The 288,358-nt window shown below is 40.3% G+C and overlaps 4 protein-coding genes across 9 annotated transcripts; 2 read left to right on the forward strand and 2 right to left on the reverse strand.

The window, feature by feature from the left end:
* Positions 1-10,850: 10,850 nt before the first annotated feature.
* Positions 10,851-40,867, forward strand: SMYD2 (SET and MYND domain containing 2). 3 transcript variants are annotated; one of them, XM_064446232.1, is made up of 12 exons: positions 10,852-11,362; positions 14,622-14,685; positions 22,160-22,270; positions 23,851-23,911; positions 26,093-26,217; positions 29,785-29,852; positions 31,650-31,752; positions 34,127-34,237; positions 35,981-36,101; positions 36,898-37,072; positions 38,509-38,617; positions 40,464-40,867. In XM_064446232.1, the coding sequence occupies exons 1-12, from the start codon at positions 11,175-11,177 to the stop codon at positions 40,542-40,544; spliced, it is 1,317 nt and encodes a 438-aa protein (XP_064302302.1). In that variant the 5' UTR covers positions 10,852-11,174; the 3' UTR covers positions 40,545-40,867. The 3 variants fall into 3 exon arrangements, with proteins under 3 accessions (XP_064302303.1, XP_064302302.1, XP_064302304.1); XM_064446233.1 differs by lacking the exon at positions 22,160-22,270 and having other exon boundaries at positions 10,851-11,362; XM_064446234.1 differs by lacking the exon at positions 14,622-14,685 and having other exon boundaries at positions 11,300-11,362.
* A 1,417-nt stretch (positions 40,868-42,284) lies between these two features.
* PTPN14 (protein tyrosine phosphatase non-receptor type 14) lies at positions 42,285-165,496 on the reverse strand. 2 transcript variants are annotated; one of them, XM_064446230.1, is made up of 20 exons: positions 164,687-165,496; positions 153,165-153,356; positions 121,033-121,357; positions 113,110-113,279; positions 86,730-86,827; positions 84,433-84,500; positions 81,502-81,572; positions 79,592-79,679; positions 77,056-77,144; positions 75,337-75,424; positions 74,526-74,608; positions 72,211-72,268; positions 68,789-68,867; positions 65,624-67,113; positions 62,782-62,925; positions 61,532-61,750; positions 57,387-57,515; positions 56,233-56,467; positions 53,913-54,076; positions 42,285-49,087 (listed from the first exon to the last, which is right to left on the reverse strand). In XM_064446230.1, the coding sequence occupies exons 3-20, from the start codon at positions 121,204-121,206 to the stop codon at positions 48,959-48,961; spliced, it is 3,576 nt and encodes a 1,191-aa protein (XP_064302300.1). In that variant the 5' UTR covers positions 121,207-121,357; positions 153,165-153,356; positions 164,687-165,496; the 3' UTR covers positions 42,285-48,958. The 2 variants fall into 2 exon arrangements, with proteins under 2 accessions (XP_064302300.1, XP_064302299.1); XM_064446229.1 differs by lacking the exon at positions 153,165-153,356.
* Positions 165,497-175,589: 10,093 nt separating this feature from the next.
* Positions 175,590-219,888, forward strand: CENPF (centromere protein F). 3 transcript variants are annotated; one of them, XM_064446235.1, is made up of 20 exons: positions 175,590-175,736; positions 176,742-176,946; positions 178,327-178,523; positions 180,761-180,876; positions 182,943-183,034; positions 184,890-185,157; positions 186,691-186,893; positions 189,624-189,749; positions 193,542-193,670; positions 195,029-195,151; positions 199,444-199,579; positions 200,783-204,237; positions 205,806-208,106; positions 208,660-208,812; positions 209,895-210,071; positions 210,820-210,981; positions 212,629-212,815; positions 213,516-213,992; positions 216,000-216,193; positions 219,395-219,888. In XM_064446235.1, the coding sequence occupies exons 2-20, from the start codon at positions 176,785-176,787 to the stop codon at positions 219,602-219,604; spliced, it is 8,868 nt and encodes a 2,955-aa protein (XP_064302305.1). In that variant the 5' UTR covers positions 175,590-175,736; positions 176,742-176,784; the 3' UTR covers positions 219,605-219,888. The 3 variants fall into 3 exon arrangements, with proteins under 3 accessions (XP_064302305.1, XP_064302307.1, XP_064302306.1); XM_064446236.1 differs by lacking the exon at positions 175,590-175,736 and adding an exon at positions 175,745-175,819; XM_064446237.1 differs by lacking the exon at positions 213,516-213,992.
* On the reverse strand, positions 219,729-277,640 carry LOC135312389 (spermatogenesis-associated protein 7 homolog). The gene is made up of 11 exons (XM_064445472.1): positions 277,409-277,640; positions 263,435-263,512; positions 258,709-258,801; positions 255,665-255,712; positions 239,726-239,847; positions 237,729-238,135; positions 237,562-237,622; positions 236,245-236,309; positions 235,525-235,599; positions 232,842-232,899; positions 219,729-222,108 (listed from the first exon to the last, which is right to left on the reverse strand). Exons 1-11 carry the CDS (start codon positions 277,638-277,640, stop codon positions 221,944-221,946), a joined length of 1,404 nt encoding a protein of 467 aa, XP_064301542.1. The 3' UTR covers positions 219,729-221,943.
* Positions 277,641-288,358: the final 10,718 nt, after the last annotated feature.

Below are 288,358 nucleotides of genomic sequence, written 5' to 3' on the forward strand. Positions count from 1 at the left end.
CGATGAGCAATACAAATGACAGTGACTAAAGAGATGCTAAGAAATAGCTTTCATTATTCCGTTTTTGCATTTACAGAGGTAGCGATTGAAATAAGTAATTCAACATCGATAAAGGCAAATAAGAAATGTATAGAGGACTAAAAGATAAACTCATTGAGCCAGTGAAGGTCCCATGGTCTTTTATTTTTTTCTCTTCTATGAATTTCATGGAGTAACCATGTATTAATCTTAAAGAAGCAGGAGATGGAAGCATAAAGGAAAGCGGCAGGCTTTAGCTTATCAATTTGAGACAACTATTTTTAGTCACTGATTCTTGACACAAGAATTACCCATGCCAGCTTTTGTGGCTTGAAGAGAAGGGGCCTCAGAAACCGGTGTTGAAATCAAAATGCCTTTAAAAATGACTCACAGAATACAAGTTACAGCAATCCTCCTTGAGATGACCAACTTGATTTGTTAAGCAACTATTTTGTGTCAGTTTTGACTCATCAAGAGCTTATTTAGCTCATGAGGATGCCTTTGATGGTGTAAAAAGATCTCTGAATACACCATTCACAATTCAGTACCATCCAAAGCATCATCAGATGTCATATAAACAGGTAAGTTCAAGCTCCCAAAGTGTTTATGTGGATATGTATCCACTTAGTTTTATTATCAAATCTTTATTTAATTCCTGAGCCTACAACATCTTGTCTTACTGCTTTCATTTTCAATTCATCTAGTTTCTGCATACCTTTTACTATTTACTTTTCATTTTTTACGTAACTCCCTTGAGAAGCAGCTTTGCATTGACTAATTTTCTTTCTTCTCTTTCTTTAAGAAAGTTTTGTCTCTGTGGATTTTCCCTGAAGAAGTTTGGAACTGATGAGCTGTGATTTCAACACTTTTTCCCAGACTGACCTGAACAGCACTCTGTCATTCACATCACGAGTGTGTTCACTGAAGTTGGTACTATGAGTCCAGCTGAACACAGTTTTCAACTGTTAGTACTGTAATCCTAATGCACCTTTGCTTTCTGTCTTTCCTTTGATCATTTAAAATATTTCTTGAAGTATAGACAAGTCCTACTTCTCTTCAAGCAATGCAGGAAAAGTACCATACTTCAGGGATGCTCATTTCTGTTTCTAGGTTTCTAGTGTTTGGAGAGATCCCGACTTTCTGTTAACACAGTCATCTGGGACAGAGTTTATGCTTGATATATTTGTCCATGCACTCCTGTTTTTGTTATTTTAATGAAACAGATTAAGAGAAATCAAAACAATATACTTTTACTTTCATTTCATATTTACTTTCAAAAACTTGGGTGGATCTAAATCCATCTATATTACCCAGATCTGTTGCTGAATAGCCCTATTTTTCCTCATAAATATTGGGATTTTCCAAATTATTGTCTTAACATATTTTCTATCTGGTCAATCGCATCTGCTATACTGGTCCTTCTACATGCCTGTGTCCTACAATGCATTTACACTGTGCAGCCCAGGTGCCCCAACCACATGTATGGAGTCTGAAAACTCCCAGCCCCATGTAGCCTTTCTTTCTCACCACGTTCACAGACTTCTCGGTGACATAAACCTGTAGGACAGTCACACTTGAAGGTAAAAGTTCCCCAAGTACTATTATTATTACTATTATTACCATTGCCATTCTCTTAACTCCAAAAGCTGATAAGCACTGATAATGGGCAAGGAAGCAGCAAGTATTTATCCAAAATGTACTTGTTCTGAATCTAAAGTACTTTCACAATGTAAATCTCCACATTGCTAAATACCTGAAATCTCTGATCAGTTCATAATCATAGCTTATGCTCTGGTTCTGTTCTGGACCACTCCAAATTCATCCCCAAAACAGTGCCCTGGCAGTTTAGCAGATGGTTCCCTCCTGAAAGCATTCCCAAAGGCAGTAGTGACAAGCCTGCATCATGTTATCTCCTTCCCCATCCCTGTGGTTCAAGCCCTCCAAGTATTGCCCTGTGCCGTGTCCCTGGGCTCGTAGCATTTTGTTCAGTGGAACTGGCACCAGAGGGGCTGAAGCCTGGGGGACACGTTATTTCATATACACTGAACAAACACCACAAATTAAGAGTGATCTCCTCAGGCCAAAGGCTCACCACCCCAGGCCCAAAGGTGAGCCCGCATGAAGCGACGGCCCAGGGGACATGGCCAACCTGCTGTGAAGAGCCTTAGGTGCAGGCAGTGTGGGCAGGAGCCGGACTGAGCCCCTTAGACCGGGGCCAAGGCTACGCCCCTGGTCCTCTCCTAGCAGCAGTGTAGAGACTCAGCCAGCAGCTAACAGCATAACTCCCAGACACGTTTCAGCTCCCAAGCACATGGTTGAGGTGCAACTTCTTGTTTAATAACTATTTTGCCAAGTGTAAATGTAACATAGTAGTACTGGCCTGATGGCTATCTTCCTGTTAACTTAAAGAGACACAAGCCTCCTTTCATTCAAAGCAAAACTCCCAGGCTTTGACTAAATTTTTTTTCCCCCACTAAGCGAAAAGGATCCCAAACAAGCAAAACCACCACGAAAAAAATTCTTGCAAGGAGTGAGAATTCCCCAAGTTATTGATTGTAATAAAAATACATTTGGCTTCGTTTTCAAATGCAGTCTGTACCCGCCGCTCTCACTGGTACCAAATGCAAAGCTGGGTGAGCACTGCATTTCTGTATAAACACATCTGGAGGCCTTCTAGCTGCTGCTGGTGTGATGCCTCTCAGCATGGGGTCGCTTACAAATATTTAGTACTCTGCTGGACCAGATTTCATCTTTCAAGAAGTAAAAGTGCCTGTCATCTGATGATGGATGATAGCTCTTCTCTCAGAAGTTTATGTATTCTGTCCGTAGAAAAGCAGTCACAGAAGGAAAGGCAGAAAGGGTGGTTGAGAGAAAAAGCACCAGCTGTGTGGATATGAATTAGGGAATAAGAGGAAGCTGGTCTCGCTCCTCCTCCTTCCACCTGGAGCATACTTAGAGAAGGCTCTTTGGTTTCCAGAATCCATCCACTCAATGCTTTGAGAGCACTGGGTGCACCCAAATCATTCATGAAGTTGAACTGGTACAGTAAGGTAAGAAGGTAAGAACAGTATTAGTGAGAATTAAAGAGACCCTGAAGATAGCAGAAGAACGAACCTTCTCTCTCCTTCCAGCTATTATGTCATTTTGTAGGAGGCAGAGATTAGAAGGAGGGATAGTGGTCTGCAACCAAAGGAAGAAAAAGGGGAATTATGAGGCACAGAAGAGTGAAGCTTAGGATATCTGCATATCCAAGGGGAAAAAAAAGGACAAAAAATAAAAGAGTATTTGAAGTACATTATACACAGAAAAAAAATCCCAGCAATGGAATTAGCCAGTTACCAGATGAAGGCGGTAAAATCATTAATAATGAAGAAAGCCATATTCAATAAACATGCCTCTCCTCAATTTGGAAAAAGCAGGATGACAGCAGTATCATATCAGGCAGCCAAAGCCTTTTTCAGTCCATTAGTAACCAAATAGGATGTTAAACATCTACTTGTGATTAAAACCTGTAATTCATCAGGCCCAGATATCTTGCGCCTGAGGAGTCTCACATAGTTGGTGGAGGAGATTCTTCCTTCCACACGTTAATTTTTAATGGGTCTTGAAATAATATAGAAATTCCAGAAGACTGGAGGAAGACTGATGTTTTGCCAGTATTCAGCAAGGATGAACATGGTGACCTTGGTAAATATAAGCCAGCTAACCTAACATTAAACTGGAGAAGAGGTGAGGGGGGAGCAAAATAATAGAATACGGGATTCAACTGATAAAGAATGAAAGGACAGGAAGTAATTAATGCCAGTCAGCATGGTTTTATGGAAAATAGGTTTTGTCAGACAAACCTGATTAGATTACAAATTTGGCTGAAAAGGTAACTGCTTCAGTGCAATATACTGAGACATTTGCAAGGCATTTGATTTAATTTTGCAAAACATTCTGATTAAAAATAATATTGTATGATCTCAGTAAAACACCCACTAGCAGAGCAGTGGTCTTACTAAGTGACAAATCTCAAAAATGAGTTATCACTGGGAAGTCATCACTGAATAAAGATATTTTTAGCAAGGCTGGAAAGGGGTCAGTCTTAGTCCTGGCACTTGAGCATTTTTGGTGCTGAGTTAAATATAAATTACTGTTGATTGTACTGCTAATGCAATCTTTGCACATATAAATAGAAATGCAACCAATATGTATACAGATGTGATGTTAGATCTTTATACAGCATTGGTGTGTCTACTGAGATGCCACACATTTTCAGTGACTATATTTATGTTAACGAAGCTGGAAAAAATCAGAGGTTTGGAAAATAGCTGCAAAAATAATTGTTAGAACTGAAGAAAATGCCCTACCAAGAGAACTTTAGAGAATATGGGGAGATTGCTTGATTACAGTGTGTAAATACCTCCATCAGCCGAAAAGTAGCTCACCCACTTTCCTTTCCCAGCACCCCCAGTGAGCTGGGACAAGAGAGGTATGAAGTCTTAGGGCCCAGGTCACCCTGAAAGGTTTCTGTTTCCACATCAGTAGCAGGATAGGTTAAGCATGGCCTGGTGGCAATGGGGTGTCCCTCATGTCGGGAGGGGTGCCTGACCTACTACACACGGCAGCACTCATGTAGGTTGTCTGCATCTGTGAAGGCTCCAAGACTTTTCACTTGACTGTAATCCCTCTCCAAGTAAAAGGGCAGAAAAAATGACCCTGGATAACTCAGGAAATGTCCTGGCCAATTATCTTAGGGAGCCTCAAGGAGTTATCAGAGGATCAAAGACCCTTCTCTAGTCTTCAACACAGAAAAGTTGCAGCTAGACGACAAAAGGAGAGGCAGGGGAAGAATGTGACAACTTAATGATGCTATAGTAGCACCGGGTAAGATCCTCAGCTTGAGTGAGCAGGTGCCATTCCTTCAAAGTCAGTGGAGAGATGCTGATTTACACCAGTGGAGAATCTGACATACTATATTTTTTTATTTGCTTGAATCCTGCCGTGGCTCCATAAGCAAAGGTTAATGCAGGTCTGCCAGGGGCAGGCTGGAGTTAACGCAGAATGGCAGTTGTGAGGTTGCTGATTCTGATAAAAGCAAATTGTGAACTGCAAGCATCTGAGTGTTGAGTGTCACTTTCACACCTAACAGCTGCCCTTGCCTGTTCCCCACAGTCATCCAGTTCTGTCATCATGATATGTTCCTGAAACCACATTTGTGCTGCTGTCACTTTTTGTCTTTAGAAATTTGTGTACAGGATTTCTGTAATGACATACTAAAAATGCTTGTAAACTTCAAATGAGTGGATTAAAATATATTTAACCCAGGCAAATCACTTCCATATATTAGGCAGAAACTTGAGTCTTTACTTCTTCTCAGTCTGCACTCTCCCCTGTAAAGACTTGCAGTAGGGAATGTAATATTTATAAAGTTGTAGGAGGTATCTGATGGATGAGGGAGGTGAAGAGTTTGTTCCTTTCATGAAAAAAAAAAAAAGAGGAACCTCTTGCTAGATCTCTGGGTCTTTCACTAGCACAAATGTCTCTAAAGAGAAGAGGTAGACATCTCTGCGGAGTTGTGTGGCTTCTCCGTTCCCACCAGTCCTCTCTCCTTGGGAACACCCTGATTAACAACAGAGCCAGGGCATCTCTGGAGCATTTTTGCCTGTGTATCAGTACTGGGCAATGTCAATACTGTCAACATGTCAACAATCCATGGCATAGATGTGGAAGATAACGTGAAGGCAGATTTTGAACGTCAAGCCCAGGCCCCTCCAGGGCTGGGCGCTGGGAGCATACCAGCCTGAGACACACACTGGTGACATGCTGTGCTTGCAACCCTTACTGAATTTTGAACTCATTGTCATCCCTGATCTCTCACCTTGCAGGTTATTTCCTAAAAGTGATTAAATGCACTTTTTCTCTTTGAACAGCAGCATTTCCCAGCTCCTGCTGAGTTTTTACCTTCACACTTAAACTCTGGTTTGCAAAGAATAATCTAGACTTGCACTAAGCTGCTAAAAAGGTGCAAATCTCTGAACCCAAACTACCCACAAATTGCCACGATACCAGAAGCAGCTGCCTAGCTACTACAGGACAGAGTTTAGTGTGAGCTGTCAAATCTGTCCACAAAGCCTATTAAACCAGCTTATGCTAAGTTTTTCGTTGCTTAGACCGCAGGCCGGATGTGCTTCCAGCTGCCCCAGCTAGCCTGTTGTCAGTACCTGCACTGAGCCAGCTAAAAGCAGCTGATGATGCCAATAGTTGGGGGGGGGGAAGAAAAACAAAAAGCAGAAAAAAAAAAGACAAGGTTAGTAAACCAGATCCCTCTGGAAATAATTGCATTAAATATAGAAAAGGCTATACACGGTTTCCTTTGTCCTTTCTCTCCCCACAGGCTGCTGGCCTATGATCGTTCCTTGTACCTACCCTGTAGCTGATTTTATTGTTTATTCCTAGTTCACCCTCCAGTTTGCTCAGGGCTCTGTGTCTTAACAAGCGACTCCCTGCTCCCTTTCCAAGTTCAGAACCTTTCTGGCTAAAGTCTGTGGTGACACGTAACACAGAAAGACAGCTTTGGGCACAGGGCGTGCAGCCGTTCCTGGAGAATACAGTCTGTGGTTCAGTGGTACCGTTTCCAGAAGATTAAGTGATTAAGCCTAACTAAAAGTGACTAACAGGGATCTTTTCCTGTCAAACACGCATGGTTTTCCACAGAGCGGCTCCAAGGTTGTGAGTGAAGGTGAACAGCTCTGCTTCCAAAGACTCCTTAATTTTAAGAAATTCAAAGAGTGGGTATGACACTTTGTTCTGTGACTTTCTTAAACCTATACCCTACTTCACATCCTTTCATGAGCCATTGTCTTTCATATTTAAAACAGACATAACGGAAGTTAAAAAAAGACAGAGGAGATGAGAAGTACAAGTCTCTGCAGATGTAAGGTACAATTTAGCAAAGTATCATTTTATCACCCCATCCTGCCAGGCCCTCAACACATCCTGCAGGGTACAGACTTCTCCGCTCATCTTGTGAGCAGTGGGGAGTCAGAGCACTCCAGTCTTTCTCTGGTTGCTTGAAACTCCCTGGCACTGGCTATTTATTCAGCAGTTGCATGCATATTTATATGATTAAAGCCTTGAGAATCTTCATAAATTGATTAACAGGTCTGTGTTTTGCAATAAACAATATTTATTTAGGCATTCAAACTGATTCATAAAAATCCATGTTCAGATTATCTGATTAACATGGTATGAAAACACAGATAAAACAGGGAGATCCAAAAGAGTATCTTTTATTTACAGGTTTTGTATAAATATAGAAAATGGGGGACAGGAAAAATATACTAACAAAGTAGTTACAAAACTGTTTTCATTAATAACTTATCAAAACAGTTTTATATCTTGAAAACATCCAAAGTAAGCTAAAAGCTATGCAGGCAGCTGGTTGAATTTCTCCTGGAGGGTTTAAATGGGGCTGCAGGCTGGTGCTGAATTTCACTCTTGTGAATACATTCATGCATTATCTCTTGGAAAGCAATGCTTTTCAGGGTGGATTAAAGCCTATTTAGTAAATTATTATTTTTGTTTTTAAAACTAAATGACTGTTTATTAAAAAAGAGAGCTACTGAAATTCAAATTTTTCCTCATTACCTGAGGCATAATCAAATTGTTGGCTGTTCAACAAGGGTGATAATGTGGAACAGGAGTGTGATAACATTTGCCATCATCCCAGCTGGTTCCCCCCAAAAGAAACCTCCTCACAAGCTTCTCATCAAAGAACCTACATGGTCTTAGAGAAGCCTATGACCAGCACAATGTGTTGTTTAGAAGTGATCTGATAATGTGTATGAGTTGTTAGACCTCTTTGAGTTGGACAAAATGTTATTTGAAACAGAAGTTAAATCCTGACTTCATTAAAGAATGTATGAATTTGTTATTGACTTCAGTGTGACTAAGATTTCACTACTGGCGTGAAATTAATGCTGTTTTCAGATTTCAGAAGCTAATGCTGAATCATTTCATTTTACCCAAGTCTACAAGTACTAATGTAGAGAGAAAAAAAGCTGAGAACTTTTCAAAATAGGTTATAATGCTATAACAAAATCCAGTAGCTGAAAACGCAACTGGGCATATTAAGTAGGTTTTTTTGACGAAACCACTTATTAAGGAAATTTTAAAATCAAGACTGGCTGTTTCCTAAAAGTTTTGCTCTACTTTGAGCAGGAATTAGTTCAAGGAATTCAATAGCTTGTGCAGTATAAGAAGTCACAGTAGATGGTTTTGGGAGCTGTGACTCTATTTGTCTATTTATAATTGACCCATTAATTAATCAAACTGGATTGAACATAAAGGCAGTTTCCCAGTTAATGCTAACTCATTCATAAAGAGAATACATTATTGATCACTATTTTAAAATATACTTAGTTGTAGCAATGCCTATAATTAAGAGTCCAGACCTTTGAGCTAGACATTCATGATCTACACTGAACTGGGATACAGAGTAAATGGCAGTCTTCACACACAGGATATGGTACTTGGTTAGTCAGTTAGCTATTACTTTTATTATTCTAACTGGATACACTAATTCCATCCCTGCTGCCATAGATCTACAGTGGGTCATGATTAACATTTAGTTCAGTGGTAGAGGGTGATAGCATATTTTTCAATGGCTGAACCTATTTTCATTGCTCACTCTTTCCTTGTAAAAGAAAGATGTTTAACTAATTCAAATAATGCTGAAAGATACATTATTTTTACAGTGGCTCCAATAGTTTCATCATGTTACAACAGACAAGAACATCAAAGGTGTTAAGGATATGCAACTAGATATAAAAATACATTGGTTACAGGGGAATAGTTTATTTTTAGGGCTCCAAGGGCATGGATGGGCCTTAACTTCCCTGCCCAGCCTCCCTGGGGGCCCCTACCCACAGCCTCTGCACCTTGTCTCCAGCCGCCCCAGAGAGGGCCCCTGGGCCTGGTTCACCCCCTGGCCCTGCCTGGGGCCATTGACAGACCCGTTTCCAGTACACAGCTTGCTTTGTCCAGCCCAGCCCCTGCAGGACCATGCTGCAGTAGGTAAGGGATGCAGCTTCAAAAGAGGGGGAGGTCAGGGCTTAGGGAGCTGCATTATTCCCCTTATGCTAGAGTACTTCCAAGTTCTGATTCCTGGGATGGCCCCTCAAATAGTTGAGCTTACACAGCTGGGAAGGTGCTTCGCAGCTGAAAAATGTGATGGAGTTAGGGCAGATGCAGACACACCTATGCTATAGCTCAGGTGATGTACCAAGTTAGCTCTGACATGGCTTGTTTGGGTGCTGACAGGAGAGGAGGACCAGCAGCGCCCAGCTTGATGGACATGCCTGATGCTGCGGAAAGTGCCTTGCATCTCCAGTGTTGCTTTTCACCCGTGGTAGCTGTTACCCTGTGCCTGCAAAAGGCACTATGGTATGCATTATGTTATTTGCAAATTGAATTTTGCATGCTTATTTACTGTTATTTTAGTGTTTCTACTTCTACTTAGTTGAAGTTATCCAGAGAAATGGACTGGGTTGGGATATTAATATTGAATAGCTACAGACTACTGCCACTGTTTTAATTTAAGGACTAGGTTCTCAGCTCAGCAATACAAGAGGAGCTTTAGCAAAATAAGTAACTCTGTCACATACTGCACTGTTAATAAGATTAAAATCTAGTCCTTTCACCCTGATCCTACTGGATCAATTTTTATTTTTATTTAGTGATAGTCTCAAAGCACTTTTGTAAGCTGATTTCTTATTTCAAGTTTGCTTCTTCAACATACTTTTCTTTATACTTTACTGATTTGCTTCCTTGTGGAAATTTTGAGCCTCAAGTTTCAGCCAGTGTGTTTAGTCAAAAATCAGCTTACCAGTGATTTACCGTGCAAACCATTTAACATAAAACTAAATACACAGATACTAACAGCAGAGATTACAGCCTTTGGATGCTTACATCAATTGAAACTGCTTGTGAACTAAAAGTGGTGCTAAAAATATTAATTCACTTCAGTGCTTTAATCATGCTTCTGAAAGGAATATTCCCTTAGTGCTGTATCAGGGTGTTGTACAGCCAATAATTATATGCAAAATACTTGGGCACAAAACTGTAGCACTTTTCTTAGTACAGACAGCTTTATTGGTTTCCTCTGGGTTGGATTTCAATAATAGATTTATTCTTAATAATTCTAAGATAGGAATTCTTACTTTGCATAAATCCAGTATTTTCTTGCTGTTGGAGGTTTTGTTGTATTTACAACACGGCCGTTGCTGTCATATTCGGGCTCCTTGTTTCTTTCCAGATTGACTGATTTATTATAAAGAGAAGCCCATACCTTATGACAATTTTTTCACTAAATCCATGGGATTTTTTTGGCTTGGACTACAGGATATTATCCTAAAATACTAGAAGAGGATGGTCAGCTTTCCAGCCTCTTGAGTTGTCACCTAAATCTGGCACCCACAAGCCACGCTCGATGGCCTGGCCAAGGCCCTGGCCTGACTCTCAAGCTGCCCCAGCTGCAGCAGGGGTGGGTTGGCCACCTCCGTAAGCCCCTTCCCCTCATCTTTTGTGATCTCCTGCCCACCCCACCATGTTTGGCGGCCTTGCTTCACCGCACCGCTGGAGAAACAGTTCACGCAGGGGTCGCTTTGCCACCGCAGCCCTACGGCGGGTGGTGTAAACCTCATGAGGCAGGCCGCGCCACTCGAAGCCCCCTGAACAGTGCAGCCGGTCGCGACGGGAGCGCTTTGCCTCGGAAAGCCTCGCTGTGACCGGCGGTAGGGGCTGTGAAGGCTGCGGGGCCCTGGGGCGCTCCCTGTTCGAGCTTTGGTTCGAGCCCGGGCTTCGGGGGGAAGCTTCCACCGCGCCTGTGAGCGGAGGCCTGTGCGTGGGCGGCCGCCTCCCCGCTGCCAGCCCACGGCGGGTGGGCTGAGGGGGGCCGCAGTCCGGAGCTACCCTGGACCTTTCCAGCCAGGCGCCGCGGCCGCAGCGGGAAGCCTCCCTCCCGGGTGCGCAGCCGCCGGGCTGCCCTCCCCGGCCAGCGCCGGCTGATCCCCCGCCGCCCGGAGGAGGCGCTTCCCGGCGTACGCGGGCCGGGCAGGGAGCCCGGCGGAGGCCTGCGCCGGCGTCCCTTCCCGTCTCTCCTCTGCGGCGTGATGCGCTCGGAGGTGGCGGCGCCACCGCAGCCGGGCTGCCTGGAGAGGTTCGTCAGCGCCGGCAAGGGCCGGGGACTGCGGGCGCGGCGGCACTACGCCGTGGGGGAGCTGCTCTTCAGCTGCCCGGCCTACACGGCTGTGCTGACCGTCAGCGAGCGCGGCACACACTGCGATGGCTGCTTCGCCAGGTAAGGCCCGGCCGGCCGGGGGGGCCCGGGGCGGGCCCGGCGGGCGGCGGCGGGTCGGTGGGCGGTGGCGGCGGGGCCGGCCCCGGGGCGGCTTCTCGCCGTTCGGCCGGCGGCGGTCCGCCCCGAGCCGGCAGCGGCTCGGCCCGCCCGTGTCCCCCGCGGGACGTGGGACGTGGCCGTGTCAGTCAGCGGCGTGCAGGCCGCCACTCCGCGGGCGGGCCCCCTTCTCGGCCTGCCGCGTGCAGGTCCTCGCAGCGGTGCCCCGCAGGAGGATGGCCGGGGGCGGCGGGGGCCTTCCTCCGCAGAGCTGCCCTCCTTCTCCCCCTCCCCTCGCGGTATCGCCGTGACGAAACTTTTAGCTCAAAACTGGTTTTCCTTGCTTAACGGTTCAGGAAGAAGAAAGAAAAAACCCCAGAGTTTTGCTCTTTGCGTGCTCTGGCAGTTGAGTGGACACGTGGGTAACCTTGCTGTCAGGGGAAGCATCATTGATCCCTCCAATTTTGTAGTAACGCAATATTGACTGGTTTTAGTGAAGTTTGACAAGGGAGAAGGATCTGCAAGTGACTAATTCACACTTTGCATTCCTGTGGTGCGAATGGAATATATATGAACAGAATACATATACCTGTAACCAATATACAGAAATGTCTGTATATTCTAATCTGTCTGAAACCTTAGTCTTCTGGCAAGTTGCTGTTACTTAGGCAAAGCACAGGCAGCGTGAGAGGCTCGTTACGGTGTAGCTGGGAGCCACCGGACGGTAGGCCCACCGCTGGGCATTGCCTGGCCCCCGCTCAGGCAGGCTGCAGGCTGCTCGAGTGTCCGGGGGCTCAGCAGCTGCCCTCCTCACCTGTGCGGAGGGATGGCTTGGCCTGCTGCGGGTATTCCACCTGATGTCAGTTGCTGCTGCTGCTGCAAAAAAAACCCCCAAAACCAACAAAAAACCACCACAACAAAACCAAACTAAAAACTACAGTTTAGGGTTATTGTTAGCAAATCGGACATGGATGTGACACTGTGGCATGTCACACCGTACACTTTTTTAAAAAGTACTACTTTCCTGGCTTCTGGCAGTTTACTGAAGAGTCGCAGTGCTTACCTGGTTATAACTTGAAGCAGATGTTAGCGTTTGCCTCAGTAAAGGGAAACAACTGTTGTACTTTTGCTATTTTTATCAATACATAAGTATTGCTTGCATATGTAGACTGAGAGATATAATTATTACGCTCTAGTAGGACTTTTCATCTCTTGTCCTGTCAGCTTAACTCACTTACGCTTTTCATTTTCTTCTCTTTTCTCTTGACCTTGTCTTTTTCTTTCCTCATTACGTTATCTACTTATATGACTTACTTCGTTCACCCCTCTCTTTGCACATGAGCACCTAACATAATTCCTAGTGAAGTGAATCCCATTAATTTGAAGAACTGTAGAACTGAGGTGATTTTCCTCTCCTCCTTCACACCGGTGGCTTTTCCTAGCCCCTAAGTTTTGGGTGTTTTCTTCTCTTGTGCCTAACCACAAATTCCTTTGTGCCAAAGACACAGGCTGGTTTTATTTATTGCATCCGGAAGAATTCTGTCAAAAGGAATACTTTTGATGCTCCATTGATATGAAGTAATATTGTAGAGATAATAGTTATTTCATGGAATAGCTTTTAAAGGTCAACTCCAGGAGCAGCCTGTTTAAATGCTGCTTGTTCTCCCTGCAAGCTTCTCCCATGGAGCTCTGGAGGAGCGCAATGCTCGGGGAATGTATTGAATGCATTACCATAGCAGTTACAGTGGGGTAGTCTGAAACCTATTTCACACTGGGGTGATGAGGTTTCACTAAGAGGAAAGATATCGCAGTGATGAAACTGATATGCCAGCACTCAGAAATGTGTTTTGTGTCTGTGCCCTGTTGCATTAGAGCTGAACTAGCACTAATACTAGATCCTGAACTGTGCTTGTTGAACTTGCAAAAAGTGTTAGGAGGAAGGTTGTGGGCTCAGTATTAGTCTTGGGAAGAGAAACTTTGCGAAGTGGTCATGAAACTCTTAGAGTAAAATGGACAGAATAAGACTAGAATATCGCATTTGCATCTGATAGTATTTGTTACTTTACGCAGCTCTGCTTGAAGTACATGCTGCCAGCGAGCAGAGTCATGATGTTAGCCTGACTCACATTGCACCTTCTACTTTGTGAGAACAATCAGAGGATGTCAAGATTTGCTGTGCTTTATAGACTCTGAATGCCAGTGACCTCTGAAGTGTTCTGCGCTCTCATATTGCATGAGGACACTCACCCCTGTTTTACTCCAGTGAGCTACCTCAATTTAAGACAATTTTTTTTGCCACTTCGCTGGGGAGGGTGCGTATTTTAAAAGTATTCAATCCTGCTGAGAGATCCCTATTGCTGTCGCACCAAAATGTCACGTGTTGGGTAACACGCGTTCTGCTTCTGATGGAATCTGCTACAATACATGCACCTTGAAGCAGAAAAGTACCTGCCTTTTGGCAGTTCCCTGTGTTTAGTTATAGGCAAATATAAAAAAAAAAGAGAAGCAATGGAACTGTCAGAGCAGAAGCAAAGGGTCAATATTGGTAAGCAAGTATACAGGGCAATTGGGAAGCCTGTAAAGCAAGGAAAAGTTAGCTGTCAGTATGCCTCATGTAGTGGCAAAAAAATGATGTTGTCTGTCAAACAGCATAGAATAACATGTTCATAGAGTCATAGTATGGTTTGGGTTGGAAGAAACCGTTAGAGCTCATCTAGTCCAACCCCGCTGCAGTGAGCAGGGACATCCTCAACTAGATCAGGTTGCCCAGAGCTCTGTCCAACCTGACCTTGAATGTTTTCAGGGATGGGGCATCTACCACCTCTCTGGGCAACCTTTTACGGTGTTTCACCACCCTCATTGTAAAAATGTTTTTCCTTACATCCAGTCTATATCTACCCTGCTTTAGTTTAAACCATTGCCCCTTGTCCTGTCACAATAGGCCTTGCTAAAGAGATGCCCCCATGTTGCCAAACACAGCAGTTTATCAGGACAGCGAAAACTTTTGCATAATAACAGTTGTTAGCATAAACTTGCTTTTGAAACTCTAAACAAATAAAAATAGTGCCTGCTATTGGAAGATGGGGGTCAAGCTGTAGTTGTAGTGTCTGAAGAAAATATGGTTTTAAGTGTGAAGGGCAAAATATGTGCAAAAAGTGATACAGGATACATTCATATTTCATTCAGATTTATAGAATAGAATAACTTCTGCTTTCTTTTTAAGGAAAGAAGCGTTGTCGAAGTGTGGAAGATGTAAACAGGCCTTTTACTGCGATGTGGAATGTCAGGTATGGTAATGCAATTTGTGAGGATGCTGGGGAAGGAGCATGGGGGTTGCTGAGCTCCATTTTTTGGTTGTGTGGCACTGGTAGTCTCTAATTGTTAATGGTTAATAGTGGTCCAGTTGGTTTCAGCATTCCACAGTTGCTGAAGTTGTGCATTGGACAATTACAGGATTTGGACATGGTCTGCATGAGTCTTTCAAGATCAGTAGCTCCAGGGCTTGGTACCACTGAGGCTTTGATTAGAGCTGCCTGTCAGCCCACTAATTATGTCTGTATTACTTCTTTCTTCAAGCACAAACCAGATAATTTAACATTAGCTCACTAAACTGTAAGAGTCTGTGTCTAATGGAAAAATCAAATCACTGAGTAGCTGTCTTAAGGGGGTTTTGTTGTGGTTTTTTTTTTTTTTTTAGAATGTTTGCAAATACTTTGGGTGGCTACAGCTGGTAGTAGTCATAACCATTTGAAACCTACCATGCTTTCTCCCTAACTCACTTGTTCTGGCAACTTTTCTTCTTCTTGTATACTTTGTTTTTAAAAGCCCCTGAAAATAGAATATAAGCGTACACTAAAGTAGAGCAATATGAAGACATCCAAAACATCTGCATGCAGTTTTAATTCTGTTTTTACTTCAAACTAGAATAAGCACCTTAAAAAAAATTTTTGCGGAACTAGTTTCTACCCTTTTTGGGCTGCCAGCTTGATATGGAAGAATTACACAGTTTATGTGTGGAAAACTCAGCTGGATCGTTAGCTAAATAATGTAAGCTATGTTAGACCTGTGGTGCTGAGCATGGAGTATGGAAGAGTGCTCATGAAGGATTTGAGTCACCAAAGGTCTGGCATGCAACTATGAGTTAGCTATAAATAATCCAAACCTTCTCCTACATGGTAGTGTGCTGTTGGGCGCATGGGTTGCATGCAGAGCATTCTCCATTGTCATTATCTGGACAGAGATGTTGCCGTTCAGTTCCCTAGCATTTTAAAGATGTCTACCAACTTTATTCAAAGATGTATCTTATTCTCCCATTGTGCAGATTGCAAAGCGAGCCTGGCCTCCCCTCAGTTTTCCGTGTAATGCATCCCCTATTCCTGCTTTCCCACAGTGTCTTAGTGAGTTGTGGGTGAATCAAATGGCCTTTTGGTTTTGAAGCACCATGAGGACTCAAAATGCCTAAAAGAAGCAAGTTTTTTACAAAATCTGCAGTAGTTCACAGAACGTTGAAAGACTGACAGACAGCAGTTGCTGGGAAGAAAGAATGCTTACTGTATGAGCATCCTTAAGTCTCTTGAGAGCAATCTGCATGAGTTTTAAAGATAGTGTAGAGAAAATCCATGATACATTCATGAGAAATGCTTATTTGTGAGAAATGTTTCCATATGATATGATTTCTTAGGAAGCTTTTAACTAGATGAGGGAAGAAAATACCTGAACAAAGCAATTTATTGGCTGTTTAGCGCTTTTTATCTGAGACTGTGAGTTTCTTCTCTTGCCATATAAAATTGCCAATGGTTATGAAGCACATAAGCAAGATTTACTGAAGTAGGAGAGCTCAGTGATTTGTGCTAGTAAAAATAGCAAGCAGACATCATGGTGGAAATAGTAGAATTTATTTCTGCTGATCCACAGTCCTTTGCTTTTACCTCTGAGTCCCTTCTTCAGTCCCTCTCTCAGTGTCCTCACTTTTAGCCTTGACAAAGTTTATACTTTTATATTGAAGAACAAGAGGATTTTTTGTCTCTTTCTCCCAGGTAAAGTCTTCTATATTTTCTTAATTCAATTTTTTAAAATATTTTTTTGTTGGTTAGAATACCTAGTGGGGCATATTCTATGCATAAAAAACCAAACTGCTCAAAATGAGTGTCCTCAAGACTGGAGGAGAGGTTTTCAGCAAAAACCTGTCTGTCTGATAAGTTAATGAATTAAAATCTTTCCTGCTTGGTGATATGTAGTATGATGCTTTTTTTACATGTTTTGATATCTAGACAATAGCATGACAAGCACAGGTACTGCTACTTCACTCTTACTGGTGATACGCATATGGCTTTTGACTCCCTAGTTGATATAACATTATCTTCCATGTTTTGGGCCCTTCTGAGCCAGTCTGATGCAATTTATGAATGTTGCCGAGATTGAATTCTTTGACATTCTTTCAAAGTTACCTTCAAGCATAATAGTCTCTAGAAACCAGTCTCCACTGACTGTACGTGCTGCACAGACAATCTGCACTGCATCTTCATCCCTGTCTTGTTCAAAGGCACTTTTCAGCAGTTCAGCAATTCTTTGTCAAAGCCAAAAAGGACATCCATGCCTTGATGCTGAACTTGTAACGCTGGGATGTACAGTAAAAGTGTCCCTTTTGCCTCCATAGATGTGAAACTTCTTCATGCAACACTGATAAAAGGGCAGGGCTGTACTTGAGAATTGTGATGGCATTGTTCATTTGATTTTTATTTTTTTAAGTTAATTTTCTCTGTAAAACTGTTTTCTTTGCTCAGTTCAACTAAAAATCACATGTACCCAAGAAGGGCATGGTATGATTTTGTATGTTGGTTAGTACCTTGTTACTCAATATACAGTCAATGAAGTCTGGCAGCTGCTTATGAGGTGAAGTATACTGTATAGGATAGAAACCAAATTTTTTTTAGCTTATTCTTTTCTTACTTAAAGACCTGCTATACCACAATTTATAGGAGTTCTGTCTAGTGGTAGGGAGAGATGGATCAGAAGGAGACAAGAGAAAGGTGCCAAAGTGTGCAGCAGGACACAAATTTTTTTAATGTCTTTTTCAGAATTATAGATTTTATAACTGCAGACATCTTCCTCTCTCTAGTGCGCTTCTATTTAATGAGATTTTTTTTCTCTTTCAGAATAATGTGGTTATTGAAAGTAAAGTTAGTGACACTGCATGTATTTCCCACTCTGATGAGCCATATAGTATCCTTGTTCTGAGGTTCTTGAAGTACTTTCAGAGGGTTTAGTGAATGAAACCATTGTGGCATTTCTTTTTTTTTTTGCAAATGGGCTATAGGTACGCAAAGATACATTGACTTGCTGAAGATCCCCCAAGTGGTAAAAGAGCGCATCTCCTGCCATATGGCCAGGTGTTTGATGCATTGACAAAGTCCTGCTTTGCAGTATAAATCTTTTGCTCTGGTCACTGCTAAAGGTGGTGTCACACTGTTGTGTGTGGGACTGAGCTCAGAGGAAGACAAAGTCTTGCAGTGATACAGTGGCTGATGTGTTCAGGCCTCTCTCTGTACACACACATATGCATACACGCTGGCCCTGGCACAATTCACTTAGTGCTAACGTGTCTTTTTCCTGTTTCACTCTATTTTTGTGCTTTTAAGACAGATAACCTTAAGTTTGACCTATATTAAGCTGGATGTTTGCATAGGCATAGATTCAGTCTCAGATGTGGGGCATGTGAGAATGGAAGGTGTCTTCACTGCCTGTCCTTGCTGCCTTGAATGTTTTGTGCGTTGGTAGGATCTAGCCTGGGTTTGCTACATGTTTCTTTTTCCAGGCCCTAATCCAGTTCTCCTTTTAAAAGGGTTTGTGATTTCTAGCCGATTCATACCATTCTGCTCTCCACTATTGCCTCCTCGAAGCATGGGCCTGCTAATTATCGTAGTGGCTTTCAGACTCCATCTGCAGCTGTTCAGGTCTTGACTTCTTAAATTATAATAATTTTAGTCAAACAGCAGGAGACCTGTGCTCATTTTTTCTCCTCAGAAATTAGCTGCTGAAACACTCTGAAGAGAAATGTTTTAAGAGGGTTACGTGGTTGCAATTGTGGAACTGGTGAACTTGAAGCAGCTACTGGTGCTCCTCTTTCTGTTATTACACATAGCTATTATTTATCCCAGACAGAGTGGTGATCAGCTAGACAAAGTACAGAAAGAGATGCTTTAGTCATGACCTTCCATATGTGAAATATATTTAGAACAAAATATTTATGTGTTTTTCTTAACGTGTCATGTTAAAAGAGTGCTGTAGTTCGTATTTCTGGAGTAAGGGAAACGGGTATTTTTAACCAGCTAGTAAGCCTCAAAATGTAGTTGTAGTCCTGGAATTAGCATCAAGCAGATGTGTTTTAAATGGGACATTGTAGAAATTGCCTGCTTCGCTTTGATGAGATGCAGAAAAAAATATTAAATTCTTGCTTTAACGATTCTGCACAGGAGGAATCTGACACTGCAAGACCCTGCTTAAGATTGCCTTGCGGAAGTGTCTGTCCCTCCATCCAAAAACTTTCTCCATGTAATTTTCTTTGATAAATGTCTCCTATGAACCTTTTGAACATGAACCCACAGAAGCCAAATACCCTCTGTGGCCAGTGTTCGGTAAAAGGTAGTAGGGAAGGATGGCTGTGAAGACATGTGAAACTCTCACCTTCGCTGCTTGGTGAAGGACTGTGTCAGAGAACTTTACTGGGTAATACCAGACATCAGAAGTTGCCTCACTGAAATTCGATTAAAGAGTTGGATGCCATTTGAGCATTATTGGGCCTTAAGCTTTTGAAGAAGTGGGCTTAACCCTTACACTGGCTTGCCCAGCATTTCTGTCTGGTACTTGTGTGTGTTTCTTTTCAATCAAGTGAAATACAACACAAATTTTACATCCTATTGAAAAAGTCCATGTGAGGAAGGAGGTGTGAGGACATTTGTTTGGACTTAAGGGTTTTTTTTTGGTTTTGTGGGTTTGGTTTTGGTGTGCCTTTTTTTTTTTTTTTGAGTATACTATTTTGTTGTTTGGGTTTTTTTTCTTGCTGAGCTATATGTCAGCATTCTGGGAATTAATCCAGTAGTCCTGGACTGTGGAATCCTTTTGAAGAACTTGGTGGAGGAGATTGTTTCCATGCTTTGATGTGAAAAGCATAAGCTTTAAAGAACTTCCCTTCCAAAAATGTTGTCACTCACTCCTAAAGGGAAAAATACTGCAGATGTAATGAAAATAGGAAGGCAATATCATTAATGTAGCATTAGGGATTCAAATAGAACAATGCTATCTGTTATAATTCAAACTACTTAGAGAAAAATGTGGAAAAGAGTGCAAAATATGGTCCTGCTGTGATTGCAGGGAAAGCGACTGTCACAGTGTTTCCATCCCAGGTATTAGCCAGTCATCAGTACTCTCTCTCGTTGTGGTGTTTCAGGCTTTCATCTCATTTTGCACAATTCAGCCATATCTTGTCCCTTTAACCTCTCCGCTAGTTCATATACCTCGATATGGTTCTGCCTGGGGAAAGATTTTAATTAACAATAGGTAAAGAATAAAGGGAACAAACGGATTTTTAAAAACAGTTATTTGAGACAGGCCTGTAATTTTGCATTTTGATTTTTTGTTTTATCAGGTAATCTCTGCTGTTTATTTAACCAGTGTGTATGGATGCAGGCCCTGCAAAACTTCAGGTTCTGTGACTTTGCTTCTTGCATACCCAGCAATCATACTGAAGCTGGTGAGCATTGTGGGTGTGCAAGAAGGGGTGAGAGATGAGGTTTCCCTCTGTCTCTCTTCTTAGCCTTTAGCCCATGGGTTCCTAAACAAAGGCTATCGGGAATTTTCCAGAAAAAGGTCTTGGAACATACATAGGAAACAGGCCTCTCGGGGGACACATTTTGTAGTGTGACAGCTGTAGGAGAGTTGAGAGTGTAATTCCACATGACATGGTTGCAGTGTAATATGCTATTTTGGTTCTCCTGGTCCATATTTCCATGTCCTCTTAGAACGTTTGCATTGGAGCTTATTTCAGGCAGCCTGTATGTAGGTTTTTTTGCAAGTACTGTACTGAGATATCAAGGACAATGAAGCTGACACTGTGAGGGGTTGAATACCCTTGCTGTGTTGCACTGCTTCAAATCCTACTTGAAGCTGGGCCAGGTGTTCACCTTTCTTTTCCTGATAAAGTAACTCCTAAAGCTGCCCATGCCCAGGGCAATTAAAATGGCCATTTGCAGTGGAGGAATTTTTTTGTGTATTAACTCTGAAATTAGTGATCTCGGCATTTGTTTCTATCTGCAAAACCTGTAAATAAGTGGACCAGCAAAGGCAGGAGTCACTGGGGGTCCTGATTCAGCTGAATGTTTGAGGTGCCTTGGATTGTCCCATGCGGCCTCCAGCTACAGCTCCCACAAGGCCTGCATCTCCTAGTAGACCTGTGTCATATCTACTGGTCCTGTGTAGATGTTTTAGAGAGCCTAGGGTGTCTCAAATGGCTCTTGCCATCAGTGGATAGGCAGCTGAGGGAAACACTATGTTTCTTGTGTTCCTGCCACTCAGTCACTCTGATAAGCTATATGGATTTCTCCTCTCTCCCCCCCAAGTTATTTTTAATTTTTTTTTTTGAGTGAGCTAGCACTGGGTCTGTGATACTGGGTGAATCACAGTAAGGGGAATTAAGAACTTTCTGGAAGCTGCAAAAAGTTTTTCAAGTTTTCACTTGCAGTCAATTATAAATTTGTGGGATTTGTTGTAATTTCTTTCCTCTGGTACCTTTTTGCACCAGTTTACATCTGGTCTGAAAACAAAACTTGATGGTCCCTGTACAGGCAGAACACTATAGATCTGTTCTAACACACTGCTATAGGTGTGTGTCGGGGATGAGATATAGAAATAAATGAATGAATTTCTTGAATACAGAAATAAGACTATTTCCATGTTTGAATAAATAAATAAAATGAAATTTGATGCAGCCTGGGGACAGCCCGTGCCAGGCTCTGTGTGCCAGTGCAGAGTGTTAATCTGTAATTCTGTGCTCATCTTGGAAAGTTCCTGTTGCTTTAGAGGGAATCTGTAGCATGCCAAAAGCCAGTGGCTTGTGCTATCACTCCAAGTGTTATTCTATGTTGAGCTGGGAATATGCTGTACCTTCTTATCTAAAAGGTGTTTGTCTTTGTTAATGTGTTTTCATTGCCTAGCTGTACTCTTATTTTACAACATTTAAGGAAAAAAAATCTGATAATTCTATTCGGTAGGTCTGGATTTGACCTTACATATACCGATTCTTACAGTGATTTTGAATCCATCGACTTCAGACACATTACTCCTGATTACACCAGGGTCATCCCGTAATGAGGGGCCAAGGCATTAAATGGAAATGAACCCAATAAAGCCATCAAGCTCAGACCTACTCTGTCCTCACGTGCTTGATCTGAACAATAAGAACTGGTGATTTATAAATCATGTTGTGTGTTTGCTTCTTTGTCATTTAATTCTTTTTTTTCCATTGAATAAATGAAGATGTTCTGACCTTAACTCATCCCTTGTGAATTTGTTTGAAAAAAGCAGGATAGCTGTACCCCTTAAATGTGACTCAAGCTTTTGTTCAGATTTAGTGAGCGTCATCTTATTTTTTTAAAGGAAACACATTTCTCTTGACCTCTAGGATCTGGCAGGACTTGCTGCATCCTCTTTTTCATCCCTTTATCTTCGTGGCTTTTTTTTTTTTTAAATATTTTTCTACATTTTCAGAAGGAAGACTGGCCAATGCACAAGCTGGAGTGTTCTGCCATGTGTGCTTTTGGGCAGAACTGGAATCCCTCAGAGACAGTGAGGCTAACAGCAAGGGTCCTTGCCAAACAGGTGAGCAGGAGGCTAGACTTGGGAGGTACGTTCCTACTCTGGGTGCCAGAGAAGACAGGAAAATAAAAATTGACCGACAGTAACTGTCTGCAAAGCACATGCATACTAGTTTCCTGTGTACAGATGAGTGTAATAAGGAGCATGAGCAGCGGAACGAACTGACCGTCAGACCACTGCAGCAGTGCCAGGGCCACTGTAGTCCAGCTGGAGGCTTTTGGGGGAAGATGGCAAAAGGCTAGTGAGGTTTTAAGCTGTGTAGCTGTAACTTATGGTCAAGGTACTGTTGAACAGAGTCTGGAAAAGTTTAGTGGTAGTTTCACAGCGTGCATGGTGTTTCAGCCTCTGCTCTGGTAGGTTGGAGCTCTTGGTTGCATGTGTGGACTAGCACCAAGGCCACATTGGTGAAGAGGAAAAAGAATGAGACTTGGTATATATGCTTAAATTCTGCAGAATGCCGCTAGTGTTATATGTCTGCAGACACTGGCATCTTTATGAAGCAGTTCCCTGTTGTACTATTTTTCAGCTATAACTGCGTAGCATTGTGTAGTATATAACTCCCTGCACATTTGTGAGTCAGGAACACCTCTGAGGTATTCAGGTTTAAATGTTTACAATTATTGGAGTTAACTGGTGAAAAACAGATTGAGAGAGAAATCTCAGGCCCTTGGCCTTTGGAGAAAAAGGATTTTATTACTAAGGAAATAAGATTGCAATGTCAACCTCCAATTCACTGTTCCCTAACTATATGGATACTGAGGATAACATGAGTGCTTACAGGGAGGGGACGGGATGGGTTTCATGAGTTTCAAGGTTATTATGATGTGTATCTTTGTAGAGCTCTAAACTCTCTCCACAAAACCAAATCCTCTTTGAAGCATATTTGTGTGATTGAGGTCTGCTTATATGACAAGGGCAACCTGGATACTGCATGTAGTGAGGATTTTGGTGGCCTGCTGTGAAGGTAGCTGCATACTTGCTGTGTGTGTAGGTGTGTGTGTGTGTATGTGTGTGTGACTTAATTAAGGCATGGTTTAGTGGTAATCCACAAACAAAATCAAATGTTTAATGACAAAAAGACATTGGAATAAATTTTGTGCTTTTATCGCTTACAGGGAGGGGGGAGAACCCTACATGTCATATAAAAGCTAAATATGCAAACCAGAGTCCCTGAACCTCAGCTGCTGGGCCACCTGCAAAGCCATGTTTAATGGCCAAGATTACAAAGAAGTGGCCTTAGGCCAACAATGGAGCATTGCTTTTGAACTCTGTCAACAGTCAGTTTATTCACTTTCCTCAAAGCAAAGCCTGTCTCCTGCCTGCTTGCTATTGTTAGCAGCTTTCTGGGTGTCTAGAACAAAGAAATGACATATTTAAAATACTATTCACTTTATGTATATAAATTTGATAGGAGTTAATCTTTGGCTGCCTAATTTCTATGGCTGTAGTAAGGGTAGTCAATTTAACTCATTGCAGTTCATCTACTTCTATAAATTCCGTTCAGTGTGGATTTGGGTTTGTTTTACAGGTAGGAGCCTACTTCAAACATTAAAATATTTTCTGGTTGTTTTTTTTCCCCCTAGAAAACTCACCCTGAAAGAACAGAGTCGGAGAAGCTGCTTGCTGTAGAAGAGTTTGAATCACGTAAGTAAAAAAGGCTTGCAGGTAAACAGAGGCAGTTTTCTATATTCATGATTTGCTTTATTCCCTGGCCCCTCTCCATCAAAACCTTTCAGAGCATCCCACTCCTGTTGGAGGAAGGGAATAAACAATGAAAAATGTGGTTCCTTGTTTTTTGGTTTTTTTTTTTTTGAAAGTGCAGTAGTGTTCTTCTTTCTTTCTTTCTTTTTTTTTTGGTCACTTCTGGGGGCTGTGAAACAAGGGTGAAAACCTAGACAGAATTAATTATGTAGCATACATCCATCTCTTTGCTTTTCTGGTACTCTAATGTCTTTTGAGAATTGTAATGTTGTAAAATTAAAATAGCTGGTATTTGTTACCAGGAGGCATAAAATCAGAGACAGCACAGTTGCTTGATGGTGACAGTGACTAAGGGGCTAATTGCAGAACCCTCTGGACTGTGCTTCAGTATCTGTCACTGCCAGTCAATTCTGACATATTATATATGATTGTGTTGAAATTCCATGTCCTAAATGCTCCAAAATAATCCAAGGAAGGAGATGAGGCAATGGCTTGCTTTTAACTGGAAGGCTGCTGTTTACATCTGGTGAGGCAGAGTTAGAAATTGAGCAACTAGGTGACTAGTAACCATCCTGGCGTAGTTTTTACTGGTCTGTCATTTCTCTTTCTTGGTGCTGGGAGTAATACACAAGGAGATGATAGGTTTGTATATTCACATTTCTCACTCTGATGGTTTCCAAAACCCTTTATTAAATGCTGAATAAATGCAGTCATTTCTGGAACTTGTGGTAGCAGAGTAACCAAGCATAGCAAGATTACAGTCTTATTTGCTTCCTGGACAAAAGCTCCTGTCACAGCTGTTGGAATAACTAGGGGAAAATGTGTACATTTGCCTAAGAGAAGGATGATTTTTACAGGTAGGTTAGTAGGATTCAGGTTGAGGAGGATGGGTAAGTGCTGAAGTAATTTCTGTATATTCTTCTGCATTGCAGCATGTCCTCAATTTATTTATTTGGGAGCAAAAAGGCTGGAATGATTTTCTGTGGCAATGTCCCCCTTGCCCTCTAGAAGCCCATGTTTCGTTTCTGGTTTTGTTACTAAGACCCCCGTGTTCCTTCTGCCTCTTGACTCTCCTCATCTCTTAGCACACTTTTGCCAAGTTCAGCAATTTCCTTACTCTTTGCAACACCCTGCGCAGGAGAGGAAAAGGCACCTGGCTGTCAGTTGGAAGCTCAAAATTTCTCATTTCTGATTTGTCGTAATTCTCATAAAATTGTCCCATTTCATTTTCCTCAGTATTTTTTGTGACTCTCCTGTCATTCACATCTGCTTTTACAAATCATTTCCCACTTCTTCCACTGTTTTTGTAGCCTTTTCTCTTCCTGCATGTTTTTCTTTTCACTGTTATTTTGAGTTGGAGAGGGGAAACTGATGAGTTGCTGGCTATCTTAGAGCACGAGTGAGCTGATGACACTGCCACTGTGAGAGAGAGGATTAGGCAAAAACTTTCCAACACTCTGCTCTTGAGGAGAGAGATCAGGAGTATATGGTTGATCACCTAGCTTGCTTTGCCATGGACCAGGTTGAAAAAGGTTCAGTGGCCACAGCTTTGGCTAGAACCTGTTGTGGGCCTGAGGGTAAATCTCTGAGTAAACCTGAAAGGGAATACACTTCACAGGACATTTCCACTGACGTTCCTGCTGTCTCCTATTATCCTCAGATATCTGCATATTAAATGCACCTCTGTTGATGGTTACCCTGCAGCCCATGGAGACATGGGCATTCTCAGGTAGCTCTTAAGGTTGTGTTAAACAGCTGAGGATAGCTACCCACAGTTGATAGGCTTCTAGAGAGCCAGGGCTGGCTGGTCTGTTTGGTAGCATTAACAAATACATTTCAAATACTGTAACCCTTCTCCCAAGAGGTGAAATTTGTGTCTGATTACCTGCTAATGAAAAGATGTTAGAAAATGTTTTTTAATACTGCATGTTCTTGTAATACACCTGTGGCTTTGATAGAAGCAGCATTACATTTATGGAAGAACAGACACTTCTTGCAGTACTTCCAAGCAGCTGTTCCTTGGGGTGTTTCTGTTCAAGTCTGGGCCTATTTTAACCTAAGTCTAGCTGCAGTTCAGGGGGGAGTGTTCCTGTTACTGAAGTTGAATGTATTCTTTGTCCACAGACCTTGACAAACTAGACAATGAAAAGAGAGAGCTGATTCAGAACGACATTGCTGCTCTTCATCACTTCTACTCAAAGCACTTGGAGTACCCTGACAATGCTGCCCTTGTAGTTCTCTTTGCACAAGTAAGTTGGTTAGAACACAGCCTGTTCAGGTGGATGGTAGCTGCAGGATTTTAGCCTTTGCGAAAGGCGAAAAATGTAACAGCAATGGAAATGGGAGCTCTTTGCTTCCCTTAGAGATCTTTGCTAGAGATCTTTCTTGACTAGAAGTGGCTGGACATGTCCCATTTCAGCAGTGAGGAGGGGGACTCTTGTTTGCAGACTTCCTATGAGGTGCTTCTCAAACACGGAAGAAAAGGGGAAACAGCCTGTATTAGACCATGGCAAAGTTAGGCTTCTTGTGGGCCAAGCACAGTGCAGCTGTTGTTGGACTTGTGTGGAAGGCTGCTGGTTTGAAACCCTGCAGAGGCAAAACCTTCATTCTGGCTTCAAACTTGTGGAAATTCTTGCTGGTCAGGTCATCATTGTGTTCGACCTTCACAGGGAGTAAACTTCAGAGAAGTAGAAAGAGCAGTCTGAAACTTTTATCTGGTGTGTGGCTTTTAAATGCAGTCAGGTAGTTTGGTCATCTGGAGAGATGAAGGAAAGGCAGGATGTCTTGTTAGATAACTTCTGAAATGTGTCACCTCTTTTTTTCTCACCTGCTTTTCATACACATCTAAATTGAATATATTGTAGTGGATGGAATAACACACCAGTGGAATACTGAAAGATCCATTTTCTTCTTTTCTTCCTGTACTTCAAAACAAGCTAGTTTTAACCTTAAACGTTTAAGTAAAAAGTTTAATTTTTTTTGAGATCGGGGCAGATGTTGACTGCTCTGGTGAAAGCTGACGTGGCAATACCCTGGTTCGTAGGGCTGGGCATCTACCAACAAGGAAGCACGGTTACTATTACCTTAATACAGAGGTGCTGTTACTTTGTAGGGGAATGATTCTTTAGCATGTTTAGCATCTGCTCCTCATCCATTTTGTTGTTTCTAATCATACATTTCCCTTCAACTAAAAGTTTTTTTTCTGTTTTGAAGACTTTACATTTGTCAGAGGGATACTTTAAAGACATGAGTACATCCAGTTTCTGAATATTTTTTGTTAGAGTCTAGCCAGAATCCCCAAAGATTACATTATTTTTGCCATAATGATTTCACTTCATGTTCTGTCCTGGACCAGCTCCACCAGATCATGGTATTTTAACTGACTTCTGTGAACTGCTGACTCCAGATCTGATATTCTGTCCAGTCTTCTCTGTAGATGTCTAATGTCACCCTTAGGTGTCACCTTAAGCTCATCCTGACCATCAGGCAACTATCTGCCACTGTGGACATTGCAGTTTTTTTGAATTAAAATCTCCAAAGGTCATCTGGATGCTCCTCAGAAGTATTTTACAGGACACAACCTTTTGAGGTGTTAGCTCCAGCATAAATCTTTCTCAAAGATGGGGAGGCATGTCTGTACTTGATACGTACAAACATGTTTCCTAATAATTAGTTAACTTGACTTAAATCCAGTGGTATGGGTATGCTGCTGCTCCTTTGTTTTGCTTCAGCACTTTTTCTGGCCTCATGTTGTCTGCGTTGCTTCTCTATTTGGCATTCTTTTTCCCTGTGATTCAGGGCAATCATTTGGGACTTGGATACCTCTGACTCCTTGCTTGCTGCTTTTTGTGGGCTTTGTCAGATGCTGTTTCTTACGCAGTGCAGCTAAGATGCAATTGGTCCTTTTGAGTGGAGCAAAGATTTTTGTCCAAACCATCCTTGCCTTTTATTACACTCTTGCCCAGCTGTTGGTATCATTCTACTCTCTTTTGTCCCTGTGGAACATACCTCTTGAGACTGTTGCTCTTCCTCCTTAGTCTGACCTTGCCATAGTCTTCAAACAGTTTCTCTCTTGTCCTGAGTTCCATCTTTTCCGTGAAGACCTTGCATAATTTTGTGCCCTCCTTTGCATGTTCTCTTTTCCACCATTGGGAACAACTCTGAGTGCTGGTTTTCTCTCTGTTGTCTCTTTATTCCCTCCACATTGCCTTTTTTAGTCGTGTGTTCATCTGGTGAAACCATTGGTATCTCATCCCTTCTAATTCTTCCTTGTGTCATTGCTGGTATGACACATTCAAGAAGTGGGTTGTCTCTGGCTTAGTGGAGGGGAGTTGACGATAACTCACTACATATTTTTAAATATTTCCCTGTGATTCAGAACTGTCAAGCAGTTCTTCATGTCAGCCTTTGTAGCCTTATGTTCTTACTTGCTGTTGATATCTTTCCCTTCTATTGTTTTTTGTATTCAGCAATTATGTTTTGGTTTTGGTTCAGGTATGCTCATGCATTGGCTAGTGCAGGAGCATGCTCATCTTGAGAGACTTTGGATGCTACCTTACTAAAAATAGCATGATCAAGCAAAGATACCGGTGAGTGAATCAGAGAAACAGGACACTTTCCTTAATTGTGAACTCATCCTGAACAGTTTGTACCTGAGGAGTGGCTTTGGGAAGCGTTTGTATATTTGTAAAATGCAATTCGAGCTGCATTCCAGCTTGTGGGGCATATCATTGTTGGTTGTGTTTGGTGTCAACTCTTGACCTTCCAGAATGAATACTTACACTATACTCGACTGACTGTTCCTGTGCCTATTGTAGCTTCAGCTGGACTTGGCCACAGGATAGTAGTTGTTTTAGTGCTTTTCTACCACTGCTGCGAACATTTTAATGATTGATGGGAGATGGTGAATGTGGAGAGGGTTCTCTTTACGTTGGCATGTATGTGACTCGTGGTGAAAGTGGAATAAAGTACTTGATTGAGGTGCATTTTGGTCACTTAAAGTCACACAAATTACATGAAACAAAGCTGAAACTCCTGTAAGATTCCCTTGTTTTGTGAGAATGAAAGAGGCAGAAGGTTTTAAAATCTGCTTGAATCTATTCTTTATGAAGGATTTGTGAACAAGCTCTCTTAATCCTGTGTCTGTTTAAATTAGGGATACATTTCCTCTCATACTCTCTCCTTTTTCTGTCTCCTCCTATTCTATGTCTTTATTAGGTTCAAGCCTTTCTCACTGCCTTTTTTGTTCTTTATGTGTGCTTTAGCTGTAGCTGATATGTGCAACCCTTGATGACAGATGTCATTGTGGCAAGTCTCTGTAATGTATGTTCCATTAAAGCTCTGTAGTGCCCCAGCCCGGCTGAGTTTGCAGCTGTTCATTCCTACATTGCTCCTTTTGTGTGTAGTTCTGCTTCGGACCTTTACTTGCCATGGCCAAATGAACTCTCTTTGTCCTGTCAGAGTCAGACTTTTTGTTTGCAATGGTCTTGCTTTGTCTGACACCGTTTCTGGCACTCTTTTCAAGCCCCGTTTCTCTTGGTTGGGCTTCCAAGGAGCAATCCCCTAGATGATGTGTCCTGAGCAGGTGTAGGTGTTGGGCTGTCAGTTCTTTAGTGTCCTGCATGTTTCTTTGGATAGGGACCTTGTCTTTGCTTCACTTTTTGAGATGTCACGTAGCTCCCTGTGAGTACTGGTGAGGTGGAAAGAAAATGGTAAGCAAATCACTGCAATTGACTTTGAAGTGTGAGAATGTGACATGTGAGTGTGGAGTACTTAGCTGACCGGAAGGTGTCTAGCCTCTTTCTCTTTTTCCTCAGGTTAACTGTAACGGTTTCACAATTGAAGATGAAGAACTCTCTCATTTGGGATCAGCCATATTTCCTGAGTAGGTTGATCTTAATATTTTAAAAAATAAAATCAACTTAGTTAAAACCAAATAAAGGGTTTTGCACATGTATGGACGTAGATCTCTACTGAAAGAAATTTAATTAAACACTTAATTTGTCTTGTCTTAACCATCTTTAATTAGCTAATAGAATGCGGCCAATTATTTGCAGCAGGTTTTTTTTGTTTGTTTGTTTTAAATCTGGTAATTCTGGTAAAATTCCACTTGTAATTTGTTCTGAAGCTTAGATTGTGAAATATATGCAGGTTGGTAGGAAGCAATTACTTATTGGCTAGTAGGTTCTGGACGGGAACATCATGTAATGATCAAAGTGAAATGAAAAGGATTGCAGGTGACTTGCTCTATTCACAACTTTCTGTTTTGGCTGGATATAATCTGGTGTTCTCTGAACAACATCCCTTCTACCTTTGTTCCTTTGCAAACAGTAAATCCCTTTCATAACTTCTTTCAGCCTCCTCAGATGTTTTAAAAACTGCAATGCTTTTTGTTGCTATGACAGTGGAAAAAATATGTACAAGCTTCTTAGCTTTACAAATAAACTGCAGATGTTAAGCGTTAACTGCAGTTTGTGGACAGGGGAGCACAGCTCTCTTTAAGGGTGAGGAACGCTTCTTTCATTTAAGTCTGTCCTTCCCTCTTAATGTTGTAGTAAAGGAGGATATTTTTTGTCCCTGTTCTTTGCAATCCCCTACTGAAGGTATTATCACTGTCTGCTTAGGCTGACTTCCTTGTGAGGCATTGATTGCTAGTAGGTTATATATGTCAAAGTAATCTGAAACTTACAGATGGCCAATTAAAGCAGGACCTGATTTTGCTCAGTGCTGCATACAGACAGTAGAAGATAGCACTTGCTTCACAGATTCTCCTTCTTCAGGCAGGTCTGTCTGAAGTCCATATCTACAGATTCCATCATCTACAGATTGGAAATTAAGATCCTGAAATGCCCAGGATCAGAGTCATGGTGGAGAGAGGAGAGTATTAAACCAGGATGCTCTGGAAACATGTCCAGCACCATTCTTTGTTTGTAAATGCTCAGCATGCAAGAGCCAGATCTTTCCTACATAACAGTTATGCCTGTGAGCTACAAAGACTGAAGAAACAATTATTATTTTGGTAGGTTGGAAGAGAGGGAATTTAAATTATACATTTTATCTCCAATAAGCAGCAAATTGCACTTTTTCCAGGCTTGGTAGTAAGGGGGAGTACTTTCTCTAGTGGTCCAAGTTTGTGTGTAAGTTGTGTGCTTGTATAACAGAGAGACACCTGTTCCCTCTCACTTCCAACATTTGCACAGAAACCAGCTAAAATTTTAACGCCGATCTTAAGTTCGATGCAGGAAATTACTTTTGTTTTCCTGTATTTACTTGTTTCCTTTAGGTTAAATGTGTTTCTCTTATTTTCTCCTCTGAGGAAAATGATCTGTTTATCATAGGTACCTAAATAAGATGCCGATAGTTAGGCTATGTCAACTCCCCTGTCAGCTGTTCTGTAGCACTGTAAGAATGGGAAAATAGTAACTTGCCTAGTCCTGCAATAATAGGATTTAAAAATTGTAATGATTCATTAGCACAGCCATTCTCCATATCATTAGAATAAATAAGAGTACAACAGACTTTTCCAAGATTACCTTCAAGTTAAGCCTCAGAAGGAAAATAGCTTACCGAGAGAGACTGACTCGATCTTTCAGACTTACTTGTTTTGTCAAGTGGTGCTTAACTTTTTGCCTGGTGCTTGTGGTGGTGGTGGGGGAAAAGGTTTACTTTTCTACTTTTACAGTGTTGCATTGATGAACCATAGCTGTTGCCCGAATGTGATTGTAACTTACAAGGGGACCTTGGCTGAAGTCAGAGCTGTTAGGGAGATTGAGCCTGGAGAAGAGGTAAGTGCACTGTGCTTGAATGTACTCTGTACACGTGCGCCCTAAAAGTAGGATCCATTCTGCTTTTCAGGATTCCTTTCAATTAGATTACAATAGTGGGGGAAGGATCTGTTGTTTCTCAGAGAAGTGTAAGATGTTGCTTTGGAAAAATCAGGGTGGCTCTGGAGGACTGAAGTGATTCTCGGAGGCAGTATCCTATTTTGTGCTGAAACAAGGGAAGGGCACCTGCAGCAGCCACTGTGTATCTGCCAGCCTCTGTCTCAGTTTACCCATCTGTAAAATGAGGCTGAGTTTACTGATGTTTGGCTGGTGCTTTGAAATTCCAGGATCAAAGCAAATTATTGCCGCTATAATAGTTCCCAGTATAATAATAATGTATTGAAATTGAAGCCAGAATAAACAAGGTAAATGGGCACAGATAAGTTCTCTAACTTCTGTTTGGACAGAGCATCCAGAAAAAATGGGACTCTGTCATGTCACCTCAGCGGTGTTTGCTGGGAAGTCACAGATGAAGAAGAGTGTGTTTCTGGGTGGAGCGAAGCTGAACAATGATGGATAAAATTCTGTGAAAGTGAATAAGGCTCTGGGTTTACCCTGAAACTTTCTCAATCAAATAATGAACTTGGCAGGGAGCCTTCAGCAGCAGAGCTGCTTTTTGCTTTAAAAAAAAAGAAAAAGAAAAAAGGTGTTAAACAGAGTTGAGGAAGGTGTTCAGATATCTGCAGGGGACGAAGATATGGAACATGGTCTCTGGGGATGGAGTTTACATAAAGGTTCAATAGCTCATTTTTTAATGTTAATTTAGCAGGCAGGGTTAATGCTCTTCAAAATAAGTTTGGATTTGGTTTTGATAACTCCTACCACTTTCTGAAATATGTGATACCAGTTTTGAAGAAGGGGAGAGAGGTTATTTTTTTGGATTATAGCTGTTCACCATTGTGAACAAAGTGAGTTTAGTTGCTGGAGCCAAGGGTGAGTGATGTTCACTCAGATGAGCAACTTCTTTTTATGCCGTGTACTAATGATGATTTGTCTGTGATGTTGGCAGTCACTGCAAATACATTGTGGTAATGGACAAGGACTGATCTTGGTTTCAGATTTTACTGTGGAATCCCGGACATGGCAGCATTTTTGGGGAGGGCTTACTGTGAGAGGTAGAAATGTGGAGTATTTACCTTGCATGGCATCTTTTGATTGAATTGTGTCTTGGAAGCTGCATCAGTTCTCCAGGACCTCATGGCTTTTGCGCGTTTGCTTTTCTGACACTTAAGAATTTTATAAATGTGAGCTCGTGGCTTTGCTTGGGCTCTGTGCGGTCTTACGGCCTGTGTCTCCATCTTCAGGTTCAATGTAGCCATTGCATTGCAACATTTTTAAAGTTTTTGCTGTAAATGGAGCTCCTGCATTTTGCATGTTTTGAAAATAGGGAAGGGAGGAGAGGAGTGTGAGGGGAAGTGTGAGATCACACAGAGTAAGAACAACAACATGTACTATATGAAATTACATATACATTTGACTTTAAAGAAGAAAGAAACCTTAAGCGTAAAGACTGAGCAAAAGATTTCAAATAACTATAAATGAGAAAATGGAACTAAAGCTGTTCCTTGGTCTGCAAAATGATCAACTGGGCTGTGCGTATGACATGTTTCTTGGGAGATCTCATTTTAAAAACAAAGCATTAAAGCTAGTTGCAGGGGTTCTTTTCTGAAGGCCATTGAAGTAGAGGAAGACTTAAGAGTAGTGTATGTGAAGTGCCTTTAAAAGTTCAAAAGCAGGTTTTCTTTGCTTTCAAATTTTGCTGCTGAAATAAATCTGATATTCATTCTCCTAGAACTGGAGTGCTGTGCCTCTCTTCTTTTCAGAGATCTAAAGGTCTTGTCCTGAGTTTCTAAAGCTACTAGTGACTGCTGTTGCCCCAATTTCTCTAGGTTTTCAGAAAGAAAAATTTGAGATTCCAACCTCCAAAAAACCAGGCCACTGTAATTTGTCCTAGGCTGGATACCTGAAATCATTATTTTACTTCTGAAAAGTAGGCATCTCTCTGTAGTCTGACAGGAGCCTGAGATTTATGCTGTGATAGTTTCCTTATCCACACCTGAATCTTGCTGTCCTGGGTTTAAGCCAGGGTTATATTTGAGGGAAATTCCATAATGAACAGGAAAGGAAACACTTCTCTGTCAGGTTGCATTCACAAGTGGCAACCTCTGATGCTGCTGAGAGGCTTGGAATGTGAGGGAATAGGCAGGTGATGTGGCTGCAGGGATCCACAAGTTGCATGAATATGTAGTCATTATACTACATATACCAGAACTGGTAGTGATAAATATGTGTAGTTACACTGCTTTTCACTGACTGCTGTGTTTTTACCATACAGGTATTTACCAGCTATATTGACCTATTGTATCCCACAGAAGACAGAAATGACCGGTTAAGAGACTCGTATTTCTTCAATTGTGATTGCAGGGAGTGCATTATAAAAGAAAAGGTAATAAAATTGGTGTGAGGTACGCTTCTGACTGTCAAGGCACCTACCCAGGTCTTTTAGATGAAATATCTGGTTTAATGGAATTTTGGAATGGAAGATAATAGAGAGGGGGTATGGCTTTGTTTTTCTGTCTGCAAGACTTTATGATACTCATTCTTTCCACGGTAGTCATGACACATCAGGAGATTTCCTGGTAGATGCCTGTTTAAAGTTGAGCTACAAAGCAAAGATGAAAACTCTGTTAGAAGTAGATAATTATATTGTGTCTATGCTACCTGTCTAAAAGAATTTAGCTCAGAACTTGGTTTTTTTTGTAACTACATGTTTTCTACCAACTCCTGGCAGTGAATCTTGCCTGAGGCATTTCTGGGGTCCTATTTTGGGAGAGAGTCCTGCAGCAGTTCCTGGTTGGGACATCTCAGTCAATTCTAGGTGAATGTTGTAAGACATTGCTGGATGGTTTGAGATCCAGCAGAATCTGTAAAGCAAGCTTTCCTGCAGTGGCACCCTGTTGTTCTTCTCACGGACAGGGTAGTCCTGGGCCACAGCCCCTGTAATGCACAGGCCAGATTTATGGTCATTAGATATCTGGTGCCCTTCAAAGGACAAAGGCAGACATCTATACAGTGTCCCTTAAAACAAGGTGTTTGTTACTTTGAACAACAGCACTTATGGGGGTGGAAAAAGGCACCCAAACCCAGCATGTACTGAAACAACTGTGCCTGTCTTGCTAATTGTTTCCTGATCCTTCAGTGAAGGTCCTAGGAGAGCTGAACTTCATGTGGCTCATCTGTCATTCCAGTCAAGACTGGTCTGGCTGTCATAATCTGATCCTTAAGTTCTAGATTATTTTTTCCCCCATTTTCACAAAGGTGTCCTTCTAAGAGCTGCTTTCCAAACTGACCAGGCAACCATCTCTTTCCTCTAAATGGTTTGTCTTTTCTAACTTTTTTTCCAAATAGTACCCAATATTCTTGTTTGAGGCCTTTCTGTAGATACCATAGATGTGTTTTTCCCCACAGTTACCTTGATAATTTTGCCACTGAATTTATTGAAGCAGGATTTCATCTGTGATTTCCAACATCATGCTACTCTTGGAATCACCTGCCACTCAGCCTCCTTCAGCTCTGGAAAGAAAGGGTCCTCTATAGCCCTCTCAGCTGGCAGATGAAATAATAAAGGAAAAAGGAATCTAGCAACAATGTGAGGCTTAAACAGCAAAAGATGTCTCCAGATTGCAGCTGACTCTTCATGAAGTAACAAGTTAGATAGAAAGATAAAAGTGGAGCTGTCCAGCAGAAATAACAAAATATGTGGGAATGTGGTTTTGTCTGTAGATATGAAGGATCCTTTTCTGTATTTAGTATCACCTCATTTTCCACTGAGCTATCACTTGGTGATAGGCCTAAGGTATTTAGGCTTTTCTAGCCTTAAAACGAAATTTGTTTTAATCCCTAATCTCTCAGAAGCAGTGAAATTTCCTATGTGAAACTGCGTTCATCACAAAACAGAAAAGCTCTTGGATCCTTCAAAAGAAAGGGACTCCATGGAAGTAGAGAATGGCAGATGAACTGGAAGGCACAGAGGATTCCAGGATTCCCAGCCAAGGCTTTAGAGAAAAATTCTTTGAAGAGCTTAAGTTCCCATCTGTGTCTTTCTATTAGAGTAAGTTTGTGTAGCAGGTGCACCTTTATTTGTAGGGCTCAGAACCTGCATTTATAACATCCATTGTGTTTCCTTCAGGATAAATTGAAACTGGAAATCCGCAAGCTGAATGATCCTCCATCAGCAGAGGCAGTACGGGACATGATCAAATATGCCAGGAACATGATTGAGGAATTCAGGCGAGCCAAACGCTACAAATATATCCTTTGTCTCACTCTGACTCCACTGGCTTGGTGTGTGACCTAAAAATCTTTGCTGCTGAATTGCTTCATGAGTACCTGCAGGAGAAATACTATGACAATTAGAAGTTTGACATACCGCTGTCCTTTTTGTGCCTGTAGAGTTGGCCCTGGAGACAAGGGGTAGTTTAACCTTGCAGGTGTGGGATTCTGAGACCTGTGTTTGTTCCATCCTGTGTGGCTCTCAGTTCCTAAGGGTGCAGCATACGGCCGTCTCCACACAACAAGCCAGAGACTGGAGCGAGCACAGGTGTGTGCATGTGTTAGTCTACTGTAATATTGCCCGGTTTTGAGAGACTGCATGTGAAGCTGCAGCTATTGCTGATGGTCACAAGCCTACCTGTTGTAACAGTGGTGTGATGCAGACAAAAATTCAAAATTCTTTGGGCCAGAAGCAGACCAGGTTACCTTATGCCTGATTCAGTACCTACTGCGTGGAGAATTTCACTCCCCCTTCTTCTGATGCATTGCTGGTGTGGTGGTGATTCAGGAAAGCTGCTTTTTTGTTGTTGTTGCTTTTTAAATCTGAAAGCTAGTTTTGTAGAATATCTGACTAGGAGGAAGAATAATCTCATGAGCGGAATACCTCTCAAAGTAGCCCTGGGGTTGTAGCGTAGATGCTTTGATGCCATTTTGGAAAAAAGAGGGCTTCTCAGAACCATTCTGAACAAGTTTAAGTCAGTTCTTCTTTGGTGTTAGCAGGTAGCTGTCTAATCACAGACCATTCATTTATTGGGTTCCTTGACTTCTTCATACCTCCTAGTGAATTACTGGAGATCTGTGAACTTAGCCTGGACAAGATGGGTGCAGTGTTTGAAGACAGCAATGTTTATATGTTACATATGATGTACCAGGCCATGGGTGTCTGTCTCTACATGCAGGACTGGGAAGGTGCACTGCGTTATGGGCAAAAAATTATCAGACCATACAGGTAAATATGAGACACCTTTTTTTTTTTTTTTAGTGCTCTAATTCAGTAATCTGAATAATTAAGACAAGTTTGGGCAGAGATCGCTTCACTTGGTACATGTTGTATAAACACGCTACCCGTGATGTCACTACTCAAAAAGGAATGTTTAAATGCTGGGACAGATTTTGTTACTGTCAAAATGTGGCCTGCAATGTGTAGCAGAAGGTGCTTCTGAAATCCATGCTTTGTATTCTCAAAATAAGTTTGTACCACTCTGCATACTGTGCTAGTTCTCTTTAGCTAGATAAATACTGGGTTTTTTAATATCCTAATACTTTTTAGTAAAGCGGAGCTTTGAAGCACATCTGCAGTCAGTATTTTGTATACTTTGTATCCTTTGTATGGAGGCAAAGCCTGCTGTTGCTGTCAACCTCCTGTCCTCTCCTGATCCTTTTTCTCCACAGCAGCGCAGCGGTCATGGTTGCAGGGGAGCAGAGCCCTGTCCCAGGGCTGGGGCTGAGCAGCAGAGGGAGCTGGAGCCAAGCTCAGCTCCTGTGCTCAGAGGCCGTGGGTGCCCTGGTGTCCCTGATCAACACTGCCCTAGAGCTGGAGGCTTGGGAGAGCATGCAGGCTGAAGCCCCATGTCGGGCAAGGCAGCACGCAGCCTCTGCAGGAGAAAAGTAATACTCTCTCCGCTAAATTTTTCTGTTTTTACAGTAGTGATCTCGTTCATCACAGCACTAGCCAGTTACACACTGTATCTGGTCCTGCCATGAATCTCCCGAGCAGATTCTCATCTTGAGATCTGACTTTCTTGCCAGCTGGGGGGAGCGCAAGGAAAGCTCTCCCTTTGGAGCAGATGCCAACGTAAAGTCACAGATCACTTGGCAGAGAGCAGTGATACAAAGAAGGAGCCAGCATTTCCCCCTGGGGGCTCAGTACTATTTATCTTCCCTGGGACTTGCCCAGCGCCTCTGGCTCTGAGCCTGGCATTCCAGGTCAGCTCTGCTGAACCGGACTGTGCTAGCTCAGTGTGTGTGAGGACAGAATGGCATGTGTGCTGTACAGGCTGCAGAGGGCCCCTCACTTTCCATTAAAGATCAACTATTGTGGAACAGGCAGAGTTACTTCTGCGGGTGCAGGGTGGCTCCAAAAACTCGTAACAATGCAGTCTCTCTCTCTGTAGCTGGCTAGAGGAAAACTAGTGGCAGAAAGTCATTGCCATCTGACAGCTGTTCAGAGGCATATGGTAGTTTCAGTTCAATTCCCAATTGTCAGGCGTCCCCATCCCAGAAACAATTGGCACTGACTCTTGGCAGCCATGGCAGAGGGGACGAGCGGTGAATGGGAAGGGGCAACGAGAGGCAGCTTCTTACCCCCTGAGAGGGGGACGGGGGCTGGGAAGATGCTATGAAACTGCCAGGTTTGATAAAGCGGAATTTCTTTCTCTCTTGCAGTAAACATTATCCTGCCTACTCGCTGAATGTTGCCTCCATGTGGCTGAAATTAGGCAGACTGTATATGGCGCTGGAGAACAGAACGGCTGGAGTTAAAGCCCTGAAGAGTGTATGTATTTCCTGGTTTTGTCAATACTACCAGTTCAGGCATGGGATCATTGAAACACTACGTGCTTCTCTGTCAGTGAGCCTGGCTTGGTAGGAAATGCACCATGTGTTAATATATTTGGTTACTGGATTTTTGGCTCAGTTTTTATTTTTCCAAAGATGCAGCGTAAGTCTAGTCTCACATACAAGGGGGCCTTACCTTTTCACGATGGACTTCTCCTGCAGCAGCTGGAGTGAGCATTATGCTTAAACATTGGCCATACGTTCTTCACTGAGCTAGAGCTGTACTTGTGCAAATGAAGCAGAGCTCTAACTTCTCCTCACTTGCTAGGTAAGGACAGAAAAAATGCTTGGCTCTTACAAAAGGCACATAGTGTTTCATTGAAGCCTGTGATTTCTATATCCAAGTTAGACTAGGCATGCTTTTGGTGGTTATTTGTTCTGGAACCAACTGATTTTTTAAATAGCTGAAGGGAATTCAATGCCTATGGTGATGCTGAAATTGGCAAATACAGCATTTGGTTTTACATTTTTCTTCACCCCTTTTTATAAGAAGTCTGTTCCTTATTCTTTAGGCTTTTTTATTCTTTTTTTTTTTATTATTAGGAGTCTGAACCATGTTTCTTGACTTTCTTCTTGTCATGGGACAGAATTTTATTTTAGTTTCTTAAGCATCAGTGACTACTGTAGCATATAATGACTTGGTGTGGAATGTCACAATTTTTTTTTTCCTTCCTTTTTAGGTTCTGGCAAGTTTTTAGCCAGCAATAACAGAGCCATCCAGCCATGGTGAAAGATACTACAACAATATATGCTCTAAAATTTTAACTGTTATCTAGTTTAAAACTAGCATAGGCTTTCTTTCACTGTGGTGTTAAAGCTTTGACTAAAACTGGGATTTGTGCCAGTAGGAGCGTAGGATGGGGGGGTTGGGAACTGTAGGTAGATGTGTTGGCATAGTTAACTTCCTAACACAAACATTTTCTAATGACTCACTTCCAAGAGCTGCCTACAGGAACTGCCCAAAGTTATCCCAGCCCCTGATGTTTGGGATTTAGTGGAAAAACAAAGCCATTGTTCTCTGTCAGTTTGCAAGCAGCTTGTCCAGAAGGCACGCCATTCTTCTTTTGGGCAAGAGCAGGAGATCTGTTTGGGGCCACTGCTATCCTTTTCTCAATTGGAAATCTTGCCTCTGCCCCCACGCTGCAATGCAGGGTGGATAGTGGCAGGCAAGTGCCAAGTCAGTGGGTTTGGCTGCGTGAAACGTTCACTGTTAGGACCAGAGCAGGCCGTAGGTGAAACAGCAGGGAGTCAGGCACAGCAGTGCTTGCCTGAATCTGACAAGATCTCACTTTTGCCTCAGTGGTTGCCTAAGCGATTGGTTCCTCTGAAAAGCATTGGTAGCCCCTGGAACCAGTGAAGGGTTAACAGAATCAAGTCTGAAATGTCTTCACGTAACTTCTGCAATAGGCGGGCTGGTCAGTCTGACAGCAGGAAGGATAAATTGATAGGAACAGAGCTTGCTCTGACACTGGTTAAGTCCTCTGCCAGAATATTACCCACCCCATGTGCAGTTTTGTGTCCTGGAACTGGTTACATTAAAAGTAGTTTTGTCAGGAATATCATTCTGAAAGGTGCTTTGGGATCCCTTAAGATGAAAGATGTATTATCTGAATGTAAAACCTTTATTACTTAGTTTTGAATTTCATTTTATTTCCTACTGGGTTTATGACTACAAGGGGACAAAAAGTAGCTAGAGGTGTCAGACTGTTTCAAGCCTCTAAAGAGAAAATTTATAGCCTGGTGTTATATGAATCAATTGTGTGAATTTTTTTTTCTTTTCATAGGCAATTGCTATCATGGAAGTAGCACACGGGAAGGATCATCCATACATTTCAGAGATCAAAAAGGAATTAGAGGACCACTAAGCCTTTGAATCTACGCAATCCTTCAAACCTTTATTTAAAAAGCCTTGTTATGGAAACCTTCAGGAGCGCTTTGAAAAGTGGTAGAGTATGAACACAGTTCTGTCCTATAATTGGGATGACAAACACACTTAGGCCTTGCAAAATGTTCCTAGCTTCCACACATCTACAATTGCCTTGTTTTTTTTATTAAGGACGCATCCATGGTTTCTTAAAGGTTAAGCCTTTTCACAGCTCATGTGCAAAAATGGCCACCTTCTTCTTTATGGATTTTAACGCATATCTTATTTGTGTAAGCTAAATAAAGTAGTCTTGACCCCTCTTGATTCCACTTGTACACTTACATGAGCGCAGTAGTTTTGTGACATCTACTTTTGCCCAAGTTGTTTCATTTAATCTGACAAATCAATGAGCAGAAGCTGTATTCTTTTTGTTTGGTTTAGTATCCCATTCCTCTTTTCACAGATCATTTTTGTTTGCAGTGGCTTAGCTGAGAGAAAGGGGAGATGAGGGTGATGCACAGGAAGGCCACCACTTTTCCCTCAGCCAGGTGACCTGTAGGCCCATCACTGCTCCTGGCAGGTGGGGATTCATCACTATAAGGGCCCTAGAGCTCAGTATGCATTATACAGAGAATGGTGGCACCTACCTCAGAGCTCAAAGGCTTGCACAAGATGTGAACTGTGCAACTTCTGGCTTTTTAATCCCCTTTACAAGTTAAAGTGAATTTATTCAGAGGAGAGCTCATGTTTCCTTATAGCCATACCTTTGCCTCTAGTGGGTTAAAACCATTCTAATAATTGCTATGGTATTACTTTTACTAGAGGAACAAGAACATTTTCTAAGGAAAAAAATCCAAGCCTTAGCTTTCTCTGCCCAGCGGTAAGATGGGTGTTACTCCCCCCCCCCCATTTATATCAGTAGCAAGAGGTTGCTTTTAAAGAATGGGGAATGAAGAGGAGGGAGAGTGTGGCTGTGTACTTCCAGCACCAAAGTTGAGATGTTGCACAGTGACCATTCTTTACTGCTTTCACAGCTTAAAAGTATGATGAGAGCGAACACATCACCATTAAGAATGTAATCATATTTTCTTTCTTGTAAGAGCTGCTCTGAAAATAAAACTGCTAGAAAACAAGGGTTTGTCAGCTCATTTTGCTGAAAGCTTTCATCGCTCTCTAGCCAGCAATTGTTGCTGGAGTACCTAAAACTGCACTAGATCGCATGATTCCAGAAAGCCAAGGCCACTTAACTACAGCCAAGTCAAGGAAGAGGATACCAGCTGACCATTTTTATCCTAACTTGATCTTGTCAAGCAAACCCTTGTCCAGGGAAAGAGCACCTTAATTTCAGAAAGTCTGTCCAGCACCCAGACTACTTCAGCATTAAAGAATCAGATTAGCCCAGCGTGTGCAGCAGTAGGTGCCTTGCCCCTGTGAAAGTTGGATTACTGTTTTACAGAAGGTTCTTCAAACCTCACTGTGGCCCTGGCTGTGCCTAGCAGTGTAGCATGGGGCGCCAACGGAAAACACCATAGGGGTAAATACAAAACCTTAAGCTGGGACAGGAAAGAACACAAGCATAGTTTTCCTTGAAAAAAAAAATGGTTTATTGTATACTGTGAATATGAAGGACAGCCTTACCAAAAAACCTTAGTGACTGAAGACATTCTCATATTTGCAAAAGCATATAAGAAACTATTTACACAAAGGCAGTGAAAGGGGTAAAAAAAATTATTGCAGTCAATTAATGCTGAAGAGAACTTTATAAAAAGAGAAAAGAAACAGTGCAAAAATACTGTCAAAAGTAATCAGTTCTATACACAAGATAAAACTGACAGGCATAAGCTTATGTACTGATATGAATAATACATTAGAATATAAAATAGCATGCATAGATTTATTTTTTAAAGGCTTTCAATAGCATAGAATAGTTCTGCCATTCAGCCCTACCAGAAGGGGGCGGGGGAGGCAGGAAGGGCATATAATTGATGTTACCTTTCTCTACAAAATGTGTACATACAATGAGGTTGTGAGATTCAGATCACTGTTTTGTGCTAAACTGTCATGTACAGAATTATAGAACAAATAAAACAGGAACCATTAAAATACTGAAGTAAAACAGGACAGTAAAATCCAGTGACATAAAACTTAAACATGTTATTTCATTTAACACATCCCACACAATTATATATGGGAATATTACAGTCATCTGCATGTGTGAACTTTTTTCCTTTGTAAAATAGCCAAAGAAAGGTAGTTTGCTAACGAGGAAAACATTTTCCATATGGAACAATCTCAACAGGATAAACAGCCTATTAACATTGGCTCTGGCACTGAAGATCTGTTTTCTTTTAAAGAACGAGTAGCAGCAAGAAAATACTTTTCTTTAACATACACAAAAAGGAAGTTTGTAAAGATGTAATGCATAATCAACTTGTGGAACTCACCAACACAGGACACTGTGAAAGGCAGAAGAACAAATGGGTTTTACAGAAAAGGTAACGTGGAAGATGGATCCATGACTAGTTATTTAAAACAGTGAGCAGGATATGACCTTCACCTCAGGAAGCCCCTGAAGAACTGGGTGCCAGGTGTGCTGGGACAGTCTTCTAGATGCATCCATAGTGTCAACTACTAACCACTGTCCAAGACAGGGTGCGACCTCCAGCCTGCCCTGGAAGTATTTTGTAGGAAGCCTTCCTGTTTTACTCTTGCCTGCCTCATCAGGGACCACTGCCTCTGAAATATCTGGAGCTGAGTGTCCAAAACACCGGGTCCTTACCCAGGTGATATGGAAGAGTAAAACTATTAAGCACTATATTCAATTTCAGGGATCAGCTGAAGTATTAGTCTTTCCCTTCCTGTTAAATAGTGCTGGGATGCTTCAGTCAAAGCTGCTGTTTTATCCCTGGCTTCCAGTTTACCCTCCCAAGGCAAAGTCCTGCTGTTGTAGCATGTGGGAAACTCTCGGTGAGGGTGCACACAAAGCGCAGGCATCTGAACTTTAATACACAGGGGAAAAAAACAACTGAAAATGGCTGAGAGGAGCCAAGGCAATTGTAGTGTAAGATACTCTAAAAACACTGACAAAATTTATTTACTTTTAAATATTTATATGATCACTGCTATTTCTGACCCGTGCACTAAGAGCTTTGTTTCACAACCTAACAATAGCTTATGGCTAACACCTCCATCTTCTGCTGTTCACCCAACAGCCCAAGCAGCCAGCTGTTCCCTTCCTTGGGTCACAATCCCTGCAAGCCAAGGCTAGATGCAGCTACACACACCATGTCCTCTGTAAAGACTCAGATGACACCTGTAGTTCCCATAGCACCAGATTCTACAAGAAAACCTCTCCAGAAGGCTAAGAACAAGACAGGGACAATTGCCTTTGGGGTTTTTGACTTGCAGCCTTTCTCTTGTTGGCCTCAAACCCCATCTCCAAACGCTATATGACTTTGAGTATACGTCAGCATGTTTATATCTGTTTTTATAGAGGGGTGGACAACTGACATTTTCATGCAATGCTGCCCTGTCAAGGTCAGTTCTGGGTATTTGCTCCTTCAGTATGATGCATCCTTTATTTCATGCAGTGGGTACCACCCTAGCGCTCTGGCTGTAAAGCATTCTTTTCCCTAAAGACAAGCAGCAAAATTTAACTCTGACTTCTCTCAGTGATGCACGAGAGCAGCTGCAGCAGATATCAGCCATACTGATGCTTCCACTGTCTGAGCACACAGTTCACAAACTGTTAGCGAGACTGACAACGGCTAATTCAGTCGTCATCTCCTCCCAGGAGACCAGTGGGAACTCAGCTGTTGAGAATGCAGCATGGTCAGTAACTGCTGAATTTTCCCCATAGATTTGTGTGCCAAGTATGAGATTGCCCATCAGCATTTATTTTAGAGTCACTTGTGGGCTATGCAGACACAGGAGGTATTGGATCAAAAAATAATGTATTACCTTAAAGTGACCACCTCTGTTGAAACACTAAGAATTACTCTTTTCCAACCTATGTTTTGCCATTTGCATTTCTGTCTGTTTACAAGAAAGTAATTAAATAAAGAAAGTGCTCTTGAAATCATGCAAATATTTAACAATATTTGTAGCTGAGGCAACTAATTTAAATAAGTGGAACAGAATGTCCTTCAATGTATTTTTTATAAAGGACTGCATTAGCAAAAGCTTGAATAAGTTCTCACAGATATGTCTCCTGCCAGCTGAAACTAATTCAGGGAAAAGGTGTTTCCAATAAGGCTGAGCATTTAGGGACCCTGCGTACCTATACATTTTTGTGGGATCAAGCTTCATCTTTCCCCAGGTAATCAAGGACAAGTGGTGCCAAAGCAGCCCTGCGGAGGAGCTGGAACAAGAAGGGCCTGAGCAGCTGATGTCCACCCCCCTCCAGTGCAGCCTGTGGAGGATGGAAGGAAACAGGACATCCATGGCACTGAGCAGTGTCACAATTCAGCTGTCATCTCTGCCATCCCTGACTGGACAATGTTAGGCATGAAATCCTCAGACAACAACTTTAACCAAAAATTTGGTGCCAGCAACCTCAATACTATCATTGTTAAGAGTTAAAAGAACAAAAGGTGTTAAATTGCAAAATTACATAAATATTAAGAGTGCAGAAAGGAAAACATTCCCAATGGATTCCTAAGTCAGACATCCTTATCCACTCCAAGCTCTCTCTTAGAAAGAGTCAGGGAGCGTAGGCTAAATGTGCCAGACTGCAACGTGGGCACCTTGGGAGAGGAACGCTTGTGTGAAACTTTAAGGTGCAGCTCCATTCATCGATGATACATCTTTGTGAGATTTTCAATCCAGACTTTACTCCAAATGGATTAAATTGGTCTCTTAGAACCTACCCACTGTCATGCTTTGATGTTTAAAAAAACCCCTAAAACATGCAACACACCAGACAGCAACCCCGAAGTGTCCCCCTTTTCTACTTAAGGACTCTGCTGCTAAAGCCTGCGGGACACAAACTAAACAGTAACTGTTGCTTTAAGCCTCATGCGTTCATTCCTGCCATGACTAATGAAATTGGATGCAAAATGCATTTTCCTGTCACTCCCTAAAGGTTAGGAAATACTGCCCAAGCAATTTAGGCCTGATAAAAGGACAAGAGTTTCAAAGTCAGTAGGTTCAGTTTTTCCCCAACAAAACTGTATCACATTTCAATCGTAAAACATCGGCACGCTGAGGTTTGGTTGCAAGCTGGGGTGGAAAGGAACCTCTGAAGACATGCATCAGCCCAATTCACTTATGATATTAGCAGATCTAGTCAAGATAAAATCTAGCAGGAAAAAATATATTGAAGTCAGATGAAAGGAAAAGTTTAAAATTACCATTCTTTGACAATGAAAGGGAAAAAGTGAGTCACATTGGCCTCTATCTACCATACCAGCCACGTTAGGAGTTAATTGGAAATGACTGTTTACTACATGGCCACTTATTTGGCTCATTAATAGGCACGGACTTAATTTGGAAAGATTTTTTGGTGCCATTTTGTGATTAATATTTTTCTAAGACACCTATGATGCATCTTTGCATAAAAAGCATTTGCTTAATTTTCTTCCTTTCAAACACTGCTCTCTACATTCTCTTATGCAGTATCTTGCCTGTGCTCACCATAAAAACAGAAGGATACATTTTGGCCAAGAGCAGCTGAATAACAAGGCAACAGGAACAAATTCTTTTCCCTCCTGATTTTCTACTTCTCACATCCAAGTGGAGCAATGGGACTTGACAGCTCTGAGTTCAAACTTAATTCATCATTAGGAAATTATTCAAAAATCTATAACGAGATAACTAATTTAATACACTTTGCTTCAAGGTTTATTCCTTGGCTTGTTTCCCAGATATAAAGCATCTCTGCAATTATCATGCAGATGCTGCTGAAAAGACTTTAAATGGTTGCTGCTAATTTAACAAGAGATATGTTGGCGTTGGCAGAATAAATTAGAGGAAAACTGAAGTTGACTGAAAACTCAACTGATCCCTAAAAGGAACACGGTCAAGGATAGTACAGCTAAATAACTCCTCACCATGTGTTGGTAGCTGGAAGTCTCCACCAGAGTCCTGTCACCTCGTTAGGCCTGTATGGCAAAGTACCAAATGAGCACAGCACAGTTTTAAATACATTTCAGAAACATTCTGGTACAGAGCCTCAGATCAAGGTCCCACTGATTTTAAGGAAAGGTAGGTGTGTAGGTCCCTTTAGTGCTGAAGTTGAGAGTGCTTTTAGGCTTAGGCCTTTATACCTCGACCAGGGGTTCAGAGGTGGGGATGCATATCAAAAGCAATGATGGGACTAAAAGATGAAATTTATCTGGGAAAGGGATTCCAGGAAAGATAGTTTCACCGTGACAGAGTAACTGCATTGCATCATGTGCCCTGAAAGGCTGCGAAATCTTCACCCTTGGAGATTTCTGAAACTGGAAATGTGACCCTGGGCAAGCCTATCCAACTTTAAAGTTAGCCATGGGGTGAGCAGGGCTGGGACCAGAGACCTCCAAGGCTCCTCTCCAGCCCAATCCACTTTCTAGCAATCCGACAGGACTGTGAGTCGAAGCAGGGCTGGACTGCCCACAGGAGGGTGGCAGTGTGCAGAGATGGGAAAGAGGAGTCAGCGTGAGAAGGGGGGAGCAGCCCCAGTGCAGGAACTTCCCAGCTCTTACACCAGAAGTTAAGAGTGTGGGAGTCCCACCGTAACCTGCTAAAGCTTTTTTTTTTCCTTCTTCCTTTTTATATTTTTTTAAAAAGCACAGTTACTGTCATTTCTAAATAACTGTAAGTAAAAGCCACTATGCACACACTGCAACGTGATTCATAATGTGATTTATTCCCGTGAAATAAACCGTTTGGAGAAAAGAATATGCACTAAGTTGTGCATAACAGCTAGCCAGTGCTGAGGGACAGAGGATGAGGAAGAGAGAGGAGGTCAGGCCTAACTGCTGAGATACTTATAAGACATGTGGATTCTTTTTTAGCTCTGTCATAGATTTCCTTGTTGGCCGAGGGCAAGCCAGTTAAGAATCTGTGCCCTAGTTATGCAGTGCAGGAGCTTTGTTCCCCTTTTCTATTCTGAGTGGGAACTTCAGGCAAGGACTGTTTCTCCTTTATGTATTTATACAACATCCTCCTAATCCTAACTGGAATCCCTGAACACCACCAGGATAAAATAGTAGTAATAAATAGGAGGGAGAGAATCCAAAGTGACCAGACAGAGAAGGAGGATGATCTGTGCAATTTGGTAAAAAACCCACGCCCTAACAAAGCAAGGCTTGCCAATACCAAAAGGAAGGCTGCTCCATATGTTCATAAACTGCAACACAGCAATGGGAGAAGAATCAAGGCAGACTCTGAGCTAAAGCTCTCAAGGGTGTCTATTTGGAGAACTCAGATATGGCTGAAAGACTATATTGATAGTTTTGACAAAGTTCAGATAGCTAGGAAGTAAAGTGATTACAGTCCTGAAGACAGTATTTCACATGGGACATTAAGGCACCTGGAGATGCCTAACTTGAATGAGATTCCTTTCCTACAGTAGGTGAGCCTCAAGGCAATAAACTTTCAGTGTCATTCATGAGAAGGCACTTGATTTGAGGTCTTTTCAGCTGATTTAGTTCAAATTCCACTGCTGGTCAACCCACAGCCCACCAGTTACCAGAAAGACTCATTCACCAACTTCAGCCTGCTGTGGGTCACTGCACTTCACCCTGCACTGCTTCAACTCTTACAAATCCCTTCACGATTGCAAATAGTAGCAAAGGCCTCTTTTAAAAGATCCAATAGTGTTTTTTAGGACTAATCTAGAACCATAATTCTTGTGGAATTTGAACAGTTTGGCACCCAAAACACTCTGCCCTCATAATGGCCTGTGTCTGAGCCCTGTGTAACCTGGCTCAGGTCTCCCTGCCCCGGGACAGTGTCCCCTCAGCTTCCACTCATACATAGCTGTAGCTGACATCCAGCAGGTCTTGTTTTTACCATGGAAGCCACACATCTGGGTCCAGAATGTTCTGACATGAGAAAAAGCCCACTGCCATGTAACTATTCATTTCAGAAGCTGTGTAGCAAAATAAAAGCCAGTAAACTACCTTTACGAGGGTTTGCTTTCCATATGGACACGTTACAATGCAGACCAGTCATGTCAAATGTGGTTCAATTTGAAGGTCACTATAAGTTTTACAAGTTATTAAAGTAATTCACAAGTTATTCCAAGAAAAATAAATTATATCTTGTATAAAATAATCCATGGGAGGACTCTAGTAAAGAACAATCATTCCTTACTTTCAAGACAACTTTAAAAAGTGCAATATATGCACACAGCGTTGTCAAGGCAGTTCCCCTTGTTCATCAGTAAGGTTCAGTCAGATCCACAAAGCTGGCTCTGGGATGTTTGAAAGATTAAATAAGTCTGGAGTTTTGCAGGAACTGGATGAGCACTTGATAGACAAACTTGTACTGGGCTATGGTCTGGATCATAAACATTCTCTGCTCCCGCAGGTGTCTCAGCATCACAGGAACGTCCACTTTCTTTAAAGCAAATAAAAGAAAAAAAGGATAAGGATGTAGGATCATTAAACCAAGCAATCATTGTCTCAGATATCAGTTGCCTGACACAGGGAACTGTACCATAGTAATATCATGCAATGAACTATAACCAACTGTAGTGAAATACTGCAATTTTGTCCCCACCGACTTTCATTTCAAGGAGTATTACAGTAGTATATACAAGTTACTGTGCATCCAATGCTTTCCCTGCTAAAGTTTATGGGGATTTCCGGACTGATGTAAATGGGCAGATAGCCAGAGACTTGTCTTCCAGTTGTGTACCATTGATCACCTCTCAGCATATCATCAACTGAACACATAAAGGGCGGCTTCCCTTTGGAGGTTTTTCTGCTTCGGCATACCTATTTTCAACTCAGTAAAATAAACCCAAAATATTTATTTATCTGAGGTTAAAGGCTATATATATATGAGGAAGGTCTAGTACAAAACTTAAACAGCCAAGATTATACAGCTCAGGTCAGACTTTACCACTGAGTGCATCAACAGGCCGCTGGCATACTGCGCGCTGATCCACGGTCAAACTCACTCATAGAGGGAGGGTCTGAGAGGTTTTTCAAACAGCAAGCGGGCATCAGGACCATTACAAGGGTTCCTTAGACAAAATTGAAGTACAGGCAAATATACCAACACTTCCACTAAAAGAGAAGGGAACTTGCTGCCACCAAAAGATCCAGGAACTCTGACACCTGTCCTCCCACAGCCAGGTCTATGCTAGTAAATAAGACTCCAGAAGAAATAAATGGGTGAAATGAAATGAGGACCCAGTATCCCCAATACACGTTTTTCAGACTTCAGGCCAGCATTGCTCTGTTGCCATCTACTGAACGTCCACTAACAGCTGGGATGCATTAGGTGTTCTCCAAGAGGGCATCTTCCAGCTTAGTTTCATCCAAAAGAAATTCACTTGTGTGCCCCGAATATGGTCTGCAACAGGAACTAAAGCACAGTAAGTGGGGGTGGATCAGGAGATCCACTGTGAAGGAACAACCCTAACCCCATTGAGCACACCGGGGCACAGGCACCTTATAATGGTCTGAATCAAAAACCAAACGAGCTGTGTGGAACAGAGGCCCATGAGGTACAGCATTAGAAATCATTACAAATTTCATTAGGCATTACCATCATACCTCCAGCATTTAGGGAGCAAACAACCTATGATGTTATTGTGTTCTGTCTGTTACAACAGGTACACCAGGAGCTATTCAGAAGTTGCTGAGCCATGAAGCTCAGCCTGTCAGGCTCCAATTCAAAGAGTGTGTAATATGACCCAAGATGCGGGACACAAATTTTCTACGGCAGCAGTAAATACAAGCACTAAGATACACGCTCCTTTTGAGGAAGCTTTAAGCAGTTTGAGATAGAAAACTGAAGAACAATTACTCTACCAGGCAGCACTAACTGCACTGTGTAATGCTGGTTTGCTATTCCAGAAACAAAAAGGAACTTAGCAAGTCTTAACTGAGATGAGAAATATTACAAGCATGATGCCTGGACAAATGGACAGAGAAACAAGATTGCTGCTAACCCTTGGAGGCGCAGCTGAGCATGGAGTCTGCTTCCATGCACGCTGCAAGTTTACTGGAAAGTTTAAGGATTAAAATCACGCTGCACATCACTTTCTGTCCATATATATAAAACTCAGAATCCCCATTCTGTATAAACAAGCCCCAACTCATAGGCTATTGCTTTCTGAAAACAAGGCTAAATATTCTGCCACATACCCCAACAAGCCATTATAAAAGGACACCTCTAGAGAGTCAACAAGCATAAAGATTTGTATGAGTAATGTCATATTATTTTCAAACGGGTGCAAAGCAAAATGTAAGCTCTTTCCAGTTAATTTGGCTAACTCGGAGAAAGCCTCCCCATGGAGTCGGACGCTTACGAAAGCCACGCCGTCCTTGCTGAGCAGAGTCACGCGGAACCTGATCTCACCTGAACAACTGCAACAAAAAAGCAGGCCAGCTTCGACCTGCACAACCACGTTGCCCTCTCTGCAGTTCGGTGCTTGACAGCAAATTGATTTTTACTGGGCACACAGTGATCTGTGCACCTCCTTAAAATGCATTAGGCTTTGACTTATCTCAGAAATGAAAGAAAAGCCCATCCTGTCTATTAAGCCTCGCTATTTGTAGTCAACTTGGCATTCTACTCCAGGTAAGCAGGGTCTTCAAACTCACCTTCATCACAATGTACATATTAAAGAGACACACATAATGCTTTGCTAAGGTGGCATTTGCGAAAAGAACAAACATAATTTCTGACTCCCAAACTAAAATATCTCCCCCTATGAAAACGCACTGCAGCTGCAATCATGAGTTAATGTCCCAGTGCCAAGTCCAAATCAGAAGTCGGTAGAGCAGGATCTCAATTACTTTCTTGTTCTACATGTCTACTGCAGTAAGGATGTAACGATGAGACATATTACTATATAGCAAGTTACTGAAACTATATCCCTGCAATGAGATACAGAGCTTTTGCCCAGAACCAACAGTGACTGAAGCCGTATAGAATTTGATTAAACATGGCTTTTTACCTGAACCTCAAAATCAAGAGTTCTGGCTTTAGTTCCAGCACTGCTGCAGAATTTCCAAGATGGTCTGTATCAAGATTTTCAACCTCCCTCCCCTTTTTTCCTTCACTGCTGAAATGTTAACACTAATACATCTACTTACTAGGACACTTCTGAGAAAATCAACCAATTCGTAAGACTAAAGTATTTTAAGTAATAAGTCATTTTATTTCAGAAAAAAACCCACTTAATCATACTACGAAATAAACCAGTAAAACTGCTGCACGAACAGGAACCCTCTCTGTGCAGAACGCAGTATCTGTCACAAACTGAAAACATACTGCTTAACTAATAACAAAATGTTAAGTTTTTTAATCTTTTTTTTTAGTTAGGTTTTAACAAACTGAAAATACTAACTTAGCACAATCTAGAGCAACAACGCCCTTAAGGAAAGTTGTCTTTAATATTAATTATGATTTCCACCATTAATCAGGACAAAAGAATGCTTTAATTAAGGGACATCAGAGAAATCCCTTATTATTAAGCACTACCATCAGCTCCTAGTGAAGTTGATGAGAATTCTTCTGAATGTCAAGGCTCACCCCCATGCTCAGATGTCGAGGTACCGCCTTTATCTTCAGCTGCTACTCAGCTACTCTTTGCCAAATAGGTAACTTCTGTAAACTGAGGTGGCCAAAACGTGTTGCACAACTGTTAGCATTTGTTCCTGGCACACCGTTAGCACACAGAGGTTACTGTAAAGCAGATGCAGCTACACTGATGCTCACAAGCAATTCAGGTATGGCTCTTGTAACTATCAAGGTTTCCTCTGGCGTGCAGACATTTTGTGGCTGCTGTGTGAACAACAAGAGCGGTCACTTCCAGATGCCAATGCGTTAGGAAAGAAGTCAAGCAGGCTCAAGAGTCAGAGCTGTTGCCCCTCAAGGAGCAGTTATTGAACGGCAGCCAGCCCAGAAAGGCTGCAAGATTCCCAAAGCGCATACCTGTGGGTCACTTCTGTCTGGGCCAGCTCCTTCTTCCCCCTCCTCCCCACTTATCCCACCCCTCAAATAAAAAGGGAAAAAGCGTGTAAATTGCCACACCGATCTACAGGATAGCTTCACCTCCAGTGAAGCCCAAACAGCTGGAGGAGATTCATCTCAGCTGAACTGAGCCCAGGGTCTCTAGGTGATCTTATAACTACAGAATGATGAGCTGCTGGAAGGGGATAACAGCAGAGAAGAAAAAAAAAAAAAGACGTTTTGCATCCCCTTTTTTAAAAATAGCAATGAAGAGGAGAGTGCACTGGTATTTGCCTGCTTTGAGACTCATGTTTTTGAACAAGCCTGAAATTGCGCTTTGCACAGTGCCTTGTGCAGAAAAGCTCCAGTCTGTAACTCCTCTGTGGTAACACAGAACATAGGTGAGCGTTTCAGGTGTGTACACCCAGTGCTGCACTTCAAGCAACTCATCTGACAGATGATTTATGGGAGGGGCAGATGATATACGTCTATTTGTCACTCTTGCTGCATTCTTATCTCCACCAGAGGTTTTAGTCTTTGAGCAGTTTCTTTGGCAACAGAAATTCCTGGTTTCAATAGCTGTCATGTTGAAACTGTGTGGCATATTGTTACTCAAGTTGTGATGTACTTCCTGGACAGTTCCCCAGTGGCACAGGAGACAGATGAAAAGCAAGTTGCTACACATGGTTACTCTGCTGGTGCTCTTATTCTCAACTCCAGACTCTATTACTAGACTTGTAATATTGGCTGCAGTTCTTAAAGCCCTGTTCCCAGACATACACACATACCTTTTTCTTAAGACACACTTCAGTTTTGTTCTAGGTGAGAGTAGAGACAATACAAGAAAGAGGAGGGAGTCCAAAGAATTAATTTAGAGAGCAGAAAACTTCAGTTAAAGAGCATGGAAGCTGACATTATTCTCCAGCCTCTCTCACGTAGTCCTTGTAAACATGCTGTCCCTAGACTGTTAATTAAATACAAGTATGAATTAGACTAAATTCTTAAGAGAGAAAAAAGCCCTACTTTTGAATGTATTAAAATAATATTAATAAAAAATGCATATAGTCAACTCAACAGAAAACTAAAGCAAGTAAACTGACATGGGAAATCTCTGCCTGTTACATTTAAGGCCCTTGTCTTGCTAAGGTAATAGAAAGAAAGTACTTCAAGGCCTTTTATTGTAACCTCAGAAATGGAGCTGGTTAGTCAAGAAACAAGCTCAGGGTTTGTCTTGAGAAAGAAGCTGACTTACTTCATTATGCTCCAAGCACCCAATCATCAGCTCTGTTAGGATAACCACTCCGGTCCTTCCTACCCCTGCGCTGCAGTGAACCACGATCGGAGGGTTGCAGTTGTTGCTGCTGTCCAACACGCTGTTGGTATGGCGACGCACTGACTGTATCTCCTCCAAGTAAGCTGCAAGGTAAAATGCAGACAAGGTTGCAAACATCTATATGTCTAAATGTAAAATCTGGGGGAAAAAAAGAATATGGAAAAAGTCATTCTTTGTCAAAGTGGCAGTAATTTACTTCTTTTTTACAACATACTAATTATTTTGGCCAGGGTGCACTGAACAGCACTGAATCCAGCAAGTACCAGCTGGGTGTCAATTACTACTTGGGAATCTACTCCTTTAAATTAAATAGTTCTCTTAAAAAATTAAATTCTGTTTTCCCCTCTGCAAATCTCCAGGTCCCCTAAGCAGATGATTCTAGACATTACTTACAGCAATTCCTGCTATTAACAGGCTGGGATCAAAACAACAGCTAACTCCCATTGAAACTACTGCTTGTCAAAGCCAATATCAGATGGGAAGCGAGCATCCATCTGCCCTGTTTCCCCCCACACCCCCCTTCTAGAGTGAGACAGAATCTCACCCACGTCTCTGCTCAGGGTTTGTTTCTCAACAGCTAAGAGCTCTTCTGGGAGCTGACTGTCTTTGTTTTCCCTGAAGCCATTTCTAGAAAGCGCATGAGTCAATAACAGTTGCCTTGTGTGGCCATCCTAGTGTTCAATGCATTCTACTGCCAAACCGCACAGAGAACCTTAGATACTGGAAGCTCACCTAGTTAAACACACCATAAAATATGACTCTGACCTCTGAACATCATTCCAGCACAGCCTAGATGCGTGACAAAGATGACGGACCTCACCCAGAAAGATATATCCAGATGCATAACTCTTAGACACTTAGCCTCCCACCAGTCAGAGGGGAAGGTGAGATCTGAGCCAAACTCTCCTCCCCCGACTCTTAGTGTCACGGCACTGCAGCCTGAGAAGTCCTTTTGACACAAGCAGGCCGTGGCTGGAGGCCTACCAACATCAGAAAAGCTGCATTTTAATGCACACAGCAAAATGGGACTGTACGTGGTGGCAAACAATGGGGACAGAGGAAATGGGGACAACCAGGTTCCAGTTACTGCCATGCCCAACCACAGCTCCATGGGTTGGCAGGAGAAAAAGTATGAAACAAACTAGGAACGGGGCAACAGCTTTGCCTTAAAGACAGATCCAATGGCACTCCTTTGCCAAAGCCGAAATGTCATTCTTATTTTCTGCCCTGATGACAGAACTGGGAAAAGGAAAACATCTACATCAAGCTTCTACCTCGCAAAGGAGAGTGGATCACTAAAGGACTGTGGCTGTATCAAGACTGAAGTGAAACTAATGGGCCTTGCTGAGAGAAGACTTAGCAGCCACAGAACTATGCTGCTGCAGCTGCAAAGCTTTCAGGAATTAAGAGGGCAGGCATCTCCAACGCATCAGTACATCACATACAGACTCCTTCAGTGGTAACTTAAAGACCTCTGCATCAACCAGAGGTGTGGCTTTAGTTAAATAATGGTTGAATTCCTACAACTTAATATGGCAGTGTTTATTACTTGGTAAGAAGTAGGAAGTGCTATTAACTCATTAGATTAATATAATGGCTGTATTTTCAAAAATGCATGAACCAGGACCATGTTTAACTGGGAATGCCCTTAGCACTGCCTGGGTACATGTGGTTAGAAGAGTGGCAGCGAGTTCAGACTTACTGCATATACAATGGAGCCCTCTGCTCTTTTGCAATGAGCCCAACGCCTCTGGACTACTAAATGCTGGCTGTCAGCAATAAGGGCCTCCTACGAAACCGGAGGAGTTGTGCCATATTCCGCTAACATCTGAACCTCTCTCACCCAGACCTCTCTAATCCCATTTGCATGCAGCCTAGTATCTCCTACACTCATTAGGTAGCTGGGAAGTGGCAATAACTTATACTGACAGATCAGCCAGCAGAGGTATCCTATTATTCAAAATGTTCCAAGTCTTTAGCACTGCTGCTGCCTCTGATTTTCCTCCTGTTATATCAGATCTTTCAGGACCAAAATCCTCAATCACCTTACCTCCTATCTCTTGAATACCACTTTTTTTCTCCAAATCACAGCAAAGTACAACCTAGTTGAGGCCTTTGTATGCCACAGCAATAACCGTTTAATATCAGTCCCAGCTCTAACTAGGTGCAGTGAACTGAATCCAGTGTAAGCAACCTTTTCTTTGATCTATTTTATCATGCAAGTTAAAAGAAATCTTACATAAAAAGCCTTGGACTTCTTCTGGACACCCATGGTCTGGCCAGTCAGTATACTGCAAATGCCACACTGTCCTCTCTTGTCCAGAGAGAAGATGCTTGACCTTCAGACCAGTAGTTGCATAGCAGCCGGAGTCTGTGCGGAACTTAGTTGTCACCTTGAACTTCCCATAAGTGGCTGAGCTGTGCTTAGAACCCAGTTTAGGCCAATAACGATGACTCTTACTTCTTCCTCCCTCCTTAATAACCAAAACACAAACAAACAAAATAGCCATTAGTTCCTGCAATTAAAATTCTCTGCAAACAGAGGACATAAAACTCTTCAGATAAACCAACTATTCTTATTTCAAATTACTGGAAGAGCAAGGAGCATGCCACAAAGTAAAGAAAATATCCATTAAAGCTCTCAGCCATATAATATTTCTAAGTGTAAAAATGCTTGAAGAACTAACTCTTGTCTCATGGCAAAAGCCAGTGACTGCCTACAACACCTTGGTAAATATTCTCCTCCTGGGGAAGCCATTCCTTTAAATGGAAGGAGAACCTCTTCAGCAACTTTTAAGTATATGTTGTTGATGAGCCTTGGGAACTGGACAGTGACTTGGTGTGTTTCCTAAAGGCAGCCAAGCATAAAGCAGAACGCAGTGTTAGTTAGCAACGTGTGCCAGTTTTTATATCATAACACATACTTCTTGGATTACAATAGAAATAACTGTTTTGCTTGGTGTAAGAATAAAAAGATTTTTTTTTTTTTTTTAACATGGACACTTCTACGGAAGCAACAGCTTCTGGTCTCTTTTCAGCTGATAAGAGTGACAGTATGCAGAACTGGCCTTGCATGGGGTGGAGGTCTGTGTCATTTTAACCAGGAGCAGTTCAGCACTTTCACATTCCAGTGGAAACATCTTTGTTTGGTTTGGCCAAACCCAAGTGAAGCGGGGGAAGGGGGGGGCAGGTCTGTTTTTTTCGCTTTAGTACTTGCCAAACTGCATATCAGAAAGTTAGAAAATATAGTATTATAGCAGTACAAGCATATGTTCAAAAGGAGTAAGAGGAAAAAGAGTTGTTGACAGAAAAAGCAGGTTACTGGAGTGGGAAGTGATGATAACGGGAGATTTGCTCACACCAGAAAGAACTGTATTCTGTGATTTTACATACCTCTTCAGCTGTGACCATGGCTATAACGTTCACCCCCTGTTCCCACACCATCTGCCAGAAGTCATGGCACGTGTGCGGCAGAGGCCCTTGGGTAGCAATGTAGTGCCACTCCTCTCCACCTACAGTAACCTGGGAGTAAGAAAAAAAAAAAATACAGTCAGTGCCCACATTCTCAGCAGTGTCTGTGCCAGAACTGCCCTTGAAACAAAAGAGACCATAATGAAACCTTTACTTCTTTGTTCTTCCACTTCTGTTCAAAATTTCGAACAAGAATCGTCCTTTTGATAGGAGCAAACCTGACAAAACACAATCTTTGGTGCTTCCAAGTCCTTTCTTCATGCCCACAAACATAAAGCTTTGAGCAAAATGTCATCTATTTTTCTTGCCATTGCATCTGGATCATACGGATGAAAAAAAGACTTTTTTTTTTTGACGCCCTGTTCTGATATGGCTTAAGTACAAATAAGCAGCTGACTGCCTTCCCTGGGCTTGGTGACAGACCCATGATGAAAGAACAACTGAGCACCAGAGGAAGTGTCTATATGCATAAAAAAAGGCATCGCATTGCTGCAAATTAACACACCGTGGTGCAGAAAGCCTGAAGGTAAATGGCACTTTGCAGGAGGAAAGCTGAAGTCCTCCGCTGTTCAGGGCCTCAATTATTTTCCACTCAGGCAAAAAAATAATTTCTTAAACAGACCCTTACTACACTGATCACTGTTGCAGATTTGGCTGTCCCCAGAGGATGGAGGTATGCCCCCACACTGTACATGACACAGAGCCGAGATAGGCCTGTTGCCAGCTGGCGATGAGATCAAGACAGGCTTCATTTCAAGTTACTCTTCCTCACTCATCTTGGGTTTTTCAGTTCAGAAGCTGCAAACTACTATGAAGTAAACCCAGCACATTAAATGGCTTTCAAATGCCATGCGAAATTTAAAATTAGCTAAAGCTGTTGTCATGCAAGTCTATTTCCCAATAGATAACTGGATTACCAACCACACTTTATAGCAATATTTGTGTATTCGCATGACAACACATAATGAAATTATTTTTAAAGCCTAACACACAGATTTACACACTACAAAATTTTGTAGTGCCCTGAATAGACCCAGCAGTACCTTGGAGTTAACCAGTATAAAACACTGCATCGTTTACCTCACTGAAGCAGAGTAGGTAAGAGTAAGAGGCAAAGGTCTTCATACTTAGGCAGTTAAAAAAAACCAAATCACTTGTGTGTAAAAAATTATTATTTTATGACAGATTATTTGCTAAACATCAGGAATGCTTTATACAAAAAAGAATTTTTTCAACATTTTAGGTAAAAAGCCAAACCACTTCTAGAGCTACTAGGTATCATTTAAAAAATGTGCTTACCAGCAAAAAGCAAACCCAGATGAAGTAATTATTTTGGAAAGTTAAAATATTTTTCCTTCTCAGGCTAAAGACCTCTTAATTCCATATGCTAGCCCAGAGCTACTTCTCACAACAAAGTTATAAATCCCAGAGAAAAAGATTTACAACAGAAATGCTGACACATCCATAAATATCAAGGTGCTGGCGGACAACGCTACAAGGAGCAATCAATAACTCTGACAGGTTTAAGCATATACTAGGTTTCAGGTACAGGTCTTTTAATACATTTTCAGAAATAGAATCAATTTTTTATTCAAACAGCTGTTCATTAAGCTGAGTTACTTGGTTTTTTACACCTGTAACTAGCATAGCAATTGTATGATAAATTTCGCACTGCACTGAAAATGGTTTTCAACCCTGTAGACCAGCTCATTTTCATATTTCATACTATGCAGCGTTCTCCTCTGTGAATGATGGTTAAAACTACAAGACCAGTGCAGGTAAACTCTCCAAGTTCTTGTACTAGGTGGGAATGAATATAAACTGCACAGCACTAACCAGCACCTTGCACTTGGACTGGTCTTGCGCTTGCATGCTCATCTGCAGTCGTGAGTGCTGGTATAGTATTACTGAGCCCAAACAGGCAGGTGAAGGGGGCTTAAGAACTTTGTTGCTTAATCCATAAATTTAATTACAATTTGTCTCTCTGGTATAGATGATGATCTTAGTATCTTAACAGCAAAGGTCAATGGTAAATAAGCAGAGAAATACTGCAAAATTGTGAGGCTCGCAGGCTGAGCTGCAATCCTCCAGGCATGGATCTTATCAGGATGATATAGGAGTTTTCTTTGTGTACAGACTTCTGGTCCAAATACCCAGCCTCCTGGCACATGATATGAAAGGACCATAAATAGTCTGGAGGGAATGGGATGCCTGGAATGTTTACTGCATTCTAATGCCCTGACTTCAGGATATTAAAAATTGAATATTGGGCTGCAAACACACACACACACACTGTGCTACTGAGGTAAATTTTGCAGATGCAATTTCACCTTCTAAGCAAAAGCACATCTGCTTGGCTTCTGTACGCGCCGCTATGAGTGCGAGAGGAAATACTGGCAAGGACCGCTGTCATGCACCAAAACATTTGTGTGTGTTCCTAGGTGCTCTGAGAGATGTGTGCGTGTCCAACACACAAGGTAAAATGCGGACTCAAAACTGGCCAGGGAGAATTCTTGTCTGGCTAGTATTGCTTTGTGGGCATAATTTATGTTAGGAATCTTTTTTTTTTTTTGCCTCCTAACAAAGTAGATGAAAAATTTTGGGCTACGAAAATAATCATCATTGCAATGTCTGATTATGCAAAAACTCAGTACCTGCTACCTACCAGGCTATGTAGAAAAGTGATAACCTGCCAGGATCCTGGTTCAGAAATTGTTTTGAATCAACAGGATTTAACACTGTAAATCACAAACAAGGAGACCAGCACATCTCTCTAAACTGCTAAATACTTTTACTCCAAGAAAACATCAATTTAACAGGATATGTTATTTATTATTTTTGAATTATTTCTTTTTAATTTGGGTTTTGACAATGAGAAAATGCAGACAGCCCTCTCTGACAACAAGAGAATCCATCATGTGAGGGAGAGGAGTGCTGTTACTTCTCTTAGGGTAGAGTAAAAGCCGACAAAGGACTTTGCAAATAGCACTGGAAGCTTAAAGAAAAACAAGCATCTGCAGCCACTACAGGATAGTAGTTCACTGTTAAAACTGGCCACATTTGTAAGTAAGAGTCAGATCGTATCTTAAATTACTTCTACACTGAATTAACAAGAAGTCTGAAGTATCTTGATAAAAACTTATTTTGAAACAGAGAAGTCCAATGCAGTATCCAGTCAAAGACAGGGATCCCATTAGTAAGGTGTTCTCTTTATTCACACACACTCAAAATTTTTGTCTTTAAAAAAAAAAATAAATCACTCAACTCATGATAGAAGAAATATGTACTTGTATATATAATTGCATTAGTCATAACTATACACTCTTTCTTTGGACACGGACTACATGCATGGAGCTACATCCTTGATTTTTAAAAGTTGTATCCTATATGCTAGTAAATGGAAAAAAATATTTCAGTCAGGCCTTGTGCAGTATTTCTTTCAGGCTGCAGTCAGTCAGTTGCAGGGGCTCATTGTGCATGGGTTGTTGTAGTCCCCCAGTGGCCCACAAGGCTATTGGGACTGATAAATCAGAACACATACTGACTGAGTGGACAAAGTTTGCCTGCAGCTGTCTGTCTCTCTTGAAAACTTCCACTTGTGAAAACTCTGAATATATTTACTCCTCTCCAGGAGTAACATTGCCTTGCCCTGCACTTAGCTGCTCTTTCCTTCAGGTACGGGGTCATGACAACCATATTGCACTGGAGGTATTGGGGCTGGCTGACCCAACGCATTTTCATGAGGTTTAAAAAAACATGGCATCTCTTTCTACATTAACCAATAGAGACATTCCACAACCAGCTGGCAGAGATGGGTATAAAGAAGCAAGGATGCCTCTCTAAAATGACTTCCCAGTCTCTAGCAAATAAATCCACTCATGCATGTTAGTCGACAAGCGTCTCTCATTAGAGATGCCCACGCTGACACAAAGGTACAATGATGCATTCTGACTAAGCTACCTTTTCAGAATTTCCACAGTTACAGAAAATGCTGCTGTGCATCCAGAAAAGCAAACAAAGCTTTAACATACCTTTGTTTGCAAACCAAAGTTCAAGAAAGCTTTTACCTTTATGTGTGAAGCATTGATGTAGCCTGTATTATTTTCTTTGGTTGGCACCAGCTCTACTCGGTTCTCCTCGTAAGGAACGACCTCCCTGATGCGGTTACGCTCAGTGTTTTCAGGCAAGGCAGCAGTGGTGAAGACCCCGTCTGCCTTTTTCTTTGGAATCTGCTCGTATTCTGTAAACACCATCCCCTCTTCCAACTTCCTCTTCAGGATTTTGCACTAAGATTTAACAAACAGGAACACCAATCCATTAATTCCTCCTGGAAGAATATTTACTGCTAGACCTGTCCATCAGTTCTTTGACTTTCAATACATAGCCATAGTGTTCTCTTACTCATTTCTTTTTTCAGTTGCAGTTATCTCAGGAAGCATGACAAGCTTATATTTCTAAATGAAACCACAAGCAAATTTTACATTTTCACATTCCACCTCCACATTTTTTTAAGACTGATACTATAAAAAGCAAAACCATGCTAAATACAATCGTGGTTCAGTATGAATTTGTATGTGATTTCACCACAACATATATTTAAAATATATTTACAAGTATCTTTTTAGGAAGATCACACTGCGAGAAGCGTGATGTGGTCCACATTTTCAAAATAATTCCTAACTTGCACGCATGTGATTTTCTGTGGTTGAACAAAATCCCACTTACGTACAAGCGGAGGTTAACTTCTGTCGTCTGCATACCAGACAACACAAGGCTGTAAATTTTTTTCCAGAAATATTCTTTGCAAATATGTCTCCCAAATCTTAATGGCAGTAACTGTTTTTAATTTCTGAAATTCCATATACATGCACACACCCACATGCACAAACACCAGGAGGCAAACAACTATTAATATGGTTTTGTTTTTTTAAACTTAATCCTGTTAGAGATGTTAACTGAGTGGCTTAGCTGTATCAGAACATGAAAGACGGTATCTACGGATGATCACTGCAGAAAGACTGCCTGATCAAGTGAAAAATGTGAAAAATGTTAGATTTACAGCTTGATCTTGTATGACATTGCATGGTCATGTGAAACAGTGAAAAGCCTCGATTTTCACCAACTTCAGTAAACATTCAGGACTTAACACTTTGTGAGCATCCAAAGACACACCAGTGTTAACCACAGACCTTTTCCATTAATGGCTCTGAAAACTTGACACTTTTTGTCACATTTTAGACCATATTTTAATATTTTAGAAACTTCATATTGCTGGGAACAAAGGGAACAAGCAACATTTCCTGAGCCTCCATCTTACCCTCTCATCCATTGGCACCTTGGCTACTTCATCCTGGCTGTCCTCCGGCACTGGAACCCTAGCAACTGAGAGTCCGTTCAGTGCTGCCAACATCAAGGGCCTCTTCTGGGCCTCCAGGCCTGCCATCTTCTGCTTTTCTAGATTCTTTTGGCAAGAAAAGGCACGTTTTCATCTCTGTGTGATTATTTATAATGCCAGTAAAATGCTGGAATGTTTTTTTAATCTCCAAAATCTGCAACTCTCTGGCCAAGGAATGCAGATGATCACCATTAGCATCGTAAATTCAAATACAACCTCTATTCTTCCTGTTATTCCTCAAAGGCCTGCTCCTACATGAGCACAGAATTTTAATTTCAAAGAAGCAATCCCATCGTATAACACAGTTTACATGCCATCAAAAGACATACAAATACAATCTCAAGCATTTTTCTGCAAATATTATTCTGAACGTAGGACACACAAAGCATCACCCTGTTACGTTAAAGCAGCGCTACCGTAGCCAAGATACCTGGGGCATCTTTTAAAAAGTAATAATTTCCATCTATTACAACAAACAGTAAAACACAGGACAGTTGTTTCTCTTCTGTGATGATAATACTTAAAATGAGAAGTCTTCTGATGCACTCAGCTATTATGGCGATTCAAATAGCACCCATGATATCTTTCACACTAAAAACTGAGCTCACAAATCCCAGAAACCAAAAGAAAACCGCAGCAAGGGAGGGATATTGTTTATCGTATTCATGCATCATATTACGCTGCGACATGGAAAACCCAAGTATGAATTTTAAATTTATCCTGCTGCCCTCCTTATGCCACTGGGAGCTGAAACATCAAGCAAGAAGACAGACCATCCCTAGAAGGAACCAAATTATGGATATTTTATTCCATTTCCTTAACAGTTCTTTCTGCTAGATTTGGAAGGAGGGATGAGCACAAGGGAAGGCTGGTTCTCAGCGTGCATATGGAAGCTGTGGCCACCACACAGGCAAAGCTCAGCTCCTGGAAACACACTACTGAACCTGAATGCCCTCAGACATATGTAAATTACTTGATTTTTCAAAAGCCTGAGAGCTTTTGCCTCACCACAGGGTTCCTCCAGAGTACTAAGTAGAAAACAAACAAAAAAGCAAAGCAAAAATCCAGAATGACTCTGCTTTCTTTTCTTACTTCCACAAAGCAGGAAAATGCAAGTATTTTTAATTTGTTTGGAGATTGTAGTATTATTACTATTTGCAAGGTAAAATAGAAAAGTCTGTTTAAAACATCAAGGTCATCAAATTATCATTAATATAACATGTGATTCATATGACAAGAGAGAGGTCTGCCTGTGTTACGACTGCTGATCTAACCTGAAACCACCTTAAAAGCTTAATGCTAGCACCACCCCTTTACTTTCAAAACAACAACAGCAGCAGCACCTTTTGACCAACAGCTGATCTGAATGATTATTCAGAGAAAGAGTACTAAAACAACATCTCTAAGCTCTCTTCTTACCTTCATTTCCATCCTAAAAACCTTTGGGTTCCTGCTTCTCAATATATTTTCTTTCCTCAGAATATAAAAAAGCATACCTATGCTTGCTGTTACACCAATTCCGACAGTATTCATTCATGAAAGATTGTTTTACAGTCAAGTATCTACATTTACAGTTTAAGATTCTGCAACGAGTAAATTCAGTCTTCATGATAGTGGCCCAAGTTCGATTCCTATTACATCAGTGTAAGGATCACCAAACAAGAAGCACTACAAATATGTTTAGATATTTTTTTTTAATATAGAGTAGATTCAAATACTAACTAATTACTGATCTAGTACATTACAAACTCTTTTCTGCTCTGGACTATTTAGATGCTTCATTAATTTGTTTCAGAAATTGTTTTTGTTTCAGTCCTCAATTCTGAACAAAAGAACCGCGGCATACACTTTGCTTTCTGTAACTACAGTTGCACTTCCTAGAGTGCTACATCAAGCACACACTAAGTCACTGAAGGGTAAGCACCCCTCGTATTTCTGCCACTGCTTGCAGTGGCACTGAAGCCTTTAAATACTTTTTATTCTAAACTCATCACAAGTTTAAAAGGACCCTATTTCTCATACGTGGATACATTTTTGAAAAAATAAACAATCCAGACCCTCAACCACCCAGCTCCTACGTCTGCTGCTTCTGTAATTAGATAGTCATTCAGTTATTGGCAAAACTGGCAATCCATGTTCTACAGCTACCAGTGTTTTATTTGGATAACTACATTGTACACAGCAGCAGGAAAGGCAATCAAAGAGATAATTTGAAAGACTCAAAAGTTTCCATAATGTTATATATTATGTGATACTTAACATCCCTGCAAAGGAGGAATAAAACACTAGCACCGAAACGCAATCTCCTGACCATCTCAGCAAACACATTTCAGACTCATCCCGGCCTCAAACCCACGGGGGCCAGAGCGCCGCACAGGCAGAAGGGGAGCAGGCATTGACGGGGGCTTTGCAGCCAGCCTCCTCCTCACCCACCTGTGTGCTCTGCCACCCACCTCGGGCTGCCAGGTGGAGGCATCACCAGCTGGATCAGGCACGGCTCTCGCTGGCAGCTGATTAACCACAGTGGAGGAAGGAGGCAAGCCCAACAGCAGCACATGGGATCAGCTCCTTTGGTGGCCATACAGACCCACGAAACCAAATTTTCTGTGGCACTTAACATCTTATTTCCTAAGTCTAAGCAAATCAACACCTTCCCGCCCATGTGTTCCTCACAGTTTACTGATCCAACTGTTTTCTGGTATAGAAACTGACCTGTATGATTATTAATTTCCAAGAAGTCACTGCAACAGAGGAAGGCACTTACCCTCATCATGATTTCTCTTTCTATAATGCTGTCCTCAATAGAAAACATTTCAGACACAGGCCTTTCCTTAACAGGTTCTTTCTTGACCCTCTCCTTCACACTTGTGAGGTCAGGCTCTGAGATAGAGGGCCCAAGCGAAGACCCGTTTATTGCCATCTGATCAGTTCGAGAGACACTAATGGCTTTGGAAGGCCCTGGCCTCATGGCCTTGGCTCTGGCCACAGCCACAGAAATGCTAACATGGTCCTGCCTCAGGGCTCCATTGCTGACGCTTTTACGAGGCCCAGGATACTCTGGAGGAGGTTTATTTGGTATTCTAGCCAAGGCAGCTTGCAGCTGAGCACTATACTCCATGTTCTCATGGAGGGCTGTTATCTGTGACACAGATTCTGGGGTTTCTTCTTCCTCTTCACTTTCACTGCTATGTATCAGCATTGTGGCATCGGAGAACGTCTTTTTGTGATGATAATGAGGAACCTGCTGAACTTCATGCCCCATCTGAACTGCCTCTTCTGGCTGCACTTGCTCCCGCAAAGTGTTCCTGCGTGGCAGAGGGGCGTTTAAAGTTTTTAATGCCATGGCTTCTATACCACGTACCATATTGCTGATGACCTCCAAACTATGGCGCTTGTTCACAGCTGCATGATGCTTCACTGCCATGAGGGGCTCGCTGACCTCCTGCAGCGACTGACGGACGACTGGCGAGCTGTCCTCTTGGAAGGTCTTTACTGAGAGCTGAACTTTGCGAGTGACTAAGTCAGGACTGCTCCCACTGACATACTTGTGCCGGTGGCTTGCCAGGTCTGGTGTGCTAGTGGCAGGACGTGGGCGCGGGTATGGAGGTGGGGGTCTGAAGAGATAGTTCTTTAACATGTGAGTGGTGTTGTAACTCTGGCTGCTCTGCAGCTGCATGTTAGCCAGTTCTGGTGTGCTGACAGTGTGGGATATGGCACTGGCTGCTGTCTTATTTTGCACAGCATTACTAGGATTCATTTGGTCAGATGGGGCAACAGGCTTGTTATAGCCACCACCCTGGGGCCCGTATGTAATCGTGTAAGGATGTCTCTCTCGAATCTCAGGCTGACTGTAAACTAGATCTTCTGGCTGGTTATAAGCATGCGTGTTTCCAATATTGAGATTCCTCAAAGACTGACTTTGGCTATCCATCTGGATCACCCCTCTCTTCATTTGCCTCATGACAGTTTCATAATCTGGAGTTGGCCGGTAAGATGGTACTATGATTGCACTATGTCTGTGGCTGGGGATATAGTCTGCTCTCATGATGTCGCTGCCAGGGATGCTCAGATTTGAGGACACTGGAGATGCCTGGATGAAGTTCTGTGAGCGATTGAGGGAGTTCATGCTGTGGGCACTGCAAACGCTCCCATTGGGTCCATTACCATTCAAGTAGCTGAAGTCCACTGGACACCTGTCCAAACTGGTCTGAGACCTACAGTAGAAAGTTTCTTCATTTCCGTGGAAAATGCTATCTGTGTAGAGCAGAGATAAATATGTTGACAGTTTTAACATACAAGGACTCACTCAGTGTTAACAAAACTTCACATACAGGCTGCACCAACAATTACAGAGACAGCTTAGTGTACAACAACTGCAGGGAACATTTGGTCTTGGGTGCATCCTTGGGTCACTGAAATAGAACTAAAACAAAGCTACTCCCATAAACACTCCTAACAGTTAGCAAAATATGGTAGTTCAGATCCTTGTGGGAGACATGAAAGGGGAAAGGGAGGAAGAGTTTTTGCCTGGGGTGCCAAGGAAGAATAAAGGGGCATCTCCTCTCTCAGCATCCTAGAAGGATTCACTGCTGCTGCCACCTTAAAAATCCGGTGCTGCTAGCCTATGGTAGTCCTAAAAATTCTCATCTTTTCTGATGATGCACTGCTGTCTGTGATTCAAAGTAGCAGACCACTCTGGAATTGGAAATCCTACTTCAGACCAACCAACAGTTTTGAGCATCTGAAGTATAACACAGCGGGGTGATCAAGACTCTGGAGAGAGGGAGGGGGGAAAACAACAACAAAAAAACCCCACAAACAAAACCCAAAACCACCTACTCTACAGATGTGCTAAAGAATATTAAATACTTCAGCAAAGGATATCTGAGCAGGCATCAAGATGGTAAGGATGATGTCCTGGATCACAACTTTACTGCAAGACTGTCCATGTTGAAAATCTCATAAGAAAAGAGTAGCAGCTCCCAAAACTCTGAAATCAGCTAGTTCTTCAACAATAAAGTCTGGTAAAACAAATGGAACTTTACAATTCTTCTAAGATTGAGAATATCCCTCTTCAGAGCCTCAGCTTCACAGTAAAACAGTAGTAGCCACTAAGTCAAATCTTCTACTGTATGCAAAGAACTATACTGAGTGGCTCCTTTCAAAACTTACCAAATTCTACCTTAAAATTAGTCAGACCACCACAACTCTAACACACTATCAGGTACGACTAACAGTTCCTCTGCTGGTGAGAGTGCTTCAACTGTACCTCTCACGAACTGCAAAAAACATCGCCTAACAGACCTGGCTAGGTGTGTTCCAAAAGGTGGTGTGGTTAAGGGTGTGAGACTCAAGGTGTTTAGGGGCTGGGCTCCATTCCCAGCCTCCAAAGTAACCTGGTACAACCTTTTAGAGAATTTGTCAAATGCGGGGGTAAAATAGTTAACCCTCCTTAAGGCCATAAGGCTAACAATGCAGGCAGATGTTAATGAAAAAAAAAAACCCAGCAGAAAAGATTATCTAAATATACAGTTTTGTGACCAGGACACTATGGTTTCTCCTACAGTAAAAGATATTTGCTGTCTCCTGTTCTCTCACTCCATTTCTCTCCCTGGCCCCAGCTGGCACTGCCTTTGAGTACAGCCATCATACTTCCTTTAGAAATTATTTTTTCAGCTCACTGAACTGGAATACGAAGTTTAAGGTCCATATAATCATGCACAGACATTTTAGAGAAAATCTGAAAACTGAAATTGGACTTTAAACAGAAGACTTACTGCAACATTAACTGTAAAACTGCTAGCTCTCCTACAGCAGCAACTCCCATTTGACCATGACAGCATTAGAAATCTAGACATAAGGGGTAGGAGCTGCTTTGCATACACATAAAATTGAAGTCCATTAAAGGAAAAATATATGCTTTGAGTACCTTGTGAATTGTGTGTTTCCGTGTAGTGTTCTCCACACTGGACATGCATAGGAGGAAGAATAAATGGATGTTGCCTTGGCTGAAATAAAAGCACAAAAAAAGGCATCAGGAACTTTGCTAAAATTTTTGCAGCTGAAACAGGAAAAATGGTTCTATGCCCTTTCCACTGAATACTGCTCTTTCTTACCCAGCCAAAGACACATGGCTTTACATTTCTTTATAGAACAGAGAATAACGTTTCTTAAATTGGTAGCTAAATTTTGTTACGGAGCCCAAAGCTGACCAGTTTAAGCTCAACTAGAAAACAACATCCAGACTTCCAGCTCACTTAGAACCTTTCAAAAGTTTATTAAAAGCCCTTGCCCTTGAAAAATTAAAACAAAACAAATACCTAATCAGTACAAGAGCAGGAGACAGAACAAATTCAAGGACACAGAACACTGCTATACAAGCAATAGGAGCATACATGGACTTAAAATAACTCTGCAAATTACATTAATATTGTCATTCCCTAGAAAATTAATTGGAGCCTTCCTCTACCACAACAAGCTTTTTAACACAAGTATCACAGGGTGAAATTCAGCATTAAATCAGCAGGATCGTTTACAGCAAAATAAATCACAGCTGGTGTTGTATTTACCCGCTTTGTCCACTGGTAAACCGATGCATTTTGCTATCACATTTTACACCTGCACCCTGACATCCTATCTGGTGTCACTGAGCAAAGTTTATGAAAACATACTTCGATATACAAAGTAAGCAGAAAGGGAAGGAAGACACTCTTGTCTTCTGCAACAGCAGAATAAGGGCTTTTCATCTAGGCTGATTCAAATAGTTCAAACTATTAAGGAATACTGTGGATGCCCGAGGCAAAAAAGAAACACCAAGTAATTTACCTTTGCATGCACATGCACAAAATGAGCACCATGCAAGTTAGCTACTGAAGAGGGGGTGGGAAAGGGGTTAAATTTACATTTTCTATGTAAATGGGGAACAGGGATGAGAATCAAAGAAACTGAGCACACATATGAATTCTTGCATACAAAATGGCTGTGTTAAGCCAGAGCTAGAAGATGACAGGACATATTCCTGCTACAACAATTACTTCCAAGCATCTAAACCCCCACCCTCACTGAACAATCTGGGCAAAGGAGCCTGCTGCTGACAACCCAACTAGGGGAGCTTAGCCTGGAACAAGCAGAGATGTTGAAAAGCCTAACAAATGGGGGGCAGAGGAAAAGTGCAAGAAGTGTCTTCTACTGGGAGTGTATAGATCTAGAGCAGACAGTTTTCTCTGTGATAGTTGTTGGATGTGGAAGGTATCTGCAAGAAAACAGGGATTATTCTGTTGGAGGGAGCTGGTGTTTTTGTTTGAGGTTTTTTGTGGGTTTTTTGTTTGGTTTGTTTTGTTGTTTTGTTTTTTTTTTTGTTGGGTTTGTTTTTTGAAGGCCCATCTGCCTCTTCTGATGAAACAGGAGAAGCCTGAGGTTTGCAGAACATCAATATCCAACTCAAGGATCACTTTTGTTTTTTTCAATCAGCTAATTAACCATGTCATCATATTAAGATCTCCTACACTGCTGAGGTTTTGCTGGAAAACCAGCGTCACTGGGTGGCCTGACAGGAAAAAGAAATGGCATAAAATGGCTTTAAAGTAATAGTAAAATACAGCTTTGCCATGATGCCAAAACAGTAAAAAGGGTCTTAATCTTAAAGTAATGAACATGACCCTCAGTGAAGTGGCAGAGCCTCACCCCAAAGATCCCACTTCACATTTATTGTCTACTGATTTATTACCATACAAGACAAATGAATAGGTAGGTGTATAAAGGTATGTACAGTGCAGACAACAGTCAGGAGGGCATTTTTTTCCCCCTCCCCAAAGAGAACTGTTCCAACAAGTTCATAAAATAATTATGAAAAAAGCAGCTGAAAGTTCAATGTGAACTGTTAGCAGCCCAGTTCACTTTTTAACTGATGAGCACACATTCCTCCTCTTGATCTTCCCAAGACTTTGATTTTAAAAAAAAAAAACCAACTTGTTGCATGCTTATGTTCAAATCGGATGAAGCAGGATTTGTTTTTCCTTTGAAAAAGTAGATTTCCATTTTTCATATCTAACATATGAAGGCAGCTCTCTTCTTCCCCTTGTGATATATCTGAGGCCATAGCATAAGAATGCAAAGTACATTTCATTTCTTCACCTTCAGTTTTTCATAGTCATCTCCAGGGACCAAACTAGCAGACACCAAAAATACTGTAAATATCCTCAGAGAACGTAATACACAGCCTGTGTATTGCATCATGACATCTTAGAAACATGCTAAGAATGAAAGTACAAAGAAATCCAGCGCCAGCTACAACACCTTTCCTGCCAGTGGCTGGGAAACACAGAATGCAACTTTTAGATCTCACAGACCATGTATCTGCACACAGGAAGACAGCCTGTGCTGAAATCTGCAAAGATAAAGCTACCCTAATATCAGTACTTGCTTAAGCTTAGTTTTGGAACATTTTCACAAGCTGTAACCACACCGCAGGGTCATGTCAAGAAAACACTCCTGCCCACATTAGCTTTCCCCCTCGCAGCAATAGGCTAATGGAGTTACCACTTTGGGAAGGTCTACAAAGCAGGTATAACCTATGTAACAAATGAAAACTGGCAACCTACATACAGATAATATTGCCCTCTGTCTAAGGGACCAGCAGTGTTGTTGCTACTCTTTTTAACGGGTTCTGAATTACTGTGAGAAATACTGACATACTAGATGTTGAAATTGGATCCAAAGAAGTGTCCTTAGAGCTGATGAGCGAAAAAGACTCCCATGGATGTTTTTGGTAAAGATATCAGGAAAAAGTACTTACGGATATTACTTAAATGGACAGAAATACAGTTTAAGAAAAATGCTGAATCACAATCCTATACTGATTATAACAGTTTTACGCAAAATCACAGTAACTTCACACAGAAAATAGGCTCTTAACCAAAGAAGTTGATAAATCATAAATAGACTTTAAACAAAAACATGAGGAATGGAAGAAATACAAAAGGAGAAGCTGTAAAACTGTGTAATGACTAGGTTTTGATGTATACAGCACAAGACACTTCAAATTATTTCCAGAGGATTATTTTCTTTATATATTGAATATAGCCTCGATCCAGTAGAAAAGATGCTCAGTTTCTGCAGGGCAAACAAAAATATGCCTTGAAGACTGTAATTTTTAATACTTAGTGGTGATATTATCCAGTTAAATTAATCAACCTGGGCAGCCACACCCTTGAAACTCATTCCAATCATATTCCCTAAAACAGATGAGTTAACGTGCTTATTTGACATTTAGAAAGTATTCCGTCTTACACAATGCCCCATCCCATTAGAAATAGTATAGACGTTCTTAAAGACCCCCACCATGGCACATACCAAGGATGACCTACTCCAAGTGGGCCGTCGTCGGATCGGAGGAGGAGAACTTGATTGTCTGTGAAAGAAAAAGTAAAGAGGAATACTAGAAACCACAATATTTCAATTCTGATTCAACAATGAATGGGAGAAAAAAAAAGATGAAGAATCTGTAAGTATTGCTCATTAATGTGATTTTAAAAAAATACAAATACATGAAAATAATTCAAGTCCTTCTCTAAATAAAGAAAGTATTCCAGTTCCAAAATACACATGCCATCTGTTCATTATCCTATTTGGCTTACTTGGAAACACAAGAAAGAAAAACTCTGGTTTAAAAATGAATCAAACAAGTCTCTTAAGCAATAAAAGCTGAACATGACACACAGGCATAGTCTCAGGTGACTTAAGGTGAACATTAAAACAATTACAATTTTATGAAATTCATAGCAATCACTCCAAAGCAGTGTGCACAGATCAGGAGGGGAGAAATAAAAAAGAAGCAACTGGTTAGAAAATACTAGCAGAGCCACATACAATGTTAGAGTAGCCAGGTGCAGTGGAAGGAACAAGGAGTGTAGGAGGGAGAAAATATGAGGAAGGGAAAGAAACAAGTTGAAGGAGGCAGAAATATAGTGCTTACGTGAAGAGAGGAAAGGTGGAATTTGTCCTCTTACAGTTTCTGATCTGGTGAATGATGTTATGTGCGATTAGAGGAAATGCACACAGGAAAACAAACAACTATCATTTTAACAGAGGGCAGGAAACTTATTCGGCTAGAAAACACACATTGGCATACGCTGTCATCAATATCTGTGGCTCTAACACAGAAGCTGATACCACATGAGACTGTAGTAAGAAGGAGAGCTGTTCTAATGGCAAAAATACATTTAACGCCAGTTATTTCACTCAGTGACCTCATAACATTCCCTATCTTTATTAGCCCAAATATTTGTAAGTTGTATATGAAGCCGCTACATACACCCAGTTCATGGCACCCACATATTTACGGCTCACTGTTTAGAAATAAACATGATCAGAAGCTATTGCTTCTGCAGTCTGGATTATGAATGATAACAGAACAGTCCTCTCTGTTCTGTTATATATACATCTTAGAAAGGTAAATATTCCAAGCTTCCTTTGAGCTCCGTTCCTCTGAAACCACTAAAATTAAATTTAGCATTGGACTACTGAAAGGCATTATATGCTGTTAAGAAATGTCTTTTCTTGTCTTTCACTCACCTCCTAAGAGCTATAAATGCCATCTGAAATATAGTCAACAACTCTTTTCTGTAAGTGAAAAGATTACTCTATGCTGTCCACCTCATTGGTCTCTCCAATACTTTAACTCACCGTACATTAATATATCGTGTGCATATATAATATTAGAAATCTAGACCTTCCAATTCTTCCTTCATCATTTTGGCTTTATTTTCCAACAGATGGCATTATCTAGCTAAACAGATGGGATGTCCAGCTCTAACTAGAGCTGTTGATAGAGATTAACTTCTTCATATCTTTCCAGCTAACCAAGCTGATAAGTTCTGCAAGGGATTCATGTTCTCATTGCTATACAAACCCTGCACACCATGAAAATTTCTCAAAACTCTAAACTTCTCAAAGCAAAATTTATCTCAAACTAAAACTGGTGTGTGCTGGTGTAAGTGAAACATACTCAGCTAATAAACTGACTTTTGACTTATAACTAAAGCCTCATTAATTCCTCCTTCAGTTAGGACGAATCCACCCCCATGAGAGGACTAGCAAGGCCAGTTCCTTAATAAGTGCTCAAAGTAGAGCCTAAAGGACACTTTGGGTTCAGATTTACAGTCTCTGCTGTGTCGTGCTAGTGTGGCTACACAGATTAACGTTTGCAGGTGTCCTCCCTTGTTTGGTACACATAAGAAGCAGATCAGTTGTACAGCCCAAATTAGAAGATGACAACCTGTGTTTTCTACCGACCGCAGCTGCCAGATGGGTAGTGCATCTTCAAAATGCTACTGCAATTCATGTTTTGGCATGTTAACATATGTCGCCTTTCACTCCAGTTTATACTAATAGCCTGGGTTATGAATGGCAGAGACCAAGGGCTTCAATTTAAGACTTTGTCAGATTTGGCTGCTCAGGGAACACCAAGCCTCACAAGGCTCTGAACAAAATTTCATTCTCAATTGTCTGTTCTTGCTGGTGATTAAAACAAAACAAGAAAAAAGGGAAAGGGGAAAAGAATAACTGACACAAGTGACTAGAGAAAACAAACAAAACCAGACACACCAAAACTCAGAGCAATTCCAAAGCAGGGTGTCAGAAAACAACTCTGAAGAAAGAGTACTCACTCTGTGCAGATTTTGTTCTGTTTGTAAAACTTGTGTCTTGCTGCAAACAGCCGTGAAATATATTTGGCATTTTCAAGATCGTCCTTCAAATACAAGAAAAAGTAGGGGGGGGGGGGGGGCGGGGGGAACCACAATTATTCAATTTGTTACTCTTACCAAGAGGTAACAAAGAAGAGTTTTAAAAATCCAATTGCAGTAACACTTGGTAAGGTCCATCATGTAGAGAATCTGGATGCCAAGAACATGTCCAGTGCCCTCAAGAGCATTCAAGGCATTGAATTACTGAAATACAGTGGCATGCCTTTACATGCTGCCACTTCACTGCTAAGACACAGTGGAAGGGAAGGAGGGACCAACAACAACAGCAACAATAAAAATGGCTCAAGCTTGCTGGTCCAGTTTCTATACTGGCCTTGATTCAGGGAGATGGAGTGATTTTAAATAGCACAGAACAGCACTCAAGCCCTCTGAGTTCCAGTATGTGCATGCATGGTAGCTTATGCCAGTTTTTACAACTGCTTATGCAGCTATATTAATGCCAGCATGAAAGATAGTGTGGCACTGTGGATGTTTCATCCAACAAGCACTTTGGTTTTTTGCAGACTTCCCAGCCTAGTACACTTTGGGATGTTTAGAAAATAAAACTTCATATAGCTATGAGTATCCGTAAATTTCACTCTTTGTATAAAGTAAAATGTGAACTGTGGTGGGGGAGGGCTTATGGTGAGTAAGTCCCTTTGGGAAAGTGGAATTTTAAAGATTTTTTATATACGCAGCTTTCTTGAAGACACTGATTAGATCTTTTTCTTACTGTGTGAAAGAGCACATTCTCCTCTTTGTTGATCAACTCTAGAACAATCGAAGACTTGTTATGTGCTATATTCCCAATGTCATTCCACCTGTAGAGTAAAAAAAAAAAGAAGTAGAGTTTGCCAACACATACATTCAAACATTTCACAAACACATTAAGAATCCCTTAGTCAACATTAGTCTTGTTTTATGGGAAAGCTTTTCAGTAGCTGTTTGGTGAAGAAACATGGTCACAAAAATAAGGAAATCATTCTCTGATTAAAGGAGAAACAAATTCAGCTCTTAACCCAAAGCAGAGATTTAAAAGCTCTCTTTAAAAACACCAGTTTGAAGAGTCACAATAGAAGATACATTGAAAATACATTATACTGAACTGCGGCAATTTTGAACTGAGTTTAGCCACATGTAACAGAAATTTTTTTAAAAAATTTTTGAATAGTGCCATTCCTCTCCAAATGCTGTTTCCAACTTGCCTCCAGTGCTAATTCTTCCTAGAGAAGGTTAAGTTGACAACATAGTTATGTAGCCTATGCATACCACGTTAATACTCTGGGTTTATGTTTGCAACCTTTTTATTTTTTTCCAAGTAATTGTCAGGTTACCCAAGATGAGAGTTATAATCTTCTTACAAATAGCTGACAGACATTTGCGTACATTGCATGCAATCCATGGGGATGGAAAGGACTTGTTTGTTCTGTTTGCATCATGCATTCCTCTTCATGTCATGGCAGGATGCTTCAAGTGCATATTTCTAAAAAGTAAGGATCCCAGCACCAACTGTCACTTCTACACGTAAAGACACTTCTTGCTTTTTTTCACCTGGCACAGTTAAAGGATTATCTATTTTCTTCTCAAAATTAAATATGCAGAACATCAGCTCTGTGGAAAAGAGAGCCCTAACATTTTTGAAGACGGCCACTGAAAGCCCTTTTAAGCTAGAATGTTGAGGGTTTTTGCCTTAAGTCTGATAACAAGCCTTAGCTACTGACTAAAACTTAGTGCTCCTCATAAAACACAATTTTTTGGCTGCACAAGTGTTCATATTCTAATAACAGGGACTAGTAAAAATCCACTTCAAGTTAACATTGACAGTAACAGAAATAAACACCAGAACAGTAGCGAAGAGGAATGAGTAAAACCCTAGCCTCCCTGGAATCATGGATATTTCTAGCAACATTTTCATACAGAACAAACTTTTACAAGAAGTAACAAAATCCACAAAAGAAAGTTAATGGAAAGGCTTAAGTGATTCTTAACAACCAAAATACACAGCAGAACAAACAAACAACTCGGCCAGGATTTGCAAAAGGAATTCAAAATGGAATGACAAAATTCAGCTTTTTAAGTGGGACACCTAAATATGGCAACCAGATTTTCAGAAATGTTGAGTGCCTAGGCTGCCAACCGTGAGGTTTAACAGATTTGCATTCAGAAGCATCAAAGAAGCAGACATAAAGGCAAGAAAAGAAAAGGGATCAAAGCTTTGTAAGTAGAACAAGATACATGACAGACAACTACATCTTTCTTGCCATCAAACCCGTTCACAGACATCAGAAATTATTCTTTATCACATCTCTTATGGCCAAGAGGCCAATCCTGAAAACAGTGAGGTGATTACTCCTTCGTTAGAGGATTGGCACATATGTAACTAAGGAGAAAACCCCACACATAGAGGTCTGAAAAGAAACTCGCTTGGAATACAAAAGACCCTAGTTTTTACCTATAAATCACAGTTGTCCTTCCAATTCTGTTTTTTATGAAGATTCCCATGAAGAAAATACCGAGTTGTATGTCATTTCCATGATTATCCTGCAGAGAAAGGATATATATTTAGTTTAATAAAGAAACTGGCCAACACACGCATATGAATGCACGCTGAACTACCAAACAGAAGCCCTTCTTCAGGATGAATGCAGGACTAATCCTTGACTAATCTGTATTTTGCTGCTTGATCGGACTCCGATTTTCATTATTTCGAAGCAGTTAGCATTTAACTGGATTCATTCTGTTGATTAGTGAGAACAGATGAAGGCTAAATGAGCCCAAGGTTCTCCTCTATCAAACAACATGTGCGCCACAAACTGGCATTCACTGTATAACACTCCACATTCCCTGTGATTGTGACTACAGATATCTAGAGCCCTCATGACTACCAAAAGCAATAGTCCTCTGTCACATTCACAGGATTTCTCCAGTCACCTGGTAAAATATGTTGAGATTTCAGAAAACCACACCTGGAGATGGAATCCCTCTGAAAAGCTATACCCTTCACAGTTCCTCCTTTAAGTACTCCACGTAGAAGTTCACAGCACATTACTCTACAAAGCACTTGTATCTCTATACAGATACATCCCCCATTATTTTTCAGTTATTGAGTTGAATATTCATCCGCATGCACCACAAAACGTCCACTGTTCTTGCACTGTTTTTCAGAAGTTCTATTGGTTTTGTGCCTACCCATATCTCCTTGCAGGCTCCCATTTGTGCTCCTGTTCTATTTTGCAATCAGTTACTTTCTTAAAAACACTTTTTCTTTTTTGCTACAAACGCTTAATGCTATCGGCAAAGAGGTTTTTCTACATTTATCAACAAAACCAACTCCCCCTCAGCTGCATATATAGTAATTGATTCACACTTTAGAGTGGTAAATAAAAATCATGCTAACACAAAGAGTGTGGTTAAAAAGAACCGCTAGAAGAAAGGGTATGAGAGAAGTTAATTCATTACGCGTGAGCAAATTCTAGAAACCATCAGGCATCCCTGCATTTTAATAGATCAGATTAGAGCTGCTCTCCTGGCCTCGCTGTACTTGCTCCCCAGAAAGCAACAATGGAGTATGTGCACCTGTTTCTAACTACTAACTAATAAGTATTTGGTCTTTTGCAAACAAGTGACCAATGCCAATTTTCACGCCCCAGCCTATGCATTGGTTCTCTGTGCCGCATACACCACCATTTTTCCACATATACTACAAGTCAGCAGAGGTTCTGTGGCTGACAGTCTTCAGCTTAGTCCAATTAGAGGACTACACATTCCTCTGCCTTGTCCCAGAGACAGCTTTAGAAGGCAAAGAGATTGGGAAGATGTATGTATTTGTACATGTATACGTGTGTGTATATACGCATAAATCTCTCTATAGAAATAAAAACATTTTTCTAACAGAAACAAAAGCATAAATCTCTCATTTTTCCCTTTGAATGCAATTCTATTTGTCTATAAGGCCAGCATGCTGCTCCTTGATACAAGGGTAATATCTTCCTGCAATTTTGCAGAGCACCCAGTCCACTGTTCATACTTATCTTACTGACGTGCAATAGTATCTAATGACAATTCCAGCACAGAAATCCTTTGCAGCAGCATGCAGCATTAATCCAAATTAACTTGAAAATATTGATTTCATTCACTGGCAATAAACATTCCACAATTCTTTTGTTTGGGTAGGGATTTTTTTGCCATTCAGCTCCTACCCTTCAGGCCAATTCTGAGATTGCCCAAAGGATCAGTTTTGACTTCAGCAGGAAGCTTTTTTGCTTGGTGTGCAGTTTTGTTTGTTTGGTTTGGTTTAAATTCCAAGTCAACTTTAACCAGCAGAAAAACTGCTAGCAGTCCACCACTTTCAGGGGCTGGGTTGGTTAGCAGAGAGAAATGGGTCGTGTTGGTGACACCAGTTTTCAGTTTCTTGGCACAACTTTATCATGGTGGCATGTGCTCCATAAGGCCAGGCAGACTGTCCATCGCAGAAAGGGCTTCCAGCAAAGGGTAAGTGACCACAAATGCAAAATAAACCTTGAAACCTCCCCTCAGTTTTAGATGCATTCAGGACCTGTGTGCACATGTAAGAAACTAAGGAAAGGTAAAGTTAACGCTTGGTAAATAGCAACTTAGGAAGACATGAAAAGGTCTTATCTTCCCATTCTGTTAAAGATGACCAAAGCTGAGGTTCATTTGACTCAGCCACTCTCCCTGAGACAGGGCTCAAAGAAAAGCAAGGAGCATCTGTGCTTCCCAAGTGAGCAGGTCCTAACACATAGCAACCTTTTCTGCAAAAAGGATTTTGGTGGAAGAAAGCAACACTACGGGCCTAGGATACCCTCATGCTGCAATGTCCATTCAAACTATGTCCATTTCAGTCTCCAGAATAGTTAAAGCAAGTCCTGTCTCTTTCGGACACACACAACATGCACGTGTTCCAAAGGTCGCTGCAGACTCCTGCATCGTTTGATGCAGAGGTTCCTTTATAATATACACTAACATACCTTCACAGGGAAAATTTCCTGTCCAAACCCATCAAGGCGTTCCACTTCATTGATGTACATTAGCTCAGCTTCTGCTGCTGTAATGCCACTGCAATTAGAGTAACAAAAGGCAGCAAATGGTTCAATATTATATGCACACAAAAAAATACTAGTGAAAAAATGGGATATTCACAAACCACTTTAGACGACAGTTTGGAGATGCTGCCTAGAAATGTGCAACACAAAACTAACTTTCAACCTTAGGACGACAATCAGCAAGGGGAGGAATTTTACTAAATGCTGCTAAGGTAAGGTACAAAGCACAGTTCAAATTACAGGAGGGACAAACTGAACTGATCGTATTACTCAGTTTCTTCTGTACACATCAAATATTTTCCAGGCTTTATTAAAACATCAGGCCATTGCATCAGGTTGTGTATAGTTCTGGATGGCCAGTTTAAGCCATAGGGGTCCTTTTTGCATAAACAGTGTACAAATCCGCTGAAGTTGCCTAAAATGACTTAAAAGGGAAGACCTACATTTTCGTCTTGGCTGTTCAAAAACACAGGCGCTAAATCAAATGTTGAGCAGATTCTCTTTCATAATAGAGAACAAACCACCTCAAAACTTTTACACGCGTGTCTACACATGCTGCTGTCACAGCTCAGGAATTCAGACAGATTTCAGTTCTCAAAAGCAGGTCAGAATAGATTGCAGGTTGCTCCAAAAGAAGGCCACTATTAATGCTTCTCCTCTTTGCTCCTCCTTATCACAGCTTACAAACAGAAATATAGGAACCAAAGAAATACCTGGGAGTAAGAGGGAGAGAGAGGAGGTGGAATGGGATCTACCTGCTGAAGTGCGGGTAAGTATTTGTTCTCTGTGTTGCAGAACTAGCACTAAGGTGCGCAGCAGGGAGGGAAATCTTTCAAGTCTGTGAGTTAATCAAGATCACACAAGCAGCCCATGGCAGAGAGAGAACAACAGAACCAGGTCTGTTCATGACCCGCCTGGAAGCTAACCCTTTGGTTGCATCGAATGTCCAAGCTTGCATTGAAACTCAGACTGAGAATGGCCTTAGACTCAGAGATTGGTATTTGCCCCTTTACAACTATTTTCTGTCATATAATGGGAAGTGCTGCATCCTTCATATAATACTCCTATTGCATTTCATGTAATAAAGCTTTAAAGGCAAATTCATAATACAACACAATAGATTATTTCCAATGACGTATAGGCGGGGCCATTTTTCTAAGAACAGGACTCTGGAGGTTTGAATACTCCACCACCAAAACACCTAGATGACACAAAGGAAGCTTGCTTACAGAGAAGGTATTTGTACCGAAGCACTAATACATACACTCCTAGCTCATTAACTACTAACAGCATAATAATCCACATCTAGATTTAAAACCCAACTCCTTTTCATCATTTCCATTACACTGAGAGTGTGTATATCGCCCTCTCACTTGCATGAGAGAAAACCCATGGACTGACACTCAGACCACCCCCAATCAAGTTACAGGGTCTTTCACCACCAGGATTTAAATGAAACCAAGAAGAGAAAGGAGTCTCCTAGATAGCGCAAGTAGTGTTAAACATGCTCATTAAACCTTACACTGCACATGCTCATTTATTTGGGATTAAGTTCCTCGGCCATTTTGTGTTCACAAGAGGCAGATAATCTTTTGTAACAGACTAAATAAAAAATTCAGTGAGACATAGGATAATAGCAACATGAAGATAGGCTAGTTTACCTCTGCCAGAAAAGCATGGGGAGGAAAGGAAGTTCTAGGAAGATGATGACAGTAAAAAAAAACAACAAACCAAAAACCAACAGAAACACACCCAACAAAAAACCCCAAACAAATAAACAAACAAACAAAAACAAAACAAAACAAAAAATCCCAACCTTAACATGTCAAGCTCACCTGTGAGTTCGGTGCTCCTGAGCAACCTTTTGAGTCAGCTCCTCCAAAACAGCTTCATCCTGGGTCCATTCCTGTAAAAATATGAAGTAGCAACAGAAACTAGTCATCCAAAGAGAGGTGACAAAATGCAAGATGGGAATTATGACAGTAGATGTTTCAGGATTGTTTCCTGTTCATGCTCTTCCAGGTTGTTAGAGAGAATCTATCACCAAGTGCACTGAAAATTCATAGCATGGGATGCTGAAAATGTGCAAGGAGAACATGAGGGTCTCGGTTTTTTATGTATCTTTTTTCTGGGGGAGAGTAAAAAGATACTGTTAAAAATAGGGGTAAGGTGCTTATTATCCCAAAATAGGCAACAGAGTATAGAATGAGCATGAATAAGAGATCTTTTCCTGGATAAGGACCAAACAAGTCTTTGAAAACACTTTGAAGTCTACAAATTAATATATACCTTTTAAAACAGCCCAAAATAATGCATAGATCATGGAAAACAAAGTCATGGTTATTTTCCGTCCTGCTACCTATAAGTAATCCCTTTTTCACATTAAAAGGGATTGAAAGTTTTGTTACCTCTTCAAATATTTAATAAAATGTACTTTATGTTTGCAACACATTTCTGAGCAGAAATTTTTATCTTCTGCAAATTCAATAATGTGTAGTAGAAATAATTCTGAAATAATTGGGAGCAAGTTAATAAAGGAAGTCTGCTCATAAATTCAAGGAAAAAAAAAAGGAAGCTGAAGAACTTTCTTGCAAAACCTCAAAGTTCTTATTTTTATTAAAAAAAGCCTTAAGGCTGCATGAATATACTTAAATACACTGCCTTTTTCTTGCTCAATGGGGCCCTCCCTCTGATATTTGCTTCTGCCACAAAAAAATGTGAAAGTGGTAGTATGCTAATGAAAAATGGCATGGTACATGCCTATGCATAGCTACACACCTGTGGGGTGTACTGTGTACATAACTTTGTTCTTTTCCCTGCTGAAGAAATGCCATTTGACACACATTGTAGCCTCACAAGATCAAACAGTACAAATGCAGCTGCCCCTCCCTCATCCACCAGCTCACTTCACTAATGAATTTATAGCAACATTCTCGCTGGAGGCTCTTTCTATGCCCAAGATTCACTCAAATCCTCCCACTTGCTTCAGGACTAGTTTATATCTGCAGCACTTAGCAACTGTCGCCGAACTGGCAGTGAAATATTTACTATTACATTATCCACTCCTCCCCAAAAAAGCAAACACAAGTAAAGAAATGTCTAGAGAAACAGTTGGTTTAAGAGTAGGCTTCTGAAGACTGTAGGAAGCAGACACTTTGCTGATTTTGCTATATTTAGCAATAGCAGCATGGCTGAAAGGCAAGATACCACAAGGTGAGCACATGCAAAACAGAAAAGAGCTGGCCACAACACCATGCAGGCAGCTGACTCAAAAACGGAGGTTTTAGGACGTGGGCCCAAAGAGTGAACTGCTGAACCACACGGAAGTTAACCACCTGAAAGGTCATCTAGAAGCCTAAACACTCCTTTTCTTCTGAATAAAAAAATAATATCAGGGTATTGAAAGAACTTTGCAGAAGTTCAGTAATTTACAAAGTGATAGCTTGATGACACATTTCTCTGTCTATATTTGTAGCCATCTTCTTTCCCACTTAGGGTATTGTACACAACTTCATAAGCAATCAACTATACACAAGATCACCAATTACTTATCAATAGATAAAGGCAGCCTACCAAAAAAGTCCTGCTCCACTAGTCAGGCTAACAGAAGTTGCTTAGTGAAAGGTTAATACTGAAGCCGCTTTCTAGCTATACAAGCCATATTCAGATCCCTATATATTAATTAACTCCCCTTCTTCCTGCTGACTCTCTTTTTCAGTTGGTATTGAACTATGTCTACCAGCTCAAAATTGCACTTTCACATCAAGACACTGTGCAGCTGTCACCTTACTGGACTTGAGAATGGACTATCCGCTGCAGTTCCTGTACAAAGAGTGCCAGTAAATGGGATGAAATGCTTCTGGAAGTGCCTTTCTCAAGCCTTCAAATTACAGCGAGATGAATCATTCTCCCTCTACCGCTCCACTAATTGCAGCGGGAAACCAGATGCCTTAACTTCTAGGCAGCTACATTCAGGGCATGGGAACCCCACCCCACTTACAAATTTTTTTTCCAGTTAGAAAGAATTCCAATATATTTTACATTTTATGAAGCTTACACTCAAGACTTGTGCTGGTGGAACTGTTCATCAAAGACAGAGCCAGCCTTAACCTCAGCAGGCTTTTTTTTCCCCTCGTCTAATGCATCCTCCCAGAGACATTCAATGTCATAGATTGCAAGTGCTTGGCATTTGCCACCAGATTTCTAACATCATTAGTGACCTAAAACACTTCCCTCAGCATTTAAATTATTTGCTAGTTTCCAATGTAAATTTAAAACAAATTTACACACAGTCCCTGGAGAATATTTCGAGAAGACCTGACTCATGTTTTACTGCAGTCTAATAGTCAGTTGATGTAAATTCACATTCTCTTGAGGAAAGACTGCATGATTTGTTCTGTGACACAATATTTAACTACATCGGCAGCCCTCATATCTCCTTGCTATTTCATGTTACTCATACTGCAGTACTGCTAACATACACCTTTTTAAATTGCTGCAAATTCTTTTTTTGATTCAAAGAAGTACATCTGTTTTGTTGAAACCTATTCCTAGTGGAGGCTTAACAGGAACTGAAGGGCTAAATTTCCATAGCATATATTAATTCAGATACAATCAAGCATACTGCAGGTTTTGGGGATCAAAGTTTATTTCCACTATTAATAGTTCAGCAATGGTGCTTTTAACTCTGTTATCAACAAAGCCATCTCTGAGACACAGAGAAATTATTCATAGAAGACCACAAAAGAGGGGGATAAGGAACTCACCATAGGGAACAAGACATATTCTCGGAGAAAGTCATGAGATTCAAACTGATTATAGTCTCCAAAATCCGCTGGAAAAAACAACACAATTACTCATTTTAGCACTTTCCACACATGTTAAGACCACACTCAACCTTTGCACCAATGCTTAATTTCAAGTGGGCGAGTTCTCTCTGAAGCCACAACCCAGCACAAAGATTTCTGCTTGTACTTTAGCTTTTAACATGGAGGTCTGAAAATAATAGTGTTATTACTAAAGATCAAAAACCAGCCAACAAGTAATTTTTCTCTTTTGATCCCTAGTATTATGACCATTTTCAATGCTTAACCATGAGGAGTGTAAGAGGTTTTTTTTCTGTAGCCATCATGAACTAATACCACCATCTAACAAGGCTGGTTTTGCTCAGCCTCTTCAAAAATGTGGCACACTTAAAAAAGAAAGAAAAAATTAACCTACCTCTGCTACAATTCTACACAGTTGTACAAAAGATGCTTAATTTTACAGGCTAGGAGGTTAAAATCCACTAGCCAATTCTATTACAAATTGTCAAAAACCAACATGGTTTGGGGGGGGGTGAGGGGGTGGGGGTGGTACATAGTGGCGGGGAAGGTCTTATCCTTCTGCAGCCCATGTAACAGTACCGGCCCCGTCTCAGTTTAACTGACCAGTCGACACCTTACTACTAGCTTTCCTGCTTCTACATCTCTTTAAGAGGTACTCATCTCCACGCTCACATTCACTCATATGTCAGGCTGAGTTGTCTTGTCTAAACGTCCTTGAAACTACAGAGTTTTGAAAATGCTTCTAAAGGCTAAACTATGTTAAAAAATCAAAACAAGGCCTATATTTATCTACCTGTTAAATACACAACAGCTTATATCAAAAGAATATCTTGCCAGGAGGTTTTTATTTTATATTAATTGAACTGGATCAAACACCATCTACAAGATCCTCATATTAGAGAAGCTGGAAATTCCCACCATAAATCATATTAGCTAAATATTCTGTCTAGAAGCTTTGAAAATTTCAGGTATCACAGGATGCCAAAAATGCAGTTTCATTTTGTTTTCACCTCAGAGTTATGTTTTAACATAAACAGAAAGACATCATAATGGACATGAAACAAAGTCTCAAGGTTAAAAGAAATAAGTATTTCAAATATCTTCAGTTGCATCACATGCAAATGACAAAGGGATACAAGGTCAGGAATAAAGCAAACAAGATTAGGTGCAGCATTCTGATGCAACGGTCTTCGAAATGTAACAGATTATGCAGAAAATTCAGAATAAGAGTGATTACTTCAAACTGATTATGAAGACTGACTCACTCTCAAAGTTAGCAAAAAGCTTCAAAAACATGAGACCAATGAAACACACTCAGTATCTATCAAGCCCTCAGTCACACACTGGAAAAGCTTAATTTATGTAAATTGCAAGATTCAATATGGAATCTTATACATATATTTTCCTTTTATTAATAAAACATTTCAAGATTTGACAGGAAACATTTTTTCTTCAATTTTTAACCAAGAATCAAGGTGCCGAAACAGAATTTTTACTGCCCTAAGGAAGATCATATTAGCATTACTCTCCATTGAGCCTTTCATTTTCAAGAATCAGATCTTCACGTTTACTATTTTTATATATACTTCCCCCTTCCCTCTCATCAGAGGACATGCCCAGAGCATGATTGCTGAAACTCTACCTTAGGTTCTCAGAGACAGTCATGGATGGACTGACACATGCTTTCTCCAAATACAGGGCTTCCGCCTCTGCCCATATACATTATGTGATCCCACTTTTATTGATGTCCTTAGGAGGCTCAGAATAAAAATCACATTGCAAGAAGTAGTTTATTAATTTATAACTCGCACAATAATTATGGTCATGTGTTCTTTCATACTTCAGATAGCACTATACAGCGAAACGAGCTTTTAATTAAAGGCAAAATTAAAGCCGCTGCTATGCTCTTTGATGTAATTGCATTTCAAACCAGAGAACATGAAGCAAATTCATTACTGCAAAGTACTCCGTGGTTGGGGTTGGAAGAACTGGAGTTTTGTTCAGATTCACTAACATGGATTTTAGAAATAGGAAAGTTGAACACTGTGATGTGGTCCATCACTCTCTCCCTGAGGGTGCGAGTGTCTCATCGACAGCAGTCCACCTATGTGCTTTTAAATCAATAGAAAACCCAGGTGTTGTGAGTCATACAAGGCCTTTGTTAGTGCCCAGTCAACACACAGAACAAACCAAAGGAGCCGATGTTGGAAAAGGGCTATCAGGTCACATCATCTTACCTTGCACTGCCAAACCAGCTAGTCGAATTCCCTGCTCCAGTGAAGAAAGTAATCGACCATCAAGAACATCCTTTTTCACTTGTAGGTAATACTGATATCTACAAACAAAAAAAGAGCACAAATTAGAACATCTATATGTTTGTATGTTTTCTACAGAACAAAAGACTGCTGAGAGCGAGAAAAACTCACCACAAACAGGTCAGGTAGTTAAACAGCAGTCTGTGCCTGGCTACAGAAGTTCCACATTACCAGAACAAATCAGTATGATCCCTACATGTGCAATGCTTCCAGGTGGATGAAAAGGAAAAAAAAAAAATCAAAAAGTTCTAATTTGTGTTCCCTAGACCACATAGAAGAGGGACGTCAGCTGGGATTACCTCCTCCATAAATTTTGTAGAGGTTACTGAAGACCTTGCAATCACCAATACAAAAAGAGGCTGTTCCATATGTCTTCTCTTGTTTTTGCTCCAGTGTCACCATTTTGATAGAAGAAACAGAATTTTAGCAATATACTTTGGCCTACTGACATAACTAACTGTAGCCCATATAGAAGTTGGTTTTTTGTTTGGTTTTTTTTTTGGTTTTTTTTTTTTTTTAAATTGGCATCTCTTATCTGTAAGGATGACTTAGACACACAAATGAAGCAAAACCAGCTTCTAATATGCACTTGCTGATCTGCAGTAATTAATCACAAGACAAACTATGTTAGTTTTAACCACAGCAACATGTTTCACCTTACATTTACAATAGAGTAGAGGAGGACAAACAAGATGCTTTCCACAAAAAGCTTAACAAGTTAATGTCCACATCTGTGTACCCTCCTATCAAGAACCACCAAGAACTGGGCAAGACCCACAGCAGAGCTGGTCAAAGCAGCAGGAACATGTACCAGCCCCTCCAGCATACCAGGTTGAAGTCCAGTGGAGACAGCTTTGTTCGCAGGCCACAACTTTTTATTCTGCAGATACCAATGCATGTTCCTTCAAGCTACCGGTGTGGCATGGGCAGTAAAACCAGACAGGGGCAAGACAGGCAGCTGAAGAAATTATAGCCACAATTGCAAAGACACCATATTAGCCACTGATGTGCCAATAATCAAATAGAGTTGAGTTACAGCAATAAAATGGTCTCAAGTCCATCAGCTTAAATTTCTGGTGCAGACGTATGTAACCTGTCCCAACTGAGATGAAACACACAATTCCTTCTCAGCCAACACGTAAAAATTCATCAGGTCTGAGGCCAAAGGTAGAGGTACTGTACCAGTGTAGCCACAGTCCACAGAATCATAGAATCATAAAATTGTTAAGGTTGGAAAAGACCCTTAAGATCATCAAGTCCAACTGCTAACCTATCACTGCCAAGTCCACCACTAAACCATATCCTCAAGCACCACGTCTACCCTTCTTTTAAATACCTCCAGGGATGAAGACTCCACCACCTCCCTGGGCAGCCTGTTCCAATGTTTGACAACCCTTTTGGTGAAGAAGTTTTTCCTAATATCCAACCTAAACTTCCCCTGGCTCAGCTTGAGGCCAATTCCTCTCGTCCTATCGCTTGTTACTAGGGAGAAGAGACCGACCCCCACCTCGTTACAACCTCCTTTCAGGTAGTTATAGAGCGTGATAAGGTCTCCCCTCAGCCTCCTCTTCTCCAGACTAAACAACCCCAGCTCCCTCAGCCGCTCCTCATAAGACTTGTTCTCTAGACCCTTCACCAACTTCATTGCCCTTCTCTGGACACACTCCAGCGCCTCAGTGTCCCTCTTGTAGTGACGGGCCCAAAACTGAACACAATACTCGAGGTGCAGCCTCACCAGTGCTCCATGTGTGTACTCAGCCTCATGCACCCAACCCCAGACCTGCTGATAGTAACTGATGCACCTGGGTGACCCAAGTTAGGAAACACCAAAAACCGAAGGGGATTCTCAGGCTGTGACCAGACATGCTGGTCTGACTGCAGCTGAACCAGGTTAGGAGGTCACTGCTCTCTTTGGCTGCATGACTACTCACCCCCCTAATACAAAGGGCATCCCCTCAAAATTGCATGGACTTAAAAAAATAAGTGCTTGAGATAAACCAGGTTAGAAAGAAATGCTACGCAAGCATGCTAGCCAGTCTCAGAGACTGCAACCTCCACAAGGTGGACAGCAAAGAGCAGTCAGAAAGACTGGGGATAGTTATCTCCTAACTGTACTCGGCTGCAACCAGCACATTACATCTGACCTTACCTTTGAACTTTTGGGAACAGCAAAGAAACTGTTCTGGTCTTGTTTTAACGATTGCAGACATGCATGTAAGTCATCTTCCCAGTACCAATGCAATTAGCCTTTCCTTCTTAGAAAGGAGAACCACTGTAACCCATGTTACAGGGACTGCACTGCCTTAACTATACTCAAAAATGCTATCATTTAATCCTGTGTGGACGTTTTAGAAAATACTAGGGTGGTTCAAAACCAGCACAACGCAAGCCATGTTTGCACATCTATTAATTAAATGCAGCATTCTACGTTTTTCTTCAGTTAACTCTTCTGTCAGCAATGTGAGATGCAATAACTTGCCACTAGACAGCACCAATGCTCTGACCAGAGCCATACTCTCAAGGCAGCAGGGTGTTTAGAGGCTACAAGCACTGCAGGGCAGAGAAATCCTCTCAGGAAAGGCCTCTGCACATATTCAAGTTTGAGAAGTTCCCTTCAGAGTTCACAATTTTTAAGTGTGTTTAAAAGGTAATTGTTGGGTTACTGGTTTTAGGCTTCCTTTTCCCTTCTCTCCCCTACAAAAGACAGTGAACATTTTTAAACAGGAAGAATATAATCTCAGTTAAAATGCTTAGATTTGGCTTTCAAACAGCCTAATGAAGATTAAAACTTCAGGGGATTTTGAAATTTGATTGAGAGGTGCAGTTGAAAAAGCATACGGCTTCTCAGCTTGAGCCCTGTGCTTCAGCCCCAGGTTTCACACTTGCTTGGTCCAAGAGACAAATCAGCTTGTTTCCACTTCTTTGCAATGACTAAATCCCAATTCTGAAAATACGCACACTGTCACAGAAGCTTGACATAAGCTGCTTTATGAAGTCTGGAGGTGAGCAAGTGTTTGCTGAATCTGGTCTTTGAGACCAGGCTATTTATGTCGATGCTACATGTACATGCATGAATTACATATTCTAGTCTAACAAAACAAAAATAAAAAAGTTTTAAAAAGTTAGGTTGGATATTAGGAAAAATTTCTTCACCAAAAGGGTTGTCAAACATTGGAACAGGCTGCCCAGGGAGGTGGTGGAGTCTTCATCCCTGGAGGTATTTAAAAGAAGGGTAGACGTGGTGCTTGAGGATATGGTTTAGTGGTAGACTTGGCAGTGATAGGTTAGCAGTTGGACTTGATGATCTTAAGGGTCTTTTCCAACCTTAACGATTCTATGATTCTAAAATCTACAACTGCCATAAAATTAGAGCTATTGTTAAGCAAACACAAACTTCAGAGACTACCTCAAAGTCAAAACAATGTAAAATCTTGTAGTGACATCCTAGCTCTATAGAAGTCAAGAGCTTCTTTAAATTACTCTACTAAAGTAACTCAAGTTAACTTCTTTAAGTTAAAGTTAACTCAAGAGCTTTAGTGGAGCCATGATTTCAACCACAGTGCCCACAAAGCTACAGATAAACCATAGAAAGGATTATTTGGGTAAGCATCATCAAAAATATTATGTCAATGCAGTTACTGTAGTATTAAATATTATGACCAAGACTCAAAAGAAACAATGATGTGAAGTTTTTAGTTGCAATTTTAGTTGCCAATACTTTAGAAAGTGTTTTAAGACAGCAGTCAATGCCCATGTTGAAAAATATGCCCATTTACAGGTGTTTCAACCCGATTGTCAAAACCAGGTCACATTTGAAATCCTAATAGGAATATTCCACAATATTATCGTACAGCATTGTATTTACTAATGCTATAGCAGAATAAAAGTTTAGGATTTATTACATATTGTAGATTAACATGAAGTAAGAGTTTAAAAGATGTTTGTAATTAGCTCTGATGTTAGCTAGTGTATCCATCAGGAAAAATCCCATGGAGAAAGTTGTCACCTTTCACAGGCAAACACACTGAAAAACAATCACCTGCTATGGCTCTGACACCTTTTTCAGTGGAAGTGCCAAGATAAACTAAAGGTGACTGAGGCAGAAACCTATGGTCTGTACCAGCTCCATATTCACCCCTGGACTAACAGTGATGAGGGTCACCCACCTAAGGTGTCCCCTGACATCTCATTTCACTGTGGCCACATCAGGTATGAACTGGGACATCTCCTTTCACAGGCACAAACTGGAGTGGCTAATTCCACTGTCAAGGAAGAGGAGGAGCATACCCTGGAGGAAGCTCTGCTAGAAGGCTCTAATAGCTCTACCAGCCACAGATTCATGGCTCAGCTGTGCTGCAAAACTGTGGTCAGGCTCTCTGCCCAGCCAACGGAGAGGAGAAATTGGCCCATATTCTGCCAAGGATTTGAAGCTACTCCATCTGAAGTTATGTTAAATGCCGTTATTATGTCACTATGCTAGCTGAGAGTGCTTTTTGTTTGCTTGGATTGCAAAAGTAGATCTATAATTTGAGGGAAATCAAACATTTTAAAAAATGATCCAGCTATAGATTCACTGAGGAAAGCTGTTCCAGAACAGCAGATAAAACCATGCATTTCGTAAGCCTCCTATTAGGTGGTTTAGTTGGGAAAGCATATGGAAACTGAACAGAAGTTTGCCGTCTGCACCCCCAAGTAATAAAAGGCAAGAAACTCAAAATTAAGACTTACAAAGCTTTAATCACAGAGCCATTCTGGCACAGTAGGGGAGTGCAGGGCAGAAGAGACACCACCACAGCCAAGTGGGCTGAGAGCTGAAATCTCTCACCTTCGTTGCTCATGTTGGGTTAACCATTTTCAGCAGAGCTGTTGTGTATTCAATATAATAAAGGCTACTACAGTTTGCCAGCTTGTAACTAATTCCAAGGGGAATGGGAGTGGACAACAAGTCTGAACAAAGCCATAATTATAAGGATATTTCCCACAACTCTATTTAGCCAACACAGAAAACATTAAAAGTATATTTGCATCTATTGCATCAAAAAAGCACTTTTTATAAAGTAAATAAGCTGCAACAGGACAACTATAAGACAACATCTGAACTCCACAATCAATGTTTGGATTTTAGCAATCCATACTACATCAGAGGGCAAAAAAACCCCAAACAGTTTAGTAAGCAGGCGATAAGGATACTGGTTTAAAATTTAAATGCAACACCCAGATTCAGACTCAGCTACAGCTGTGTAAATGTACAGAAACTCCATTTGCCCATACATTTCTGCACAGACCTCCCAAGATCAGGATTCGTGTTTGTTCTCCTGTCACTTCAAAGAAGAACGTAGGTGTTTGTATAGTGTCACTGAATTCATTGTACCCTTCCATCACCACTGTTTAGCTGATGCATAACCTCCATTGCTGTTTTGTATATGTAGAAAACTCAATTAAGTTTAATGATTTCTGTTCTCTTCAATAACCAATGTTTCAAATACCACAAGCCACACAGAACCTGGCCTGATCAATACTGGAAGATCTTTGTAGAGGAGTTGAAGGATGGTTTACAAAAGTAAGAATATGGGTTAGTTTTGCAGAGTAATTGCAATGGTGTGCTGCATCTTCACAATTTTCCTACTCGTGACTTCCACAAAGAACCACAAGGTAAATATTTCATTAATGATTACTCAATATTATCAGACCAGTAGCCTTAGGAATCTCCTAAGGAACAGAAAAAAAAATGCTTATTGCCGGGAATTTACAATCTAAATATATATTTCATACACATACATAGATCTATATACTTATATAAAAAGGCGACAGGACTGAGATAGTAATGATTAGTACTGCTTGAATGCTATACTGTGATCAGTCTGGATTTTTGTTATTTTTCCCTAGTTTTACTTTCCTTCTCTGTATATCAGGGACAGGAAGGGTTTGAAATATACACCTTGCCTCTAGTGCAGCAGGAAACACTTGAAAAAAAACAATTTTTTTTTAATCAGTCTGTGTTTTCCTGGAAATTTCAAACAGGTATGAATAAATACATTACAGTGTCAATACCAACAAATATTTACCTTGAGTGTATCTGAAAATATACAAAGCACTACAAAACATGTATTAGTTACCCAAGAGGTACAATTAATTTCAAATAATTTCTAATGATGCAATTACTGGCATGACTAACTTTTTTATAACTCATTAGGTACCTTTTTGGCATCAAGCCTATCTATTGGATAACTGCATAGCTATGTAGTTTAACTTCTTCACTGGAGGAAAACTGCTTTACTGTTTCATACCTCCAAAATAAGAAGTCCTTAAGACTCAAAGGAGAAACAGATTGGCCCACAAGTGTTTTTGTTCAAGACCTTCAGCTCTTTTTCAACTTCAAAAAAAAAATTGCAATTAGAGTACAAGATGATCTTCTAAAATTAGGAACACAATAAAAGTCTCATTGAATCACAACAACAATCGAACTCAGCTCATTTGGGTTTATATTAGTATGGTAATATACTTCTGAGCAGAGATGCAATGTACACTTATGCAATAATCTTCCCACAGGGAAAGTAGTTTCTCCAGAAGAGAGGCCTTTTATAATTTACTAAAATTATTTTAAGCGTTAACTTCGATATTGGTGTGTCTGTTGCTCATCTCACACCTTAAAATCTGCCATGATCTTGGCTTCAATATTACTTAGCAACAGGATTCCACAGACACCCATATGCTACATTTTAAAGAGACCCACTTTTTATTTTAAACACAGGGACTTTCATATTTTCTCAGCCTTTGCATTAGATGAGCCAATGACTCAGCTATTCAATGGGCAAAGGAACTAATTGATGATGACCAAAAAGTTACATATTTGAGACAATCATAATAATATTTAGCTCTTACTGGATGCTTTTCTGAGAAAAACCTGCTTTATATAGTATTAATGATCATTAGCCTAATTTTATAAATAGAATATCTGAGGCACATGGCTAGTGAAGTTACTCATGTAAACTTGGGCAGGAAACCAAGGCAGATTTGGGAGATCTAGGTTTTGTTCCTATGTCTCAGTCCAGAGTACTACTTACTGGATGCTGCTTGTTTCATGTGGGTCACTCAGCATACTGCAACAAAACTGACTGTGAACTTGGACTGGATTTTGTATGGCGAAAAAGGCAGGCAGGCAGACAAGACCGGTCTTTTCAGATACAGCGTTTGGTATACTGGCAAAGATGGTGTTATGATTTCTGGGCTTGGGCATGCTTAAACACATTTTAGATGCAAGGATTCAATCAGCACATCTTAATCTAAAGGCACTTAAGAAAAAAAAAAACATACATTGATGATGTCATTGTCAGTAACAGTGCTAAGGCCTTGTCTTTGCAGTTGTAAAAAACTTAGATGGTGTTGCTACATAGAACATCTTCAGCGCGCTCCTCTGGAATTTCATCAACTTCCCTCCCAGCGAAAGTCTGATGTTTCTCAGTACTAGACAATAGCCATTTATCTGGGATTTGTGGTAGAATATAAAAAGCAATGGCTGCGCTTCCACTACTAAAGGGTAATATTTTTGGAAGGGTATTACTGAGAACAAGTCTACCACACCCTCTTACAGACCTTCAGAAAGATCGGCAGACTTGCCAGAAAAAAAAGGGAAGGAGACGAAACAGCCTTTGTCACCCATGCAGGAGGAAATTCCTTCAGAAGCTTACTCTGTCAATGCCAATAGTAAAACACACACTCATAACAGTTTCTAGGGTAAGAATTTCTTGATCATAACCACCTTATAAGGTAGGTCAAGGTTAGCTTCAGGTAACCGAGAAACGAGGTTTTTCAAAAGCATCATCCAACTGTCTACATCCTGGTTTCCTCTAGCAGCTGGATGGAAAACATGACTGAAACTAAAAATAAAATAAATGAAATACATGGAAAGATTTGTGTCACTCCTTTTCCCCTTCCTAATGAGACAGAACAATGCTGGGTTAGCATCATTTTCACAAGTAGGACTGAAATAGGAGGACACATCAACACACAGTTCGTATCACCTACTTCCACATTGCTCGAGCTCTCTCTTTAAAAGCAACAGTTTATAGCTGAAGGGGAGAAAAGGGGATTTGGCTAAAACAGGCTAATTTCACAATGACGGTCACCTTCCATTTGTTTTGATATGTAACTTCTGAGCATAAGGACAAACAATACACAGCCTGGATGGATGGATGGCTGAGCTGCAATGAGGTACTCCACCACATCTGACCAGTGAAGTTCCTACCAAAGGCTAATGTCTTCCAAAGGTTAAGGCCCAGCTACACAGTCAGCTCCCGGCTAAGGATCCTAGGAACAGGAAAACCTTTGCACACCTGAAAACAGTCTGGCCGGAATTTTGCACTGCTTAGTTGCTGTTTACCACCTCTATTTCATTGGTTTACTACTGAAACGTTGGTCATTTGCATGCATTCCTCGAAAGACAGTCTATTAAAATTTCAGCTCTCCACCTCTGCCAGCTGTGTAAAGAATTGGTAGAAGATTTCATATATAAGTGCAAGATATGAGCATTTTAGGAGCAATAAGCTTTTTTGTTCTGGTGTAAATCAGTCAATGAAGTAAAATTTCTGCAGCAAGATTGAGCATTCAAAAAAGAAAATAATATACGTATTCCAAACAGACGTGGGACCGTTTAGGAAGGTAACAAACGCTTTATAACTTCTCACATATAAGCAGCTGCTTCCAGCACAGCCTGGTATCAAAGTGTTATGGCTCTTTGGTGTCTAGCATTACATGGATGGCTAGTGAAACCCTTAGCAGTTAGACACCAGATAACAGCACCTCACAGCATTCTCGTTGGCAGCAAGAGACTGAGCTTGGATTGTAAAGTGCTCTGTGAGTGTTTTTCTTTTCCTGCCATTTCTGATGGGCCACAAGCACGGACACGCACCCAGGCCTTGTTGTGGCCCGCAGACATGACACAAGCCTTCCAAAACACACACTCCTCCTGTGAGGGGCTTAGCCAGCAGCTTTACAATATCCACCAATTTCTCTATATTTAAAAAGGAGCCCCCCACAACCACAACACATCCATCCTCTGTACTTGTACTTTTTGTTAAGAGTGTATTATACTTTTTGGATACTCCAAGTTCAAATAAACCCACAAACACAAAGTTAAACCTTAAATAAAAAGGCCAGTAATGGCATGCTTTGGCAAGAAAGAAAGGCATGCCACAACCTGATCCTGTTTTTCTGCCCTTGAACTCTTGAATTAATTATAACAAATTACAGGGAGCCCCACTACAATTTTTAAGTGCAATAAACTCCCTTACAAGCACCTATAATTTTATCAGAGTTAATCCAAATACCTAAAGAATTATACAGCACAGAACTCCAGCATGCCTTTTAGAGCAAAGAAAATGGGGGAAGCCATATTCTCTTGTCTTCTGAGCTCGCTCTCTCAGCAAAGGCTACGTTCGGTCTCTACAAGCTGGAGTCCAGCAAAGCCAGGCCCTGGCGACACCACCATAGCATTCATCCTTACAAAGGCTGGAGTGGGACTACAAAAGCAAAGCAAAACAATCAAAATCATACAATGCAAGGAAATCTATATTTTAGCATTTTCAGCTGAAAAACAACGTTCAATGCAAGCATAAATATTATATGGAAAGACTAGAATAAAGCATTTGGGAGTCAAGAGTTTGTTAGCTACCTGTCTTTGAAAAAAGCCATGTATCCATCTGGTTTGGGTTTTAAGCACGTGCTAAAAGTGTTATTGTTCAATATGGCAGTCCTACTGACTTCTGACTACGCACATAGTTAAGCTTAAATACACACTCAATGACGCGCTTGTGTCTCCTGAATGGAGCAAAACACTTGCATTTGGCTACAGAGATCCAAAGGTTACAATTCAGGAGAATTTACTTTTTTGTATTAACGTCACTTTCTTTTTTGATCATTTAAAAAAAAAAAGAATGAGTCAGGTAGGTAAATTGCAACAATGCCACATACTGCTTTTCATATATAGAACTTAAATTCTTAAATGCTGCACAGGAAGATCAGTATTCTCATTCTCCCACCCTATCACCAAAAAAAAAAAAAATCACAGTGAGAAACCAGGGGCCTGTGGAAGGATGCAACTTCCCATTAATGGTGGTAACACTGGAACTAAACCCAGATCAACTCTTCCATCAGTAGGGTCCACAAGTCAAATGGATATCAAAGCCTATGAGAAAAATCTCTCTTGCTAAACTTCTTTCAGCTTTTTTTTGTGCAGTCTGCAAGAAAAAAATATCAGTACTCAACAGGGGTTTATTTTTTTTGAGCACAAACCCACAAGGTCTCACAACTGCTGCCTCCACCTTCACCTTCCTACTAATGTGGTCTTCCCCATTCCCATACAGGGTCCCAGGACATTTTGTTCTCACCCTGGGCTGTGTGTGCCAGAGGCAGCTATTGCTCTGGTGCGGGACAAATATTGCTCTTTTGTGTGCAAAGCCACCATCTGGCTCGACAGCAAACTCAGCACGAGAATGCTGCAGAGTACCACTCTATCACTTTGCAGGGTGGTTCTACTAGCCATCATCCCTCCTTTGCTGCATGCCACAAAACATAGGCTCCATCCATGAACAGGAGCTCCAACCACATATAGGCTCCACCTATATATAGGTGCTCAGTACTATGACATGGCAAACAGCCTGTGTCATTTCCCACTTCATTAGTCACATCCTCAGAACATAAGGTCCCACACAGAGTCTTAGATGGCATTAAAGTAATGGCAGCTGTGAAGATCCATCCTCACAAAGATGCAAAAATGATGAGCCATGGCTATGTATGCTGAAGACAACTAAACCTCATGGGGAAAGGAGCACAAAACACTCTTTTGGACTTTCCTGATTTGAAATCAGGAAAGATTTCAGCAAAAATGATATTAGACCCCAAAAAGTTAGTAATAGCTTAGATTTACTTCCTTTACTCACGTGTGTTGACTCAGTTCAAAATATGCTGTTCCCTGCCCTAAAAAGAAAATGCAGCTAACCCTCAAGCTGTCTCTGCTGTGGGAAAAGGTGGTTTAAGTTACATATGGAAGCAATATGAGTCAACAGTTTGAAAATTCTCCTGGTAGCCAGCCAGGTTAATGGCCAAGCAGGTTAGAATATCATGCTAAAAAAATGCGGTGAGTTAACTAGAACATATGTATATTCTAGCTCATACTCTGCAACACTGAAAATAAACAGATAACTTTCTAAAAATTGGGCTATGTACAGGTATAACTCTGAACTATACTTTGGACACAAAACAAATATGAAGAGTTCTGATTGCCCCATGCTCCCCCCTCCATTATGCCAGTTGGAGTAATAAAACATATCGTATACACCCCATAAACCCTGCCTCATTTTTCAACATATATTTTAAATTTTCTCCTCCAATAGGGCTCTAAACTCTGGAATGACATAAGTCCACCAGCCTTTTCTGGTTAAACATACTGGGGTGCACTGATACAAAAGCTGAACAGAGTGAACACATACCAGTGAACAACTGGTATGCATATATAAACATCCAGAAGCTCATCACAAAATGATTGGTTTGTGGGTGCAGAGCAGCATGTAGGTGTACTCAGGTGTTACTTCATTCAAAGAGCAAGTGAACACGCTCAAACTTACAGAATGTGTGCTTAACCTGAACTTTAAAAAAAAAAAAATTGCTCTGGTAGCCTGCAGTGAAACCTTGTTAATGAATTTATGGAAGTCATTAAAAAACCCTATCAGTAAAACCTTTTGGTAACATCCCAATCTCACATAATCAACATTCAGGAAAGCTCTATTGGTTTAGTGGAATTTTACCTCGTAGGGAGCTAAAATCCAGTCTATTCACTACTGCCTTTTACAGTAATCTGCCCTGGTAATAAGAAAACACTGCTTGAAACGTGACACAATGAAGTTGCCACTTATCTAGAGGCCATCAGTACAGTAGCTCATATTCCTGTGAAAAGATTGTAGAAGCACCTACATTAGCACTCACTGCCAGCAGAAAACAGGAAAACTCAGGTTGTTTCCACCTCCTAAAGAACTTGGTGACCCTAGTGTTTTCAAAGGAATCATTGAAAACAGTCACCCCACGCATCAGTAAATCATGCAATAAAACCATGGCCCAGGAAGTTCTAATGTCCTAGTGAACACAACCTTGCAAAAGTGAACATAGCTCTGATAACAATGGGATGTTGCCAGAGAAGTATGTGAATCAGTGCTCTGTTGGGTGGGTAAAGTAGATCCATTTCATGAAACGAATAATTATTCCTTGTAAAAGCTTCAAAAACAGCTGAAGATATCAAGTGCAAAAGCAGCTGCCAAAGATAAAACAGTGAACCAGTAAACATCTCACTGCACAGGAATCTGCCATCTTCCGACACTGTGATTTCTGCCAAATTCTTGTTGAGATTTTCAGCTGCATAAGGGCTCCAAACAAATGCTTCTTTTAAACACATTCAGAGACTTCAGGATTGTACCAACATCCAACTGCAGCTCCTTTAGCTTTATACCCTGCCAGCAAGGCAAAAAAATATTAAACATATTCAGCTCCCTGAAAAAGGGTATGTTTAGAATCAGTTTTCGTGGCTTGTGTCTCAGCTATACGAGAAGGGAAAGAGTTTGCTCCAGCCTGCAGTACAACCATCAAAATTCAATAAATTTAACTGAAGACACAATGCTACTGTAACCAAGATTCCACTGCCTACTGAATTATCAAAATTTAAAAAGCAGCCGAAACCCTGATCAAAAAGCTCAGGTCTGTTTGCTCACAAGTTGCTGCTACTGGCTCGACCCTCTTTCTGATGCTGTAGCCAAATTCAGACATATCAGGGACTTCTAAATAGAAGACCAGTGAGCTGCAGTTCCCTTTTCAAAACACGCAGTAGGAAAAAATAGAATGAATCACCTGCAGAATGTGATGCACAACAGAGGAATCCTGAATCATGCTGTGGAAATGCCCATTTCTTCTCACTGATTACGCAGGAAGTCTAGAGCAACCTTCATTCTTGAGGCTACATCAGGAGAAACTACACAACTGAGGTAAGATCGGTCTGTGTCGTGAAGACTTTAAGTAGTATATCCCATAGCGGTCTGCACTTCCCTAAAGAGAAATTGCTAGTCACTGCTACTGCATCACATAGGAAGATAAACCGGAGAATATTAGCCCTAATCTAGGTAACATATTCATCTGTCAAAAACAGTGCCTTAAACTACACTGGGAGACAAATCAGAAGCAGCATACCGATCTATGAGGTACACCGTAATATTCAATGTGTACGCAGTGTGCCTTAATGAACGGGCAACCTCATTCTGCAGTGATATACATTGCTACTACACCTCCTTAAGGGAAAAAAAAAGCCAAACACTTTGCAATAGTCTAAATGACAAAGGCAGTGAGCTGCACAGTTCATAGGTTAGAAGAGGAACGATCCTTTCCATCTTTGTTTGAGGAGATGCATAAAGGCTGATGGGCATTTCTGTGACTCAAGCAGCTAGGGATGACAAGTGTTTTCCGTTTTTCCACTTTTCTTACGCTTTCTCCTGTAAACCAAAAAAATCGAAGAGAACATCTTTTTTTTTCCTAGGGAAAGTACAATCACTCCATGACAGTAACTATTTCTATAGATATTACACTGAAATTTCACAGAAGAGGAAGACAGCAGACATTATGTATTCAGTAATTTTCAGAATAACTCTCTAACTCCTCACTGTTAGCCACAAGTGAGAAATTAGAAATAGATATTTGCTGAAATCACTCCTTTCTTCTGCCTAAAAATTCGACAAATAGATTCGTAAACATGCATAATGCCTTCTCCCAGAAAAGCGTTGCTTAATAAGACCCTAATGTAACAGCTCAGAACCAAGCTCTGAAAAGTTGGGCAGGGCCTTGGAAGGACAATAGCAAGTGAAGTGGATGATAAGCTGTTCCTCTTTCATAAGTAACCAAGCATCATTTGGCCTTTACTTTGAAGCTGCCTCATTTTATGCAAATGTTTTTTCTAGTTTGTGGGCAACAAGAGGTTATTTTCTTTTTCTCTTTCTTCTCCTCAATTAACAACACAAAAGAAAACAGTTCTAGTACCACCATGTCGCTTGTTTGATACTAGAACTCCATAGACTTGTTTATTTTCATAGAAGTATTAAAATATGGGCTATTTTTAGGCTAGCAAATTACTTATTGCATCTCTTCCATAGTGCTACAAACCAAGTCCTCTGCTCTGTACAACCTACCAGTTTAGACAGATGCCTGTAATACAGCATTTATACTGATGTAATGTAGCAACACACTCACAAAACTGAACTGCATCCACTACCACACTTATCAAGTGCTTCCAGACCCTAAATATTCCTACCTGTGGCCAATCATAATGGGAGACATGACTAAGACCACCTAGCAGCTCAGAATCGAGCCCTCTGATGCAGTTTGAGACCACTGGAAACACTGAAAAGACAATGTAACAGATGCCCTGAAATGCTGCCAGTTTTCCAGCACATAGTAACATTCCCATTTGAAAACAACATTGTCCTTAAAAATGTTTTAAATGTTTTAACTGCTGCATAGCAAAGCTGGGGAACTACATTCCTCCTGCCTCTGCTGCTGGTTCATTTTTTAAGGTACAGGAAAGCCTCATCAACGACTGTAATGTCGTCAGTGCTCCTCCCGATGCCAGCAGTAAATGAAACAAAATGAAAAGAGGTTTTTTTTTAAAGGTATCTTAGCTTTAAAGAAGTTTGCTCTTGGCATCTGTGCACCAGGAAATAAAGAGCTACTTCACCCCCAAATTTAGTGATAGTTAATTTAGTTTGAATTATCTTTTCTCTTCATGCAACACAGAACATCATGAAGTCTAAATGAAAGAAGCAATTCTGCCTTACAGGAAAGGAAAAAAAAAATCCCTCTACTTGTCTTTAGTAGTGTCTGTCTGGTTTAAGATGACAATACACTAACAACCTTCAGGGAACAAAAGCCATCAAAACTGATCCTATTGAGAGTCATTCGAACAGCCACCACTGCAGAAGCTTCTTCACTAAGCTTACAGAAACGTCCCGACCAAAGCTCAGTCTTTGCTTCAGAGAGAAGATAACGAAGGCAGCAGGGAATCCCCAGTCCATCGTGGTGATGGCAGCACGCTCCCATCTGTCAGGAAACCTAATATTCTGTAGACTTGAAATTAATTTCTGTTTAGAAATGTCATTTTTAGAAATGTCATCTCTACATCCTACCCTGACAGTCCTCGAGAGTAAATACCTAGCTGAAGGTTTCTTTAGAATCTTCAAGTGTGAGTAGATCTAGCTGGGCCATGTTGTTAAATACAGCTGCTTCTGACAAATCCTCCAGCTGTGTAAGCAGCAGCCTACTATTCCTACACTCATTCTCTTACCTTAAGACATCTGCAATTCAAAGAAAGCAGGACAGAACTTCCCGCTTCATTCCAAAAAGTTGCAGTTTACCTGAGGTTGTTCTACTGCCAATTACAGTAAGATTTAAAATCAATTTTCAGCGCTATTTAAGATAACCTGCTACAAACACAAAACAAGAACAGGGGGACATGTTCAGATCATACAAGCAATCTTTCAAGTGGTTTTCCATAAACACGCGCACATATGAAATGGGTACTGTTAAGAATGAATCTAAGAACATGCATCCATATGTGTGTGTGGCACTGGGAAATCTAACAGGGGAAAGCCAAGGGCCAAGAAGGATAGGATTTAAATCAAAGAGAACTGATGCTCCAGATTATCCCAGTGATTCACATCATGCAAGTGTCTTATCGACAACAGTGGTGAGGACAGCTTCCTCACAGGCTGAGAAACAAAAAGTGGTAGGTGTGACTCATCCAAACACACAGCTTTGTACACAAAGCAAGCTCTTCACTGATAAAAACAGAAGGCCAGATTTCCAGCCTCTGCACCACTTCAGCAGTCAGCTCTCACAGAATAAACATATAGGCCACTCAAAAGGTTTATGTTTCCTTGCAGGAAGGCAGAAGCCTCTCTTTCCTGCATCAGAAGTTGGTTAGACCTCCAAAGTAAGTTTCAAATGCTTCATTTACTTCCGTCACTTTAATGATCATAAAATGTCCTAAGAACCAGGTTCAAACAGTCTCATGGATCTTCAAGCTCTTCTTTCTGGAATTAAGGTTCAATCCTGACTGCCCTATGCAATTCAAGACATTTTTAACATGGTGGTTTGCAGCCATGTCCTACTTAAACAGTTACTTCCTCTGGTAACCAGCAACAGGACGCAAGGAAATGGAATGAAGCTGTTCAGTCTGAACTTCCCCTGACGCATTAGGAAAAGATTCTTCACAGAGGGGGTTGGTCACTGGAACAGTAGTCCAGGGAAGTGGTCATGGCACCAAGCCTGTCAGAGTTCAAGGAGTGTCTGGATGATGCTCTTAGTCATATGATATAGTTTTAGGTAGTCCCATGAGGAGCACTGGACTCAGTGCTCCTTATGGGTGCCTTTCAATTTAAGATACTCTACGATTCCTCCTCTGTCATGTTACACATATCTCTATTTTCTATCCATCTGGCTCCCTCTGCACTTCTGAAATGGATGCACAATTCACGTACTGTCATCTCTGAAGTTTCACAGGCCATGAATCAATCCCCCTCAAAGCCACGCTGTTACTGAAGAATGATACTTCTTTATTTGCTAAAGCTAGGTGCTCTTTTTCATTCTGGTTTTTGAAGGCTAGAGAGTACTTGGTGTCATACCTCTCATGCCTTTATTTCCTTGCTGTGTTACCAATCTAGTTTGAGTTTTGTTCTGAATATCTAAAAGAATCCCAGACAAATTCATATCATTACCTCATTTCAAGAGCTGCAAAGTTTAAGGAAAATCCTAACATACTCAATTTAAAAAAAAAAAATCATAAGCATGGACAATAAAATTGTTACATCATTCTACCCAGGTGCAGAATTTTTCCAAAAAATCTGACTCATTTCTGGTTCCCAACTATGGTAAAACCCACCCACATTCCTCACGCTCCAGCAGGAGTCAGCAAGAGCTGCTCAGCATTCAACACAAGCTCAGGCCACTCAACCAACATACAGGTTGAGCAAGTGTTTCCAACAGCACACGTGCCCAGGTGGACAGGGAAGGAAGTGCAGATGCCTCCACCAACATGACTGGCATGGAAGGAATCAAGTTGGTCTAAGGTAGACCAGTAAGGAAGCTCCAGCACTGTGTGTAAATGGTATGTCTTTATCATATGAGAAGATTAGAAACTCAAAACATAACCTTTGCTGCCATTTCAAAGGGCCCAATAAAAAGTCTAGAGCATTCCAAAAGTATCTGTTCTACTAAAATTGAACATACAAATAGTTCCCATCAGGATCACAGTGACTAAGCCCCAGAACATAAAATAAGTATTATTTCCTCATGATCAGATGTAAATGTGATACTGCCTAATGCCAAGACATTCCTGTTACAACATTTCTAACCATCACAGCCACTGCCTTCAAAACACACTAAAGCAAGAATGCAGGCTGAAGTATCCAACACTGTATTTATAGTTATGCAACACTATTTTTTAGAATTGCTACATATGTACTGCCCAACCACACACATGAAAACACATTCACTTTCTAGTCTAAAAGCACAGTATAATGTAATAGATTAGATCTAAGCATCAACAGTTTCTTAAAATAACTGGCACAAAGAGCTCAGCTTTCAATAACCAACACACAGAGAACAAGCTCCCCATTCACTGAAGAAAGTCAGCTGGGACAAGGGTTTGCCCTCCTCAGCAAATTATTTTATAAACAGGGAATTCCATGTTGAATCTTAGGTCTGCCTTGAAGGAGTTCTTATTTTTAAGTCAAAGTTTAAACATCCACTAAAATACACATCCAAAAAGAACCAACTCAAAAATATTACTGAAAAGCAAAACAACACATACGATGCAATAATATGAACACAGAAGACCCAAGCAAATACTGCACATTATTTGTTGTTGCTGTCCTCTAAAAACAACATTAAAGCTAATTAAGCATCAGCTTGTTTACAACAAGGCAGGCTACATGTCTAATGTGTGCTTTTTATGCTGCAGTAGCCACTAATATTAAAAAAGTCTAATAATTAAAACAAAACAATACGACCATCAAAGGAGCACCAAAATGCAAATACCCCAGACTGCCTAAGCCTGGGTGGCCACCCAGGGCTCTTAAGACTCATCAACTCCAAGCACTTCCAGAGCTGCTCCCCTGCCTGGGGTACGTGAGCTCCTAGACAAGTAGCTGGGGTGGCTGAGAGCATTGCTATCATTGCGGTTTAGTCCCAAATTCCTGCAGAAGGGGGGGGTGGTGTGGGAGTCACCATTACCAAGTTACTTCAGGACCCATCCACAGTCTTGTGCAACAGAAGAGAAGTGGGATCCCTGGGGACTCAGGACTCCCTCCACCTAGCGATGAATCCCACAACTTGCCTTTCTCCCAGCCATGGGAGATACGGTGCAGTTCTAGTCATGAGATGATTAGCACCAGGACCACGATCAGGACCAGGACCTGTAGGATCAGGCAGGCTCGCAACTGCAGTCTAAACCAAAACAGGATTGTGTCCCAGCAGAAATTTCTTTGCCTCCTGTTGATTTATAATATTTCAGCTCCAGAGTTCCTGCTGCTTCCTCTGGAGTCCCCACCACAATGTCTCATGAATATTCTTATGAATAAAACATATACACTAGGACTTGTCCTAACTCTTCTTTTACTGTTTCATGACACAGCACCCACCTAGAGAGAGCGCTGTGTATTAGGTCTTCAGTTAAAAAAGAATTAGTACCACCACATACAGGTCAGTTGACAGCCCATGCCACTTCACAGTTGTTCCCCACCATTCCCCTGTAAAAATTATCCAGTAATTTGACTCTTCAAATCATTTAGCTGAGAACAGAAGGTTTGACAGGATTCATGGATTAAATCATCTTCCTTTTCTAAGGTCTGCCGTTTTGACAGAACATCCTGTCCTTTTCTGTTCATTCGATACAACTTCCATGTATAGCAGTCATTGTCTTAATTCATGTGAATCACTTAAAATTACAGTCCATTGACCTATAGCTCTCTATAAAACAGAAATATGATAGTATAAAATATATATAATTATGTAAGTTGGAAATGTTCTGTTAGAAGAAAGGAGCTACAGTGGATTATGCTATGCAAGGATCCAGCCCAATATTAGAACCAGACAAAGAGAACTGGCAGAGGCTTTTTAACTGGAAGTAGTTAAAAACATGGGACTCTTCTGATCATTAATATCATATCTGTGTTGAAGAGAACAGTCTTGCTTCTTAGTGAAGAGGTGCATCATCCTTCCAGTTGGGCAAGCCACATAGCCCTCTCGGCACTAGAAAGGGCTCCGTGTCATGGCCTTTCCTGCTGGTGTGAGCAGAGCTGCTCCATAAGCATAGCACAGCCGATTGGTACGTGCACAGTAGTTATGACACTTCCAGAAAAGAGGGCAAAAAGAAACTGGTTGCGTTCATTTCTCTGGAAGCTACATAGCCTGCTCCCAGATACCATCTTTTCAAGAGAGCAGGCATGCTCTTAAAACATGTGCTGGAAAGTATATACCCTAAACGTGAAATGACAAAGGTTCTTGAGAAGAGAAATTTGGACAAGGCAGTAAGGCTTCCACTGCCTGAAAAATCAGATGTTTTTCTGCTCAGTTACACCAGTAATACTGAATAGTTGAATCCTGACTTAAATCTCCAGTGGCAAGAGACCAAACTCTGGCCTTTTGGTTTTTAAATACTCCACCTTTCCACTTGCTGTGTATCACTCTGTTTTCGCTCATTTGCCAACCCACCCAACTTCACCACACATCTCTCTCCTCCTCACATTCTGCATGATATTTCTCAGTACTTTGATAGAAAAAAATATTTTTAAGTGTGGCTGAATTTTTAAGAACCATCGGCATTAAAAAAATCCTATGGGTCTACCAGAGGCATATTAACAAGCATGGCCACACAACCTGCCACAGTCCATCACTTCAGGCAAGCACAGTCAAGGCTGTCCTGAACAGATCAGACAATACACATCGTGCTGTTTTTTTTCTGACACACTGCAATATACAAAATAATCATTTTGGACAATGAAGTCACCGTAGCGCTCAATTCAACTACCATGAACTCAAAGGTACACACAGAGACTTCTCAGACAGCCGCAAGCGTGACTGAGCATGAAAAGCAGAACAGCCTCATGTACCTTACAACCTTAACAGCCAAGAATTCCACATCATCGAGCTTGCCACAAAACCAGGCTGGCACAGGAGGATATGTGATATCCCAGCCTTAAAACAGCAATCAAAAAGCACCATGTAAAGACAGCAGTGACTGGTACAAAATTCCAGCTGATTATACTTGTATTAAAAGCTAGCAACACAGGAGGATGTGAAACTTTAGCTTGTTCAAAAAAAGCAAAGCAAAGCAGACTAAAAGCAAAGATAAGCTCAAGTAAGCGAGACATTTAAGGACTTTTTTTGAGGGTAAAGAAACAGAACATTTTTTTCCTGTAAATATGAAGCAAACACTAATTTTTCCCCTCTACTTGACCCTCATGTGATTTAAAAATTCATACAGTCCTAAGAGGCTGTAGCTCTGTTTTAGAAGAACATCTGTTTAAAAATTCTTCACCTAACACTTGAAGAAAAATAAAGAAAGGGAAAGGCAGGGAGTTGTGAAGGAGAAATATTTCCTTAAAAGACAAACAGAAAATAACAGCTACAAGAAACGGTGAAGAAAAGGGTAAGGTGGCAAAACATCAGAGGAAATAAATGTTCAGTTAGTTAAAGGAGGAGACGCTTGAGGCTGATTTTTCACAGGCCCTCCAGAAAAGAGGCCTGGCAGCCACAGGCTCTAATTTTCCACCTGCAAACACATTCATTCCTACAGTTTGCAGGTGCAGCCATCCCATTCCAAACACACTGTTTTCTTTCACAGGAAAGCTGTACAGAACGTTCTTCAGGGAAAATGCAGAGCTGACAGCTGAATGTGGGGCAAAAGCCCAATGCAGCACAGTGCAGATGCTGGAATATGCCTCTCCCTACACAGTCGTGCATACCAGACCCACCATGCACAGCACCATGGGGACCCAGCCCCACTGGTGGCACTGGCACCCAGACTTGGAACAGCTCTCATTTTGCAGCATTATGCCCCAATCTGCAACAGCACAATACCACGCAATATTGCTGGGTACAGAGCACATAGTAAGATACTGAAAGCTTCTTCCAGGGAAGAAAAAAAGAAAACCAGACCAAAGCACACCTTCATTACTTCACAGGCAGCACAGCAGTATCACGTGTGAAGACAGAGATACTGTGGGGAGCAAAATGTAACTTCAGTTTTCCCTTAGAACTGTGAAGAAAAAAAAGGATTGTCTGATACATTTGCAGAAAGCAGCATAGCACCCACATTTTCAGAAAGCCACAAGAGTGTGTGGGTTCTCTGTTTTTGGAACAAGAGCACAGTGAAAGCAAGCTTGTTTACTTTAGACACTGTACAAAGGCTTTTTTTTTTTTAATAAATGGTTGAAAAGATGCCTCCCCTCCGAGGAGTTAGCAGAAAATAAAAGGCAGATTTATATTTCTAATCTATGCAAATATCTACTCCACAGGGCATCACAAAGACTGCTTTATATCAGACAGTATGCAGATCCCAGGTGCTTTAGATATGCCAAAAGCATGCACAGCATCTCCACCTGCAATAACTGCTCACTCTGAGAACAGCTGGATGACTGAAAAGAAGTTAAGTAGCCTTCCACAAAAAATGCCTTTTGCTAATGTGCCAGCCCCCATACTCCCACCCAAATGGCTCCTGCTGTAGTTGCAACCAAGCCTGGAGAGGGTTTTTCTGGTTGATTGGGGCTTTTTTCTTTTTTTTTTTTTTTTTAAATTTGGTTTATCACAAATTCTTCTAGAAATTTTCAAATTATAGCAATTAGAACATGGTGAAAACCCTACTGACACCGTAAGAAATTATCATGGGGCTTTAATTCATAATTCCCCCTGAAAGATGTCTGTGGAACTGGGTGCAGGTAGAACGCCAAGACTAGAGGTGGGAGAGGTGTTGGAACTACTGAGCTCTTGGAGAAGACAGGATTAAGGTCAGGGAATACGTATAGATGGGAGTCTCAACCCAAGACAAAAGAAACAGAGTAGAATGAGTAGGGAAGTAAGAGGGCTAGAGGTTAGGAAATAGCTCTCCTAGGAGAAGGCCCAACGCCAAGAGTACAATGCTATTATGTTGAAAGGAAGGCATAGCAATAACAGTTATTTCACTGCCATTACCAGAGAGAAGAGACAGGTACTCTACAACTGATGGCTGCTTTCCGTACATTTCCCTAGGACATCCGCAGGAAGCTTCCATCAGAGGTCAAGAAACACAGCTGTCCTGAGAAGCCTCACTACTGGCACTCAAAATCACTAACCAAACAGGACTGACAATGTCCTGCTGGTGCTTCTTACCCTGTCCCAACGCTCCACTTAATTTTGCCTGAGAAGGAAAAATCCCCACACCACTAATGTTTGCATCTTTAAGCAAGTGCCAATTTTGTAAAAAAGAAGTGAAGAACTGCAAGCCAAACAGTCAAATCTGACCTACTAAAACAATTAATAGTGTCCCCCAGAGTACTCTTTGCCTCACTTTTTCTTGCAGGACTCAGAGGTTGACTTCAAAGAACTGTTAAGCTAAATAAACTGCTTTAGCAGTCTTTGTTCATTTTCTTTCCCAAGGATCCCATAGGCCCTTCTTTCTCATATTATCAGAAATACCTCTTACAAATCAACTACAGGCATCCCACATTAAATCATGGCTGTGCTTCTGTTTATATGGCAGGCGCCTGCAGCTCTACAGGTCCTCAATAACCAGGTACATGGCTCACCCAGGTAACCCATTCACCCACTCAATTACACAATACCCATCCACACCTTTGAAATTATGAGGTCATTTGGCACAAACTGAAATACAAGAAATTCCTTCTAAACATAAAAAACCCTTCTTTATCGCAAGGGTGACTGAACACTGGAAAAGGTTTCCCAGAGATGTAGAATCTTTCCACCCATGGAGATATTAAAAGCCCAATGGGACACAGATCTAGAGCAATCTCCTCTAGTTGACCCTGCTCTGAGCAGACAATCTCCAGGGGTACCTTCCAACCTGAACTATCCTGCAACTCTAGTCAGCACTGCCACTTGTGTTTAGCTTCAACAAGTCAACTGACACTCCCACGCTGTACCTCTGAAGGACAGCACTGACTTCTTTCTAGGTTACTATTCCACTCCTCTCCCAGCACATCACATATGGACAGGTTTCCATAGTCTGCTGACCACTGGGGGACACAGTGCCTGAAGCAGTGTTACTTTTATTTCTTCATCCTCATTTGGTTTGTGCAATACAGGAAGTTACCAACAAAACCACTAAGAGCTCCTGACCACTACCAACACCTGCAGGCAGCTAAAATCCAGAAGCCAGCTGGGATAATTAGCATTTTAGACCTCCAACAATAATGATAAAATGCAAAGAAGTTACAATTTTATAAATAAATTATTATGGCTTCACCTAAATAGGTATTGTCTTATTTGTACAAGGATTCCTCATGTTGGCGCCAATCACCAAACAACAGCAGAACACAAAACAGTCCACAGACAGTTTTGAGGAGTCAGATGGTCTTTCAAATATGAATAATTAAGGAACACTGCCTCAGAGCCACTGACCAACCCCACAAGTAATGTTCCTCTCAACCAACAAAACCTAAAAGCCTTGGACCATTTTCCCTCTTCACACTAACAGCACATGATGTACGGAGGGCTGCAGTCACTGGAAGCAGAGGGAAATATGCAGTTTGGGACAAATCTCTCAAAAATAGCTATCAAGACAAAGTCTATAATCCTACAGTTCAGAGGCAGAGTAAACAATCTCAGCAAACCAGTTGCTTGTTTTTTTAATACTTGTGGATTATGTAAGTGTTTGCTGACGTATTCTCAGAAAACTTTTCATCATCTTCAAGAATATAAATCAACCCTGGAAATTCTAGTCTACAATTAACTAAAAGCCTGGACTGAGAGATGAGTTTCACCTCAAGCTCCAAACACGCCAAGGCAAGCTCGGGATTGGAGATGTTTCCACCAAGAGAAGGTTACAAAGGTAACAGGTTCCAGGCTAGCTGTGCTGTCACTAGCTTTGCAGCTTCAGCCTTTGGTGATGGTTTTGTTTTGGGGTTGGGTTTCTTTGTTTGTTGTGGTTCTGCAGCTTCCCAGGAAATGAAGTCTCTGATCACGAGTTTTGCATTTAAGACAGATTTGTCATTTGTAGGTAAGTGCTAAACATAGGCACTGGGTGGGCAAGTCTAGTGCCTACCTTGCCATCACAGGTAATTGTATCATGATCAAGCTTAATCCTAAGAGCAGCCATTCTCAACTTCAAAACAAGTGTTTAAGCAGTTTACCAAGATCCAACAAAGCCAAAAAAAATTACAAGAAACCCCTCATCTGTCCTTCTAATTACACATTAGACTAAGCCTTTCTCCGCCATTTGTTTCAGAAGAGTCCACCCTGTCCCCATCACTCACTGCTTCAAACAAGAAATTTACTGCATCTACCTAAAACTGCACAGTTGAAGGTTTGCTGCCATCACATCACCGACAGTGAAACAATTCCACTTCAGGAAACAAAACAAACAAACCAAAAAAAAAATGTTAACAGGCTATTCTGTACCTGAGATCCATTAGTAAGCTGCTGGTTTTGCTACAGACATTTAAAGAAACATAAGAGGCACTTGTAAGAGTCTGCAGCTTATGTTATCAGTCACTTCAGAAAGAAAAACAATTCAGCAGCCACTCCAATTGAGAGGGCTGTGAAGTTCAATTGTCACTGAAAAGTTTTGTTATTACCAACCTGGGCAGAATGAGCAAATACACCTCTGCAGGTGAGCTATGAATGAGCAATCAGCACTGCAGGCTGCAGCTTGAAGAGATGATAGCATCCAAGTAGCTACAATGCTTCCTTGCACACAACTAGGCCAGGACTGGGATGACAGAAGTGAGCAACAGAAAAATACAGACATTCCGACTGCATGGTAAATAATTCTGAAGGAAAAGGTATGAGGCTTCCCTCTCCCACCGTGTACAAAGCAGGAACACAGAGATACAAACACCCCTGTTCAGTCTACTCCCAGGAAAATTTAAGTTTTGTGATGCTTTCAGCCCACTGTTTGGCAAGAATTCTGCATATACACTAGTCAAAGGACTGCTTGACAGCTGCGTTTTTAGGAATCAAATCTTCTGCATCCTACCAAAGTCAATTCTCCAGTTCATTGTTAAGAAAAAATCCTTTAAAATACACAATCTGCAATATAAAAAACACTTCATATCTTGCGCACCTTCTAGAATTAAAGCCACTCCTCCTCTGCTACTTATACATCTTTTTTAGACATGACGACCACATGGTGATTTTCAAGTTTGCAGCAACAGAACATTTTTTTTTTTCCAATGTGGAGGCTTCTGCCACCCTGTAGCCCTCACCCACTTATTCCAGGCTTTACCTCTAATTGTGCTGATGCAACTTTGCTCTAGATGAGATAAATGAAATAATTTTAGTTAAAAAGAAAACAAGCCCACCCCTTTTTTGGGTGAGGTGGGCTTTTTTCTTTTTTTTTTTTTTTTTAAACTCAAATACAGCACAGATGTGCAAAAACCACACAGTGATGTGGTTTACAAGAATAGCCCCTCAAAACAGTTGCATTGTTACAACTGCAGCACAGGGCTCTGAATAAAAGAGTAATTCCCACTGAAGTTGTTTGCAAAGGTGCACACTGATCATAATTAAAGAACTAATGCCCTCTAACAATTTTAATCCTTTTATGAAGTGTAAAGAGAAAAATCAGGAGTGGGATGGGCAAACCCAGAAAAGATGCCAAAGTTCACTTTCAGCAAAGCACAGGTAAACATAAGAATAATAAACTAAAACTGTATATAGAGGTCCTTTGCCTATGGCTTCCTTTTAATCAGTAAAAGGTTACAGAAAAAGAATATAGTCACCATGGTCCCTTTCAGAATTTTTATCAGGTTTTTAAACACACATCTATTATTCCCTTTGTTTCTGCAGTTGGTCATGTATAATCATTCATCAATGCTGCCTTCACCCCCGCCCCCAAACAGATATAATCAAGTGGTGACTTCTCTCACTTTTTCCCATTTGGGCAATCATCAGGAAAGGAAAGAACCAGATGGTACCTGAGCAAATATTGAATGCCAGAAACAGCGCAACTGTTCGTTCCCTCCCAGCTATATCACAATAGTGTGAACAGAGGGAAACCACATACCTTGTTACCTCCTGCTGCAGTCGGGAAACACTGGGCACATAAAACATCACCCCAAAGAAAAGCAAAGGCTCATTGGCAAATTTGTCCAGCTGCTTCTTCAGAGGCTTTTCCAGTTCAACCCAGCGGGCTTGCTGGCTCTTGCTGAGAAACCAAAGGCCAAAGTAGTGTGTCTAGATAAAGAAACAAAATAGCACCAGTTTACCTTTTTCAGCTAGATCACATACACAGTCAATGACATAAATTCAAATAAGAACAGATGGCATTGAGTAGATTTTTCCATATGCAAAATCAGAATAATTTATTTTCTACTGTCCTTTTTTTATTTTTAGGACAATCTTAAAGACTACGACAAATTAATATTACAATATAATATGCTTCATGGAGTACTATCTGCCCCATATCATCTCTCCCAAATGCATATGAAAGAGCTCCAGCATTATGGCACAGGTGACACATGATTTATGGAGTGTCTTGAGTCTTTGCTTTCTATTACACCTGTGCCTTGTGAACAGACAGCAAACACCAGGTCTGAATCAAAGCACAAATGCTTCATAAGACACTGGATCAGGCACACTCCAGGCAAACACAGACTCTTCCAACTACAAAAAAGAATGCAAGCCCACATATGGATATGTCAAAATATATCTACCAATACCAGAACCTTTTACCCAATACAAAACATGTTTACCCTTTTTTTTTTTTTTTAAAAGCACACTACAAGGTTTTATGATGGACAAGTATTACACTTAAAATGTCTACCACACACACAAGTTGTTTGCTCTAGACTCTTACAGAAATACCAGTTTGAAAACCTCAGCTATTTCCTAGCCTGTGTAAGTCTCAATGGCTGTAGTACCTCCTGTATAAGCCACATGGGACTCTTGCTGGTCGAGAGTAATTAACAAGGAACAGCGTTCAGAACTAGAGCTGCAAATACTACAAATTGGTAATAAGCAGCTGAAGGAATAGCCAATCCATCATGAAGGATTCTATTGAAAAGCCCTTAAACTACTGTACTAAAACACACTGATCTACTACTGCAGGCAAATGCATGTTATAATTAGCAGGAAGTACTACAAATATAGATCTGAAGAAAAGGCAAAAAAAGTATTCATCTTTAGCAAAGGAACTGATCTGTCAGTTGCTTGGAAATCCAGCTGTAGCCCTGTGACGTTCATATCAACATCTTTTTCTTCTTTATTTCAGTTCATAGCATCTGGAGCTTTCCAGCAATGCCTTCAATATAAAATGCCACTCTGTACTAACACCAGAGTGAATAAAACAAACTGTGAGAGGAAGTTTTGTGGCCACCAAGCAGATTTAGGATCTGAAAGTGGGATCATGACTATTTCTGCATATTTCTCTCATTTTATTTCAAAAAACTTTATTGGTGTTTAATCCAACTGATTCTCTATTCAACGAAAGCGTGCCAGTAGTTTCCATTAGATTAGGTTAACCCTAAAACAAATAAAATACTTATTTTGTGGTTATAGCTTAACTTACCTGGACAACAATCCTTCCACAGGTAGTCAAAATCCTTTATACATAGCATCACATTTTAAATGCAGATACATGAGACAAATAATAGAAAAAAACCCTGTCTGCTGTTTTACAAAGTTTTCATTTGAAATTATTTTCAATACACTTAGGAAGTTTGGCCTATAAATCAACCATCAAGATTTCACCAACTGGACTTCCCAGATGTTCATGCTTTTAAATAAAGTCTTCAAAAGTAGCAGACAAATTGCAACCATTACATTTTGCAAAAGCCACCATCAGCAGCCTGTTTCACTTCGGTAAGGATAAAAACCATTGCACATACCGTGACTTAGCATACAACCCAAGGGCAACTAATGCAATATTGAAATACTAAAATGCTTAAAAATGACAACAAGCCAGCAGGGGCAACACTGATCCAACCATTTTATAGCTGAGGGCATGCAAGAGGAAACCATATGCAAAAACTCTGAATTGCAGTGCAGGTGTATTTACTTTAGGGTCTCATTACACACATATTTTCAACTTTGGAGAACATCCAGACTAGCATTTAACTAAGGTGATAACCATTCAGCTTGATTCCTCAATTAAGCCCAACAAACCTGCAGTATAGCTTGAACACTGTTCAGCCCTTTCTCTTTGATGTTAGTGAAGCAAGCTAGTTTTTGTTGTTTTTTTTTTTTTAAAAACACAGAATCAATGTAGTATTTCCTTCTAGAATTTAAAGGCATCTTCAATGAAACAATCAATCCAGGGCACAAATAAATCAAGAAGTCAGCATCTCCCATAGGATAAACTTAAAACAACACTAGCCAATTCACTGATACATGTCTGCTTTCCCTCTGTAGTCATCACTGGATAGAAAGTTCTTTCTGATGAGGTCTCCATGACAGTAATTAGATTAAAATGAAGGTGGGAGGGACAGTGGAGATAGCAAAAGAAAGGAATTCATGTGAAGGCAGAAAAAAGCACAGTGATTTTACCACCTCATAAGGGAAAACCTTTAAAGCACAAACTCTTGAAAATCACTGAGGGCAGCTCATCCTCAATAAGAAACACTGCAGAGCTGTGAAAACAAATCTTCCATATTCCTTTTTTTAAAAGTAAACATTCACATCACCTAGGACCCAAATTTGCAGTGTCAAGTACTTGTAAAACATCTAGCAACTAAGATGATTTGGAGTCTGAAGTCTGAAAGAATTATTCAAGGGATTAAGCGTATTGTTATTAAACAGCTCAGATGAGCACGGTCCCTCCCCTTTGAGTGAAGACAGGGGAACAACAAAAATTTAGATTTGCTACAGTAGAAAGGCTCTTCAAGCACTGAATCCAGAACCCCGAATCACTTCCAAGGAATAGGAAATTAAGGGAATGTAGTGTTTAAGCTTCTAGACTACAGCAGATACACTGGACTGACAACAACAGCACGCATTTCACACAACTAAAAGATGACTGGTTTCCTGGAGAGCAGCCAGGAGAGGATCGAGCAATTGCAGATAAAGAACCGAGACTGCAGAGCAGTGTGCAAGTCACAAATGCATGCACTTTGGAGAGACAACCAACACAGTTACCTGAATATCATCAGCTCCCTGTGGTCAGGAGCTTTACTTCTTGAAAACGTTACCATTTTTAACAACCTGCAGTGGGGAAGGACTTCTGTAGGCACTTCTGTGAATGTCTGAAGACAGTCTCTCCCCCAGGAACAGTAGTAATTCCCAAACAGGAACAGAGGAATGTGGGACTGGAAATGGCTGGACCATCAAGTTCAGTATGCTATGACCAGGCATATGACAGTCCAGAAGGCCTTACAGAACCTGAGTCACACATTGCCATACACTCCAGCCCACAAAACATTTTTACAGTACAGACACCCCACAAATTAAATGAGGGGATATAAAAATGGGATCTTTTTCGCTATAAGCAGCTGCTGGAAAACTAGGTTGATTCCAAAAGCTAGTCTGTTTGTCAATCTATACAAAGTGAACCACTGACTTCACTCCAGTTTTCATGGAATAAATATCTACACCTACACCTCGCAGGCTCTGAAGTAACACAGGCTGCTCTAGCAGGTACATCAGCAAAGTGGCAAAAGAAAGTGAATGATGCTTCACTTCTGGGGAAAAAAAAAATCCTTCTTCCAGTCACAGTTGACAGATTGGTGATAAACACTGAAGGAACGCTTTTCATAATGCTAGATGTATGCACATGCATCCATTCTGCAGACAAAGAGCTTCAGTTGCTAGTGCTTTTGGTCTGCCTAATCTGCAAATACATGAAGAGCTCTGTTAGAAAAAAGTTTATATTAATTTTCTTTCAAGGTTTTAAAATTTGTCTTACCTACCACACATGACTTCATACCTGGTACAAGGAAACCAGCTTACATTCCTCCAGGAACTGCGGTCCTCTGCTAAAGCAGCGGAAAAGAACCAGAGCACCTGCACGCCCCAATGACGCTACATGAAAAGGCGATCCTCAAAAAATGGTGAGTCAGGAAAGAAAACTGGATACAGAAAATCTGTGCTGAGAAGTCCTGAAAAGGGTGGCATTATAGCTGCCACTTCAAGAGGCAACATACTTGTTTTGGACCTGGACTTTGTTGTATTCAAAGGCAGGGGTAGTCCTGGACTTGGATGTCGGGCAAAAAGAACAGAATTGTCAAGAACAGGAGAGGACAGACACTTACTAAACCAGCAAATCTCGCTCAAAAGAATCCAGTGAGACAGTTGGATCGGTGTTTATTAAAGCATCTGATTAAGCAGCCAACTAAATATTTATTCTTGAGAAAGAGACAGAGTTCCAGCTCCTGTGGGCAAAAAGCATTAAACCCTGCTATCCCAGGGCAGTCACACAGAGGGGAAAGCACCATATACAGAAGCCAATTGTTCCTAGAAGGTCTCTTGTCCAAGTGCTGCCTGAACCCCATCCCAACTTAGCTGGCAAGATGAGTCAAACCAAGCCAAACTTTGAGGCAACCTGGCTGCTGAACCGAGGTTTCCAGTTGTGCCCTATGAGGGGGAGACACTTTCTAGGGCACAAAAAAAAAAGGTCAGAATGGCAGCAAATGGCCACTGCTGCACAGCAGTCAGCATCCATCTGCCGTGCTCAGTCCACCACCCTCTTTTGGTTTGGGTTTTGCAGCATCATAGCACTGGAGAAATTGTGACATTCATCTTGAAAGAACAATTTTGGTTGGAGAGGACCTTCTTCCAGCCCCCTCACCCGACCTTACAATATATCAGAACATTCCCTCTTCAAGCTTTTTATCATTTTATAAAGTGAATTAAGAACAAACAGGAGAAACAGACATGAAATCTCACAACACATTTGTACAGATTACTCTGCTATTTCAAGCAGGTTCACTTACTCTTACTTGAAGGGAAAAGTGACATTATAGTGGGGAAAAAAATCCTTGTTATAATCTGTGCACATACATATGAGATTATAAAATTACATTTCTGACCTTGTCTTTCCTCTCTTTCCTTTCCTCCCCTCTTCTCATCTTTACTTTTTACATAATGCTGGCATAAGGGCTCATTTTATTGGAACTGGTAACTGTTCAGCTAGAAGACCTGATGCTTTGTCAAGAACTTTGATGAAAAGGATAAAATCAGATTTTACAGTAGTTACATGGCTACACTTTCTACTGACCTATTCCTGAACCCTGACTCAGTCAGGGAGGGAGTTGCATTCCTCAGAGATCAAATAGAAATGTGCATAATCCATTAGATACTGTTTTTCAGTCATGTGTGGTATAATGATCGACAGTCCTTCACAACAATATGTACAGTCATCTCAGTTTTACTTTGTAGTGGGGCGTGGGGTGGGGTTTGTATAGTTTTTTCTTTATTTCTAAGAAATCAGCTTGAGTGACAGACACATGGATGTGTTCCTAACATGAAGGTAAAAGTTGCAGTACACCTGGGATTTATCTAAACGTAAGACCAAACTAAAGTATCAAACAAAAAATTGATCTTTTAAGAGAACACGCATTCTTACCTGAGACTGCATGGAGGAGACAAACAGGATTTTAGTACTGTTTTGTAAGCATGGGATTTAATGAAGCTTAGTTTCTGCCTTACTTGTACAACAGAGTTTGCTGATCTGGATTTCTAAGAAAACACATATTCCAGCTAAAGTCTTTGCTGCATTTGGGGAATTTAAAAAGTATCTCTCCAATATGGACACTTTCAAGGATTTTCTCCTCAACCGGTACACTTCATGGGTTTCTCTCTTCTACCCAGCTATCCAGTTGCACAAATCTTGTAGAAATTTAAGCTTTGTCATTCTTCGTATTCTTGACCCTTCTGTAAAATTTGATTGGTCAGTGAGGGAAGGGGACAGCCACCAAATGATTACATTACCCTTGTTTCCCTGCAATAATGGCAGGAAGACTAAAAGGGCAGAAGAATTGAATTTTGGGTGAGAGAGAAGGGACAGCACGCAGCATCAGCCACCTCTAAGCTTCCTAGCTCTAGTTCTTCATCGCAATAGAAGCAGAAGAGGATACAGGGAGGAAATCCTCTCAGGGTTGAAAAAGGCAGGTAGTTGTCTTCTCTCCTAAACATTTAAAGCAGCAATGGATGCTACCAGAACCAATCAGAAAGATAGCAAAAAAATAAACCCAAAAACCTTCTGTCCAAAAATGCTGTGCTGTTGAAATCTGAACTTTATAAAATGGGTTCAGCATTGCCAAAACCTTGTTTAGAAATAAAGTGGGGAGGGCGATGAAAGAAGGGGAAAGTGTTCCAATGACATCAAAGCGCTCTCTTCCGTGTTGTGAAAATATTTTTTATCTTGAAACACAAACTTTTTGTGCTAACATATTTCTTTGCATGACACAAATAATTTTGAAAAATAAAAAAACCCAAAGCAATAGAAAACCCCCATGAAATTGAACACTCACCAAAACAACTTCCTTTGCTACTCTACTGACTGATCTCTTTTTCTGGAAAATTTTCAAACTTCAGGCTTTGTTCCAAAGTGGAACAAAACACATTCTGAAATCACAAAATGCTCTGTGGAAAATAATGCTAACCCCCTGACGGAGCTATTGTTCGCAAATGCAGGTGGACCTCCAGAGAAAAATCATTAGGCCTCAGACTTCTGCTGTGCCAACTAGATAAGCCCACAATGAGTATGAGGAGAATCACGCCATGCATTTCACTCTTTTCTGCACTGGAAGGAAAGGGAAAGACCTAACCTAACCTTTCTGTAAGCATCGAAAACCAGAAATTTAAAAAAATAAAAAACCTAAACCAAATACAAACAGTAAATTCCTGGCATATCTGCGTCTCTATAAGGGGAAGGGGAAGATGATTCCACTAAAATCCATGTGACAAAACCCCCCAAGTTGGAAAAATTACTATGCAATATTCTCTGTTGCTGTATTGCTGCCTGCACATTTCCCTGCCTATTCCGAACACACACAGAAATCGAGATTCTTTTCTCATTCTTTATCATTATTGATGTACAAAAAGAGGTTTTTGTTTAGTTTTCATCTGCACCAGCTATTTGTATGCTACCTTCCAGGTGTCACCATTACAAAGGGCTCTGGACCAACAAATGTAGGCACTGCAAGATCGTTACATTTCCCAGCTGTGCTTACAGAAAGCTTCAGCCAGGACAGTCAGATAACATTAATTTCCAGGCAATGGTTTTCAACTTGTGATTTGCAAAGCCTATCAGCATGCAGAATACATGTAAGGAGTCCGCAGAACGTAAGTACGGAAAGACAGTTCATTTGTGCCATGTACATTGGAGAGATATTTCTAAAAAGGCCTCAACACTTAAAACACTGAACTCTACAGCAAGGAGGTACAAAACAAAAGATTTCAGTCTTTATTAAAGTAAGACTGGGTTTCTTCAGCCTATTCACAGAAGCATCGGGAATGTAAAAGAAGCCTTTCAGAGTTTCGGATGTGAAATATTTCAGTTAAAAGAAAGGAAGAAAAAACCCCACCATCCTCAAACTGTTACTAGTTGCTCCTGCTAGTAACACAACTGTTCAGTATGTTAGTAACAAGAATGTATTTAATATGAAAGCAGATATTTAAAAAGCCAGTGGTCTCCTTCTGGCATAATTCAAACCAGCAGCGTTGGTGAAACCAGGGCTATATTCAGATAAAAGTTACTGTAACTTGGCCATTGGCATCCCAGCTCAGAAAGTAACACCCATTGCTTTCTAAGAAAAGAAATCTCATCTCTGTATTACAAACTGCTCTCAAAGCTATGATGAATGAGCAACAGCACAAAACCCCAAGAGCCGTTCTGCCTTCAGTTTTCATGCAACCAGAATATGTTTGTCCAAGCTCCAGCTGCTGATCATATCTGGCCAGCTCTGAGAATAACATGATTCAAACAGACTGCCGAAGCTAAAAATGTGTCATATTACACAGTGACAGATGGTCTTTCCCGGGTTACTCTTACCTCACGTAATTCCAGCCTCTGGGCAACAGCTTCCAAGCACTCCTGCCCCGTGCTCTCCACAGAGAGGGTGCACTCGATCACATTGCTGTCCAGAAGACGGATCCTTGTCACAAAGCAGTTCTTGCTCAAGACGTTGTAGCGTCTGGTCCGTCGCAGTTTCAGCCCGAAAGGCATGGCTGTTGGCCTGGAAGGTCAGCCCTTCCCTGTACTCTCTGAGACTTATCAGCACACTTGTCGACTTGCCTTGAAAGCTTCTTCAATTAGCACTACTCTCCTCCAGAAATGGAGGTAGCTGTCCATTCCCAAGGTGAGCTGCAAGGGATTCCTGCAAGATACACACAAATAGGTAGAGTTAATTGTGAAGAAAGATGTGCCTAGAGATCAGAGCCACATCTAAACCCATAAACCAAACACCTCCACACACAGGATTGCCAGGAACTTACTACATCTCCCAAAAAGAACACCTTGTACAACAAAACTTTCAAAATTCTATTTTGGCGCTGAATTTAAAGCACAGATTTAATTGCAAAGCCATTCTTTGAGAAGCTCAGTACAAACAGCAACTCTACAGGGCACACATCCAGAGGTGCTAACTCTCCCACCATTACCCCCACCACAGGGGTCTATAACATAATCTTCAAGTTAAGTTTTGGTGCCCTCAGGCCAGCTTTGAAAGCTAGCTTAAAAAGCTAAGGAATAGAGGCATTTAAAAGAGGTGCGATTTTGGAAGAAGAAAGGTTGGCTACAGTCAGCAGGAAATGCAGGGCTCAGCACCTCTGAAAAAAAAAAAAAATCAAACCTAAAGTATGCATGTGAAAGGCAAGAAGCATCTGAGTCGTTTCAGGGAAAGCTCCTCTGAAGCAATCAGCAAAAACATTTTGCTCATTTCCAGCTCCAAAGCAATTCTGCATTTCAAACCTTTCAGGTGGAATCAGTAACTGCAGGAACAGCTGTCAGAGACCAGGATCAATCAGAGTGGGAGGAAGAAAATGCATATTCTAGATATTGTTTCTAATTACTACTCCTAAAATTTATCAGGGACACTTGCAACTGTTAAGCCAAAATACAAAGTAGGCAGAAGAACTAGAGATACAGAAATAGTGACATTTAAGAAGCTATGATGCTCCTCCACAAGATCCATTTACTAATAAAAAAAAAAAAGAAGATTAGTTAGGAGCAGGTTCAAGCTAAACCAAAACACAACATTTGCACTGGCATAACTATCTTTAAAATGTGACTTTCCACATGCAGACAGGAATTAAATAAAATGCAAATTACTTGCTACCAAAGCCTTCCTGGTTTTGTTTGAATATTCTGGAGAAAGAGATGGTGGGACACTAATGCTGCCATTTAAAAGTCCATTTCTCTTAACAATTAGTACTGCAAACAGAAACTAGCTCCCATTTCCTTGCTCCTTAAGAGAAGGAACTGCCATCAGAGTATGCATCGTTCAGCTGAATGCTGAATGCGACATTTCACAAACAGATAGTACATTGCTGACAGGTATCATTTGGCATAAAACTGCATGAATGAGTTATTTTAACTTTTTACTTAATGTAGCTGCTATGGAGATTATTAGAAGCAGACCGATGGACTACAGGAATTATCATTATAAATATGTAATAGTTAGGTTTCTAGCATAAAGTGTATTTTCCAAAGCCAGTGTATCCTGGCATTTATTAGGGGGTTAAAAGCAACACAAAACCAAAAAACCCCACAGACAGAAAATCACAAGCAACCTCTCATTGCTTAGGTGTGCAATTACCCCGATAGTCTACTAGCTTTACTAGAGAAAATCCTACAGACTTTGAGAAGGAGCACGTGCTATTTAACTGAAGCACAAACCTATCAAATTAGCTGCTGTAGTTCAATCTCCCATTTCTAACTTCCATGGGTACAGACATAATGTATTATTTTCACATGATTACATGAGAGATGTTATACCTTGCATCACTGTAACATCAGAAGTCAAAGACACATGCATACACCCTCAAAACAATCTGATGAAGTAGGGACATGTTACCCATGACTCACAGAAGAGGAATTGAAACAAACATTAGCCAGCTTGTCCAACATCTCTCAGGAGAATGGCAGCAGATCTATGTACTAAAACACACAGGCCAGGCTAGTGCTTTAACCCCTAGCCAACTGTTTGGCAATTACCTTGCCTACCAACCTATCCAAAACCACAGCATGAAGTTGAGAAGTGGGAAGAATGGAAGGAAATTACACAGAAGGAAGGGTGGAGAGGACTACATGTTATCAAGATCAGCATTTTTCTTCAGCCTCTGGCTTTGCAGATTACTCTAAGTTGGACACATGGAGAGTTTTAGGTAGCCAATTAAAAAAAAAATCTCTTGCATTACTGTTAGTCACACACATTTCCTCACAGAACATGAGCCATCCTCTGTACAGTAATTGTATAGTTAATAGTAGCCTAAAATTTAAATCAACGTTAGTAAAAAAAGCGATTGGCGTCTCTCACCAGGCACATGGAATACTACAGCTGCCACAGAATAAGCCACCCCAGAAAACTTGTGTGCAAACATGCTATTTTGGGATAAACCCACCAATTCCTGTGTAACAGAAATGTCGACATGGACTGCAAATTAATTGCTCCAAGTTATCTCATATGCTCAGGTAAACAAGGCTGGTATTTCCTCCATTTTTCAAGAAGCAATAAAATAAAAGGACTTTTTCCTCCATTCTGCTGAGGGTGATCAGCCAGCACCATTTTCTAAAGATGCAGACATACAAACAGGTAACTGATGCTCTTTGTGTAATGGAGTTTGGGTTACTTTTTCAATTCACTTAAATGTACATGAATGCCCAATGACAGCTCCTTCACACAAAATGTCACGCTTTAATTAGTTTCCAGTTAAAGAATGAATTGGGATGGTGAGGCTGGGACAGTTTAAACCAGCTCTGATTGGCCCAGCCTGTAACAACCATTAATTCTCAATTCAATGGGCATGTGCAACTTTTCTGTTTACACAACTTCTGGATGTTTGACCAACTTTCCACTTGGGTTTTCTGTTACATTGACACTCAGAAAGCTTCTGGCAAGCTTTCTAAATAAGATCTCAAAACCCCTGGTCACTTAGAGGATCCTAAAGCAAACAGGGTGTTTAGCTTCTTTATGTTTGTATATGTTTGTATAAACTTAAAAGCAATAGGAGCATCTGTTTTTATTCACGGTTATTTTGTAGACCACTAAAAAAAAGCAGAAGGCTGTAGATAGAAGGGTTTTAGTCTTCTAGATGAAGGATTATGTCATTACAGGATCTCCTTTCCTGGTTGAAGGGTTGCCAAGGAGCAGCAAATGTCCCTAACCAAGTTAAGCAAACTAGCAGGCATCCACAACACTTGCCTCCTCAAACTCACACTTTCACTACAATTAAAACAAAACAAGCAAAAAAAGGAAATTAAAACAAGCCTATAAAAAGCTCATCAGATAACCATCAACTCATTCTGCTTTTTAAAAAAGGATTTCTTTTAAGAATATTTCAGGTGTGAAAGAGAGATGTGACATCTTTTGAAATGGCATATTCTATTTAAGGATTTATTCTCTAGAAAGAAATTAGACTGAGCTCTTTATGAACCTTGGATATTTTTCTTTTCTTCTTTTTGTTCCATGTTTTGACTATTTTGGATTCTTTCTTCTCCTTCCCACTGTCATACTTCAAATTTATGTTTCAATTGCTCTCTGAGAGTTAAACTTACTGTAACAAGCTTGCCCAAGTAAACAAGGTTTTTAGCCGGAATATAAGCCTCAGAATTTAAACATTCTGCTGAATATAAATTCCCTTTGTTTAAAGTACATACTCTGTAGGCATACAAGACCAAAAAAGTCAACCAACCATGTCCCAGAAACCACAACTTAAAAAAAAAAAGCTTTGCAGAAGGACAAGTAATTTACCTGCCCATCTAACCACTCATCTATAAGTGAGCCATCACTAATACCTCATATGAATACCAATCCAAAAGTAAAACCTCAAAATCAGAAGCTGAAACAAGGTCCCTCTAAAAACCAAAAGCCTAACACTAAAACTCTCAAGTAAGTAACTGAGTGAGTTCCTCTCAGAAAATAACAGTCTGAGAGACTAAGACTAACATAATGCTTAGACAGGTGTGTGCTGATGACTGTGCACTACAAAAGCACAGGCATTGCCAGGGAGCAGCGGGAACAGGGCTGCCCCGCAAGAGAGGATGAGCTGGGAGACAAGGGTGACCTCCAGCAGGGCACTGAATGCTGGAAACAGGTCCATTGACAGCCCCAGGTATGGCTGGGGTTGATCCAGGTCCAGGGGTCACCCAGGGAGCCCTATCTGGGGCAGCAGGAGACAGGGCTGGAGATCACCAAACACAGAGCTCAGGCAGGGACTGAGAGCCCTGGGATGATGTGAAATGGAGGTCCCAGACCTGTGTGGGCAGAGGGTGGGGTGGAAACCCCAGGTGAGGCTGATCAGGGCCATTAAGGCACACAGGTGCACTCAGGGTCCACACACCCAACATAATTTCCAGGTGCAGGACCAGGCCAGCAGAGTACTCTGACTGCATTTTAAACCTTCAACTCCTTTCAGCACATGCTTATTTGAAAGCTAAACTTCATTCTGCAAAATATTTCTTCTGAAGCAGTTTGATGACAAATGTTGTACACAAAATGTGAAATCAAAACAGCTTTTTGAAAAAGCATCCATCCCAAATGCAGTTTCATCAGTACGAAGATTAAGAGATACCATTATCTTAGTAGATTCTTGGTAAAGTTTAATATTCTCTTGTTTCAGCAAACCAAAGAAAAAAACTGAAAAACAAGCCAACTCCTTTGCTATCACAGACATTGTAATCCTATTTCTTATGTTATTTACTTGAACAAGCCATATGGATAATAAAGTCAATGGCTATGAGGAACACAGGCAAGACTGAAGGTGCAAAAAAGGATAAAGAATTAAAAAAGATTTGACACAATAAAACTAAACCTTTAACCCACAATCTCATTTCAAGCACAATGTAAGTTCTCTTAACAGCTTTTACTAGCAAGCAGCTTAAAGATGGAGCCTGATACAAACCACCTATGTCTCAGCTCAAGACATGATTGTCTCACTCAATACTACACGTGGAAGTCTCACCAGCATACTGCCTGTGCAAAGGCAGCAGATATGGATGTATGATTTCTCCAACAGTATTTGATTCCCCTACAAGATCGCTGCCTCTTTGAAGAGGAGAGAGGAGAAATCATTGAGCATTCTTGCAAGAAATCCTTCCCTGTACAAAAAAGGTTTCAAGAGATACCAATCCCACATAATTCAGCATCAGAATACTGTTATTCACATACACAGAGGCAGCAAAACACGTTTCTCATATAACCAAGAATATCTTCCAAGCACAATGCTGCGCGCCAAACTGAAACACCTACAAGATGCAGATGGCACAGCTGTAGCGGCTTAGGGAGAAAAAAGCTTATCACGACCCAGAGCAGTAATGCTACCTATTAGTAACCAGACTTCTTCACTGGCCCATCCTGCATGAAGAACTAGGTCAGATTCACACTGTGATATGTAACTCAGAATTGTTTCTGGTTTTTAAGAAAAGTTGGTTAGTTTTTGTGTGAACTATAAAAACCTCCTGAGGGGTTTAAATTACCTGACACAGACAAAAATTTGTGTCTTTCCAAAACAGTAACTTTTTTTTTCCTTTATGAGACATTACAGTGAAACTAGGTCAAACCACTAGTACACGAAAAGCAAATAAATTATTATTTTACACTTCTCCCAAACCTAAACCCAAAAGAAGCCAGAAATATGAAAAACTCTTCCTTCACTCTCCCAAAGTCAGCTGGGGCTGGCCAGATTTTTTGGTTAGTAGTTTTAAAAGACAGACTGAAGGGAGCAAGGAGAGCCACCAGGTGTTTCATGACAAAGAGGCCATACAGCAGAAGCCGCTTTTCATAGTGAAAGGCATCACTCTGGTTACAGGGCATTCTCCTGCTTCTTTAAATTTATTTAAAGGCCAGGAGAGAAGAAAGGCTTATAAATAACTAAGACCAACATAACTCTCAGGACGTTTCCAAGAAATGACTTGCTCCTCTATTAGACTTCAGATATTTAACTGTACTACATTCAAAGGAGCGGAGAAAAAAAAACCCAAAAAAGCATCTGATATGAAACTAATTCACTTAAAGCCAAATGCCTTCTCTCACTTCATTTGCTTTTGTACGTAATTTCTGAAACTCCAGGAAGAAAGCAATTACTGTCAAACTGCAGCCTGTATTTACCAACAGCACGTGGCACCCCTCCAGCATTCCTAGCACTGCAGGAGCAGCAGCACACCTAACAGAAGTATGTAACCCTGGGCTGGGCGTGAGACCGCAGCATCTGATGTAAGCTGCAAGTGGTGCGCAAACCTACAGTTTTAGGGAAGAATAAAAATAACAGTGTATGGGAGGCAGGACGTCTGGCACAATCTATCTCCATCTAGTTGAGTTCTGTCTAGAGGAGGAAACCTCTCCCTGTGAAACAGCTTTCTCTCCCTTGATTGCTCTTGTGTGAGAGTTTCATGCAAGGAATATTGCTGTACCTGATGAGGTCTCTGTATCCCACCCAGTTATGAGTGGAATTCCCACAAAGCCTGATAAACTCTCAAGAGTCAAACTCATCTCTGGACAGATGAAAAGGGTTTTTAACTCTTACATGAAACAAACCCTCTGTTGCAAGGCCACTGTTTTCAACTACTTGTTTATGCAGTCCCTGGCAAGACGTGGACCTCATCCCCAGGCATTTAAATCTTTAAAAATTCTTGGGGAGATTTAAGTATTACCCCAATCCAAATAGTAAAAAAATGGATAACATTCTCACCTCTACATTCTGGAAGAAGAGTCAAATTATACTTTCATTTTTATAATTATTACACTATCCTACATACAACTTTTCAAAGTCTCTAAGCATCTAGAGATCCCATACCTGTGTGCATGAACAGATGCCAAGGACTCTCTAGGACATTCAAAGCAGGAGACAACAGCTACTCTTACTACTACTGTGCATCACCAGACACCAACAAGCAGTAGCTAAAGATCAAAAATTGTCTCAGTTAGCATTTCTACTTTCCAAATTCCATCATAGCTTTCCATTTTCTATCAGATTCTTCTTTGCTGTAACAGATTTTTTTTAATCTAAGTTGTCATGTGTTTTCACTCTATCCCACTTGGATCACATTCTGCTTTCAGTAAACCAAATAAAGCATCTAGACAGATTTAAATAAAGTAAAAAGAATCACTCCAATTTGAACCAGTTAAAATTCTACCCTTTCTTTCTTCTCTTTTGTTGCAACACCTACAGGAGTATGTACTCACTGCCTCTGAAGTGCATAAATGTCAGTAGCTACACCCTTTGTTATCGTCTCCTCCTCTACTAAAGCACCATTTTTTGGTGTAAAAAAACCACCTTTCCTGTGCATCCACAGAACAGTTACAGGGAGTTTTGTGGATACAATCAACCAGGGAGACACCTAGTTACTCTTCTGCATCAGGGTACATAAATACCAAGTATTTTTGTGGATCTCACTAAGTCAGAGTCCAACAAACAGTCTCTATCACAGAAACTATGTGAACTTCCTAACTGCAAATTACAGCCTTATCCACTACTTCCTTTCTCATTGCTCCAGAACACCCTCAACAATCCAACAGGTCTTTATAATGCAACTACTGATGAAGGACTCTTTTTGAGTTAGTGTAAGCATTCAAGTTAGGAGTGACATCTGCACAAAGTAACATACCTAAATGAGGCTTGGGTTGCCACTGTGGTCAGTTTTAATCCACAAGAACACCAGTAATGAAGCTAGAGTTTTTACCACTCACCTGTACACCTTGGTGCTTTGAAGTTAAAAAAAAAAAAACCAACAAAAAACCAAACAAAACACCAGACCCCAGCAGTTTTCCCTTCTGAGCAGGAAATGCTGCCTGTCTGTCCATGCCAGCTGTCTGCAGCAGCTCCACCTCTCTGCCTGGCAGGGTTTAGCTCAGCAGGGTACAGCAGTTAACCATTTACAACCTTCTCACACCTTGGCTATGTTATTGCAAGACCTCAAATTAGACAAAGCCAAGAGTGACCAGTGCCTGGATGGCACCTGTCCAAGGATGCAGTTTTGTACATGAGGCAGTCTCATCTAAGAGCTCACTACTGCCAGGTTTGTTTGGGGATTTTTCTTGTTCTTCCCCCCCTCCCCCCCCGCCTCCTTAATTCCAGAGTGTATCACCACAGCTTCTTATGCCAGCTCTGGAAATCTGCTAGGACCTCCTCCTGGTTGAGCCACTTCACATCCCTAACTCAGCAATAGAATAGGATTCTTTTCAGCTTGGTTAGTGAGTTTAAATAGCTCACAGTGGAGCCCAGCATGAGTAGCTCACCTGGCACAGGGAAGACAGCAGAACCGCACAGCTCAGAAAAGGAAGAACAAGAGCAATTCTGCCGTAATTGACAGCAGTTGGTCAGCTCAGCTGAGCAGTTTGTGAAATCACAGCCCAGGGAAGTCTCCTGGTCTCAGCAGGCAAGGGAACTCCCCAGAACACATCCCCATTCTTCTTGTATGGTAAAGAATGTTAGAATGTTAGAATAAAAGTTACTTTCTTTGAAATAACCAGCTGATTCAAAACACATTAGGGGTATTTTTTTACCAAAAAAAGAGAGCCATTTATTCTGTAATTGGATGTCCATAAGAGGAGTTAATATTGCAAATTCTAGGTAGGTTATGTTTTCTACATGGACAAACCACTCAAAAGGAGTGAGACCAGCATTTTGGTCTTGTGGTACACCCTTCTTTCAGACCTGGTACTACACCTTTCCTTCAGAAAAGGGCACAAGGTCGTGCATCCTAAATTTTCACTAAACACTTCTGATCAATCAAAGATCAGGAAAACCTAACTGTTATTGTAGGGATCGCCTATTGACAATCAATTATATCTAAGTGCCTTAAAACCTCTCAGAAGATTTAACAGGATTCTTCACTCTTTGTCCCTATTTTGCCCCACTGGCTACAACCAGTAGCAACATAGTATCAGTACCATTTACTTTTCCTTTGAGTTAGTCACCTTTGTGAAAGGTTTTCAACTCCTTCAGACTTGCTGGAGCTATAGTGACTATAGGAGATTACATTTCCTGCTAGATGTGATTGATAGGCATGCAAAACCATTATAAAAACAGTGAAAGATATGCTTAGTAAAAACCACAGAAAAACTACTTTCAGCGTGTTTTCATTATTCTCTCATGTTACAAAGACATGAGTAAAACTGCAAATAATAGTTTTAAACACAGGATAACATGAAGAGCAGAAGCAATAACTCTAACAGAGGCAAATAATTGAACCAGATAGGGAGTAAAATTACACATCCCAGTACAGTCACAGTAGTTAAACACACACTAGCACAAACTGGTGCCAGTTGTTCCAAAATTTCAAATGATGCAATAAAAAGTTAATTAAAAATAAATTTTAAAAAGTTCAAACACCATCTATCCTACTTTAATCAAAAAAATACCTCTTTTCATGAGCTAGCTGCAGTATTGGGATTGCACTTCTGTATTGGGCTTTTGCAAGGGGACAGTGACAAGAGAGCACCTAGAGATCAAGAAGCGAACAGCCACAGTACTTGTGAGACTGCAAGATCTGCCAACAGCTTGATACACAGGCACTACTGCTCCAGGGTCTGATGAAGACTGGAAGCTGCCTAACTGCATTCACACAATGCTGCTCTCAGCTGAGACCCTGCCGGGAAGGTGTGTTACCCCAGCAAAACACGGTCCTATGCACTTAATAAAGGCGCCAAATTTCTGCTCCTGCCTTTCTTCTGATTTTAATACGGCTTATACAAATGAGTTTCTACAATTTCTGCTCAAACAGTGGTCATGCTTGTGTACCTCCCATCTCCTTTGCTTCCTTTAATGTATATATTTGGAAGATTATAAAGTCTTTCAGATGAGCAGAAACCAGAAAAACCTGGGTTATAGCTACAGATTTCCAAAATGCATCACCGTACCTCTAACTCTGAAGATTGCAAAAGTCAGAAAGGTAGCTATTTAATGTAAGGAGACTCCAACATATTGGGATTCCTTCGTCCACCAGGAAAATAAAATGTTTTCTTAAAAAAAGTCTGTCTTGTAAAACCCAAAGCATCACATGTACAACTAGAGGATAGAGGAAAGATCAGCAAGAAGCACTCAACTTGCAACAAATCAGATGTAAACAGTGGGGTGGCTCCTCCAAACTGCAAATCTGCCCTTTTTCTTATAGGAATGAGATCCAGTGCTGCTCCCACTGATGTCAGTAACCAGACTGGCACCAAGCAAAGCAAGACCTATACCTGCAGACTCACAGTAAGAATAAAACTTTGTCCAGTTTCTTAAAGCTCAGAGCAATGGTCCACTTCCCAAGAGAGGCTCAGTTAATCCCATTCAGGTATTAGATAATGAACCAGGGTAATGCAATGGAGGAAGTGTGGCTGCAGATAAGCAACAAGAGCCAACTGTGATGGGGCGGAAGAGAAAGGGAGAGGAAAAACAAAATTTTAAAAAAAGCATGCACACGGTATATGCTAACCCACAAGCAGGCACATTTAGTTCATAAGTAGATATTTCATACAAGATCATAATATGAACTTTTGAACTTGAACAGAAAAAACCTCTCTACTCCTCACTGCATTAAAACATCGATGCTACAAAATGCAAAAAAAAATTCCTTCAAGTTCTATCAAAGGCGGATTATATTGTGGGCAAATGGATGAAGAAAGTAAATCTGTTATCTTTACTGAATATAGGCCTTGATGTAAACCACGCAGCCACAGTCTATGAATAACTGCATTTGTTTCGACAGCAAAACACCTCATCTGAAATACAGGATAGCTGCCGGAAATGAGCTAATGGTACTTTTCTTTCTGTATTAAAGGATTATTTTCCAGTGCCCGCTGTGTGGGCTTAAACACTAGCCTGAAACAGTCAAAATACTTAGAAGAAAGATTTATGGCTAAAGCGGGGAGTGGAGGGGGGGCCTTCTTTGAAGCAACTGACTTCTTTGACCGGCGTCTCAGAATTACAAGGCTACACAAGGACCCCTCCCTGTGAGCAGCCCTCTGTGTTCTTCCTTCATCTCTGTTGCACATCATATTGATAAACAAGATTTGAAAGCAATTACCTGGTTATCACAGAGCTGGATAGCTCATAGGAACTGAGATGTTATTAACAACAGATGTTATGTTTGTGTCTAATAATTTTTAGCAGGGAAACTCTTATGCCTCAAATACTACTCAAGCCATCAACATGAATCCTTCAGCACTAGTGTGTTTCTCAAAAGCTTTCAGAGGAGTTTGGGAGAAAAATTATTAATTTACTTCTACAGCATTCTAATAAGTGCTGCTAATTGCACTGACAGAGGAAGGAATTGTACAAACTGTAATACCATACTGTTTCATTGTACAAAAGTGTAATTTTTCTTTTTTAGTTATAAAAGTACTATAATAGATAAGTTTAGATTGGATGCTTATTTCATCTAGCTTATTATTTGTAATGAATTCTACTCAAGAAAACAGCTTTGTACTGAAGGCTAGTAAAACCGTATTAGGTTTGGAGTACAAAATAAAAGTTGCAGCTTTGTACACAAACCCATTGTAATAAATTCTTAAAAAAGTGTGGCACGCCATTCCTTGCTCAGCTTTTATAATAGTCCTTCAATAAATGCTTTACTACCTTCCCCCATAAGTCTGGACGAAATACTCACCCTTTACATATGATGATAGCTTTATGTGGAATCATACTTGAGCTTATCATCTTCTAATGAGATTAAAGCCTAATTCTTATTAAGTGACCCTATTAGAGAAAGTAGTTGCTTTGTAACACTTCAGAGGGAAAAATGTTTTGCAGAATCTTTTACTCAGTCATGAGCTGAAAAGAAAGTCTTTAAAATAAAACATCTTTATTCCTTGCTCAGATTAATCCACTTTTATGTTAACGTTCTAGCATACAACTGGAGCAACAAAGGCCAAAACTGACTTGAAAGCTTGTGACTCTTCCTAGCTCACAAAATAGATTTTGTATATTAAAATGGAGAGAGACAAACATTAACATCTAACATTAACATTTTCTTATTTTGCTGTTCTTTACAAGCAATTCAGATTTAAAACAGAGACATTAGTCTGACTTCTAGTTCTCATATGAAAAACAGTAAGGTTACTCCAAATTTAAGTTGCACTATTTATGAAAGAATCCTAGACCTAAACACAACTTGCACCAAATCAAAACATCTTCTGTATGACCACAGGTAGGTGTATTTGTTGTACATGCATATCAAAGTGGCACAAATAGGCCTTTGATCCATTGTAGTGGCCACTGAAGTGCTACTGAATGCAGGCAAAGAAAAATATTATATATAATGTAAGTTTATTTTCTTACTTATAAGTACAAAACCTAAACACAAGAACAGAAGAAGGTGTTTAACTGTTTTTTATTTTACTCCAATCTGTCTATGTATCACATTCTCTTTTTCAGTAACACATAATCAGACTTGCAGAAGTCTAAGTAGACGAGGTATCTCTAACATTTACACTCAGCGGTAACTGGAATGCAGGGAGAAGCAAAAGAAACAAGGAACAAAAATAAAACGAGTGGAGAAAGCCCATGTGGTACAGCCCTCCCTGTAATTCTGTCTCTGGTTAGCAAGTTGGAAGCATCTCGTTTCTTTAACTTGAAGCCTGATATTCACATTCTTCTGCAGCTTAATGTCGACACGGACAACAGATCACACTTGTGTCTTAAAGGAGCTAAACGATTTAGCACAGTTAGCCCACAAGCTACAAGATCAACAGCAAGAACTTTATGTTTACGTCAACGTTGAAGAAAAAGGAAATTAAATTTCATAATCCCCAGTTCTGCTGCAGAAGTAGGTAATGCCATATGGAGGTACCAGTTGCATTAAACAAAAGAATGTAAAAATCTATCCTTCACAGTTGTGAAGGTACCCATGCCTACTGAAGTGCTGTTAAGTATGGCCACCACGCCTGTAAAATCAATTAACCTGTACTGACACGGCGTGGAAGTGAGACACGTCTCCAACCACAGCCCTTCTAGAACCAGTGCTGAATGGCAACAGGTTGAACAGAAATCAAACTGCAGACCAAGATGTGATACCGGTGTGCATTTTATTCAACAATTTACCACAGAGACAAGTCTAGGGTAATACAAACTCTTATTATCATGGAAGAGTAAGTTGCTGTATGTGATGAAAAACAAAATATGCAGCAGACAAAAGCACGCATGATGCTGTCTTATAGCAACATCTACCGTATACAAGGCAACAGCGTCAGTGGAAGGGAAAGAGAAGCACTCCCCGCCAAGCAGCCGGTGCATTGCAATTCCGTCTGAGCTGTTTATTACTGCTAAAGTTCACCATTTCCATTTGCAGAGACAAGGCTCTGCGACAAACTTGCCAAGAATTAACCAGTTTGCCTTTTTTATAAAATGATTAGCTGTGCTTTTGGAAGAGTTACTGAGGACCAAAGGGTCACAGGGTAATTATTTACAGAACTGATGCCAGGGATGAAGTGACAGATAAAGCCATTACAAAGAACCATGCAGAGTGAGGAATGAGAAACTCCCACAATTTGTTGACAATCCCTGTGAAGTGCGATTCAGCTCAGAGATAGCACCAGCTCTGCTCTTCCCTCTCAATACTGACAGACTATAATGACAATACAAAATTTGACTCAAGACCTTCAGTTCTCTATTTCCAAGTTCACATTGGAACTACTTAAGAAGGAAAAAAGAAGAAATCATCCCATGACACAGTAGACATCATGAAGAAGTGACACTGCCTTTCTTTGGTTTGGAAAGGTATTCAGCTCAATTATGACAGAATTAAAAATAATCCCTTTCAGCAAAATAAAGGCTACATTTGCAGAACAAGCCACTGTTCTGCATCTCAACGTAAGGAGGGTTTATAAACTGCTCATGTGGGAGGGGGACTGGAGGCAGCAGAGTTTAGCCTTGACTCTTTAAGAGGGAACAAGATCACTGGAAAAGAGCTTTAAGTATCCTCACAAAAGAAAGCACAGCTCCTATCTTCCCCAGCCACTCCCCCCCCACTGCAGAATACAGGACACTCAGTCCAAAAGTATTTTCAGCGCCTAAATATAACACAGGCATTCACACAGAATAAATAGGAGAATCCTTCTGAAGGGCTATCTTCAAAACAACTTCCATTTCTAAGTAAGACTAAAGTTCAAAGTCATACACTGGCATGTCAAATTCAGGATATCCTTGCAAGAATAATGAATTTATTGTTATTGTACCCGGCTATTTTTATAAGGTTTCTAGATGCAAGGAACATGAAATGTGCTTAAATGACTACTCACATACCTTCATGTTTCTTTTCAGTCACAAGCCAAGAAGATTTGATGGAATACGGTCATATCCTTATGGGATTTCAGAACATCAGCTTTCACTGGCAACCATTGATTACATACCCCAAAATCAAGCTGCTACGTTTTTTCAGTCTTTTTTCCGAACTTTCATATATAAACTTGTCAGAGTAAAATATATTTGGCCCTTAATACTACAGTTTATGCCAAAAGTAATATGAAACTATTAGAATCACAAACCCTAGAATTCAATTGGAAAAAGAATACTGAAAAATATCCAAGCATAAACATTACAACTACATCAAGAAAGAGTAAGGACAAAAAAAAGTGGGGTTTCGAAGAAAAGCTAATAGGAAAACAGCAAACAGAAAATCCAAACCAAACAACAAACCCTCACAGATAAAGGACTGACAGGGAATCCCAAAAGGTCACAGAAAGAAAATCTAAACGACAGTCCAATAACCCTATTTCTTGTTGTGATCCTCCTCCTCCATCAGGTGTTCTGGCAGAGGAAACCAATCGTCATGAACTTCCAGATGAAGCGTCACTAGTGTCCATTAAACACCATGGTATGGAAGGATTTGTTCCTCTTTCTAACCACATTATCCCATCTGAACAACCAGCTCCGGCAGGACATCGTGTTAGCTGTTCACGGCTATCAAAAGTGGTAACCCAGCCGCACCACAAATAACCAGCAGTAAGTGACAGGTATCTTCAGCTCTTACTGAAGCAAGTGTGTGCCAGATTGGGAGATGTAGCATCCTGACACCGGCCACTCATGACAGATGAATTTCAAAATGCTTTGTTACTACCTCTAAACACTCAAGTAAACCATTCACTTTAACTGGTAGTAGGATGCATGCAGTGGTAGATACATGTCTTCTGACAGTGACAAGGGCAGCACAAAATCTTCTACCCTTTTTTTTTACAACTGAAATTAGAATAAATTAATTAGTAGAACCACAAGGCCAAGTTGATATTGCAGGATCCTTCCTTCAGGTCACTGGGCTAAACATTGTTTTGCCTGCTAGGAAGGCTCAGACAGCACCGTCTCCTTACCATGAGGTATGAAAGTATTCAGCCTTACGGGGCGGGGGGAGGGGGAAACAACACTTTTTTAAGTCAGAGCATGTTTTTAGTTTGCAGAGGAGGAAAAAACCCATCACTTTGTCTGGCATGAATTGGAGAGAGTGGGGAGAGAGGAAAAAAAAAAAAGGCTGGCAAAGATAAGCAAAAACCAGAACATTTCTTCAGTGTAGACAGGAAAGGGCAAAAAACTTTCCAGCTGCTGGCTGATTTGTACAAGTTTCAAAAATGTTCTGAAGAAGTGAAACAGCAGGTGGCATGAATCCCATGTAACATACATAACTTAGAAGACCAGACCCTTCTCCTAAACTCCTTTGCTTATTCAGGCTGCACTTTTTTTTCCACTGCAGCTAAAGCTCATCTACTTTTTTTAAATTATTATTATTAGTGAGCTAGTAAAAAGCAACTCTCACTCATCTAACTTGTGTTCTAAACAAAAAAATGCACACAAATCTGGGACTGATCATAAAGTCAGAAACCACCTCAACCCTAATTTATCTTTTAGCTCCTTCAGTACAAAGGTCCAGCATAATTGTTCGTTACCCATTTTCAAGAGTCAGGTTAATCCATTTATGTGGGTTATTATTCAGAGAGCAGAAGAGAGCAATTATACCACTCCAGGAAAATAAGTTCACATTAGCATATTGCTATCAAGGTTCAGTTCTGTTCATCTAGTACCTCACAGAAGTGAGAATGATATGGTTGTCTACAGATGTGAAAATATTACAGTAGTTTAAAAAAGTTAAGAGTGAAGTCGCCCATTCTGGAACCAAGACTGCCTGCCATCCTAGATGTCAAAGAGCATCCCCATTTCTCACTTTGTTCTTCCTTGGAACAGTCTTTATGCATCTTAAGGGGTTCTAGAAAACAAAATTACGTACTTTTATAGCCAAGAAAAGTAGTAACATACTAGACAATTTTCTACCACTACTACACCTACCTGTGGAGTCTTTAGAAATTATAAACACAAAACAAGATTGTCTGGGATCTTGAGAATTGAAGGGAGATGTTCAGGCAAGAAGACCTATATTAAAGAATGGTCCACATGAGGAGGTTTGAACGCCCTCTTTCAGCTGGAGAAAGACGACAGGAACGACGTAAAAACTCTCAAGTGGTATTAAAATTATGTGCCTTAGCAGTATCCCAGTTAGCTCCCCTTCCTAGGGTGGTACCCTGAATACTGCACAACGAAAACAGAGGAAGACTCTGGCTGTAGACATTAGTATAAACCTGCTTTTATAAGTACTGTTTTCCTTCTACAGAACAAAGAGTGAAATATTCCGTGTAACATTTTATTCTCCTGTAAATGAAGAATACAGCATGCTGACTTCCTGTGGCGGAACGCACTTTTCTTTCCCATACGCAATTTACACTGTGAAGTTTAAACACAGAAAAATATTATATGTATCCATGGATATCTAATTTTAGAAAGACAAACAGTTGTCCTGCTCTGGCAGCAGGGAAAAAGACAGTAAGAAACAAATAGTTATTACAAGTCATGTGGAAAGGAACTATGACAGTACCTGACATGTGCAGAAGGTAGTAAGGACAAGTTGGGGAAGTGCCCATGAGGGAAACAAGGCTTCTGTGGGGTCTGCATCTGAAATGGACTGACTATAGCCAAAGCCATCACATCTTATTGCCAACTTGCTAAACTAATATTTCTAAAACAGAACACCTTTGAGAGGACAATGCCTTTACAGCCTTTGCAGCCATTTTCAAGCCCTGTACCATGTTAGTAAGCACTGAGGTTGGCATCATTACGAGTCCATGAAAGGAACTGTAACGTCTGCATGTAATTTATAAGCATTTTTTTCCCCAAAGTCATTGTGGTTTTGGCTTACAGAATTTGGCCAGAAGTCTTCAGAAGCTTAGCTGGGAGATTTTCATATCCAGAATCTGAAGCAGAGAGCATCTACACAGTTTTACTGCATGTAAACACACCTTCAACACATACTATAGTTCTTGCAACCAAAAAGGAGTAAAACGCAGCATCTGAAATATACTATGAACATTGCAATGGGAATATAGACTGAAAAACAAAACAAACTCCAAGACACAGTTGAAATTTGTTTCTTTTCTAAGAAAAAAGAAAGTCACATTTCTCAAAACAAAATCCTGGATATAAATGTAGATGGTCTGGTACACTATAAGCAGCCAACAGATCTGCTTCAGCAAGCAAACAGGACACTACTAGTACAGAGTTTTCTGAAATCAAAGAGTAGTATTCTTCTTATTTTAAAAAAATAAGACCTGGCAACACAAAAGCTTCTGTGGAGAATGCATTTTTGGTTGACACAAAGCTACAGAAAACGACTGGAGGTGCACCATTTCAAAGTATTTTGGATGCTAAGTATAAATTCTTTCCTATTCTAACTGTAAAAACAAATCATGCACGCTTGAATTTCAAAGTTTATTTTTTACTTTAGTTTTAGGCAACATAATAAACATATTAAAACCTCTAAAGGAAAATATTTATATTCACTATAGGACACATTTTTTCTGTATGAAGAGGTCCCAGTAAATGACAAAGGCAAGCATGTAAAAAGAGAAAGTGGATAAAACCTGGTATGTTATGGGTTCTGGGGCAGGAGGCCGGACTCGCCTTACAAATGAAGTATCAGTGCTGGAAAACTGGTGCCAAAACGAAGATATTAAAAGGCCCTTATCTTACGAAGCTGTTAAAAGTTAGCACTCTCCCTAGTAAAAGTCACTAGTCTCCACTACTAGCTAAACTTACTCCTGTCAACAGGATGCAGTTCCTCAGAACTGCAAACTGTCTAATTAGCAACCAAGTTAGCTAGTTTCAATTATGAACAAGCTTTATAATTCAGATATACCTTCCGGTAGTATTACACCATTTACAAAACACTTTCATTCTTTAGATGTATTATTAACTAGATCCATGAAAACAAGAACTGCCACCTCACCTTGAGAACTGAAACGTGCCCTGCATTTCTGATCTCTTGTCCAGAATCAAGAGACAAACGTTTATTAGTCCTCAAGGCATGCTGAATCCTATTTCAACTTTCCAGGTTAGCTGGACTTGAAAATTCAGTTTATTTTCCTTCCTAAGCTCTTGCACATAGAAACTCCCCACGGGATTGTACCAATCACAAATATTTATCATAAGAAATCAGATTGGTAGTCTTGGGATGACTCTTAAACGCTTGTTTTTATTAGTTGACAATATCACTAACAGAAGGAAAAAGTATCTTATCCAGAAGAACAGAGAAAGGAAAAATAATTGGATCATCACGATATCAAATGTATGACAAGGCTCATGACTTTTTAAGGATGGACACTGAAATGTTACTGTTCAACCTGAGAAGCTGCTAACATTAAATCCCAAGAGATATATATCCCATCCTTAAGTTTAGTAAAATATTGGTCAGAGACGCACCTATTGTTCAATGTGATTTGCAGTTCAATTATCTTGGTGCACAGAAAGATTAAAGTATACACAACTAAAATAAATTTCATTTCACTAGATGGTCTGAGGACAAAGTAACCACCCACCCCCACCACAAAACAAATGGTCTGTAGAAAGTCCAACTGAAAAACAAAATAAAGCAGTTTTTTAAAGGGCAGTTTTGAAATTTTTCTACGAAGTCTAGAAATAGCCACTGAACAATCACAATTCTGAATTTAGCTTGCCAAATTACAACTGCATTGTGCAATTTCAGCGAGTTATGCTGGATCCCATGCAGGGCACTAACACCCCCATCTCAAAGTCCCACCAAGACCTTATAAATTACAGACCAGCTGATCTTCCTCCTCTAACTCTCTGTATGGTTCTTTGTTAGTGTCCAGCTCAATTTTCTGTTTCCTTATTTTCATCACATATGAGAACACTGGAATACTTTGACTCCTTATAGTGTTCAAAACGTTTTTGAACGAAAACAGCCGAAAGAGTCCAAATAAAATTAATCAAGGGAAAATAATGATACATGACACTCATTTCCCTATGTTAAAACCTTGCTTTTTAACCCAAATTTTATCTGCTAAAAGTTTACCAGACAGATTTCCTCCCCCTGTTCCAGCCACTCAGGCGCTGCAAAGTGGCTGAACCTCTCTCCCAGCAGCCGGCCAAGAATTCCCTAATTTCCGACCGATGCAGTGACCCAGGCTGGAGCAGCGGGCCAGAGATGCCCTGACAAATAGGTAGCCCTTGTTTTCCACTGTCTGTGCTGAGCAAACCTCGACCCAAGTTCTTCTTTTCAAACAATACAACTTTGAAACAAACCAAACAAAGGCTCCTAAAATTCCCCGTAACAGGGAGCTGAAACATGTTCATGAACACACACACAAAAAAGTTAAACCAGATATAACAACGCTTAGAAAGCCCAAACCCTGGTCATTGAGCATGTGTTCAAGAACTGACAGCCAGAGTGGTTTGAAACACGATACAGTCTCTTTGACACAGCTCACTAGTTTAGAAGTGGAGGGGCTGTATCCTATTAAAAATAACAGGAAATTGACCACAGCGATAAATCTAAAGCTTTGGCTGCTGCAATTTCTTATCTTCCATGAGCAGTCGTCGGTGTGCAAAAACCATGCAACTTTTTCTTTTTAAAGAAGAAAACAATTAAAAATCGCTCCAGAACTGGAGCTTCCACTTGGTAATAGCTTACATCAGCCAGTCACAGCCTTGGGAGACCTATATCCCCAAGATCTTCTGCCTGTCATGCCAGGATATCCTGTTATATTTTGATGGTTTACTGCTGCCTCCAGGCAAAACCCATGTCACCGAGAAAGTTAAGTCAGTGCACTAAGACTGACAAGTCCCAAGGAATCTCATCAGAGGCACTGGCACTTGACAGGACTTGTGGTACTCTTTTCATGCAATTTCTGCACCCAAGTGATCTGTCTCCTCTGATAGCATTTTTCTCTTTATCTACTGAAACAAATTAAGATCTGAGACAACAGCAGCTTCTTCTAATAGCTTACCATGATTAAAAGGGACTGCACCGGCAGTGTTATCTCTGTGAATCCCACTAGTGGAGATGCAGTTTCTGCTGGGCTGGAGAAAAAGGGATGTGGGGCAGGGAAGGAGTAGCCAAGCCTTTTCCTTGAATGGAATAAAATACATATGCCAAAGGATTTCATTCAACTGGCAGAGACTGCACTGAGCTTTTTGCCAGTGTAACTGTGTCTATTGTGGGTATGACTTGTTTTCCCACTCCAAAAAGCCAGAGCTTTGCCAACAAAACTTTAAAGACTAAGACCAACAGTGTGGGTGTGGGGTTTGGTTTGTTTTCAGTACACACGAGTAAAGTTAACCACGGTCCAGTTTCCTGCCAATCTAATCCACACATCATACTATGTCAGTATTTGCTTTGTTTCTTACTCTGATTAGGTCCTACAAGCATTTCTGGAGCAGACTTCTCAGGCAGGCAATCTTCCTCTGAAGCCATTTTATTTTTTTGAAAGCCCAGTGTAAGATTCCAGAGGTTGAAAAAATATCAGGGACAAGTGGTTCAATACAAAGGGCAGATATCTACTTTAAGAGCTAAAAGTGCTTCTAAAACATGTATATTTTGCCTAGATTTAGACAACAAGGACATGCTAGTTGCATGAAATACTTACAATGGAAAGATCAAACCACTGCACCTACTAAAAAACCCGACCAACAACAACAAAAACACTCTTCCAGCCCTAAAGACTTAAAAATCAGAAGCTGAACCTCCTTGCACTAGGACTAATTATAGCAGAGTAGTTACAACATGTTTGGAGATCACCTCACCCGTGAGTATGTGCCAAAACCAGGGCTCAGTTCTCTCCTGCTACCCTGGAGGAAGGTGGGAGGGAAGTAACTTCCATTTTGGATCCTGCAGGACCCCAAGAACTGTCTCCCTTTGGAAATACATGTAGGAAATCCAGCTGAAAGATCAACCTCTCCCTTGCATAGATTATTTTTCTAAAGCTGTTTCTTTGGCTGTGGAAGCTATGCTAGACCTGGGACTGCTATGTGCATCTTCTCATTTTAGTCGCCTGACTCTGAATCTCAACTGGTTCCTGATCCCAAGCATAAGGAAGACACCACATATTTTTCAGAAGATCTGCCTCCAAGCACAAAAGCTTATTAGACAAAAAGTGCAATTTCTTGACATTACTCCTGGAGAGTCTCTTCCCTAGCATCGAAAGGCCTGATACAGAAGTCTGCAAAGTGCATGGTGATCCCACTGGCAGGAAAACTATGTTACATCAGCAATGGATCATCATCAGGCCACCAAAATGACTTTCCACTAGCATATTAGAAGGGAGAGTTGGAGCTATGGAATTTCTTCATGCTTGAGGGATAACTCCTACCAACACCAACCCATCTGTCATACATTGTTTTATGTCTGCTTTGATTTCTTTTTGCTGAAAAAAAAAGGGAATGCACATCAGAAATGTTACAGACCACCAGATTTGTTTCATATATTATCAAAGCTAAACGTTCAAGCATTTTATGAAGATTAAGAGATTAGAGTCCAAGAGTTTTTATTCTTCTGTGTGCACGGCTCTCTCTTGCAATCAAATTAAAAAGTGGAGTTCAAGGTATGTTGTTAATTCCTGAGGGGAAATGATACATAACCCACATGCACAAAGAAGTTGGCTTGCATGCGGTTGTTTTTACAGCATGGAATCTGTTTCAATCTATGTTTGTTTAACAAGATGCGAGTCTAACAATGGTAATTTACTAAAAGCTTGTGCACTAAGTATGTACAATACCAGAAACAATGGTCATAACTCCTTCCAAAGATACAAAAGCATCTACAGAACTACCAAAACATAAGCGCAGCCCTGGATTAGTTGTTTCAAAACCCCACATTCCAAACAGCTTCATCATTTCAATAATCCATCTATAAACACTCTAATTTTGGACTACTGTTTCACATTTCAGCAATGAGTTACTGGTAGTGAACCCAGCACAAAATTTCACTATTGGTATTTTCATTGATTATTTTTTTTTATAGTATCATTACTGTTTGCTCAGACATCTTTTGCAACAGTGTATCTTGGCTTAAGCACTGTACTAGAAACACCGATCCTCCTCAATCTATATTTAAGCACTTGACTAACCAGCTGGCTTGTACAACTAATGGTCAGTGACAACACAGCTGCAGGAGGCAAAGTGGCATTCTGCCTTTCCAACAGGCCTGTTTGTCACTGTCTAGGCCCAACCTGCACCCTGCAGGATTACAACCATAATCACATTTTGAATTTATTCACTATTTACAACAGTTGTTTGAGGCTTACTAGATGGTGTTCTCTTCTCTCTCAAAAGCTGATACAGCTAAATGAAACTTTGTGATGAAAAACCACCTCTGCTTTTAGCTATTGCATCAGATAGGTCAAAATTTCTTCAATCCCTACCCTGTCTGTGTGTTCCCAACACACGGACATTACAGAACGTACCGCACTGTGATTTATGCTAATATCTTACTTGCTTAGTGTCTCTGCCAGAAGACTGACCTTTTCTTTGTCTTGCCGAACATGTGGACTAGAAAAAAAAAAATGTTGGTACAACTTTTGCATTTTGCTCTTACCATCAGAGGCCTGATACAGTTTTAAATCAAGATAGCATGGAAACTTCTAAATGGGCAAGTCACTTCATTAAGAAGGAATCAACCTGAAAACAACCAGGTGTAGCAATTCTCATTGAGGCTCATTGTCATTAGGAAACAATTAACAACAACAGCAGCATTTAAAAATGTTAGAAATACTTGCTTGGCAACAATACACACTTACTCAATACACAAACCTATTCCTGAGGACAACTGTGGGAGTTTTTGCAGACAGTTATATCGTACTAAGGTCGGTAAACTATGGGTGTTTACAGTGCACTTCTTACTACCTTCAAAAATAAAGTGTTTCACATTTCAGATACATTCAGTCTTAATCAACTGCGGCAATCAGTTAACCATCATTCAATCACACATACTTGGAGGGTGACTAATCAGATGTCAGGTGTTTAACTTGCATGCTCCTCAAGTAACCATCCAGCTGCTGACATATTTTCTCCCCTGTCTCCAAAGAACTGTGCACAAACGATCACTGTAGCGGAAAATTTGCATCAGAGGATTAATATCATTCGTTATCATGGTTAGGATTAATATCATTAGGAGAGATCTGCAGTGCCATAACCACTCAGAATCTTATAACATCCATGAGCTAAGCTGCAAGTTGTCTCTATAAAGAAAATAATTAAGGGAATGGAATTTCCAAGATGATTTGGAAATCCCTTTTTTTCTGGTAATGTTCTACTGCTCTATTCTTCAGCTAGTACAATGCAGGAATCATTATTATTATATTTTTTAAAAATATAAATTCAATGGTGCAGCTTATTTGAAGTAGATCTGTAATTTTAATTTAGCACATTTTAAAAAAGGAGCAAGTCATGCACCTCATTTTTTCCCCCATCACTTGCAGGTGTCAGTGTATTCAGCACTCATACAGCATCTGGTTAGCAAGATGTGGCAGCCTTCAAGTTTTGGAATTCCTTTCAGCGCTTCTCTAAAAGAGAATGGTTTTGATCACCAAGTTGGTCCAGATGGTATCTCAGAGTTGTCCAACTCCTCCTTTCGAGATAGCTGCCACTATTGTACCAGAGGGGCAAGCAAACAGGCTTTTCAAAGCAAGCCATCGCTACTGGAAGTGATCTATCTAAGGAAGTTCCTAACATCTAAATTTTCTAATAAGCACAGACAGGAGATTTTTTTGTAAAATGAAAAGTATTCCTCCAGTACGCCAGACTAGAGCTTTGAAGTCTCATGCAGCTGCTGGGCTGGTAGCACCAGGCAACAGATTTCCTCATAATTCTCTGAGCGCTGATGTGGTTGGCTTGGACTTGAGAGCCTGATCCCGTGGCTAGCAGAATATCAGAGCCTGCATAGAAAAATCAACACACTGAAAACACTTACAGCAACGCAAGGAGAGCAATTCTCTAAAAATAAACACTGAAGAAAAGACGATTCCCATTACTAATGCACCTTGTGCAATGCCTCATGTGCCTAGCAGTCCTCTTCCTGTCCCACCAACTCAAGCCAACCTCAAAAGCCACAAAAAAGAAAAAAAAAGAGCCCAGAATACCTCTCTGTAGCAACATTTAAATACAGAAGGCACAGCAACACTGACAATCAGTGTACAAAGGAAAAAACAAGGGGAAAGTCAAGGAAGTTGCTTCCATTTTAGTAGTCCCTGTTGTCTCCAGCAATGCTGCCGTTACATGGCAGGCCAAGCAAAGCCAAAGCCTTTTCTCTGGCTACTTTGCCTAAGCAATAACTTAATGCCATTCATCACATAATCAAATAAATAAAACACTTTTTGATCCTTCAGTAGAGAAAAAGTACATGTAGATGTACATGCAGAGAGATCCATTGATAACTGAATGCACTGCAGTCTTAAACCAGGCTTTACGTGCCAAGAAAATTTACAAGTGAATTATAAGGGTGTCCTGGAGCTCTTGCAAAACAAGGCGAGCTTTTCTGCAAACACTATAAGAAACACTGACATTAAGTGCACCAGAAGCACTGTATTTCTGCAAAATCCAGAGAATTTAATATAAATATGCACATTCTACAAATAGGTGCGATTTTTAACAGTTTAATAAAATGACAAAAGAAATGCCAGTACACATCTCAGTCTCTACAATTTAATCCCTGCCACTTGCACTGAATTTTCATCTAGTCTGGACAGCTATCAGAAATCGTATTTTGCAGCTGCTAAAACAGTTTCAAAATGAAATAGGGAAGTGTTTATTTGTACCTTTTGGATGGAAGCACTTTAAGAAAAGTTAATGAGTGTAACATTGAGAAATACCTTAGAGTATACAGAAAAAGATACTTGGTGGTATCTTCTCTACCATGGTGATGCAGCACTACGGGGGGGAATTACAATCAGACATTATTATTATCATTATTAACCCTTTGTTACAGATAAAACAACCAGGATATTTAAGAGGTGGAAATGAGGTACTTAAGGTTTCTTAATAACCCCAACCAACAGGAGAAACCAATGCTCCTCAACGCTTTGGAGAATTCCTTTGTCTAATCCAAACTCAAAGTGAAATTACCCTTCTGGAAGTGCAGAAAAAAAGGTGTGTAGAGAAAGTGATTGTATCAGCATGATTAAGGAAATCCTCTTCCTCTGGACGGGTCTCCCCACCACAACATTGCAAATTCAACAAACCACATTCGGTCCAAGCATTTAACAGCTATATACGCTTTAGGAGCTATTTTAGTTAGCAAATATAACATTGTCTTTAAGCTACAAAGGACAGAGTATCATCATTCCAAGAAATCCTCCAAAAATAAACCCAACGGATGCAAAATTAGAAGTCACCTACTCTCCAGAATTACCAGACCTGATCTGGAAAATACAGCAAGTTCCTCAAATGAGGCAAAAGATTTTAATGTATAAGAACTATCAAAACCGCTTGTTAGAGAAATGAGGTCAATTTCTGCAACTGTTCATTACAGTCATATATATCTAAACATATAAATACATCTTTTCACTTAGATAAATGTTTTTCAATAAAAAGCCAGAAAAAATGCCAAGAAACATTCTCTATTTTGTGAACACCAAATATTAACTCCATTAAAGGCATACGGAAAACAGGCCCATGTGCAAGATATTTTGATTTTAATGGAAGGATTCACTTTGCCAGCGCCCATTCACCTTCTTTGAAAGGTATGTTTTCCATTCACCCAAAAACTAAAAATGTAAGTTTTCAAGTATGGCTGATAAGGCCTATATTCCAAATACTGCACGTGGGGTTTTTTTGGTTGTGCTCTAAACCAACAGAATATATTTACTCAATGTAAAATTTTTAAATTAAATACCAAGCTAATAGTAGTTCACACTAAAACCTGACATAAAGAAATTAACTCCCCTGTGAATGTTACAAACATCACTTTTTGTTACACCTCAGCTTCAAAACATTTTCCTTGGAATTATAGTGATTAACACTTTGCTGACCATAAAAATAAAAGTGAAAACGTGTAAAAATATCTTTTCTTCAGCTTGTTAAGATGGATTGTATGCAAGGTTTATGTAATGAAAACTTATTACCTTTCCATCATCCTTAGCAATTTGGAGAACACAAGAAGGGTGCTAATTCTCCTTCAAGGTCTGAATCTAATAATCAACTTTCTGATACCCTCAACATGAGGATACATCACAGTCAGAGAAGGGCACTTCTTCCACACACACTAAGGTGCACTCTATCTTGCCACAAACCAATGGGAACCCTCACTTGCTGTTTCCTCTTCCTACTTGGGGGTGTTGTGATTGAGGCCAACTCTCTCTTCATCTACTAATAACTGTTCCGCTTCCTTACTGCCACTACAAAAATCACTCTTCCGCTAAATGTAATCCAGGAATTTCTGGAGGCAGTGGCACATGCAACCAAAACTACTATACTGGAGAACCCCTTTCTTTCTTTTCCTGTTCACTGAGGTGTCTCTGAAATCACTTCTCTTTGATGTCTTCCCCCCTTCAGAACAGACAATTGGCCCCCAGGTCACTGTGCTACGGTTCCCTTCGCCTCTCCTATAACTTTGCATCACTACTTTGATACAGTTGGTCTGGAAAGCTCCAACACGTTCCTTGTTAAGTAGAAAAAGAAATCACCTGGTCTCAGACAGGCTTAGAATGTGAAAGTCAGTTTAAAGGAGTTAACTAGATCTTGATTTGATGGGATCTCTTTAAAGTCTCCAGTAGCTAAAATTAACTTTCTGTTTTTTAAATGTAATTTTCACATTGTAAACTGAAAGAGCAGTGGTATTTGAGAAAAGTCGCTTTAGATGAAAACCTGACCTCTGGTGAAAAAGCAGCATAATCTAGCAAAGGGGCGAAGAGATTGCTCAAAAAGATGGGGTTTTTTTTTACTGCTTTTCTAACTCAGACATAGAAAATCACATCCAAATAAAATATTGCTAAACACTGGAATCAGTGAATTTCCTAAAAGTCATTTTGGAAGATACCACTGAAATCCTTCAGCAGAAATCCACAGCAGAATCCTCTGCCTACAACAGACTCCTCTGTTGTTGGCATCATCCAAGCGCGTTTCCTTACATGGTACAAACTATTGGACCTTTAATGCATGTTACCATTCAAAGGGTACTGAAGCAAAACACTAATCTAGGCTAATAATTTGCAACAACCGAATCACACCACTGCAGTTACATCTAACGCAAACCTTGAACATTGATGCACTTGAAAGGCCCAACCCTGGCCGATCAACGCACTCACACAACAAAACATACATGCAATCTATATTTCTGTGTACACACGTGCAGTACAGACAGGGTCTTAAACTCATAGCAGTGTCTGGTTTCATAACATATGCCCTTCCTTATCAAATGTCATTTGTATTGCCATCCCTGCATCTGTCTCCACAGATGTCATCCCATGTAATGAAGCATATGGGCTTAAGCTGACATTGTTTGCAAACAGGAAGAGCTTTTGGCAAGAGGAATCGAACATAAAGTGTTCTGCGGGCTGCCTCTCTTAACCCATCTTTGGTTGGCTCCCCTGCTCAGCTGAAACTGGTCGGCTACTTTCTGAGAGGGCAGAACGCCAACCTAACAGATGGGCAGCAATAAAGTCATGCCAAAGAACCAGAATGTGCATCTAATTTGATAATTAGGGGCTGAATTTCCCCTTAGAAATATTGCAATGGCAGCACACACCAAGTTTCCAAGCTTAAGGGTAGAAGAATATGCTTCAGCCTATCCAGTTGAGGGTTAATCCTGAAAATGACAAAAAAAACCAACAAACAACAAAAGTGAGCCATAGAGGAGGGAGGAGACCAACCATGGTCTCCTATCATTCAGGATTAGTGTTCTTCAAGGACAGATGAAATAGAGAGAAGGGGAGGAAAAAACCAGTAAGATTAAGCCTTTATCCTGAAATAGCTCTCCACAAGGGACACCTGCAAATCTTGGCCAAAACAGCTCTGTGGCCTTGATGAAAATAATTTATGCTGAATAGAGATAAAAGCAAGGAACTGGTGGCCACTTTACAAAGCATTAAACACATCTTTCCTGTCCACAAGGAATAGCCAAGCCAATAGCTAGTAAAAGGCAAAGGATAAAGAGTGTTTATGGCTCGCTGGAAATCAAACATAATAATGCACACACGTACTTGGAACTGTTGACAATTATTGTTTCGGTTTTGATATACAGTATTCAAATGAAAAAGTTAACGGTGAAAGAGAGAGAAAGCTGGGGACACAACTGAAACTCTCTTTTCATAAATTTTACAAGTTTTCATGCAATAAGGCCATGGTCCTGTAACTATTCTAAAGATCTCTGTTGAAGCAGGCTCTTCTGGGCTGTTTTGCTCGTCATCTTGTGTGTTCCCTCCCCTTTCTCAAACCACTTTACTCATCAGGATGAGTGCCAAGAGCCATGTAAGGCACAGTTTGGAAAAAACATAGTTCTAATTCATTCTTCTGTTTCCACTCACAAAGTGACTCTTCAGATTTATAGCTTTTAAAACAAAAATATTAAGAGTAATAACTACGATGGATTCAGTTAAGTGGGGTTTACAGGCTTATGTTTTGGATAAAAAAAGAAAATTTTAAATCCTGTCTTTTTATCATATAGCCCTGCATTGAAATATTCCAAGAAGCTAAGAGGTCACTTACTCTCATCTCACCTACTTTGGGAACACAACATTTCCTGGGTTGCTTTCACATTGTTGGTGGATGGAAATTAGCTCTCCAGCACAAGCAGTGTTCTGAGTTACATCTTCAAAGCAGAGCAGAATGCTCAGACACAGACTTAAAATAATTTAAAAGCAATAGCTGGTAAACACATAAAATCACATGTACTGCTTTATAGACCTCCACTGAGACATTTTCCTCTGAAGGAATTTGTCAATGAAACATCCTTTGTTCTACTGTCAAATTCTGGCAAGCTACTTCCCAGTATAGCGTAAGTCTTAATTGGGCTTTTGTTTCGTTACCATCAAGACAATGACGCTCAAATGAAGAGCACAACATAAGCAAGTGAGTGAAAGAAATCAATTATGATTACCCTGAAACTATCTCGTAAGGGAAAGGAAGGGTCTACTTGTTACTGTGGTCATAGGCTAAAAATGCAAAACATAAACCCGTCACTTACTAAAATAATACGTAGCTTTCAGAAGCAAATAAATTAAATGACAGTAACTACAAAGAAAAAGCATCATTATGAAGCAAGCTCAAGATTTTATACCCAGTACCGCTGCCACAGCTTAGGAAAACATAAAATTGAGTCAGTGGATTAACGTGAATACTGGTGTCAAATTGGGGCAAACTCTCCCATTCAACTCTACCGTGAGTGTCATATTTAGAAAGAGCTTAGATCATACAATAAAGGAATCAATGAACACTGAAAGAAACTGTCATAGGCAATTTTTGTAACAATTAGCATGCAATGAATCAAGAAACTATTTAGCATCACAAAAAATAAAATATTAAAAAACCCAAACCTAAATATTTTCCTGATAATTCCCAAATTCATTATTACATTTGAAGACAAAGGAACACAAAAGGAGCTAATGCATACTCTACACGAATAACTCAAGAGTTGATGTGAAATCCACAAATAAACATCAATTTGAAAGGTAGCAGCTACATTTGTGAAGCAAAAAAGTTTAATCAGAGGGGTAAAATCTCAAGGCAAGCCAAAATATCTTCACATTCAGGTGTTACTTCAATCATTACTTACACTAAAATTTGCAATCTCACCCTGGCAAGCAAATGACATCTATTAATGGAAACTGAGACTTAACCATAAGGGGTACGTAGAAGGTCAAGCAGGGTACGCAGCAATGGCATGTTTGCCCATGGTTTAAGTAAGGTGCGACTGTCCTGGAGGAATCTACCCCACTGTTCTGAAAATTCAGCTCCTCTTTTTGCTTTAAAACCTCATGTCTAGATTTACCATTTGCTTTGGTAAGTAAATGAGCACATGTGAAATCCAGCATGTCAATTATTTTCGGTGTCCAGTGTTTCCATGCTTAATGGTCAGAGAATATGCTAAAATTTATGTATTTCAGGACTTACATATTTCAGTATCTCTACCCTGGATGAGCCAAACATGACACTGTGCATCTCAGATACCTATTTTTTCAGCCAGAGGTCACAGTTGAAGGGTCATCTATTAAACAACAGCACTTTCCCCCCAAGAGGCCAAGAAAAATAGCAAATAATGGTTGGTGAGAGCAGGTGAACAACACAGATCACGCCATTTTTATTGCCCAACCTGTGATATCACACAGGTGAGTTTACCCTTCTTCCTGGCACACAAACCAAAAGCAACCAAAATACCCACACCATGACGCCATATGCTAAGTACCACTTTTGACTCATGTCAACCTCTGGCACAGTGAAGGACGCTGCCCCTACAGCACATACACCACACTTCGAAGTTCATTTAAAAGCCAGGGGTATTTCACAGACTGAGAATAAGAAGTGATACAGCTAAACGGGTTGTTCAGCTTTTTGTAAAAATTATTAAACAGCACCAACTGCAGACAGGAGTAGTATTATGCTTTCTTAGCCTGCATGTTATTACAATAGCACCTGCCATTAAAAAAAAAAAATCTGAGAAAGTACCAGAGTTAGAAAGCTATTTCAGACAAAGTAAAGAAAGTGGAGAGGAAAAAAAATGAATAATCTCGACAGGGCGTGGGGGGAACCCCAACATAATTTAAGTGAAACTTGTTACAGAAACATGATATTGGTACCTCCTGAAAGAGATTGTAAAAATAATGGAAAAAACCCTGGTGAGACAGGAAGCTTAAACACAGCTACTCTAATGATGCCTTTCATAGCACAGGAAGCAAGCATGCTACCAAAGAGATGACAAAACCAGAGGTTATTTTAGGCATTTACTTATTCCCAGATCTAGCTAAAAAGTGTGCTAAAGGAACTCAGGTTAAGCACATCAGTCTCACCACTACACCTCTTTGTTTTAAAATAAAACCATAGCAATTGACTTTGCAAGTAATAATCCTCCAGGTTTAATACAACAGAACTTTGCAACAAGCTGTCAAGAGTTACTGACCCCTTTCACATGCTCACCTCTGGAAATGCAATTTCCCGTTACAAACCGATGCCCTGATCCTGCAAACCTCTATTCACGTGAACGCTCTGGGTTGGCCAGCAGGGCTGCAGGTTATGCCAGTGGCAGCGGGGCTGGTAAGCATACGCTGGAGGTTTTGGGATGCAGCGCTCACCAACTGGAGTTCCTGCTCAGAGCTTACAGTGCCAAGGTAAATAATCACGATACCACATTGACAGATATGTCAGAAGTATGAGGTATTAGCTAGATTTACTACAGTCTTGAATAATTGAGTTGCAATCTTCCACTCTCCTAGCACATAACATAATGATGCGAGGTGTGTTACAATACCAGTAGGTACCCAACTGCAACCTTTAACCTTTCATACCACAGAATCCACTTGGATTGTACCGGCCTCTCTTGCATAAGACTCTGAGCCCCTTTTGTCTAATTAGGCTGCTCCATAACTACCTCCAGGAAGAGGTCTGAATTTAACCTAACAAAGTCTCAATTACCTATGCCTTACAGTCTACCTGGTCAGAGGACACAAGACACAGTTATCATCATGATCCTAGCAGGACAAGGATAGAGTAATTGGTGCTCAGTCTTACCAGTCGTGGCAATCGGGCATTCTTCTGGTTTTAATTTCCTCTGACCTTGCAGCTTGTCCTTCTAAAGTTCTCACTGTTCATGAGCATCTGTGTTTAAATAAACTCAGTATACGAACTGCTTCCACATACTTGGTGACGTCTTCTGCTTACGTTTCCACCAGATCATCAGAACCACCATTTATTGCCGTATTTCTTAAGTCAAGGAGAGATGAAAGCATACAAATCACTCAAAATATGAAAGATTTGACACGCAGTCTTTACAGGCATATACAGAAAATACTGCAATATAATACTGTAATTTATTCCAGTATTTCGAAGTCTCCTAAATACAAAGGGAACTTTTCATTGTCTGACACATTTCTAACTCCTGAGAGACATAAAGTGCAGAGGTAAAGCTTATCGCCATGTCTAGACATCACTTTTCCAATGCAAAATGCCACAACGGTAGTGGAGATAGGCAACACACGATGCAATCATATATAGCCTGTAATAAAGCACATCACATTTGGGAGACTGCAGATTAATGGTTTTCATCAGTTGATAGAACTACTCTTAAGCTATATAACTTTGGTATTATATAAACATAATTTGCCTTTCCTATATTTCCCTACCATTTTGGGGATGAGATACGCATTATGTTTTAAAAAAAAACAAACCACAACAACAAAAACAAAAACCCAAAACATTTCAAGCTCTCCTCGATCTCTCTTCCTAACAGGCAGAGGACTGACTGCATAAAAACTTAACAAAACACCCAACACTGACAACATCATCCAGAACAGATTCTGCGCTGTTTGGTGCACAGTCCCTTCCGCTGTAGTTAGCACTTGATACCAAGCACTACATCAGGTTGTTACAATGATCAAATTCTTTTAGGTTTGACCCCTGTACACAAAGATCGCCACACATGCCAGCAAAATAACTTCACTGAGACAGCAGTAGAGGAAGCCTACATTTAATTCATAACACGAGCAGTTCCGATCCATACAGGTTTTCCATAAGATGAACTAACACCTCGCTTAAAGCATGTTGTGGAGAGCGGGTCTAATGATGTCTGATGAAACCTGGTGTACAAAGGACCGTGCCTAGCTAGCGAGGTGTGATGACCAAACTAGTTGCACAAGACAGCCATAGCTGGGGCAGGAATATACATGAGTGAATTAATATATCTGGCCTGGCAAATGCCTCAGGACAAAGCAAATGAAGCGCATATGAAAGTACAGGTTTAAAGGTGTGAATTATTGCAAAGGAGATCACTTTTTTTCCATGAAGACCCCAAAACAGTATACTACCAAAACTATTTACTTAAAAGATCTCTGGATTGGTTTTATACTACTGTTTTACCAGATTCTCTAAAAAAATGTGCATTAAATGCCAAAGCCAAAAAAACCCCACAAACAAAAAAAACCCACCTTACTTTTTCCCAAGTTCAGCAACCCAGCTCATCCTAATCCTTAATAGAGCTGTGGAAAAATAACAATTACTGGAGCTAATATCACATGCTTTTAATTTAAAAACACATTTCATTATTTCAAACCATTATGAAGAAAGAGACCTATCTGATTACAAAGCCAGAACCTTGTCCATTTTTCTTTCAGACTTAGACCCTTCACTGAATGTTGTAGTGGACTACCTAGTGTTATTTTAGCAATGGTCCGCAAAACAGAGCTACTATTCCAGAGAGATTAATACAATAAATCACAGAGTTCATTATTGGGAAGTTTTTCTTGATTAGCAAACTAGATTCTGCCTTAATCTTATAAAATTATTTTATTCACTGCATTACCAAGGGATCTTTTTCAACACGTAAGTTTTAAATGTTATTTTATTTTCATTCCCATATTTTAATTTTTGTAAGAGACACTTGACAAAACTAACACATTCTGCTTTCCAAACTGCAGCCGCAGCTCTCTCAGGCTATGGCAAAAAGCCTTTTTAAGATAAACATGCACAAGACTGTTTTTTCACCCTAAGAAAATATCAGAATAATTGAGGATATCCTTCCCTGTCATTGCCATATCCTCTGTTGCTGTTTGATTGCAACATACAACATGAAAAGACTGAGAAATGCATTTGCTCTGATTCCATCCCAAATTAAAAAAAAAATTAAATTACATGACAAACCCACACAACTATGGAAAACAGAGAAAGCAAATTTAAGTGGTATTTAACAGTGGACAATGTTTTCTGAAGTCAGCCAAATACCCCATTCATTTACCATATTTACTTGCATGGAAGCTACTGTATTATTGCAAGATCACAGTCCTGCCACTCATTACTATTTCAGTGTATTGCTCTGGGCATGGGGAAGGAAGTGCAGAATTTCACAGCTGTATGCATAAAGTTAGCGGTACTTGTCAAGGACACTGAATACATAAAGCTAACATGAAAGTTAAGCGACATGTTTCAACTTCTGTTGTAACACAAGCTGAAAATACAGAAGTAGGAAACATCAACAGAAGCTGACATTGCCAACTAATAGAACAAAATGACTAATTGTCTCCCGTGTGGACCCACTCCTTGTCAGGCGTTTTGACAGGTTAATTAGTGCATGGGTGACAATCTTCATACCTAAGTAAGGTTATAGGAAAACTGTAAGAATATATCAGTCTCTCTACATAAACCCATTTGTACATCAGAAGAAGCAACTGGGCCGTAATTAGGCAAGGTTTAATGTTTTTTGAAAGCACATCCTACCCACATTAATCATTTACCCTTTCAGCAGTGAAGAGTTATATGCAAATGTATATTACAAAAGCTCAGAGCTGTTCTGTGAGCAACTGTTCTAGGTTACTATACCAGCAACAAAGAGCAAGAAGAAGAGCTAGAGCAAAAGTAACATCTAGCAAGTAGAGAAGTTCTCATGATCCAAGCTGCTGTATTCTCCTTGAATGTGCCATTCCAGCCCCAGGGAAGTGCTCATCACTTCATAAGGTCATATCCTACGGTGGTATCAGTTAATTCCCTTCAGAAACAACTGTCTTTTAATTACTGAACTGTAAATTTGCAGGAAATGTGCCTTCTTGAATTTGCATATTTAAATGCACATGTTTATGACAATTTACAAATTAAATACAGAAACCAGAAAAGCTTCTGAGAAATTAACCAGCTATAGAGGAAGGCAGGCTATCACCAAAGAAACCAAAATCCTCAGGTACATGCCAGCTCTCCCCAAGACATCATTTGCCTATTGCACCAAATAGTTTCTTCTCCTCTTCCTTAGATCGTAATTCAAGACACGTACTATGCCTTTTGCTATTTGTAAAATACCCAGCACATTCTGCAATGCAGAAAGGAATTAAAAAACATTAATTAAATGAAATCTAACTCTCCATATGCAGCATTCTATTTATTTATACATTTTTCTCCACATAACATGAAGTAGTATGAAACATTAAACTGTGTACCAAAAGCCCTAAAATATGTAAAAGCCAAAAATAACTTTCATCTTTAAATGGAGCTTTTACTTCCAGCTTGTCAGAAAGAAAGCTTAAAAAAAAAAAAAAGGAAGTAAAATCTACTAGTAATGAATGTACTTAATGTTTGGATGCTAAATGCTAACCTGCCTCATTAATGCTCTCCTGCAAATATTTTAATTCTATTTTATGAACAAGATTTCCAACTATGCGCAAACACATTCTGGGGCACCAAGCTACCAAAAAGAACATGGACACATGGAAGAAAACTTGCAAGAAAACCCTGTTATTGCCTTTCTCTGTTCTCAGAAAGAACCACAACAAAGTGGGAAGCAGCAGCACACAAGTATCAATGCCATGATTTAGCTTCCTCTGCTATCACAGATTCCCACAACACAGTCTTGGCAAAGGTGCAAGGAATCACAGGACCTTTACTCAAATATGCCTACATGAGTTGTTTTATTCACAAGCAGAAACTTGCCCTGTCCACCCTCTGTTCTGAATCTACCAGCGCTCTGAAACTCTGTTAATATTTTTGTCTACCAGCAAAAGACTGCATCAGCCATCCCCTTAAGTTGCAGCCAACTTCTTTATCTGGTGAGCTGACCAAAGCATTTTCCTAAACAGACTGCATCTTCACAACACTATGGAGAATGTAAATAGATACCAAGCCTACTCAGTAGCTCTCAAAGTATGCCAACCAAGGAATAAAAAAAAAAAACCCGATCATTTACAGGTGCCTGTTTTCCAGGACCTTTGAAATAAATTCCCATCACCCCTAAAGCTCAGAGTTCTTCCTCCTGAGGCAGGTCTGTTCACATTGCGCATTTCACAAAGCTCTTAAGAGAGAAGTCAGGTTTTCTCAGAAATCTCTTTTCTATACTTGGGGTAGGAATTTCAAGGCCTGCTCCCACAGAAGGGGCATCATAAGTTTTACCCCACCTCAGGACAAAATGAATTAGGCTACTGGAATTAGGCTTTTCCCTTTCCTCTCCTTCTGTCCTGGTAAACATCACGCAAAAAGTTTTGTGTAGAAATTCCTTTGCACATTGTCTCACTTTTAAAGCACCTGAGATAAGCACTGCACATCACATACTCAGAAAATCCAGGGTTTCCACTACCAACAGGATACAGTTCTGCATTGAAAGAACAAATGAAAGTCCTGATGGAAGAGGTCGAAATGAAAATGGCCGGTACTGGTAGACATCAAAAACGGGGTCTGGCTTCTATTAGTTGAATCTCTGATTGGCAAAGTCCCCTGATTTTGCCCAGGCTTGTCCAAAAACCTAGCTTAATTATCATCATCAATAAAAAGCTAAAGGCATTTTATCTACAAGGTAGTGAATGCCTCCTCTCAAAAGAGGGAGTTCCATGATAAGAGCTAATCTAAAAAACCTGAGGAATGCAAACTATTTTCTCAGTTGTAAAAACAAGAAAGAATTGCACAAACACAAGTTAAAACAACTACTGGTAACCTCGCACTTCTCCTACACAGCCAGCTTTTCCTGGGCTAAGGCCCTATCCAGTGTCCTTCGGGTAGCTACGCTCTGAATGAGCCCAATGCTCAAAGGATGGAGTCCCAAAAGAGGACATTGCTTTTATGTATCTTCACAAATACACACCTTCCCATTAACCTTGTTTTCTGAGCTCAGAAAAGCAGTGCAAGGCTACCTTCAAAACAGCTTCAGTCTTTTCAATGGGGAAGTCAGAAAATCAGTCCACGTTTTATTTGATAGATGGCTGCCAGGCAGCCTGTAAGACAGCGCATTCTGGTTGATCAGGCCACCTGAAGGTTACAAAAGACTTTGCTTTTTTTACTTTGGGTTATAGTATAGTTTTCTGAAACTTCTACAGGCAAAGCTTAACTGTGTTATACCCTACATACACTAGTCTGTTAACATGAAGTGTTGATTATTAGATCAGTCACAATGCCTGCTACTAAATAAGTTTTTCCCCACTTTCTCTTCTACTACAGATTAACATTTACACCTATGGATGTGCAAAAATTCCATGGTGTTGGTACACTATTGCTTTGGCAATATTTCCTTCGAAAGACCCTCTAAGTTACAGAAGATACAGTTACCTCCAGAAACTGGTTCACCTATTTGTCAATCAGACACACAACTATCATTCTACAGAATTCAGAAATATTTGTATTAACTACACAAATTACAAAATATTCCTTGTCCATTAAAACACATGCTAGAAATCATTGATCATCGTGACTAAATCAACTCATAATAGATACCAGTGCTAACTGCCTTTTAAGTGAAGCCTAATGGTCATTTCTGTTCTTCTCTATGCCAACCCAGGCCACAGCAGAACATGCCTGAATAACTTAAAATATCAAACTTCATTGTGTTAAAGAGTTAAAGTCGAACATATACTTTCTATGAAGCCTGAACATACATAAAAAAGAAATCTTTCAATTCCACCTGCATTAATATTTAATTAAAGCCACCATCATTCACACTACAATATGTAAATTAAATTGCTATAGTGGGCCAAATATTCTGATATCCTGCTTCTAACAGCAGCTTACCCTATGTCCTCCGGAAGAAAACATAGGAAATATCACAGCAGACACTAATAGCATGATCTGGCCTAAGGTAAATTTCTTAATCCCCGTCAGATACTGTTGATTTATGCCCTACAGCATAAACATCCCTTTGGCTGTAGCTGTGACTGTTCCTAGGAAGAGTTCACTCTTCCATCCTACCAGGTTCTCGGTTTATACACTTTCCTTTGGCAGTAAGTATTAAAATTACCTGTATTTTTTTAAAATGGTGATTTAGGTGTATTATGTGCATCATCTTTCAAACTACTCCCTGTAACTAGCCATTGTATCAAAGGGTAATGGAATTATTACTTATTAATGGCCAAATATTATTTTGCACATATATATCCTACCTCCTCTAACTGACGTCCTTGAAATAAAGCTACACTAATATTTTCAGTTCAACTTCACATTAATATCTTCCAGTCTCTCTTCTTTGATAGGAGATCACAAATTGATTATTCCAGGTGAATTTGAGCACCAGGTTAATAACGTCCTTCGTGTTATTAGCACAGCATTGCACAATGACTGTGGCATTTTTTCTGCCCAATGCGAAGCATTAAGGAGGTGCACAAGTTCAAATAAAACATTGTTGAAATCTTCCTCCCCACCTTAATAAATATAGTTAATTTACAATCCAGTAACATGAACGAGTAATTTGATTATTCCCTCTAACGTGCATATTCTTGAATTTATCAACATCATCTGCTATGCTTCCCTTTTACCCAGCTTTCTTGGATTCCCTTTACAATTTCTCAGCCTTCTTCAGTCTTGCCTAATAGAAATACTTCTGCATCATTAGCAAGTTTTGGCACATCATCATTCATCTAGTTTATTAGATCACCAACATACACATTCACCACCCTCTTTTCAGAATTGTTTCTATATCACATGGTAATTTAAGGTTTACATTGTTACTGAGACAAGGAAAAAAAAAACCCAAAAAACCACACAGTATTCTTAGTCATTAACAAAGGTACACTTTCCGAGAACCAAAAAGGAGAGTTGCAGTTTCCAAAAGACTTGCTCGGTTTTAAGCAAAGCTTGGTATCTAAACTCTTAACGTGAGGGGAACGCAAGACTGGCACAATGCCTACAGGACATCAAAACAGGGCTGTAGGTCAGTGTTCTCTTCTTCCCAGGGCATCACTCATCCAACATGTCACATACCTGACTCCCTCCAGAAAAAATCTTTTGTTTAGAAATCCTTCTTAATGCTACCTAAATTTATGCTTAATTAGTGCTAAATTTATAGTCCCTTAGGTATTTTTAGAAGTTGCTCATGTTTGGATGACTATAATAGGTACAACTACTTATTAGGGCAGCAATGATAGGGGGAAAATGTATTTTAAAACAAATATGCACATTCCTTTTACATACTCTGTGCAGCATCATACTCTTGGGCCCTTAATTCCAGATGGCACTTTTAGCATTGATTTGCTGACCTTGAGAAATATTTTAAAGAGCGATCTTAAAGCCTTCTTTACTTTCCTCTGCATCTAAAGCCAAAAATACCAACCAACATTGTTCAGATGGCAAGGCATTGCGTTTGCATAGTTACACTACTTTTATCTGACCACAATCTAATCTTGTCAATTCACTAAAACTCAGCCAAATATCTTTATATTATGTATGGACATTGAAAGTTGAAGACAATGAAATTAAAATGCTCCTAATCCTTCAAGCCTTCACATGAAGTCATTCTTCAATTCAGTAAACTTGCTTTACAAGTGTATTCTGTTATACGTTAACAAGTAAAGAACAACAGATTTAGCTTGTGAAAATCAGTCTCATTCCTTCAAAAGAAAAATAGCTCAACTGCGCTATCTGAAAGGAATCAGTAAAACCAATACTACGATTTCTTGCCTACCAAAGCATCAACTGTGAATAAACAGATTAAAATTACCTAAAGGTTTAGTTAAACAGAAGAGGTGTGAGCAGAACGAGAGGACAGTATGCATGCATTTAACGAGGAAAGCCAAATGTGATTTTCCTCTAAAAAAATAACAACATAAATAACAATATTGATTCCACATATATTTAAGATAAACTGTACCTTGTTATATCTTTTAGATTAAAAATTTCCAGGAAGCTCCAATTTTGTCTTCTGGTGGCTTATCATTACAAAACTACCCAGACGTTTCAGTCATAAGCTCCACTTTTTCAAGTAGCTTTACAGTAAAAAACCAAAGCAAAACAAAACTATGCCCAGAGACTGAATAGTTAAGCCAAATACCATCAAGAGAAGGGAAAAAAGAAAATAACCAACCCAATAATGCGCACAACCCAAAAATAAAGATGTAGAGTTACTGCCTCAAAATTACACTATTTCACAAAAGAGATGAAGACCAAGTCAAGAAAACTCCCATAACCTGATAAAGCACCTAAATGTCAGCTTTTAGACACTTGGACATTCGACTCACTGATCCTTTCACACTCCAGAGTTCTTTTCACTCCTTCCTACCACCCAGAGGAAAGCGGAAAGGGGAAGAGTCATGGATTGCAGTTCCTGCTCCTGGGGCTATTTCCACATTTGTGAGGGGCCCTATTCCTTCAGGGCATGTGGGATGTCTCCTCATGGATCTCCTCTTCAGCTCCAAATGCACAGGGAACCAGAAGGCTTTAAGCAGAAGATGGACACCCGCGTAGGACAGGCTACACTCACGCCGGACACAGAACGGATCCAGCACAACCAGGGGAAGCTACAAGTGCCCACTGACTTTTGAGGCCTCCTGCACTAGGTGCAGGAGGATGGGATTAGACGCTGGAACCAAAATCGTACTTTTATCATGATCTTGGACTTCAACTCAGGTCTATCTCAGTTCCTTCAGGATCTAGTCTTTAATGTTTATTTTGTAATATAATTTTAAAAATAATCTAGGAGTTGGAGTCAGCAGCTTTCACAGATTCTCTGAATAGAGAACCAGTAGATTTAAAAAATGGAACCAGACCTTTTCACATAAAATTTCAGATAATCTTGTGCACAGGCATATTCCTCACAGGACAAACATCTACAGGGTAATGAATTGTCTTCACAGATCAGGAGCCGTTCCAGTAGAACTTCACAAAGTATAATAGGCCAAGGCATACTGCACTTCATGATGGACTCAGACATAAAAAGAATTTTATGGCATCTGCTCAGCATAAAAATTAAGCCTTTACCAAAATCTTCTTGTAACTGAGCTGGATACACATACACAAATATATTGCATACTAACTACTATAGCGTGGCTCCTGCAAAGGCTTGTATACATGTTTATTATTATGTATATAAAAGAAATTCCGTGGTTTCAAAAGCACTATTCTTGAACGTGTATTTAAGCACATGGGTGGGTCTTTTCAGGACTAAGACCGACACACTACTGAGCAGCACTGCCTGCTGAAAACTTTTTATCTTTGTATACTGCCAGCAGTTTATGAACCCCCTTCAGCTGACTAACCCTGCAACAGAGGAGGACTTGCTTCCAGCTGGGGAGCTGGAGTTCAAGAGCAGTTTTCACACTGCATGTATCTATGCTAAACTTAAATCCAGATTAAAATGAGCTACTTAAGTAACATTTAATCAAACACAGCCTCACTGGATATGAGGAGAAACAGAATGAAGAGCAGCCCCTTTGGCTGTACTGGTACAAAACAAACAGAGAAAAAAGAAACCGTAGAGTTACCGATGTATGTAGATAACTTTTTTTAACATATATATATATATATAAAAAATACTTTCTCCAAGATTGGAAGAGCCACTAGCAGCCAAGACAATTTGCTAAGTGTAACAAAAGCAGATGTATTTCATAGAAAGCCATTCTATATCCAAGTTACGATAACTGACTCACAGGCTTCTGCTGAACAAGAATGGCCAGGAGAAAAGTCACTCATTAGTATTAACTTTGGTTGCTAATTAACCCTCATGAACAACACTGCACCAAAGCTACTTCTGCTACCATTACAGAAACATTTAAAAGACACGTTTACAACTGTAAGTATAATGTACATACAAAAGCTCAGTACTGACATCAGTCCTGCCGTCCTCAATCTGGCCTTGGACTGCACCACTAGATCCTCTGAGGTTGCATCGAGCCAGTCATGCTTTCAAGCTTCTCGCACACAAATGCCGTGGTGGAAGTGATGGCCATGAGTTCTGTCACAGTTTTTTGGGACTATCTTTTAGATGATGGGCTGTGCTTCAAATTGTAAGTTTGCAAGGCTCCCAACTTTTGTATCATGACCCATTAGATACACACAAGTGCCCTCTGCCTGTAAGCAACTCTGGCACGGCCTCCTAAAGAAACAAAAAAAGTTCAAGAAAGTACTGCCAATAACAGAACAGGGCCTAAAGCTTATTTGCATTACTATAATATCAACACACGCTTTGTTTTACACCATGTAACAAGTACTAGATGTCAGCTACAGACCCCCCAGAGGGAAAGAGCAAAAGCTGTATAATCTGTATTTTGTCACTCATATCTGATATGACGTTCTCAGCTGGGTAACCAGCGAGCAGTCCCTGCTGGGGCTGCCTCCCCTCACATCTCTCCCCAAAAAGACCTGACTCCCTTCTCTCTTAATATGGAGGTTGGCAAGTGGTGACTTGTGATTTGGGGGGAGCCATTTTATATGTATACTTTTCCAAACTCTAAGGAACTTCAGCACATAACTGTGCTTTCAGCATAACCAAACCCAGTAGTGATTATCTGCATAGGGTTTAAAGAAAAAAAGAACTGGCTTCTGGTAAAAGTATTTCTTTTGGCTGTGGTTACATGCCAAAAACCCCAGAAAACTTTTTTGGGCAACAACTTCTTGAATCTGAGCCTTTACCAGTCACTCTTTGCTCGCATCTTGTTAAAGTTCCAAACAACCGAAGAGTTGCTTATAATGGAAACGTATGATTATTTTATGCAAATCGGAGATAAAACGTTCTCGGCAGGAAAGCTCCAGCACACACTATATCCACATACCACATATGCATTATGCAACGCTCGATAAAGACAGCTAGTTCGAGATCTTGAAAATTCACTGACTTTGCCACATCAGACATGAGAGCAGATGTCATGCTTCCCTGCCTCGCCGCGCTCTTTCCTGCACAGCTCGGCGTTACAGATTTGCTAAAGATGAACGGCCAGTTTGGGCTTGACTGTAACTAACAAAGAACAAGGTAAACCCCTGGGCAGGGGGAGACAAACACAGACATACCGCGGTGTAAATACAAGCAGCCCGACAGAGAGCCCTGCTCCTTCCTCGCTATCTACCAATACCTCTCGATTATACGAATGCCGCGTTATCGGGGTGCCTAGCAGGTTATATTCACAGCCTGGACGGACTGCCCGAGCCTTGTTTGTCGCAGGTCACCGACTGGCATTCGTAACCCAACCTTGGCTATTTTCGTAATACACACCGAGCAGCGTGCACGCCGCCGAGCTGTAACTGCACACCGCAGCGCGTAACGAGCCGTCCGCAAACACCGCACGCCCGGACGGTTTCAAAGTCGGCGCGGGCGGCTGATAGGCGCGGGACGCGCCCCAGCCCCAGCCCCAGCGAGCGCGGCGGCTCCTTACCTGCTGGGCGCCGGCCGGGCAGCGCGGCGGCTCCGGCTTTGTGCGCTCCCGCGGGAGGCGGCTCTGCTGGCCCGGCCCGGCCCGGCCCGGCCCGAGAGGCGGCGGCTGCCGCCGGTGGCGGGACCCGAAGCGGGCGGGGAGCGTGGCGGGCCGCTGCCCCGGGGGGCGGTGGGGAGGGAAAGCCGCTCCCGCCGCCCCGGCCCGGCCACCGCGGGGAACTTCGGCGGGGCGGCCGGGAGCTGGGCCGGCGGCGGGGCGGGGGCCCGGGACGCCCTGAGCTCCTACTGCCGCCCGCGGGGTGCGGGAAGGAGGGAGGCAGGGCGGGAGGAGGGGACTGGTGTCCCGCGGGGGCGAGCGGGGCCGGCGGGCGGGCGAGCGAGCCGGAGGCGGCGGGGCCGGGGCCGGGCTGGGGCTGGGGCGGCGCGGGGAGTCACGGCCCAGGAATGCCAGGAATGTGGGGCGGCCGCGGGGCCCGGAGACGTCGGGGACGCGACTTGGGATTTCTTTCCTCTGGGGTTTTTTTGTTGGGTTTTTTTTTTTTTTTTTTTAAACTATTCCCCCCCTCCTACCCAAGGAAGGAGGAGGAGGGCTGAAACCCACCCCGCGGAGGAGGGAAAAGGAGGGAGGAAGAGGAGGGCACAGGCTCCTGCCAATCCGGGCGGGTGCCGGCTGCAGCTCTCCCGAGGAGGGCAGAGCTGGGGGGCGCCTTCCTTTCCTTTCCTCCCCGTCCCATCCCGTCCTCTCCCGCCTCCGCGCCGGGGGAGCCGGCCCCTTCCTCCCGTGCCCGGGGGGAGCGAGGTGCTGGAGCAGCCCGGGGCGGGGGGAGCCCTACCTAGAAGGACGCGGGGTGGGGAGGAGCGAGGGGGAGCAGCGTTGAGGTCGGCTTTGGACGCGTGGGCCTCGAAGGTCCTGCGTTCCCCCTTCCAGCCCTCCCGCACTAGGCGGGGATGCCGCCTTGCTTTCCTCTTGCCCCACGCCGGCCCTTCCATAGGACCCTGATCGTCTCACTCAGTCTTGCCTTGTAACATCCTTTCTTCTCCAGCCCTCTCCGTCCTCACTCCTGCTTTTCTCATTTTACCCTTTTCAGTCTCCCGCTGAGCCCTCTACACCTCTACAAGGGTGGTTATCCCTGCTCCTCCAGCTGCGCCCAGGGCTGCTGCAGGAGACGCGAGGCAGGAGCACCCGCCGCGCTGCCGTGTGCGTGTGCCTCGCTGGAAAGCCAGCGGGAGAAAACTTGCATGGGTTTGAGATGTGGCAGTTGGTAACTACGTGCAACGGCCAGGACATGTGGTGCTTGGCAGGTGTGGGAAAGCCCTTCTGGGAGAGGGAGAAGGGGCAGCGAGCATGCTGTGCTGCGGGAAGCAAAGAGTACTGTCAGGAAGGTTGGGGCTGCCAAGAGATGTTGAATGGATCACAGCAGGCCAAGCAGGCTTAAGAACGGTGTGAGTATTAGAAATGATGTGTAGATGCTGTTGTGTGTCACAGCTGATGGACAACTTGCAAAATTATTTTTGCCTTAAGACTACATTTATTTAAAATTAGCTGCGTTCCAAAAAGTGTATACAAATACTTCTGGGACCAGTGGCCGCCTGCAGCATTGTCAAATGGAGGTATCCTTCTAAAACTGTGACACCAGAAGTTGACATGTACAAACAGGAGAAATTGTGAAAACTAGTGATAAATGATAATTAATACTATTTTTGAGTCCCTGTGCTTTTTTTCTACTTGTACACCTTACTGAAGGAGTATGCGAGTAGATTTGTTGGAGTCGGGGATTACTCAGATTAAGAGGATCAGGAGCTGAGAGAGGGAGAAATAGAACAGATTCTTGATTTTGATAGATAAGTAATTGTATTTAAATACTGTACGTGGAATCACAGGCCTGTGCCTTACCTCTGGCATAATAATATTATAATTACATTTTGCAAGGAAAGTCCTTTTCATCTGAGACTCAAACATTTTACAAACACCACACCTTAATGAAGTAATTATCCCCATTTTACATATGGCTACACCGAGGCACTGAGAAGTGGCACAATCTAGAATTTTAACTTGAATTATATTTGACCGTGTGTAGATACAGAGCTTTTGAGTAACAATCTGGAAGAAACATCAGGTGTCGGAATGAGATGATAAAATGGAGCACAGAGCTGCTGTGCTCTCAGTTTATACAGTTCAGCTTTATGCCAGACAACTGCTTTCCCCTAGTGAGAGGGAAGTTGCATGAGAGGGTAGCACGCATCAAAACTAGGGTTTAACTTGCTTGGTTCCTGTTAGGGGCTCCCCATGCTGGAGCAGGTGTAAGGATGTTGGCTTTAGGACTTTTGTACCTGTGCCTCAAGGTGGTGTGCTGGTTACCTTGGCAAATTCCTGGTTTGCAGCTAGTCATTCACAGGGGTCTCTGTATTTGAAGTAAACTTATTTAATGAACTTAACTGCAAGAGAAATAACATTGCAAGAAGCACAAACATGCTGACAGATGGGAAGACTCAGAGGGGAGATTTTATGTATTGGTTACCCTCAGGACAGGGTTCCCTAGATGAAATAAAACCAGCTAGAACAAATAAAATCAGACTACTTGTCAGCAAGAGCTTTTGCTAAAAGGTCAGCTCAGCAAAGTCTGCAAAATGAAACAGATTTCAAGCTTACCCAAACAAGGGAAGCTCCTGAAACTGCAAATGCTGAAGATCATTACTTTTTCATGAGATTACTTAATACAGTAATTAATGTCTGTATTAGACTCCCAGAGATTGTAGCAGTAGGTGCTTTAAAAAAACCAAGGTTCCCAGAAATTATAGCCAGTTACTGCAAAGAGTCTTCCATAAGGAAATCTGTTGTGTTTGTTCTACTTCTGATTTCTAGGACCATTGAAACTTGGAATCTTTACATACATCTTTGTTCCCCAAGAGCTGTCAGGAGTATACAACCCTGGGATTAAAACCAACAGTTCCTACCTGCTACACAGGGAGTGGTTTCATAAAATACTCAGATTAGATGTTCCTCACGCTGCTTCAAAAATGGGATGATAAAATGATACAAATCATTGATTTGGTCTGAAATCCCTGTGCTGGTTCACATTTGTTCAGAAAACTTTGACGGTTAATCTTCTGTCATCATATGTAGGCTGGATTATATAGTATCTTTCTATGCTGCTAGGGAATCATGGTACAGCAATTTTTTTTTCTGAAAAGGTGACAACTAAATTACATATGGAGACTTCATTGACTTGCTGTAACAATTTATGGAATTTACCTCCAAAATATTCCCTCTGATCTGGCATAAGTTAATTTTTATATTGGTTCCTTCTACAGTTTCATCAGGACTATTATACTAAGATGCTCTACAAAATAGTAGAGTAGATGGGAAATAACTTATTGACACGGGACTGTACCTCCGTTACCTTAGCTACCAGTTCTCAGTCTGATCTTGGGCGTGTAGCAGCACATCCCTGTGTCTTAGTTTTCTTCTCTGAAAACTGAGATAATGATAGTGATCTTAAGAAGGTGCTTTTTGATTTTCAGATGAAAGCACTGTACAGGAGATAAATTATTTAATTTTTTTTTTCCCCAAAGTGGGATTTTGACAGGCCTGAATGTTGTCTCAAAGCCCTTGTGAAAATTCAGCTTGACCAAATGGTTAACTATCAGCAGAGGAAAACTGATTTTATCTAGGTCAAAATACAGGAGGCATTTATTGTGTCAGTGTTATCTGAAGTTGTGCGCAATGAATTTTGTAGTGTCTTAACACCTTGCTAGCAAGACCTATATTAAACATATTTTGAATGTGTTTAAACCCAGGCTAAAGTAATTCTAGAGTCTTGTTATAACATGGAAAAAATCTCAGTCCTTGTTGGTTGGTGAAACCATGTCATAACCTGTTTCGTATAAAACTGTCTTTAAACTGTGCTTAAGCAACAGCTGGTGGTTTCTCCTATGAACAGTAGATGATGTTTAATTAGCCTTACAGTCATCTACATTACAATCAAATCAAAGAATGCAGTTGCAACACATTCCCGATTTGTATTGTAAATGTGACCCTAACTGTGTTCCTAAAATCTCTGTCATGTGCTACAGCTGGGTACACTGACCCAATTGTAATGTAAGCAGAAACTGGGTGCACTAGCAGGAATTCCCATTCCTAAAATCATATTAGTTCTTTATAAATTCATACTTTTAAAGTTTGAAGCTTACCACAAGAAGAAAAAAGAAGTTTTACTTCTCCAGTATTCTGTGCTCTCATTAATTATTCCATTTAATAGTGCTTCTCAAAATCATCTCTTAGAAAAGGAATTTGGATTACACAATCTTGGAAAACAAACCTGTTGCCACCAAGCATGAGCTAACATGTTGTAGTGCTCTACGGCTTATCACAAGTAAGCCAGCACCCAGTTTTGTAGACCAGAAAAAGTCTTGGTTGATTATCTGTGCAAATAAACTATGCTGCGTTGAATATTCTAGTTCGCTTAGAATTGTATTCTGCCTGAGGACTTAATACCTGTGCCTCTTTTCCGCTCCTCAGTAAGAGTTGTAAAATGAAAAACTCTTTAGCATTTGTGAGTAAAGTAATGAAGTTTTGATTCCACAGTTTAAGTACTCCGAATTGGATTTAGATGAGGAATATACCTTTCTGTGCAGCTGTTGCTGCTCTCCAAGCTAGAACAGTCTAATGACAGAATGAATAGCATTTTTCCAGTTTTCATGGATTATCAATTTGGATACTTTTAAATGTATCATTTAGCATGGTCATTAGGTCTTCAGATTTCTGAAAATGGTCTTCTGAGCAAAAAAAAAAAAAAATCACTAGCTTTTAACAGAAGTTAATTTAGCAGCACGCCTAGAAGTCAGCATACACCACTGATCTGTAGGTATTTTAGCGGCTGCTGACTTCTGATAATCATAATCTCTATGTGTCTCGGCACGGATTTAAGTCTCTGACTGTGGGCACCCAGCTGAAAATATTTTGTTGCCACTTAGAGATAAATGATTTCTTGAGAAAGTAAAGAGCTAATGTTATAATCTAAAATGTGGTTTTGGGACTGTCACAAACTTGTGTAACTTGAACTGAGCTGTTAATGTTTGCTTATCTCTGTGAAACGGGTTTAAGACTATGCTTGGATATGACAGTGCTGTGAAATTCTGAATTTTAAGATTTTCTGAAATTAACAGTGAATTGCACTGTAAAAGAATAAAACCTCAGCTAGGTGTACCTCAGCTTTTTGAAGTCTGTATGTTGTTCCTAAAAGAGCCCTGATTCTCATTCCCAGTTTTGCTTGAAATTAACAGGAAACTTGCTCTGAGTTAGAACCATTTGGGAATGATGAGAGGTATATATAAATGTTGATTCTTTTCTATGCTGAGTATCATTTGCATGATACACTAGATACCCTGGAAAGATTTAAAAAACACACACAAACATTTTCCTGGAAAGGACTAATACAAAAGTGATGTAAGAAATACGAATAAAACTGTTGGAATTTAGACTTGGAAGAGGTGAGGAGATCAAGTGATAACCAAAGTCATTAAGATACACAATGCAGTTGTTTTTTTCTTGCATATTTATTTATTCTGTTGGACCATTTCAGTCAGTCGTTCATAAACTAGGGCTGTTTTGAGTTGGGTTTCCCACTGCAATTAGTTGGGTGACTGAAAACTCACTCTGGAACTTGCCTGTAAAAATGGTAGAAGTAATGTTGAGGTGGTTATGATGTGTTTAAGATAAGAAGGCGTACTTTTGTCTTATCTGTACAACCTTTTAACAGAGAAACACTGGCAGATTTTTAGAGACAGCATTAAGATAGGTGGAGGCTAATAAGTAATTTGATTAGTTTGTTATGAATGGTGTAGGTGATGTTCTTGATTATTTCACTGACTGATAAAAAATTTGACCGGTGGGTGAACACAATAAGAAGCAAGTATAGATTCACAGATAATACCTACATAAAAGTTTTGTACAGATAACTTTATATATATAATAAATATATATATATAGACCATAACAAAAGAGAAACAAAGTAGGAGCTCAAGGCTTTAGGTAGTTCATAGGAATGGCATGCTCAAATGGAGATTAGGCCCAGCAAGGGCAGCCATGATAAATGATCAAGAACTTGAAGAGGTCAACAAAGAAGCAAAACTCAGACTTTTGAAGGGAATTATGCAGACGACGGCCACATACCAATGTGAGAGTTGGCCTCTGAGGAAAAGAGAAATTAAAAAGTAGTTTAAAGAAAAAGTTAATAAAAGAGTTAAAGGTGGTAGAGGGAGGAAAATACTGAATGTGAACTGAAGGAAAAAAACAAATCTAGAGAGCCCTAACAATAAAAAGAGGTGATGTAACTTGCCAGCAATCATTTTCTACGTGCCCCATTTAAAGAAGAGTTGGTGGTAAAGATGGAAAGAGGCGGAGATGGCTATGAAAGGTGCATGCCTTTTAGTTTATATGTAGTATACTTATGTCATAACCACCTTTCTCTCTTGCTTGAACAGAATGATACTCAGATTAGATGTACCTATGTACGGTTAAGAGCACAGTCATAACAAAAATGAGGGCCAAAGGAGATGCAAGCTATGGACCCATGAAAGTCAGGGAGGAGTGGGACATAAAGGAAATACGTTCCCATCTTACCAAATGCCCTGAAACCTGATAACTCCTTGCCAATAAGATATAGCAGTATTTGACAGTATAATTAATGTATTTTTTGGTGTTAATATCTGTAGTGTGAAAGATTTGCTCGGTATTTCCATTTCTAGCAGGCAGCAGAACTATAAAGAGAGGGAATTTACCATTAAGAAAAAAAAAAAAGAGAGTTCCAATCTTATTTACAGTTCAGAACTGGTAATTTGAAGCCCTAGAGAATATAGACTTGATGTGTCATATCATAATGTAACTGCTGTAATTATTTATCATTTTCTTCACTGCACATTAGTTCTTTAAATATTATGCTAATGGCTGTTTTCACAGCATTTTAAAATAATGTTTTTAGAACAGGAAGGAAAGATGTAAATACCTTTTCACTGCTCTAACCATTGCTATAGTTGCAAACCATTCACAGTTCTTCAGGTCAAGACAGCATGTGTGCACTTCAATAACTAACATTTTTTTATGTTTGTTTTCTTCCTCCACCCTTCCAATATACTAAAAAGTGTTAAACAACTAACAACCCCACCTTGTTTTCAATCCTTTATATTGTTAAATAATTTTACTATTGTTTATGGTAACAAGGCAGCAGTTCAGAGACCCAAGCTGTATACAAGCTGATGTTACCGGAAAGGTATTTGCCTAGTATAATACCCCTTACCAGTTTAACCGTCTCACCTGGAAGTTCAGATTAGCACCGAAGTTGTCATAAGGGAGCAGTGGTAACATGCAGGTGGGCGACAGGAGGGAGTCCAGGTGTTTTAAACTGCCACGGAGCACCCATGGGTTCCTGTCCAGCACCTGCATGTGATTCACTGTGTCACCTTAGACAAGCCAGGTAACCTCAGTCACCTTTTCAGTACTAGGAAACCTACCCACTGGTATTTAGTAGGCTACACTAGACAATGTAATCACCAAACAATAGAGTGGCTGTAGGTATTTTACCCACTAATACGTTCATCTAGTTGACACTAGTCAATATGAGCACTTCAGTAGCAGTTTCCCTTAGTAGGTAAGAAACGCTATAATACTCGCTACAGAAATGCCCTGTTTCCTTTGGGAACAAAGTTATAGTTTAGAATTTGTGATATGCTGTGGTCTCTGATTTTGTTAATGAACTCTAAAAAAGATTGTGCAGGTCACTTCAACTTTTTTTTTTAAGAGCGTAAGACTAGACAGTTAAGAAATCTAAGTTGTAAGGTTCTCTATGCATCCTAATGGCACCCTCCTTTACATTTGTTCTGTTCACTGAACAAGGTATGGGTTCTGTGGAGAAATGCAGTTCTTTGAAGGACAGGAAATCTAAGGGTATATAAGCAATCAAACATTGTCTTTTACAACAGTAGCTCGCTGGGCTTTATTAGTGTAGACTTAACCTTGCAACTCCAGTACTAACACCTTAACTGCCACCTCCTCAGTTACCCACTTGCATTAGAAGAGATGGAGAATTTTGTTTTCCAGAGGTGAGCGGCATCACTTAGCAGGGTGGGACATAGGAGAGGCTAAGGGAGATGATTCAGCTTTCTTCTCTTTCACCCCCAGCCTGGCAGAGCTTCTGCCTGTTTAGTGTCTCAGCTGAAAACCTAGAACCACGTCAGATGCAGAGCGCCTGGCCTATTTCTCTCCTCTGGGTGAATGGGATTGCTCTAGCTCCTCAGGTGCTTTTTGACGTGTATACATATATGGGTATATATAGATACATGAAATAGGCTTTACCTGACAGATTCCAAGTCTGGCCTGGAAGAACATGGGGAAAAGAGCTCTGTCTGGTTTCTGTTCCTTGTAGCGTCCAAGCAGGGTGGGATTTTCTCATCAGAAGCTCTCTCCCTTTCTTTCCCTTCTGGTTTTGTTCCATTGTGTGCTCTGACATAAGCTGCAGTAATATGAATTAAACCTTTAGTGGTTTTTGTATTCTACTTACTGTTCTGGCCCTTTACCAAAAATTATAGTAAGGAAGGCAGCTAGGAAAACATAAATGATGGTTTTTAACATTCGGTAAGAACTGAATGGAATTTCAAGGACAGAGAAAAGCCACTTAACAAGGCTGAGGTAGTTTTCTCTGCTTAAAATCATGGTGCTCCAAATCAGGGAATTAAGAGAGAGTCTTAGAAAGACCTCGAGAATTCTAGCCAGTAGAAAGTGATAAAAATAAATGTTAAGCAAACTGATGGTTGCTATTAACACCCTGTATAACTTATTATTTGTTCAGAGTATTTGACCTTATTCTTGCATCTTCTACATCAATCTTATATTTACTGGTATTTTTGTATCTTGCATTTACTTCTGATAACTAATATTTGTATTTATGAAGCTACTGTGCAAAATAAGGTTGATATGGCAAAAGAAAAAGCAAATTTCTGTACACTTCATGAGTAATTTTATCTTTCATGATAATTAGTTAACTGCTGCAATAGTTAAGGATGCCAAATATGAAAGAATTCATTTGTAAAGGATGCCAAATATGAAAGAATTAGTTTGTAAATAATTATCAACAGAAACACAGTACAAATCTGAGCATTCTTAGAAATAGGCTTCAGAATGAGTGTTCTCACATATTTAAGTTGACAACAGCGATCAGATTCTTTTTTTTTTTTTTTTTTTTGGCCTCATCTATCCAGGCGCTCGTCAGACTGCATCTTAAAAGCTCTGCACACACCCACAGATTTTTGTTTTTCGTGCCTTGTAAGCACCCTGAAGGCTATCTCTACTAATTTTTCCCCTTCTGAAAAAATGCCACTGACCTGGGAAGTTAAAGCTGTTTCACTGAAGCTTTCCTTGAGGGATTCATCATGATGCAGTAGTTTATACGCTAGTGCTCCCTGTCCATCAATGGTCCCACTATAATAGCATCTGCAATAACTGAAAACTCAATTTCAACTTCTACAATTGATTAAGTAACATTTGTTGCTGTCAAATGAGAAATGCTTACTTAATATAACAGAGCATTTGCTTCTTACCAAACATTTGCCCCTTGTCTGCCAGGTGGGAGTTCCCCTTCAGTTCAGACTGGTCCTCGGCTTTCATGAATTATTTGCCAGAACTATGTTAGGGACTTCCCACTCTTCCACTAGTTCCTGCTCCTCTGCTGTTCAGTGCTGTCCCCTCAGGAACACCTGCACAATCATCTCTAAGAGTGCATGAAGTTAATCACGGCATTTTCTAGCTTGTTTTTTTTTTTAACTGTCACTTGCTAGGAGGTATTTATGATGGATGGTTCTATCAGTTTGATGGCTTCTTTTGTTCTGGGGCTAGTTTAGAGACTTTATAACAATGTGCTAGTGAGTTTGTTGCACCATACTTATTTATAATTAGAGCTCCTGCAAGCTGATTGGTGAGCTGTTTAACTTACCGAGGTAGATTTGTTTAACTCAATTTCCTAAATATGATTAAAATGAAGTGCATGAGTAAATATTCTCAGAATGATTATTAGAGGCAAGATGTTTAATTAGGTGGAATAATAATGAGATCAGCAATTCCCAGGCTCTGATGGAAGACACCATTTCATTCCCAATGCGACCACCCCCTCAGGTCAGGGAGGGGCGAGGGAACGCAAGAAGCCGCCTTTGGAAACCAGCCACAGGCACCCAGGGAAGTTCATAGCAGCTTTAAAATCCGCAGGCCTTCGCTGTTGCTACTTGCATTCAGTGATCACTGTTAGAAAACAATTTGAAAAGGTGGGGGTGTGTGTGCGTGCTTGTGTTCCTATTTTAGGGTAGAAAGTGTGCCATATTGGGCTGAATTGCCTTCACCCCCCTCAAAAAACAAAGCCCCCAGGAGCCGTTTGGGCGGAACTGAACGCTCCGTGATCCTTCTGTACATCTTTTCAAGTGAATGGGTTATCATCAGGGCAGCATCGGGACGGGCTCCTTTTCTTTTACAAAACTCAGATTTTCCGTGGCATCGGGAAAATGGTTTTGGATAAAAGATCTGACGGGGCCGTTACCCCCTCACCCCCCTCCCCAATACCTGCCGCCCCTCCGGCCGCGCTCTCCTCGCAGCCCGCCCCTGGCCGCACCGCACCGTGGGGCTCTCCTAGTACTTGAGCTTTGCGGCGCGAGGGGACCCCTGATGCGCCCCCACAGCCGCGCCCGAGCCGCCGGTGCTCGGAGCTCCCTCGCGGCCGGTCGCCCCGCCCTGCCGTGGGCGACGGCCTCGCGGGCCAATCACGAGCCGCCTCCGCCCCGCCCTTGCGCTGCCACCTCCAATGGAGTTTGAATGCTTCCGAACCAGCCAATCTCGAGGGCAGGCGGCCCGGCGCTGCGCCCTCATTGCTAACGAGGCGAGGTTCGCATGGCCAGCGGCGTCGTGGCGGGGCCAATCAGCGCGCTGGGGCGCCCCGTTGCTCGGGCGTGCACTAAACGGCCGCCGGGGCAGCGGCAGCTTTGAATTGCGGCGGGGAGCGCGGCGTTCGGCCGAGGTAGGGAGGGTGACTGACTGACTGACTGACTGACTGACTGACTGACTGACTGACTGACGCTGGACCCCTGTCGGTGTTTACCAGTGAGTGAGCGAGGGGTGGGCCAGGGGGCTCGGGGCGCCCGCCCGCCTCTGCGGGGCCGGGGCTGTCAGGCAAGGCGGGCGGGCTGGCGCTGCGGTGCCCCGGGCGCCTCGCAGTGCTGTCCGGTAACGCCGTGACGGAGCGGGTGAGCGCCCTTGGTTAGGGCGCGGGGCGCAGCTCTCTCCGCCCATGGTTGAGCCCAGTGAGGTTCGTGAGCCGCCTAGTTCTGCGTGGGCTCTGCCTCTCCGTCGTTGGTCTCCGGTTTTACTTATTTTGAGGGCATTTTTCTCTCACGAATAATCCCCGAGCTGTGCTGCTGTCCCGAGGAAATAAGCCCGTGCCAGATCCTTTAAAGGCGGAGTCATTGCAACAAGATAAAAGGAAATCGAATGAGTGCGTCAAACTTGTATTTAAGGGCTGAGTGTCGTACAGCAGTTCCTGCCAGTAGAGAGCATTCTCAGTGCCCCGAGCTCAGCAGTATTGGTCTGAAAAACTTCTGTAAAGAAAGAGGTGTATCTGCCACCTAACACAAAGCCATAGTCTCCATAAGGCTTTCTGGTTAAACACCCCTGGAGTATAATGCACTCGTAAGTGCTTGTGACTTTTTGCAATGTAAACATCAAAATAAGATGTGGAGAGAAAGTTTCTGAAATAGGGCGGTCAAATGCAATTATAACAATAACTGGGTTTATATTCTTAGGAGATTGATTTTTCACGAGGTTTTTAAATCTCATCTTAACTGGACTAGTGTGTCAAAATAGGACCTAATATTAAAAGTTGCTGCTTGGTGTTTGGATCAGAAAGCCTGCATGGTTGTGAAATACTGTAGTCTAATCACTGCTAAGATTTAAAATGCAATTTATTTAAAAGGGAGTTTTATATAATCTCTTTTAAGGTCTAATTGTAGCTGTCTCTGTGTTTCAGAAATAGTACTATCCATTTTGTATTAAACAAGAATCCTGTCAATATGAGCTGGGCTGTGGAGGAATGGAAAGAAGGCCTCTCCCCCAGAGTCCTTCAGAAGATTCATGAGCTGGAAAGTCAAGTAGACAAGCTTAAAAAGGAACGTCAGCAAAGGCAATTCCAGCTGGAGTCTTTGGAGGCAGCTTTGCAAAAACAGAAACAGAAGGTAACGTTGGTTCTGTGGTCATTCCCTATAATGCTGTTCTCCATGCCAAACACAATTATAAAGATTTATTATCTGGTTGTCGTTAGGGGGTGAGTTAGTGTTTTCTTTCTTCCTGCTGACTGACCAAAAAGGTGGCATGGAAATAAAAAGTGCTTATCTTACTTCATACTCACCATCTTGTCCCTTCTGTTTAGTTCTCATTGACTCTTAATAGAATTCCTGCCTCCTATCTGTGTTTGGCATAATTGTCCATCTCGAGATGTCTGTTTACTTTGAGGCTTTCCTACATTTCTTTAAGATTAGGAAAAACAAATTACTCTATTGTTTTGCCTATTAAAAATATTGATAATGACTAGACCTGTTTTGTATAACAGAACTGCGCAGTTGACAGCCTCTTACTGTTTCACTTTGCCTGCAGATACCTATCATCTTTTACTTAGTTTATGTAATTCTCTGGGTTGTTTTCCTTGTAGAGACTGTATTTTGGGATTTGGTTTTCTTTTTCTTTTTTGGGGGCTGTAATTCTATACCTCATCTGGCTCTACCCTGTCAGCCCTCTAGCCAAGAAACCAGAGACCTTCTTGGTCAGGGTCTTACCATGCTTCAGATGAGAAGTGATTCATTTGGTTGAATTTTATTTTGTAGTGTTTGAATAAAGCTTAGAGGCAATTTACAAAGGTGGCCTTTTATTCCCTCTAGGCTGCTACAATTTTCTAGCAAAACGTAAACCTGATAGTTTTCTTTGAGTTTCTTCTTGTGAGTTTCCGGGTATTTCAACCATCCAGTTGAACTGCTGTGCTTCCCAAACAAAAAGAAGGGGTGCACTTGAATAGGTGTGCTTTAAAACTCTCATAAGCAGCAGCTAATACTCACTACTTTTCAGACAAAATAATAATGTTGTGCAAAGATGTAGCCTGCCCCTCAGAAGCTGGAGGGGAGAAGGACAACTCTACTGCCAGGCCCTATTTCCAGTTTCAAAGCCATGACTCTTCATCATCACTGTGCATTCTTTGTTTAGTGAGTCAAGGTATTCTGGTTGCTAAAGTTGATAGGCTGCAAAGAGAAGTGAGATGATCAGTGAAGAATGCAGACTAGTGCGGATTGCTAGTATTTAAGAATTAATTTTTTTTATGAGCTTGTGTCCAGTTAATAAATAAAAAATGTTAATGTCACTGAGTTGGATTTTAGGAAATGTGGTTTTGTTCACACCCAAAAATATTTAAACTGTGTATATCTGAGATTTTCAGTGCTGTCAGGATTTTGAAATGCTAGGAAGAAACTAACAGTATGTAAACTTTGTGTTATTTAAAATAATAATAATTGCACAGAAGTGTAGAGAGGACTACAGAGATTTTTTGAAATGGTCTATATTCCAACTAGGTTGAAAATGAAAAAAATGAAGCTGCAACACTAAAAAGAGAGAACCAGAGCTTGATGGAATTGTGTGATAGTCTTGAGAAAGCAAAGCAGAAAATTTCACATGATCTTCAAGTAAAAGAATCTCAAGTCAACATTCAGTCAGGGCAGCTGAATTCCAGCAAGAAAGACATTGAAAGGCTTGAACAAGAGCTGAAAAGGTGAGGACTTGCTGTATGTCTCTAACCTATGTATAATGGTTATTTTTCTCATGTTTTACTCATTTAATGAGCTCTGAATGGTCTTTTTCTTCACCTCATAATTTGTTCAGATTTTGTGACCAAAACCTAAAACATTTGGCCTGTTTTTACATACACACATGCATGTATGGACTTACACATAAATCTGTGTGCCATTTGAAGCAGTTAGCACCTATAGTTCCTGTTTAATTTGGGAGAATTCTACAGTGTCATGTGAAAAGAGATGAAAAGGGAGCCTTTCACTCTATGGTTTTTAAGCCAAAAGAAGAAAAACCCAAAAAAACCTAGCACAACTGGGTCACTTGGCAAAAGTAACCTGCAAAGAGCTTCGAGTTGTAAGGAAAGTACATGGACAATTCAGTCTGTAAGATCAAGTCTAGCAATTATATATGACTGCTGGAAGAAGGAGGCATGAACATCTTTAGGAGTGGAAGAAGCAGCTGCCAAAAGCAATGATGCTGTGACTGAATCACTGACTCCAGTTGCTTTGGTAAAGTAGTGCCTAATTCATAACACCTCAACTTGTAAACACTGTTATTACTGAGTCAGTATGTGGGTACTGTCTGTAGGGGTGGAATGCAATTCATACAATAAAAGAATCTTCTGTAATGCAGACACATCTAAAATCCTTCATCTGAGGGTGCTATACAAATGGAACGGTTGCCCAGAGTGAAGCGAATGTTGTCATGTGATAAACTTGCTGTTGTACTAGAGGCACCCTCCATTCTTGAATAAAAGTATTTCTGAAACTTTGTGTGTGTCACTAAGGCCAAACAACCTGCCTTTGCAATAAACCGTTGTGTTAGTACTAGTGATGCAGAATTACTGTCACAGAGAGGGGTGAGTCTGTGGTACCAGGTTTCTTAATGGTTTGGGTTAGTGGGTGGTTGGTTTTGTTTTGTTTTGTTTTCATGGCCTGAGGTATGTCTGCTTTCTTTAACTTTTGGATGGCATATCTCATACGTGTCCTGATAGAAACAAATAAAGAAGAAGCTCTGTTGGTCTTTGTGGCTTTGCCCATTCCCCCCACCCCAGGAAAACTAAAGGCAGTTGAAGTATTTGACTGCTGTGAGAAGAGTTTCAACAAATATGTCAAATTTCAAGACATTTCAAAAAACAATTTATGGCATGTAGAAACACCAGCTTTGTGTAAGGAGTAGCTTAGATCTATCAAAGAAGAATCTAGTGAAATTCAACAGGGTTGATAGAGAAGACGTGAGCGTTGTCAAATGTTGAGCCAGAGAGATTGTGGGCTAAGGATATGTGTTCCATTTATCCATTCCCAAAATTAAGTCCGGTTTACTGAATTATCTTCTTTCCATTATATTACTTTGTATAGCTGTCTGCTACAAAAGATCATCAGTTACTACATGTAGCTTGATCTTGACAATCAGTTTTGGTTTGTCTTTGGTTCTGTTTTGTTTTATGCTGATAACTGCTCATTTACCACTTCATAGCAACTGACAATCAACTGGGAGAGAAGTTCTTGGTGTTGTGCTGTAAAAGGGAGGGGGAAATGGAAAGGCAAGTTGTGGGGTCACTAATGTGATGGGCTGCAGTCTGGAACCATTGGCTTATCAACCTGTGTCCACTGGGCAGGACAAAAGTTGTTCTATAACCTTCAAACTAGTTATCTGGTTTCATTGGATGAGCTTGTAATTCTTCATGCTTACAAAAGTCATTGGAATGGATGGTCTGCTGTGGTGTTTTGGGTAGTAATGTAAATGGTACACATGAAAAATACACTGTCCAGTGGAGGGTATTCCCTTCCATTTTTATGGTGTACTCGTAGGTTTCTGAAAGTGTGCAGTATCAGAACATAGATAAAAGTAGTATGTTTCCTACCATAAAGATGTTTACTAAAGAGTAAGAGTTTTATGTTATCAGTGCTTATAGTGATTTGGGTGTGTTTAGTTGGACTACAGCTTCATACAGTGAGGTCTTCAGCAGTTCTGATTTTTGTCTACTTTGTGTTTGGTTTTTAGCTTTGACTCCTATGTAACTGATTAAATATGTTGAAACTCTAAATAAAATATATGCATATTTTTGTGTTATAGTACCTAAAAATTTTCAGTGGATGTATCTTGACTTGATCTTTCAGTTCTTGGAATCATGTAATTGTGTATTTCAGGCTCTTAAAAATAATTAACCTTCTAGTTTCCATTACTAATTTCTGCTCCTGCTTCTTTCCTAAACAGATACAAATGCGAGCTTGAGAGAAGTCAGCAAACATTGACTGCAGGAGACTTATCATTCAGTGGCACTCCACAGAAAAGTTTTACTGCTCCTTTAACACCAGTTCTAAGTCATAATGGTAAATGATTTTTGTGTTCATCTAGCGCAGGTAGTTAACTGTCAGTTTCTTGGAAGGTGGAAGAGTATTTTGAACACTAATTACACTTGTAGTGAGTCGCCTAGGCCCTATTATGACCTTTTTATGAGAATAGCTAATTCATAGCACTATAGGTTCCAAGTTTAAAAATTATTATCATAGATTGAACACTTACTGCCAATATTACATCTTTTCAGCACTACATTGATGGGCATGGAATAGTAATAGGAATGTCCATCAACAGACTGCAGCAATGTTCTGAATGTGTGTTCCTAGTCATATAATGAAAATCAAATTTCTTCCTTTATGTACCACAGTACTTTAACTAAAGTTAACTTTATTTAACTAAAGTTAACTTTAGTTAAAGTTCAGTCAACAGTCATATATGTTCTTTAGAAAATTATTTTCTTATTCAGACTACTATTGTGTATGATATTCTGCACAATTTATGCACTGTATCCATTTCAAAGCATCACTTCTATCTCCAAATTAGTGACATCAAATAGATTTAAATATTTGAATGAACTGGAAAAGCGAAAGGAAGTTTCTTTAACTGGAGAACTGTTCTGTAGCCAGACACCTTTATTCTGTCTATGCTGAAAACTTTGATAGGTTCAACATTACACAAGCTGTTTACCTCTTTCTTTGCTGTGAACAAACTTTCAGTGAGTTTGGCATCTCAATCTTACTCCAATGAGAAATCTGAGATACTTTCTTGCACTCTTGTTCCTTTTAATTTCTTTAGATCTATCTGAAAAGGGGTACAGTAGTGGCAGCGTTAAGCATTCCACTAAGTGTGGCACTCCCAAAATGGGAATTAGATTAAAGTGATTTAAATAACTGTATTTAAAATGGTATTGCTGGGGAGGGAAAGCTGGAGTCTTAAATTCTTTAGGAACATAGAATATCTCAAGTAGGAAGGGACCCAAAGATCTAACTCCCTGCTCCTTGCAGGACTGCCTAAAACTATATCGTATGACTAAGAGCATCATTCAGACGCTCCTTGAACCCTGAAAGGCTTGGTGCCATGACCACTCCTCTGGGGAGCCTGTTCCAGTGACTGACCACCCTCTCAGTGAAGAACCTTTCCCTAATGTCCAGTCTGAACTTCCCCTGACACAGCTTCATTCCATTTCCTCACGTCCTTTCACTGGTCACCAGAGAGGGGAGATCAGCACCTCCCCCTCCACTGCCCCCCTTGAGGAAGTTGTAGCTTGCAATGAGGTCACCCCTCAGCCTTCCTTTCTCGAAGCTGAACAAATCAAGTGACCTCAGCCATTCCTCTCAAGTCTTGCCCTCGAGACCTTTCACCATCTTGGTTGCCCTCCTCTGGACACACCCTAAATAGTCTGATGTCCTTATATTGAGGTGCCCAAAATGGCATACAGTACTCCAGGTGGGGCCATGCCAGTGCAGCGCAGGGGGGAAAAATAATTTTCCTGAGAGAGTTGTAGAATTACATACAAATTCAAGAAAAGGGAAGGAAGATTTTTGTTTTGGGCTAGTATGCTCCTCTTACAATTTCAGCGGAAGAATCCTAACTAAATTCTTTGTCCAATTCCTATTGCATTTGAAAGGAACTCAAGGAAAAGATCTAGCCTTATTTTCTGTTCATTTCTTAGTAATATTCATGCTATTGGGCTGCTGGTAGGAAAACTTTTTTAAAAAATTATATAATCTGTACATATGTGTATATATAATGTAATAAAACATCTATGCTGTATATGTCTTTTTACATGTATATATATAATGTATATACAGGTTTTTTTGAGAGAGGGAGATATTAAAAAAATAAAATTCTGGCATTGGATCCTTACTTTTAACAGTTGTGTTTTCATTCTAATGTCAAGTTCCAGATATCCCAGCAGTGTACTTTTGAGGTCCTAAATTACTGAACCTATTGTATATATAGTTGTTTCTTCCTCATGGCATGGTCTGACGCTTAGGATAGCTGTTCGTTTTTATCATTCCTGTGATAGTAATAGGCTAGAAAAGATTACCTATGTACTAAGTTAGACCATGAAGAAGTGTTCATCATGTTTTTGTAGATGCTAAGTTTGAAGAACTAGAAGAAAAATACAAGAAAGAAGTACAGGAAAGAAAAAAGCTAGAATTAGAACTGAAAACCATCCAGGTTAAGGTAAGTGTCTCTTGAGAATGGTATGTGTGATATCTAAGAAAGTAACTGCTGAGTGAACTTGGGAAAATGGAGTGGAAAATGAGTGAAATGTATTCTACATCACTTAAAGTATACTTTAGAAAAAGAAAAAAGATAATCTGTGTTTACTGCCATTCAGAAGTAATCTTGAAGAATCCAGAAAAGCCAGGATAATTGAATAGGAAAGAAGACATTAAAAACAAGAACACATTGGAGCTTGGAAAGGATTGGTAAAGAGAACTGTGCTATTCAGCATATTCATTAGTGATCTGAAGAAGAGTTGAATAATATGGTTGAAGACCACACAGTATTCTGTAATACTAAATAATTGCAATAATTAAGATGATAAGTGAAAATTAGTGTTTAAAAAAAATAGTGAAGTAACGCATCTGGAAAACAAGCTGAGCAATGCATACCTGGTACATTCAGGTTCTAAATTTAATGAAATTATTCTAGGAAGCAGTTTAGTAACTGTTGTGGCTAGTTCTCTGAAAAATTTAATGTGTTCAGCAATGATGAAAAAGAATTTTTTAGGAAAAGAATTAAGAACTAATGAGAAAATAATCTTTGCCTGTATATAGCCAAATGGCTTTCACATCTTGACTATTGCTTGCAAATTCTGTTCATCTCATCTCCGAACAGATATGGTAGAAGTGGATGGTACAAAGATGAGTGAGAATCAAGGGAGGAAACAGGGAATGTTCATCTTCCTGTTTTTCGTAGAGCAGAATTACAGTACCAGCTCTGTGAGAACAAAACCTATTTTATTTCACTGTGCTGTGTTAAATGGCAGAATGGTTTGTCACAGAGTATTGTAAAGAGGCCAAGATGCAAACAGAAGCAAAAGAGAAAGTACATCTAAAGTATTTCAGTAAAAAAGATTATTAATTCCCCTTAATTTCCTGGATTCAAACTTTTGTCTCAGAAAATCAGTGAATTTAAATGGCGTGTAAGGGGAATGATTATTATATACATGGTTAAGTTTTTATGCTCTTTAGCTATAAACAAAGTACTTTATAGGATTGGACACAGCATTCTGGACTATATAGGTTTCTGGTCTTAGTATAGCTATTCCTACATAACAACATATTCTCCGGTTGGACTGAGAAGTTGCACTGGGTATTACCTGGTTTGGGGCTTCAGTTTAAAAAAAAAATAAAAATCAAATGAGACACATTTGAAAATCCAGTTAAAAATACAATAGGGGCTTTACTGTTTGAGGGTTTTTTTCACTTAAGTAGGAGGAAAAAACACCTAGTATTTTGGCTGTGTAAATTTTTTCCATAGAAGAGGTAGGAAGCTGGTACCTGGCATATTTTATTATTGCGGTTCTGGGGTGTTCTGTGTGTGTAAGTTGGAATAAATGAGTCTGTTCTGAATTTACCTGTAGAAGAACTAAATGTGGGTCAGATATCAGATATGTTAGTCCAGACTTCTATATTTCTTGCAGCTTATATTTCTTGCAGCTTACTTGTGTCAGCACTTGCCTGTAAAAATGTAGGCTTTGATTTTGAAAAATGTAGGAGGTAAGTGATGGGATCTCTCTGGAAAAAGACAAAAATCTGGGTATGTTACTTACAAAGATACACTGTTTGAACTACTCTTTTGGAGATCTTGGTTTGTGTTTATAAATATCAGCTATTCTTGGATACTTGGGCTAAAGTTATTTATGTAGTATAAAAATTATACGAATCAGTAGTTTGCACTGGTGGATGATACGATGTTATAAAAATGTTGAAATGACCACAACCTGTTATCTACTTACTAATAGACTGTTTTGTTATATGTTCGATAAGGAGGTGTATAAAAAGAGATCCTTTTTTTTTCTTGGGCACAGAAAATAAATCAGCCTCGTCCTCAAAGCACTTTGAGTCACAGGGAGATTGCTCGGCATCAGGCTTCCTCGTCCGTGTTTTCATGGCAACAAGAAAATACACCATCTAGAAATCAAGAAACACCTGCAATAGGAAGTTGTACAACATCCTCCTTTCCATGGGAAACAGAAACAAATTCTAGTGTAATATTAGAGAAGAACGAGTTCAACAACAGCTTTGCTGAGAATTGGAATTCCTCACTTGTGATCCAGCTAAGAGCACAGAACCAAGGTATCGGATATATTTCTTTAAAACACAAAGGCAGTCTCCTGTATGGTTTCATGAAACCTGGTGGGTGGATAGAAGAGAGGTATTGAAAGATACCTGGTTTTGCCTTTGGCAGCTAGCCCAGTTGGCTGCTGTTGTGGGTATTTTCAATGCTCAGCCAGTACATAGAGACTAGCCACAAGCTGTTATCTTTTACATAAGGGGTGTGAGAGTTGGAAGAGAGGAGTTTGTATTTTTGGGGTGGGTAGGGGTCATTGTATAAAAGGAAAATGGCCTTCTCCAATAGTTCTATTGCTCATGGCACAATTCTTTTAGAGTTAAAAAACTCTTCAGGACTTCATTACATCTCTCTGTTAAATTCAATTATATCACATCCTTAATTTTGTATGACTCTTGAGATTTATGGCTGAGCAATACCTGTGTTAAAAATTTGTTGACTGAACATGCTTAATGTATAACCGAGTTGGTCCATAATGGATGTTACTGGAAGCACAGAATTGAAGTATGATGCAAAAAGTACAATGAAAAAGCAAGGTATGGTCTAGTATTGCGCATATTGATATGAAGAAATACTCCTGATATCTGATAGTCAGAAGACAGCAAATGGTTTTTTGTGGATTTGGTGAACGCTTACTTAAGCCTACTATTTGGACAAGCTATTTCACTAAAGTCTTCTTGTAGGACTGTTTTACAAGTTCCTGTACTCTCCAAGCTGTTTATTGAAATACCTACATGTAAAACTTCAATCTAGGCAGCATTTTCAACTGGGAAGCCATCTAAAGTCAGCATCAGGAAGACAGTTTTTTGTTGGTTTCTCTTTTTTTTTTTTTTTAACTAAAAGAATTAGCAGATAAAGTAGTTCTGCCTAACAGTCCCTATAACTGACTAATGTTTTCTACTGTAAAATTGTATAGTGATTTTGGAACATGAACTCTTACTGATGTATATGGTTACAGGATCACTTGGTTTCACTTTATATGTATGCTGCTTTGGGACAGGGAAAAGATTAAAATACAAAATACTGCGTTTACACACGCCTAACAGCTGAAAAGCCTCTTGGATGCAGAGACTCACAGTTGCCCCAAACAAATGTTTGTAGTGGATATCTTTCCTTTTAAAAAGTAAAAAAAAAATTAAAATAGATATGTCAAGTGACATGTTTCTTTGTGTCTGAAACCAGAAACAAACCAACAAAAACAAACCAGCAGAGGAGCAAATTGCCTTTGCAGCATTTGTGCCTGACCTTGTATTTTGCTGTGTTCTGATATATTATGAAGTAGAAATTATTGATTTAGAGTCAACTATCTTTCGGTCTTGATAGTTTAAGACATTGATGTAGTAGTAGAAGAGAGTTGAAACTTTTTGTTTTAGCTTGCTGAACGTTTTACAGGGTGTCTGCCTGTGTCAGGAACATGGGTTGTTATTAGGCATACTAAATATTTTAGAATGTGTAGACACATGGAAATTTGAGAACCAGGAACACATACCTTTTCTAAGCAGAAAGTATCCTTGATCTTTACTGTTTTTAAAATTCAGAGTTAAATTCCACTGTTAAAGACCTAGAACAACAACTGAAAGCTCAGGAAAAAGTAAAGAAATCCCATATGAATAAACATCAAGAGACTGAGCTGCAGATGGACAGAATGAAGTTGGAATTAACAGAGAAGGATAAAGTTCTGAACAAAACCAGAGATAAACTGACTCAAATGAGAACACAGCTTGATCAAGCTGCCACACAGGTAAAGTGTTGCATCACACATCTTCTGACTGTCCTTACTATTCATTCTCAGTATTAATGTGTGTTAGTTTTCAGCCATTTTAGTAAGAACCAAGATTGTCAGATAAGTTTCTTGAGCATTTGCTGAGGATCAAGTTTTCAGAAGTATATGGTAGTTTGATATGTATTACCTGTAAAAATGTAAATACTTGTAAGCAGTTGCCTATTGTCTGAGAGGTTCTTATATCACTTGAAGAAATATTTTTCATCCTCAGGCAAGATTGACTGGAATACTGAAAAATGTTTTCTGACCAAGTTGCATAGAGCAACAATGACATCTGGTGGCAAGTTCTGACCTTAAATAGACTCTGTGATGCAACTTTGGCTGAAAATCAGTATCTGTTGCTTATACTACAGGATGTTGTGGGGGCATAGTCTAGTCTTTGGACTGTAAATTACTTGTGTAAAATAAAATCTAGGTAAAAATGCCATGCAAGATTGAGAATGTATGTAGTTTCTAAATGGGATTTCATGACCTAAACCTAAGGAGTTTGGATTCATAGTAAAAAAGCAATAAGATAGTACTATTTGCTTAGTCAAGAATTTACAGAGTATATTTAAATGCATATAAAAACATGAAATTGTTCAGATTTTTTATCTTAATCATGCAAAGAAAAGAATGCCAGTGTTTAAAATAATTTAATTCAAACTGCAGAAGTTAACAAGTGGGAGTTTTCTCTTCTTGATTAATCAAGTTGCGTTACCTTCCTAAAGTCCTCCTTCACAGCATTTGACAAATTTGAAAGTAGTGCACAGACATCATAATTCCTTGAATCTTCGTATTTCCACCTATCTTTTCACTTTTTTTTCTACTACTTTGATTCATATACAAGATAGGAAGAAAGATGTTTCTGTGTGTACCTTCTCAGGTTAATTGTTATCCATCTTTTTCAGCAAGTTTCTACATGTTACCCAAGTATATTGGAAAACTGCTGTTTCCCACAAGTCCTGTTTTGGTCCTTGAAAAATAAAACTTTGCATGTTGAGGGCTAATCAGTCTTCCTTTTGAGAGAGACAGCAACATTCAGCTATTGCTAGCTGTGTAGGAACTGGTTTAGGGGAAATATTTAATGGGAGTAAGGTAAAATCATATTCTTGACACAGTCCATTGACTGCGTAAAGGAACTGTCATCACAGTGAGTTTGTGGGAAGGCAGCTGACCCAATCTAACAGCTCCATTCCTCTGAAAAAGTGTTCCTTTCCATTTATTTGATTCCCCAAATGACCTGATTCAACTTCTGAAATGGTTAGGATATTATGTATTTAATTTTGCCTTGTTAATTTTCTATGGGCTTAAGAGAACGGAATTGTTTTACTAAGGAATCAAAGGGGCATTAAGGTTATATAGCTAGAAACATGCGTGGGGAAGGATGAGGACAACTAGGACTGACTGGCCCCATTTGAATTGAGGTGCAGCCCATCCTTAAGGTGCAGTGCGGCATCCATCTTGTCCCAGAAGGTTTCTTTGGCCCTGCCATCTGAAGGCTGCTCCTTTCTGTTCTTTCTTTCTCGCACTGAGATTGGATCTCTGCCTGTCCCCTGGGCTTTGGGTGTAGAACTGCATTGAGATTCTGGATTTTAGTTTCCTGCCTTGTAGCCTGAATTTAATTTTGGCATGTCCCTTGTGCACTTCTCTGTCACTGGCACTACTCACAGACCTCGACCACAGTACCTCCTCTGCGTTCTCAAGTATTTTCACATCTTGTGAGGTCTGCAGCCCTTCTGCAGGCAAATTTCCATGTGATCTTACAGGAGGTCATGATCCCTCCAGTCTGTGCCTAATAACCAGACATTCCAATACTACTACCTGCTTCTTATTTTTTTGACACAGATGGACTATTGTTTCACTAACTCATTGCACAGCCCTTATTCATGGAAAAAAAACCAGTTCTGTTCACCCTTTGCCATTTTTCTTACCACCTGGAAAAAAAAATATTGTGCATATTTTGCATTAATAGATTGTTTTTGGAATAAAAATGTGTTTTTCTGCTCAGGGAGTTAGGTGGACATTGCTTCACTCTCTCCAGTAGCATAATATTAACATAACGAACTGAATTAGATAACAAGCTGACATACTCTTAACATGGTGGTTAACCTAGAACATAGGCTACTGATTATTTTTTTTTTAAATTGTGAAAAACACTCTCCTGTTGTTGTTAAAGTACACTAAGATAATTGTCGCCTTTTTTCTTGTCCAAATCTGTGTGCTGAATCAGTCTGAAATTCAGTGGAATATCCAGTTATTTTCAGTCTAAACATGAAGCTGTTTAGCAGTTGGTCATTCTTTAGTTCATAGCAACCTGAGGTACTGAAAATATGATCTATTTTTAGTGTCAGATACAGTACGTTTCTGGAGACTGTCAAAGACACTTATTTTCTGAAGATGTTTTTATTATTTTTTGTGTCTACGCATGTGTGTATATATATACATGCCTAACTATACCTATATATAAAAGTATATATATTTTTTTTATATATGTGTGCATATTAGCACTAACATAAGTAAGTACGTATTTAGTACTTTGGATTGCTAAGAATTTATATGGTGCCGGCTAAAGTTATGCTGTAGGTTATAGGAGTTCTAGAACAATTGTAGTAGGTTAAATCAGTCTTTTTGTATGAATGCATATAAATTTAAATAAAATGTCATTTGTGCTTTTAACACTTGTGATTGATAACTAAATGATTTTAGGTCCAAATGATGGAGCAAAAGGTGAAAAGATTGTCAGAAGAACTGAATTGCCAGAGACAAAATGCTGAGAGCACTCGTCAGTCTTTAGAACAGAAAATAAAGGCAAAGGAAAAGGAATACCAACACGTAAGGCAAAAACAACTTCCTAATTTTTACTTCCTAAGGAGATGAAATCACATGCTCATTTTGTGTATCTGCTTTTCAGTTAATTGCAATCACATTTGATAGAGAGGTAAAAGTTGCAAAAGTAATTGAACAACTGAAAGCAAACATTCTAGTAGAGGGAGAGGCTGTTGGAGAGATGCAGAATTATGTTGGTATTCACTAGACAATAGAGAATATGTGCGAGACACCCCATTGAGACACAAATCCATGAGAAACTAGGCTTCATTGTTCACGGAATTATGTATATGTGAGTTCAAACTTAATAACTGACTCAGTTGTTTCAGTGGAATATGAGTTAATTTTTCATCTGTCTCGCACACAAGAAAATAATTTTTTCAGGATTATTCTAATTTTGGTTCATGCTCAGAAGATGGTAAAATATGGGATTAACATAAGTGTCTTTTGTTTCCTTTGTGCCAGCTCTTGCAGAGAGACAAAGTGTAGCAGTATCCCAGGAACTTTCCTGGAGTGAAGTTAGCTTTAATACTGATTTGCATTAGGTCTAAACTCTTTGTGGTTTTCTTTTTAAGCTTAATAACAGAATCGGTGTTAGGAAATGTGAGGCATAGATTTGGAAGTGATAGAAATGGCTTTCAGATGGGCATTTTGAGTTTGCTTTGGGGATTGGGTGAGTGCATTGCCCTGAAGAAGACTGCTGTTGTGTCAGATGTTTAACCTGAAATGTTTTCATCAGTGTATATCCAGAAGGTTAAAATAATTGGCAGAGGAATTCTGCTGGAGTGGGCGATTAACAGTGCTGCTACCAATGCTTTTGAGTGAAAAAGTGGTTTCACAAAGTCTGTTGGTCTAGATGCTAACTCAGGATCTCAGAGATACTGACCCTTGTCTAGAAATGGTAAATAAGAAGAACTGATCTTTGTATTTGAATAGTTGTAGCATGAAAAACCCACTGTTGAAAGGTTCAAATATAGCAGTCATTGTATTAATCAAAAGCCGAGTTGAAGGTCTTCTGTCTTGGTTTCTCCACACAACCCTAGTCCATACTGGCAGCGGAATGCCTGATGTCAGTCCCATCCACCCCTTGGGCACTGGCACCCTATTCAGTGGGCTCACTTATGAATACAGTATTTCTGAGATATTCTTTCAGAGAAGCAGCACGTCATCTTCCACATGGGTTGTTTGTTGCTACAGTTTGTCTCAGTAGCTGATAGTTTGGATGTCAGGCAGTTTAGGTGCCATGCACAGGAACTCCTGTGAAGCAAAATTTGTTTTCAGTTAGAAACAAAAAGACCTTCATAAGACTAATGTGTAAATTCACATACTGTCGTTCTAGGTTGTTCAGCAAGGCCATTAACTGTGAAGAACTCTTTGGGGTTTTTTTTTCTGTAATGTTTGTGACCTGTGAGTTGTTATAGGCTTTTATGAAGTTTGTTTATTGTTCATTTATTTGTAGGATTTGGCTGTCAAGTCCAATTTAAAGGCTCTGTTTTACACATTCTGGCATCCAAAATTGTGTAATATTTTGGAAATTCTGATCTGTGTGTTTTCCTCAGGGAGGGATTCTTCCCTTCTGTGAAACCTAAATACTGCTGCTGGTCCTACTGAATTCCATCCCGTAAAGCCTTGCTGGTGGGTTCCTTATTACATTTCTGCTTCTAGAAGGCAGGTGAGATCCAGGAATGCATTTCATCAACTTTCAGAAAGGCCTGATAACCTCCAGGCCTTGTTCTGAGATGGTAGCACAAGCTAGTTTGAGTTGCAGCTGCGTCAGGGCATAATTTCCAATGTCCTCTCTCAAATTTTATTTAAATTTTTCCATCCAAGTTTCAAATTGAAAAGGTGAGATTCATGTCACCTTACTTCAGACATCTGAAACCTAGGTGTCAGTCTAAGCTTGTTACTTAGGCCTCTACTTTACTCTGCAGAGACAGAGGCACCTTCAGAAGGCAGGTTATTCCAGATGCCTTAGATGTGGGTCTTCACTCTGGGGCTGGGTGTTTGCCTGCTGGCAATGGAAGGAGCCTCCACTTTTAGCTTAGATGTGCATAACTCATTTTTTGAAATCTAAAACTAAAGGAAGCACTTCTTTTGTTTTGAGCATTTGTCTAAAGAAAGAAAGGTTTTCTGCAGTTTCTCTCTTACACTGTAACATGTAGGGCTTAGAAAGCACAGTCTTTTCAGTCCATCAGCTTTAAAAATAATTATTGGAATGCTTTGGGCCAGAAAGACATTGAATTCATCATTCCATTAATAAGGAGTGCACTAGGGTCCAAAGGGCCTACTTGTGTGAGTTCAGGAAATGCTCCTGACCAGAGGTTTGCCAAAGAGCTCTTTGGAGCTAATATGTACTTTACTCAGCGTTAGTTACTAGTGTCAGCTACTCTGACACCCAGGTGGTGTCACATCTTCCCTTTCTAAGTTGTGTAGCACTTCTGTCACCTTCTTGTGTGAGGATGTAGTTGCAGATTTATCTATGTTGGGCTCTGTGTTCAAAAATGCTACGTTACGTGCTAAGTCAGCCTCTCTCCACCCCTCCTTCACCCCCCCCCCCCCCCCCCCCATTTTTCCATGTTTTCTGTTTATGACAGTTCCACCCTCATCCATACTTTCTCTCATAAACAAGAGCTGTTTTTTTACAGGATGTCATACTGGTATAGGAACTGCTTGGGCCTCTTCTGCTGTTTTTGCTCTCGAGCAGAATGTAACGGGTGCTACCATCATTTCACAGATATGACTGACTAAAATACACTGACTTGTGTGCAGGGGCTTCATGCACCCAGGAGCCAGAGCCACATTGCAGAAAATGTCACCTCTAGTTCCTTCACTGTGAACATTTCCTTTCTTCTGATGTTTTTTTTTTGGTTTGGGTTTGTTGGTTGTTTTTTTTTTCCCTTTTGTTTTGTTTAACTGATGACAGTACGGTACTGTGTCTTTTAGTAAAGCAGCTTGCCTGTATGAAGTAGCTTTGCCTATACTCTAAAACTAATAAGAGAAGCACAAGTGTTTTATTGCATTTTCCCCTTCACAAGGATCTTAGAATTTTTTAGTAGAGCATATTGCAACTTTTGCATGGCAATTATTGCTGATAAAAATCCTGATTTTTTTCTTCATTGCTTTTTATTACCCTCATGCCTCTTATTCTTTTACATCCTAATAAATCTCTGAAATCTCTGCAGAATCACAACTCTAAGGTCCAAAGGCATAGGAAAGGCCTCATGAGAAAGGACAAGTACAGCTGTTTATCCTAATGGATGCCTACTTAGCATGGCATAAGATCGACACAAACTATATTGCCCCTCTGCAGGTTTCAGGAAGTCTGTTTTGTGCAGTTTTCATGACTGCCCTTGTAAGATTATCTTGTTGCTCGGTCCCGTGCTAGGTATTATTTTAAGACTTCTTAATTTTCCTAGAAAAATATCAATGGTAAGTAAATAAAAGCCAAATTTGTCCACTTGTAGTGTAACATAATTCTCATGTGAAAATTATCTTTAAGATTAAGAATTTTAATACCATTACTTTCACTAGTTTTAGATTAATTTCTTTTCCTTTCCTGTGATAGGAATGTTGCTGTAATGGAGTTTTTTAAGCAGATGACATAAATCGGGTTAGGGCCATTCTTGCTCATGTGCCGCTTGCAGCATGCGTCAAAGTTGTTTTAAACTGTTGTTCACTGTGTAAGACAAGTGTCTCTGAGCAGGCAGTATCTAATAAAAATCAGTTGTTATTGCTCCCATAACCAAAACAGAGACTTGTTGCAGTTTCTTTCTTTTCTGCTGTACCACTGTTTTCTAGGAACTCTCTTGTCAGCAACATTCCTTACAAACACTGGATCAGCAGTGCAACCAGATAAGAAACAAACTGAATCAGGAGCTACAGCAAGCCAAAAATGACTTCAACGCTCTGCGGGCAGAATTTGACAAAGTAGGCTTTTTCATATTAAAATATTCTACTAGAGCTGGTATTTAGTTGTCTCAGCAGTACTGCCTTAATTTAATTACACGTAAAGCAAAAAATAATTAATGTGGGGACTGGAATTAATGTTTTGTACAGTTTGTATTAGCTGTTTTGTATTTACCATGTCTCACTGAAATACTATGTATTTAAATGTGAATTACAGGCTTTTAAAAGTTTGGGGCTAGTCCATTTCCCACAGGGAAGGAGATGTGAATGCAGAACATTGCAGCTAAAATAAATCTCTTTGAGGGAGGAGCAGCTAAGGCTGATCACAAGAGACACTTTATGTAGAAAACGTGCAGAGGTGCAATTTGGTGATAGAGCTAAACTGATCAGCAGGTAGTTGCTGTTTGGAATAACAGCCCCATTTCATACCCCTAGCCATGCACTCCTGGTACTTTTTTTAGCAGTTCTACCCCCCATGTGACCCTGCAGAGAGCTGACACAGGATCTTAAAGAGAAAGAAAAAATTATATATAAATTAGCATATGTGTACACAGGCAGAAGTGTTTGCTCTCAGTTTAACTCCCTGAATTGGTTTTCTACAAAATCAGGTGAATGTCAGGGCTTGTGTAAGGAGGAACATCAGTACGAAGGAGGTCTTCCACAGCTTTGGCAGCAACTAGCTATTAGAATACATTAGTTGTCACAAAACCACAATTTTAAGGGAGACAGAAAGCAGCACAGGCTTCAGTAGAGGTTTCTTTACATGCACATTTTTTTGTATATGCTTACTGAAGAAATTGATTTCATAGAGAGAAAAATAGGTGCCTTTCAGTTCTTTCTCCAAGAAAGCTAATTTATTACCTAATGACCACAGAATAGACTTCCCTCCCCTCCCATTTTCTGATCTAATAGCATTTCCTTCCTTTTTAATCTGAAGCGTTATAGGACTATTTTGAAAGAGCTAAAACCTCTTCAGTTTTTATAAAATCTGTGTCAATGGAGCAATAAGTGCTGTTATGATCCTAACTTTCTGTTTCTTGTAGCTTAGCAAAAAGGCTGTTACATTCCCAAACTCATTTGTATCTTACAGATATCCTTGTGTTGATGTAGCTGCAAGTTGGATGTATTAATCCAATTGCAGACAGTCTAGAAAAACATGTATTTTAGAGACATACCATCTTTCTGGTCAGAGGCAAAGGAGTGGGAAGGCAATAAGAAGCTATTTTCTAAGCCACAGAAAAGGAACCTTAGGCTCATGGTGGGATAAAATAATGTAGTTTATTTTGTAATAGAGAGTTGGAGTTCAAGAATGGGAGTTTTTTTTAAAAAAAAGTTATATATGCTTGTGAATACAATGTAGATTTTCAACATTCTTACAGGTAATGGCAGTGAAACAACGCTTGGAACACGATACCAGTGATCTCACCCAGAAGTTGTACAGAGCAGAACAGGCTTTATTAGCAGCCCGGACTAAGGAAACTGATTTGACAAGAAGTTTTGAGGTAACCAGTGCAAAGGAGTAGTCGATAGAATTAATAACATAAATTGGCAATCTGTAAACACTAATACTGTTGAGCATTTACTCACAGAGTATATTTTCCCATAAGCAATCTTTAAACACTTCTGTGGATTATCTTAATAACGTATCTTAGTTGTAACACAAAATGAGGTCTTCACTAACTATCTAGATTAATGCAATTTGTGGAATTGGCTTTGGAGTTAGATTTCATTGCTGTAATGCAGCTGATATGGTTCTCGTTCATGTTGGATTTATATTTTCTCAAAAATAGGTTTTTGTTTCAAGACATTCTTGCTCTTGGTCCTGAAATAAAAATTTATCAATGCTTGTCTGATTTTAAAAGTAAATTCTAGGTTCATTGACTACTGCTTTGATGCATACTGCCAAACTCAGCAATTTTGTAGCAAGACTTACTATATCCTCTTATAAAAAAAAGAAGGGGGGGGGCATTTTTTCTTAGAAGAAACACAGTCCACCAAATACACACTGCTGTAAAAACTTTTCCCCCTAAATGAAGATAAATTCAGAGAAGTCTTTGGATGCTGCCATACTACCTCACATTCACACATGCAGAAATCTTTTCACTTTAATCTCTCCTTTGTCTTCTCAGTTATATTGTTTTGCTTTGGTGGCAATTATAGAGCAGCTACGCTTGAAATTGTTACAGTTATGCCTCTAGAGACCTCTCAATGCAAATTCTATCCATTATTTGGAGAATCAGAAGTAAAAAAGAAAGACAGCTCAATACCTACGTAATCCATGTCACAGTTTGTTTTATTTAAACACTCTTATTTTGCTTGTCGCCTGTTGTCGTGAGCAGATATAAAATAATCTGGTATAATCTCTGCCAACCTGTCAAAATACTATGAACAAATTTAAAGTAAAATAGTGGGTTTTGTTCAGATCAGCACAAACGTTGGTACAGCTTTAGTGTATTGTGAAACTTTAGGTACATTCATGTTGGTAGATTTCAGTGTCTGGGAATATTCCCAGCTATTGGAATGTGACTATTTATACCATTAATTGCTAGAACAGCACTTTGCATGGATTTGGCCCAGCTGACTACCACTCTTTCATACAATTCCCAGGCACAGTTTGTTCACATGAGCCTGGGACCATTCCCAGCAAGCGGTTTGGTTAGAGCCACCTGTTTTGGAAGGCAGAAGACTTTAGTGGTACAGATATGGGTTATTCCATGCCATTTGGCCTTGATGCCAGGTAGTGGGCCTTGAAACCTATTTAGTAGATACATGTATCTGGCGCCTTCCAGTGGTAAGGCTAATCAGGATAGTTTTTGTTCTTCCAATCTGTCCCAGAGGAGGAAAGCCTCCATCAAGCTTCTGCACATTCTTAATGTAATCTTTCATATTTTTAATTAAGGAAAAAAATATATCAGATATTGTGGATTCATACCTGTCATGGTTTCAGCTGGGATAGAGTTAATTTTCTTCACTCTAGCTGGTATAGTGCTGTGCTTTGAAATTAGCATGGAAAAAAACCTGTTGAGATAACACACAGATGTTTAGGCTGTTGCTGGGCAGCGCTTATACTAGTCAAGGACATGTCTAGCCTCCCATGCTCTGCTGGGTGCACAAGAAGCTGGAAGGGGAGGGGGCACAGCTAAGAGAGTGGATTCAAACTGACCAAAGGGATATTCCATATCATGTAACGTCATGCCCAGTATGCTACCTGGGAGGGGCTGGCCGGGGGAGGGAGGGAGCAATCACAGCTCGGGGACGGGCAGCGTCGGTCGGCAGGTGGTGAGCGGTTGTATCGTTCGTGTTTCTGCGTTTTTGTTCCTTGTTTTCCCTTTCCTTCCTTTTCCCTTTTATTATATTAACATTACTGTCATTATTATCATAATCATTTATCATCATCATTCTATTGTAGTTATTAAACTGTGCTTATCTCAACCCACAAGTTCTTTTGCTCGTCCGATTCTCTTCCCCATCCCACAGGGGTGGGGGGGGTGGTGAGCAAGCGGCTGCGTGGTGTTCAGTTGCCAGCTGAGGCTGAACCACGACAATACCCTTTCTGGCTTTGAAATTATGGGGTAAGGTTATATTTGATACAGTTTTTTGAGATCCCATTGTCCAAGAGCATCTGATTTGTGGAAATACCTTTCTTGCTGGAAATTCTTGGGAGTGCTTCATTTTATCTGCCAGTCTTGTATTCATCTCACTAGGTGGTAACTATACTCAGGTTTTTTTCTTTGATTTGTCTTGGTCAGACAATTAAACCGCTGCTGTCAGTGATATTGTATTAGAACATGACCAACAAATTTACAAAGAAGTTTAATCTGGGTGAGATTCAAATTGATCAGAAACACTACAGTTCTCTATCTCAAGACTTGCACAAGAGAAAGCACGGTGTATGTCAGCAGAACTTAGGGCATGGCTTGTCTTTCTCACTCTTGCAAACAAGTGTAATGCAAAAAATTACATTAAATTGTTTCTAAGTCTTGGAGGCTTTATTGACAGTAGATTTTGTAGATTTTAGCAAAAGAAAACAATAGTAAGACTGGCATGTCTTTTCCTCTATTAAAGGGAAATTGTTGTGGTCTTACACTAATGGTCTAACAACCCAGTAGAGAATACAGTTGTTTTCCACTGGTTAATCCACTGCTGTGTTTAGTCCTTACTGTGAAATAAGACTGAAGTTCCAAAGAAGGTGCAAAACAGATACACTTGTGAGACATACAGGATATGCTTAGTCTAAGGACTACTAAGCTTTGCAATGGTGATATCTCAATAGTTTAGCAGTTCTGCTTCTTAGCATGTTGTTTACATTTTTATGTTGCAAGCAAGCCTGTAACTATTCTTGGAAAAATTGGTCAGTCACTCCCTAAACTGCTTGTAAGCCTGCCCTGTGAAGAGTTTCTCCAGAATAATAGTGTTACATGTATACAGGTTCTAGAGTTGGCTTTAGTTTGGTTTTTGCTTTTTCAGGGGACAATTGCAGAATGGCTAAATTGAGTAATACAGCACGTACCATTAGCATTGATAACTGGATTGAAACAGAATTGATTCTTTTACTTATAGCTTTGGAAAGTGAAAATGGCTAGTTACTATCAGACACTTAGTTCATTAAATTATGGGTTCTTGGGTTTTGCCGAGTGCTGCTTAATGGGAATGTTTGGACCAAATCAAAATAATTGGATCTTTCAGCTATTTTAATTCCTTAAAGTTATTTGGTTTTCTTTCCGTAGATCACCCTAGATTTTATAATGAAAAGTTTATAATGAATGTTTAGTTCGTGGTCTCATATTGCATCTGTGGACGGTGCTTTGAATGCATGAAGTTTAGACGTTTGTACTTCTTTGAAAAATTGTTAAGGTTACTAGAAAACTTTCTTCACTGAAACTTATATATGACTTTTTTTTAAACTGTGGGTAGGGAAGGCTGTAAGTAGATGGGAAGGTAACTGTTAGTGACAATGACAATTTTAATCGTATTCTGAGTATGATTTATTTATGTTGTTGCAAAACCAAGCCTGCTATGCCAGCAAGCTTTTAATTTTTTTTCATCCAGACCTTTCCATTTCTTGAGCCTTGGCTTTTGTGAATTGCTGCCCATCTGCTAGTAGTAAACAGATGAGTAATTGACAGCCTGTTTCCAACTGGGCCTTGTCAGTTCTATGCCATCTGTTGTCCAGCAGCACAGGAGCTTGGAGAAAAAGAATTAGTTTCCTTAAAAGAACTTTCGGCTTCCTAGATGCAATGTTATTACATAATTTTGTGTTTCCTTTTCTTTTTTTTTAAAAACTCAATTATTTAGAAGAGAATACTCTTAAATGGCAAAAGAACCCTCTGAACAAGAAAGCGCTTATAAATAAAATTTAATGAGTGTTGCCATGATGATGATGTTCAGTGGAAAGAGAACTTGTCTCTTCTACATAAGATGATAGGTAAAATCAGATCTATACATTTCATACCGATTTTTTCCCTTGTTGCTTTGGGAAAGTAGCCTAACTTAATGAACCCAGATTTTGTAGGATATGTCCTGTCCTATCTCAATCTGTTAGGGGCACGTTGTATGGAGCTGTTTGGTCTATACTCCACGCTAACTCTGTCAACTGGCAACATCTCTCAGATGCTGTCAACTAGTTAAGAATAGTTCAGCTTATGTTCCCAAGCAGTGCTTAGGAACCCAGGCATAGCTGCCCAATGGCTTAATAGGACCTAATGGAATATCTTTCTTTTGATTTAAATGAACTGAATTCTTTGATCTTCTTGGCAATTCACATTAAAAAAGGTCTTATTTGGTTTTGTTTTAGGAAATGAAGCAGGAAAAAAACCTTCTTGACGGTCAACTTGAAAAAAAAATGCAGGAGATCCAGCAACTTGAAGAAGAACTAAATGCAATCAAGCAGTCTCTAAAGCAGAGCCAGAATTTTGCAGAAGAGATGAAAAGTGAGTTACGTATTTAAATTTGCAGAACTCCTGTTGCATGTTTAATGATGTATGTTTCCTGCAATCCTGCAAGGTACATTATAAATTAAGTTAAAAAGGTTTCCTCTGTCGGATATGATTAGTGTTTTTAACCGACACTGAGTTTATGCTAAATGGAAATTAATTTTTGTCTGTGAACACATACAGTTTCTGAAGATACACAGTTTTGAAATTAATCAAAATGTACTGAACTTATCAGCAAACTGAACTTCATATTATCTGTCTAAGCCAGAAAACTTCTGTTTTGTAATTTTTGTGTTTCACAGTGTTCAAAAAAGAAAAAAAGGTAGGAAAATGTTACATAACCACTGATATTTGAGTCTTGCTTGCAGTGGTTTTTTTTCTAAATGAGAATACAGTTTTTCAGGAATTGAGTTGAAATATACCTTGTAGTTCTGCTGGATCTGACTAAATAAAAGGGATAGATCCCCACTTCTTCCTGCGCATCCCACTTGTTTCTGTGCATCATTCAAACTTCACGTAAGATTTCAAGATGAAGCTTTTGAATTTGATCCTGTTCACCTTAAAATTAATGACCAAACTTTCCATTGCCTTTGAACTGATGATTTGCTTTTGATTGTATAGAAAATTTGCAGCCTTTACCAGCTGGCTAGTGGAACACAATGCCTTTCCCCCACTGCCAACCACCCACCCCGCATTTATCCTTGGTGGTTCTTAGTCTGTTCCTATAGAGGCAGGGAAACAATTATGACAATTTGGAAAATGACTGAGTAGAATTTTACATTCTTTGGCAGAAATGGAGTATAAGGCTGACCTACAAGAAGGTCATATACTGGAATAAGACCTGTCCTGTTTTTTTTAAAAAAAAAAAAAAGGCAGTGCTACTTTGGTATAAAAATTGGTAAAAGTGAGACACAGAAACAACAGGTAGTTACACCTGAGAAGTAAGGACTGACTGGCTTGGAGTGCAGACTTGTGTCAGACTGCAGAGTGGAAAGTTGACAATGTCTATGAGTACACAGTTTCTGATAGCCTAAGGTGATAGGGACAATTCTTTATCCAGTGATTATAACTTGAGAGTAATGCTTTGTACTGAGTGAGAATTGAAAACAGTAAAAGTAAATAGTAAAATTTCATCTAGAAAATTATCAGTAGAATTGCGAGTATTGACTGGCAAATATTTGATGGTGTTTTCTTTTACAGATAAGAATGCTTTTCAGGAAGCAGAGCTGAAGTTACTAGAAGAGAAATTTAAAAAGCAAGAGAGCTCTCTTTCACTGGAGAAGCTGAAAATAGCTTTAGCTGACATGGAAAAGCAACAAGGTTCTACCCGAGACCTCCTTAAGGAAAAAGATAATCATATCAAAGAACAAAACTGTAAAATAAGTAAAATGGAGGAAGAATCAGAAGCTTTGCAGAGGCTTCTTGGATTCAAGCAGAGAGAATGTGAAGAATTGCAAAAAGAGGCTACTGCTTTTTCTCAGTGGAAAAATGAAAATGACTATCTTGTAAATAAACTTAAGTCTGAAAAGGAAGGTATGATGACTCATATTAATGACTTGGAGAGTTCCCTTCAAAGTCAGCAAATCAAAAATCTTGAGCATAGTGAGAAACTCAGAATGATGGAAGATGAAAGTGACAGGAAAAGCACAGAGATTAGAGAACTTAAAGACATGCTGGAACGTAAAAGTGCAGAATTAGAAGAACAAAAAAGCGCTTTTGATGAACTTCAGCACAAAGCAGAATGTTCTGATAAGAAGTACTGTGAAGAGCTAGAAAATATGTCCTGTAAAATATTCCAGCTTATCAACCAAGTTGGTGAACTAGAAGAAAAGTTACAGTCAGCAGCAAGTGAAGGACTGCAAAGAGAGCAATGTTATCATGACCTGCTTGGTGAATATGAAAAAATCTGTCGCCTTGTAAAAGCAAAAGATACTTCAGAAATGACAGAAAATGGAGAAGTTAATTTACAAAGTGGTCGGGATGAAACTGTTTCAGATAATATGCAACGTGCAGCAAATAACTCCATTGCTGAGAATCACGGAGGTGCAAGAGCTCTTCTAGAAGTAGGAAAAACTACGGATCTGGACATTTTACAAGATCAGATCTCTTCTCTTGAGACTTCCTTAGTGGCTCAAAAGCAGCTGAATTCAGATCAGCAGCAGCAGTATGAAGACTTATTGCAAATAAAGGGTGAAACAGAAGAAAGATTATTTAATGCAGAACAGATGCATGAAAGCTTTGTGACAGAAACTAAACAGCACTTTACTAGCTTGCAAGCGGATATTTCAGCGCATCAGAAATCAGTTGAAGAAACTTTAGCTATTCTTGAGGAAAGGGACATGCAACCGCAAACTCTGAATGAAAGATTAGAAAACCGGCAAGCTGAGCTTCAGGATTTAAAAATCAATAATAATTTGCTTGAGGATTCGGTAAGACAGCTGAAACTCATGTCTGGAACATGGGAATCAGAGAAGGAGGACATGTCTTCAATGATTTGCTCATATAGCAAAAAAGTTGAGGAACTTACTGAAGAAAATGCAACCCTTAGGGATTTAAGCAGAGCTTTAGAGCAAGAACAAATAACTTTACTGGAAGCAAATAAAAATCTCTCTAATAGTTTAAAGGAAAGAGAAGAAATAATTTCTGAAATGTCCAGCAAACATGAGGAGGAAAGACAACACATTGAATCAAGAACTGAAGAAATCAAAACAGAGCTTAAAGTTTTGCAAGCAAAGTATAAATCATTGGAAGAAGAAAATTCAAACATGATGAGCATTCTGAGAGAGCAGACAATTGAGTTTGAGGAAAAGAAAGCGAAATTAGAAAAAGAGAAGCAGGTATTTAGTGAGAATAAAGATATCTTACATAAACTAATAGCCTCAGAAGAAATAAAAAAGGATTTGGTTCAAGAACTTCAGCAACTGCAGTCAGAATTTTCCAATATCCAACATGTGGCTTCTACGGAGCTTGACTGTTTAAGACAGGAAACGTTAAATATCAGGGCAACACAAAATACAATGCAAGAGAAATGTGGTATTATATTTCAAGACAAGGAGCAATTGGGAAGGGAAGTAGAAACAAGAAGTGAACCTCTAATGTCTGAAGATAGTTGTGAAGGGAGACTCCATTCAGAACAGTTGAGGAAGTCCATGGAAGAGAAGGATGCTGAGCTGAATAAATACCAAGTTAAACTTGAGCTTCTTCAAATGGATTTTGAGGACAGAGAACTCTCCTTAGCGAACTACAGGTTAGAAGTAATGCAACTGGAGACCGCTTTAAAAGGCATGAACGTAGAACTTGAGAAAAGTGTGAGAGAGAACGAGAGACTGCAGCAAGAACTACTGTCTGTTAAAGAATCGAAAACTTCAGGTTCTCCACTTACAGTATTAGATGAAGATGGCCACTCATTGGAGTATAATTATGATACTGTTTCCCAGAAGTGTGGCAAAGGAGGAATGGATGAAAGTTATTCATCGGTCTTGCTGGTGTCCTCTTTGCAGGTAACCATAAACAATCTGAGTGAACTTGAGAAAATGTGTGAGAGGCTGCAGAGTGAGAACATTGTATTAGCCTCTGGATTTAATGATTCAAAAACCAATGGCATCACAGGTATTAATAAAGTGGCTGAAGAGAAAGAGAACATAATAAATACAGATAAAAATGTAAAAGTGGAGAAAGCTATTTTTCCTGATGAACTTATGGATCAAACTGATAACAGTGATCTGAGAAAGTATTTTGATAATAAGGAAATGGCCTGCAGACTTAAAGAATGCAGTACTGGACCCAGTTCTGACTACGAAGATTTAAAATTGTTGAGCAAAGAAGTTAAAATACATTTTGCTGAAGTAAGAGAGAAGCTTTTGTCTTTCCAAAATGAACATATAAAATTATATGAACAACATTGCAGCATGAGCTCAAAGATATCTGAGCTGCAGTCTTGTATTGAAATACTGAAGGCAGAAAATTCTGCATTGTCAACAAGTCTAAGCAATGCTCACATAGATTCTGTGAGAGTGCCACTATCTTCTAGCCAAAATGACACGCCATTTAAATTAGATGAAACTAAGTCCATGGTTTCTTCCTCAGATCTTTCTGAAAGTCCCTGTTTTATAGAAGTAAGTGAGGTGCTTGATTCTTGTGACAGTGGTGTGTGCAAATGGACAGAAGAAATTAATCAGCCGGACAGTTCGGCAGAAATAATTTCAGAAGGTGCAACAAAAGTTTTGGTTGAAAATTGTCATAATGATCACAAATTGGACTCTGTTAGAGAGCCCAGGAGTATTGCTCCTAGAAAATCTAACCTTGAGAGTAGAATTGAAGGACTTCAGATGCTGTGTCAGACATACGAGAAGGCCATCAAAGTGCTCGAAGACCAATTTCACATTCAAGAGAATATGAAAAATGAGGAAATAGAAGAGCTAAAAAAAGTGATACTTTCTGAAAGAAAAGAAATAGATCACCTCAAAGAGCAAAATCTGTCTGACAAGGAAGAATGGCAGCAGAAACTGAATAATGTGATCATGGAGATGGAGTGCAAACTGGCAGCAGAAAGAAAACAAACTGAGAATCTGTCTTTGGAGCTGGAAGCAGCAAGACTCCAACTACAAGTCCTTGATTTAAGTTCTCACTCACTGCTGTGCACAGATATTGAAAATGTAAGTAATTGCTGTCATGCAAATCAGTTTTATGTAAACCCTTTGATTTACGGTAAGCCAAATTTAATTTTTTAAATTAAAGGTGTTGAAAATTTTGTCTCAGAAGTAGTACTGTTCTTCAGAGAAGGTAGAAAAATAATCTGTACCTTGAGTTCTGCTTTATTCATCACAGGGATCATGAGAAATAACAAATGATGACAAAAGCAACAAGTCTAGTCTGTTACAGTTGTGTAATACTTTGTGCTACTCTTGGTTTTTCTTCAGGTCTGTGTTAGTGTGGATCATGCTGTGTTAGTGGGTGTGTATGCACTGTATGTATCCGTACTGTGCTTACAACTTTGATCTCTGATTTAACACAGTCAGTTAAAGATGCACACACTTCCCATGTCCCTTTGTGGGACAAGCAAACTAGGGTTACTTCCACACCTCTAATTCCTTTCAGTAGCAACACAGCAGAAGAGAATGAGCTGCTAGCAGAACAGTTAATTTTCATTTCAGCCTGAATTCCTTCAAAATACCTACAGGAACAAGAAATTTGGGAGTCAGCTCTGTCTTTTTTTTAGCACTGTAGATGGCGTGCAACCAGTGACCAAGGTTTTGCTGCTCCTTGTAATGAGCAGCAGAATCAAAATTTCAATCAGAATGGAGCAAAACCAGTTGAATTCTTGCATACAGTGTATTAGACTATTTCCCCTTAAAAATGAATCTAACAGGTGTATTTTCTGCTTTTGAGAATTCCAGTTTTGACCATTAAGTCCTGTGCAAGTGGCCTCCAATGCTCAGTCAACATAGACTCAGAAATTAAAATTTTACACTGGTGTCACAGTCAGAACGTCTTGAAGCTCTGCATTTTGGCCAACTGCAACACCGAGCAACTGTTCATTGCAGAGAAGAAACTCTCTCACACAGAACATCCACACTGATACATAAACACTTGAAGAAAGAAATACTGTTCCTTACCATACATAGCTGGAGCTTTTTTAAGATTAAGTACTCAGTACAGATCATTCAGGTGCTGCCTTCAGATCTTTTTTTGGATTCCTCAAGTTTTGAAGTTGCTTGTTTATAATGTTTCAAATGAGAGCATCAGGTGGCAGCAAATGTAAGCCCAGTTATCAGAGACAGTGGTAGTTTGGAAAAGGGATTGTTTGAGGATTTGGGCTTGTGTCTCCTGAAGATTCTCTGGTGTCTAATGGAAGGTGAGCAGTAAACATTTCCCCCATTAGTGGTACTAGTAAATTTCCACTTTGTCACGTAGACACCTATTTTCCCAAAATATGGAAGCATGTGATATCTTTGCACCTAGTCTTCCAGTAAACTTGGCTGAAATTTCTCCCTCAGTATATTTAAAACCTTTTTGCCAAAGATGCATGTGTGTATAAAAAAGTGAAAATCCTTTCCATAAGAAAGCCAGTTCTGAAGTAGAAAAGGATGCTATCTATTTATTTCGCGTAAGATGAGGAGCTTTACTAGTTTAAGAAAACTTTTAAAACTGACTTTGGTTTTTTTCTCATAGATGTTCTTTTTCTTTTCCTTTTTTTTAATGGATTGATTCTTAACCCTTGCAGAACACTGAACAAGGAAACAGTAGCCCTTATCAATTGGCAGTGCCTATAGAAAACTCAGCACTGAGAAGCAATAAACCCAACCTAAGCCCTATTGAGAAAATGGCTGTAGGAGATACCTCTGCATGTGAAAATGTAGCTGAGACTACTGAAGCAAGATTAATGGAAGGTTATACTGAGAAGACATCTGGAGAACACAAGTGTAGAAATATGTCAGGAAAAATAACCAGCCCTTCAGACTATGCCAGTGCATTGTCATTTTCCAACAGTAGTATCTCTTTAGGTGCAGGGGATTTCTATGAAAATCAAATAACCACTGAAGCGCTTCAGGAGGAGGCAAAACAGCAGACTGCTGAAAATTTGAAGCTGATCTGTGAGGCAGAGGAAAGTCATAAGCATGTTGATTTACTATTGAAAGCTGAGCAATTAACCTCAGAACTGAACTTTCAGAATGCACAATTAATTCCGAAGAGGTCAGCTTTTGCAGAACTGGAGGAAGCTACTGTAGTTGTTAAGGAAGAAGACTGTGGCATAAAGGAAGAAGTGGAATCAGTCTCTGTCAATAAGCAGCAATTATCTCTTTGGGTAGTCTCGTTAGAAAAAGAACCTGAGAATGTAGAGTCTGAGCTGGAGATACATAAAGTTAGATTGTCTAATGCAGCAGACACATTGGATGACGTAGAAATGACCAAGAGAGATTGTCGTGAACAATTCCTTGCAGCTGAAAATGAACAGAGGAGTCCAAAATCTGAGCAAGTTAATATTGAGAACAATGCCTTGTTCATAGAGTGCGATATTGAAATGCTTCAGGCAAAATGTCAGCAATTAGAAACGGAGAGGGAAGTTAACCTGAAAACTATTTCTAGCTTTCAAGAGCACCTTGTTTCAGTCACAGCTGAGAGAAACCATATTGGCCAAGAACTGAGTATTTTGTCTGAAAATAAAAAAGAACTGGATCAGAAGTATCAGAAGCTACAAGAGAAATTAAAAGAGCTGGAGTCAACTAAGGTGGATTCTGCTGAAATCATTAGAAGGCTAGAGGGTGAAGTAAGGACACGAACAAATCTGCTTGAGAATGCAAAATCCGATGTATATCAATTATCAAATGAAAAAGATAATCTTCTGCAGAAGCTGCAAAGATTGGAAAATGATGCTCTGTCTTTTGCCTTAGAAAAAGGAAAATTCCAAAATGAAGCAGCAGATTTGAAAAAGGAGAAAGAGCTGATTGTAAGAGAGTTGGAAATGATGTGGAGTAAATTAAATTCATCAGAAATGGAAAATTCAAAGCTTTCCAGATCTTTGGAAGGCTTGTTAATGGAAAAAGGTGAACTTGCTGCTAGACTTAGCTCAGCACAGAAAGAAGTAGACCAAATGCGACATGGCATTGAGAAGCTGAAAGTAAAAATTGAATCCGATGAGAAGAAAAAACACCATGTTGCTGAAAAGCTGAAAGAGAGTGAACGAAAAGCTGACTCTCTTCTGGATAAAATAGAGAGGCTTGAAAGAGAATTGGAGATGTCAGAGAAAAACCTAGAAGATACAATTATTCAGTCAGAGGCTGCTAAAGCAGAGGCAGAAACATTAACAATGGAGATGGAAGAGATGACTGAAAAGCTGAAATGTTTCAACTCACAAATTGATGTCCTCACCTCACAAAAAGTGTGTTTGGCTAAAGATTTAAAAGAAAAGCAAGAAAGAATCCTTGAACTAGAGTCTTCAAATTTGACTACAGCAAAACTGTTAGAAGAAAAGGAGGAAGAAAAGATGCAAATCAAGGATGAGTTTGAAAATACTGTGGTATTGCTGAAATCTGAGCTCAAAGACGTAAGCAAGAAATTAGAGTTTTCTTGTAAGGAGGAAGCAGATGCTAAAGCAAAAGAGCAAGTCTTGATTAATCAGGTGGCTCATCTTGAGCAAGATAAAACAACACTCTTACAGGAATGTCAGGAAATAAAAAATGAAAATATCAAATTAGGTCAAATGAGGGAAGTACTTGTTCAAGAATTGATGGATTGTAAACAAAAACTTGATGAAAAGCTGCAGGAAAATGGTGCTCTTCAAAAGCAGGTGAAAGAAACAGAGGAGCTGTCTTTACAGCTGACACACATGCAACATGAGCATGAATGCTGGCACCAGGAAAAAAAAAAGCTGCGGAATTTGATTGCTGAGTTGAAGCTGAAGGAAGAACATTTTTCTGATAATGAAACCTTTCTGGATATCCTGAATGTTCTAAAAATGTCTTATAAGGACCTTGAGAAGGAACTGGAATATACACTTAGTGAAAAGAGCACTTTATGTAAAAAGGTAATACCATTTCCATTAGGGTAGAGTTCCCTTTTTAGGAGTGAGGATAAAGTGTCCTCTGGGCTTACTACTTCCTTCGTAAATTATATCTTAAAATAGCTTTAACCTCGAACTTTTACAGTAAGCATCCTATTTTTAAAATTCTGGTTTCAATGCAATCATGAGTTTGCATTGAAGTTACAGAGCTGGAAAGCATGACATTGTTTTGTGTAGGATGAATGGGAAGATTGCTTGAAAGTACGCATAGATGTTTAAGTAATGAAACGATGCAGGATAGTTTCCTCTTTCCTGTAGAAGAAAGAGAGGAAAGACAAATTAGTATTGGGCGAGTGAGTTTTTATATCAAGAATAAGTACTTCACGAGCTCAAAAGAAATTGAAACAATTGGACACTTTTCATGTGAAAACAGCATTAGCCTGCTGTGACTCTTGCTTGGAGTTGGACCAGCTATGGGAATAACATAACCCATCTTAAAAACTGCTTGTTGCATATAAGAAAACTCTTTGGAGGTCATGACATGTATTAAAACTAATTCTGGAAAATTTAATTTCAGGTAAATGAACTGACTGAAAGTCATACTGAGCTGCAGGTCAAGCTAACAGATACTGAACAGAAGATTTCCAAATTACAGGAAGAATTTACCACAGAAAGAAACAAGCTTGTTGAAGAAATACAACTTATTCAAAAGCATTCAGAAAAGAACAAAGTTAGTTACTCTGTGTGTAGTATTTCTGTGTTCAAGGACATTGCTCAAGTACGGTCAATGTGTGGAGGTTGGTCAAGGGAGCTGTGCTAATGTACAGTATCAGAGGTTCTTGCTTTCCAAATTTTCTAACTTATAATGTTCTCTTCTGAGGTAGAATTATTAATAGGTTTTCCCCCTCCTTTCTATTGAAACTATATTTTCTCAGCATAAAGGCTAAGGTAGATATCTAGAAATCTTTCAGTGCCAAGAAATTGTCTCTACTACAGGCATTCAGTCATCAGACTGAGGATGTTAGATGATAAAATGTAACATTTCTCAAGCTTGTTTTAAAGCTAAACTACTTTCAGTGTTCAGCAGTGTTGAAGTACTTTCAGGACAAAGTCAAGGCAAAAGCAGTTTTAGAGTCTGTTTTTAACTTGTTCATATTTAATTCTTAGACTGTTTTACGATCTGGACAACTGTAGGTCTTATTTGTGAACAATATTATGTGTTTAAACCAACTTAAGTGGTCTTCTGACCTACTTACACTATTTACAAAATTTTATAACCAGGGGCTTGTTTCTGTTGTGATGTTGAGGATTTTGAGTGGGAAAAGAAAGGAGATTTGGGCATCTTTCAGAAACCCTGTATGGAAATACAGGCCAACTGTACAAAAAGTACAGTTATAAAAGCTGGATCAAAATGAAAATGCTTAAAGTTTTGTGATCTTAAAGAAGGTGAGGAAAGTGATGCTTAACCTCGCAAGTCACGCTCAGATGGAACAATGTTTGGAAAGGTTAAGCTTTGATTTTGGCAGTGCTGCTTGATTTAACAGTTTTGGCAAACTTGCACTCAGTGTACCCCTCAGATCGTACTGTTTCTTTCTAGAAGACCCTCCTTTGCCTCCTATCCTGTCTTTTGTGTTCAGCTGTTCCGTTCTTTGATTACAGTGTGTTTAGCCACTGTTAAATACTTTCTTCATACCAAGTTGTTTTTGGCAATTCAAAGACGTTTCAGACGTAAAGTCAAATAGTTTAATGAGTCAACTGTTTCTCCATTGAAACAATTCTAAATACCAAAGAATGTGCTATTACTGTTTACAGATTCAGCTGCATCTAACTGTGTCAGAAAAAAATGAACTGACTAAGAGTTTGGAGATGGTCCAGAAAGAACTACAAGAAAAAGAAAGTGAAATGAAAAGAGAAATATCAGAATATAAAGACAGACTACTTCAAGCGGCAAAAGAGCATCATGATGCTCTGACAGAAGCAAACCGAAAGGTAAATCAGAAAATGAGAAGAATGGTGCTGTGAGTTTTTAATTAAATTCTACATACTTTACAAAATTTTGCTGATCCTATTGCAAAAGAAATTGTCTTTTCTAACAGTATTACCAAACTCTATATGTACTTACCTTGGAACTCAGTAAGTGTTAAATTAACTTTTTCCATATAGCAAGCAGCAAAAGATGAATTTACCTCCGAACTCAGGAAGTGTTAAGTGTATATATAATGTATCTGGGAGAATACATTTGAAAAAGGGAAAGCAACAGTATGTTTTAATCCAGGAAATGCTTGTTTTGCTAGGAATGAGGAAGAAAGATTAACCACTTTATGATATAAGGACAAATTTGTTGGAAATCCATTTGTCAGCCGTGCAATACCCAAAGAGCCATCATCTGTTCCGCAGAAATACCTGTCTATGAATGTGTACTTGAGGCCATGACACAGGCAAAAAAATTACTCTAATTATTTCTTAATTTCATTCTTGTGAATATAAAGTAAATTTAAGAGCAAGTTATAGTAAATTAAAGGGCTTTCTAATGGTAGACTTCTCAGAGGCAAGAGTCTGGTATTAAAAAGGTATACTTGAGACAAATTGCTCTTTCAGTTTTAAACTCCTCAAAACATACCAAGCAAATTTGCTATGGAATTCTGGTAGGCTGTGATATGCTCTTAAGTACATCTTTAAAATACAACTCAATGTCCTTTTTAGTATCATAGTAATTAGGCATATTTTCTTTCTCTAGAATGAAGTAGAAATTGAGGCCTGTCAAGATAAGATGAATTTGCTGGAGCACTTTGTCAGCTCACAAAAATTGGAAATTGAGCATCTGAAGTCAAATAAAGAAGAACTAAGTAATTCTCTTAATGAAACTAATCAAACCTTAGGAGAGCTCCTAAAAGCTAAGGTAAGAAACAATATGTAAGCATTGCCAGTTACATGAGACCCAAGGCACCATATAGTAAAATAAATGTAGGATTAGAAACCAGTGCTCCAGAGCTTTGGCTTGACTTTGATACAGTCTTTTTTTTCCACTAATGAGAATGTAGAGCACGGAGGAAACATTGTTACTATTGATCTACATTAGAAAAATTCTGTTACATATGCCACCTCTGAGATCACCTAGAAATGGTTTATGTGATACTAAACACAGCATTCTATTGTTTACACTGAACATTGCAACTGGGTTATCATGTGGTTAGAATACACTCAAAGAGAATTTGCAGTACCTTTGTTTTCTGTTTGTGAATTACTTTGATGGTAAAAGATACCATGTTCTGTCTTAAGTGTTAGTCTTGATACATTGCTCTTGATTCTTGAGAGTTTATCAATTCCATTTTATATAGAATTCTCATTACAATTATTAACTAGTGTAATTTTCTAAACAATAAAGCTGTTCTCAGTGATGATAGAATATGAGCTTCACATACTGTGAACAACTGATAGCTGGGAACAGTTCTAGATATGCTTGGTTTGCTTTCTAGTAGCAGAGGTAAAATTTAACTGTCCATATAACTTAATTTTTTTATTAATTTCCCTTGCATTTTTCTCATCTACCTTTTTTTTTTTTTTATGTCCTGCTTCTGGCTGTGATTGATTGCTGGCTCCAACTCTGTACTCCCACTTTGGGAATGAGTGTCTCTCTAAATGCACTCTTGAAGAAACATAGTCAATTCAATTTACTTGCAAGTAAACACTGAACTGCAATGCATTCATCTTGCTCAACAGTTCTTTATTCCATAGGGCCCTCTGCTGTGGTGTTAATTTAATACCAGCAGTCCAATGATACAGTACTACAGGATATGTGCCAGTGACAGAAGACAGTACCCATGGTAGTGTAAATGTAGCATACGAGGCTTCCAGCTGTGCTCACTCTGTGGTATTTGCACACAGGTCAGTTCCAGACCAGATGAGGAAGAGAGGGCAGCCCAGGAGAGTAGAAGTGGGTGGAAAGGAATGATCTGCTGCTGCTCTGAACAGTATTTTTGAGCTGGAATTTAGAGTGCAAAGCAGGCCTGGGTTATGTTGCCTCTGTGGTAATAAGATGCATTAGGGATGAAAAGAAGAATAAAGGAGACTCAGACTAGGAGAGAGCACTTTACAATGCAGAGTGTTGCTTTGAAATCTGTTATCTGGAAAGCAGCACTTTCTTATGCCATGCCAATGAAGTGGTAACAGGGGAAAAAGGACTACTGCCTCAGAGTTCATACAGCATTCTCATAGGTAGGATGCTAGCTTTGCCATCAGTAATCTGAACATTCATAATCTGTTGGTATATCTGAAGAGAGTAAGTATTCCTTATTGGTATTTGAATCCTTGTTTTTCTGCTGAGTTATCACCTGTGTGTACCCGTCTAGTAAGAGGACTTTCATGTTCCCTGCAGTAAAGGAGCTGCTATAATGAGGCTGTACAGAAACAAGCAAACAAGTATACATTACAACCATGCTCTACACCTAATATTGCATAATAACAGTTGAGCTTCCATTTGACATTGTAATGTTTAAATGGAAGAAATTTATGTTTCTGGTGTAAAACTACATTTCTTATTTTGTAGGCTGATAACATTAACATTATAGTTCAACTGAAGAAGGAGAATGAATTTGCCCACAGTGAAGTGCAGCAGTGGATGAAATCCTGTAAGCAGATGGAACGGGAAAAGGAAATGTTGCAGAAACAACTAGTTGAACGTGACGAACTATTAAAGAAGAAAAATCAAACTATGTCAAAATATACGAAAGAAGGTAACTGAATCTAGATTCCGTCTTAATGCTTTCTTAGCAGTGCATTAGTTTGTAAAACTTTTTTCCCTAAAAAGGCCATTTGCATATGCAGCTCTAATACAGAGCATGATTCTCAACCAGTATAAAAAAGTACAACTGCAAATGTGTTAAACATTTTCAAAATCTAGTTCATCATCTTTCTCTTAAAGAGGCAACTCTGGCTTTTGCATATATATTATAAATATTACATTTTTGTGGTTAAAAGTGACTTAATGATGAAGGGGAGTGTTTTTCTTAATAACTAAAGTTTGTGTGCAAATTCTTTTATCGTTTTCCAGCAAGCTTTCCCCTCTGATTCTCATGCTATGTCCTTTATATTTTGGCTTATCTCATGAGATACACGATATTGTGAAAGATACTTAAAGAAAGTTAGGGGTATAAATTCGAGTGTCCAGAAGTTACAAAATGACTGGGAAAATGTTTGCCCATTGACTGGTCAAGGATTCTTTTGAAATTTTACATGTTTGTTCTCTATTTAGCAAATACATTCTTATGTCTGACACATTACTAATTTTGTTATACACTGTCACTTTTTTTACAGTTGCACAGTTTTAGAACATGTGCAATTAATTAAAAGATGTGTGACCATTTCATTATAAATTCTTATACATGCGTCTTTTTTAATGTCAGTTATATGAATAATGTTGTTTTGCTTGGAAAGGTGCTGATGAGAATGCCATTACAGAAGAAATTAAATTAAAACTGGAAGAATTACAGGAGTCTACAGAAGTGAAAACCAGAGAAGCAAATGAGAACTTGGAGAAATACTGCTCTCTAATTGTTAAATATTATAAACTAGAGGAAGCAAATGAGATGCTAAAGACACAAGTCAGTTTGCTGAGTGCTCAGCTGAAACAGCCAACAAGCGATGCTGTCAGCACTCCTTCACTGAATTCTGATAACTCATTAACAGTGAGCAATCAGTCTGTCAAAGAGATGAGGTCAGACGAAGATACTACTAAGCCTTCAAGTAAAAGGCAGAGGTATGAAGACAACAGGAAAGATAATGGAGAACCAAGATCTCCTGTGCCAGAGACTTCATCAAAAAAAAAAAGGAGGGATGATATCTGTCAAAATTTGCTGTGTAAGGAGAACACAGATGGTGAGCCAGATGGGCTTCCAGAAGTAGTGAAAAAAGGTATTTATAGTGTTTCATAAAGGCAAACATTCTCTGAGCACAGCAGGGGTTTTTTTGCTGAATTAGTTTTACTCTGGGTGAGTAGGTGACTATGCAAACATTTTTGGTGACATTTTTGGCAATGGAAGGTGAAAATAGTCAATGGGATACATGCAAGTTACTGTCAGGTTAGTGTTTGTGGAGCTGTGGTGTTAGAACAGAATAATATATTTATGTTGGTTTAATAACTACCATTCTGCTAACAGTCAAATGGTCCTAGCAGTCACAACTTTGTAGTTCCTCATGATGCTTGTCTTAGAGGCTAAGTGTATGGTGAGTAACAGCAACAAAGTTTTGCTGACAGAAGACTTGCTCTAGTCATTTAAAAGGATTATTTGAACCATTCACTGAAATGTACAGGACAATAATGTGGAGTTAATGTAATCTTAAAGGCCACAAGATTGGAGTGCTAGAGTACCATGCTATGATGGAGTCACATTTGCTCCCTCCATAGCCCCACACTTCCTTCAGTATTCCTCCTTACGAGGTCAAAATGGCAGTTAGTAGCTCTGCAGGGTGTAACTGGCAAGTGGTTGGTGGTGAGAGCTGCAGGGGGACCCTGAGGAAGATGGTCAGGCCTGCCCCGTGCCAGACATGGTCAGGTTCAGCTGGCTCCAAAGGACAAAACTGTGCACCAAGATGGAACCAGTCAGAGGTGTTTGTCGCGTCTCCGTGGAAATGTGAGTAAGAAAGGGCAATAAATGCTGAGATGAAGGAAAAACAGTGCTGTGGCTGGAGGGACAGGAATAATGTTGAAGCGAAGTATTGTTCGGAGCAGGACATGGGGCTGAGGAGGGTGGGGGTGGCCTGAGCAGGGGTGGGAGCTTGGCAGGGCAGCCCAAGGGGCGGCTGAGAGGAAACTGAGGAGGAGGTATAACCCCAGAGGGACTATAGCCAGTGGGTTCCTCCATGCCTGTGCAATTAATTAAAAAGGAGCAGGATCTGACCCACACCTCCTGTGCTCCCATCACTTCACAGAAAGTGTAGCATGCAGTGGGGCAATTGGAGACCAGAAACCAGGGAGGAGAGGTGTTTGGAGGGAAGCTGAGGTGTTTTCCCCAAGCGTTTGCTTATTTTTGTGCTTTTATGTCTTTCAATATTAGAATCAGTAATTAAAAGTGTGTTCACTGGCAATATATTAAATCGATTAAAATTCCCTGAGTTGAAACAGTCTTGCCCGCAGCAGTAATATATTAACATCTTCATGAGAGTTCAGTTTCGTTCTGCTATGAATGCACGAAATGAGGTAGCCTGATATTTCATATAAGGGTTCACTGTAGCAGAAAGCAACTGAGAAGACTGCACAAATCAGGGCTTGAAAAATATATTGTGCGTTCAACTACCTATTAGGCACCTTTATAATAAATGCAATTGCAATCGTGAAAGGACAAGCCATAGAGGTACTGAATCGCCTCAACTTCAGTGATCACTCCCAGAAGTCAGGATTTCTAAGTCTACGTTATTTGCATTTCATTTTCATACCAGCATTATTATTTTTCTGGAAATACACCTTTCCTGAGGACATATGTGCCAGTTAATGTTTGACTTCTAGGCTAAATAGAGAGATAATAGACAATCTACAACACTATACGCAGGGAAAACTATGAAAAAATTAAGACTATCATGTCACTACATTGGGTTCTGATTGAATTCAGGTAAAACCAGTACGTGTTTTCAGACTTAAATTATTCTCCAGATAATGTACCTGTAAAGAAAAAGACCAAACGCTTGTTTGAAAAACATTGCTGTAGAATTACTGTTGTACTTTGTCCACATTCTCCGGGGCTGGTATGTGAATTTTGGAATACACAACATCTATCTGTTCAGCAATCTTTTTGATCCATTTTCTTCAATAGAACAAATTATTTTGATCAGCTTATTTTCATCCCCGTTGTGAAAAAAGAGAAGATCGGTTTGAGAAAGGGTAAATTATTAAGCTGTTTTTAATAGAAGCTGTTTATTTTTCAGGGTTTCCTGATGTCCCCACAGGAAAGGTTAGCCCTTACATTTTACGCAGAACAACCCTAAATCCGAGAACCAGTCCCCATCTGGCTTCCCCAAGTGAGAAATTGCCTTTGCCTACAGAAGATGTACGAAAAAGCAGACCAGATAATCTTGGTGAGCGCTCCTGTTCGACACCTGGTGGCAGCAAACCACAAAAGGTAACTAAAAAAATTTATCTGGGTATGAAAGCCATGGGAAGAACTAATACATTCACGAAGTGTATTCATCTTGCCAAGTAAGTTTGAGGACGTCATTGTTCTTTACATTTCTCAGCAATACAGTGAAGATAGGATCATAAATACTGAATCGCTGAAACATGACAGAGGTTGTGACCATGCTAGCAATCTGCAAATTGTTCCTGTGATGTAATTTGTGACTTCATTGGGAAATCGATGAGAAATGTAAATTAAATACAGGTATATTTTTCAGTTTCTTAGAATGGATATTAAAGATGAGATATTCCTTATACGGTATCTTCCTAGGTTTCAGAAAAAGTGAACAGCAAAAGAATTAAGCTCTGGGAGTCTGAGTTGAGGCTTAAAGCTTTCTGCTAACAACTTTTCTTGGAATTCCAGATTTGAGACAATATAAAATAACTTCAGATATTTGAGAGGCTGTTAAACATGTAAATAGGGAACACTTAGATTGTAAAGAAACTAGACTTTAACGTTAGTGTTTACCAGATTTTAAGGTTATCAAAGTAAGTAAATACTAGAGTTAGGTTCTGAAAGCTGATTTTTATTAAAAAAAGTTTACTGTCTGAAGTTTACATTAACTTTGCAAGTGTTTTAAGTAATATGCTGGTGGACAACAAGCTGACCATGAGCCAACAATGTGCCCTTGTGCCCAAGGCCAACAATATTCTGGGGTGCATTAAAAGGAGTGTGGCCAGCAGGTCGAGAGAGGTTATCCTCCCCCTCTACTCAGCCCTAGTGAGACCACATTTGGAGTACTGTGTCCAGTTTTGGGCCCCCCGGTTTAAGAAGGACAGGGAACTGCTTGAGCAAGCCCAGAGGAGAGCTACCAAGCTGATCAGGGGGCTGGAGCATCTCCCTTATGAGGAAAGGCTGAGACACCTGGGTTTGTTCAGCCTGGAGAAGAGAAGGCTGAGGGGGGATTTCATCAATACCTACAAATATCTAAAGGGTGGGTGTCAGGATGATGGGACTAGGCTCTTTTCAATAGTGCCCAATGACAGGACAAGGGGCAATGGGCTCAAGTTGGAACACAGGAAGTCCCACCTCAATATGAGAAAAATCATCTTTACTGTGAGGGTGCCAGAACAGTGGCACAGGCTGCCCAGGGAGGTTGTGGAGTCTCCTTCCCAGGAGACATTCAAATCCCACCTGTATGTGTTCCTGTGCCCCCTGCTCTAGGTGTCCCTGCTCAAGCAGGGGGGTTGGACAAGATGATCTCCAGAGGTCCCTTCCAACCCCTACCATTCTGTGATTCTGTAATATGACACACTGCTGAATGTTTCACAGTACCTCAGGAAAAGGTGTTCTTTCTAAGCTGATGCAAATGCTTTGCAGATTGTATAAAAACGTTCCAGCTTTAGGACAGAAATAAACCTTTTATTGTCTGAAATCTCCTCCCAAATTTTTAACCATGCTATCTGAAGCTGAGCAATAACAGAATAGTTATTATATATTGATACTTCTTTACATGAGGGCTACATAGAAATAAGCCAGTAGATAAAAATACTTACAGTTTTCCAGGTTACACAAAAACATTCTCTTGGCTGTGGAGCCTGCTGCACAGCCAAAAGTGAAGGCATAAAGCAAATGTACAACCTTTGGGTGGTTTTTTTCTGTTGTTGTTTTTTTGTTTTGTTTGGTTGTTTTGGTTTTTTTTTTTAAATGCAGTTATTTTGTGTTAGCACCTAAAGTATGTTGGCAAGATACCAAAAGTAAGTAAAGTCAAGAGCCACGTAGTTTAGTGGTTGTATGAGTTTTGAGGCCTGAAAGCACCATTGGGAAGACGAGCAGATCAGAAACGTAATTTGTTTTGACCTATAGCAATGAGAAATCTGTATTTTGAAGTGAGACTGAATCCACTGAATTCGTGTATGTTGTTTCAAGGGTTAATTACCATACTTGCCAAAATTTGCTGCTTCTTACAGACACTGCCTGGAGGTCTGTGTTTTATTACTGTGTTATTAAGCAATGCCAATAAATTTTATTTACACACTTTTATGTATGTTTTCCTGTAACTTTAGAAACAAATGGAGGGTTTTGCTTGTAAAGAAATTTAGTAGTGCAAAAAAGAAAGGAAGCCTTGGCAGCAGAATTTTGCATAGTAATCACCTGCCAGCATGGTGTAAGCTTATTGTAGGTTCTTGCTGACCATAGTCAAGGTTACAGCGAATAACAAGTAATCAGTAACAAATGGTTTTTAATTTAGCTGGGAGACAGATTTCCCAAACAGTCCTCCTCTTTGCCTAAGCTTGTACTGTCTAGGTCTAAGGACAGGATACTCCCTACCTTCAACTACATAGGAGAAATTAAGATTTCAGGGCTGTTTTTTACCCTCAAGTGTAAACATGCAGAACTCATCAGTTCCAGGAATTTGTGCCCTTCTCTTTTGGACACTGCTGGATTTATGTGCTTGGTTTATTTCAAGATGATGTATATTTGGGAATTTCTGGAGGAATTGTTCATAATATTGTTCCGTCATTTGTTGAAACCATCAAAATGTGTTGTTTCATGCTTTATATTAATACAGTAAACAGTGTGTCTTGTTTTGAAATAAGTCTTGTTTCCTTCTCTTTGACAGGTACTTATATGTACTTCATTTAGGCACCCAGTTTCAAGCTGTTTCAAATTTCTCAAGGTGTTTAAAATGTGCCCTGTCATTTTCATATGCAAATTTATTCAATTGCCTATGTGAATTTGATGTAGAATTTAAATTGAGTGCTTTGACTGCACATCAGTTAAAACATGAAGGCAGTGGTTTCTGTCCATATGTCAGCAAAAAAAGTGACAACTATGTTTTATGTTTGCAGAATATGTACAGGAAAAATTAAATACAGATCTCGGTACACAATACCTGGTACCTTACTAAACAGATTAAGAGTACTGTCTGTTCCAGTTTTAGCTTTATTCTGCTTCCAGCAAATAGCTTGCCAGCTGCGTAGCACATATTCCATTTTACACCACACCAAAACAATTGATATCAAGTCTCACTGTATTGTATATTCAAAGTGATAAATGTGTTCAAAATATTTTTTCTGTTTTCAATATGTACGTATGTTTTTTGAAAATTGCCAATATCTTGTCTTCTGCAGTGAGTTTTTGATCTACTGCAGAAAGCTAATATGGTTTTCGGCTACCATAAAACAGGACATTTTTGTGTTACAGGTAAATGATGAACAGCAGTCACCAGCAGTAACAGCTTTTCCACCAACGAAATCTACTTCAAGGTCACCACTTTGCCCATATAAGCAATCCACAAAAACTGTCTCTGATAATACTAGGGAGAGTCGTATGATGCACAAAGCCAAAAATTCTTTAAATGACCAAGGGCTACCTGAGCAAGATGAGCAAAAAGAAAATTGTAAGGTGCAGTGAATCTGTATGGACTTAATCGCAACTCAGAATAACTGACCATCAAAAACTGGTTTGTTAATGAAATATCAGAACTATATGGAGGGCACCATTTTCACTTATCCAATGATTAATCATATTTGGGTTCTGCAGAGCTTGTTCTTGAATATTTACTAACACCGATAGTCACTCAAACTTGTGGAATGATAATGAAGGAAAAGATATAATTGGTCTTCTGTAGAATTTTCTGTAAGTAATTCTTCATAAACCTGTTTAAAAGATTAAACCACAGAGAAAGTGGAGGTGTTGCCATGTAGTTCATTGTTGCCTTTTTTTTTTCTATGTACCAAAGGTTGATTTACAAATGGAAACTAAACTCACCTAAGTACCTCTAAAAATTTTAGGTTCCGGGAAAAATGAGGAAATGAGGCAAACACTGTTGAATGGTTCAAAATGAAGCAGTGACTTAATTTGTATGTGCAAAACCAAATACAAAACTAGGTCCAGTGCACTGTGTCTTGGTATCCCTTGTTTCAGATGGAATAACATCGTGCAAGGGAGGATGACACCTCATCCAAACCAACCCAGAGAGGACTGTCTGTTTTCCCTGAAAGTATTAGGAAAATCAAGCTCCTGCACAGTAGTGCCCTGAGACCCCGAGTTGCACAGCAGAGAGGCATTTTCATGTTATTCTTCTATCAAAAAGATGTTGTTACTCCTTTCAACAAAAGCGAGTAATAATGTTTTCTACTCCTTGAAAAAGATTCCGTAACTTAAAATGAAAGACAACACTTTTGTTCCAAGTTGAACTTTCAAAGTATAACGTGCTTTTCTAATGATACAAAAGTAAGATTCTCCTTGGAGTTAGTTTTACACTCAAGGCAGAGTGTTCTTCTCTATTTACATGTACATACGCACCATTATTCTGCCTTGCTTTACAGCATTGTCCATTGGAACGCAGTTTATGAGAAAAATAATCTACTCATCAGTCTAACTGAAGAACTTCTAAAGAAATTCAGCATTTGTTTCAACTAAGTCTAGCAGAATAACACAAACCAAAACATTCCACATAGTTCAAATAACAAAAACTTTATATACAAGCTATCCTTCAGTAACTACATATACCTATGGTTGGGGTCAGATCAGTAGATCTTGTGGCTTTTTCTTAAACATCTCCAGTTGTTTGTTAGTTAATTCAAGTATTAGGTAATTAAAACAATCCTTGTGGCACTATGCCTAGAGGCATCTTCCAGGGAGACAGAAAGAGGCCCATCTTAAGGGATGCATTTTGATTGCCTCATCTTCTGTCAATACACTAACAAAGCTGCTCATAAAAATGACATTATTTCAGATAAGGTTTTGTATCTTCAAATTATTTTGGGAGCATGTGTGGAATTGTAGCATTTTTTTTTTTAAATTAACTCTCCTGAGGTAGAAGCATGTGTGTGAAAATGTATTGGTAACGAAAAATAGGGAAAAAAACCACCAAAACTCCAAAACAAAACTGGTTTGTTTTATTTATCTCAGTCTTTGTTTTTCTATTTTAATCTGATGCCTTGAAAAGTGTCCCACTTGGAGAAGAGTGTGGAAAAAACATCTATCTTTAGCAAGCTGTCTAATCTTAACCAGACAAGTTTAAACAGCTATGTTATAATGAAGTAGAGTAAATATCATTGCTAAGAGAAAGGATTGAGGCTTTATTAATTACATATTTTCCAACTTGGCTATGTTTGTATTTTATAAGCCTTTAGATGTCGGTAAGTGTGAAATGTTTGCTTTTTGAAAGATTATAATGCCTGTTATTTTTCAATAACTAGTATGTATTGTAGTACCAGCTAATCTTAGCTTTTGGCATATGAGCTAATATAGGTTAAGATTTTCAAGAGATCTTAAGTTATTTAGATTAATACCTAAATCACATGAAAATAGGACTTAATATTCTACATCCTATTGCAAACTGATGAGACTTCAGGTCACTAATTCAGGTAGGGTTTTGAAAGCTGTACTGAAAACTTAATTTCCAACCTATCTGTAAATCAAGCATGAGCAGTAAGAAAAAATCAAAATGCCTCATCGGAATTCCTAATAAGGTAAGAGGATTGCGTAGGACGTGTTTTGCCGGTGTAGCTATCCATAACGAATGAAAGGGCACTTGCATCTGGCTTTCTATTCTGATTGTGAACGTCCCTGTAAAAACACTGTCTTTGGTGCTCTGGTATTGTTCTTAGCATGTTAACCTGGTAGTTGCCATAGTGACGCTATGTTACGTCACAGGAAGATGCATTAACTGGATCTCTTCTTTGTTTTCCTGTTTGCCCAAGGTTTTTATTGTAATTGGTGTAAAATCTAGTTTGCTATCCTAACTAATTTTGAATGCTCTCTGAAATGCCTGAAGTTGCAGGATAAAAACACATTGCAGGAGTGCTGGTGTCCTTTTGCCATGTGCTCTGACAGCTGATGCAAGGGTCCGGCTGGTTTGTGATGTTCAGCTCTTTCTTCAGGCTTTGAACTATTCTTCTCCTTTTTACCTAGTAATGAAAGGAAAACATGAAAGGAGATTTGTTTGGCTGCTGCTGTTCCAGGATTATTATTAAGGGCTAATGTTTGAACTGATCTCTCATGTCAAAATCTCAAAAGCTCCCATGTCAGATCCTGCCCTGACTTCTTGCAGCGTACTCTGCTGCAGAGATCATCAGGAGTTCCCCAAGCCTTGAGCACAGGAACAGGACAGAAGCGGTAGGCCTGAGACAGCCCTTTGCTTCCTGTGACATAGCCACACTCTAACCAACTGCCATTTGGAAGAGTTTGTACAAAAGTTTTTCAAAATTAATCCTTAGTAGGGGAAATGCTATGTATTGAACATGAGCCTGTGCTATTTTCTCGAGTATTGGCGTCCAGAAGATGATCCGCACTGCATTGCGGTTCCACTCTTGGGCACAGCGCTGCCATCGCTAACGTTTGTTGGCTCAGAGCAGGATCGCTCAGAAGAGTCTGCCAGTCCAGTAACGACTGGCGGGAGGGAAGGGTGGAGCTGAAGAAGGAAACATGTTCTCGCTATCCAGCTTGCTAATTTTGTTGATGTGCCCTTTAACTGAAGCAGATCAATACACTTTAAATAGAGGAAGAAAAATAACAGGTAGAGCTACAGTGAATCCAAATCTGTCTAGTCTCAGGCATGCGCACTGGACAATAATCCTATAGTGCCCTAAAACCTCGAAGGCAATGACAGAGAAAAGTGCAACGCCCATCTAGTGGGGATTTTCTTTGTACTATACGTTGCAAATGAGCTCCTTTTAGACAGGGGAACGTAGCTGAACAACGTAAACGCTCTGTACAGTAGTGAAAGTAGTGGCCATAGCCCAGACGCCACCTCTGTGGTGAGAACACTCCAAATTTGTCCCAGAACTGGTTTCAGCTGCCTGATCCTTGCTCCTGCTGTTTGAGATTTCAGCCATCTAACCCTTAAACTGACTCCATCTGCCTCTGCCTTTGCCACCTTATCCTAAATAGATTACGATAAGGCTGCCAGTGATTTTCTGTAGAAAACAGTAACTGAAAACAGCTGCTTGAACTTTTTAAAGATGTTGACAACTGAATACATGGTGGACTACTGTGAAAGCAGATTGCAACAGCAGTATTCAAAAGCAATGTGGACTTGTTTAAAATACGGAGTAATATATCCATAGTTGCAGTGACAGGAGATAGGCATGTCTCCTCTGTTATGTATATGTGCGTGCACATATTCAATGACACACTTACAGATATACTCAAGCACTTATTTCAGCATAGAGTTCAGAAACTATAAGGAACTTAAAAAAACAGGATGTAGCTATAAAACAGCTAAATCTGCTTAGCTTTTTGCATTGTTTTATTTGTCTTCCTGGAAGCTTAACAGCAGACAAATCACGATCTCTATTCACAATTCAGCTGTTGAAATACTTAGGTGAGTGCCCTGATGATTGATGGGTGCACAGAAAATTCAGCAGCTTTCTCTATTTTGGTTTTCAGCTACTGTGTTTCATAAATTAAACAGACGAAAGCTTAGTGAGAATCTGCTCTCAATACTGGATGGTGCTTCAGGGTTCCTTTACTTAGAAGGCCTGCTGAGTACCACATGAAATACAGTGTAAATGCATCTGATATTGTGAAGGAAGATTGCCTTTTTCACTAAGTCTGTGTATCCGCATCAGATTACTGATTGTTTGGGTGTTTTTTTTTTTAGAGGCAATACAGGGGAGTGGGAAATTCATAATTGTGGTTGGGGACTGCTTTGATTTTTTTCACTATAAAGGGAAATGTTCTGTATTCTTTAGACCTCATTCTGAAAAATAATCTGTTTTCAGTACACTTGTTTTTTAACTGTATGTGTGGCTTTAGTCATTGCCTGCCACTGAGTGATTGAAGATTTTAGTTTTCCTGAGGAGCATAGTTTGGATCCTTTTTAATTAACTTAGATTCAGATCATGGCAGTTAACAATAGCAATGGAGATGACTGATACTTCGTCCTTTTGGGGTTTTTTTCTTCTAAATTTCTTGAGAGCAATTACAGGAGGAAAGAACCTGGATTGTGATTTCTAGATCTTCTACTTGCCTAACTCCTTGTTTAACTTGGTTAGCTACTCTTTTACCTCTTTTTTTTATTTAAGTAAGTGCTATGTGTCTGGCTCCTGATACTGTCTTCAGATCAACAAATCTTCTGTTACATGTGGAAGTATTGGTTTATATCAAAGAATCTAAATAACAGTCTCTTATTAACTGCACATACTCTAAAATAGTGATTTTAGTATGAATGGGAAAGGTACCATACGATGGGTTTGTTCAGGTGCCTCAACCCCCATTGCTGGCTGCTTTGACACAGCAGCATGCTGCCTGTGTTGTAAGCATCGTTTTAACGTGCTAAAATGATATGGAAAAAACGGAAGGTTAGTGAATCAACTGCAGGAAAGAGAATTAGCCCTGGAAGTTCTGTCAGAGCTTGTAAAACATAGATAGGTTCACAGGTAGAGTTCACGCTGCATTTGGCTACAGCTCAGAACTCCTAGGCGGGCAAACTGGAGTTGTGTCTTTGCTCTAATGCTGACACTTCGATAAAATGCACAGTGAACCTAACCTGCCATAAGACTGACACTGGAAGAGCCACGTCCCACACCATGTGAACTGGTGAAGGGTTGCACAGGTCTAACAAAGGATGTTGTGGACAGAGCAAACTTTAACGAAGATTTCTCCCCCGCTCGTTTTGTACTCCTTATCCCTTCAGCAGCAGAGCAAAGGGTGGGATTACGGTAATTTTAAAGGCAAGTCTCCCTGTTTCAGCCACCACAGTTGCTATTTCTGCATTGCTGCCTAGGGTACATTGTAAATACGTTGATGGGAATGTAAGCGATTGCTGGCTTGCTGTAGCAGGCAGGAGGATTCCACAAATTTGCATCGTCCCTGTGGTACACTGGAGATGCTTCTATAAATTCAGTAATGTAGCTATGATTATTCTATGATTATTCTTCTCCTCACCTCTCAATTAACCAGTACTGCACGTATTGTTCCCTGTCAAATATCTTATTTCGTCAGATGCCAGAGAGCAGTGTTGTTCTCTTTTCAAATTGCTGGTTTGATTTCTGGCAGTACTTGATTGCTTTAAAATGTGCTTTCTACATCCATTTTCCTCAATACTTAATTACTGGAGAAAAAAGACTGAAATGAGGTTTCAGTTCAGTACGTGTTTCACTTTTGTCCCCACTTTCTCATTCATTTATTTCCTCTAGCTCACTGAAGCAGTCTTAGAGATTTTATCCCCCATTTGCAAGAAATTTTGCAGTCCAGATTATCTCTCACAGCTAAACCTCCCTGGAAAATGCATCTTGTGCTGGGAAGAAGCACAGAGGAAAGACTGCAGAAGAGGTGGTGAAAAGCAATTCAATATCAAACCAAAAGTGCAATGAGGGTAGGGAGGCAAATCACAGCTGGTCATTTTAGAAGACTGTTCCACTGGCCGTGGCAAAAGCGCCTTGTGCCTGAAACAGTGCTGCAGTAACAGCACGAGAGTTGAGTTAGTCAGGAGTCACAACACATTACAGGAACATTCTTGTAACTTTGCAGTGAAGAGTTCAGTTTTAACATTGCAAATGCAGTTTCCATCTACGCTAAGTACTACACAAAGTTAGAAGCAGGCACTGCTTTACAAGATTGCAGCTATTACAGCACTAGCAATGCTTGAGGATCATCTAGGGTACTTCCATTTCTGTACAGGAAAGTCTTTAGGCATCTACAGTGCAGGTAACTGCTTGAAAGCACTTGGCTCTCACCTTTATCCCCCTTCCCTTGATGTGACCTGTTCTGTCATAAGTGCCCGTGGGAAGATAAGAGCCTGCATGCAGTAGGCTATCATGGAGCAGTAGCTACATGAAACGCATTGCATTAAGGTAGCAGCAAATTTACTTTGTCTTTGTACAAACACTGTGGAACTCTGCTACTAAATCATAGCCTGGGATTCCATATAGTCTAAGGTTCTTCCTACCACGTGCACAGGTTCTGCAGAGGTAAGACACTGACTTGAAGCTCCAGAACTCACTGGAGCAAAACAGTCTCTCTCACTTTTGGTTTTGGTTTGGGTTTTTTTTTTTTTGCATGTTTTCCTGTGACCCTTGTGTTTATCTATTTCAGTCTTACAAAGAGCCAAGACCATTTAAGCTAAATACATCAGTGATCCAGTATAACCATAATGGGAGAAAGGAGACAAGTGACAAAACCTGTGGTCTGCAATTTGAATTCCAGCCAGTTAGGTGACCTTTTTGATACCTACTCTCTTGAAAAATACAAGAGTAGATTCTGAATTGCAGATGATTGCTGAGTAGACTGAGAGCATCTGACCAGTGTGGTTTGACTTGATCAAGACTGAGAAAATTATTAATATTTCAGTAAGAATGAATCAATTGGAAAATGGATTATGAGTTAATCAATTAGGATTACTAGAGCATCCCCATGGAATTTTGCTTTAATATGAGATGAGAATCATGATAGCCTCTTTTTGTTCTGTGGAAGATGACCTGTGGGTATTCATGACATAAAATGGAGTCTAGAAGCTGTCATGTAGAAAGGCAAAAAGGACGTGTGGAGTTAGAAGCTGTTCCGTGGATTCTGAGGAATTTATTGGGAGAATCTTAAGACTTGAGTTCAATTTGAGGGTCATTATGATGGGCATTCAATCTTAAGCACTTTAGCAGAAAATTAATTCCTCTTATTGAAAGATACTAAGGAGGACAATTGATAATCCACTCTCCATGAGCTAGAAGCACGAAATGTCCAATGCTTTAAAACACATCACTTCTGTAACTCAGCTTACTGCTGTTCAGAAAAGATCCAAACTCCTTGTGATAGAGATCCAATGGATTGCTCTGTGTACATGCTTTGTTAAACTGACAGATGAGATTTGCGGTCTTCAATGTCAAGTGATTTTCTTTTGAGAAGTTTATGGACTTGATAGACATTAAGAAATGCCCAAGAACAGTGAAAAGAGCATCTTTAAAATCTCCTCTATGGCTCTAAAGTGATTCTTACAATAATTTCTAAACTAATCTAAAAGTTATTAAAACCTATCCACAAGGCTGCCTTTTGTAAATATTATAAGGTAATTTTATACCTTATGTGTTCCATTTTGCTGAGTTGACTGCTAAAGTGAACCTTCAACAAAAGGGAAAACTCCAGTATTGGTGATCAAGGCTATGGGAGACAGAGGACTGAGAGCGCTTGTGGCCAGACCTGCATAGTGCTGAGCCAGCAGATTTGGTCCTGTGTTTTAGCTATGTGAGTGTCACCTTTTCCTCTGTTTCCCCTCTAGATCTTGCTGACATAGAACTAAACCATGTTCTGGGTTAGGCTGATTTCAGTGGCTAAAGTAATGAAAGCTGTCAGCTACTCAGGTGTGAAGATTCAATCGTATGCGTGTCCTGTGGTTGTGAGATGGACCATGTGAGATGGACTCATCTGTTTATATTTTCCAGTTGTCTCCATGTATGCAAACACTGGTTTACATGGACAGACACCTGCGTACTTGAAGAAAACGGTATTTGCCACTGTGCGTACATAGTTGAATGTGCATATGAAATGGGAAGAACTGGAGCAACATTTCAGTATACTCAGCTCTGCATTATATACTGCTAGGGCAGGCAGTGAAATGAGTATGTCCGGTTGAAACTTCAGAAGACATTTAAGAAATTGAAATTAAGCTATTCACGCTGGAATCTCTAAAATTATTAGCCGTGCCACTTTGCCAAAATAGAAGATCCCTACTTTAAGCCCCATGCAGAAGGGAACTTGTTTCACAGGACATTTCCCCCTCTGCCTGAGATGGGGCCACTGGGTCAGTACTGGTTTGGAGGAAAGTTTCCACATACCAGATCACTGACATTTTCTGTTGTGAGAAGAATAAACTTGGGTCCTGTGCTCATCTCAGAGCAGTCATTTTCATTTTTACTGGTTTACTTTTAAAACTTTCCCATGCGCAGTATCTAATTATGGTACATTACAAAAATCTGTATTTAAACGGTAACAGCGCACAGTGCTGAAAGGGACTGTTGGTAAATTGCTTATTCGCTTTGATGATTAAGCCAGTAATTATTGCATTAGCATCCTAAACCACACTCATCTGCTGATACATCTCCTCCTAAGGCAATCCCATGAGACATGATGGGCTAAGTAGAAAGGGGATGGCACTTGAAGGGAAAGGCAAAGAACGTGTAGGAGATAGTGCCAGGGATTAAGGGGAGGTTGCTTTCTCCCATGTCCGCTTCAGTGTGACTCAGGAGAGTGCTTGGGCGTGGCACATAAAAAAAGGATTTTTTTATTTTTTTTTTTTTTTTTGCCTTAGAAATGTAAAAATAGACCTTTCCACTACTGGCTATGAAAAGCCCTATGACATTTCCTGCCAGGTCTTATCACTGAGGCTATACTCCCACAGTAATCAAAGCAAATAATTTTATTTGGTTGAGTAAGATGGCCTTTCAGCTTCCACACCACTGTGGTGTTCAGTTGCCTGTGCTCTTCTGCATTCCTGTCCTGAAACACTTGGTAACACTGCTCGATGCCTTTTATCAGCTGTATTCCACCTCCCCCTCACCTGAGGTAAATCTTTTGGTGTCTTTACACTGCATTTTTTTTTTTTTTTTTAAGAATGATTGCTTTATGATCCTCCTAAAAGCAAAGGCATAAAACAAGTGTAAGATATTACTTTATGTCTTCAGGAGGTTTTGGCTTTATATGATAAAATTCCAGGAAATAAGTTACTTGGAACAGTTCACTCGCTAGAAGACAGACGGACACCGGATCCCGCACCGCTGCAGGTGCTGTGTTAGTTTCCCATCAATTTCCTGAAATGATGCACTTACAGACCCATTTCAGTGGCTATTTCAAGACCAGAAGTGGCATTTTTTCCACTCTCTTGGGTTCTAAGAGCTACTCTTTACCTGTACCTCTTAGCAAGAACCAGCATTTTTTTCTTTTTAAGGAAATATTTTTCATGGAATTGATGGCTTCTTGAGTTGTATCTGAGTATGGATCAGGTTTTGAGATCACTATTTTGCAGCTGAAAATCATCCTTGCACTTCTAAAGGTATAAAACTGCCTGATGTTCGTTTTGAGCAAGTGGCTAGATAAAAAAAACTCTTAGAAGCTTTCCTGAGTGGAGACCATTTCATTTCCACAGAAAATGGGGGAACCTGTTCACTCTGAAAATTCGTTAGAAAAACTCTCCAGTTTCCTAAGTGTGCTAGGGAAAAGTTATAGTTCTAAAATATAAAGGAATGTTTGAACCACCAGGGCTGGGTAGGTGAAAAGCACCCTCAGCTGAAGATTTCTAAGCAGACCACAGAATGCAGAGGTGGTAAAACACTGTGAGCAGCAGAAATAAATCTTGGTGGGAAGAGTGGTGCATGCTTTCTCCTGGGCACGCTTTCTGAAATTGCGTGTTCTAAAGCAAAGAAAATGGCTCCTCAGACATACCTTGATGAACCAGATTGAAAATTGCCTTGGGCTGGAGTCCAGTGAAAGAACTGGCCTCTGTGCCCCCACTTTACATCAATAACTATGCCATGCAGGTACATGAAGAATAACATCAAGGGGAAGGTGCTAGTAATTTTAAAAGGCTCTTGTCTTTGTGGTACTGTCCTTTCCTCCACGCATGTTTTTCTTCTATTCTTTCTTCACTCCTTCCCTGCTATGCGGTTACCACCTTTTTTTCCTAACAGAACTAAGCAATTAGCTGCTTTCTTCTACTCCTCAGTCCCCATGTAACATCGCATTGAGTGCATATCCTTCCCCCTGGAAGAGCAATGGTACTACGCTCTTTCTCAAAGCAGAAGAAGAGGCTACAGACACAAGTTCCCTGGTAAGTGGTGGGGATTGATTGGCTGATGCATGGCCAAGCATGGACGGTGGATCAGGCAATGCAGTTGGATGGGTTTAAGCATCCTCACAATGCATGAACCGGCAGTACACCTGTTGTTTTAGGGAATACATTTCAGACACGGTGCTGGAGTAAGTGCCAGCAGGAACTAGGAGAGGGGTGTTGGTTTTATATAGCAAGAACACAGAAAAGCAGAGCCCAGAGAAGCAAGCACCCAAATAACAAGTTGGCAGGTATCCAGCACAGGTAAAAAAAACACTGCAAAGACCTTGACAGATGTTTCCATCTTCTTATTTTGTCTGTCTCATCCTGAAAACAGTGATAGTGAATAAAAAGAATTTGGTTTGAAGAGAAGAAATGAAAAGAGAAAAATATACTTTTGTAGGACAAAAAGTCTACTTACTATGGAATTCCTTTCCATCCACTGGCCAATTCACTTTTAAAAATCTCAAAGTGATTCAGCTTCCATTAATCCTTTTGTGGGAACTGTGCCTGTTCTAACAAATGTCATTGTCCACAAGCTTCTCTTGGTGTAGGTTATGCTTATGCTTCTCATTTAAGCTTTCCAAAGAATGATTCTTTCTCCTGTGCACGCTACCTCCTTCTAATATAGAGAGTCAGTTTGGTCTTTTTCCTTTCATCATTGCATGACGAAACATGCTAATATGTAGTTTAAAAAAATCCTTTAAATCTGTTCTCTGCCAACTAATTATATTCGTCTTTTCTGAGTTTCTTCAAAGTCTTCAGTCAGTATTTTTGCAGAGGAAAACACCAGGCTTAAGCTCTACTCAGCTGCAGAACAATACATTGCTAGATATCAAACATGTCACAACAGGATGTAGTCAAAATCCTCTACTGTTTACAGAATCCTTCTGGAAGCGCTGGGAGCCTTCTGGAAGAAGGAACCAAGTATCTTCAGTCTCCTATTAAAGGATTCAGTCTCCTATTAAAGGATTCTCAGCTCTACCTCTATGGTGCTCAGAGCCTTGCTAAGGAGTTGACCTTAGAAATATGCTTGGCATCCTCTAGTCAGGTGTAAATTACATACCCTCTCAAATTGAGGTTCTGTTCCTGACTTTTTTTTTTTTTTACAAAACTGACTTAAAATTCACTAATTTCGGCTCAGATCATTCCTCTAACACTCTTGCTACTGACTGTCACTCAGACCAGCATCTAAACAGATATCAAAACACCATCTCTATCTCTCTCTCTCTCTAATCATGGCACTTCAAAAGACAAAATCACCTTCTACATTCTAATTATTTTATAATTCCTTTGATTGTTATTTATTCATTGTACTAAGCATATGTGTAATTCCCACACGCCTAGTGTTGAAGAAAGTACAATACTAAATGGCAGCATTACAAATTTGCAGAAACAAATAAGCAAAGGTAGCCCATTTAAAAGCCACACTATGCCAGTGCCTCAGAAATGCTCCCACCTGAATCTGCTGTAGAAGTATGAGCTTTAGAATGCAAAGCCCAAACCCCGACCATGAATCCTCTGGATCATCACACCAAATGAAACACCTTCTTGTGTAGAGGCCTTAAAGTCAGATATAGAGGAGGACTGAAACACCAAATCCCTCTCAAGGCTAGAATTAGTAGCCTCACTCCCTGGAGAACGTGGGAGAAGTGTGGGACAAAAGAGACCCATGACCCAAGCCCTGTGCACTGTGCCAGGACCCTCCAACAAGCAGTTGGCAGGCAATGCAAGTGCAAGACTCTTGTATCCTCTGCGGAGTTCGGAGTTCTGCTCCGGGCCCTTAGCAATGTTTTTTCTTTCTTTTCTTTTCTTTAATGCAGAGATTGTAAAGAAGAAAGAATTTATATTTTGCAGTTATTGGGAAGCAGGAAAACCTAGCACCTTTAAGTGAGAGGTGCTACCTCAGCTTATAGTGCTAGTGTCTCGCATTTTCGTTTTGCTCCTATTATCTAACCTAGAGGAACTACTTCAAAAGACAAGTTGAGTCATCTGCTCATGAGGTGTGATACTGAATTTGAGTCTCCCCCAGTCTGGGGAAGGCCTTGGAATCTGCCTCCCCCGTTTCATGGGCAAATGCTTCAACCAGTCTGGGATAACAGCAAAGATAATGACAACACCACTAATACAGTCTTCTCTGTGAATGACTTTAAGAAGGAGAACAGTGTGTTCTTTCAGATTTTTCAAAGAGCAATTGTAAGCCCTGCTCTCAGGAAACAGCTCTAAAATCTGGATTAAAACAAGCAAGGTGCTTTTGCTCATCCTAGATAAGATGCCAGGCTTGCAGAGGAGAGAGATGGGACTGTGGCAGCATATTTGTGCCTGGCATTTCCCATCATTTCTTCACAGGCAGCTTCCCTCTCAGCATGTGAGATTATCAGATAAGCATTTTGAGGTGTATAATTCTCAGCAGGCACCACATAGGGACCCTTAATGTTCAACTTAGAGTTTTATTTTCAGCACTGGTATCTAAACTCCTAAAAGCAAGCTATTAAAACCCAAGGTCTTCTAACTGGGTGTAGTCACAGCCTGCAAGTCTCTCTTGCTGTTTTACTCCAGAAAATAGCAGTCACAGCAAAAATATGCAGCAACAAACATTCTTTGTAAACAGGTTTTGTGTAATTAAAGTAATTCTGCACACTAAGTACATTATCTGTCTTTTAGAAACCTTGTTAGAGAGTAATACACAAAAACTTAGAGAAAAATCTCTCTTTACCAGTCCTCCATGGAAAATACCCCTCCTGCTACTTAGGTAGAATTGGTTTCTCCTCACCTTGTATTTAAATTGTGTAGCAGTTGATCTGCCATAAATTGTTGCTCAGCATTGATATAAAGCATTTCTACTGGAGGTGACAGCATATTTAATAATAGACCTTTTTTACTCACCTCATCAAGGTTATGCCTCTTACTTTTAATGTGCATTTGAAATACATCTTCTAAAGCCCTTAAAAAAATAAAAAGGAACATCAGTGTAAAAAAAGACTGTTCAAAGGCCATATACTTCCAAATGAAAAATACCACACAGCCTGTCTTTCACATCACTAAAAATACATCCCAAATTTTCACTTTTGTTCCATCCCCTCCCTGTCTCTACCATACCTGTAAATGGATTTAAAAAAAAAAACAAACAACCACAAACAAAGAAAACCCCACCAAAACATTAGACATCTTAAGGTTGTTGAATATTCTCATTCCAAGTGCATGCAGTTTGGCAGGAACTCTGCCAGGGACAGTCTTTCATGCATATAATTTCAATTTCTTCTTCCACATCTAATACAAATATAAAAGTATTGATGCTCCATTGCAACGTAGTAGCCCCCTCTGTATTTTGGTAGGGCCTAAGTCTCTCTGTTGCTACTGTGAAGTACTGTCCCACCACATTAACGGGGTGAAACTGCTGAGGGTACTGTGGTGCTGGGCAGTACTGCAAGCAGCTTCCTAGATTCGTTTATAGCTGTCATTCCTTCGCCCAGGATACTGCATTACTCAAAGATGACTTTTGAACTGCCTCTAGCCAACACTTTTTTGACCTCTGAAGGTCATTCACATGGTTTCTTTGTTATTGGTCCTCCTTTTCAGTAACTTTTAAGGAAAATGCTGGAGGTTGAACTTTCATGGTCATAGTTTTGGTAGCGAGGTGTACTAGGGAAAGAAAGATGCCTTCAGAAAGTGCTTTCAATATTTTTTTTTATAGCTATGACCAGCTGCAAGCAAAAGATGTGCTCAAGGTGATAAGCTTCGGTAAAAATAAAGACCTTACTGACTAGGGAAATTAGGTGTCCAGGTTCTACAATCATAACTTAGTTGATTCTAACCCAATGGTTGCATTTTCAGACAATCATAAAAAATGAAAATATCTGCAATGAACTGGAGGGCTCAGCAGATCTGTTTTGGTTATATACTGTATATTTGAATTGGGAGGGCATTTATGATTTTATCTGTAGAGAAACTGGTCTAAATAAATGGAGATTTTCAAATACGTGTCTATTACATTAATCCTGCAGCAGGTTAGCTAAGGCCACTAGTTGTGTCTTTTCCAGTCTGTCATAAAATCTATTTAGAAATTCAACTTCTGATCTAAAATGAAAGGCTGCTATTGATCACTTTTATTCTGCAGAGAAATTAAGTTCTGTTATTAGAGACTACTCAAGAAAACAATGGATGACTTTTCTTGTATTTTTAGTAACATTTATTTTCAAGGGAAGAGTGCACAGCATCTAAATAACCTCCATCTAAAGTCCTTTCACCCTGCAAGCCTGACCATGGCCTCCATAGTGCCCCACAGTGTTCTGACTCAGGCTCAATGCAGAGCACACACATGACCCCTGCTGCTGTCACATCATACAGGTACAAGTTTGTGTTCTCTCGTTTGGTTTTCACTAACTATAGACAACTTATTTTCTGAAGGGTACTAATCCTCCCGTTAACACGGAGGCTGACACACAGTACCTTTTCAACGTATGGTGAGTTGGTGTTTTTTGAATCTACTACTTTCCTCCCAGTGTAACCTGAAAATCCCCTTCTAATTTGGGCCTTGAAGTTTGTCTGAAAACTGCTATACCTAGAAGGATGGAGGAAAAGTCTTTCCGATTACTCAGAAAACAAACCACTTGTGTTAATGGCTGCTTGAAAAAAAAATATTTAAAAGAGCCTTAGAGATTTTACCTGAAACCATCTAGACTGAACAGTAAGTATCTTGGTTTGCTGTCAGACTGAGTTTGACTGATTTCAGGGGATTAGCACCTCTCCAGCATCAAAGCACAGCACTTGACAAAGCCTGAAATCTTAAACATTGGGGTTAAATCCTCTATCAAAGGAAGAGTTTTCCCTATTAAAGATGCAGGCCAGGAAACGGCATAGAAAAGGAGCACAACACTGTTGCTTTTAGCAGGCCTACAAACAGACCTGTGGTTTATCACAGCTCTCTAAATATTAGAAATGTAATAGATTTCTATTCAAAATGGGAGCACGAGGTGGTGGGGCTGTGTGTGTGACAGGATGTCACGTACAGAACTTGAAAGCAGAAAAGGATGCTGCAGTTAGACACCAGCAGCACTGGGTGCATTTGGCTCTAGCCTTTTTGTGTGGATCATTAACTTGATAGCACATACATCCTAAATAAAGCAATTATTGCATTTATTTATTTTGCTCTTATACGAAGGAGGAAGAACTCTAAATACAAAATCTTTTGCTGTGATGCACTTTGCTAGGGAAGACTCATTGTAGCTCCATGGCTTGCTAGCTCAGGATTGACTGGGAACTGGAATGAGACTGTTGTAACAAAAATGTCTGTCACCATACTATATAAGGGAATGAGCTTGAGAACAGGGTCAGAGAATGTAAAGTTTCCATGTTTCTACTAGAAGTCACTGGTTGAGAATATTTTCTGTTCAGCTACTCAGTTTAAATCATGACTCCTATAAAGTGCGGTCACAAAAGTTTTTATCAAATTAAACTGACTTCTGGTTTCACTTTAATCTCATTAAACCCACCAATTCTTTACACTGATTGAATAATTGGTGTAAGTTTTGTTACTCAGAGGAATAAATAAGAAATGCAAAGCACTTACTCTTTGTGATAACAACCTGTAATCAAAATATCATTTGTAAGATCTTGAAGAAAACGAAGATACTCCTCTTCTCCTCTATACAAATACACAAGCTGTCAGCATCTTTCTTTAACATACGCTGAATACAAATAAGGTTTACCATACCACCCAAAGAGGTAGCAGTTTTATAGTAATTAAACAAACCGAAATAAAAAATTTTTACAACATATTCAGAAGTGATGAATCTATTTACTAGTCTGCAGTTTGTTACTATCCAGGTTTATACTTTTCAAAATGACTGATTTTCACAGTTCTGTCAACTCCCTAATTACTTTAATCCATGAATGTAATCAATTAATGTAATTAATCAAGAATATCTATGCCTTTTGTGAATAATTAGTTAAAATAGTTCCAATGCACAAAGTGTAGGTATCAGGAGACAAATTATTATTAACATTGTTTATTTATTTATTATTTTCTTATTCTTAACATATTTAGTTTGCCTACAGTAAGAGGGGACAGGGTAGCATGACTCAGAAAAGCTCTTCCAACTTTCTGATCCCACACTTCCCCAGCAAGTAGCTGAATCTTGCATCACTAATAGAGTCCCTTCTACTCAGCCATACAGCCATTGGTAATTGGCTTTTGTGCCATGTTTTCAATTTTCTACCAGATTCCTACTTCAATATTTTGGTACAAAGCTTAGAAACAATTAAGAGGGACAAAAAATATTTAACTTACTTTTCTCCAAGTTGTGATCCTGGAGAAAATGGCATTTCAAAGTCGGGGATCCATAATTCATGGTTCTGCCACAAACAAGTAAAGAGGAAAAGCAGATTTTTTTATTACCTTTGTATTAACATTTTGTATTTCCACTCAGAGCACCAGGGGGAAATGATCTGCTTCATAACATATCAAAATCACAACAACATCATACTCAAGTGACAGGCTAGCTTACGTGAAATAAATGTCTTGAGTGTCAATCACTCATACAAATAAGGAAGCAGTAGTATTATTAGGTAGGTTTGTGTTAGCAAAAATGGAAACAAGCTTGTATTACCTGAGAAAATGCTATAAAGGAAATCAGAAATTCTGACAAAATAGAAAATATTTGCAGACCTCATTCAAATAGCACAGCTTTTTCTTTAAAGGAATGTGCAAAATACTTTAGTGTCTTTGAAAGAAAACTTAGAAAACCCGATTTATATTGATAATATCTTTTGCTGTAGATTATTGAATGGGAATAGGAGCTTCTCTTGATAATGTCGTAAAATGAAAGTTTTGGCAGTTGGAGCAAGGAACAGAATAGTCCCAGCTAGCACGGGGCTAGCACAAATCATGCCTGTGGTGCCCAGGCTGAGCTGTATAGAAATTCAACACAGATTCTGTAAAGGGATGAGCAGGCCAAGGAATCTTACAAAAATCTCTCTATCATGCATAGCTTTGGCTACTGTTAAGCATCCCTTACTTTTAAAAGCAATAAAATTTACTAAATTAATCCCCCATTCATCTTAAAAATCCAGGTGACTAATGGAGTGCAATTTCCAGAGTCTTGTACAGCATACTAGAGTACTGACTGTAGGCTGAGTGATTAGCACTTTGCCTGGATGATTCTGGGCTCTTAAGTTATTATTTGGACAGAGTAAAAGGCTGTAAATCAATTAAAAGCTGAAATGACCGTCTGAAATGTTAAGAGTGCAACAAGATGTCAGTCAGGTAGGAAAAAGCTCTCCTTTCAGAAGAGCAGGTTTGTGTTGGAATACGCTGTTTTTCACATCGCGTAACGCCTCATTTGCATTTCTCAGAGGGACCAGTTATTTCAGCTGTTCCTCTTTACTCACAGAAGTCTGTTGACCCTATTTAGCCACACATGATAGATTTCTCAATTGCAATCTTAGTGACTTCTCACAAGATGATTTAATTTTTTTGTTTTGCTCTTAACATATATTCGCCAAGGCAAATGTTTCCACTATCCATCTCATTTCCACACAACCAGGACAACTTTTGTGTATTAACAGTGGGCTCCATTGTTCTTTATAACAAACTGCACACCCCAACCTCAACTGGCTGCTGAGAAAAGTGGTCTGAATGTGGTCTTGCATGGGCATCTTCTAAAAACCTGAAAGATTAAAAGCACAGTTAAAGCAGTTATGCTTAAAACGATGTCTCTGAAAGGTAAATTACTTAACTTTTAGCACTGATGTATAAACAAACTGAGTAAATACCTGTGCAACTCTCTTTTCTTTTCATTATTGCCATCTGCTGATTTAACTGATGGTCTGCCAGGGGAGGAGCGCTTTTTATGCGGAGGAGGATTATAATACCGATGTTTTACAAGAAAAGATTGGTGTGATGTCTTTAAGATTTGAGGGGTAAAATGCTGATTCTTTTCTGTGAAGTAAATTGAATGTTTGTCAAGGAGGTCCCCGGAATATGTTTTATTAAAAGAGTTTTGAAATGCCACCTTCCTGTTGCGGCTGCCTAAATGCATGCGAGACGGCAGAAATGGTGAAGCAGATGATCTGTCTGTACTACAGTTGTGAACAGGAGTCTGAGACAAAGCATGTTGAGCAGTATTTTGGATAATCTTTCTTGCAGTAGGAGCTGGCATCAGAGTCCTTGAAGTGAGCTTCTGAAAAGATACGGAGGGGGGGTGCTCTCTCTTTGTCCTGGAACAGTTGTTCCGACCAGACATCAAATATAGGTGACCATTTTCCAACAGTAACCACCTCACCTCTAAGTTAAAGAAAAAAATAACTGACAGAAAAACTGCAAAAGCAATTTGCTGAAGATGGTGTCTCCTACAAATGGATTCCCACAGGAGAAATTTTAGGACAGTGTTTGCAAATTTTCTCAAGTGGTCTAAATGACCTGCCGAGCTTCGGGAACTGCAGTTAGGTGTCAGGCCAATCTGCCACTGTGCTAGAGCTAGTTAATGAGTCCCTTTTCTAGTTTCTTTTTCCTTCCTTCTCTTTGCAGGGTCAGGGTTGCTAATAACAAGCAGTCTTTGGAAATTACAGAAATTCCATTTTGCTTGCCAGGGCCTGCAGAGGGAGAACAGGAGGTTTTTTCCTCCTTGGATGTTGTACGTTCTCATCTATGGAACTGATGTCTCACTAGCAATCTTACAGCCCTCTTCAATGGCATCCTCTATTCTCTCTCCTTGTATGCCTATGCAAGTGTGAGCATGACTCCATCTCATGAGTTTGAAGTCAAACAGAATCACTTATCCTCATAAATACCATAGATGAAATTGTGGGCTATCATTTTGCTATTTATCTCTGGGAGCAAGATTTTACAAATCAAAATAATGCATGTTTGAATTGGATGACATTCCTTATTAACAGTAACATTGGTAATCTAGTGGTAAACCCACTATAATCCTCAACAAATAGGAAGTTTTACGATCCAAATATAGTCTGCTGAGGAATTTTTGTCCCAGAGAGACTCTGGACTATGGCAGAATGAAACGTTTTGCAAGACTTTGTCTATTGAAGTGAGGTCCATTGGCAGAACTTGGTGAAGAACAGGCCTACTCACAGTAGCATGAGGTTGTACAGTTTCTGTTATCTGGCAGAATATATAGAATTAGGATTAATTACTTTAGGGTCTTGCTTTTACCAGTAAATATCATTCTGAAATTCAGAGGATACTGTAAAACAATATAAAGTTATTGCATTATATTCAGTGAGAATACTAAGAAAATAATTGGGATTTAGTTCTCTTGAAAACATTGTGGACAGTAATAATCTTAATAGGAATGTTATCACACACATCTGCAAATTTTTCAATAAATTCACTCAATTTTTTTCCTGTATTCCATGTAATACTTTGTAAAAAATTCTATTTCTATTTGCCAAAGGAGCAAAGAGACGGCATGTAGGTTTGTGAGTGGCATGTGCACATTCATGCTGTCAGTGCCAGGACACATTTTAGTCATGTACATGTAGTCATGACACGGGTACCTGTCATTGTAGGCCATGTAGGATTAGCAAGAGTCAGATGAGAGGACAGCTGCCAGCTGGCAAAACTGAGAGTCAAATATTATCTCTGTTTGACTAGACAATAAAAAGCCACACTGAATAAACCTGCGCTTAACTGCTGTGTTGCAGCCACTCCCCAGCACTTCTAAGTACTAAGCTAACTAAGGGGAAACTTGTCTCTTTCATGCGACTTGGTACTGCCTGTGTGACAGGTCCTATGCTGTCAGAATGTCACGTACCTTCTGCTGGCTTGGAGAAACACTTCTGGAGTTGAACGGTGAGGCAGAACGACCATGTACAGGATCCTCCTTGTATTTCTCAAGGGCTTGAATTAGTCTGTCTCTTTTCTGCTGATCCTTGTCTGTACATGTAAATATGTAAATATGTAAACACAACCCTTTCCAGTTTAATCAATGCTTAAGCCATGGAGTATCACTCTTCACTCTTCTTTTTGCCACTAAAGACTATTCTGTCTCCTCCTCTTAATACCAAGTAGCAGACAGAGAAGACAGTCACTCCACTTTTTACAGTAGGTGCTTGCTGCTTCCATGCTCAGCACACATTTGAATTTGAAATAAATGCAACCCAGGACTCTGTTACATCACTCACACAGTGAGTAATGAGCTACTGGAGGGATAAGAGAATACAGCAACATTTTGTTTCCACCTTCTGCACTCTTTCCCCTATCCTAGATAGGAGCTGAAGCAATCGAGTAAAGATTCAAGCCTATGTACTAAGAGTTGAGTGGCCAAAGTCAGGCTGCCGCTGTGGTCTGTGCAGACTGTAAGGCTGAGAAAGTGCACTTTCCGTATCAAACTCAGGCTGCCAAGAGTAGGGTGACACTTCTGCTAGCACCCCATACACAAAAAGGACAGAAACAGACCTAGTCCTTTGGATCTTCAAATCTCACTGAAAATATGCAAGTGGAAGTAGGAATATTATTAACATAAGCATTAGTATTATAGTTCATGTAATATATATTCTATATTAAGTATTATATAGAACAATAGGAAAAATATAGAGGAATAAGAAAAGGATATGAGTTACCCAAGACCACAGAGGCCCACAGGGGCATATTCATGGATAATGCAAAGCCTCTCACAATTCACCATCTTTTGGAGAACCTCACTTTTAGCAATGCAAACAAGAATGATTCATAACCAAAATTTTCAACCCTTTTTACCTGCTGTGTTGCTTCCAAGCATAGCTCTGAGAAAAGGGACCACTTTGTAGGTGGTGTTTAAAAAATAATAGCCCAGCAGTTCTAGCTGAAACTAAGGATTCACACACAAAATATCGGTGAAGTGAGGTCCACTGAGGTTCCACAAGCTGCAAATGGCTCTTTTAGGTTGAAAATGCAGCTCCGTCAGAATTTCCTTGCCCTCCGGAGCTCTGTCACATGGTGGCACATGCCAGTGCTGCCAGGCAGGCCAGCAGAGAGACGTGCTCTGCTGCTTCCCCTCTGGGTGCAGCTGCAGAGACTCCACAAACAGGCAATTCTAGAGGGCTAGCAAGGCTTCAGGCGGGTTGGTGAAATGTGGCCTACGGCCATGTGATGTTACTGTATATAATATTGACTTATTCATGACAAAATGCATGACTGGTTCTTGATTAGCCTAAGGCCCCCTTAGGCTGCTATTGTGGCAACGTGCTAGAACTTACGCTCACAGTATGCTGCAAATTTTTTGCTAATAAGAAGCAACTCCTCCTCCGAAGTGATGTAATTGCAGTGTGTCTCACTAGTAATGTGACAGAATAATACTTGAAACCTGGCAAAGCAGCACTTACTGCAGATTTTGTTTTGAGGAGGAGATGCATTGACCTGAATTTAGTATTGCACATTTCTGAATTAGCAGAAAGGCTACAGGGTTTTTGTTAGTCTTAAAGTAATATTTCTTTTGGAAAAAGAATAGCTGAGACTTTTTCTGTCTTTTTTTTTGTTTGTTTTGTTTTTTATTAAAAACACTTAGATACTGCAGCTAAATGGTTGGCAACCTCTATATGGCTGGCTCTTGTTTGGGGCACACCATCTCTTGACAATTCCCCTGAAAGGTGGCCTCAAGGCTGTGGCCTAGTCATTGAAAAAACACAGATTTCACTAACAGCTAAAACCGATATATAGTCTCCAGAGGCATGTAATCTGGCTTTCCAGTCTTGCATGGACATGAGTTCATAGCATCATCCTATTAAGAAAAACATGTTGACAATGCTAAATCCTATTTGGATGGCTGGGAAGCAGGATTATACAACTCACTGGAACAAATAACAAAACGTACTTGCTCAATCGCATTCATGCAGAGATTAATACCTTCCCCTTTTATCTAGGTTTGTACAGTGCCCAATCAAAGCACCCCCCAATTCTGATTAAAGACTTTGCATGCTGCAGACATATGAAAAACAACAGACAAGGCAGCTTGCCGTAGTGTCTGTGCAACAGTACTGCCAGTCACGATACCTGGCTTCTTTCATGGCAGTGCAAATGCCTTGTGAGGCCTTGGGGAAAAAGTGACATCCATGCCTCCCCACAGTTCTGCGTGTGCCGTCTGTCTGCACGCAGGTGAGGCAGGACAACAACTGTCTACGCAAGGTGTGGCTGAACCTTCATCAAGCTTTGCCAACAACAAGAAAATGAAATGTTCCAGGTCAAAGAGCCACAGGTTTTAAACAGACTTTGTCTAGTATTTCACTGATATTTTTACTATAAATATGGGTTACATGTATGCCACATGGCATTAAGCCTATTCAAATAAGTATTATTCCACTGCATTATAGTTTTATGTTTTCAGTAGTTAGCAAAAGCTCCTGGGCCAGAATGCCTCCTAGCAACTCTCCTTCACCCCTACCCTAATAAGTTTCATTGCCCGGACTGTCAGGTTTTGTATGTGCCTCAGCCACGTGAGGCGGACTGAGGGGTCCTGCAGCATATTCTGGTTTCCTGACACGTCTCTTAATGGATTTACTTGCCTCACCACCTTCTAGCCCTGCTCTCTCAAATTACTCTTTTCTCACTGCTATTTTTTCTCGTTCATGTTTTCCCCTACACCCTTCTCAGGCTTCAGGGTCTCACCTGCTCCCAGTGCCCATCGGCTGCTGGTAATGCTCCAGGTTGCTTTCTTTCTAAGCCTCTCCCCTCCTACACTTCCCCTCCTAAAATGACCTCACCCCGTGGTGACCTGGCATGCTGCCCAGATGTGTGAATGAAGGGACTAAGACTGGAAGTCTTTCTTAAGTTTTCATGTCACATTGTTGGCTTTCACGTGTACTCCTTACAGTTCTGTTTGAAAGTCAGCTGCGACCATGCCATACCGAGCAGCCTGGCCCAGCCACGTGGACTGCTCATCAGCAGGAGCGACATAAGGAGAAAAGGATCACTTGACCATTCTGCCTTTCTCCAAATACTTTGTAATAACAACTTGTAATGACAGAGTATGGAAAAGAAAATAACATGTGAACTTCTCATCCCAAACAATAGGTGTTTGGGTTTTTTTTCTTTTTCTTTTAGAAAAGCAAAAATTAGACATCCCTTGCCTTCTGATCTCATGTCCTAGCTGAAGTGTTTAAGAACAGGCTGTAGTTTGTGGTTAAAACCATAACTGGGAATAATTAATTAGGTCAGAGGGGGCAAGGCTTCACCTATAGAAGCATATCATGACTCAGTGTCTCACCTGAATCCTCTTACACGGCATGACTATTTTTATTCCTGCCAGTACCTCTTGACTACCTCTTTGCTGCTTCTCAGGGAATAGAATCATGCGGTATGGCCAGTGCAGCAGTTTAGGCAAATGTATTCAACAGTCTTTCTGTTAAGCTCATCTATTTGCTAATTTATTATCCTTCCTACTGTGGCAGGCATTAATTTATCAGTGCTATTGTACAATTTCACTGGTACTTGTACTGGTATCTGGTACTTGTCAATGCAACTAAAGTACAGAAAATAAGAGTGATTTAGTTGAAATTTGGTCCTTTAAAAAACACATGAAGATTCAGATACTATAGCCCCTTCTCTGTTTTCCTAGCAGTTCTTGTTGCTTGCCAGTTAATAAAACATCTTGTCTCTCCTTTGTTGCTGCGTGAAAGGGCCCATGTACAGAATGAGCAAAACCAAACTTACTCGACATAGTAGAAGCATTTTAGCTGATAATATTGGTCAATCAGAATGAAACAAACTAAAACTTTTTTTTTTTTTAATCTAGTGCCTTTCAGTTCTACTTATCTTTATCTTAAATAGCGCGAAGAGCCTGCAAAGACCTTAGACTGATTGCACAGCTGCCTCCTTAAACAGAAGGTTATTTTCAGGTCTAAGACAGAACATTATGGCCCAAGTATGAACATGGGATATAAAGCCGGAACAGGTTTCCCCTAAGTTGTTTACCAGATGTTACAAAACTCAGTGATTATAGTTAGAAATAGAATCCACACCTTGGCTCATGCCTTCATTTTTGGCTCGCAGTGGGAATTCTGGTTTAATTCCCACCAAGTATTTTAAAAGACTTGGCTGATGTTTAACTCCTGATGAGTTTTGAAACAACAAGGAAGTTTTCAAAGGACTGTGGGGGCAAAAAAAGAGCAAAAGTGGTAAATGAACTCCAGGCCTGTCAGACTATCAGTCCTGAGCATAACAAGTGAATGGCTGTTACAAGACTTGGGTAAAGTAAATATAAGCAACGCCAATCAAAAAGGTTTTTTAAAAAAATCACCATGCTAACTTTATAAAAAAAAAAAAAAAAAGGGAGATTTTGATTGTGGCTGGGTGGAATAAAGGTGTTGGTTTAAAAGACTTCTGTAAGCTCCCTGGCTTTGTTCTGCATGACATTTTGACTAAGAAATTAGTACACTACAAAATTACATGTGTTTACAAAATGGCTAACTGGCAGATCTGAAAATGTAATTAGAAGTGAGGACTCCTTGCAAGGCAGGTGTTTCTAATGCAAGGATAATTTCTGATATTATTAGATTATTTCTTTCAGTTATCTGAAAGAAAACATAAAATCATTCCTCATAAGGCTCGAACAAGTACAGTTGGAGAATTCGTGAATTATAAAGGCATGGTTTACTGTAACAAAATGATCTGCATCACTCATGAGGTAGATGTAGGCAAGCAGTATACTTTTCAGCATGGATAATGGAACATCTCCGTTCAGAAAAAGCACGCTTTTAATTAAAGGAGGTGAATCTTATCTGGGAATCAGTGTCACTGAAAAACATTCGTACCTTCTCCTAGACAAACAACTGCCTGTAATTTCCCACAGCGACAGTGTAAGTACAGTGAGCCTTTACTACAGTTTCCCTTAACAGGTGGATGGCTGCTTCTGGAATTACATATCCTGCTCTGACACTTTACTGCTCAAGAAGCATTTATAAATTGGGAAGGGTGAAGAGAAGATCCATCAGAATGATGAAATCTGGAAAACGCTCTTCATCATGACAGATTCAAGGAGCTGAATGTACTTAGTTCCTCAAAAAGATGGTTAAGAAGTAACTATTCGAGCATAAAAGCATGTATAGACAGAACAGAAATTAAGTAATATAGTTTGTCAAGCAAAGATTTACCAAGACTGGACAAATTACTCTTAAAAGAAAGGCATATGTTCCTCATGGCAAGGTAAGTTAGCCTTTGATACAGTTTAATGAGAAGTGAGATGTAAATAAATAAGGTTTAGGCATACTTCTAAACTCTTCCCCTCAACTCTGTAAAACAGCAATGAGCGGAGAAAAGACTTAGGGAGAAAAGAGGCTATGGAACCACAACAGTTTACTCTTGCTGTGAGCAGGAAACTCTGAAGTATGTGTCAGTCATCATGGATCACCTATCAATTTCTCTGAAATTTCATTTTTTTCTCAATTTTTGATGTTTTTGTTAACTGATGTAATCCCAGGTACAAAGGGATACAAGAACAGTTACTCATGATGTTCACATCTATGGGCCAAATACAGCAGTCTGCACTGGTAATGGTTTGTTTGGTGTGGGGACCACTTATTCTGGCATTTCAGAGCAAACAAGACCATTCCTCCAGCAGAAACCAGTGGTGAGGCTCAAGTGCTTAGATTGATTTCAGATACTCTTTGCCCTACTAGCTATCATTATGAAGAGCCTATGTCATTACATTAATCTACAGCATGTGGGTGTTTTTTAAGTCCCAAGCTCTGGTTCAGCATTATTTGTTTTCATCAATATTTAAATGCTGCAATACTATCAAGTGAGTGGATAACAACAATTTTATAGGGGAAGAAAAGTGTCTGAAATGCCAGATATACTCAGGATACATTGCTAAGTGACGCTGCCTGTTGTTGTTTGCCATGTTGTTTTCCAGTCCTGTGCCAAATTCTGCACATTTTGCTAATGCAGGTGCCCACGCTGACATTAACAAGAACTTCCCCTGGAGGAAGGCAAAAAGGAATCAGTCCTCCATAACAAACTAACCAATCCAGCAGTTCTGAACTGCTTGAAATCTTTGGCTGTAACCCATGTCTGCTGTGACTGGTTCTGCCTCACTAACAAAATCATGACAGGACTTGACAAAACTCCATCATAGACTGGATTAAAATAAAGAAAGAACACACTCTCCTCTCTTATTCAAGCAAAAAGATTTTGGCATTTGTTTTACTTACACAGGGGAAGTAGTCAATTTTTCTATTAGTGAGTATAAATAAGATATATTCAAAAGGTGAGAATCTTGGAATCAGAACCGTTAAGGTTGGAAAAGACCCTTAAGATCATCGAGTCCAACCGCTAACCTATCACTGCCAAGTCCACCACTAAACCGTATCCTCAAGCACCACATCTACCCTTCTTTTAAATACCTCCAGGGATGGAGACTCCACCACCTCCCTGGGCAGCCTGTTCCAATGCCTGACAACCCTTTTGGTGAAGAAGTTTTTTCTAATGTCCAACCTAAACTTCCCCTGGCACAGCTTGAGGCCATTTCCTCTCATCCTATCGCTTGCTACTAGGGAGAAGAGACCGAGCCCTGCCTTGCTACAACCTCCTTTCAAGTAGTTGTAGAGCGCAATAAGGTCTACCCTCAGCCTCCTCTTCTCCAGACTAAACCACCCCAATTCCCTCAGCTGCTCCTCATAAGACTTGCTCTCTAGACCCTTCACCAACTTTGTTGCCCTTCTCTGGACACGCTCCAGCACCTCAATGTCCTTCTTGTAGTGAGGGGCCCAAAACTGAACACAGTACTCAAGGTGCGGCCTCACCAGTGCCGAGTACAGGGGCACGATCACCTCCCTGCTCCTGCTGGCCACACTATTCCTGATACAAGCCAGGATGCCATTGGCCTTCTTTGGCGCCTGAGCACGCTGCCGACTCATGTTCATCCAGCTGTCAACCAACACCCCCAGATCCTTTTCCTCCAGGCAGCTCTCCAGCCACTCCTCCTCAAGCCTGTAGCGTTGCATGGGATGGTTGTGACCCAAGTGCAGGACCCGGCACTTGGTCTTGTTGAATCTCATACCGTTGGCTCCGGCCCAATGATCCAGCCTGTCCAGGTCCCTCTGTAGGGCCTTCCTGCCCTCCAGCAGATCGACACTTCCACCCAGCTTGGTGTCATCTGCAAACTTACTGAGGGTGCGCTCAATCCCCTCATCCAGATCATCAATGAAGACATTGAACAGGACTGGCCCCAACACTGAGCCCTGGGGAACACCACTCGTGACCGGCCACCAACTGGATTTGACTCCATTCACCACCACTCTCTGGGCTTGGCTGTCCAGACAGTTTTTAACCCAGTGCAGAGTGCACTTGTCCAAGCCATGAGCAGCCAGCTTCTCCAGGAGAATGCTGTGGGAGACAGTCTCAAAGGCCTTACTAAAGTCCAAGCAGACAACGTCCACAGCCTTCCCCTCATCCACTAAGCGGGTCACCTTATAATAGAAGGAGACCAGGTTAGTGAGGGTTTTCATAAACCCATGCTGGCTGAGCCCAATCCCTTGGGTGTCCCACACGTGCTGCGTAACGGCATTCAAGACGGTCTGCTCCATGACTCTCCCGGCATCGAGGTCAGGCTGACAGGCCTGTAGTTCCCCAGCTCCTCCTTCCGACCCTTCTTGTAGAGGGGTGTCACATTCGCCAGTTTCCAGTCGTCTGGGACCTCTCTGGTTGACCAGGACTGCTGATAAATGATGGAGAGCGGCTTGGCGAGCTCCTCTGCCAGCTCCCTCAGTATCCTTGGGTGGATCCCATCCGGCCCCATGGACTTGTGAACATCCAGGTGAAGGAGCAGGTCAGTGACTGCCACCTCTTCAACAACTGGGACTTCATTCTGCATACTAGCTCCATCTCCCAGCACAGGGGCCTGACAACCCCGAGGATGACCAGTCTGACTATTAAAGACTGAGGCAAAGAAAGCATTAAGTACCTCAGCCTTCTCCTCATCTTTCCTGGCAAGGTTACTTCCGAACCCAACAAAGGAGGGAGATTCTCCCTGGCCCTCCTTTTGTCACTGATGTATTTGTAAAAACATCTTTTGTTATCTTTAACAGAGGCGGCCAGTTTAAGTTCCAGCTGGGCCTTCGCCTTCCTAATCTTTTCCCTGCATAACCTCACAACATCTTTGTAGTCCTCCTGAGTCACCTGCCCCTTCTTCCAAAGGCTGTAAGCTCACCTTTTTTTCTGGAGTTCCAGCCAAAGCTCACTATTCAGCCAAGCCGGTCTTCTCCCCTGCCTGCTCGACTTACGGCACACGGGGACGGCCTGGTCCTGCGCCTTTGAGACTTCCTTCTTTAATAACATCCAGCCTTCCTGGACTCCTTTGCCCTTCAGGACTGCCTCCCAAGGGATCTGTTAACCAGACACCTTAACAATCCAAAGTCTGCCCTTCTGAAGTGCAGGGTAGTGGTTTTGCTGACCCCCTTCCTTACTTCTCCAAGAATAGACAACTCTATCACGTCATGGTCGCTGAGCCCAAGACAGTCTCCGACCACCACATCACCCACCAGGCCTTCTCTGTTTGAAAACAGCAGGTCCAGCGGGGCACCTCCCCTGGTTGGCTCGCTTACCAGCTGCGTCAGGAAGTTCTCTCCCACACACTCCAGGAACCTCCGAGACTGCTTCCTCTCTGCTGTGCTGTATTTCCAGCAGATATCTGGTAAGTTGAAGTCTCCCATGGGAATAAGGACTAGAGATTGTGAGACTTCAGCCAACTGCTTGTAGAGTACTTCATCGGTCTCCTCATCCTGGTTGGGTGGCCTATAACAGAATCCCACCAGGATGTCTCCCTTATTGGCCTTCCCCCTGATCCTTACCCATAAGCACTCAACCTTACCATTACCGTCATTGAGTTCTAGACAGTCAAAACACTCTCTAACATACGAGGCTACCCCTCCACCTCTCCTTCCTTGCCTGTCCCTTCTAAAGAGCTTGTAGCCATCCATTGCAGCGCTCCAGTTGTGTGAGTCATCCCACCATGTTTTCACGACGGTGACCACATCATAGTTGCCCTGGCGCGCGATGGCTTCCAGCTCCTCCTGTTTATTGCCCATGCTGCATGCATTGGTGTAAATGCACTTCAATTGATCTATTGATCTCTTTTCCAACACAGGTATGGCACTCCTAGACTCATTCCTAGCAAGCCTGGTTTTATCCCCTTCCTCCTTCGTAGCTAGTTTAAAGCCCTCTCAACGAGGCCTGCTAACTTCTGAGGTTCACAGCTCTGTAACTACCACCTGTGATTAACCTCTAAGTATTCACAATTTCTTGCATAAGCAAATAAGAGCAAACTCTGACACTTAAAAACATTTTTCTGATATAGTACATTTCTGATACAAAAGGCAAGGTCTCCCTCCCTTGTGGCAGTGCAGATTTACAACGGTAATTTACACTGTGCAAAGGTGGCCCAAGAGAAGGATGCATCCAGCATCATTGCTATTGATTTTTTAGGATTCTAAAAATTGGTAAAATCTGTTTAGCCAAGCTTCAAATTTTCATCTGTTACCTGAAGCCAAGAGGCAGCAGGTGGAGGGATGCTCAGTTGTCAACTCTGCTTTATGCCAAGGAGAAATGAAGAACTTTTTCTAGAAGTTCTATTACTTTGGAAAAAAAAATCCTGTAGCTAACTCACTCGTTATTTGAACTGATTCTATATTTTGTGGTGAAAAGACATTGCTGGTAAAGCCAGAATTAGAAGTCATAACATCTGCCTGCAGATCACTGATGGGGATGTACAAGCCTCTAGAGGGATAGCGGCACTTTTTTTATACTGACACTGTCCGGAGTTAGTCAAGGAGGAAAGGAATTCTAGAAGAAACTAGAAGAGTACAAGAGAAATGTCAAGATGCTTCATCCTATTTAAAGTACTGACTGATTGCTGACTTGTGCTGCTTTCTCCTTTGGCAGAGGAGTAGAAATGCAAAGTTGAAAGAGTCAGTGCACAATGGTTATGACAAGACTCCTGCTCTCTGCGTCCTCCAGTAGCTCCCACTACCTTCTTCCTCCCCTTTTACAAATACTCCTTTCAACAGCGCTGACTCTGAAATTGATGGGAAGGATGGTTTGTGATTAAAACACTGCAGTGGTACTTAGAAAATTATCGTTTAATTCCCAGCTCTACAACAGGCTCCAGTGTGATCACAGGTATGTTAATTAATCTCTGGTGTCTTAATTTCCTCCCTGTGAAAGAGGATGATAGCACACATTTACCCTGTTCTAGCTGGCGCATCATTTTGGGCAGATATCCATAGAAGATGACCTTTAAACTGTGCAATGGCTGCCATAAAGGAATTTAGATCCCAAACGGAGCTGCTAGCTTAGCATAGAATTCGAAGTGTGAGAAGAATTTATGAAACAGACTAGTTGTTCAATCATTGATAACTGAATGATGCAGTGTAGTCATACACTTGATATTCCCTTCTTTGCAGCTCTTTTGTAACAGTGATATGCACTTTTTTTACAGACTGCAAAATTTATTATTAAAAACTATCTCACTAATGCTCCATAAACTTGCAATGATAGAAAATTGGTTTGCATATATAAACGCATTAATTTCCCCTGATTGCTAAATGATCCATTCAGTTGCCCAAGATTAGCGATACTAAGATTCTACATCTGTAAGGATAAAATCTTGTTCATATAATTGACCGTATAGGTTGTTCACATAAACTGTAGACAAAATGCTGCAATTTTGTATGTCTTTGAACTGCCTGGAGAAAAAACTTGCTCTTTTTCACAGGTGTTACGGTCTTGAAGTCACAAAGCAACTTCATTTTAAACTGGTTAAAACCCAAATGGAAATTATTATTTTGACTAATGTCTGTCTCATGCAGAGAACTAGAAATGGGAAAACACAGGTATAAAAAGACCACGATGTGCCACATCTAAGCACTTAAGTACTCTGCTGGTACACAGAAAACTAAAATTCCTCTTAAAAAAAGCTACTATTCCTTTCTCCAATTACTAAAGTATGTGATTCTGCACACACTTGTATGTACATTTGGGTTTCATATTTATAAAAATGAGTCACAGCATGTGGAGCAATTATATGATCAACACTCCATAAACGGTGAATGAGGAACTCATGTACTTACGTATAATATTACTTGTAATTTCTTTTGGGTAAGTGTATACACTGTGCTCCTAAAAGCGCAAGGGAACTGTGCAGAACATACAATGGTCTGAATAGCTCATCTTGCCATTGTAAGTGGTTGACCTTGGCTTGGTAATCAAATTGTAGATCCACAGAGAGGAAAGAAATGGCTTTGTCTCAAGACCAAGATTGTGGTGATCTAAAGGTGTGCCCAGAGAACCAGATTTACTTTAAGTCTTCCTTCAGGAGATTTTTTAACTTGGGCAGAGTGAGCCTGAAGCACCTGATCACTTCCTACCATGCTGGTGTGTTTATTTTGCTGGACTGCTACCCAATACTCTGCTAATTGAAGCAGAGCAGATACTGCAAAACTAGGAGAAATACAATACATGAGAGCATCCTTGGTGGAGTCGCTCTCTTTCCTGGAATGAGAGAGTAGGAAAAGAACTAGGGCAGGGTGCTCTGGACCACCATGCTTCCCTGAAGTGGTGGACTGATTCTGTGACGGAGTCAAAGAGCTGAGCTTTAGTAAGGGATTTTCAGAACTGCAGGACCAACTAACAATTTGGGTGGCTCGTTTTCCTGTATGAAGTCTGGGTTACCTTTATGGGTTTCCCTGTTTAGGGCTGGTTTTGATTTATCTTTCATGAGTGTTAACTTTTTCCTAGTTTCCTGCCAGCTCATCTGGGACAGCTTCATATGCACACCAGCCAAGGTTTCTGCTTGTTTTACTGAGCTGATCAGACTCAGGAGATCTGACTCAAACTTGGGCTCTGTGAATCTGGGGCAGAGCATCATAGTGTCATGGAAATCCTGGTTGGAAGAGACTTCCAGAGCTGACTGTAGGAACACTGTTTCCTGCTTCCAAGGTCCAAGAATCTAATTCAGCTGCTTAATATTAATTGAAAAATTGAGAAATTTGGAGGATTTCCTGGGTGCAACAGGTAAGCTTTAGTCTCAAGCTCAATGCTGTATAAATAAATAAGGTAGCTGATTTCCAATACAATTATTTTGAATTTTCTCTTTTGTTGGACTAGAAACAATGCCTCAAAATGGACTTTTTTTTTTCCCCAGAACTTTCACATTTCTCTTCTTCCTGATTGCTCAGACACTCTCTGAAACCTGGTCACTGGCATGTTCAGCAGCACACCTTATGCTCTTTTCATACTCATTAGATGCTCTTTCTAGCAAATGTGGCTTCTGCTGAGAGTAAGAAATGCAAAGATCCTGCTAGTCGGACATTTTCCACACTGAGATGGCCAAGGAATTACTGTTTTCATAGTAGTTTCATAAGTCATGCTGCTCTCATGACTCTTAAAACACCTCTGCTTAATTTTATCTCTACAAGACCACTTAGGATGATGAACTGTATCTCCCATATTCCTGATCTTCGATGTATCTCCAGCTAATTTATCTAGTCTTAAAGCAGGGGGCGGATATATATTTCCATCCTTTGAGAAGAGACAAAAAACGGACCATGGTTCTTAGCATGAGAACACCAGAGATGCAGTCTTACTGCTACAACAAAGCCAGCTCATGTCAGAGAGAAAGGACTGCTCAGGAGGCTTCACGTTAGCTGTTTCTCCCTGACTTTTGTCATAAGTTTGTGCAATTTCAACAGCATTTTGAATGTTACTCCGACAGTGAAGAGACAAAACTATTATTTCACACTGGTATCCAGTGGTAGGATGAGCGGGAATGGTTCAAAGCTGTGCCAGGAGAGGTTTAAACTGGATAATAGGAAGCATTTCTTTACTGCGGGGGTGGTCAAACACTGGAACAGGCTTCCTAGAGAGGTTGTCGATGCCCCAAGCCTGTCAGTGTTTAAGAGGCATTTGGACAATGCCCTTAATAATTGCTTTAACTTGTTCATCCCTGAAGTGGTCAGGCAGTTGGACTAGATGATCATTGTAGGTCCTTTCCAACTGAAATCTATTCTATTCTATTCTATTCTATTCTATTCTATTCTATTCTATTCTATTCTATTCTATTCACACAAATTGATGAAAGCTGGCACTTGCAGTGCTTTATAAACCATACTTAAAGGTCCTTAGAAGATTTTTTTATATGAAACAAGCTCAGCTAATTCAATGATGCTCTTACCAACTGCAACACTAGTAACTTAACGAAATCTAAACCAGCAAAAAGTTGGAGCATCAAATTTAAAACAGTGCCCTTCTAAACCCTGGAACTGAAAATACAAGATATACCTGAAGACATTCAGGAGAAAGTCCTATACATTGCATATCTCCCACTTTTTCTGTACGGTTCTTAATCTGAAGTGCAACAGTAAAGACAGCTTGTGAAATGGTGCATTTTCAAATTCTCAGAAACTCTAATTATTTACAGTGTTTTATCTGCAGTGCATTTGTTCTTAAAGTGAAACAAAGCATTGCATGCTGTATTTTATTCTGTGTTTTCAGATTTAATCTTTGAGGCAGTTTGAGTTTTCCCTTTTATTTTAATAGGTTTGCATATGTTTGCATCACTACTTTTCTTCTTGCAGCCTACCATTGAAACATGTGGTATCCAACACAGATCACACATTTGGAAAACAAGGTTATACCTATCCGAGTGTATGGATTGAGAACAGGTAAGAAATTATACTGCATCAGAATGTGCATCTGTCAAAGTTCTGATACATTTCAAGGTTTGAAAAGCACACTACACTTAGTGACAGGTAATAGTAATAGTGGGAGGTGGTTATGGGAGAAAATTTTACATGAAAATAAGAGAACACTAATCTTGTACTAAGCAGAAAATTATTTTTGTCCTCTTATTATTATAGTAGTTTGGCAAAACAGCCTTCATTTATTTTGTGTCTTTGAATATGCAAATGATAAACAGAAGTCTATTTTTGTAGGCATAAAGACATTTTATACTGAGATGATTTGCACATCAACCCCATTAGCAGCAACTGTACCTTCATTGTACTACTGCTCTACTTAACACTTCAGGAGACATAAGTTCTGATGCACCTTTTCACTGTGACTTCGAAATTTTGAGTTTTATCCTTTGAGGGACAAAACTTCTTTTGCCAAGACAGACATTTCCAGAGCTAAGCTGTCAGAAAAAGGATTTAGCTGATACATAGTATCTTTTAGTGAAGATAAATATTAAATGACAAAGGTGTTTTGCATTTCCCCAGTGGGATACTGACAAAAATTATATTGGGTCCTCACTTTCTCTGACTGAGAATCTCATGTTATGGCTTCTGTGTGCACCAGCAGCCTTGCACTCATGTGGGCTTCTAAATTAACAGAAACTCCACACAACAGTACAGTCCTGCTTAGATGTGTAAGAGGAATACCTTCCTAAGAAAGCATTATAAGAAAAACAGATAATGTTTCCCTCTGGGAAAACTTGCTATTGCAGCTAACGTAGGTAGCTGAACAATTTCTGTGTCCTTTTGATCTTCTCAAGTAGGTAAGATTCTACTCCTCATGCGCTTCTGTGTCAGGATCATCCCTCTGTCAAACTAACATTCTCAGAAAGCTTTCTGTGTCATTTCTTTCTGTTACAACAGCACTGTTTTCATAAAGTGATTAATCAAAGATACTCACTTTAAAATTATTACATAAAAGACAGCACTGAAAAAAGAAAAACATACTGTTGAGCATGAGGATTTAAAAAAAAAAGAAGAGAATTTTGATTGTGATGTGTTATGACCTTGAACTTGTTCTCTTGCTCTTCCGTACTGAAGATCTCATATGATACATTTTTCTGAATCTTTATGGGCAAGAGTTATGTTTGCCTTCTTGGCTTGCGTGCATCTTCCTCAAACAACTGCATCTCACCATTGCCTTTGAGCTATCTTTGCTTCCAAGTACATTATACCCTGCTGAGAGCAATAGCCTACTGCAGACCTCTGATACATGGTTCCCACTATGCATGCACTGCAGAAAAATAGACGCTTTCATTTTTCCAGCTTTTAAAATTTCATTTTAAAACGGGGGGTTTCTGTGTAGAAAGGGTGTGTGCTCCCATGTATGTAACTATCAAACAAAGAAGTAGCATATGCCTCATAACCTGGTGAATGAAGAAAACTAAACACATTCCAGAGTGAATGCTCTGTTTCCAGGGAAAGGGATGAATGTATTGCTTTTCATCAATCTTCCTTTCAAAAAAGGAAGGGCAGGAGAGACTCTGCCTACACATTGGGTACTTCAGGCTTCAGCCAAGAGGTGGCGTTAAGGTGCAGTGCAATGTTCTCTTACCAAAACCCCATTTATTCCTCAAAACCTGTTTTAACTGTAGTATGCCTGATGCCCAGAGACACACGAAGCAGTTAAGGAAATGAAAAATACAGTGTGGATTAGCAAGGAATTCGAAGGGCCAGTGGTCTGAGTTTCGACTGGAAAACTAAAGCAATTTATGCCTCCAACAACCATGTTGCTTCAAGTATGTATATCAAAGAGTCCCACAGTCTGCAAGTTAGCATGCATCTGTGCAAACATGAACCAAGTTCTAGGTACAGCTATCAACTTAGATACTAGATTAGATATTAGATACTATTATCTTAACCACAATGGTGCATATTTTCAGCGCGTATATGCCTCTTCAGAACACCTTCATCATGAAAGAAGACAAGTATTTCCAAACCAAGCAAACGGAGACAGACCTATTTTGAAACCAAAACAAAACAACACAACTCACATTTAACACTGGTGTGCAAACTCTTTGGTGCAGATGAATCAACAGCAGCTGCATTAACAAAAAGAAATTTCAGTCCAATGAAACACTAACATCACAAATAATCATACAAAAATGGGTAGAGATAAAACTGTTCATCCTAAGGTATTGAATTCCCTGTGGAAATGTGGTACCAGTCTACATAATAGTAGCATTACTAATAATGCAGATCCACAAAACACTAAATCTTATTGTTTCCTTAGTCATGTATACTATTTTTTGCCTATTTCCTGCTATTATCTTTGCTAATGGTCAGCTCTCAAAAGCTAGCATACCTTAAATATAGTGAAGTTAGTGAGTTACACCAACTACAATTGCACCAACTGCAATTAAACCAACTGAGGATTTGACCCCTTGTCTTTATCTGGGTAAAGCATAAGATAAGTTCCTCACCAATGCTGTTGTTGGTTCAGTATCAAATGTGGGTCTGAATTTTGTGGCTTTTGTCCATCTTTACTTAGGGATAGAAATAAAAGCCAGTACAGCTACATTTATTAACCTTCATTTTAGCGTACAATTTAAGAAAAGCTGTACTAATTTTGTCTTGGCATCTATTGCTACCCAGAAAGTTTGTATTTTGGGGATGAGTAGTACAGCTGCTATCAGTCAGGGGAAACTGCCAAGTGATGCTTTACGAGTCAGATTCTGGTTGTCCTTAGGCTTAAGGTCATCCGTTCTTCATCATATTCAATACTGATTCAATCATAATTCAGTATATTGCATTCCTAGCAATAGGAGTTATTTCGTTACACAATTATATATGCAGTTTTGTACACAGCATTTTCTGTTATTTGGTCATTTGGTTTTCACTGTAAAAGCTTAAATCAAGTAAGCTTCAAGGAACCAAGCCCTGTCACTCTACTGCTGTACAGTCTTCATCAAGCCATGCTGCCATACAGGAGATGATATGGATGTTAATGGAGCTGTATGTCTGGTTGCATATACCTGGATATAGCTGAGGTATATGGGGAAATATTATTTTTGACTGTGGAGGGAAAAGCAATCACCTAGGAGAAGTTCAATATTCTATTTGAAGGACACTGACTCCATTTACATCCAAGACACTTCCGTGATTATTGCCAAATGTCACAGCAAATTGGAGTTTGTACAAGTGCTCCAAACAACATTTCAGACATGCAGGGCTAGCTACTGTCTGGAATGAGGCCAAATAAGTTGTATTTTAAAAAGCAGCTGTATTTCAAAAAGATTGGAGAATATTTAGAAGGATACTGGAGAAGGCCTTTAGACAACCCTGACCAGATTTTTCAGAGGCACAAAATCTTATCACCTCCTCTAAGGATGTACAGAACATGTGACAAGTCAGTACTTCAGAGCATCAAGGTGTGTACAGAAGAGAACCCTGATAGCCTTACAATATTGCAGTTTTTAATATGTATGCAAAAGTTTAGCTCTACAAGGAAAACCTGTAGAAATGATGAAGCACTATAATAAGTGTTTTAATAGTAAAGATTCCTGCTCTAGTATGATCCAAATCTGACTTTTGAGAACTATAACTTCAGATGGTGAAAGAGCTAAGAATTAGAAATTTTAGCCACTGGAAATTTTGATTAGCACCTACTGTGAGAAGCTCTTTCCAGCTGAACTGAATTCTGCTACAGACAAGCAGGACTTACATTTGAAAAAAGAAAATTGAAACCTGATTGGGAACAAAGTACTTGGCTCCTTTTATGCCAAGGGTATCTTCTGTGTATTTCCTTCTGAGCTTTAAGAACGTACTAGACAAAAAGACTGAAAAACGTCTTTTTTCTTCCTTTTATTTTTTGATCTTCGCTCCCTCATTTAGGCTTCACTAGCTGAGAATACAAATTTCAGTTATATATGGCAGTCTTTGCTGCTCTTAATTAGTCCTGATGCTTCTGTATATTTATAAAAGTGATGCATTAGGATGTGAATACCACAGTCCTTAACGTTCACTGTTTCTGTGACTTTAGCCAGGCAAAAGCAAAAGTCACTTAAGTACAAAAGTATACAGCAGCAATCCAGCCTCCAGCTGCCAACGTGAGTGGGATGGTCATGAACCATAGCATGGTGGAGGTCATGAAACTTTTAAATAGTGGTTCTGATACCATGGTAAAAAGATGCGCTAGATTTGGGCTAGGTAGTTTAAGATAAAGCACTTGGCGCTGCAAACTGATGAAAGGATAGGTCTCCTGGCAAAAAATGCAGCAGCAATCTCATCTATTGCTCAACAGCTATCTGTTATTTTAAAGCTCGCTGCATGTTACCAGTGAATTGTTTGGTTAGAAAGCCTTGGGAGCCCAAGGACTGGAAAACTTGCAGTAACCAAACTACAGCTATGACCATTCAACTCCAGCTGTCTTCATCCGCACCTGAAGTTTACACAGCTCCAGACAACTGACAGAGGACTTTTTTTTATTCCAAATTCTCTTTCTGATGGCTTGCAGCTATTTACAGGGGAGAGAGTATCTGAAAAGCCCTCTCAAACACGACTGCGTGCTAATGGAACTTCTCTCTAGGTTCTTTAGGACTGACACTGTAACTTTCTAAACATCGAAAGCTGTAACCTCACTGTGACTCTTCAGTGGTTTCTCCCGATTAAACAAATAACTGCCCTAGTTCTCATTTTACCTTTCCTTTTAGACAAATGCCATATACATCTAAATAGAAACCATTATTAAAATGACACAGGGTAATGTAATAATATTTCCCATCCTAACATGAACTTGTCATTTTGTGGAACAGTTTGACTCTGTAGACTTTACACCTTTCAACAGTTAGGATTGCTTCTCCCATGACAAGGTTACAGTTTCAATCAAGTGTTCTACTTACCTCCTCTTTTAGGGCACACCGTGTTATGCCTCACTTTTAAATCCTCCTACATCTCTTGAGTTGGTGACAAGGAGAGGGAGGAAAGAAGGGGGAAGAAATTCAGCAGCCAGCCAAAACTAAGGGCAACCAACATATCCTTGACTGTGATTTAATCTTTCAGCTACACAGATATTGTCGTGATTAAAGACTGTACATACCTTTGGCAGATATCAGTTTCTTGTAATGAGCAGCCATGTGATCTTGAATGATGTACTGGTTGGAGAGCTTGCAGGAGGGTCCGGGAGAAAAAGCTACAAGAGGGAAAAATCTTAGTTCATTCAATGGGGCAAGAAAAGCCTCAGGCAATAATGGCTCTGAAAACACTTTAATGTTTATCCTCTCCTGCTTGCTACTAAATCAAATCAATATGAATTTATTTATTTCAAAAAGTAAGGGTAACACAAAATGTAACATAAAAAAGTGGTGAATTATTCTCATTTTCCATGCTTTTGAATACCTGAGAATTACGGCTTGCAATAAGTAATGTATGAGCCTTGGATATTATAGAACTCTGGAGAATAATAGAGGATCTCACTGTTTAATATCTGATATTATAAAAAGCATTTACATTTTGAAAGATTTAATACTAGAGAGTAGGACAAAGTACTGTAAAAAACTGCATATGAACATCTTACCTCTTGGTAATACCAGGCCTAACTTTACCACTTTATAGTGAGGAAAATGGACTAGATATACACACAAAGACAGAAGTAGGGCCAGAAAAGGAGCCAGGATGTAGAACAGAAATGTGTTACACACACACTGTCCATCACGTTCCTCTGAATCTCTAGCCCACAAGACTTCTCAGATTTGGAAGAATTTGTCTCTGTATCTGATATAAGTTCATTAGCCCAGGGAAAAATTCAAGAAGCAGATAACTTTTACTCATTTTCAATTTTAACCTGGTAGTGTAGCTGAGAGAGATCGTTGTCTTTCAAACTGTTTCCAAACAAAAATCTTATTTCTGGATTCCTTCTCAAATCATCACATTTTGTAGACGGAATGTTGTTAGCAAATAATGTTAAAAAGCTGGAGATCAGAAATCTAATGTGCCTTTGGCCTTCCATGCACAGACACAGAATAGTCCTTACACTGAGATAATCAGCCCATCCAACCTGTTCAGATTTGGCTTTCTGACAAAATGAAGTCAATGATATTTTCATCATTCGTGTGCCCAATGTACAATTTCAGTTAATGACTTAGTTTCAAAGTTTTTATTGTATTTGAAAGCATAGGAGATATTGGCTTGAGAATCTGGGAATCAATCCTTCTAACCTCGGTTTGGCTGCTTTCTTGCTGTGTTGCTTTTTCCTGTCTAAATCTCTTGCCTACCAAGTGAGACAGTGCTACAAACTGTTTTTCACCGCCAAGGATTTTGGCTACACTCAATTTATTGTGTCATCTTTTGAACAAGCACCATAAGAAAGAGTGTGACAGAACACCTAATGCCAAATTTGTTACTTCATTGAGTATTATTTACTAATGTGCTCCTGCAAGTGACTAAAAGACTGCCAGAAGGGCACTGGCATGAAGACCTGCTCTCAATAGCCTGTCCAGGAGCAGCATCACATCCCAGCATGACCAGCCGCAGAAAGGTGGTGTTACTTCAGCCCCAGGACCATCCATTCTGATTGTTCATTGAACATGTAGGCACAGCCAGAGTGCTTACACCATGACATACACAGGTGCAGAGACATCAACAGAGATAATGACTCTATGTTTGCTGTAAAGCAATGGAGAACTTAGTGCAAAATTATGACCAAACTGCATTTATGTCTTGTCTCAACGAAGTTCAGCATGAGTAGTACAGGTACCACAATGGAATCCTATACCTGAAGCAGACAAATATAAAGCTCACAAAATTTCTAATAGTAAGCATTTACCCTGTGTCCAATTTCAGACAGCGAAACCACTCATGGGTGTCAGTACCATACTAAAGAGATCAAATAGTTAAAATCAGTACTATTCTGTTTCAAAGCTTTTCTGTGCTTGAAACCAGTAGTTATTCAATTCCAAAACTTCAAAAATTTAGTTTTTTTCATGAACTTTGCCAATTGTGCTGTAACCTCTTGCTGGCAAAAGCAACTGGAACAAGCTCTTCAGTAACATTCAGCACCATCCCTAGCTGGTGTAAAGTGGCAGCAGCTCTACTGAGTTCAAGGAATGGCAATGCCCTAAATCACAGCAGCTAGAGGCTTTTGTCACTAAGGAAGAGAAAATAGTATTTCGGGAAATGCCCCAAATCTTTCCCTGATTGGCAGTGACAGCCTGATTTCAATACATGCAGTGAAAAAGACAGCATGACAGAACAATGTGATAATCCAAACAATATCCAAGGACTAAAAAGGGATGGAAAATCCATTTATAAAAAGAACATTCTTCTCAAAAAGAATTACTGCCCCAGATTTGAAATGCTGAAGATATACAAGGCACTAGTAGTTTAATCTCATTTTTTGTCTTTCATAATATCTAACTCTATCCTGTGCCCAGAAAATTACTAACATTGTGCAATAAGCAGCATTGTGGTTATTCCTATGTAAGGAATAAAAAAGCAAATTCTTTTCTTTGCCAGAGACTTTCTGTTGAACTTTGGCAAGTCATTTTGTTTTTCTGTGTCTCAATCTCTCTGAAACAAGGACATGAAAAATCACATCCATGTCTCAAAGAAGATGTTTTAAGGATAAAAACAATAAGAGGGGGATGTTCAGTGGGTGCCCATCTAAGTATTTCCCACCCCCAGAGAGGGTGATCTTATTTGAGCTTACTGGAAAGTTCACACTTTTAAACAAATTTTTCGTTTTCTTTTACATCTTTGAATAACTTCAAATTGAGGGAAATGTTAAATAGAAATCTTCCAGGAATTTTAAGTAGCCCTGTTATGAGGCTCTGTTGATGGGGCAAACACACGTCAGGTCAAACTGAAACAGCCCTTTTGTGTGCTGTAAAGGCAGGCAGAGTTCTGTTTGAACAGAATTCAACTTCTGCATTTTCTGCTGTCTTACACAGATCTCATTTACCTGCAACATGCAGCAAATTGTTTTATCCAAGTTTGCAATGTTTCAGAGTTTCAGCATTTCCTATATACGAGCACAGATCTACCTACAGAAAGTTGCCTGCTTTTGAAAATCTTTCGACATTTACATCTTGCTTCTATATATGAGGAAAGATCTCCAGAAAACACAGAACGAAGAACGAGCAATAAAGAGCAATGACAACTCTCTCAACGCTGACTCTTTTTATTTCCTATTTTGTAATGACTTTCCTAGAAATTTATTATAGTCCTGAACGTGTAGTTGTATGATGACTAATTTACCTAGTTTCCACTGATTGAATTGCAAGAGATTACTTCTGCAAATCATGTCTGGAGAATATATCATGTCCAGAACTATAATGTCATATCATAAATCCAGTCATAGCAATATTAAAGTTTGACTGCTACACAATGACAGTGATAAAACATGCCTTTTCCATGTAGCTGAAAAACAAAAATATGCTTTTGAAAAACACTAGAGGTGACTTTGCACCTCACCAGACTGCTAATTCAAAGCCGCTACTTTTTGCCTCTTATAGGAGAAAAAACCCCCAGTTGTTCTCAAGAACAAGTCAACTATTTTACTCTTTAAAAGACTAGTATAACTGCAGTGCTGCTATACTGCAAATAGTTTATACCATTGCTAACTGCTAATTCCAAGTGGATATTCCATAACATGGGGAGAAAGCTACATGTACTTAGAATCAACAAATAAAAACTGTTCAGTGATACTTAAGCCTCAAAAGCTTGGAAATATCGAATTCTTATCTACCCTTCACATTACTGGCAAGTGGGAACCATCTCTGCAACATCCTTGGCTTTGCCTTTTGTAAACTGAAAGAAGTATGTATCTGGCATTGCAAGGAAAGAACTATCTCGCACTGGTCCTGCACCTGTTGGTATCTGTCCACTTCCTCATCTTGTATTTAGAGCCTCAACTTGGAAGGGAGAGGGACCACCTCTTTGCTCTGTGTTTGTCTTATGCTTAACACGGTAGAACATTTGCCAAAGCCTATGGCCACAGTGCTTGTTTCAGTGCAGGTAATGTAGTAACCATTGAGACAGTCTCTCAGCGGAGTGGCCCAGTCAATGGCTGGCAAACGTTTTGCAGATCCTCTTACTTTGGTTCAGCTGCATAGTTATCTCAAGCTGCTCCCCTTCTGGGTAAGTATTTCTATTTTCAGCTACAGGAAGCACTGGCAGGCATTGAGCTTTGGCTTCTGCTTTGAGCATCTAACAGAGATGTGTCTGCTGTTCCCTTCAGAAAATACATATATATCACTTCATTCAGGAAACCAGTATGACAGACTGCTAGGTGGGACACAATAGGTGTCCTCCTCTCAGCCCTTTGGGGCTCCTTTGAAAAGGTGGGAAGGGAGGATGGTAGGATAATACCCTGTGGGCCCTGAAATGCAGCACTCCCTATGTACACAGGGTGAAATGCCTCCGACTGCAGCTGGGCTTCATCAAGGGAGGGACAAAGAACAAAAAGGACAAAAATGGCGGGCGGTGGTGCTAGTGGTGGCGGTGTGTTTGCCAGCATCTAATTAAGGACTGAAACTATATGGATCTGGAGAAGGTATAGTGGAACAGAGTTTCCAAGAAGGGAAGCTCCAGGAAAAACAGATTTCTAGCAGTTCTTCTACAGGTGCTCAGCAAAGATTCTGACCAGGAAAGCTGCTTACCTGAATTAAGAAGGTGAGATTTTTGTAACAGCAGACATTAGAAACACTTATCTACTTTATATTGTTTCAATACTAAAAATATATATTTTAATAATATCATAATATTCAAGCTGTTATTCCAAAATTGGAGCACATAGGCACCTCCCAAGTAATAATTTGAGTACTTACGGCTACTTTTGAGGCTCATATGCCCTCTGAAAGGTCCCATCATGGAAGCATATGTAGGCACCATGGCTATCTGGGACCCTTAGTAGGGAAGGAAAATGTATTGGTTACATATTACAGAAGCATTAAGAAATACAATTATTTTTCTGCAGGTCCTATGGGGATTACAGAAGAGTCATCTCCTGGCCAGAATGCTACACTACAACTGATACAGGTATGAAAAGGCTGGCACTTTTGTGTTTACTTTCCCCGCCAGAATCCTTCTGTTTGTTTTAATCCCTACCAATTAGTAGGACCCTTTTGACCAGATACTCTGAGAGAAAATTCTCTGTTACAACAGCATCTACAGGGCAATTTTCTGCAGGCCACAAAAATGAGCCATGGCATTGCGCAAATGTCACATATTTTGCAATCTGAAAGATCGTCTCTACTAAACATAAATCTTCAAGGCAAAAGAAGGAGCAGTTCAGTATGCTACTGTGCTGCCTGTGCCTAAGGGAAGCAGTGGGGAAAAAGAAGTAACATAAAAGATTTTCTAAAGATACTCTATGAAAGAGTATAGGCTCATATCACAGAAGCCAGGCCTAGAAAAGCCAGGCCCAACAAAGCAAAGTAAGCAAACAAGCCCCCTCTCATTTCAAAGCCTGTTTTTTTCGGAGTGCATTCTCAACCAGTTCTGAAAGATAAAGAATGCAGGTAGCAGAGAGTATTATAACAGTGTTCTGAGAAAACAAAAGCTGGAAAGATTATGAGCAGTGCTTTTTAGATCAAATTCTGCCACCTTAGACCACAGGCTTAAAATAAAAACACTGTGAAATAAATGGGAGCCGAGTAAACGTTATTGCTTTTCCTCTGTGTTCATATTTCTAATTGTCATGGGTCCCTAAGTTAATAAAATAATCAAAAGGTCAGCTTTTTTTTTGTCTTTTAAAAACATCCTTTCATACTCACAACAGGATATGGACAAAGGAAGTTACCGCACTCAAATCCAAGGTAACACATCAAAACATTTGATTATTTTTTTAAATGCTATTTAGATATAGTCCTTAAGCATTTTTACTCATGTTCTGAAAATTAGTGCAACTTAATCACAGCTTCATATATACTGGCTAAAGTCTTAAAAGCAAATTAGTTTAGCTGCATCTCACTGTATATTATTAATAATCTTTCTGATTCTTCCATTTCTTTTGAAATATAAGTTATCTCTGGGTAAATCCTCACTTCTTTTGGCTTTTTCTTTTTTATGTCAAACATCTGTGAAAGGCATAACAGATAGAAGGATGCTATACTGAAAAGAGCTCTTAATCATGTGCAACTTTAGAACAGAGAGTAATTCTTTATCTTCTTGTGTCCAATCCTACAATTTTAGCTCAACAATTACACCACTATGATTTGAAGTCGAAAAACATCAGTGGGAAACTGCTCTGAGCGAGGACAGATAAAAATGGAACAAATTGTAATTGTAATTGTTTGACCCAAATACATTTAATTTAATATGTGCGTGCTATGTGTAACATGTGACACAGGCACTGAACAGTTTTTATGATTGAGCACACTCACAATAACAGCAGATCTTTAAGTAACTAGTCCTTTACATGTGCGTTGACAGCAGTTAACTCATGCGATAATGTTGCTACTGTGAACTCTGGTGAGTTCCTGAAGTCCCCATCTGATCACCGTCCAGGCTCTGTACAAATAGTCAGTCACTCATTAACATACCCAAAGAGTTTACAACTGAAGTTTGCAAACCAGACAAATAGGAGGCAGGGGAAAAAGGCATTGTCTTCATTTCAGAGGCTGAAAAATATTAAGTGATTTGTTCATTGTAACAAGATCAAGCAAGTTAGTGGCAGAGAAATGAAACTTGATTTCCTGAGTACCAGATCAGTGCCTAAAGCTCAGGACATCTATCTTCATCTTTATCTAAATATCTGATATGTTCAATTTTCTTTCTTTTGAGAAGAAACACTGCACAGTTTCCCTAGCTGCAACCATTTTTGACTTATGGAGCCCTAAAAGCTTCTAGGAATGGTGTATTTCCCCATAGGAAGTAATACAAAAAGGAAATTATTTTGGCAAGGGGTACTTTGAAAACCTATGAGATGATAGTATAAAACCTATTGTGTTCAAGTTACAATGATTCATTATGGTGGTCCAATACCACACACAAAGCCAGAGCATATACAAGGTGATGCCACCAGCAATATACTCCAGTTAACTTCAAGATCAGGCCTTGAATGATGAACACCCTTTTCCAGAGCAAATTGGCTGGTAGAGAAACTGGGGACCAGTCTGATGGAGTTTCTGAATCCAAATGGTACAGTCTCTTAAAAGCGGTAATTTGGTAATGCTCCTTACCACAAGTTTAAGTCCTGCTGGCTTTACACACAGACACTGTAAAACCATACTTTAGTACTATTGCTAAAATAATTCAGCAGCTATGCAAGCACTTTTATTTTTGCCTTTTCTTAAAATGAAAACAAATAGTATATAGCCTTTGAAGGAATGGTGTTTATTTCTGTAAAGCTTTTCATTTGAGCCATAGCAAACAGAGAGACAGAGAGAGCAGAGCTTCTGGCTCATCTCTTCTTAAACTCAGGTATTGTAACAGAAGCTGCTGTGTTTTGGGATAATTTCAGAAAGGAGGATGTTCCTAAATCTGTTGTATTTTATGACCACCTCTGTTAAACCTCTATAAGACACAGTAGGGAATCTATACTGCATACTCAGTAGTTACCTATCCAACTATAAATTAATCCTTGATCTTTGCAGTCATTAGGTAAGGGAACAAGTCGCAGGTCTAGCATTTCTGTTTAGTCATGTGTTTTGTTGTCAAGATAGTGTCTTCAGCTTCTTTGTATTTTCTGCATTTCTGTAATACCTGAATCTGTCTCTCTACACAGATGTTGAAGCAGTTATTTTCATTTGTGCCAAACTGCTTTAATTTCACTGGATTATAATAAAACAAGTCAATCAGTGAGTGTTATACTTTGCTATTTTACATCAATGAGCAGTTCTTTTAACAGGAGACTCAGGATGCAAATTATATGGAAGAAAAATCAGGTCTTATAGCAGATGGATAAATACTAAAATGCTTCACAGGGAATTGTTTCTATTGAATATAAAACGCAGCACACCTAAAAAGGTGACAGTGCTGAATGGAAGTTAGAGAAAAGAGAGATGCTTTTTTACATTTTAGCTAATAATAATGCATAGGCACGACATGACATTGCCAATGGCATTCACAGAAGACATAAAACAGACTCTGAATATTTTGAATGATGTACATGGAAATAGGTTGAAGCATACAGCTAAGCAGTTGCTGCTGTGAAAGGATCATTCTCCAGAAACAAGGGGTTTGATTCTGTAGCTTTGTACTTGCCTCCAGTAAGCTGCTGAGCAGCCTCAGCCCCCAGATTTGCAGGGCTTTGTGTGTTGCAAGATTTGGCTCTCAGTATGAAAGTTAGTGACAAGTGCAATTTTTAAGAAGGTTTCAACATCAGTCTAATCTCCTGTACTCACTAGTGATAGCATATACTGTTTCACATATTCATACTTAAGAATTTATACTGCATACTATAGTGGGTTAAAAATTAGCAACATATTAGGCCGTTCCCATTGATGGGAATGTGGAAAGTTTAGCATAGTTCTGAAAAAGAAACAGATCTGATCATACATACTAAGCAATGGAATTTATGCTTGAAAACATTCTCAGGGGTTTGCTATTGATAGGGTAAGCTTGGGTGAAAAGGAGTGGACCTTCATCCACAGGAATACAGAACTACAGCATCTGAGATATGCATATGGCATTTAGCACTCAGAACTGATTATCAGATATGCATTATTTGTCAGCATCCTAAACTCCATTTTAATTTCCTAGTGGATTGGAATCACTCTGGGTCCATATCTGAATACCTACAGAAGCCTGCAACCCCCGTCAGGCATCATATACGGAAGCAGCATTTGCAAACTTAGTCCAGAATGTTAAAATAAACCCAGCTTGCCTATTGTTTGTGCAGCACTTTAAAGTTGGTTGAAATTTTCCAGAAAAACAGGCCTTTTGTGGGCATTTTTTTGACAGTTTGTCAAAACAGAAGTATTTCTTAAAGAACAGGGTTTCACTGAACTTCAGAAATAAGGTTTGCAAGGAATCCTGCCGGCTCATCTGGCAGGCTGCAGGAGAGCACAGGCTCCCAGGACCCACAGCTCCAAAGCAGTCCCTCCCTTCTGTCGGGGACTGTGGCCACTCCAACACCTGCCCTTTCCAGGCCCACTAGCTTTGTGGATGTAGCAGGGTCACCCTCTCTCTCTTGTGAACCCAAAAGCTGCACATCACATTTGGCCTTCCAGCTGAGCAGCAGGAAACCTGAGACCATTGAGAATTCATCCTATGCTCCGGCTCTGAGTCCTGAAGCCCTGGGAGACCCTCTCTGGGCTTCTTGGGACTCACCCTGGCATGAGTAGCTAAAAAAAGTGGAAGCCCTGGGATTTGGGAATGTATGACACAGCCTCCAGATGAAACAAATTTTAAAAATTAATTTAAAGGCATGACCACAGAGTTTATAATACGCATTCTAATAAGGCATAATTTATTTTCCTTAATTTTGGACCTTTTGTGGAACAGGAGTTCTGCCACTTGACGGCCTCTGCTAAAGCCTACCATACTTGTATTGGACGAACACTCTGATATTTGTACTTTGTGGTATTTAATTACCTGATATCTTAAACTGCGCGATTAACTATTAAGAGCTGGAGGCAAATTAAGCAACTGTTGCAGTTATATAAGCGATACTCTAGAGAGCCCCTATGAAGATATGTATGAACCCATACCCAGGCCATCCTCCCACAGATCAGCAGGATCCAATTTTAGCAGTGTGCTTGTCAGCTGCAAGGCCCCTCAACGGAGCAGAGACGCTCCTTTTCAAATGCCTTTGCTGTCACTGGGTGGTATCCACTTGTAGCTACAGAGAAAACATGGAGAAGCAAGGAGAGACAGATGAAAGGAAGAAAGATCAGGGCAGTCCTTCATCAAATCCCTTTGATGTAAAAGGGAGATATTATAGTTTGGGTATCTGTAGGGGCAAAAAATAAGAACAGAAGACACTTAATAAGAAAACCATGAAAGCATGTGGAAAAATTATGACTCTGCTCTTTACTCTGTATCTCTTTTCATTAACAGAACAGAACGTGGTTTAACTAGCAATATATTTTAGGAGGTTGTCTTTCTTTTTATGAGAGCTCAGACATTTTCACTCACTTCTGCATTTCATTTCTGGGTAGCTGCATACAGATCAATTATTTCTTCTCATCCAGGACAGATTCATAATTTCCTAGCAACACTTTTCAAGGTTCTTAAATAAATAGAAAGAGCACATTAATTGTATCAGCTCTTTTATCCCAATTAAATACCTGAGGGCTGCTCAAGTACTGATTAGCCTATACTTTTGCCCCACAGGGTAAAGAATCACTCTTATTGGGCTTTTCATGGGCAAGAGCTCATCTGCAAATTGTTATCCTTTACACAGTATCCAAATGAGAGAACTTCTCAACAGCAGGGAGTCTATTCATTAATATGTAAACTCTAGTTGATGAAGACCAAATTACTTGACTGCCTGAGAAAGTAACTGAGCTACCACTCAAGTACGCAGCCATGCTGTGGTAGCTCATGGATTTCAGTGGGCAGCACAATCAAGTACTTACATCAATAAAGGCAGGAACCCTTTTCTGAATTTCTGAAATAAGCATGTCGTAAGTGAAGCACTTCAGATTGCATTTATCAACAAGAAATATGGCCCCATCCTGGGCAGGTAAAAGCAAGATATAAATAAATTTATGTTGTCTCTGCTGATGGATATGAACCTGCTGCTGGCACATTACTTGAGTTATTTTAGACCTCTATGAAAATTCAAGCCCTAAAATCACTTCTATCCTCCTGCCCCTTCCAAAACCCTATTTCTCTTCTCAGCAGGTAGAAGGCTGACTTTAGCAGGATGAATGCAATACTGTCTCACCCTTCTCCCAGTGCCCAAGAGTCAGACCAGACATGGTGTATACCTTCGAAGTGTCCCTTTCTGTACTGACTGGGAGGTTTGTGGCAGCATCTGGCCAAGGATGATCAGCCTACACCACCAGCATGCTCCAACCTCCCCCACACCAAGCAACTGCTTTGTCTCTGTTCCCTGTGAAGATGGTCAAATGCTGTGGCAGTGGAAATTTCCTTGAGCTTCAAATTGCTATGAAGGGTTCTGCTGCTGTGACTCTGCAGCAACATTTAATCTACCAGACTGGCAATTACTTTAGGAATATATTCATAATTTGTGCACAACTTAGAGCATCAAAGACCACAATGTGTACCTTTTTCCCTTCCACTCTGTCATGTCTAGTTAAATTAGAGGTTTAAAGTTTCTCAGGGCAATAGTTGTCCTTCACCCTATGCAGACATGAGCCTCACAAAATGAGTCTTGATCTGTCACATTTAAACACTAACACAGCACAACCAACAAGTCACAAGAAACAATCTAAGTACAAATAAGCATTGAAACATGAGATGGATGCTGCTAGAAAACTCTGAGGTTTGTGTCCACCACACTGGTTAGCCAAAGATTGAAGGCCATTTTTCCCCAAAGGCCTGAGGAAGGAAAATGGGAGAAGGGAGAGTGTTAGGGGAAAGTATTGTATTCTTGTCCTCTTCTTAGACTTTCCCAGGCATCTACTTATGGCCAGTATTGGAGACGAACTTCTAGTCAGATGCAAGGCAGCAATGGTAAAGTGTTTTGCCACTTTACAGCCTTCTTTACTTATAAATTAATGTTATTATACATAATGTAAAGTATAAATTAGAAAAAACTATTCAGACTCAGTTTCCTCTGTCAGTAGCTTGGCTCATAACCCTTCTCTGTTGTTTTGAGCAAGATAAAGCCACAGGCTGCATCAGGGCCACCGACTTACACCCAGAAGAAACCCAAACTCTACCAGTCTTGCATGTTTTATTTTCTATTTGATCTCCTCTTGCCTGTAAGGGCTGAAACTGGAACTAATGCCTAGTGTAAAAAAAAAAACAAAACAGAAAAGAAAAAAGGACAGAGCAAATGTACTCTTAATTAACAGGCCTTCATACTCTGTTAATTTTCTCCTAGTGTTTAGATGCCAACAAATGGCAGGACATGTGTGAACTATATTATTTAAAACATAATAACGTACCTTAAAAAAGAAATTAAATCAAAAAGATGAAAAAAAGCACAGAAAAGAATATTTAAGCAGAGCAGCTGGTAATTGCAGTCTCTTCTCCTTGAGTTTTAGATATTTTTTCCTCTACTCAACTGGGTTTCCTCTGCTCATGCACATGCTTTGACTTTTTCTACATGACATGACATTGGTATGTTACTGCCTGACAAAGCAAGAAATTTTGAAGCCCACTTCTGTTCTATACAGTGAGGAATTACTGAATTTTCTCCCTTTTTGTCAGTTATAATGCATTGTCAGATATAATGAGTCTTCAGTACAGTTGTTGGAACTACAGCATTACATGAACGAATTAGATGAATAAGTCTATCATTTATTTTAAGACTTTGACAAGAAAATAATTTCATTCCATTAAATTGTCGTGCTATTTATTATTATTCTATTATTTCTATTTTCCATTTTTCAACCCACAGGACTGTACATCATCACTGATGTGCCATGTGGTAGGTCAAAGGTGACCATCTTGAACATAAGATCTTCACAAGGAGCTACAGTTCACATTTGAAACCTGCTGGCTCACAGCAGTTAGCTACAAGTTTCAACAGTTCACAAAGGTAATACAGCCTCTTCCTGCAGCAGCTGCAGCAGACAGAAATAACAGACTGATGGTTGAAGAGGAGGAAAAAAATTTGGGAACTTTTTCTTTTCTTTATGTCACTTCAGGGGCATGCTGTGCACTTGGTGGGGCTGCCAGGAAGCTTATACAGCACCTTCGACACTGCTGAGGAATAATAAGTGTCAGGTGTCACAAAGCAAAGTCAAGATCAGCCACAACCGTGGCTATAGCAGCGATGCTAGCAAACTGGAAATTTCTCCAGCATATGCAAAAAGCTCCCGGTGGCCAAAAGCCAATAAAACAGCTCTGCTCCATCTAGTCATAAAGCCTCTAGCATAAGGATAGCAAGAACAGAGATGTGTCTATTCCTAAATGCCAAAAAAAAACCAAACCCCACAGGGGGATATATGAAGCCCAATTCAGGGGATAACTACAGAGCCAGTATAAATCATTGAGGATATGAACACTGTCAGTTCAAGAAGCTGAGCTTTCTGTAACTTTTTAGTGACATATGTCAATAAAATGATTGCTCTTTTGTAACAGAACTACAGTCCATCTAGTTCAGCATCCTGCCACCAGCATCCTGCCTTTCAAGTACCTGAAAAAAAACTTCACAAGTGTGTACGTATATAAAAAACCTAATCTGTTCTTGTCCTCATACTATTTCGTCTAACACCCAGAAGTTACCTTTTGAATAAAGGAATACTTTTATTATTCTTCCCAATAGATCTATTAGATTTCATTACGGAGTAGTTGATACATCAGTTTGTGTCATCTCTAAACACAATTAAAAGGATGAGAAACAAGATCTTGGTATTTATCAACACTCTGTACTATTAGCAATAACTTCAGCAGCTGCCTTGAAAGCATTTGAATTTCTCTAAATGGTAAGTAATACTAACTCAACATTTGCAAATTTTCCAAATACTCCTCCTGTTAACTGTAAACTGTGACACTTGGACTAATGAAGCCAATTTAACAACTTTCAAGTTTTAAATTAAATAATTAAAGACAGCCACTGATATCTAAATATGCTGAGATAAAACTAAACCCACGGTCTACAGCCAAATTCTCCAAAGTTATACTGTCACAAAGTTAATGTGGTTTTGAGGACAGGGAAAATATGCTATCAGATATTAATGATAAACTCAGTCAAGGTTGAGACCAACAAATTTTGGGAGAATTTGAAGTTGTAAAGTTAGAATCACAGAACTGTTAAGGTTGGAAAAGACCCTTAAGATCATCGAGTCCAACCGCTAACCTATCACTGCCAAGTCCACCACTAAACCGTATCCTCAAGCACCTTATCTACACTTCTTTTAAATACCTCCAGGGATGGAGACTCCACCACCTCCCTGGGCAGCCTGTTCCAATGCCTGACAACCCTTTTGGTGAAGAAGTTTTTTCTAATGTCCAACCTAAACTTCCCCTGGCACAGCTTGAGGCCATTTCCTCTCGTCCTATCGCTTGTTACTAGGGAGAAGAGACTGACTCCCGCCTTGCTACAACCTCCTTTCAAGTAGTTGTAGAGCGCAATAAGGTCTCCCCTCAGCCTCCTCTTCTCCAGACTAAACCACCCCAATTCCCTCAGCTGCTCCTCATAAGACTTGCTCTCTAGACCCTTCACCAACTTTGTTGCCCTTCTCTGGACACGCTCCAGCACCTCAATGTCCTTCTTGTAGTGAGGGGCCCAAAACTGAACACAGTACTCAAGGTGCGGCCTCACCAGTGCCGAGTACAGGGGCACGATCACCTCCCTGCTCCTGCTGGCCACGCTATTCTTGATACAAGCCAGGATGCCATTGGCCTTCTTTGGCGCCTGAGCACGCTGCCGACTCATGTTCATCCAGCTGTCAACCAACACCCCCAGATCCTTTTCCTCCAGGCAGCTCTCCAGCCACTCCTCCTCAAGCCTGTAGCGTTGCATGGGATGGTTGTGACCCAAGTGCAGGACCCGGCACTTGGCCTTGTTGAATCTCATACCGTTGGCTCCGGCCCAATGATCCAGCCTGTCCAGGTCCCTCTGTAGGGCCTTCCTGCCCTCCAGCAGATCGACACTTCCACCCAGCTTGGTGTCATCTGCAAACTTACTGAGGGTGCGCTCAATCCCCTCATCCAGATCATCAATGAAGACATTGAACAGGACTGGCCCCAACACTGAGCCCTGGGGAACACCACTCGTGACCAGCTGCCAACTGGATTTGACTCCATTCACCACCACTCTCTGGGCTCGGCTGTCCAGACAGTTTTTAACCCAGTGCAGAGTGCACTTGTCCAAGCCATGAGCAGCCAGCTTCTCCAGGAGAATGCTGTGGGAGACAGTCTCAAAGGCCTTACTAAAGTCCAAGCAGACAATGTCCACAGCCTTCCCCTCATCCACTAAGCGGGTCACCTTATAATAGAAGGAGACCAGGTTAGTGAGGGTTTTCATAAACCCATGCTGGCTGAGCCCAATCCCTTGGGTGTCCCACACGTGCTGCGTAACGGCATTCAAGACGGTCTGCTCCATGACCTCTCCCGGCATCGAGGTCAGGCTGACAGGCCTGTAGTTCCCCAGCTCCTCCTTCCGACCCTTCTTGTAGAGGGGTGTCACATTCGCCAGTTTCCAGTCGTCTGGGACCTCTCTGTTTGACCAGGACTGCTGATAAATGATGGAGAGCGGCTTGGCGAGCTCCTCTGCCAGCTCCCTCAGTATCCTTGGGTGGATCCCATCCGGCCCCATGGACTTGTGAACATCCAGGTGAAGGAGCAGGTCAGTGACTGCCACCTCTTCAACAACTGGGACTTCATTCTGCATACTAGCTCCATCTCCCAGCACAGGGGCCTGACAACCCCGAGGATGACCAGTCTGACTATTAAAGACTGAGGCAAAGAAAGCATTAAGTACCTCAGCCTTCTCCTCATCTTTCCTGGCAAGGTTACTTCCGAACCCAACAAAGGAGGGAGATTCTCCCTGGCCCTCCTTTTGTCACTGATGTATTTGTAAAAACATCTTTTGTTATCTTTAACAGAGGCGGCCAGTTTAAGTTCCAGCTGGGCCTTCGCCTTCCTAATCTTTTCCCTGCATAACCTCACAACATCTTTGTAGTCCTCCTGAGTCACCTGCCCCTTCTTCCAAAGGCTGTAAACTCACCTTTTTTTCTGGAGTTCCAGCCAAAGCTCACTATTCAGCCAAGCCGGTCTTCTCCCCTGCCTGCTCGACTTACGGCACACGGGGACGGCCTGGCCCTGCGCATTTGAGACTTCCTTCTTTACTAACATCCAGCCTTCCTGGACTCCTTTGCCCTTCAGGACTGCCTCCCAAGGGATCTGTTAACCAGACACCTTAACAATCCAAAGTCTGCCCTTCTGAAGTGCAGGGTAGTGGTTTTGCTGACCCCCTTCCTTACTTCTCCAAGAATAGACAACTCTATCACGTCATGGTCGCTGAGCCCAAGACAGCCTCCGACCACCACATCACCCACCAGGCCTTCTCTGTTTGAAAACAGCAGGTCCAGCGGGGCACCTCCCCTGGTTGGCTCGCTTACCAGCTGCGTCAGGAAGTTCTCTCCCACACACTCCAGGAACCTCCGAGACTGCTTCCTCTCTGCTGTGCTGTATTTCTAGCAGATATCTGGTAAGTTGAAGTCTCCCATGGGAATAAGGGCTAGAGATTGTGAGACTTCAGCCAACTGCTTGTAGAGTACTTCATCGGTCTCCTCATCCTGGTTGGGTGGCCTCTAACAGACTCCCACCAGGATGTCTCCCTTATTGGCCTTCCCCCTGATCCTTACCCATAAGCACTCAACCTTATCATTACCGTCATTGAGTTCTAGACAGTCAAAACACTCTCTAACATACGAGGCTACCCCTCCACCCCTCCTTCCTTGCCTGTCCCTTCTAAAGAGCTTGTAGCCATCCATTGCAGCGCTCTAGTTGTGTGAGTCATCCCACCATGTTTCCATGATGGTGACCACATCATAGTTGCCCTGGCGCGCGATGGCTTCCAGCTCCTCCTGTTTATTGCCCATGCTGCATGCATTGGTGTAAATGCACTTCAATTGATCTATTGATCTCTTTTCCAACACAGGCATGCAACATCATGCATCACGTTTGTGTGGTTTTGGCTTGACTAATCAGATACTGCAGGATGAAAATAATGATATTATAATGCTTCTTACCTGAGTGACAGGCATAAAAGCTTTTAGTAAGAATCCACTTCACACATAGAATGTGGCTAACCAGTTGTAAATAACTAAAAGAGCTAGGACTTTCTCATTATCTTTATGTATCAGTCTGCCAGCACCAGCCAGATATTTAAGTCTTTATTTTCCTACCTGCACTTTATATTATAAGATCTAAGAAAAGATCTTAGGTTTCCACATTTTTGGACAACTCACAGCTGTTTCTATAATGTTTCTAATTCTAAAATGAGCATGTTTCTATAAACTCACCTATGTAACCATTTCATTTATTTAGATGGGAACTTTTTTATCTTGTTGCAATTTCTTGATATTTTTCATAGCATGTTAGTCAAGATATCATCAGGACATCTTTTTGCAAATTTTCATTTCTCATAATTCATTAAATAACCAGAAAGGTAAAAAAAACCACCCACAAAACCTGTTTTCCATTTGTATCCTTTACAAAATTGGCCCAGTAAAATAGTTAACAATGTATGATGACTGAAATAGGCAAGTACATTTTACTTTTGATTTTCAATTGCCATTGTAAATCTGCTTCCAGCTCTGGCCCCCACTGAAGTCCATAATGATGTTGACATTGACTTCAACAAGGTCACAATTTGATTGTCTAGAAGCTCATGGGTGTTTTCAAGCAGAAGGTATGAAGAAATATGGGCAGGTATGTGTGTATTTGTGAGAGCAACAGAGAGGCCACACCTCTGCCTTGTATTCAAAAACTGTGTACTCAACTAGTTTCTACAAATACCATCAAGGCTTGGCTGAAAAAGACTTTGTTGGCAGCTAAAGACTTCATAAAATGAACCCTCCAAAATGTGTAGCAAAACTGGACTATTGCAATTAAACTTTCCATTTTCTGAAAAAAGCCATTTTCTGCTAGCGGTTCAACACAAAAACCGTACCTAATTATAACCAATATCTCTGAAGTGGGACTGAGTATTTTCAGATGCATGAACATTTGCAATATACTACTGGCTATGCTACTGCAGCAAAACACTGGCTGTCTTCATCACGGAGACCCAGCTCTTCTCAGAAAAAAAATGACCGATAGTGAAATGGGACAGTTTTCTGATTTTTATTTATTTGCTTTTAAGAAAAAGCAAATCTCAAATGATGCAAGACACAGGTTAGATCAGAACACAAGAAGAGCATTCAGTAGGACAAAATAACATTGTTTAAAACTACAGCACCATTAAAGCTACCAGGCTTTACCACCACATTTTTTTTCCATTGTGCAAGCAAGAGCATTCCTGTTACAAGGGGAAATTAGTTAACAGAGCAAGATCATACAGCGTAGTAGGGGAGCCCTGCTGTTCCTTGCTGAAAGAACGTCAGAACTGAAAGGAGAAGGTATTAAATGTAATTCCCTGCTGCTCGCTCTCTCAAGGCACAGGCAGCTCTCTACTGGAGGCCTTCTAGCTGCAATCAAAGTTTGCCCTAAGAGACCTTCTCCACCATAAAGCCATAAGCAGAAGCAACAGAGAACTATAAAGATCTTGTTACATTTAAGCACAGTCCTGGAAGTCTTAAGCAAAGGAGGATCCTCAGCTCTGGTACTTCTGAGTGAGGCTCTACAGGATTTCACAGACTCACAGCATGTGTGCTGTGGGAAGGCACCTCTGCAGGTCAGCCGGTCCAGCCCCCCTGCTCAAGAAGGGCCACCCAGAGCTGGTTGCCCAGATGGCTTTTGAATATCTCCAAGGATGGAGACTCCGCTGGGCAACCTGTGCCAGCGCTCTGCCACCCTCACAGGAAAACGTGACCCCGCCATGTTCAGAGGGAACCTCCTGTGTTTCAGTTCGTGCCCACAGGCTCTGGTCCTGCCACCGGGCACCACTGAGAAGAGCCTGGCTCCTGGCACCCTGAGCTGCTCACTGCCTCCCCTCCCCAGCCCCAGAGAGGCCTCCGTCCCCTCACGGCCCTGGCCGGGGAGGCGCTCCCTCCCGCGCAGCCCAGGGGCGCGGCGGCCCGGGCCCCTGCCCGCGGGTGCCGGGTTACCTCGCAGGCAGCGGGAGGCAGGGGGTAAGGCAGCTCGCCAGGTCTGCGGACCGAGACCCGTGCAGCAACAGCCGCTGGCCCGCGGGGATCTGCCCGGCAACGGCGGCTGCCCGGGGAGGAGCCCCGCGGTCGGGCCGGGCCGGGCCGGGCGGCCGCTCCCCCTGCCCTGCCCTGCCCGGCCCTGCCCGGCCCGCCGCCGCCACCCTCCCTGGGCTTGCTGCCCCTCGGCCATCTCCGCCCCCCTGCTCAGTCAGCCAGCCACCCAGCCACCCAGCCTTGCCTTCTCTTGCCTTCCCTCCCCTTGGGGCTCTTCCTTGAAGGCGCTCTCCCCTCCAAGGCAGCAGTGTTGATGGGGCATTCTGAAACTGCTTTAAGCGGATCCTATTTATAGCTCCCCCGTCCTAATTTTAGAACCAACCCTCGGTCTCGGCAGCAAAGGCCGGCCAAGCATATGAGGGGTGCAGCTGGGGAGCTAGTGCATCACCCTGAGTGCTTTCAGAAACATGGGTGGCAAAGGGTGATCGATAAAATATGTCAACTCATTGCATTGACTGCTTGGAGCTCCAGCGTGGGGCTGGGGCTGCTAATGACGGGCAGGCTGCAGGCAGGCGCCTCCGCCGAGGGTCTGAGGTGGAAGAAGGGCTGAAGTGAGCAGAAGGGCAACATCGACTGTCAGCGTGGCCTACCGGGAGTGTGCCTTTGAGCGCTTCCTAACTGCGTGTGTCTTAGAATGCGTTATAAACAATAGGATCTCAGACGCAGTAATGCTCCCCACACATCTAATGTTAAGAGTGGTATTGGAGGGGTAAAGAGCTGGCAGAAAAACGTTCTTCTCTGCCATCAATAAAATGGTATTGATTGAGATGAACAGTTGAAGCATATGTGTCAGTCATAAAAGGCTTACTTATCAATATCCAGTCTTTGGTGTTATCTTAGAAACAGGCATTATTGTAGGAGTTCATTAGCTTTTTTTGAGAACGTGCATTCACCCTGAAGGGGATGTCTTCCGTTTTCTTGGTACGTTAAATTCACATTAAACTTATAGGCAGCCACATGTGCGTAATGAACCAGCATATAGCCCAGGGCAGGCACATTCCATCACTGGTGTCCATTATCCACATTAAGTGACCAGAGGATAAATTAGATTTCATGTGAACACTACCCTGATATTTTCTGCAGTTCTTTAAAAATGTGTTTATCCAGAGCTCTGTGTCTCCTGCCTTTCAAATTATGCAGCTCCAAAAGAAGCTGTTAAGAAGTTCTGCCACAGAGCAAAACTGGAACCAAAGGACCCACAGTGGAAGAATTACGGGCCACAGTATTGGGCAAAAGGTTCATATCCCATAGGCAAAGCAACTGCATAAGGCTTGTGTAATTTTGAAACAAGTCCTTCACAGGATTATTAGCAGGGATTAAATTTAGCCTTTTCAGAGCCCTGACAGTGTCTTAGCACTTCACCTGAAGGAATATTTTAATTAACTGCTAGTTATTGTGTATTCTTATTAATTGTGCCCTAGCCACTGCAGAGGTGTAACTTTGTTTTGGCTAGTTTCACCTGCTGTAGAGCAAGAGATGAGGAAGGATACTCTGAATATAACATACTGATCATTGGTGCTCCTTGTGTATAGTTAAAGAGATTTAAACATCAATACCATGCTCTGGAAAATAGTATAAGTTGCAGAACACAAATTGTAGCAGTGTCTTGCTCTAAGTTTCCAGTACAGAGTGACACTGCTGTTCCAGAGTCATCCTAGTGACATCCCCTCTGTAAAGTCTGTCTTGAGCCTAAGTGGCATATAGAACAAGAATGTATCTAGAATAAAGCAACAGTTATACAGGAGGAGGCTTAAACTTCCAGCTTTAGAAAATTGTGTTTAATGTTTTCAACAACTTCGAAATAAAATGTGCCCAGGTGGCAAGTGGAAGGCGTTCTTTTCCTAAAATTCTTCAGAATAAATCAGGCAACTAAATGTTTTTATCTTCTAGTTTCATGTCTTCTGGCAGATCACTACAAGTGACAAATGTTCTGAAGGGCAAGCTATGCTTTAAATTTCACCTAGGCAGTTAATTTGCATACAAATAACTGACTAGTCCTTTAATTATCCCATAGTTCTGTTGATGATAGACAAGAGCTCTAGCTCATACTCCCTCAGTTATGTTGGTGCAGCAAGAATAACAAGTAAGTTAAAAAAAAGTATTTTTGTTACTGAAGTCAGCACACGCATCTCCGAATTCACACAGGGAACAGATGTAATAAGTAAGAAGATACCATTTATACGCAGTCACTATTTGGGGTTGAACTGTGCTTAAGAGAAAGTTGCCTAGATCATAGTCTGCAATCAAGAAAAGTTGCTTTTAATGTGCTGATTCTTTTAGAACCAGGATAAGGCTTTTACATCTTTTAAACACCCACTTTTCTCCTATCAGTCATTGTTTTGATTGAAGACAAGGAAAAACAAATCAAACACCTTATGCAGAAGATATAGACCTATTTTGAAGAGCTTCCTTTACAAATGCTCCTCTTGGGACCCAGTCTCTCACATAGAGTGGATCTCTTGTCTGAACCATACTTCTCTCTGAACAGGTAAGTTCTGATGCTTTTATTGTCTTTTAATCTACTGGGCAGGTTTCTAGCTTGTATTTAATTAACATACCTTATGCTGGCACTCTTGAAAAGAGAAAAAAAAAGGTTTGTTGAAAGCAAACTGTTAAATTCAGACTTAAAGAAGAAGCAAGAGATAAAGGAGGTGAAGCAGAAAATTGCTGGTTATCCTCATAAAGACAGAAAAAGCTGTCTGCTGTTCTTTCTTCCTTTGCTTTCCTTAGACTTAGCAGCTTCTTTTCATGCTGGCTGTGATAGAGTTTTGCTTATAGCCCTACTCTTCTTTAACTCACTAGCAAGATTTTTTTAATGACCTATATCTGCAGGAAGAAGACAATATCAGTCTCAGTGCATACATTGTTTCTGATTTCATATGTTTCTGAGCAATATTAGTCTTTTACCTGAAGAGAGAAATACAAATCTTTCAAAGTGTATATACTTTTGAAGTGTATGTATATATATAAACCAAGTTCAGGTTTGCAAATGTAGCTCCAGATTAAGCGACTTTTTATTTCAATTCACAAGTGGGAATTAAAAGCTTTGAACTTTAAACCTGATTACTGCGACATTTCAGTTATGTTGTTATTTTCGGTTTTTCTAATACAACTTGGTCAGGAGACAACGTATGGAGAAGCAACAATAAATATCAGTCTTGTTCTGTAGCCTTTACTCAAGTGAGTAATAGCACTGAGTTTGGGGGAACTACTGCTGCTATAGGGACCACAGTGATGAGAAGTTACTTGGTTGTTAAAGATTTAATTAGTTAGTAAAATACAAAGAAGATGTATAAAAATTCAGTGTTATTGGACTTTTCAAGAGACACAGCAACTAAACAAACAGTTGAATGATCTAGCAGCAGCAGGAGACCTGCTAATGCAAATACTTAGTGGAGTGACTCATAAAAACAAGCCGAAAGAAAAACATTAACCAGCTTGCCCTTTCTTCCTTTCACTCCTCCTTCCCCCTCCCTCCCCCTTCCCCCCCCCTTCTTCCCTCCCTCTCTCCTTCCCTCCACCTTTCCTTTCCCCCTCTCTCTCCCCCCTGCTCCCCGCCTCCTCTATCTTAAAAGCACAGAAGATCAACACCAGGGAATTTTACCCTACTTGCATATAGTACATCCAAAAGAATTGGCAAGGGAGGCACAAGTGAGATGTCATTACGTTTTAAAACCTATACCAATCAATGACAGTGCCCCTCTTGCTGAATCACTGAAAGGAAAGAGGTCCAAAGACCTTCCCTAGCTGTCTTGCCACATATACTCTTTAGTCACTATCTTGGTGTATAGGGCTAGTCCAACCAAGACAGATAATGCTGGAGTAAAAAAAAAAATCAAGACTAAGACTGGAAATGTAGTTGTGCTGCAAAAACTCCTTAGAGGCTTTACAGCCTAATTTTCAGAAGTATAAATATCAGAAAAAACCTGATAACTCCCAACCTTTGGCAGTCTTAATGTGTCTGTGTGATTTTTGTACAAATTCATGTTATCCTTTTGTCTTCTGCTTTCTTTCTCTCTGTATCTTGTCAGTGGATATTGTTATAAGCTGTGTGTACCATAATGTGTTTGGAGTTTTTGCTGCAGTTTTCTGTGGCTTTGCTATTCTAAATTTTTCTTCCAAGAAGCTGCAGTCACACGAGTTTAACCAACATACCTCTTACATTGTGAAGTGGTCGCATTAGCAAAGGATCCCATTTGAATTAGTGTGAGATTCAAACTATTAGGTGAAGGCTACTTATAGTACAGGAATTTAAAAATATTATTGTCTGTGGTTGCCACATACAGCTATCACTTAGGAAGGAGACCATTCTCTTAACAGGCTCTCTAAAGCACAGATTTTACTTCTTGAAAGAACGTACCAACTGCCAATGATTATACTACCCTGTGAACATTAGCGGATATTGTGCATCTTGCAAGTTCAAGCATACCATAAAGACTGCAGAATTAAGTGGCTGTTGAGATTATTTCCATCATATTCTTTTTTATACATAACGTACAAAATCTGCATTCTCACACATAACCAAGCTAAACTGATGGGTACTTATGGGTAGTTATCTGCAGAGTACCTCTTAATGGCACAGTTATAAGTTACTCTTGCTGCTGAAATTTAAAAAGTAAAATCTATCCTTTGTGTTTCTGATCTAAGGTATAAATAGCCTTTAATTTCTGGCTGCAATAAACTGGTAGAGGAACATGTTTCTAAAATACATGTTTCCAACCACTGGAAGGAAGTCTATCTTACTAATATCTTTATCATTAATTTGCAGTAATGATCCAGAAACTCAAACCAGCAGGAAGGATAAAAATATAGAGGCAAGCCTTAAATAGCTTGTTGACAGAGAAGATTTAGAAATAAATTTAACCTCAATCTCAGCTACAGTGACCACTTGCCACTCTCATTTTATATGGCATTGTACTCTGTGCTATTTACTGTTTTGTCATGCATTGGTAGAGCAGACACCATCGTTCGATCCTTCACAGAAAGCTACATGACTGAAGGCAACCCAATAAGAGAAGGCAAGATTTGGGAGTTGGTGCAAGACGTCTGTTCTCTAAGCCCTGTTTGGAGATACACCATCAGTACCTTTACTCATGCTATGGCTCTGTAAGCAGGGCTGGTGGATTCTATAAGGCCTGAAGTCATGAAGCTAATTAGGCATTGCAGTTATAAAGAACCTCAGCATGGATGAACCCATCCACCAGCCTTATGGACCACTGCAGTAATTTAGTCTCTGCAGAGACAGTCAAGACACAAATGTGCAGTCTGATAAAAGAGATTATCTGTAGGCCTCGTGTCAAGTTGGGCTTGGAGCGGAGGATTTAACATCTTCACCTGACACCCTGTTGAGTATCACTTTTCTGTGTTTGCTACAGAAGATACATCTGCACAGATAAAGGAAGGATTAATATAGATTCAGTGTTTTTTAGAGAAAGGTGGGATCAAATATGGGTTCGCAGATTGAGCTTTGCCTTTCCAAAAGGAAATCCATGACCCAGGGATTCCACGCCGTTCAGATTCAGAGGAAAAGTGACTGGCACAGATGTTGATGGACATCTGTGGGATTTAATTCATGGTATTGAGAGCAATTCAGATTATTATTGTCATTGTTAGTAATGCAATTATTTCATTAACTAGTTTTAAAATAATTAGCAGAATCTGTTTCATAATATTTTCAACAAATCTCAACCTAGATGCAGATGGGTGAGCCCTGTTAAAGTGAAGCGCAGGGATATCCGTTGAAGTACTTAATTTGTGTTACAAGAGCACATTCTGTGGCATTGCCATGTCATGTGTTACCTTGGCTGTAACATGATGTTGCCTAAATCACTATGAAAGCCCTGTTCACAGCATTGTGCAAGAGACCTGGTGATTGCTTCCCAGCACTGATGAGAATGAGTTATGAGCCTCTCTGCCTCTTCCTAAAATAACAGGGAATGAATTTCATGTGGGCAAACACTTGACTCATTCTTCTTGGAACTGATAGCTTACCACACAGGACTTGGAGGCTGCTCAGTGAACCAGTCCATGGTTCACAGGAAGAAGAAGCCTCCAGAGGAGCTCAGACGCTCAAAGAATAACATTCTTGGCCAAAAATAACCCTAAGCACTAAAAACAAATTGAAAAAAAAAAGTGTTGGTTTACTTGTAAATCTGTTGCAGCAACGTGTACCTCCAGACATATCTGAGATGAATGGTACAGCCATCTTTGTCTCTTCACTCTTCTGTTTCCAAGTAAAGCTTCTTCCCAACCAAACCAGCGCTACATGTGATATACATGGCTTATGATCATGAGTCACATGAGCTATGTCAGCTGCTGCTGGTGAAGACCCTGGTGCAAGATGTGAAGGTAAGAATGGCTGCCCTAGGGCAATTGCAACAATACGATGATATCTGCAGAGGGACTGAGAAAAGCAGGAGAGCTTAGGAAAGGCCAGAACTCTAACAATGCAGTGTGAGAGAGGGACAGTTCCACATGTGATGCTGTACAGGGAGGATGGGTAGGCATCATGTCCGGAATGAACGTGCAAAGGATGCAATGCAGCATGTTGTGTTGTGGGTTTCAGCACTGGTTGGTATGGATATGTGTGAACATGGGTGTGGGGGGGAGATGCATTCAGGACAGTAGAAGTGATATGTCTCTTCTACCTGTTCACACGCACTGGTGAACCAGAGATCACCTTTTCTCCCAGACCCTCCACAGATGCTATATGTTTTTCCCTCAGTTCTGTAGCTGAATGCTGAGAATGGCACGGCCAAGTGTACACCATGTTTTTCAATCTATATGTTTTGCTTTGACTGACAGACCTTCTGCAGACTCTTTGGCTTAAAGTAGAAAATGGCTCAATGACAGCAGAAAGAATATGTCCTCTTGGAGATGTGAATCCTTCCTTGGATGAAGGAGCTGCTGTGTACTGCCAGCTAGCATTCTTGCTGATTGTTAAGTTTCCAAATGAAAAAATGATTTAACTCTACATGAGGCAATATGTGCTATGAGATGCTGCTGTGGCATGAATCTTTATGGAGTATTGCATAGATAGGAACCAAAACCAAACATACCCCCAGACCTTTTTCCTTCCTTCATGTTCCCTTCCCTGTGCAACTACTCCTCCCCAGCAGCGATAAAATATTCTTTCCTCACTCAGAATTTTAAATAGGGAGATAAAGAGGGTGATCAGCCTGCCAAGAGCAGGGGAAAAGTCTGGAACTGCTTGGAAGTAGTGGGAAGTAAAGGAGAAGAACTGATCACTCCCCAAAGTAATTCCCTTGCTTCTGAAAATATGTAATTCCAGTACTGATACCACAGAAAGAATAATCTTTCCCATCCCTGGGAAAATTTCAGGAATGCCTGCTCCAATAAGTACACTTAGCATCCTCGTTTGTATGTTGACAAATCAGCCTTCATTCCAGAGATGGCATGGGTCTCCAAGGAAAGAATAACATTTCTGTCCCAGAGTATTAGTGGCCTGAGGCTGATCTCTGTAAACTGTCTACAACCGAGGCTTCTCTGCACTGGGAAATGACATTCATGTTGGAACAGGAATGCAGGAAATTAATGTGGTAACAAACACAGTGCTAAACACAACTGTCTATATTTGGACTTGTGCTCTCATTCATGCTAAACCCTGCTTACCTACACAGGAAGCTATAAAGGCATCTTGAAGTGGATAAAATTATTAGAGTCAGAGGCTTTTAACAAGACACGGAATACCTCAACTTGAAAAACACATTTTAATGCAATTCACCAGCGTAAACAGAGCGGAAAACAAGTAATTTAAAGGAGCCTGTTGTCATTATCTTAATTGATCATGGTAGCTTCACACTGATTTTGAGTTTGTGCTTGATAACAAACAAAATGAAAAGCCTTACGAGCATCTTTATAAAATAAATGAGCATCATATTTTTATATTAGCCTGTTAAAATAAATATGCTTAGCATGGTTATGTTTACCTGAGGACATTTGTGTCAAAATCCCTAGGAAAAATCTAACACCATTTGCCCATTCTTGCAGAGGGTCAGGAGGGTTCACTTAAAAATGGCAGGTCCAGATTGACATGAAAATCCCATTTGCTAAATGTCTTTAAGGAGCACGCTCCCTCTTGTCTGTCCAGCTGCTGGTTTTGTTAGGACCTGTGCATTGCTAGGAATGCTTTCCCGTATAATATACTATCTTTGAACAAAAACGGGTTGCATTTTCCTTCTCTGAGAACTGGGATATGTAAGTACCTGTAATGGGTTCGAACTAATCATAATAAGACTGGAAACAGTAGACAGTAACTGCTTAATCCTGCAGTTATTTTATTAATTTTTCTTTGTTATTAAGGTAGTAAAAGTAATTGAAATGTTAATATAGAATATTTGCTAAAGCATTATACCTACTCTATATTCAATTCATGTTCCAGTGCTATGCGTTAAAGATGGATTCACTGTTAGAAAAGTATGAAATTCTTGGATCTCAGCAGTTTTGACTTAAGGGATTGAGTTGCATTAATTGTACTTGTTGTCTGCCCACAGGGTGTAAAGAGATGATCAAAAGGTTGGCAAACCTTACCCTGACTTTGATATTGTTGCATGCTAACAACAATAGGTATGCAAAAGCAGGAATTTCTCCAGAAGTTAGCTTATAGGGTAGCTATTTTAGCAGGCGGCGTAGTGCAGGTGTAATAAAGCTAGTGAGGGTGTGACCTTGGGGATTACTATACTTGGTACTTTCTGATTCAGGTTGTAGGTGGTTTTCTTTGAGCTTGGATAGAGTTACGTGAAATATTTTTAAAGTGAAGGGATATACATAGTACAAGGTGAAAGATACCGGTGTTATTTTAATTCTCTTTTCATGCAGCATAGAAAGTGAGATAGCATTTTGGATATTGTCCTGAGAAGAGGAGCCAAGAAATTCTGTTTTTAAATCCTGATACTGACATTTACTCAGAGCCAGAAAGAATGAGGCAGCTACTGAGGCACAGTTACCCCACTTCTGCTAGAGGATCACTAAATCACCCCTAGTTACCCTATTTTCAAAATGTAGACACAATGCTTATATTACGGAGGTTAACTAGATAGTGTATGACAAATTGCTTTGAAGATTGAATATTGAAGAAACTGCATACTTTTAAATAGGGCTCAGTATTTAATAACTTACCAGGTAGCTGGCTCCTGCTCCCTCTGTCTTGCAACAGTTTTGCAATTTGTTTTAATGACAGTAGGATGACCTCCAGGGTTTCTACCATTTTCATCTACATTTTATTTGAAGACCGCAGTGCCTGGTCTAAATGACTTTTTGTGTTGTCTCTAAACCCGGTTCCATGTAACACTCAAAAAACTCCTATGGTAATTCAAAAGACAAAAAAGGTCCTTAGGCCCCAAGATCCTTTAGCATTTTAGGTATTTTATCATGTATCTAAATTCCAGCATTGTGTTGGGTGCACATTTTCTCTACTTTCATCACTCCTCATCCACTATTCAAAAAGAAAGCCAGTTGTTCTGTCAGCTGAATACTTCAGTACTGGATGTGATCAAAGTGAAATAATGACAAATAAATGGTATAGGAACAGCTTAATTGTACAACTGCACACAGTTTAGGAGAATAAAACGTGCTCACTTACTGTATTTGGACAGGACAGAACAATGGTTTTGTAAGAATAATTTCCCAGCTATGGGAAAATAAATCTAAAATTCCTGGCATATCTCTTCATCTGAAAATTCAGGGGAATTCAGAGCTACATGTGAAATTTGTGGCTTAAATCCGTCTCTGGGGAAAGTAGAACCGTTGATGGAATAAGTCAGGGTAAAACAGTGACAACTCATCCATTTAAAATGAGGTAACTATATTGTGATAGATCTGTGAGGTCTGCCAAGAGAGATGATTTTTGCTTACCCTGTTCTTGTACTCTGTTCCATATACATACTTCTGTTCACTCTCAAAGATAGGTACTGAGCTGGCTGAACCTTTAGTTTGGGCGGATGTGGAAGTTCTGGGGAGCTGCACCCTTTCCCCTGTGCATATGGGAATAGGCTATGCCATATGCCACTCTTTCACATCCTTGACCTGATAGCTTCACATCAGGAGTGGTGGGCAGTGATGGTGACCTCAGTCACTTGTTCCCTCAGCTGATGTTGAGCCCCTGGCCTTCTGCCATTGACACTCTGGGCGAGCTGTAGCTCTTGCTTACTTTTGTCTAGTCCCCCAGCTCATGCCATATAGCATAGCTGCACTTTGGCTTTTCACTCTTGCAAGGCATCTTATTTCACACTGTGGGTGCTGGGAAAATGAAAGGAATGCATGGGCCAGGTTTCTTCATTTGTCAGTGTCACATACAACAGGTAGGCAGGACATTATGTGACCATATTCTTGCTGATGGACACAGGGCGGTGTAGGACAATTCTCTCTTCCCCAGTGCAGGTGTACAGGTCTATTCCAGTGGGAATTCCTCATGGTTGCTGCAGAAACTTCTAGGACTGCAGCAGTACTTAAAATTCAGGGTAGCTCAGACCCCTAGAACAGAATTTGGTCTGTACTAAGTAAATTGTATTGAATTTAGAATCTGTTGTTGACTTTCATTTAAATCAACAAACATGAAGGAGAAACAATTAAATATATTGCTTGCTAACTACACCCAAGATGTATGTGTTCTATTACATCTCATTCTGTTATTTTTGTCCTTTGGTTAATAAATATAATAAACATGCCCAACTTAAATACATTACTGCAGGATGCTAATATACTGAGGATATTGAATGTAATAGTTGTCCTGGAGAAATGGTCCAACAGAACAAATAAAAAAATACATAAATAAGTTGATATGATTTGATGTGATTATTTTGTCTTAAATTTCTAGAGACAACAATTATCACTCTA

Source organism: Phalacrocorax carbo, chromosome 3, assembly GCF_963921805.1.
Source record: "Phalacrocorax carbo chromosome 3, bPhaCar2.1, whole genome shotgun sequence".
Taxonomy (NCBI): Eukaryota; Metazoa; Chordata; class Aves; order Suliformes; family Phalacrocoracidae; genus Phalacrocorax; species Phalacrocorax carbo.

Excerpts from the sequence above, each read along its gene's own strand:
- SMYD2 (XM_064446232.1), top strand. The coding sequence starts at position 11,175 with ATGCGCTCGGAGGTGGCGGCGCCACCGCAGCCGGGCTGCCTGGAGAGG. Across the intron at positions 36,102-36,897 it reads GCGAGCCAAACGCTACAAAT|CTCCTAGTGAATTACTGGAG; the intron begins ATATCCTTTGTC and ends ACTTCTTCATAC. Across the intron at positions 37,073-38,508 it reads AAAATTATCAGACCATACAG|TAAACATTATCCTGCCTACT; the intron begins GTAAATATGAGA and ends TCTCTCTTGCAG.
- PTPN14 (XM_064446229.1), bottom strand. The coding sequence starts at position 121,206 with ATGCCTTTCGGGCTGAAACTGCGACGGACCAGACGCTACAACGTCTTG. Across the intron at positions 57,516-61,531 it reads TCAATGCTTCACACATAAAG|GTTACTGTAGGTGGAGAGGA; the intron begins GTAAAAGCTTTC and ends TCTTACTCCCAG. Across the intron at positions 54,077-56,232 it reads AGAAGTCCAAGGCTTTTTAT|CTTACTTGGAGGAGATACAG; the intron begins GTAAGATTTCTT and ends TTTACCTTGCAG.
- CENPF (XM_064446235.1), top strand. The coding sequence starts at position 176,785 with ATGAGCTGGGCTGTGGAGGAATGGAAAGAAGGCCTCTCCCCCAGAGTC. Across the intron at positions 180,877-182,942 it reads ACCAGTTCTAAGTCATAATG|ATGCTAAGTTTGAAGAACTA; the intron begins GTAAATGATTTT and ends ATGTTTTTGTAG. Across the intron at positions 213,993-215,999 it reads TCCAGAAGTAGTGAAAAAAG|GGTTTCCTGATGTCCCCACA; the intron begins GTATTTATAGTG and ends TTTATTTTTCAG.
- LOC135312389 (XM_064445472.1), bottom strand. The coding sequence starts at position 277,640 with ATGGCCGAGGGGCAGCAAGCCCAGGGAGGGTGGCGGCGGCGGGCCGGG. Across the intron at positions 255,713-258,708 it reads GAAACTGATATCTGCCAAAG|CTGCTGTTGATTCATCTGCA; the intron begins GTATGTACAGTC and ends TTGTTAATGCAG. Across the intron at positions 232,900-235,524 it reads ACAGGTTGTTATCACAAAGA|GGCTTTAGAAGATGTATTTC; the intron begins GTAAGTGCTTTG and ends TATTTTTTTAAG.